At 42.7% G+C, this 288,358-nt stretch overlaps 1 protein-coding gene across 1 annotated transcript; it reads left to right on the top strand.

The window, feature by feature from the left end:
* The first annotated feature begins 91,649 nt into the window (after positions 1–91,649).
* On the top strand, positions 91,650–232,137 carry LOC124613984. The gene is made up of 13 exons (XM_047142771.1): positions 91,650–91,775; positions 137,800–137,936; positions 146,458–146,610; positions 147,610–147,769; positions 148,804–149,053; positions 159,374–159,484; positions 161,930–162,035; positions 201,204–201,356; positions 202,125–202,284; positions 212,828–213,077; positions 223,263–223,373; positions 230,332–230,437; positions 231,880–232,137. Exons 3-13 carry the CDS (start codon positions 146,460–146,462, stop codon positions 232,020–232,022), a joined length of 1,701 nt encoding a protein of 566 aa, XP_046998727.1. The 5' UTR covers positions 91,650–91,775; positions 137,800–137,936; positions 146,458–146,459; the 3' UTR covers positions 232,023–232,137.
* The last annotated feature ends 56,221 nt before the right edge of the window (positions 232,138–288,358 follow it).

The raw sequence follows: 288,358 nt of genomic DNA, 5'->3' as shown, positions 1-288,358 counted from the left end.
TAATAGTTCGAGGTGTTGTTTGCCTTAATAATTGCTAAATATGTAAAGCAAACATGTTACTTAAAATACCATTATTGTGTTTTCCCTGGCATTTGTTGAAGATGTTTTATAATACAGAGTTCTTAAGAAAATATTTATCTTCCTGAAGGAAATCACGGTTTTTACCTTTTTTTAAGTGATCCTTATTTTAAATATCTCTAAGATTGTTCATTCTGAGTGAGTTCTGGAAAAAAATTTTCCTTAGGATTTTATTATCATAAATACAAGCAGTTAAGGTTGATATGTCAAATTAAGCTCACCAACTTACAAAAATTGTTAAGAGGAAATTTATTTATCTGTGAATGATCTTGCTGTTGTGCTACCCTTGGGCTCCCCTTCCACAGCACATTCGTTGTGCTGGCCCTTACCTTTCCCCTGGTAAAACCCTTTTCAATGTCACAACAACAACAAACTGGCTCTGAGCACTATGGGACTTAACATCTGAGGTCATCAGTCCCCTGGAACTTAGAACTACTTAAACCTAACTAACCTAAGGACATCACACACATCCATGCCCGAGGCAGGATTCGAACCTGCGACCGTACTGGTCGCGTGGTTCCAGACTGGAGCGCCTAGAGTCGCTCGGCCACACCAGCCGGCACTGTCACAACAGTAACCTTGGTGATATGTAGAGAAAGGGGAATAAAAACTTTTCAGAAATGTTGAAAGTGAATTATTTTTAAAAAAATTTGTTGCCAGACAACTTTATACACAAAATCATTGTGAAGGAGGCCATGTCTAGTGAAAAATACAACTGAAGAAATAAACTCAATGCTCATTAAACTGTTAGGACCCGTAACTAATTAAAAAATATATCATGTACTGGACGCAGAAGAATATAATAACATGTCCTGGGTTGAATCCTAACCCTGACGCCATATTTATGTTGCTGGTTTACGTGGTGACTGCCACAGCTAGGTCTCTCGCGCTTTCGCTCGCTCGCCTAATGACCTACATTCGCTAAGACGACATGGCAATAACACATCAAGGTGCCTGAGACTTCGCTGAACAAAGAAGATATGCGTGGAGCTCCGTGAACACGAGTTCAACAGGAGTTTTAAGATCTACGTTCCAACAGGTGCAATTGATTTACCACAGGGCGGTGTTATTTTCTTAACAGCGATTTGCCTCAATGGTGGATTGCCCTTAAGGTGAATATGGATCTCGCACTGACCCATTTGCCTTCAAGGTAGCCTTTGCTCACGGTGTGTTTTTCTGTTTGTGGGGTTTACTGAAAGACTCCGTGTATCTTCCCTTCCAACAACGAACTGGCAAGCCACATAGTAACAGCAGTGAATACAATAATAAATCCAGATGATTGTACATCGAAACATATGAGTCAACTTACACTATTGACTGGCTATTTGTCGTATGCCTGATGGAAGGTATAATAGACAATGATGAAAAATAAAAAAACGTAATTTTCAAAAGTACACAAAGTATTGTGTGCATATATGTAAAAAATATACATACGAGGGTCACTCCAAAAAAAATGTACACTATTTTTACAGTTTTCATTTTGCATGTAAGAAAGCTTTACAGTGTGTAGATACATCCTCCTCGCTTATTTTCAAATTAGTTCAACCTGTTTCCGTGAGTGGCGCCGTCGCAGCATGTCTTCAAGATGGCTGCTACACTTGACGTTCGTCTGAAGCAACGTGCTGTCATAGAATTCCTGTGCTGTGAAAACGAGACACTGTGAAACATCCACAAGAGATTGAAAAGAGTGTATGGAGATGCTGCTGTCGATCGCTGATTCCGCAGAAACTAGCATGTCAATTGATATCATTAGTTCCTTCCCTTTACTTTACTTTATCTGTTATACTTATGTGAAATCAAATGGTGTTCTTGAAAATAAAAACTTTGTAGTCCTTCTCGTAAGTGCTAATTTGCACTACGTTTCTATCATCATTCACACAGAAGAGATGTTGTTGTGGTCTCCATCTGGTCCAGCCTTTAAGGGAAAGGGAAATCATTCTTAGAAGAGGTTGCTCTACCAAAGCATAGAGTCCCTGTTGAGTAATCGTTGCAGTTGCTAACACACGACGTTAATCGCCTTCTGATTTGAATAAAGCTGTGTGTACTGATGACAAGCATTCTGGGTAACAAAAAAAATTCCCAGACGGGATGCTTCACCGACTCTAGCCTTCATACCGGCGAGGCAAAGTGTCCAAGATTCTTCAGTTATGTCACGTCCAGTTCAAGCTACTTACTGATGAACAGAAACACGGAGATTGATGATTACTATGAAGCGGACCCTCTTCCGAACTGTCCCAAATATTTTCTGCAAGACTGAGATCGAGTAAGTTGACGGAGCAGTAGATGTGGGATAGGCGACTAACATTTCGTCAAACAAGGAACATTTGTGTGGAGCACTGTCTACATGGTTAGTGTCAAAGTGATACTATACACAACATGATCATCCACAAAATGTAGAAAACAGGGCAACACTTGATCACCGATAATGCTGAAATATAAGTCCTCATGCATTTTCATGATAACGTGAGTGTGTAGGTCCAATACCTACGAAAAAACATCCAAAATACACAGAATCAAACCTAGATAAACACTAGACATACTGTGGATTGAACACCTAATATGTTTGTCTGTGGTTTCGATGTCTTGCTGCATTTGGAAAGAGCGAGAAACGTGACTCCGAAATACAAATAGTGCGGTTTGGCGCTCCAGAACATATTGCACACATCCCCCGTTAGTCGGAGCTGCAGTCGTGGTAGTACAGTCATGGCCAAGTTTCCTCTAGTGATGGCTGGAATTTAAAAATTCCAAGTAGCAGGTGATGATCAAAGGGATCGCTTTGTTAAAAGACATCTATAGGATACCAGTGGCTACACGCTGGCCCCTATTTTGATTGTCCAAGAGGTGGGATTTGTCCTACACCTTGGTCAGAGGGCATTAAGATAGTGTAACATAACGCTGAAACTGGCAGCATAAGTAAAATAAAGCTGGAAATTTTGATTGCTCGTCCTCGAGCGCCATGCACTCCACCTGGCCTTTCATATACGCCTCCCACCCCCCATGCAGATCCTCTACGACTTGACTCCTTTCCCCCATCTGCTCTTTTTCCTCGAACATACCCGCATCCTCTACACCTCCCTCCTAACTTGAACCCCCTCATCCTTTGGTTGCTTCTCTCGTCTCCAACCCCCACCCTCTGCCGCGCCTTCACCGTTGTGTCCCCCCCCCCCCCACCCTCCACCTCTACATCCTTCATCTCTTCTCCCTAGGTCGCTTCCATGGTCTCACCCTCCCAGATAATGCCCTCTCCCTCCTTTTATCCCTCCTATCAACTCTGATCGTCATCTCCTCTGTCCTATTCCTGGGCTCCCTCTCCCCCCTCCAACCCTGTTTTTTTTCCTCTTCCCCACGTACACTCTCTTTGACTCCCTTCTCCCCACAGAGTCCTTTTGCATTCCCGTTCACTGCTTTTCCCGACTCCCTCTCGCATCTGCCCTGTTCCCCCGTATGAGTCCTATCCCTCCATTGGCTCCTCCACCCTCCCCCACTTCGTTTTTCCTCTCCTCCCCCCTTTTTTTCCCCTCACCTGTCTAGGTCCCCCCCCCCCCCCCATCTGCCCTGGACTGTAGTGGGTCATCTTCATGCCAACTTTTTAGTGCAGTGGTTTAAATGAGTGTTAAGTGTTGTGCATCCATTCTGAAGTGTTGCGAACAAAAATAATACTGTCGCTGCGTGTGAATCCTTTATATCTCTTACGAACAGAAACCAGACTGTCGCCATGCTTTTTTAATCGTCTGTTTACTATTTTACCTGCCTGCTTCCTGTGTATTTTATTAGCTTCGCCAACCCTTTGTTTTATGTTTTAACTTCCACAACTTTCCGCCGTTTTACAATTTAAATCACCGTTTTTATCACCTGTTTTTAATTGTTTATTATCTTCTTATGTCTTAAAAATTATGTAGGATGAAGAGCGGCATACGAAGCTACTGCCAGCGCCCCCACCCCCCCGCCGCCTCGTTCAGGGGGGAATCGGAACTCAATAAAGGAGTATAAATCTACCCCTGAAGGTGTTTTGATCTTTTATACTCAAGATAAATATCTCACGTTCGTATAATATGACACAGTCAGACATTGTTCGTTCTTCTCAAAGCTCCATACACTGATACACCCATTGGAATGTAATGCGGAGAACCGAGGCTCATTTTAAAATATAATTTGGTGTACTGTGTCGTCTTTGGCCCATCACCGTTGACAGACTTCTGCTCCTAGGAAAGATACAAGATAGTGGCCATTTTGAGTGCGTACTTTGCTCCAAACGCTGTCGTGCTATTGGTGTGGATTCTCTTCTTGCTGCAGACAAACTCTTTTTACGACGCAAGGTATCTTCGGTGGCTGTATGCTCCTACATGGACCAATAAAAAATTGTCTCTCCTCTCGGGTGCATGTCGTCTGTGGCTATTGACATTATGGATAGTGTGAGTACACATATACAGTCCATGTTAGCTTAAGAGGTATATGATCCCAACCAAACCAATATCGCAGAATGATAAAATGCAGTTCGATAAGTCACAGTCTTGCTGCTTTCAAGTGCCGACAATCTTTAGTAGATGTTTCTACTTTTAACACCAGGCAATCCAATACTTCCATAAACAATCCCGTTGAAATGCTAATGCTCAGTGACAAATCCTCCTTATGTCCACCTACTTTAATGCAGTTATGCTGAGTTACTGACTACTAGCATACCTAAACATGTAGTGCGTTCCTTATCAGTTAGGCATTAGAGGCGTGCTGCATTTATCGTACTGAAAGGTTAATGGCCGGCAATGTAAATTACCAAAGCTCTGACATCCAAACGGTAAACAAAAGAGGACACATACTTACGGAAATCAATTCTGTGTAGTCTGAAAACTCCTCATAGTGTATTTGTCTTGCTTGATTTATTAGGTTTATGTTCCAATGTTACTATGTACGAACTGAGTTTTTTAGTAGTACTTTGAACAATACTAAAGCCGAGAGCAGCATGGGAGGTAGTAACCTTACAGTTTGCCCCAGAAATCATAATACACTGAGCTCCTTATTGCTCTTCTATTGTATGTGAACAATATTGTGACTACCTAGCTGTGGTGGTCCACACATCAGTCTGGTTGTATGGAAAATTGGTAAATAAGTATAGGAAGTGGATATACGTCTTAATCTCCTCCCCCTCCGTCTCCGTGTCCATTTCCTTCTACCCCTGTCTTTGTTCATCTCCCCCACCCACACTCTTTCTCCATCTCCTCCTACATCCCCCCCCCACTCCCCCCCCCCCCCTATGGCTATCACCTTTCGCACTTGTCACATCTCCTCCCTCCCTCTACCTCCTGTCTCCTGCTTCCCTTCCTCTGACCAACAACACCTTCTTCCGCCTTTCTCTTCTCTTCAGCCCCTCTCTCTCCATCTCCTCTTACGCCCCCTCTCTGTCGATCTCTTCGTTTACTCTCTCTGTGTGTCTATTTCCTCCTGTATACCTGTCCAGCTCTTCTTCCCAATTCTCTTTAACCTTGAGTCTTCTATATCGTTATAGCAAATTGAGATACTACCGTCTGAATGTGTAACAAAATATCATGCAAAAATTAGGTAAATCGATCAAGAACTTTCTGAGGTTTCTGTTAACAACACTTCACTGCTATAGATTTTATGTATGTGTCAAAACATTTATCACAGTAATGTCTAAAAGTTTTAAGAAAATGACTGGAGAGTTTTTTCAGATTTTTTGGTCACGCTTACATTAACTTATTATTTTGCAATGTTAATCACTTGAATACTCACTGAAGAACCAAAGAAACTAGTATAGGCATGCGTACTCAAATCCAGAGTTATGTAAACAGGCAGAACATGGCGCTGCGGTCGCAACCCCTATATAAAACGATAAGTATCTGGCGCAGTTGTTAGATCGGTTACTGCTGCTACAATGACAGGTTATCAAGATTTAGGTGAGTCTGAAAGTGGTGTTGTAGTCGGAGCCCGAGCGATGGGACACAGCTTCTTCGAGATAGCGATGAATCAGGGATTTTCCCGTACGACCATTTCACGAGTATACCGTGAATATCAGTAATCCCGTACATCATCAAATCTCCTTCATCGCTGAGCCGTAAAAGATCCTGCAGGAATGGGACCAACAACGACTGAAGAGAAACGTTCAATGTGACAGAAGTGCAACCCTTCCACAAATTGCTGCAGATTTCAGTTCTGGGCCATCAACAAGTTTCAGCGTGCGAACCGCTCAATGAGACATCATCGATATGGGCTATCGGAGCTATAGGTCCACTCGTCTATCCTTTGGCACTACACGACAAAAATCTTTATGCCTCACCTAGGCCCGTCAACAACGAAATTCACTGGGAACATATTGCCTGATCTGACGAGTCTCGTTTCAGATCATATCGAGCAGATGGACATGTACGGGTATGTGGAGGATCTCATGTATCCATGGTCCCTGAAATCAGCAGGGAAATGTTCAATCTGGAGGAGGCTCTGTAATGGTGTGGGCGTGTTTAGTTGGTGTGATGCGACCCCCCGATACTTTCAGATACGACTCTGACAAGTGACACGTACATAAGCATCCTATCTGACCATCTCCATCCATTCATGTCCACTCTGTATTCCTACGGACTTCGGCAACTCTAGCAGGACAATTCGACACCCCACACGTCCAGAACTGCTACAGATTGGCCCCAGGAACACTCTTCTGAGTTTAAGCACTTCCTCTGCCCACAAAACTCGTCAGACATGAACATTGTTGAGCATTTCTGGAATGCTTTGCAACGAGCTGTTCAGAAGAGATTTCCGCCCACTAGTACCCTTACGGATTTATGGACAGCCCTGCAGGATTTATGGAGTCCGTTCCCTCCAGCACTATTTCAGACATTAATCGACTCCATACCACGTAGTGTTGCGGGACTTCTGCGTGCTCGCCGGGCCCTACACCATATTTGACAGGTGTACCAGTTGCTTTGACTCTTCACTGAAAATTACATATTTATATATATATTACACATATTTAACAACAGGTGTATAAAACACGCTTGTATGTGAATAACTTTGTGTCAAAATTTCAAGTCAATCACCCTACTGCTTTTCGAGTTTTGCGAACCCAAACATACGCAGGCTAAATTTTATATACACTACTAGCTACTAAAATTGCTACACCAAGAAGAAATGCAGATGATAAACAGGTATTCATTGGACAAATATATTATACTAGAACTGACATGTGATTACATTTTCACGCAATTTGGGTGCATAGATCTTGAGAAATCAGTACCCAGAACAACCACCTCTGGCCGTAATAACGGCCTTGATACGCCTGTGCATTGAGTCAAACAGAGCTTGATGGCGTGTACAGGTACAGCTGCCCAATGCAGCTTCAACACGATACCACAGCTCATCAAGAGTAGTGACTGATGTATTGTGATGAGCCAGTTGCTCGGCCACCATTGATCAGACGTTTCCAGTTGGTGAGAGATCTGGTGAATGTGCTGGCCAGGGCAGTAGTCGAACATTTTTTGTATCCAGAAAGGCCCGTACAGGACCTGCAACATCTGGTCGTGCATTTTCCTGCTGAAATGTAGGGTTTCTACATCTACATCCGCATCTACATGACTACTCTGAAATTCACATTTAAGTGCTTGGCAGAGGATTCATCGAACCACAATCATACTATCTCTCTACCATTCCACTCCCGAACAGCGCGCGGGAAAAACGAGCACCTAAACCTTTCTGTTCGAGCTCTGATTTCTCTTATTTTATTTTGATGATCATTCCTACCTATGTAGGTTGGGCTCAACAAAATATTTTCGCATTCCGAAGAGAAAGTTGGTGACTGAAATTTCGTAAATAGATCTCGCCGCGACGATAAACGTCTTTGCTTTAATGACTTCCATCCCAACTCGCGTATCATATCTGCCACACTCTCTCCCTTATTACGTGATAATAGAAAACGAGCTGCCCTTTTTTGCACCCTTTCGATGTCCTCCGTCAATCCCACCTGGTAAGGATCCCACACCGCGCAGCAATATTCTAACAGAGGACGAACGAGTGTAGTGTAAGCTGTCTCTTTAGTGGACTTGTTGCATCTTCTAAATGGCCGCGCCAATGAAACGCAACCTTTGGCTCGCCTTCCCCACAATATTATATATGTGGTCTTTCCAACTGAAGTTGTTCGTAATTTTAACACCCAGGTACTTAGTTGAATTGACGGCCTTGAGAATTGTGATATTTATCGAGTAATCGAATTCTAACGGATTTCTTTTGGAACTCATGTGGATCACCTCACACTTTTCGCTATTTAGTGTCAACTGCCACCTGCCACACCATACAGCAATCTTTTCTAAATCGCTTTGCAACTGATACTGGTCTTCAGATGACCTTACTAGACGGTAAATTACAGCATCATCTGCGAACAAATTAAGAGAACTGCTCAGATTGTCACCCAGGTCATTTATATAGATCAGGAACAGCAGAGGTCCCAGGACGCTTCCCTGGGGAACACCTGATATCACTTCAGTTTTAATCGATGATTTGCCGTCTATTACTACGAACAGCGACCTTCCTGACAGGAAATCACGAATCCAGTCGCACAACTGAGACGATACCTCATAGGCCCGCAGCTTGATCAGAAGTCGCTTGTGAGGAACAGTGTCAAAAGCTTTCCGGAAATCTAGAAATACGGAATCAACTTGAGATCCCCTGTCGATAGCGGCCATTACTTCGTGCGTGGCACAAGAACGATGTTTTCTGAAACCATGCTGATTACGTATCAATAGATCGTTCCCTTCAAGGTGATTCATAATGTTTGAATACAAATGGTTCAAATGGCTCTGAGCACTATGGGACTCAACTGCTGTGGTCATAAGTCCCCTAGAACTTAGAACTACTTAAACCTAACTAACCTAAGGACATCACACACATCCATGCCCGAGGCAGGATTCGAACCTGCGACCGTAGCGGCCGTGCGGTTCCAGGCTGTAGCGCCTTTAACCGCTCTGCCACTCCGGCCGGCGTTTGAATACAGTATATGCTCCAAAACCCTACTGCAAATCGACGTCAGTGACATAGGTCTGTAGTTCGATGGATTACTCCTACTACCCTTCTTAAACACTGGTGCGACCTGCGCAATTTTCCAATCTGTAGGTACAGATCTATCGGTGAGCGAGCAGTTGTCTATGATTGCTAAGTAGGGAGCTATTGTATCAGCGTAATCTGAAAGGAACCTAATCGGTATACAATCTGGACCTGAAGACTTGCATGTATCAAGCGATTTGAGTTTCTTCGCAACCCCTAAGGTATCTGCTTCTAAGGAACTCATGCTAGCAGCTGTTAGTGTTTCAAATTCTGTAATATTTCATTCGTCTTCCCTGGTGAAGGAATTTCGGAAAACTGCGTTCAATAACTCCGCTTTAGCGGCACAGTCGTCGGTAACAGTACCATCGGCACTGCGCAGCGAAGGTATTGACTGCGTCTTGCCGCTTGTGCACTTTACATACGACCAGAATTTCTTCGGATTTTCTACCAAATTTTGAGACAATGTTTCGTTGTGGAACCTATTAAAGGCATCTCGCATTGAAGTCCGGGCCAAATTTCGCGCGTCTGTAAATTTTAGCCAATCTTCGGGATTTCGCGTTCTTCTGAACTTCTCATGCTTTTTCCGTTGCCTCTGCAACAGCGCTCGGCCCTGTTTTATGTACAATGGGGGATCAGTTCCATCTCTTACCAATTTATGAGGTATGAATCTCTCAATTGCTGTTGCTACTATATCTTTCTATATCTTTGAATTTGAGCCACATCTCGTCTACATTTGCATAGTCAGCTCGGAAGGAATGGAGATTGTCTCTAAGGAAGGCTTCTAGTGACACTTCATCCGCTTTTTTAAATAAAATTGTCTTGCGTTTGTTTCTGGTGGATTTGGAAGAAACGGTATTGAGCCTAGCTACAACGACCTTGTGATCACTAATCCCTGTATCAGTGATGATGCTCTCTATTAGATCTGGATTGTTTGTGGCTAAGATGTCAAGTGTGTTTTCGCAACCATTTACAATTCGCGTGGGTTCGTGGACTAACTGCTCGAAATAATTTTCGGAGAAACATTTAGGACAATCTCGGAAGATGTTTTCTGCCTACCACCGGTTTTGAACAAGTATTTTTGCCAACATATCGAGGGAAGGTTGAAGTCCCCACCAACTATAACCGTATGAGTGGAGTATTTGTTTGTTACGAGACTCAAATTTTCTCTGAACTGTTCAGCAACTATATCATTGGAGTCTGGGGTCCATTAGAAGGAGCCAATTATTAACTTAGTTCGGCTGTTAAGTATAACCTCCACCCATACCAATTCGCACGGAGTATCTACTTCGACTTCACTACAAGATAAACCACTACTGACAGACGCAAACACTCCACCATCAATTCTGCCTAATCTGTCTTTCCTGAACACCATCTGGGACTTCGTCAAATTTCTGCAGAACTTAATTCAGGCTTTAGCCACTTTTCTGTACCTATAACGATTTCAGCGTCTGTGCTTTCTATTAGCGCTTGAAGCTCAGGGACTTTCCCAGCACAACTACAACAATTTACAACTACAAGTCCGACTTTTCCCTGATCCAAGCAGGTCCTGTATTTGCCATGCGCCCTTTGAGATTGCAGCCCACCCCGTACTTTCCCGAGGCCTTCTAACCTAAAAAACCGCCCAGTCCACGCCACACAGCCTCCGCTACCCGTGTAGCCGCCACCTGAGTGTAGTGAACTCCTGACCTATTCAGCGGAACCCGAAACCCCACCACCCTATGGCGCAAGTCAAGGAATCTACAGCCAACACGGTCGCAAAACCGTCTAAGCCTCTGATTCAGACCCTCCACCCGGCTCTGCACCAAAGGTCCGCAGTCGGTTCTGTCAACGATGCTGCAGATGGTGAGCTCTGCCTTCATCTCGTAAGCAAGACCGGCAGCCTTTACCAAATCAGATAGCCGCTGGAATCCAGAGAGGATTTCCTCAGATCCAAAGCGACACACGTCATTAGTGCCGACATGTGCCACCACCTGCAGCTGGCAGCACAGTGTGCTCTTCATGTCATCCGGAAGGACCCATTCCACATCAGGAATGACTCCACCCGGAATGCACACGGAGTGCACACTGGATTGCTTCCCCTCCTTAGCCGCCATATCCCTAAGGTGCCCCATTACGCGCCTGACATTGGAGCTCCCAATAAGCCCACACTCTGCGATTTCCCGGACCTTGCAGGCTGAGAATCATCCTCTGAAACAGGGCAGGCGGCTGCATCTGGCTCAGCCAGAGACAGTACCCAAAACCTGTTTGTCAGACGCACCGGGGAAGCTTTCTGATCAGCCTCCGGGGACGTCTTTCGCTGCCTGCCACGCCTTGGAACGACCTCCAATCAACCACAGGCGAGAGCTCATCCACACTGCGGGCAGAAACCGGGGCAACCACAGCGTTAGACCGATCTGGAGACAGTCGGGACGAGGTTGACATCCCCGTGATAACCAAGTCCGGCTCCCCACAGTGGTGCCCATTGGCAACAGCCTCAAGCTGCGCGACCGAAGTCAGCGCCGCTCGCAGGGATCGAATGAAGGGTAGAACTACGGGTGGTAACACATCTGAAATGTAACGTCGACTGTTCAAAGTGCCGTCAATGCGAACAATAGGTGACCGAGACGTGTAACCAATGGCACTCCATACCATCACGCCCGGTGATACGCCAGTATGGCGATGACGAATACACGCTTCCAATGTGCGTTCACCGCGATGTCGCCAAACACAGATGCGACCATCATGATGCTGTAAACAGAACCTGGATTCATCCGAAAAAATGGCTTTTTGCCATTCGTGAACCCAGGTTCGTCGTTGAGTACACCATCACAGGCGCTCCTCTCTGTGATGCAGCGTCAAGGGTAACCGCAGCCATGGTCTGCGAGCTGATAGTCAATGCTGCTGCAAACGTCGTCGAACTGTTCGTGCAAATGGTTGTTGTCTTTCAAACGTCCCCATCTGTTGACTCAGGGATCGAGACGTGGCTGCACGATCCGTTACAGCCATGCTGATAAGGTGCCTGTCATCTCGACTGCTAGTGGTACGAGGCCGTTGGGATCCAGCACGGCGTTCCGTATTACCCTCCTGAAACCACTGATTCCGTTTTGTGCCAACAGTCATTGAATCTCGATTAACGCGAGCAGCAATGTCGCGATACGATAAACCGCGATCGCGATAGGATACAATCTGATCTTAATCAAAGTCGGAAACGTGACGCTACGCATTTCTCCTCCTTACACGAGACATCACAACAACGTTTCACCAGGCAACACCGGTCAACTGCTGTTTGTGTGTGAGAAATCGGTTGGAAACTTTCTTCATGTCAGCATGTTGTAGGTGTCGCCACCGGCGCCAACCTTGTGTGAATGTTCTGAAAAGCTAACCATTTTCATATCACAGCATCTTCTTCGTGTCGATTAAATTTCGCATCTGTAGCACGTCATCTTCGTGGTGTAGCAATTTTAATGGCCAGTAGTGTATAAAGAATACCATGGCTTAAATAAAATTGCACCAGAAAGCAGTGTGTACGCCAACTACCTATGTATATCAAGACGAGTTTTTCACCAACATATTTGTAGTATTTGCAAGTGCTCTTACTCATAAGGAAATTGAAAAGAATTTTATTGGATCCTACTATGGGCTGCATCGCGGCGCGAAAGTTACGTAAAGTTATTGTTCCAACCTGTCCCTGATCTCAGATTGCGCCGTCTGCTGCGACTGCGTTTTTATTTACGCCGCCTGCATCAAGGCTATTCTGAGCGTCCTATCGGCTCATCAAGTTGTATACCAGCAGGTCTGGAGTCCTGAAGACGGGCCGTTTCGAAAAACTGATCCGATTTCAAGACCACATGCTCTGCGTAACTGCATGTCACCCGCAGTATATCGGGCACATTTTCCGCTACTTCTTTCATGACAAGGAGAAGTCTCACTACTCTTACATTTTCCTGGATTGCAAAGTAATATTGTATTTTTCCTCTTATTTGGTTCAAACGGCTCTGAGCACTATGGGACTTAACATATTAGGTCATCAGTCTCCTAGAACTTAGAACTACTTAAACCTAACTAACCTAAGGACATCACACACATCCATGCCCGAGGCAGAATTCTAACCTGCGACCGTAGCAGTCGCGCGGTTCCGGACTGCGCGCCTAGGACCGCTAGACCAGCGCGGCCGGCTAAACCGACAAACTCTGGGAGGTTGTAGCGGACATCAGAACAAATATTTTTCGTTAATGTCATTTTTTCCTATGAGGATTATTGAAACCGGTGGAGCCCGTATTACGCTCGTCAGTTGTTAGAGGCCGTATTACGCTCTTCAGTTGTAGGCAACTGCTGTCCACCAGTGTACTAGTGCATTGTCTCTGTTTACTAATGGAGCGATACACCTGGAGTGAGTACACTGATATGGTTGGTGCGTACTACGTAACGCACCACAACGGACGAGCTGCACAGCGGGTTTATCAACAACAATATCCTAATCGCCGTATCCCGCATCATACGACTTTTGCTGCTGTGTAACGTCTGCACGACGTCTGCGCGAGACCGGGTCATTTAGCAGATTACCTGGAAAGGGACGCCGTCACACGGTAAGAACGCTACAATTTTTTGGAATCTGTCTTGCTGCATGTGGAGCGGGATCCTTCAATCAATGCGGTTCTTCGTTAATGTGTGGGTCGGTGTTGTTGGGGACTGTTTAATTGCGCCGTATCTGCTACCTAGGCCATTAAATGGCAGGCACTATTACGATTTTCTCGCCAGAGTGTTGCCAGAATTGCTGGAAGACGTCCCGCACCCTACAAGACAATGCATGTGGTTTCAACATGACGGGGCGCCGGCACATTTCGGTCGTCGTCTGCCTCGATTCCTGGACCGACGGTTGCCAGAAACGTGAACTGGCAGAGGTGGCCCTGTACCATGGCCTGCTCGATCCCCAGATATGTCCCCTCTGGACTTTTTTATGTGGGGCTAGATGCGCAATCCTGTTTACGCAACTCCTGTTGCATCAGAGAAGGATCTGGTTGCCCGGATAGTAGCAGCAGCAGGAAGATTTCACGATACTCCTGGGGTTTTGGCCCGTGTCAGACAGAACATGATCCGACAGTGTAACCTTTGTTTACGTGTCAATGGAGGCATTTTTGAAAATCTAATGTAATTGAAATTGGGTTGTGTTAATGTGTTGTCTCTTGGTCATAAAAATGGAGAAGTGTTTATTGGTTTAACTAATTTGCGACCAGATAAATCTTCCTCTACCGGTTTAAATACTCCTCATAAGAAAAAATGACATTATGGAAAAATATTTGTTTTGATGTCCACTACAACCTCCCAGAGTTTGTCGGTTTAAATACTTTTCACGCTGTATAGACGCACGCCCATGTCAGAACTCTTCTTAACTCTAGCCATGGCTGTAACAAGTTACTATCAGTGTAGCAGTTTTTCCGGCTAAGTCGATTCTATAAAGGCACACACCTGTGTCAGCCCTCTTCTTATTGCTAGCCACGGCTGTAAGAAGTTATGATGAGTGTTGCAGTTCTTCAGAGTAACCTGAGTGTATACTGAGTGTATATAGACACACTCCCGTGTTACGCCTCTTCTTACTGGTGGCCACGGCTGTAAGAAGTTATTGTCAGAGTATCAGTTCTTCAGAATAAGTTTAGTATATATAGACACATGCCCCTGTCAGGCCCCTTCTTATTGCCAGCCATTGTTGTAAGAAGTTATCATCAGTGCAACAGTTCTTCAGAATAATTTAAGAACGGTAACTTCGATAAACAGTTTGTTATGATCCTAAAACACTGGAGAAACCTAATTAACATACATGTCCATGTCTGCAGGAGGTGGCTGGGTATGACACACACCGTATGTGGCCTTTTATCCTGCTTCTATTGAAAGTCGCCCAGCATTGAGTGGTATGAAAAGGGGATTGACCGCGACCACTTACTCATATGCGTATGTCCTACGACGTCACCTTCAGCCTCCAATGAGGAGGTAACGCCAAACACGTCTCACTGCAGATATTTTGTTGAAACGTGTAATTGTTCGGCCTCATTCTGCCCGTTAAAGAGCAGCATCAATAAGGAACATGAAATATGTTGGTTTCGAAAACCAATGTTACTAAACAACTTCGCTCTGAGTGACTTTTATGTCTTCGGGCCGATGTATGAAGACCTGGGAGGCAAACATTCCAGAAGCGATGAAGTCGCGTTACAAGCCATGGGGACTACGTAGAAAAATGATATATCTGTAATATCACTGTCTTCTCAACCGCGCAGCCGGCCCCGGTGGCCGAGCGGTTCTAGGCGCTACAGCCTGGAATTGCGTGACCGCTACGGTCACGGGTTCGAATCCTGCCTCGGGCATGGATTTGTGTGATGTCCTTCGGTTAGTTAGGTTTAAGTAGTTCTAAGTTCTAGGGGACTGATGACCTTAGAAGTTAAGTCCCATAGTGCTCAGAGCCATTTGAACTCCTCAACCGCTCAATATTATATAATTCAGATTTTCATTTGATTCATTTTCGTGGTGAAACACAGTTCAGACACTGTACACAAACTACGTTTTATGTACCGCAATTTCATACTACATACTAACGAGTGTATGATGGGGCATGGAACGAATTTCGAAGAAGCGTGCAATCTTATCATTCAGACAAAACGTAAGACTTTAACACGATCGAAACGTCTTCGAGTCTCCCAGAAACAACATAACATTTAGATTTTAATAACGACGAAAACGATGATGGTGATATTAATGTGGTACTATTGAATTTGGATGCAGTCTGAGTGCGTTACAATCATCGACGAATTCCGACCGCGAGTGAAATACCGCATAGCGGAAGACGCATGACGGTAGCACAGGGTGTATAAAATTCCGTTGTTTGACTTGTAAGATTCTAAAACGTGGAGCCGTCGTCCTTTGAATTTGTATAGCAGAACTGGATATGGTGTGTAGGAGAGGGACATGCCCTTTCGGCTGTCAGAAAGATAATAATGACATCTGTGCCAACAGTACTGAGTGAACTTGAGGATCATCACATCATTGTTACCACTCTGCAGAAATCATAGGACTTTGACGATGCTCCAGAAAACAACCACGGAAACAGTTTTCCATTGGGAGTGATACATGCTACTGCTTTAAAAATAGATGCAGTGAGCTGAATGAAACAAAAGATGTAAATAGGTAAATAGAAGTGTAGTTACAGTACTTCAAACCAATGTCAGACAGTGTATTTCGAGGACAATCAAGCAGGAACGACTGCGGTTCAAGCATGGAACCCCTCTCCGTTCAGTAAAATCGTTACATATACAGCTAAACGACTACTCTATTTTGAACATTTCGAAGAGGAGGGAGACTGGGGTTCCCCAAATAGAGCCACTATAAAAATGACTAAAAACGTTTCTTGAGTCCATAATAATAAACTTTTTATGAAAGCATTACTGACATCGTTTACATCCTCGCAAACGTCTGCTGAAATACAAGCTGTGTAGGTTAACCGCCGTCTTTAGCAACTGTAATAAAAGTCTCGTTCGGACCACATGCGTCTAGCTTTATTTTAAAGCATCTGCAATTGCCATTGTCAAAATATGGTTTTTCTCTTACAATTTCGTTTGTTTTGATCTTTAACATTGCGCATCCTTTACTTGCTATCAGAAACAGTTTTCATTCTTTAGTTAGTAATGGTTTTTTTGGTGTTTGTTCCATTCTTCTTCGTCTTCCGCGTGCACGTGTTGAGTGTCTCCATTTGCACAAAGCATTTTCACTGCACTTGACTCATTTACACTTCTGTGCACTGCCCTATCGTCGTTTTGCGTGTTTTGTTTTGCTATTTTGGAATGCGTTCGTGTTTTGTTTGTTTTGATAGTGATGAAGGCATCTGCTGTCACTCTGTTTGTTAATCTTCATATTTTCCAATTAGGAAGAGAGCGAGAGTGAGAGAGAGAGGCGATAGTGTGTGTGTGTGTGTGTGTGTGTGTGTGTGTGTGTGTGTGTGTGTGTGTATATGTGTGTGTGTGTGTGTATATGTGTGTGTGTGTGTGTATGTATGTATGTGTGTGCGTGTGAAACAGAGAGAGGTTACTTTTTTAATTTATTTAATTTAGTTAATTTATTTTTATTAATCTACTTCTGTTATTAATACATTTTTAGGTAGGTTGTTAATCTTTGTTTGTTTACGTGTGTGTGTGTGTGTGTGTGTGTGTGTGTGTGTGTGTGTGTGTGTGTGTGTGCGAGCGCTCGCGAAAGAAGGAAAGAGAGAGATATGTTTCTCCTGTAAAGTACTTTTTTTCCTTCTGAAACGTTCTTCCTCGCTACAGTCCTCGTTCCACAAGCTTTCAGACGCCGTTAGGAAAGTACTTCAGTCTTTGCAGCTAAAATACTAACAGTTTCGTGCATAGGTTGTTGATGACAAACAACTAAACTTCATTGGAGGAGAAAAACATCACTAGCCCAGTTTTGTTAACACATGTATGCAAAGATAATATATATACCAGCAAAATAGTTACTGTATTGATTCTAGGACTAAGACATCCAAGCGCGTTGAGGGTCTTTATGGTTTTTCGATCCCCAGGAAAGCTGTGAAAAGATAACGACCTATTATACGGCGGGCACAAAAGCCATAATGGAATGATGGCACGTCGCAATGCAACTAGTACTAAAACCAGTGGTTGCCGTCGGACTTTATACAAGAACACATCAGCACCTGAAATTCTCCTTCCATACTTTCCATTTGCTTATAAAACCTAAAATATGATTAACATTTTTTAAACAACCATTATTGCCAGTGGAATCTGGAAAATACCTGTATGACAAGGTAAAACAACACTACGACCAGCGGCAGGGTCGAATCAGCTGTGCACATCCGTTTTCTGAGTGCTTTCTGCAACTGTGGCGCAGCAGACTGACAGGTTTTATGACGGTCGACCGGTTTCGAGGACGAGATTAAGTAACCTTTGGTTATGGTAACCGACACTTGCCGTGAAAAGCCCACATTCCAGATTCGCAGGTAGAGCAATAAACGTTGACGTAACACTTCAAAAGTCGGCCACCACAAAGAGCGCTGGGTGCGGCAGAACACCCGCTGATCTTCCCTCCAATGTCGCTACTGGCATCAATCTCATACGTTAAATGAACGCAACAGCGTATGAGTTAACAAAGAGCAGAGTGTTAGCACTTCAAAGATAAACTGAAATAACAGTCGTTAAGGCTGATAGATTAAATCTCGCCAATACGAAGTAATATTTCCCTATATTTTTAATCTGGAAGGTGGATATAGTGTAACATAGCCTGCATTCTCGAGGGCCCAGACACTGGAAATGTCAAAATATAAATTAGTAAATTGAAATTATCTTACAATACAACGTCGGTCGTCACTGCGGAAGGGTTCCTTGTTACTAGAACAACAGCTAGCGGCTTTCTTAAGCAATGTACCAAAGTAGAACGTCATTGCCATGCGACAATACATATATTTTCAGTACCATTCAGTGGTTTTTAAAAGTTTTTTTTAAAAAGTTGATATTAAGGAAGTTTAAATTCGTATAGAGGTACGCAAACATACACAGCCAGAAATTCGGATTTTTATGTTATGGACTTCCTCTCTAGACAAAACTTGAGCTTTGATGATGAAATCAGAAGATATGTGCTCAAAAAGTAGCACATTTTACAAAAATCCAATATTACATGTGTGAATTTAGGAGTGTAGAAAATTTTATTGTGCAAAAGCAGATCAATCCTTGTTCTGAAGTAAGATAGAGCATGAAAATCAGCGCTGTTGATTTCGAGATAGCTTCGAGAATACAAAAAGGATTCAAAAAGCTAACCTAATTTTGTAAGCTGTGATGCAATATGAAGCGCAAAAATTTAGCGAGAGCAGTCAAATAGCAGCTGACTATATATAGGAATAAATGGAATTTGAGTATGACAGGGAAGTAACAGATTACTGTTCCACAGTTTACAAAGTAACGAATTACTTGACAAGAAATGTAGAAGAATTTAGACACAGGAGTTAATAAAGAATCTAAAGTGTGAATGTCAGTCAGCATGCTGAAAAAGGCAGTAATTTTTAATAAGACGCTCAATGAAAATCTAAACTAAATGTGAGACCTGTTTCTCCCTTATGACAAATGAAGGTTTGATTACGTTTATAACGAACAGTGTAAAACTTGTTCAAATCAAATGTATGGAGAAGGCTGGCCAATTCATATCATCAAAAATTCTTAGACATCAGACTGAATAATCTGTTGAAATTCCAATAATATTGTAATATTAGCCATAAATTATCCAACAATTAATTAATCAGATAAGTAAGGAAATGAAATAAGTCCACAACTTTAATGATTACAGTAACATCACATTAACAATAACGCAGCAATAGAAAGGAACAATGTGTTTGTTATAAGACATACATATAACATTACCTCAGATCAATGGTTAACTTAATGAACAACTTTACGTAACGTTTCAGAGTGTTCGATATGAACATTAATATTTTGCAACAATAATATGAAAAATCCTATAATTACTACTTTATCCTCTGATGATATGAAAAGGAACAAATTCCGGCCGGTGTGGCCGAGCGGTTCTAGGCGCTTCAGTCTGTAACCGCGCGACCGCTACGGTCGCAGGTTCGAATCCTGCCTCGGGCATGGATGTGTGTGTTATCCTTAGGTTAGTTAGGTTTAAGTAGTTTTAAGTTCTAGGGGACTGATGACCTCAGATGTTGAGTCCCATATTACTCAGAGCCATTTGAACCGTTTGAAGGAACAAATTCTATTACTAGTCGAAGCTGTCCAGTGATAGCAACTAAAATATTGTATATCTTCATGCGAATACATATTTTTGTAACTCAATGAAAACAATAGTAAAATTGAGAAAAGAGACGGATGATGTTTGGAGATGTCAAAACTGGAGGTTTCCGGTTCGTTATATACCAGGCGTTATCGCAAAATGCCGTTGTATGTAACTCAGAGCGTAATCACAAACCAACAATCACTACGGGAAGTACAGAGCATCACTGAATAAACATCACTCCAGTTACTAAAGCCCTTTAAATGAGTCTCTGGTAGGAAGCGCAAAACACATTGAGCAACGGAGAAGTAAAACCTGAAGACGTTAAGAAGGCGATCCTTACGCTAGAAGCGTTCGTTTAGGAAATGCCTTGGTTGACTTTGGACTGCAAGTAACATTGATCTCCGCTTCGACATAGCTTGTATTTCTACACTGACAACACTGAACTTCGCTATGACCCCTAACTTCTTCTTCATAACGAAAAAAAAAAGATTGATTTCTTATGATTTAAACAGTAATAGATAACGCATTCACTACGAGACGGAACTCAAGCTAAGTGGGAAAGTTGGGAAAATAACCTGTCAGAACAGTTGCAACTTTTGTGCAATAGTGATTTAGGAACATCTAGAGAATATGAACATATAAAGAGGGACGTATATTCGCAACACCATTCCACACCGTGTCTTACAACAGCGCCACATCGCTATCGTCGCACTCAGTTAGTAGCTAATAATTTTACATTAAAATTGACAAATACACACATAAAAAGGGGGCAAGAAATTTGTCTTACTCTGTGGAGGACAGTAACTTACGTGACATCTAGTACTCTGTCAGGTATGTCACCTCGATTTCAAGTGTGTATTCGAGTACAAATTACATAACGTGCAGCCACAAGAAACAATAAGTTCTAAATATTGTCCCCACATACATCTCGCGAAATGACTATGTCGTGAAAATTCGATAAATTAGAGCTAAGGTGGAGGCTTACCGACAATCATTTTGTCCACGCGCATTGGCTTGAGGAACAGGGAAGGGGGGACAGTTAGTGGTACCAGACGTAACCTCACCGTTTTGTGGCTTGCGGAGTATACTGTAGAAGTTGATGTAGACGATATCGATGAACCGAAACCGGTTCAGACTGTATACTAGTCAGGTTCCTTCCAGAGTACGGCGATGCATTGGTTCCATAGTTAACAATCATCTTCAATCGCTCGCTCGACGAAAGATCCCAACCGAAAGACTGGAAAGTTGCACAGGTCACACCAATATACAAGGAAGTCGATTAGTAGTAATCCAATAATTGCAAGTCCATATCATTAACGTCGATATGCTGTAGGGTCTTGGAACCTATATTGTGTTCGAACACTATTAATTACCTCGAAGAGAATGGTCTATTGACACATAGCCAACAGGGATTTAGGAAACAACGTTATTGTGAAATGTAACTAGCTCTTTACTCACACGAATGATTGAGTGCTATTGACAGTGGATTCCGTATGTATATATTTCCAGATAGCTTTGGCACCGTACCACTCAAGCGGTTTGTAGTGAAAATGAGTGCTTATGGAATATCGTCTCAGTTATGTAATGGGATTTGTGATGTCCTGTCAGAGGGTCACAGTTTCTAGCAATTGATGGAAAGTTATCGAATAGAAAGGAAGTGATTTCTGGCGTTCACCAAGGTAGTGATAGGCCCTCTGCTTTTCCTCATCTATATAAACGACTTAGGAAGCATGTAAACTTAGAAAGCAATTTCAGTAGCATCTTAGCTTGTTTTCGCATGATGCTGTAGTCTATCATCTAGTAAACTCTTCAGAAGATCAAAACAAATTGCAAAACGATTTAGAAAAGGTATCAGACTGTTGCGACAGTTGGCAGTTGACCCTAAATAATGAAAATTTCAGGTCATCCATATTAGTGCTATAAAGGATCCGTTAAACGTCAGTTATACGATAAATCAGTCAAATGTAAAGGCCATAAATTCAACTAAATACCTTGGAAGTACAATTATGAACAACTTAAAATGGGAAGAACGCTTAGCAAATGTTGTGTGGAAGGCAAACCAAAGACAGTCTTCCATAGTCAGAAAACTTACAAAATGTAACAAATGTACTAAAGAGACTGTCTACACTACGCTTGTCCATCCACTTTTGGAGTACTGCTGCGCCATGCGGGAACCTATCAAGAAAAAGGGGAGAGAGTGTCACGGACATGATACAGTATTTGGGGTGGACATCATTAAAATAAAGGCGATTTTCGCTGCTGGTGGATTTTCTCAGCAAATTTCAATCACCACTTTCTCCTCCGAATGCGAAAATATTTTGCTAACGCCAATCTGCAAAGGAAGAAATGATGATCGTAGTAAAATAATTGAAATCGGAGCTCGCACGTAAACATATAGGTGTTCGTTTTTTCCATGAGCTGTTCAAGATTGGAATAATAGAGAACTATTGTGAAGGTGGTTCGATGAACCCTTTGTCAGGCACTTAAGTGTAGTTTGCAGAGTATCCGTGGAGATGTAGATGTAGACTCGATGTAGATGAAAACATGGCGACCACTACCCACACCGAAGCTGAATTACGCCTGCTAGCTCTGCGAGCGCTTTACGCAATAAGGATTGTATGTAAGTAAGGTTGGGGAAACATTCTACCTACGAACGATCCGCAAATGGGGAAATTCACTGACATCATCGACTTTTAGAACGGGCTGGTTGTTATGGCCCGACGTCTCGGAAATGGCGAAGCTAATCGGCTGTTTGCATGCGACTGTCATGAGCACATAGGAAAAGTAAAATTTTAGAAAGCATTCTGTAATTGGAGCAAAGTAGCGATCGGCGTATAATGTTGAAAACCAAATAAAATCAGTCTCGATCGCGTTTTGAGATTTTTATTCGTCAGAAACCGGTTTCGGTCCTGTCTTCCGACTATCTTCAGACTTTTCCACGCTGAAATACAGTAATACTACATATTCAGTGTAGAGGATTGAAAATATGGCTAAACCTGTCTAAAATATGAGCTACAATAATTAAAAATTACGATAATATAACCATTATGGCTGCTGGTGGCGGCTGACGGAGCGAGATCCGTAGCAGTAAAGATGTCACTGCTGAATAAGGCAGCTTTAGTCGAGATTATACACTGTAAGCACCACCCATCGCCTACAGCAATACAGCACCGACAACCAGTCTTCCGTGAGATATGCTACACTGATTGGTTTAGTCGAATTTATAAGACGTAGATACAGAAATAAATACAAAAATTACCTACATAAAAGTTTACGTTACTAATCCTATTGTAGTGACCTATTTTTGACAATCGATCCCTACAAGTGTACAGTGTTTCATAAACATTCCGTGAAGTGTTAATTTACGTGCAGTGATATAGTTATTCTTTGCCTTAGCTTTTGTTAGTTATTCCGTGCTCTTCATGTCTACACAATTCATTCATGTGTGTAGTGTTAAGTTATTGCTAAATATATGTGGGAATAAAGGAATTGTTTTCTCCAACACCCACATTTGGTGACCCCGACGAACTACGTTAACATCCGCGTCGGCTTCAGCGTTTAACGAAGTTCCGCAACCTTCACGTTTGTAACTTCCGCGCCATCCGCGTCACGCTCGTTTCAGCACGATAATGTTTGTCACAATCAGAGGCAAAACGGCTAGAGAAGGTACTTCGCACTGAAGAACTCGGAGATCGCTCTCCATCACAACTCTTACGACGTTTGCGCACACTGACAAGCAACACTGTAACTGATGATGCGCTACGAAATACATGGTTGTCTCGGTTGCCGTCAGATACTCAAACAATTCTCACGGTATGTACAGGCGATTTAAACGCACTGGCACAAACGGCCGACAGGTTAATTGAAATGCATCCCACATCGAGTGTCTCAACATTAACGCCACAACAAGAAAATTCGCCCACAGTGACGGTAGTCTCCCTACAATCACAACTGGCAGAGTTGACCGCACAGGTAGCTGCATTACAAACAACGCACAACCGCCAACGGCCACGCCGCCGACGGTCACGAAGTCGCAATGGATCACCATCACTACAGAACCTATGCTGGTACCACAAAACATTTGGTAATGATGCACGAAAGTGTACGCCACCTTGCAAGTGGAAACATGAAGCAGACACCGTAGCAGCGATAACTTCCAGTGCAAACGCTCGCCGACTTTTTGTGACAGACCGCGAAACAAAACTAGTTTCTCGTCGATACAGGCGCAGAAGTGTCCGTATATCCAGCAAACAGCCTACCACGCCGGAGCTGCGACGACTGTTATCTAATTCGCCGCCAATGACTCCAAAATTAGAACATACGGTCGAGTAACATTATTCCTTAACTTGGGGCTACGCCGTGTGTTTCAATGGCAAATTATAGTGGCAGATATATCACAGCCTAATATCGGAGCAGATTTTTTGTCCTTCAACGACTTACTGCCAGATCTGCGACGCCAGCGACTGATAGATTTGACTACTAGTCTGCATACAACAGGAAAAGTCCGTTGTATCACACCACTAGAGGTACGCACAGTCACAGGCGACACACTATATATACGATTACTGAAAGGGTACCCCGAGATCACACAGCTATCGCCTACTCTCCCATCAGTCAAGCATGCAACCGTCCACCACATTTTGACCACGCCAGGGCCGCCAACTCACGCTCGGCCTAGACGTTTAAAGCTAAAAGTGGTAAGGCAGGAATATCGCAGCATGATGTCACAAGGTATCTGCTGAGTTTCTAGCAGCAGTTGGGCATCCCCAATTCACATCGTGCCTAAAAAGAAGAATGGATGGCGCCCCTGCGGTGACAATCGCCAACTCAATGCAAGGGCCATTCCAGACCGGTACCCAGTTCCACATATAGAAAACTTTTCTGCAAATGTTCACGGTGAGACTATATTTTCTACCATTGATCTAGTTCGAGCTTGCTATCAGATCCCTATAGCTGCAGAAGACATTCCTAAAACAGCAGTGACAACACCATTCGGTCTATCTGAATTCAACCGAATGCCATTCGGACTATATAATGCCGCCCAGACCTTCCAACGTTTTATGGATGAGGTTACAAGAGATTTAGATTTTTGCTGTGTGTATATAGATGATTTATTGGTGATGTCTACATCGGAAGAGGAGCATTTACAGCATTTGGCACAAATGTTTGACCGCCTACGCACACATGGACTAGTAATTAATCCTGCCAAGTGTGTTTTTGGTGAGAAAGTGGTCCACTTTCTAGGATATTTGCTGAATGCACAGGGTATCCGACCGCCACACAGTAAAGTAGCGGCCACAAACAAATAGCACCGCCCTGTCACAGTCAGAGAATTACGACGATTCATTGGAGTAGTGAATTTCTACCAAACGCTTCATTCGCAAACATCTACTGATAACTGCACCATTGAATGAACTACTTAAAGGTGCACCTAAACCTAACCACAGTGTGCGTTGGACTATCGAGGCGGACAACGCGTTTCACGCTATAAAAGAAGCTATAGCAGAGACCGCGCAATTAGCACACCCGGTCGCGCATGCTCCACTCGCTCTCATGGTTGATGCTTCGTCCACTGCCATTGGTGCCGTACTTCAGCAACAAATTGATCAGTTATGGCAGCCCATTGCATTTTATAGTCATAAGTTGTCACCATCTCAGGAACGTTGGGCAACATATGACCGTGAGTTGTACGCTGCTTATGCGGCAGTAAAAAAATTCAGACACGCATTAGAAGGGCGACAGTTCACGATATACACACATCATAAACCGCTTACCTATGCCTTTAAGGTAAAGCCAGAGAAAGCATCGCCCAGGCAGCTGCGACACTTAGATTATATCAGCCAGTTCACGACCAGCATTGTGTATGTGGAAGGGAAGCTAAATGTTCCAGCTAATGCACTTTCTCGCATAGAAGCAGAGTTCACAGTAGCAGATGACATCGCACAGGTGGAAGCAGTGACAAAAGCCATTAATTACGACGCCGTCGCGCATGCGCAACCATGTGATAGTGAGTTGCGTGATCTATTGCAACAAGAGAAAGGATTGAAGTTACAGCTCGTGACATTTCCTGAAGCAAGCATTGAGTTGTACTGTGACGTAGGAAGAGGAAAGGTACGTCCATTTGTGCCACAGCAATTCAGAACACAGGCAACTGCATCAATACACAATCTGTCACACCCAGGAGTAAGAGCCACACTCAGATTGGTCAAACAAAAATTTGTATGGCCATTTATGCACACAGTCTGTAAAACATTTGTGAAGAAATGCTTGGCGTGCCAGAGGAATAAAATGACACAGCACGTCAGGGCACCATTAGGCACATTTCTTCCACCAAATCAGCGTGTTGACCATGTGCATGTTGACATCATCGCCCCACTCTCGACATCAGAAGGCTACAGTTATCGCATAACGGTGATTGACAGATTTACTAGGTGGCCTGAGGCATTTCCAACGAAGGACACCACTGCAGAAACTATAGCTCAAACATTTTTTCGTGGTTGGATTGCCCGGTTTGGAGGTCCACTGAGAATTATAACTGATAAAGGACGACAATTTGAAGCCTACGTTTTCAAAGCATTGGCTACGTTATTAGGTACGAAACGCATACGCACCACGGCATACCACCCCGCATCAGATGGCATGGTTGAGCGTCTTCATCGACAGTAGCAGAACTGGTGTATGGACAAACGTTACGCCTACCTGAAGAATTTCTGTACAGCATGGCAGATGATACAATCACAGCCTCAGAATTCGCCACAAGATTAAGAGAGCGTATATGCCAACTGAGACCAACAACGCCTAGAAACCTGCTTGGAAGACACTCGTTTGTTTTCGCGGAGCTAGACAAGTGCATGCATGTATTCTTACTCGATGATACTGTGCGTAAACCACTGCAGCCACAATATGACGGACCATATCTGGTAGTCAGTAGGGATACCAATACTTTCCGCATAATGATTAACGGTACACCCACCACAGTTGCAGTGGACCCTATCACATTTCTGGACGCAACAGACATCACAGCTACCACTGAACACAAACCAGAGAAGACAGGAGAAGCTACAAGATGTGTTCCTGTACCCCATGAACACCACAACGCTCAGCGAACACCAGTCACTGCAACACCAAGACCGACGTCGAGGACTACTACACCACTCCCTGACACAACCATTGACACACGTGACGCACCGCCCGGTTTCAAGAAAGAAGTAGTTACAAGAGCTGGACGGAAATTTAATCTGCGGTATCGTTAGCATTAAAGGGAGGAGTCATGTAGTGACCAATTACTGACAATCGATCGCTACAAGTGTACAGTGCTTCATAAACATTCCGAAGTGTTAATTTACGTGCAGTGATATAGTTATTCTTTGACTTAGCTTTTGTTAGTTATTCCGTGCTCTTCATGTCTACACAATTCATTCATGTGTGTAGTGTTAAGTTATTGCTAAATATATGTGGGAATAAAGGAATTGTTTTCTCCAACACCCACACTATCATAATTAATTTAAGTAAAACAAACAAAATGACAGGCATACTGTAATCACCATTGTGTGCGGACTGCCCCCGGTGGGTAATTGTATGTACTCGCTGCAGCAAAAACAGCTATATTTGGTTGCTATAGCACGAAACCAGAAGACATCCACAGCATCCTCAGGTTTCCGTCCTCTGACGTGGTATCTGTGTTGGGCCTCGCTGCAGGGCAACAATCGATATTGGCAAGCCATTGCTATAGCAACCAAATTCAGTTGTCGCTGCTGCAGGGGCATTTGTATGTATACTGCACACAACAGTGACTACTGCATACCTGTCATTTTGTTTCTTTTATTTAAATTAGTTACTGTAGGATTAGGCATGTAAAATTTTATGTATGTAATTTTTGTGTATATTTCTGTATTTATTTCTTATTAATTCGACTAAGCCAAACAGTGTAGCATATCTCACGCATGACTGGTTGCCAATGATGTAATGCTGCAGGCGATGGGTGGAGCTTACAGTACATAATCGCGACTAAAAGTGTCTCATTCAGCAGACACATATTTACTTCTACGGATCTCGCTCCGTCTGCCACCACCAGCAGCCATAATGGGTATAATATCGAATTTTTAAATTATTGTAGCTCATATTTTAGACACTGTTTTGCAATATTTTCATCCCTCTATAATAAATATGTATTATTACCTTATTGCCGCAGGGAAAAGCCTGAAGATGGTGTTAGTAAAGGGCTGAAACCGGTTGCCAACGAAATCTGATTGAGACTGTTTTCATTTGACTTTTTGTATCTAGGGAAAGCGTTTTAAGAACGGTGAAAATACTAGTACGCGGTAAGGCATTGAAAATTCACAACTTAACGTAGAAGGTGGATGTCGGAGACTCACGTACTCTTAAATCAAGCTAGGTGGCGGTCTGTGGCAGGTTCAGGCACTGCTGTTTCGGAGCACATTGTTCAGTACACGTTTTGGAAGTGGATCCGGAGCGGGCAGCGATCTCCGAGATTAGACCGTGGATCAGTGGAAACTTGTCGCCTGCTTGCTACACCATGTCGATGGTCGTCTCCACATACGACTTTATACAGGTGAAAGGTTACTGGAAACTTGCACGATTCTCCGGTCGCAGGTTTCCCACGAGACCTGTTGCAGTAATCGAAGGAAACGTCCTTGAGCACAGCACTCACAGAAAACGGAAAGAAAAACCTAGGTACAAAAAAAATAACAGCGAAGAAACCATATGTAACAAAAGGAATGCTTCAGTTGATCAATGAAAGTGAGAACTACAAAAACATTCAGGGAAGTTCAGGAATACAGAAATACGAATCACTTAGGAATCAAATAAACAGAAAGTGTCAGTAAACTGAGGAGCAATTGCTACATGAAACATGTGAAGAAAACTAGAAAGAAATGAGTGTCGGAAGGACTGACTCACGATACAGAAAAGTCAAAACAGCCTTTGGTAGAGTTATAAGCAACGGCGGTAATACTAAGAGCGTTATGGAGCTTCCACAGTCAAGTGCAGACGAGAGAGCGGATAGGTCGAAATAGTACATTAAAGGTCTCTATGAGGGGCAAGAGTTGTCTGATAGAAGGATAAACACGAGTCGATATAGAATAGATGGAAGATCCAGTATTAGAATCAGTATTTAAAATAGCTTTGGAAGACTGAAGATCAAATAAGGCAAAAAAGATACATAACATCCATCAGAATTTCTAAAATCATTGGGAGAAGTGGCAACAAAAAGATTATTCAAGTTGGTCTTTAGAATGTATGTGACTGGCCATATATTTCAGATTTTCGCAAGAGCATTATCCAGTCATTTCCGAAGATCACAAGAATAGACAACTGCGAGAATTTTCGCACAACCAGCTTAACACCTTATGCATTCAAGTTGGTGACAAGTACAACAAACTGAAGAATGAAAAAGAAAATTGTGGTTGTGTTGTTAGGTGATGATCAGTTTCGCTTTAGGAAAGGTAAAGGCATCGGAGAGGCAGTTCTGATGTTGCGGTTGATAAAAGAGAGGAATTCAAGGTGAAAGGATGTCAGCGATAAAATTCGTTAATGACATGGCTATCCTCAATGAAAGTGAAGAAGAATTTACATGATATGCTGAAAGGAACGTGCAATCTAATGAGTACAGAATGTGGACTGAGAGTAAATCGAATAAAGACGAAAGTAATGAGAAGCAGCAGATATGAGAACAATAAGAAACTTAACGTTGGAGTTGTAGATCACGAGGTAGATGTTGTTCCGGAATTCTACTTAGTAGACAGCAAAACATCCCATGAAGGATGGAGCAAGAAGGACATAAAAAGCAGACTAGCACTGGCAAAAAGGGCATTCATGGCCAACAGAAGCCTACTATTATCAGACACAGGCCTGAGTATGAAGAGGAAGTTAGTGAAAACGTACTTTAGGAGCACACCATTGTAGGGCAGTAAGCAGTGAGACACGGACTATGCGAAAACCCGAAACTGGTAAGGTAAAGAATGAGGTTCTTCTCAGAATCGGCGAAGAAACGTCTATATGGGAAACACTGACAAGGAGAAGGGACAGGATGGTAGGACATCTGTTAAGACATCCCAGAATACCAGAACGAGATTTTCACTCTGCAGTGGAGTGTGCGCTGATATGAAACTTCCTGACAGATTAAAACTGTGTGCCGGACAGAGACTCGAATTTGTGACCTTTGCCTTCCGCGAGCAAGTGCTCTACCAACTGAGCTACCCAAGCACGACTCACAGCCCGTCCTCACAGCTTCAATTCTGCCAGTACCTCGTCTCCTACCTTTAAAACTTCACAGAGGCTCTTCTGCAGAGGTGAGCAGAAGAGATTCTGTGAAGTTTGGAAGGTAGGAGGCGAGGTACAGGAAGAATTGAACCTGTGAGGACGGGTTGTGAGTCGTGCTTGGGTGGCTCAGTTGGTAGAGCATATAACATCCACGATATATATATATATATATATATATATATATATATATATATATAACGAGTGGAATATGAACGTGTGGATAATATTCATTCAATTATGTAATTATTTCTTAAAAAGATGATGGTTATGTAAAACAGAGACAATATTTGTCTCACATTCTTTATTAATCTATGTCATTCTTTTCTTTTGTTTTGTACCCTTTTGTCGTCTTCTTCTGATGTATATCGCCGACGCAAGACGCGAATCGATCTGTCTGTTAAATGAAAAACATTTAATGTAAAATTATTGTACTTTTATGTTCGTTTGCTGGTAAAAACAAATACAGCCAAATGCTTTAAAACTATTTATGATACATTATTGAAAATTCACTTCCTCTTTTAATTATAATTTTGTATTAATTGTTTTATCATAGCTGCAAGAAGCGCAGCCATTTTTAGTTGCGATTATATAGCAACTTCGTCTGTACTTCTAGTTGAAAATAGCATGGGTTTGTGTTAAACTAATTTTCAAAACAAATTTAATAATTTTTTATTAGTGGCATCAATTTAAATGATTAACTATTTACTGGGAAAAGGAAAATCTTAATTAAAAAAGAAATCCTCTGTCTTTTGTTGGCCGCCATCTTAACTTTTATTACAGCGGCAAATTTAAATTACTTGAAACTGCAAACAATATTACGATGTGGAAGAAATAAATGTGCACCGGTGGTACTGAATTCTATTTATAAAAGAAAAAAAAAATTAATCGAATCAGAGTGCATTTTCTAAGAACAGTGCTGATGGTATTTATTGTTGAACAAGATTTCATTGCTGATGTATGAGGCCAAAATTAAACTACGGACGAATCACGGAGAAAAATGTTTTTTCGTAGCATACGTCAGTGTTGTGCGCGGGTGGTATTCTGTGGTTCCTTTTCAAGATCAATGTGCTAAGAATGATTAAATCCATGGAAAACAAAAAAATTATAAAAGCTATGATGTACGATCTGTAATTTTAGTGATATGAACACAGCTTACAGTCAACATTATTACGCTATGCCAGGTGGAATTCTTGTGCAATTTGAACAAAATAATTATCCGGCAGAAGTTGTAGTTTGAATAATGCATTATATAATATTTTCAGTATCATTTAAAAAATCAAATCAATGCAACTGCTAAAAAAAAACAGAGTGAATTCAAACCGCAGAATACCATAGAATATCGTATCATCCATATTCATTGCACTTGTCGATGTTGATTATACACAAAATCCGCCGCACTGGCGCCCGAACAGGGCCCACCAATGCACATTTGTTCATTTAAATGAAATAATAACACCAAAAAATTCGTAATTTATTACAGGTATAAACTGCGACAACAACTTATTAATTATTCGTACGTATTGTTTTTCACGATCATTAACACCTGTCCACCGAGTTGCTGTTACTACTAATACTAGAGCTCGCGCGGCAGGCGAATCAAATGGGGCGCTGCTGACCACTTCAGTGGAGTACTGCAGAGGTAGGAACGGGAATCAATTACTATTGTGTTGCAATCACACATGGGCGACAATCGTTCCATTCTATTAAAATTCAACATCAGCAGCGATAAATAGTAGAGATTCAATAAACCGGCTGCGAAAGAGTTAGTGCTTCTCCACACAGATCTAAAGAGTTTTCAGTGTTTATATATATATATATATATATATATATATATATATATATATACGTGTTATATTGTGTATAAAATGGTTAGGCCAGGGAAACTGATTAAACCTAGTGGGGATACGGAGGCAGAAATGATATCAGGTCCTCCTGTAGAACAATCTGTTCACACTCCTACTGAGTTATTAGAGAATTTAATTACTGATGACAGTTTTGCAGATGGTGTTCCGACAGAGCTGCCGAAGCAAACTAGCACTCCACCTGTCAATCAGTTAGAAAATAGAGACACTATTTGTACCGATCCAGGGGCACAAGTGCACAACGCACAAGCTATGCCGTTGCAGGATATGTTAACAGCATTATTCGAAAAATTTACTACCCAGCAGAGGGAAGAAAGGGCTAGAGAGAGACAGGTACAAGAAATTAAAGACCAAGAAAGAGAAAAGAAATTAGTTGAAAATATCAACAACATATTTCTTAAAAGAGATGGGTAAATTGTCCGCCAGATCAATCAAACTTTAAACGGACGGGATAGTGCAATTACTAATCATGTGAAACAATAGATCGATGCAGTGAAATCCACGATCGAACCATTAGTGAATATTCCAGTTCAGGTTAGCAGCCTTCAAACTGATGTGGATAAACTTGAAAATCGATTCAAAGCTCTAGCCACAGCTGTCGAATCATTGCAGGAAGATATTCCTTCCGAAATGCATAGGCAAGTCAAAACCGAGATAGCCAGAACGATGTATCCAGAAAACCGTAACCCACAAAATCTGTCAGTATGCAGCAATAACAACTCTGATGCTGACAGGCAAACGTACACAGAACTTCCTACACCGAATCTTGTTGTACCGCAAAGAAAACCAGACTTTGGTAATAAAATGATTTTGCCGCAGCAATGCGTGACGACAAGAAACAATCGTGATAACGAAACAGAGTGTACTTGTAAAAAGGTTAATACAACACCTGCAAATGATAGCATTTCAATGCAACTAACCACTCTGATGCATGAAGAGAGTCTCATCAAGCATCGGCAGTTTCAGATCTTCAATGCAGAAAGCAAAAGAAACATACACCCGGCTGTATTTATCCGCAATTTCAAAAGTGTTCTCCCAAAATCATGGTCAGAAGAACAAAAGATACAATTTGTGGTACCACATATCTCTGGTGATGCGTCATTATGGGCACTAAATGCCGCAGGAACTTGTAAAACCTTTCATGACTTCGAAAAGGCGTTTTTAGATCAATTTTGGTCGGCATCTATTCAAGAGCGACTTCGCAAAATAGTATACAATGCCGAAGTCTATAATCCGAAATCAGGTTAATTAAGGAAGTATTTTGAAAAATATGTTAACATGACTAGATACTGAGATGAGCCAGTTACCACTAGAGATTTGTTACGAGTACTAAAAGCCAGACTACCAATCCACATTACAGAGAAACTGTTCAATGTTACAGACACCGGCTTAAAAGAATTTCTGTCTGTAATCGGTTCAAAATGGTTCAAATGGCTCTGAACACTATGGGACTTAACTACTGAGGTCATCAGTCCCCTAGAACTTAGAACTACTTATACCTAACTAATCTAAGGACATCACACACATCCATGCCCGAGGCAGGATTCGAACCTGCGACCGTAGCAGTCGCACGGTTCCAGACTGCGCACCTAGAACCGCTAGACCACCGCGGCCGGCAGTAATCGGTTCCTTGGATCTTGTGCAGGAGGACGCCAGAAAAACTTCTGATGTCACCAGCAATACAAACAGTCCGAACGGAAAGAATTCATGGAATTCAAACAAGGGAAATAGGGGCGATGCTAGTCCTAAACAAAATAAAAATAAATCTTATGGAAACAGCAATTACAACAATAACAGTAATAGAAACCAGTACAGCCAAGACTGTGGTTACAGCAATAATAATAACAAGGATTATAGGAAAACCGAAGAATACCAGCAGCCGAATGGTAACCCAAGGCAGCATCACAATCAGAATTCAAATTCTCATAGTGACGTTAATAAACGAAAAAGACGGAATGACCACAGACCAAACAGTCCGTACAAAGTTAAGCCAAAGATTATGCGCGGAGATAACGAATATTGGCGGCAACGATGACCAAGCCATTGGCAACGGTCGCAAGGTTCTTTTAATACAGGCCAGCCGGTAAACTATGTCCAAGCTATTCTAATGTCAAACAGCCAATATCCACAGTGGTGGGATACAAGCAGGCCACCTCCAATTACAGCAGAAAATTCAGAAAATGTGAAAATAACAGAGGTACCTTCTCACACCAAACAAAATTCACAGAAGCCGACAATCGAATTGCGATCCCTTTAGGCCTTCACCAGGCGACCGAGGGCAACAAGGAAGGCAATAGGTCGAAGAAGCACAATATAAACATGATTCTATATCAGGATGGAAATAAATTAGAAGATGACCTATATCAAGAACCTGTCATTTCTGATAAGATAGGAAAGGAAATAATTCAAGCAAATGTCAACGGGAGTATAAATGGGATACCAACTACAGTTCTGCTCGATACAGGTGCAAATGTATCCGTAAGAATATGCAATTTTTCAAGAAGGTATCGCAACTAGGAAAATTACCGAGCTTACCCGTCGCAAATTGCAAGGTTATTGGAGCATTGGGAAATAAGACACAAACCATAAAACTCCAGACACAGGCGGAAGTTACCTTAGGAAATGATCGCTTGACATGCACGTTTTTATTGATAGATAACTTATCCGTACCATTGGTACTTGGATTTGAGTTCCTTCGTGAAAAGGAAGGTAGAATTAATCTTGCCCTGGGGACGTGTGATCTTAATCACCAACAGCGACCGATAACTTTGATGCTGAATCGGGAGTTCGGTGCAAACCTCCCATTAATGCAAAAGGTACACCTTTCTGTCAGTAAACAGAAGATGTTAATGTTGAACCAAGAGCACTCGCAGATACGTAGTCAAAAGCGAAATAACGATGTACCCAGCGATGCGAATGACATCGTGGCAACAATACAAGAAAAAATAAAGGAGACAACTTGCCTTAATACTTCTGAGGCTAAGCAAATGACCGAATTATTGTCTGAATATCATGAAGTATTCGTTGAACAACCTGGTATCATGAAAGATTATCAGTATAAAGTGAATGTATTCCCGCACAAGACCTATTGTAGAGCAGCTTACTCGGTTCCCTGGACTAGGGGCTATATTGTCATAAAGACATGAAAAAATATTCGCAATAAAATGTTTATATTTAGAAAGGACTAATAAGAGGTGCTAATGTACTGAACATTAATAAATGTGATGTTTAGTTTTAGTAATGCAATGATATTATATGTTTGTTAGTTCGTAGATTTACATGTCAAGTGTCACAATATAATATTCTTGAATTGTTTGTGCGAGGAGTAAAGAATCTCCATGATAAACACATTTTAATAAAATAAATCAGTATCTGCATAAAACTTCACTTAAATATTATTGTATTAGATGTAACAAATTTTATTATTTTTTTTGTAGCGTACATATCAATGAAATGCATAAAATATTTTAAAGGAGATTGAGTCATATAGTCCCATACATGCAAGGAGTGTTGGTCATGTGTGAGCTGTGTGATTCTGTCAGCCACCTCTGGAATAGTATCTGACTGTGTACTAATTAATGTACACATTTCAATATGAAGTCATATAAAATGACCTATCAGGGACATTACGGTTAAAAGAAGTCAAACATGGATCTCTGTCCCAAGAAATGATAAAATACGTGTATTTGCCATGAACATGGAAATGTACTGTTATCTCGATTGTTAGAGAATGATCTAATGATCACAACAATGTAGCAGACTCCTAAAGTTTTATAGTGTATGATGTTTACGTAACCGGATAAAATTTTGATCTTGTTATTAAGTCATTGTAGTGCGAAAATATGTGCATAGGTACCAGACCGCTTTTCATGAAAGGTGTCGTTCGCATATAGTATTATGGACATGTACTCACAGCAATCAGAAATTTGATCTGTGTCTTACAAGAACTGCACAAAAGTCTAGTGGACACGGATTTGTTTAGTGAAAAATGTGAACAGTGATAAACTGTGATCAAGAAACCTTAAGGAGACTCATGTAGTGCCGAAGGTAACAGCAACGGTATGGACGTTAAGTTCTGTTGCCAATGTTAACAGTTAAAAGGAACTCGTGACCTATAATAATTCCGACTCGGAGCGTCTTTGCGGGTAAAATATTATGTGACTGTCTGTAGAGCCAGCCGCGCCGAAAAAAAACAATGGAACGTTGCCTTCGCAGCGCGTCGCGAGGGAGAAAGTGTAATCACATTCTCCGAGTATACACAAAGCACGCTACGGACACGTGTGTGATTAACAGTGCCGTGATTGAAATGCGCATATTGTGATGAATTCCTAAATGAATCACTACATTGTATTGAACAGTGTCAAGATACAGGACAGAATTAATTCCTACTGTGTGAATGCGAGTGATATGGAAACCAACAAATTTTCTCCACAGGATGGTAAGAGTGTTTATCTTGTCACTGACACATGTATTTTAAAATTTCATATACACGTCTTGAACTGAATGACGAGGCACAAGAGAATCCAGAGCTGCTGCAGGGATATTTCCGGCCGACAGCAGATCGCAATCACGACGCAGCCGACGGCAGTTGACATTACGCCGACGCGGCCAGGGGCGGACCGGCGGCAGTCACTAACTGACTTCGTTCCGACGGGTCGACGTGGAAGAAATTTTTGTCATACACAGAAAATATATTAAAACTGTTAAAAAAACATCATAAAACTTCAAAGTATTTCGCACTTACGACAGAAACATAAATTCGTGTTCCAGTTGGTACACTCTCAACTATGTCAAACCTGACTGTAAATAGTAGGTGAGTGTATTGTCTTGAAGCCCCTTGGATGGTTGTGATCCCGGTTTTCCGATTCCAGCTAACCCGAATGGGGGGGGGGGGGGGGGGAATAACATAATCTGGGAAGTATTCGAAGCAATTTCCGAGTCAATACAGTCTCGGAATTTATTTTTTTAATTGCTCAATTCAAATACAATTTGTGTGATTAAGTTACAATGAAGTCAAATATTCGGACATTAAAAAAAAAGTATCTTCGTGGATTATGTGGACTGATAAGAAAAGGGCGATGAGAAATAAACACGGTGAATAAACTATTTTTTTATCAGCCCAAGGGGCAATATAACATCCATTCAATTATGTAATTATTTCTTAAAAAGATGATGATTATGTAAAATAGAGACAATATTTGTCTCACATTCTTTGTTAATCTGTGTCATTCTTTTCTTTTGCTTTGTACCCTTTTGTCGTCTTCTTCTGATGTACATCGCCAACGCAAGACGCCAATGGGTTTGAGGTCTGTTAAATGAAAAACATTTAATGTAAAGTTATTGTACTTTCATGTTCATTTGCTGGTAAAAGCAAATACAGCCAAATGCGTTAAAACTATTTGTGATTAATTATTGAAAATTCACTTCCTCTTTTAATTATAATTTTGTATTCATTGTTTTACCATAGCTGCAAGAAGCGCAGCCATTTTTAGTTACGATTATATAGCAACTTCGTCTGTACTTCTAGTTGAAAATAGCATGGGTTTGTGTTAAACTAGTTTTCAAAACAATTTATTGGGGAAAGGAAAATCTTAATTAAAAAAGAAATCCTCTGTCTTTTGCTGGCCACCATCTTAACTTTTATTACAGCCGCAAATTTAAATTACTTGAAACTGCAAACAATATTACGATGTGGAAGAAATAAATGTGCACCGGTGGTACTGAATTCTATTTATAAAATAAAAAGAAATTAATTGAATCAGGGTGCATTTTCTAAGAACAGTGCTGATGATATTTATTGTTGAACAAGATTTCATTGCTGATGTATGAGGCCAAAATTAAACTACGGACGAATCACGGAGAAAAATGTTTTTTCGTAGCATACGTTAGTGTTGTGTGCGGGTGGTAATCTGTGGTTCCTTTTCATGATCAACTTGCTAAGAATAATTAAATCCATCGAAGACAAAAAAATTACAAAAGCTCTGATGTACGATCTGTAATTTTAGTGATATGAACATAGCTTACAGTCAACATTATTACGCTACGCCAGGTGGAATTCTTGTGCAATTTGAACAAAATAATTATCCGACAGAAGTTGTAGTTTGAATAATGCATTATATAATATTGTCAGTATCATTTACAAAATTAAATCAATGCAACTGCTAGAAAACAGAGTGAATTCAAACCGCAGAATACCATAGAGTATCGTATCATCCATATTCATTGCACTTGTCGATGTTGATTATACACAAAATCCGCCACACTAGCACTTGCCCGAGGAAGGCAAAGGTCACAAGTTCGAGTCTCGGTCCGGCACACAGCTTTAATCTGTCAGGACGTTTCATCCCAGAATAAGTTCCATGATATTGAAGGGAGCTGTAGAGGGTAAAACCTGTAAAGGGAGATAGAGATTTGAATACATCCAGCAAATAATTGAGGGCATAGGTTGCAATTGCTACTCTGAGATGAAGTGGTCGGCACAGAAGAGCAAATCTTGGCGTGTCGCATGCAACTGGTCTTACGACTCATAAGTCAAGGAAAAGAAAAATATCGTACAGACTTAGACTCAAATACCTTTGAAACTATGCTAGATAATTAACAAGTGGTTTTCAACATGTGATAATATAATTCATGAAATGTTGTTTACTCATACTCATTCATACACATCAACGGGGGCGCTCTTAGCGCCACGGACAATGTCTAGTTGGAATTTAAATTCTCTTCAAGTACGATTCAAGACTCCACGGTGACATGTTCAAACTCATTTCGAATGCGTGCCTGCAAGTTCTGCAAGTCCTGCCTCTAGCGATTGGTCGGTAACACTAGATCATTTATAAAAGCCCACAGGAGGAAGTCAAGTTGTGTGAAGTCAGGGGATCGTGGTGGTCATCGAATTGGACCACGTCGTCCAGTACATCTATGCGGAAACTTTTTATCCAGACACTGACTGATATGAGCAATGCATCCTGCTGGAATATGACAGTAGGTTGCAGGTGAGTTGTGGCACAGAAAACTCTTGTAACATGTCCAGCTAAACACCACCGATGACGGCAGACTCGATGAAGAAGAATTCACTAGTAATGAAACTGTGCATCAGTCCGCACCAAACACTGACCTTGAGATTGTTTCTTTCCATTCCACGTGGAACATGAGGATGCTGTGAACTCCGTATGCGAACGTTATGACGATTCAGTTTTCCAAATAAAGAACGTTGCCTCATGGGAGAAACAAATCTTCGCCAAAAAGTTACTGTTTTCGTCATTCTTGCCTAGCAGATCGACTACAAACTGTTCGCACTGAGGTATGTCCGTAGGTTTTAATGCCTGATACAACTGTACCTTGTAGGCATATAGCTGTAACCTCTTATGCAAGACATTGTTCACTATTGATCGTCTGATATCGAACTCTCTGGCCGTCGTACGCACTAATTTTGTCGGGCTCCCTGAAGAGGTCTGCCATACCTTGTCCACATAGTCTTCTGAAACATATGGGTGACCCGCCCACTTTACCTAGAGAAAGCTACCTGTTTCCATAGATGACGTACGCCAAGCACAAATAGTTGGTTGGGACGGCGGTTGCCTTCCCTAGCGGGTTACAAAGTTTCGTTGTAGTTAGATGTCGGACGTCGTGTGTATGACCAATGCATCCACATTTTATCGGGTTTTCAAGTACAATTTTTGGTGAAAATTGCGTCACCTAGAAGGTAAAAAATACTTTATGAACTATCACATGTTAAAAACCATTTGTTAATATCTAGTACAGTTTTAATGTCATTAAAGTCTTATAAAGATATTTTATGGGCGCCATGTATCATAAAACAAACTGTTACTGGTGAAACCAATGGTTTTGGTCACTGTAACGGAGGACGAAACGTTGATTTCACAAGAAATAGCTTTTTTGGTATGACGCTGCACCATATCCAGAAAACATGTATGTGAAGTGACTCTAGCCGCTGAAGTCTTCGCAGTTATAGTTAACCACATTGTTTCGGCTCAACACTGAACATTTTTATTTTACAGCCGAGCGGTTCTAGGCGCTACGATCTGGAACCGCGCGAACGCTACGGTCGCAGGTTCGAATTCTGCCTTGGGCATGCATGTGTGTGATGTCCTTAGTTTAGTTAGGTTTAACTAGTTCTAAGTTGTAGGGGATGATGACCTTAGAAGTTAAGTCCCATAGTGCTGAGAGCCATTTTCTTACTTTACACGTGAATTTGAAATGTACTGCTTTTGGAATCTGCCAAACAATGTCGTATATGCAGAAAGAAAACCGAAAATTCGTATGCAATGCGAAGCAAACTGTCCATGTACATGACCTGTTGATGAAAAAGACAATCGTAACGGCTCATATAAAATAACAGAGGATCTAAATGGGCTTATAAAATGCAAACAGGCAATACCAAGATAAGCGTTTCTAAAAAGCAGTGAACTAACATTGAATATAAATATGAGTAACAGGAACTATTTTCTGAAAGTATTGATCTGGAGTTTGTTTTTATGTGGAACCTGAACTAGAACATAAACAATACAGTAAGAGAGTAGAGATTTTGAATTGTGGTGATACTGAAGATTTCTGAAGACTAGATGCGTAATGGAGTAACTCATGAATTGCTGCTGAATCTGACTGGAGAAGAAAGAGCTTTATACCAAAAGTTAACTGAAAGAGCGAATCCCGTGAAAGCATACGTCATGAGGTAGTAAGGGGTAGCTAACTTGGTAATGAAGGGACCAAGATTATTATATTTATGTAGAGATGAAGAGATTTACACATGATAAACCAGTGCAGAGGGCTGCATCGAACCAACGTAGACTGAAGTGCACATCAACGACTGCTGATCAAATGGCTCAAATGGCTCTAAGCACTATGGAACTTAACATCTGAGGTCATCAGTCGCCTAGACTTAGAACTGCTTAAACCTAGCTAACCTAAGCAAATGACACACATCTATGTCCGAGGCAGGATTCTAACCTGCGACCGTAGCAGCAGCGCGGTTCCGGACTGAAGGACCTAGAACCGCTCGGCCACAACCTCCGGCACTGCTGATCACGCGAAGATGACAATAAAAAGGAAGGAAGTATAGCGTCCCGTCAACGAGACGGAGCACAGGCTCGTATTAGGAGTGGATTGTGAAGGAAATCTGCCGTACCGTTATTGAAGGAACCATACTGGCAGATGTCTTAAGGGATTTATGGAAATGGCGATACATCTAAATCTGGATTCGAACCGTCGTCCTCCTGAGTACGACTCCTGTGTGTTTGCGCCACGGTGCACTGTGGGGACAATAGTGTATACCAAAATCATTCCATCGGCATTTTCCAAATGAAATAAATCGCATTTATTGACAAATCTTGAGAATAGATTTTACATCCACTTCAGTACATGCTTTTGTACTCATACAAGGTGAAAAGTATTCAAACCGACAAACTCTGGGAGGTTGTAGGGGGGACATCAAATCAAATATTTTTCCCTAATGTCATTTTTTCTTATGAGGATTATTTAAACCGGTGGAGGCCGTATTACGATCTTCAGTTGTTGGCAGCTGCTGTCAACCAGTGTAGTAGTGCATTGTCTCTGTTTACTAATGGAGCGATACACCTGGAGTGAGTACAATGATATGGTTGGTGCGTACTACGTAGAGCACCACAACGGACGAGCTTCACAGCGGGTTTATCAACAACAATATCCTAATCGTCGTATCCCGCATCATACGACCTTTGTTGCTGTGTACCAACGTCTGCGTGAGACCGGGTCATTTAGCAGGTTACCTGGACAAGGACGCCGTCGCACGGTAAGAACGCTGCAATTTGAGGAAGCTGTCTTGCAGCATGTGGAGAGGGATCCTCCAATCAGCACTCGTGCAATTGCACGTAACATGAGGAGGAATCAGACGAACGTAAAACAGTCGTTCGAGATCAGTTGTTACGTCCATTTCATTTACAGCGTGTCCACAACCTGGAACCAGTTGATTATCCACCCAGAGCGCAGTTTTCGGAGTGGTACCTGGAACAGTGTGAACTGCATCCTACAATTCCATCCCCTGTGTTGTTTACCGATGAAGCAATGTTTAGGCGTGATGGAGTCTTCAACAGGCACAGTTCACATGTTTGGAGTGAGGATAACCGACACGCCACAGTTACTAGCGCTCATCAAGTGCGGTTCTTCGTTAATGTGTGGGTCGGTGTTGTTGGGGACTGTTTAATTAGGCCGTATCTGCTACCTAGAACATTAAATGGCAGGCACTATTACAATTTTCTCGCCAGAGCAGTGCCAGAATTGCTGGAAGACGTCCCGCTCCCAACAAGACAACGCATGTGGTTCCAACATGACGGGGCACCGGCTCATTTCATTCTTCATTTGCATCGATTCCTGGACCGACGGTTCCCAGAAACGTCGATTGGCAGAGGTGGTCCTGTACCATGGCCTGCTCGATCCCCACATATGACCCCTCTGGACTTTTTTATGTGGGGCTAGATGCGCAATCCTGTTTACGCAACTCCTGTTGCATCAGAAAAGGATCTGGTTGCCCGGATAGTAGCAGCAGCAGGAAGATTTCAGGATACTCCTGGGGTTTTGGCCCGTGTCAGACAGAACATGATCCGACGGTGTAACCTTTGTTTACGTGTCAATGGAGGCATTTTTGAAAATCTAATGTAATTGAAATTGGGTTGTGTTAATATGTTGTCTCTTGGTCATAAAAATACGGAAAAGTGTTTGTTGGTTTAATTGATTTGCCGCCAGAGAAATTTTCCTCTATAGGTTTAAATACTCCTCATAGGAAAAAATGAGTTTAGGGAAAATCTTTGCTTTGATGCCCCCTACAACCTCCCAGAGTTTGTCAGTTTAAACACTTTTCACCCTGTATTTAGCGTATTGTTGTCAATGACGAAAAGGGTGTCACCTACGGACACGTGACCAGTCACATATGGCTTTCTCCGTCCACAATGATTTTAGCCATTCTGCACGCAGTGGTGGGGTCTGCACTACCTCAGGAAAGATACTACAGTTTGTTTTCCAGTAGCTGTGAATCGAGATGATATGTACTGCGCATTGCCGCAATGTAGTTAGCACGTAATTTTACATGATTTCACAGAGCATCAGTGTGCGTTCGTCATTGATCAGCGTCCACATTTGCAAATGCAAGGAAGCATGAAACTGAGAACTATCAAGAGCCTACGTCAAATGACATCGTAAAACATCTGCTTCATAATCAAAATACTACTTACAGTTCACCTTAAATGCTTTGTGGATGCGAGAGTGGACACAGTTCTAGACTCAGTGTCACTTATCGGGAAAGAGCGGGATTCAAATCTTCATCCTCACTTCCTGAATTCAATTCTGTACAGTTACCCAGAAAACTTTAGCGAGAGCCAGGGTCCTTCGTCCCACAGATGACCTCAGCGCCACTATAAAGTGAAATATCGAGCATTCTTTCGTTTCGTTATTGAGTTAATCTATTATAAAACTGCCGACCTGTCGTATTCTTAACTGTGTTGTAGAAATAAGGATTACCAACAGCCATACTTTATAAAAATATATGAATTACGTGACCAGTTTCGACAATGCATTAGTGTCATCTTCAGGCCCAAATGCAAGCCGACTGGTGACATCCAATCATTGGTGTATTAGGACAAATACCGGGTGTATTCATTGGTCTCAACAACAACTGCTAAGGTGGCTGCAGCGCATACATCTTGTAAACAGAAATCCATGAGACCACAGAATAAACATGGTATGTGTCCTAATGCACGGACGTCTGTATATCACCATTTAGTTTGCATAGGGGTTGAAGATAACACTGCTGCAGTGTCGAAACTGATCACGTCAGTTAATATATTACATAAAAAGTACGGCTATTGATATGTCTAATTTCTACGAGTTCATGACCACCCACGGTCCCACTTTCAAATAAATGACGGATCGTCTGAAACTTAACTGCATTGGTCTGCTAAAATTTCAAGCGACTGCATAAATCCACGGGATCTGTCTCTACGAATACCATATATCATCCTACAGTGATTCCATTCGATGTCTTATTTTGAGCCATACCATATCACACCGATTAGCTATCAACGTCAGTGTCGTTCAGAATTGTTAAGGATTTCGGGGCCATTTGTTGACAAACTGCCTATTAGCTCCTGTCACGATTTCTTTGGCCGTACTTCATGTAATGATTTTACTGACGTATCGCCAGCACGAGTGGCTCCATTACCGGTGATGAACTGGAGCCGAGCTCGAGGCCGCAGTTTGTATGTACCTGGCGCGCCAACGTCCCAGGGCTTCTGCGTGGTCATTTCCGGTGCGGTTCTCCTCTTGCTACCTGCGACGGTCGTTCACAGCAGTACGGGAAGCCAGGATCCGTTTACCTTAAGGCTTTCCTCTTTCTTGTTGAAGCTGTTCGCGTGTTATTGTATTTCTACATCTTCTCTGATCAAGCGCGTGTGATAGTGCTTCTCTACAGCCAAAACTTCCGTGTCGGCTGAGGCAAGTGGAGAAATCGGTCGTGGCAGAGCACGCACAGAGTGAGAACGACCACGTAATAAAATTCGCCGACACGGAAGTTCTGGCTGCAGAGAAGCACTATCACACGCGCTTGTTCAGAGAAGCTCTAAAAATACAAAAACACGCGAACGGCTTCAACAAGAAAGAGGAAAGCCTTAAGGTAAACGGATACAGGTATCCCGTACTGCAGCGAACGACCGTCGCAGGTAGCAAGAGGAGAACAGCACCGGAAATGACCACGAAGAAGTCCTCGGCGTTGGCGCGCCAGGTACATACACCACTGGCCATTAAAATTGCTACACAGCGAGGATGACGTGCTACAGAAGCGAAATTTAACCGACGGGGAGAAGATGCTGTGATATGCAAATGATTAGCTTTTCAGAGCATTCACACAAGGTGGGCGCCGGTTGCGACACCTACAACGTGCTGACATGAGGAAAGATTCCAACCAATTTCTCATACACAAACAGCAGTTGACAGGCGGTTCCTGGTGAAATGTTGTTGTGATGCCTCGTGTAAGGATGATAAATGCGTACCATCACGTTTCCGACTTCGATAAAGGTCGGATTGTAGCCTATCGCGATTGCGGTTTATCGTATCGCGACATTGCTGCTCGCGTTGGTCGAGATCCAATCACTGTTATCACAATATGGAATCGGTGGGTTCAGGAGGATAATACGGAACGCCGTGCTGGATTCCAACGGCTTCGTATCACTAGCAGTCGAGATGACAAGCATCTTATCAGCATGGCTGTAACGGATCGTGCAGCCACGTCTCGATCCCTGAGTCGACACATGGGGACATTTGTAAGACCACAACCATCTGCACGAACAGTTCGACGACGTTTGCTGCAGCGTGGACTATCAGCTCGCAGACCATGGCTGCGGTTATCCTTGACGCTGCATCACAGACAGGAGCACCTGCGATGGTGTACTCAACGACGAACCTGGGTGCACGAATGGCAAAACGTCTGTTTACAGCATGATGATAGTCGCATCCGTGTTTGGCGACATCGCGGTGAACGTACATTGGAAGTGTGTATTCGTCATCGCGATACTGGCGTATCACCCAGCGTGATGGAATGGGGTGCCATTGGTTACACGTCTCGGTCACCTCTTGTTCGCATTGGCGGCACTTTGAACAGTGGACGTTACATTTCAGATGTTTTACGACCCGTGGCTCTACCCTTCATTCTATCCCTGCGAAACCCTACATTTCAGCAGGATAATGCACGACCACATGTTGCAGGTCCTGTACGGGCCTTTCTGGATACAGAAAATGTTCGACTGCTGCCCTGGCCAGCACATTCTCCAACTCCCTCACCAACTGAAAACGTCTGGTCAATGGTGGCCGAGCAACTGGCTCGTCACAATACGCCAGTCACTACTCTTGATGAACTGTGGTATCGTGTTGAAGCTGCATGGGCATCTGTAGCTATATACACCATCCAAGCTCTTTCTGACTCAATGCCCAGGCGTGTCAAGGCCGTTATTACGGCCAGAGGTGGTTGTTGTGGGTACTGATTTCTCAGGATCTATGCACCCAAATTGCGCGAAAATGTAATCATATGTCAGTTCTAGTACAATATATTTGTCCAACGAATACCCGTTTATCATCTGCATTTCTTCTTGGTGTAGCAATTTTAATGGCCAGTAATGTATAAACAGCGGCCGCGAGCTTGGCTCCAGTTCTCCACCGGCAATGGAGGGTGAAGCTTTGACAATGCCAGCCAGTCGTGCTGGCGAAACGTCAGTAAAATCATTTCATGAACGTCGGCCGAAGAACACGAGACACAAGCCAATAGGCAGTTTGTCAGTGTCGTTGTTCTACTTTGTTGGTACTGACTAGTTCTTACAAAAGTGAACGACTAGCCTACTGCGAATAAGCTACACTCAGGCTAGAAACCATCCATTCTTATGATCAGTGATCTATGCATTCTGTAAAGAGTAATTCGTCATATAACTTTACCTCAGCCTGCAATGATTTCATACTTTATAATTAAAGTTCACTGATTTGATTAAGCTTCAGAAATATGAAAAAAACTGTCGTACCGGCAGGCTGTGAACCAGAATATACACGGCTATTGAAAAAGAAGGAACAGATTTCAAATATTTATTGCTTCCAAACTACAAAAGGCAGAACCACAATCCTAACGTTCCTGGAAAAAGGAAAGTTAAATTTTTTATGTATTCAATGTGAGCACCATGTGTTACACGACAAATAACAAAGCGGTGGCTCGTTTCCTGCCACACAAGAAGCAGCTGGTCTCTTGTTATCAGATTCACAGCTTCTAAACGCGTTGTCGCAAAATTTCGCGAGTGTCAGGCAAAGGGTGGATAATAACGCCACAGATAAAAGTCACAACGTGGGAGGTCCGGGACGTTGGATTGGATTATAGGGGGGGGGGGGGGGGGGGGCAGGATATGAACTTCATTTACGGTGTCACCTGTCCTCCCTCGTCCCCGATCTTTCCAGACCTCACACCTTGTGTCTTTTACCTTCGGGGTTAATTAAAAGAAATTCTGTGACATTGCATTGTTGAAGCTGTGGATTCGGTAACGAGACCACTTGCTTCGTGTGTGGCGGGAAATGAGCCACCGTTTTGATACGAGGGTTGGAACTTAAATAGTGGAAACTATTTATTCACAACCGACACAAAAGATTTACATGTTTGCACCTGCTACTGTCCTTCAAAGTAGTCACCAGCGTAGTGTAGAAACCGTCTCCAGCGATGTGGAAGGCGTAGTATACCGTTAGCAGGGCCTGTTCTGTTGATGGTGAGAATGGAGAGGTCTAAAGTTATGGTGATTCTCGTGTACGACTGTGATGGTGATATCCTAACGCATTACGTTCCTCCACGGCAGACCGTCAATGCACAGTGTTACTGTTCGTTTTTGGAGCATCAGCTGCGATCAACTTTGCGAAAGAAGCGGCGACACTTTCTGCGCAACCCACCCATCATTTTGCACGACAATGCGCTGCCGCATACAGCGCAAGCTGTGGCTGCTCTGTTCGGTCGATCGGACTGGGAATTATTGTACCACCCACCATACTCCCCGGATTTAAGTCCTTGTGACTTTGATTTGATTCCGAAGACGAAGGAACCACTTCGTGGCATTCACTTCAGAACTGTTCCAGAGATTCGACAGGCACCGTCAACACAACAGGCTCTGCTAACGGTGTACTACGCCTTCCACATCGATGGCAACGGGTTCTACACAACACTGGTGACTACTTTGAAGGACAGTACCAGGTGCAAACATGTAACCCTTTTGTATCGGTTATGAATAAATAGTTGTCAATATTTATCTTCCAACCCTCGTATTTGTAGTGTAACACATCGTGCTCACACTGAACGCTTAAAAGTTTGAACTTTTCCTTTTCCAGGAACGTTGGAATTGTGTTTCTGTCTCCTGCAGTTCGGAAGAAATAAATGTTTGAATTGTGTTCCCTCTTCTTGAGTAGCCCTGTACTTCCATTGCGCTAAACCATTGAATCTTTCAACGTCTCCGCAACAAACTCGGCCCTTTTTTTCTGTTGCAGTAATTAGTGCTGGGAACTCTTTACACCCTTTGACACGCAGGAACACAGGTGCATTCGAAATCAGCCAGAGAAATCAAGATGAAATCAGACAAACAAAAATAAGTTTTCTCCGATTATTCGTAGATACATCTGCGATCTTCTTGTTAGCGAATAAAAAATTCAGCACCGAAACGTATGGAAATTACAGCCCACACGATAATGCCCCCAAAAAATTGGACTTAGTTATCCTGATTTAATAGTTATGGCCGGCCGGAGTGGCCGAGCGGTTCTAGGCGCTTCAATCTGGAACCGCGCGACCGCTACGGTCGCAGGTTCGAATTCTGCCTCGGGCATGGATGTGTGTGATGTCCTTAGGTTAGTTAGGTTTAAGTAGTTCTAAGTTCTAGGGGACTGATGACCTCAGAAGTTAAGTCCCATAGTGCTCAGAGCCATTTGAACCATTTTAATAGTTATGCATTTTATACCGTCGAAGCTATACTCGCTACCCGCTTAAAATCCAGAAAGTAGACGACTTCCTCTTAACATAAACCACACAGGAAATGTTTGTACAAGTTCGTGTAGCCTATTAAATGGTTAAAAGTCATGGCACTAGAAAGAATTTATCAGTTTTTACACCCTCATTTCATGAGAAACCCTGTATCACAGCCATTAGGCACATGTCCTACAAACAGGAAAAACTCATTTCTTAAAAGAAAAGCATATAATGATATGTTCATATCTTATGAGAGTCGAATACGATGGGTGAAAATACTCACTTTCAAATTTGCTGAATAATTTTAGGTGTACAACTGTTCTTCCTTGAGTCGTTGTTAATTGCATGCACGGAGCATGGCGCTCGCACCATCACTACTCCTTGGTTACGGCCTGGTAAAAGCCTGACCGTCAGGACTAGGACAATGTTACAGAAAAGCTGCGATACGGGAACTTAACTGGGGTACGTGAACCTAAGGACGAAACACTCGACGTTCCGTGATGCCCTACCTGTCAACTTAGCTGACAAGTTCTGCGTCTACGGCGGCGTACACGTAATCAGCGCAGCGGCGGCTGCCTTATGCCATCAAAGTCACGGAGCCTTCAGCGAGAAGCCGTACCGGATCTCATTCCATAACGATTACGACTCACGAATCAGGAAGAAACGCAACAGTGATCTGGAACGCTGTTAAGAAGTCCAATGTCATACAAGCTGCCTCCGTCGAGTCCCTTGTCCACTTTCCCAATTGGTAACATGTTGCAGAAACCTGCAAAGCCGGTTCAACCAACTAGATCAGGAAGACTGAACGAAGGTCGACTTTTTTCTCTGAAACGTTTACCGTGTGAACAATGGCATTTCCAGTGCAGCACCAATGCAGAGTGCTGTGTTTATTACGACGATAACTCTGACTGTCAATACAATGTGATTAAAAGTATCCGACACACCCCCAAAGCCGCGCGGGATTAGCCGAGCGGTCTCAGGCGCTGCAGTCATGGACTGTGCGGCTGGTCCCGGTGGAGGTTCGAGTCCTCCCTCGGGCATGGGTGTGTGTGTGTTGGTCCTTAGGATAATTTAGGTTAAGCAGTGTGTAAGCTTGCATGGGGGCTTAATTAAATATGATTGAAAATACTTTTTTAGTTTTTGTAGCTGTAATGTCCGATTACGCTGTGTCTCGTAATCGGTTGGCCCTGACTAGTATTATTACGCCATCTGACTGCAAAAAACAACAACAAGAATGAAATGAAATTTTTCGTTAACACAGTAAATTAATTAAGTCCCCAGCAACTATAAAACCTACTAAACCAAAGCACAAGTATAACTGTTCTGTATGTGGGAGTGTGACTCAACGTACACATCTGGCACGGTTCTTCTTCAACAAGACAAGCATTTTTAAATACCAAATATACTGACGTGATAAAAGAAAATTAGAAATACGATAATTGCGTAAGGAAAGTAGAATTACACTCTAATACAAGAACACACGCCAGATGCTTTGTTCCCTGAACCTGTACTGCCGCATTATTTAGGACACTAAAATAAAAACAAACTGAGTTAATTACCTCATTTATATTGATGAAAATCATTCTAATCCTTACATTATATCTCAACCAGAACTCTCCAATATCACATCTCAGCAAGCACTGCCTAATAGCACATCTCAACAAACACTCTCTGCTACAACATCTCAGCACAGACTACCACGAGACCTCGACAGGCACTCACTAGTACGAGCTCTCCCCAAGCACTGTCTGCTAAGAGTTCTTAACAGGCACTGACCGCTACGAGGTCTTAACAGGCACTGACTTCTACGAGTTCTTAACAAGCACTGTGGAGGCGGCTTAATATTACTCTTTGGCGCAATCTCTGGCGCAGTGGCTCAGTGTAGCCACGTTTCATATGCCCCTCCTCCACAGGCCAGAATTTGATGGTATTTTTGCCAGCATTAGTGGTGAAAATACCACCAAATTCGTCCAGAAAAATACAGACAAAAATAAAAGATAATATTAATACCTAAATATCACATAATTAGTTAAAATTTTGGCTTTGCACTGACCTTTCAATAACCTAATATATAAAATACAGTAGGCAATACAAATTCTTTTCATACATGTGGCTTTACATAATAGTTTACACAATACACAAAAAATCAGTTTATACAGATGTTCACATAAAACACTTTTAATTATTCAAAAAAAAAAAAAAAACAAATAGTTGATAATTCCAGCCCAGCAATGGTCAACAGGTGCAAACACCAACAAGTGACATCATTTCAGCAGAAGCAGTCCATCAGTTGCACCCAGCAATGTTGAGCAGGTGCAGACACCGACAAGTGACATCATTTCAGTAGAAGCAGTCCATCAGTTGCACCCAGCAATGTTGAGCAGGTGCAGACACCAACAAGTGACATCATTTTAGTAGAAGCAGTCCATCAGTTGCACCCAGCAATGTTGAGCAGGTGCAGACACCAACAAGTGACATCATTTCAGTAGAAGCAGTCCATCAGTTGCACCCAGCAATGTTGAGCAGGTGCAGACACCAACAAGTGACATCATTTCAGTAGAAGCAGTCCATCAGTTGCACCCAGCAATGTTGAGCAGGTGCAGACACCAACAAGTGACATCATTTCAGTAGAAGCAGTCCATCAGTGGCACCCAGCAATGTTGAGTAGGTGCAGACACCGGCAAGTGACATCATTTCCATAGAAGTAGCTTCATCTATGCACCCAGTAATGTTGAGCAGGTGCAGACAGCAACAAGTGACTTCATTTCAGTAGAAGCAGTCCATCAGTTGCACCCAGCAATGTTGAGCAGGTGCAGACACCAACAAGTGACATCATTTCGGTAGAAGCAGTCCATCAGTTGCACCCAGCAATGCTGAATAGGTCCAGAGAGCAGTCCATAATATTCACTATCACTGATCACACAGTTCATCAGCAGAAATTAATCATTCCTAAGTGTCACACATTATGTTGAAAAAGTGCGGGTAACAGTTCATAATATTTACCCTCACTAATCAGACAGTTCAGTCATGAACAATAGTTTGAATGCACATACAAATGCTTTTACACTAAACATACAAATCATAACAAACACACAAATGATGTCAGATAATTTTCATATTAACTATTACAAATACTCAAATATCAGTAAACCTATAATATTTATGGGTGTCAGTGCAAGCCACTACAAACAAATAAAATAATATTTACGAGATAGGTGGGTAGGATTAGGAAAGGAAAACACACAAAACACACTCATTCATCTTTCATCCACATTAAGTACTACCATGTAATTGAATGGTGTTAACTGTGTAAATGTAATTCTGTCAAAATCTGATGTTCATCATGTGTATCAAGTAGTAGTGGCAGCAATGTATAACAGTCAATAATAGTTAGGTCAACGTCATAGTCATCATGTCAAGACCAATGTTTGCCAAGCCAGATCAAAGGTTGTTGTTGTTGTTGTGGTCTTCAGTCCTGAGACTGGTTTGATGCAGCTCTCCATGCTACTCTATCCTGTGCAAGCTTTTTCATCTCCCAGTACCTACTGCAACCTACATCCTTCTGAATTTGCTTAGTGTATTCATCTCTTGGTCTCCCTCTACGATTTTTACCCTCCACGCTGCCCTCCAATCAAAGGTACTGTTGTTGAACAACTGTCAGTGAGCCAAGATATGCAAATACTTTCTCTCTTCAAAAAAAAAGTATATACTGCTTAGTGATTTAACAAAGTGTGTGTATAGACTATCTTCCTTCTACTTTAGTGTTCTAGTCTGCTATCTTCATCCTCCTTGTTCCATAAAACCAACAAAAAAAAAATGCATCTCACTTACTTTGCCTCTTATCCACCAAAACTCCAATAATCATCAACTTCACACAATCTCAATAATACCTCAATAATACCTCTTCAATACATCGATACATATAAACCTTATCATTAATAGCATTTACCTTACCTATTGTCCACCAAAACTCCAATAATCATCAACTTCACACAATCTCAATAATACCTCAATAATACCTCTTCAATGCGTCGATACATATAAACCTTATTACCAATATCACTTCACTTCCATAACAACTCTTTCCTCTAGTCAGTCTCCTCGAACAAGTACAGATAAAATCCTAATGCAAACTTCAGTTCATCATCCCATACAATCTGAAGACACATTGCCAACACACAACCTCTGTGTAATCCATCTGACCCAAATCTTCTGCTAATTATGAATTATAAACAAAGAAATGCATACATGACCTCTAACAGACTTAGTTCGAATAACTCTCAGTAATTAAGTACGATTACGGAGTGTGAATAATCATAATATTTCACAGTGTGTACACCACTTCAAGAATTATGGCAGAAGCAAACATGTGGAGTATTTCTTGTATCAAGTGTCACTTCCTATTTCAATTGCTCACGAAAAATGCAGTGTAATAACTGTTAATGGTCTAAACCTAGTAATGGTATGTCATGTCGTTAGCTTCCTTCCTATTAGCATAAAGTTATACAGTTTCTATAAAACCTCCAGCTCATGTGACTTCTATGAAGTTTCTTGTACTAATGTCGTTCGTCGAATTATAGCAGTTCATTTTCTTATCTTAAAAATATAAGGCACTGAGCGTAAGCAAAACAAGCAATAGCGAGTAAATATACCAGTAGAGAACAGAATGTCAAAAAGTGGATGCAGCACAATCCTTACAACGAGGCTCTGCCAAGCAAACAGTCTATAATTAATCCAATAGTGTGACATAAACTCTCTGTTTGTACACAGTATATCAGTATTTCTATACACCAAATTAAAGAGTAGTTATGACAACAACAGAAATGTATAAATATGCAATCCACACGCATAGCAGCAAAAAGGTCATTAGCATCATATCAGCATAAGCAAATAAGTGTTCATATGTAATCTTAATAAGTAAACATGAAGGCGCAAGCAGATAAATCACAAAGTATAACCTACATACCTAAACACATCAGCACAATAAATCAGGTTACAATTATAATTCAAATAAATAAGTACAGCAGGCACATAATTAAAAAAAAATATGACATCAGTGAAAAAGCAGTGCAGCCAAGCGATGCATAATATATACAAATAACAACCCAGTTCATTAATAATCATTGTCAAAAATCAGCAAATGTACGCAAGCACGTCGCTTCACACGTAAATTCATAGAACATGAAATTAGCACAAAGTATGAATCACGTAATCGCGAGCAGCAAATTACGTCTAAAGTACGTACCTAAGTGGAAATATGTTACCTGAAAAATAAACTCAATTAATAGTTACCTTTTTAGTTTATTAGTTTCTTCTTGGAAATTACATTCTTCCTGAAAATTTCTCGATAGTAAGTCCTCTTAACTTCGGAGACACACAGAATTTACCTGAAGTTCTTAAATATTTTATAGAACCGTATCCTGAAAAATACTGAAAGTTAATAACATAATTCATCAAGTCACTATAGCTTTATACTGAATTTAATCGGAGAAATTAAACTGTGTATTTGTTTACGGCTGTCAGTGCATTCGCACTGAGCGCTCGATCAGCTGTAGGCGCGTGACGTAGGAAGCAATTGTTCGCGGTCAACGACTGCCTTGTGCGGCGCGCAGACTTGACTGTTTCTTTGAGTATGTGCCGCCGCCAAAACACAGCGCGGTATCCTTGTACTCTCCGTATGTTTACATCTAGCTGTTGGTTTCTCAAAAGTATGTCATTCCACAAAAAATTTTACGTTAGATATATGATGTATTCCTTTAGAGCGTCGAGATTTAAGAGTTTCTACTTCGACAGTGTTATCATGAATAATTTTACGAATTCTATATGGACCGTTATAAAGCAGAAAAAATTTGCGACACAACCCTTTTCCTTTGTGAGACAAACGGTGGGACTTAATTAACACTTTTTAACCAACTGACAAGATTTTTGAACGACCAGGACGCTTAGCTGATTTCTCTCTTCTAGCAGCCGCAGATGCAATATTTTGCAGAGCCAGGTTGACAACTTCAGAATGCCGCAGTTTCCGTGAAGGCGGAAAAGGAACTATTTCAGAAATGCGATTTGTCGGTGCTTTATTTTTTAATGTCAATATAGGCGGTAAAGAAGTTGAGTCATTAGGAAGTTCATTCAGAATGTTTTGAAAAATATGAAGATACTGATCCCACGTTCTGTGATTCTGATGACAATAAAGACGACACAATTTATTGATTTCCTTCATCCATCTCTCTGAAACGTTAGATTGAGGGTGAAAAAGTGAAATGAAGATTGGTTTAATTTTACGACGCTGTAGAGTACGAAGCCAAATTTTAGAACGAAACTGTGATCCATTATCTGATATAACCTTATCAACACGACCAACTTCTTTAAGAAAATTTTTGATGAAAGCGTTAGATACTGAACGAACTGTTGCTTTGCGTAAAGGTGTAAAACACACATATTTTGACGTCAACTCCACCGCTACGAAAATGTACGCAAAACCATTAGTAGAACGAACCACTGGACCGAACAAATCGACTGCAGCCATCTCCTTTAATTTCGCTGGAATGATAGGAAACAACGGTGCTCTGTGAGAAACTGTTGGCGGCTTAGCCCTATGACATAATTTGCATTTGGCCAGAACAGATCGAATACGTTTTTCCATATTACTGAAATAACAATTTTCTCGTAATTTGTGAAAGCATTTTCTGGGACCAAAGTGTGCATAACTGAAATGCGTATACCAAATCAATTTATTGACCCACTCATCAGGAATACAAACTAACCAAACAGAGTTGTCGACCGATTTTCGTTTAAAAAGAATGTCATTGCGAACTAAATAATGCTGTCTAATCGCTACGCTTTCCTTTCTCCTCCACTTCTGCTTAATGTCCTTCCAGATTGGATCCTTATTTTGCTCCTTAGCGATGTCCTGGAGCGAAGACGAAATAAAGTTCTCAAACGCAACACCTTGAATATACATCAAACAATAATTGTTTTCTATGCAGTCCTCTTCAGCACTTTGTTTCAAACCCATAGGTGCACGTGATAAAGCATCGGCAACAATATTTGAAGAACCCTGTGTGTAAACAATACTAAAATCAAACTCCTGTAGGTACAACGCCCATCGTGACAATCTGCCGTGAGTTAATTTTGTTGACATAAGAAATTCCAGAGCCCGATGATCGGTGTAAACCTTAATATGTCTGCCAAACAAAGATGTGCGAAATTTTGTGAAAGCCCATACAACAGCCAAAGCTTCAAGTTCCGTAATCGAATAATTCTTTTCTGATTTAGAGAGAACACGACTTCCAAATGCAATAGTCTTCTTTACTACAACGCCGTTTTCTTCTATCTCTTGAAATAAGTGTGCCCCTAGGCCCCTGTATGATGAGTCCGTTGCCAAACAAAATTCTTTAGATAAATCCGGATGTGAAAGAAGTGGAGCAGCAACTAAAGCATCACGAAGCTGTTCAAATTCTGACTGAGCTTCCTCATCCCAACACCAATTAGATTTCTTTCCAGATAGTGCACATAAACGAGGTGTGGCCAAATCGTCCAATTTAACAAAGCGTCGAAGAAAATTACAGACACCAAGGAAACTACGAACATCACGTTTTGTAGTAGGAACAGCATAATTACGAATGGCGTCTAATTTTTCTGGATCAGGAAGAATACCCTCTGTAGAAATAAAGTGACCGAGAAATTTCACCTGAGAACGACCAAATTCAGATTTTTCTAAGTTCACTGTAATGCCAACTCTTGCAAAAATACGTAATAATGAATCCAAAATTTTGTTGTGCTCACTCCAAGAACGTTTAGCAATAAGAATGTCGTCAACATATGAAGTAATATTGTCACGAAGATAAACAGGTAAAATTTCGTTTAAACTAGGAATGAATGCTGATGAAGATACAGTAAGTCCAAACGGTAATTTCCGAAGTCACTTTTGGGTAAATTAGTCATATCAGGTTATTGTTTACTTACTCTCTAGATAGATTGATAGTCGAAGAGTTGGTCTGACAGATGCAAAGAATAGTAAAAGAGTAGGCAGCGGTGCAGAAAACTAAAAGAGAAATAGCACCACTACAGCTCGGGGCCCTATGCTCGCTACGGCACATATTCACTTAGAGTAGTGAATCCCCTGAGGACTTTAGTAGCCGCACATAATTTCCAGTTTGTGACTTTGTGGCACATCTGGCGGAAGTGCGTACGTAAATTGATCTAACCATGAACATGGATGTATGTCATTCTTAGAATTGCGGAAGATCTTAAATTTCCGAACAGTCCAAAAGTGTTTATAGTCAAAGTTTTCGCCTCGTGGCGACAAAGACCTACCGCGTCTGTCCCAGTCCGAATGTCGATTATTGTAAAGTTCGCGCGCCTGGCGCTCTCTTGTTGCATCCCGTAAATGAAATAAATTATATTCTTCAAACCCTTCTGGTATCTGTGATTCTAAATTTCCTTTGCTGTCTTTTCCTACGATTTCGCCTTGAATTTGTTTGACTTGCTTTTTTAATACCTCAAATTCCCTATTCACGCGTTCATTAAATTTTCCTTGATTTTCAACATGCTTATTTATGTTCTGGTACTCTTCGGTTTCTGAAAATGGCAATGGTGCTGTATATCTGAATCTCTGTCCCCATTTAAACTAAGACTTGTCAATTTATCTGAAATCTCCTCAACTCTTTCCGATAAATCACCTATTTGTTCTTTCTGTTTATTTACTTCTTCCGTAAGTGTCGCGACTCGGGTTTCAGTATTAACACATTTAGTAGTTAACTGTTCATACTGTTGTGTTAGGTTATTTAAACTGTCATTTGGCACGGATTCCTCGATTCTCTCAAATATTTCTTCCTTATCGTGTGCACTTTGTAAATTTAACTCTGAAAATTTTTGTACTATCACGCGATCTTTTTCTTCCTGTTCCCTGCCCTGTTCCTCTTGTCTGATTTCTGTTGAAATTAAGCTATTATTGTGAGCATCAAAATTGGTTGTACTTCTTCTCTGATTTCTTTCTTTAATTCATCTTTCATATTTTTGAAACATGTCCCTATTCGTAAGTCTAACCATGTTTCCAAAGTTCCCATCTCTGTTTTAAATTCAGATCCTAACCGAGTTTCCATTGTTCCCATATCAGTCTTTAATTCAGATCGTAAAGTTCCCATCTCTGTTTTAATTGTTCCTATCTCTGTTTTAATTATTCCCATTTGTGATCCCAAATTTAATATTGCAACCATCAACTGCTCCATATTAACTGTTTCAAAATTCTTTTCGCCCCTAACATTTCCCGCAAAACCAGCTTCCTTTGTCATAGCTGTAAAGCTATCTGTGTTCGATACTATTTCCGAATCTTCTATCGTTAATCTCGGATTCTGTGAATTTTCTGATTGAGAAAAATTTTGAAATGGTTCCGGACTATTTTCCCGACTTATTAAATTATTTTCAATTCCATTATTCATCATACTGTTGTCCTGTGTTGGCGAGTTCGCCATGTCAACAATTTCGTCATTCTCACTATCCATCATTTTTGCCTTTTTCATCGATCGCGTAATCATTTGCAAGACATACAAAACTCGTCACTGTGCGAAAATTACACACAATGCCTCCTTATCTCCAACAATACCATTCACATGCAATGTCTCCCTCAAACACGATCAATCGAACAATTGAAATAATTGCACTAAATTGTCAAACCCGTAGACAAGACAACAAAAAAAATAACTTTTGAAAAATACCATTAGAAGAATGCCAATTACCAAATCTACACATGCAAAATAGGCTACAATTACTAAACTAGAAATTACTACAACAATACTACTGTCTACTATTTTTACAATCAGAAGAATTCCAAGGGACGATCCGAAGCAGCGGTCGCCACGTGCATGGGGGCTTTATTAAATATTATTGAAAATACTTTTTTTTTTTGGTAGCTGTAATGTCCGATTACGCTGTGTCTCGTAATCGGTTGGCCCTGACTAGTATTATTACGCCATCTGACTGCAAAAAACAACAACAAGAATGAAATGAAATTTTTCGTTAACACAGTAAATTAATTAAGTCCCCAGCAACTATAAAACCTACTAAACCAAAGCACAAGTATAACTGTTCTGTATGTGGGAGTGTGACTCAACGTACACATATGGCACGGTTCTTCTTCAACAAGACAAGCATTTTTAAATACCAAATATAGTGACGTGATAAAAGAAAATTAGAAATACGATAATTGCGTAAGGAAAGTAGAATTACACTCTAATACAAGAACACACGCCAGATGCTTTGTTCATTGAACCTGTAATGACGCATTATTTAGGACACTAAAATAAAAACAAACTGAGTTAATTACCTCATTTATATTGATGAAAATCATTATAATCCTTACATTATATCTCAACCAGAACTCTCCAATATCACATCTCAGCAAGCACTGCCTAATAGCACATCTCAACAAACACTCTCTGCTACAACATCTCAGCACAGACTACCACGAGACCTCGACAGGCACTCACTAGTACGAGCTCTCCCCAAGCACTGTCTGCTACGAGTTCTTAACAGGCACTGACCGCTACGAGTTCTTAACAGGCACTGACTTCTACGAGTTCTTAACAAGCACTGTGGAGGCGGCTTAATAATACTCTTTGGCGCAATCTCTGGCGCAGTGGCTCAGTGTAGCCACCTTTCAAGCTTAGCGACTGATGACCTTAGCAATTAAGTCCCATAAGATTTCACACACATTTGAACATTTGAACACACCAAAAACATACGTTTTTCATATTAGGTGCATTGTACTGCCACCTACTGCCAGGTAATCCACACCAGCGACCTCAATAGTCATTAGATACCGTGAGAGATCAGAATGGGGCGCTCCGCGGAAGTCACGGACTTCGAACGTGGTCAGGTGATTAGGAGTCACTTGTGTCATACGTGTGTAAGCGAGATTTCCACACTCCTGAACGTCCCTATGTCCACTGTTTCCGATGTGATAGTGACGTGGAAACATCAAGGGACACGTACAGCACGAAATCGTACATGCCGACCTCGTCTGTTGACTGACAGAGACCGCAGACGGTTGAAGAGAATCGTAATGTGTAATAGGCAGACATCTACCCACAGGAATTCCAAACTGCATCAGGGTCCACTGCAAGTACTACGACAGTTAGGCGGGAGGTGAGAAAACTTGGAAATTTTTTGGTAAGATCTTATGGAACCAAACTGCTTAGGTCATCGATCCCTAAGCTTACACACAACTTAATCTAGCTTAAACCAACTTACGTTTAGGAAAACACACACACCCATGCTCGAAGGAGTACTCGAACCTCTGAGGGGGGAGAGGGGGGGTGGAAGCTGCGTGGACCGTGACATGGCGCCTAACACCTCGCGGCTACCATGCGTGGCGAGAAAACTTGGATTTCTTCGTCGAGTGGCTGCTCATAAGCCACACATCATGCCGGTAAATGCCAAACGACGCCTCGATTGGTGTTAAGCAGCGTAAACATTGGACAACTGAACCGTGGAAAAACGTTGTGTGGAGTGACGAATCTCAGTACACAGTCCTATGGCAGGGTGTGGGTATGGCGAATGCCAGGTGAACGTCATCTGCCAGCATGTATAGTGCCAACAGTAAAATTCGGTGTTTGTGGTGCTATGGTGTGGTCGTGTTTTTCATGGAGGGGGCTTGCACCCCTTGTTGTTTTGCGTGGCACTATCACAGCACAGGCCTACATTGACGTTTTAAGCACCTTATTGCTTATGATCACATAATGTAGATACATGTCTCGTAAGCGTGTACAGAGGTAAGAATATACGCAGGCGTGGTGAATAGTAATGTAGCCGAATTTTTGTTAATGTTCTCAATAATAGTTGACGTATTACATGTCACGCATATTAGTCGGCCGACTTTCCTGCTACGATGACGCAAGTTACAACTCCCTGCCGCTAGAGGGCTCCGTGTTGTAGCATTAACTGTGTGTTACGTAATCCTGACGGTGTGTGAGAAACATAGGGCTGTAATCGAGTTTCTAAAGACAGGAAAGTGCCTCCAGCTGAAATTCATAGAAAAATGAAATCTTTGTACAGTGATGGTTGTATCGACATCAGTAATGTGCTGCGTAGGGTTGTTCGTGCTCGGAATGTAGGAAACGGTGATGCTTACCTCAACTAGGTCCCTTCCGATTTTCAACTGTTTTCAAAAGTTAATGAATAACTTCGAGGACTTTAGTTTGATTGTGATGAAGCGGTACAAGTAGAGGTAGGGTTGCGGCTCCGTCAACAAAAAAATGGTTCAAATGGCTCTGAGCACTATGGGACTCAACATCTGAGATCATCAGTCCCCTAGAACTTAGAACTACTTAAACCTAACTAACCTAAGGACACCACACACATCCATGCCCGAGGCAGGATTCGAAACTGCGACCGTAGCAATCACGCGGTTCCGGACTGAAGCGCCTAGAACCGAACGGTCACCGAGGCCGACCCGTCAACAAAGTTAAACATTCTACAGTGACGGTTCCAACAAACTGGTCTCTCGACATAGAAATTTTCTCGCTATGGTGCCGCGTCATAATGTATAGAACTACTGCTGCTGGGGAAAAACCAACGTTTCGGCAACGGTTGCAGCGGCCTTCTTCTGGGTCTGACTCTGGCCGAGATAGCCTACGCAATTAAACTGGCCTCTCTTTCGGTGAAATGTGTCGCCAGGGTGACTATGTTAAAAATAAATATGCAGACATGAAGAATAAAGACGTATAACGTTTGCAATATTTGAAATGCCTTAAGAGTTTTCACATAAAACGATTTTGAATCATTATTTTGCATCCCGCCGTCGTAGTTTCCCGCAGATACCATATATGAGGTCTTTTTACAAATGTTATGCTGTTATATCCTCAACCCTTAGGTGAACATGCTCTTTTCCGAGTAACTAATGTAAGTGTTAATGCCGGCCGGAGTGGCCGAGCGGTTCTAGGCACTTCAGTCTGGAACCATGCGACCGCTACGGTGGAATCCTGCCTCGGGCATGAATGTGTGTGATGTCCTTAGGTTAGCTAGGTTTAAGTAGTTCTAAGTTCTAGGGGACTGATGACCTCCGCTGTTAAGTCCCATAGTGTTCAGAGCCATTTGAACCATTTTTTCTAAGTGTTAATTCCGATACCCACAACACTGTAAACATCCATCTGCTTGAACTGTTCATTTTCGATTAAGTAATTAAAGTGTTAATTGCACTTCCAATAAAACAATATCAATCAAGTTAATTAAATTTTAAAACTCTTACACATTTCACTAAAAATTAAGTTTAATAACGACTGCGACTGAAGGACCTGGATGAAAATACACAACTGGCCATTAAAATTGCTACACCACGAAGATGATGTGCTACAAACGCGAAATTTAACCGACAGGAAGAAGATGCTGTGATATGCAAATGATTAGCTTATCAGAGCATTCACACAGGGTTGGTGCCGGTGGCGACACCTACAACGTGCTGACATGAGGAAAGATTCCAACCGATTTCTCATACACAAACAGCAGTTGACCAGCGTTGCCTGGTGAAACGTTGTTGTGATGCCTCGTGTAAGGAGGAGAAATGCGTATCATCACGTTTCCACTTTGATAAAGGTTGGATTGTAGCCTATCGCGATTGCGGTTTATGGTATCGTGACATTGCTGATTGAGTTGCTCGAGATCCAATGACTGTTAGCAGAATATGCAATCGGTGGGTTCAGGAGGGTAATACGAAACGTCGTGCTGGATCCCAACGGCCTCGTATCACCAGCAGTCGAGGTCACAGGCATCTTATCCGCATGGCTGTAACGGATCGTGAAGCCACGTCCCGATCCCTGAGTCAACAGATGGGACGTTTGCAAGACAACCATCTGCACCAATAGTTCAAATGGCTCTGAGCACTATGGGACTTAACATCTGAGGTCATCAGTCCCCTAGAACTTAGAACTAACTAAACCTAACTAACCTTACGGACATCACACAAATCCATGTCCGAGGCAGGATTCGAACCTGCGACCGTAGCGGTCGCGCGGTTCCAGAATGCAGCGCCTAGAACCGCTCGGCCACATCGGCCGGCACCAACAGTTCGACGGCGTCTGCAACAGCAGGGACTATCAGCTCGGAGACCATGGCTGCGGTTACCCTTGACGCTGCATCGCAGACAGGAGCGCCTGCGATGGTGTACTCAACGACCAACCTGGGTGCACGAATGGCAAAACGTCTTTTTTTTGGATGAATCCAGGTTCTGTTTACCGCATCATGATGGTAGCATCCGTGTTTGACGACATCGCGGTGAACGCTATTGGAAGCGTGTATTCGTCATCGCCTTACTGGCATATCACCCGGCGTGATGGTACGGGGTACCATTGGTTTCACGTCTCGGTCACCTCTTGTTCGCATTGACGGCACTTTGAACAGTGGACGTTACATTTCAGATGTGTTACGATCCTTGGCTCTATCCTTCATTGGATCCCTGCGAAACCCTACATTTCAGCAGGATAATGCACGACCGCATGTTGCAGGTCCTTGTACGGGCCTTTCTGGATACAGAAAATGTTTGACTGCTGCCCTGGCCAGCACCTTCTGCAGATCTCTCACCAACTGAAAACGTCTGGTCAATGTTGACCGAGCAAGGGGCTCGTCGCAATACGCCAGTCACTACTCTTGATGAACTGTGGTATCGTGTTGAAGCTGCATGGGCAGCTGTACCTCTATACGCAATACAAGCTCTGTTTGACTCAATGCCCAGGCGTATGAAGGCCGTTATTACGGCCAGAGGTAGTTGTTCTGGATACTGATTTCTCAGGATGTATTCACCCAAATTGCGTGAAAATGTAATCACATATCAGTTCTAGTATAATATATTTGTCCAATTAATACCCGTTTATCATCTGCATTTCTTCTTGGTGTAGCAATTTTAATGGCCAGTAGTGTAGTATCCTTTCTTTTCATCGTCTGCCTGAGAATACAAATTAAACGCGACTACAGTCCGGAACGGAAAGATCACGAAGAGCGGTAAAAGACAAGCTGATACCAGGCCAGCGTATACAGTAAATCTACCCTATTTGCAAGAGAATGTGGTCAATAGCGGAACTGTGTCTTGACATTGACGACGAAAGGGTGGAACTTGCCGCGCGTATGGAGCGCAAGGGTATCCGTATCGCACTACTGAGCGAAACTAAGCTCAAACCACGCAACCACCTAAGCTTCATCGGCTAACGCGTCTATCGTACCGACCGACCGGACGACTCTGGTCACGGTGGAACGGCCATCATCATACACAAAGACATAGAACACACAAACATAGTGCTCCCTGAACTCGAAAAATTAGAGGTAATCGACGTCAGGGTCATGTTTAACGTAGCCTATACTACACTGGTGTCAGTTACAACAGCCCTAAGAACATCAAAACACGAGACATCAGCTCAATACTCAAAATATCACCGCGTGTAATCGCCGCTGGAGATCTTAACGCAAAACACCCGGACTGGAACTCACGAATACGAAACTCCAACGGCAAGAAACTATACGAACACGCACTAGGACGAAACTACATCACACTAGCGCCGATCGAACCGACGCACATCCCCTACCGGAGGGGTCACAGGCCAGACGTGTTAGACATGGCCTTCGTCAAGGGCATAACAACGACACTCAACGTTGCCGTGGGAAACGGTCTGCCCTCAAATCACCAACCCGTTATACTGTACATTGAAGAAACACTGCAGCACATGGATCAACGCTGGATGATAGACTACAGGCGCGCTAATTGGACTTTGTTCAAGGAAATGCTTGACAGTCTCATCCCACCCACCTACTCGATTAACGAGACAACTCAAATTGATGAGGCCGTTGAAACACTCACCAGCGCCGTACAAGACGCACACCACAGCAACACAGTGCTGCCCTGCCCCAGGAGATCCTGGGCCTTAGCTCAATGAGGAACCGCCTCAGGAGACACTGGCAGCGTACTAGGCGCCAGCACTTCAAACAGCACATTAACAGGCTCCAGGGAATAATCCGGGACAAAATACAAACATTTAAAACACAACAGTGGAACCAGAAACTCGAAGGGCTGGACACCACGCGACCTGGCGTGTGGCAGACGGCCCGACAATTCGCCAGGGAGGAACTGCACACACCCACGCTCCAAGGGCCCGACGGACCACATATTCTGCGGAAGAAAAGGCGGAAGTGATGGCCCTCACACTTGCAGCGTCATTCACACCGAACCTGGGTCCCTCAGACCCAGCGTTCACATTTGCGACCGATGAGGAGGTTACACGCATCCTGCCCCAACCAGCGCCCATCGTCGTCCGACAGGTTAGCAGAGCTGAAGTCAAATGGGCCATCATGCATACCACAGCTAGGAATACCCCTGGTCACGATGGCATTCAAAACCGTGTCCTCCAGGAGTTCACGGATAAAGCAGTAGAATACCTCACACACATCACGAATGCCATACTTAAACACCAACACTTCCCCGCCTTTTGGAAGACGGCCCAGGTCCTGATGTTCAGGAAGCCGGGGAAAGACCACTTCCTCCCAGAAAATTACCGACCTATCGGTCTGCTGAGCGCGCTCAGCAAGATCGTTAACAAGGTAATACTAAAACGACTCACTAGGGACTTCATCACAAACGACACCCTGAGACCGGAGCAATTCGGCTTCAGGAATCACCACTCGACAACACAACATCTCCTCCGCGTCGTTGAATACATAACACACGGATACAACACAAAAAAAGTAACTGGGGCGGTGTTCCTGAACATCGTAAAGGCCTTCGATCGTCTATGGCACAACGGTCTCATACATAAACTCTGCGACGCAGGCTTCCCCGATGGGCTCGTGCGTCTCCTACACTCATATCTCACGGACATGAGTTTCAACACCGACGTGCAGGGCAAATAATCAACACGACGTGGTATCCAGGCAGGAGTACCCCAAGGAAGCATCCACTAGGATGCTTCCTTGGGGTACTCCTGCGTGGATCCACTAGGATGCTTCCTTGGGATACTCCTGCCTGGATACCACGTCGTGTTGACCCTTATTGTTCAATCTCTACATTAACGACCTCTCAGCTACACGCAACACGACGGTGGTAATCTACGCGGATGACACTGAAAACCTTGCGCAAGATTGGAAGCCGTCTAACTCACGACTACAGACTGCACTCAGAGCGGCAAAGCCTTGGCTGTTGAAATGGTGTGTCAGAGTAAACGTCGACAAGTGCGAAGCAGTTCTGTTCACTAGAAGACCGAAGCTACTGCGCAAACATCAGCACTGCAGCCCAATAACACTACATGCACACCCAATACGTTTCCTCGAGAAGGTCAAATACCTCGGTGTCTCGCTGGGCCGGAAACTACTCTGGGGGGGACCAAATTCAACACGTGACCAACAAAGCAAACGCGAGGCTCAAACAACTCTATACTATGCTTAAAAGGCGTAGCACACTGAATAGGAGGGTGTCCAGGTCCATGTACATGACACTTATTCGACCCCTGATGACTTACGCGGCCCCTGCCTGGGGATACGCTGCGCCCACACGCCTGCGCCGTCTGCAGCTCATCCAGAACAAAGTACTCGGAATCACAAGCAACGCTCCGTGCTACACACGCACCGCAGATCTTCACCGGTAATATCGGCTAGATACCATCTTGCAGGTATTCCAAAAACTCTCCACACGACTGTGCAGAAACACGAGGTACTTGCGTAACCCGTTTATCCTCTCTCTTGGTAACTACGACCACAACCGTAGATGGAAACATAATAGACCAAAGACACTATTAGCAAGAAACTAAACATCTATGGTCCACGACAGTACTGGCGAGCCCCCGGAACACAGCTTCTACTGGCAATCCCAGATGCTCGACTCGCCGAAAAACCTTACTGTACACAGCATGCGAACCAGCCCCCCATCCCCCCCCCCCACCCCCTCCGCCCTACACAGTGAGCTGAACTATGACCGATCGCCCACTAATGTTTGACGAGCTTGAATTGTTACAGGGACGCAGCAGCTGCAGCAAGCCCTACAACGAGCTTCCGCAGCGACTAAGGTAACGATGCACGATACCACGCACTAACATAACCGCACCTTGCGTGCACTGTCGCAGCTAGCAAGCCGCTACTGTCATTACTACCCGTCCTTCTGTCGCAGAGGTTTTTTTCCCTTGGCCCTTGCCTTGGCACTTTTTTCCCTCAGCCCTTACAAACTGCTACCCTTCGATCGCTTCCGTCCACTTTCTGTCTCCTGATGGACCATGTCAATGAGTACTCCCGCCCAGACGCATGGATAACATCACAGCCCGCATCCTGTGACTCACGATTTGAAAACTAACATGTTATACGCAGGTGACAGTAGAACTTTTGGTTTGGTCACCATGTTGGAGTGGGTGAGGAGGGTCACCATCCTTTATATAAGTAAAGGGATTGACGACGATGTAAACAGAGAGCTGTAACCGTAATATACAGAGGGACAGTGTATTCTAAAATATCGGATTAAGCTCTGATAGCAGACCCAAGATTTATTTTATTTGCCACCCGTCTAAACCTTTCCTCGAGAATGCCGGAATGGTTTCAATAATAATGCCTTGAACGGTTTCTTTAGTATTTATTGTTGGTTTCGTACCATACAGCAAGCAAATAATACAACAGTTCAAGGTCTTAAGGGGCGTACTAAAAAATCAAAACGTTCATACATACTGACGAACTACATGTCATCGTACAGCTGTTAAGAACACACCTCTTGAGTTGTACTATGAATCTCTGCTTCAGCATCGGAGCTGAAATGAACCCAATATCGTTTCGACACGCTAGGTGAGTCCAAAATGATAGGTTATTGATGTCATATAGGCAAAGAGAAAAAACTGTGAAATGGCACCTTGTTATGTATTCCGAGTGTTTTCCCTTTTGTTTTTTGGTGTGCTTTTCATGAAAACATTTTAACTATTTTATGGAGGCTATCCTTTCAACTGCAAAATCAAAAAAATCTAATTATAAGTTACCTAGTGCACAATATTTGCCTAGTATTCATTGTCCTAATCCAAGAAAGATGTTGGTTACTAACCTAATTTGTAAGGGAAGTACGTATGGCGGAATTGGTCAAAAAGTGACATTTTCGGATTATTATCTCTCATTAATATTTGATCTCTCCTGAATGATTTGATGCATTATTTGCCGAAAAATTCCAATTGGAAGTTTAGTTTTTATCATTTCAAAGTTAATAGTGCGTGTGCAAAATTATCCGGTCGTTCTGCACTGACTTGCCTAAGTATCTCTATCTCTTGAACTATTCTATCTAGAATTCTGTGGTTTTCAGATATTTATTCCCATAAATCATGTTAATGTTCGTGTTAAGAGGTTGGATGCACTGTGTGAACAGAAATGGCGGTATAGCACATGCATTTTGTTTATTTACTTTGTGGTTGTCGTGTTTCATAAGTTTTGAACTGAAAACATAGTGGTTTGGTGTGTTATTATACGCTCTTATGCCTCTTTTCAACATGACGAAAAGAAAGGGTTGTTTTAAGAAGCGACGTTTCCATGGAAATCAGCATATCACAAAATCTGAATCCAGTGTTGATCCTGAAATAGATTTTTCACAGACCCGTGATAAAGACACGCCTACTAGTGCTTCTAAGGAGAAACTTGGAGACCATAAGGATTTATTTATTGGCAAAGATCAAAATAGTTGACGTTATGTTCTTTTAGATTTGAGTGTGTTAGGACACGTTTTGCAAGATGCTGTGTCATGTAAGGTTTGTGGTGGGCATCTCTGAGGACACATGTGCAAGGACTGGACGGGCTAAAGAATTTGATATTCAGTGCGACGTTTGCAGGCTCTCGACGTGCGACGTTTGCAGGCTCTCGACATCATTTTGGACTTCTGAAAAGTGCAAGAATGACTTGTTTGAGAGCAATGTTAGATTCCTGTATGGAATGAGGTGCATTGGGAAAGGATTGACTGCAGCTGAAGCATTATGTGCAACGCTGAACTTGCCAAACCCACCAACCAGATCAAGTAAATACACAGAAGTAATTGGTGAATGTGTCAAATCTGTTGCTGTTGCTTCTATGAAAGCTGCTGCTAAAGAAGCTGTGGAACTAAATAACACAACAGTCTTATCTGTGACAGTTGATGGCACATGGCAGAAGAGAGTTTTAGACATTGGAGTGCTAACTAAATACTGTCATCAGTGTAAATCAGTTGATGAAACAAGTGAAAGCCATGAAACAAATTGTGCTAAGAATTATGAGGGACCTAGTGGGGGTATGGAGGCTACTGCAGTTGTTTCTATGTTCAGACGTTCACAACAGAGGACAGTTGTACACTGAGTACTTGGGGGATGGTGATTCAAAAGATTACAAATCAGTAGTGGAAAGCCAACCTTATGGTAATGAGCAGATTGTTAAGATTGAATGTGTGGGCCATGATTAAAAACGGATGGGAACACGTCTCCGAAAATTGAAGCAGACAAAAGGAAACGAGAAGTTATCAGATCGAAAGACTCTAAATGGTAAGGGAAAACTTACAGACAAAAACATTGATGAACTCCAGCATTATTATGGAATGGCAATAAGAAACGATACACATGACCTACATGGGATGAAACAAGCACTGTGGGCTACATTCTTCCACAAATCTTCCACTGATGATACACCTACACATGGTCTTTGTCCACCTGGTGCTGATTCATGGTGCAAGTACAGCAAAGCTCAGGCAGCGGGTAGCGAGGGACAATTTAGGCACAAAAATAGCACACCATCTGCAGTGACGGGAGCTATTAAACCAATATATAGAGAATAAGATCATCTTGACCTTCTTCCCATATGTCTCCATGGTCGACCACAAAACCCGAATGAGACTTTCAATAATGTAATTTGGACCCGCATACCAAAAATGTTTTTGTAGGAAGGAAAACTCTATGCTTGGGTGTTTGTGATGCTGTGATAACGTTTAATGATGGTGTAAAGGGAAGAATTAGGGTACTAGAGGAACTTGGTATCACTTTGGGTGACAACACACTGCAAGCCTTTTCGGCGAATGGCTCGACTTAAACGATCATGAAAACCCAGCGTGCAGCAGAGAAAATGACTAAAGAAGCAAGAGGCAGGAAAAGAAGGAAGCTTCTAGGTTTGCAGGATAGCCAAGAACAGGATCCAGATAATGCTGATTATGGGCCTGGCTGTTTCTAGAAGCTGGCATGCCTCCATGTGTAAGTTTATATCAAATAAAATGTTTGAACTTGATTTGCCGGAAATGACATTTTTAAAATTATTTGACCCGTTATCTCAGGAACTATTACAGATACATATCTCTAATTTTACACTATCTTACCACTTAGTATACTGCAGCTACTGAACCTCCCAAAACATCTCTACCGCCAACGGTATTTTACTTACGGAAGACAAAATGGGCTTTCAAAAGAAAATATTGAACAAAATTTTAAAAAAATCATAACTAGCTATTTATTTCTCCGTACATTTTGATTCTGGTTGAGTAATCAGAAAATGCGTGATACTATACATCCCAAAAATTTCAGATCTCTATCTGTAACAGGTTCTGAGGTACTGGGTCATCAATATTTCAAATTTAACACTGTGGGTATAGGACTTATGTACTCCCCTTAAAAACATTCTTTTACTCTCCATTTTGATGAAGCAACTCCATTTCGAGATCTACTGATTTTCCCTACAACATCTTTAGGAAATTACTTCACATACACGTTCACACGAATCTTTAACAGATAATCCGTTCCATATGGTCACCCTTCTAGCATACTATGGCTGTGCTGCATACTTTTGGCAGAATGAATATGTGGTGTCATCGCCAGACACCACACTTGCTAGGTGGTAGCGTTTAAATCGGCCGCGGTCCGTCAGTATACGTCGGACCCGCGTGTCGCCACTATCAGTGATTGCAGACCGAGCGCCACCACACGGCAGGTCTAGAGAGCTTCCCTAGCACTCGCACCAGTTGTACAGCCGACTTTGCTAGCCATGGTTCACTGACTACATACGCTCTCATTTGCAGAGACGACAGTTTAGCATAGCCTTCAGCTTCGTCATTTGCTACGACCTAGGAAGGCGCCATATTCAGTTACTATGTCTTCTGAATCGATAATGTTGTGACTCATGTATCGCCAAGAGCGACGTTCATCATTAATGGATTAAAGTTAAGTATCAAACTAGCTACGTCCGCTTTCTGATTCTAATTCCTTGTCATGTTCCAGACCTCACGTCAGTATAGTCCTTCCCTCCTCACGCCAGCCTGGGTGAGCTAAAACGCGTGCATTTCGGCGTCCTCTAGTAACACGGTGTTGGCTCTTCAGCGAACACAACAGAATATTTTACAACGGCCTTAACGGTAAGTAAGGTCACATGACCCACCGATGACGCTATACATTATGTACAAAAATGAGATGAAACGATCGTATGGCATTGCCGGCTGGGAGGCCCCATCCTGGGAAGTTCGGCTCCCGAGTGCGAGGCTTATTTCAGTCGATCCAACATTGGGCGACTCATGTGCCGGTTGTGAGAGTGAAATGACAACGAAGACAACACAGCACCCAGTCCAAGGAAGCAGAAAATCTCCAACCCTGCCGGGAATCGAACCCGTGCCCGCTGCATGGGAGGCAAGCACGTAAAGACTCAGCAAAGCAGGCGGACCATTATGTATATTTTGTGGCAACATAATGTGGGAGTTACTCAGTACTGTCCATTTCTTTCATTGCAGCGCCCTCAAAGATATCTAAAAAGATTTGGAAACATTGTGGGTGATAATGACGGCGAAGAAAAGTACTTCAGTCACAAAGAAACAAATGGGGAACAGAACACGCAGTTACATGGACATAACTGTATCACATTCTCAAAAACTAACAGCAATGAGGTGTGAATATGAAGTTGTCCAGCGTGTGCTGCAGATGGAAATTCTCGACCTTTCAGTCGGGTGACAGTGTTGACGTACCGGAACGTTTCGACGAGTGCCTTTTGGCGAAAATGACTTGTATGGCCTCTGAATGTTGCAGTACAACCATACGACCACCGGGCTGGGAAGTCGAGAGCCTGTCATCAACGGAAGATTACCACGAGGAAGAAGATATACATGTATCGACGGTCTTCTTCTTTTTCTTGTGCCTTTGTTCCGCATCGGTACAGGAACTGCAGGGCTATTAACGGATTTGGCATCATTAATATAAGGGTGGACAGAAAGTGCATCCGTTCATTTACTATCGCCAACCCGTTACAGCCCCCCCAGCTCTTGCGCCGTGAACCCCTGAATACTGAAGTTGGGTTGTTTGGGGGAAGAGACCAAACAACAAGACCATAGGTCTCATCGGATTAGGGAAGGACGGGGAAGGAAGTCGGCCATGCACTTTCAAAGGAACCATCCCGGTATTGGCCTGGAGCGATATAGGGATATCACGGAAAACCTAAATCAGGTGGCCGGACGCGGGATTGAACCGTCGTCTTCCCGAATACTGAAGTCCCTAATGATTTCTGTTCACAAGAAATACCTTCGTACAAATGACTGCTCCGCTAAAGCACTGACCTATTTTACTTTGTGTACACGGTACTACCGCCATCTCTTTGCGTGCATATCGTTATCGGATGATTTTTTACGCCTAAATGTATTTTCGATGCGTCTTCTTGTGAAATAATCTGAACAACATGTATTCGATATTGAAGTCCACTGCTGGCTATTATAATTGCTACACCAAGAAGAAATGCAGATGATAAACGGGTATTTATTGGACAAATATATTATAGTAGAACTGACATGTGACTTCATTTTCACGCAGTTTGGGTGCATAGATCCTGAGAAATCAGTACCAAGAACAACCACCTCTGGCCGTAATAACGGCCTTGATACGCCTGGGAATTGAGTCAAACCGAGCTTGGATGGCGTGTACAGGTACAGCTGCCTATGCAGCTTCAACACGATACCACAATTCATCAAGAGCAGTGACTGGCGTATTGTGACGAGCCAGCTGTTCAGCCACCATTGACCAGACGTTTTCAGTTGGTGAGAGATCTGAAGAATGTGCTGGCCAGGGCAAAAGTCGAACATATTCTGTATCCAGAAAGGGCCCTACAGGACCTGCAACGTGCGGTCGTGCATTATCCTACTGAAATGTAGGGTTTCGCAGGGATAGAATGAAGGGTAGAGCCACGGGTCGTAACACATCTGAAATGTAACGTACACTGTTCAAAGTGCCGTCAATGCGAACAAGAAGCGACCGTGACGTGTAACCAAGGGCACCCCATACCATCACGCCGGGTGATACGCCAGTGTGGCGATGACGAATACACGCCTCCGATCTGCGTTACCGCGATGTCACCAAACACGGCTACGACCATCATGATGCTGTAAACAGAACCTGGATTTATCAGAAAAAATTACGTTTTGCCATTCGTGCACCCAGGGTCGTCGTTGAGTACACCATCGCAGGCGCTCTTGTCTGTGATGCAGAGTCAAGGGTAACCGCAGCCATGGTCTGCGAGCTGATAATCCATGCTGCTCCCAACGTCGTCGAACTGTTCGTGCAGATGGTTGTTGTTTTGCAAACGTCCCCATGTGTTGACTCAGGGATCGAGACGTGGCTGGACGATCCGCTACACCCATGCGGATAAGATGCCTGTCATCTCGACTGCTAGTGATACGAGGGCGTTGGGATCCAGCAAGACGTTCCATATTACCCTCCTGAATCCACCGACTGCATATTCTGCTAACAGTCAAAGGATCTCGACCAACGCGAGCAGCAATGTCGCGATACGGTAAACCGCAATCGCGATAGGCTACAATCCGACCTTTATCAAAGTCGGAAACGTGATGGTACGCATTTCTCCACTTTACACGAGGCATCACAACAATGTTTCACCAGGCAACGTCGGTCAACTGCTGTTTGTGTATGAGAAATCTGTTGGAAACTTTCCTCGTGTCAGCACGTTGTAAGTGTCACCACCGGCGCCAACCCTGTGTGAATGCTCTGAAAAGCTAATCATTTGCATCTCACAGCATCTTCTTCCTGTCGTTTAAATTTCGCGTCTGTAGAACGCATCTTCGTGGTGTAGCAATTTTAATGGCCAGTAGTGTACTTCAGTCACAATGAAAGAAACGGGGAACAGAACACGCAGTTACATGGACGTAACTATCACATTCTCAAAAACTAACAGTAATGATGTGTGAATATGAAGTTGTCCAGCGTATACTACAGATGAAAATTCTCGACCTTTCAGTCAGGTGGCAGTGTTGACGTACCGGAACGTTTCGACGAGTGTCTTTTGGCGAAAATGACGTGTATGGCCTCTGACTGTTGCAGTACAACCATACGACCACCGGGCTGGGAAGTTGAGAGCCTGTCATCAGCGGAAGCTTAACAGGAAAAAAGCAGATATACATGTATCGACGCTCTATTTCTTGTTCTTGTGCCTTTGTCCTTCATCGGTACAGGAACTGCAGGGCTGTTAACGGATTTGGCATGATTAATTTAAGGGTGGAAAGAAAGTGCATCCGTTCATTTTCTATCGCCAACCCGTTTCACCCCCTCCCCCTCTAGCTCTTGCACCATGGACCCCTGAATACTGAATTCCATAATGATTTCCGTTCATGAGAATTACATGCGTACAAATGACTGCTCCGCTAAAGCACTGCCCTATTTTGCTTTGTGTACACGCTACTACTGCCACCTGTATGCCTGCATATCGTTATCGGATGACTTTTGACGCCTCAATTTATTTTCGATGCGTCTCCTTGTGAAATAATCTGAATAACATGTATTCGATATTAAAGTAGATTATACACTTACAAAGATGCTGAGACCCAGTTATTCAGAGGAGTTACAGTCATGACGGCTTGGTTCCAAGGTACTGACGATTAACTCTAATCTCTGTATTCGAATCGGATCTGATCGGTTTAATCAACGCCTAGGTGACGACTGGTTCATCAGATATTTTTATAGCATTTTGCAATGTAATCCTTCATAGAAGTTTATCAGAATTGAAGTTATAGCCAGTGCAGTAAGATGAAGACCGCAATCTTCCTAACAATATCTGGTTAGAGATTCTCATTTCCAATAAAAAAGTTGGTAAAACCAAAAGATGAGGTTATTAATAAAGAAGATTGTTGAATGCTGTTTATAATTGGTAGTCATAGTGGAAAACGAAAACTTCAACAAAATACGTTTTTATGCACTATTTGACATTGCAGAAAAAGTAATATACGACTTCTGTCAGTCGTTCGTAAGGGCATTCCAGGGTAATAACGCATAACGGTTTGCGAAACGATGAATTTATTTGAATCCACGTAGAGAGCGAAATATGAGAAGTAGAGGGGACGTGATTCAAGGCAATGACAATGGTTGAATTTCATTAGTAAATACATTGTACGCATCACTTAAAAATACAGCTTTTCGTCTTATTTTAAAAAATTAAACATAGTTATCGTCCAAGATTGTTATTGCATTATAACCCGTACAACGTCCGGCCCCCCGATAGCTGAGTAGCCGGCACGGTAACTCACCGTGTTCGGTCAGAGGGTAACTGCCCTCTGTAATAAAAAAAAACTGAGTTAATGGATCAACGACGAACTGAAACGGGTGTCTTGCGACGTCCGCCACGAGCAGAGCAACCAACGAAAACGAACAAAATGAGATTTAAAAATTTAAAAAAAAATGGTCAGTGTGACATAATGTCTATCCTAAGGCCCCGGGTTCGATTCCCGGATGGTTCGGAGATTTTCTCCGCTCAGGGAGTGGGGGTTGTGTTGCCATAACCATCATCATTTCATCCCCATCGACGCGCAAGTCGCTGAAGTGGCGTCGGATCGAAAGACTTGCACCCGGCGAACGGTCTACCCAACGGGAGGCCCCAGTCCCACGACATTTACATTTTTATTTACCTGTGCAACAGTGTTAAGCTATAGTCTTCCATTTTCCATTTTCTCATCTCCGTCAGGATGAACATGGACGTAACGTAACACTGCCGATCGTTATAAAATGTGGCAAGTCGAACACAGAAACTCGCGAAATTGTTGAACGGTTAGAAAATTATAAGCGGTGTAATTGGGTTGGGAAGGTACACGGGCAGTGAAAGAGAGGACTGAAAAACGTAAGTAGATGAATGAGTACTGGATATAGCTTAAGGCAGATATTATTTCCAGTCTAAACTTTCATCTATGTTGACATAGGAAAAGAAGATTGTCATGTATCGTACGAAGCATTGGCGTGTATCGTACGAAACATTTTAAAATATGTTCTGCTGCTTTCATAGACAACTGTGAAACCTGTAGATATTTTAGTGTGAGCAACAAGGGAATGAGAAAGAGCAGCGTACCAACGGCCTTGATTGCCACATCTTAGACAAGGACGAGCATTATGTATGTATATATATATATATATATATATATATATATATATATATATATATATATATATATATATATATATATATATATATTTTCAATAAACTGTTGTATGTCATTCTCATTTACAATTGACAAGAGCTGATTATCAAAGTCAAGAATGTTACTACAATTTATCTCCAAGATTGCCGAGATCGAAATTCAGTACTGACTTCAATGCGAGAAGTTTTCAGTAGTTTCCGCAATGAATAATCCGAAGATATTTCGGTGGTATGCCAAAGCATACCAGTGACAGAAAAAAATGGTTCAAATGGCTCTGAGCACTATGGGACTTAACATCTGAGGTCATCAGTCCCCTAGAACTTAGAACTACTTAAACCTAACTAACCTAAGGACATCACACACATCCATGCCCGAGGCAGAATTCGAACCTGCGACCGTAGCGGTCGCGCGGTTCCAGACTGAAGCGCCTAGAACCGCTCGGCCTCACCGGCCGCCCCAGTGATAAAACACAATCAATGCATTCACTGCACGATGGCAATGGTAATGATACCGACGACAGTCCACTAAAGGAATGTTACTGAACATATGTCTACGAAAATCCTTCACCTAAGTAGATGCAACAAATAATTCACAATTCGAATCAAGAACAGCTGCAAACGTGAGTAATTTATGAGTATATACCTTCGGTGTAGTTAGGTAAGTTAAGTCGTTCAGTAAAGGCGAGTTTTCCGCTTCAGACTGTAGATCAGTTAAGTTTGTTTCGGAGTAAGCTCATGTAATTGCTTCATTTTTACCAGTCATATATCATCACTTGCTCAACGGAAGTTCCTAAACGAAATACTGTAAAGTAGGACACGTCACACTAATGCACAAAAAAGGAAACAGACGTAATCCTCAAAACTGTAGACTCATAGCACTGACATCGATATGCGGTAGTCTAGTAAAAGATATGCTGTGTTCGAATCACGAATCATACGAAATGTCCAGAACAAAATAACCTGCTGACACAAAAGCAGCAAGACTACAGAAAATATTGTTCTTGTGAAGTACAGCTACCTCTTTATGTACGCGAAGTAGTATGTGCTGTCGACAGGAGAACTGAATTTGATTACGTGTGTAGAGATTTCCAGAAAACTTTCGACGGCCTCTCCTAAGCCATCACAAGTGATGTGAGAAAAATCGGTCATGTATGGTTTTCAAGGGAATTTTATTTCATTCTTCTTGCAGAATAGTGGTCGTTACAGGTAACAAAGACGGAGGTGGACAGCAACCACACACCCCTCTCTCCAGAGTAGGCTGCAAAGGCTCAGTAATATTGAGGTCTGGTGATGGCTCAAAAATGGTTCAAATGGCTCTGAGAACTATGGGACTTGACTTCTAAGGTCATCAGTCCCCTACAACTTAGAACTACTTAAACGTAACTAACCTAAGGACATCACACACATCCATGCCCGAGTCAGGATTCGAAACCTAAGGACATCACACACATCCATGCCCGAGTCAGGATTCGAACCTGCGACCGTAGCGGTCGCGTGGTTCCAGACTGCAGCGCCTAGAACCGCTCGGCCACCACGGCCGGCCGAGGTCTACAGATAGTGGTGGCCAGGTTAGCCGCGATAATTCATCCTCGTTATAAACGATGCGAATTTTGTGAACAGAGGCTCTGTCATATTGGAACACATCACCACCATAGGCGAACAAAGATTATATCATGGGACGGACCTGATGAGCCGAAATGTTCTACTTGGCAGTAAGGTGATCTTGTAGTGTAGAGTAACAGTGTGGCCATGGGAAACCTCGATATGATCGCCTAAATAGTCGCCGACCCCTGCCATGTTCCATTCTTGAGACGTAAACTCGGTCAGAAGTAAGGCTCATCCGACCGAATGACTTTCTTCCATTGCTCCATAGTCTAGGTGGCTTCGTCACCGTGTTTTCGTAATCTGGACATTTGCATGCTTGGTGAGCAGTTTTGGAAATCCAGCTCACAATGCAGTTCCATATTACTGGAGTGTTTTGGTGCTGACAGCGTTCGGAAGTGCGAATTTCAGCTCTGCAGTGACTTTTGCAACTGTCGTCCCCTCATTCGTCGTCACACTATTGAATGACGGTCTGTTATGATCACTCAACATACACTTTCGTCCATTATGTGACTTATCGCATGATGTTTTCCCGTTTTCCCCGTATGCGGTGGAAATATTCGATGTAGTACCTCTTGAAACACCAGATCATTCGGCTACCTTGCTTATGGGAGCATCCAGCACGACCGCAGCAACAATTCAGTTAGCTCCGACATAATACGCTCACAACAACATAGAACATGGTTTTGTTCACTACTTACACTTGCAATTTATTGAGGACATTGCACAAGTGCTGGTCAAATACAGCAGCTCAACCTGCATTTATGTTCAAGCACACGTTTCTCGTGGTGTTTCCATATTTTTGTCAAACAACTTTACCTATTTGGTATTATCTCAAAGCAGCAAAAAAATCCCTCTCAGGAGACTCGGCCTTACCGTAACACTGTCGGCGTGTTGCAATGATGTGGACGGCTATATCGGTGGCAGCTTAGCCACTGGCAGGGTATCCCAAGCCAGGCAGGCCTCTGTGGAGGAACCAGACGAAGAGTGTCTCACAATGTCCATCTTTCCTACATCACGTCTTGACGTTACCTTTCCTTGATTTGTCGGGTGGGCAGAGTTCGAAGTCCTGCGAAGGCGGTCTGTATAAGGAATGGTAACCCAAGGTATTGCCCAGTTCTCCGGATGGGGGTTGAATGTTTGCGATAGCTCCCCAGCATTTGTAAAAACTATTTCTCGGCATGAGATGTCAAAAAAGCCTTGGAAAAATAACAGCACTGGATCGTCACGGAGACGAAGATGGCTCTGTGGAATGTGCAGAGCATGGGTAAAACAAAAAAAAAAAAAAAAAATAGAGCAAAGAAGAGAGAAGTATTCCAGGAACTAGGAAGGCTGAAGGTAGATGTGTGTGTCCTCGGTGAAGGGGAAGGGAAATGAAAATGTAGCAGATTACACTCATCTTTACAGTGCCGTTAGGTAGGAAGAAAGGTGCCAAAAGAGAGATTTTAATAGCAGTCGATAAGAATCAGAGACGAGATATCAAATACTGGGAAAGCAATGATGAAGGGATAATGACGGAGAAATCACAAACTACGCCCACAAACTGATTATTATTGGGACTAGTGCACCTAAAAATGACGCTGAAACAAAGCCAAAGATGAGTTTATGAGAAGTTAACGAGTATGGTTCAAATGGTTCAAATGGCTCTCTGCACTCTGAGGTCATCAGTCCCCTAGACCTAAACTACTTAAGCCTAAGGACATCACACACATCCATGCCCGAGGCAGGATTCGAACCTGTGACCGTAGCAGCAGCGCAGATACGGACTGGAATGCCTAGAACCGATCGGACACCGCGGCCGACAGTTAACGAGTGTGCCAGAGAGCATAAGTGTTCACAAAGAAATAATTGTAATGGGCGATTTTAATGAAAAAGTAGGGTGGCCACTGATAGTGGAGTAGTGCAAAGATATGGAGGTAACACAGTAAATGACAGTGGAGAAAGGTTAGTGTATATGTGTGAGACATCGTCCTCGAAGGTTTTAAACGTTTCTTTCCGTCACAAACCGATCCACAAGTGTGTATGGGTGAGTTCCTCCAGAAATATCAGGTCATTAACAGATTATATCATTCAAAATACAAATTTCAACATATGAATAACTGATGTTAGAGTCTCCAGGGGTGCAGAACGTGAGCCAGACCACATCCTGGCCGGCCGCTAAGGCCGACCGGTTCTAGGCGCCTCAGTGTGGAAACGCGCGACCACCACGGTCGCAGGTTCGAATCCTACCTGATGCATGGATGTGTGTGATGTCCTTAGGTTTGTTAGGTTTAAGTAGTTCTAGGCGACTCATGACCTCAGATGTTAACTCCCATAGTGTTCAGAGCCATTTGAACCACCTCCTGTTAGGTGCAAAGATGACAGTAACATCGAAGGGCCAAAGACCAATTAAAGGGACAAATATTTTCAGGGGGACAGTTGACAGTACACTGAAGCACCAAAGAAACTGGTATAGACACGAGTATTAAAATATAGAAATGTGTAAGCTGACAGAATACGGCGCTGCGGTCGGCAACGCCAAGACAAGTATCTGGCGCAGTTGTTAGAACGGTTACTGCTGCTACAATGGTAGGTTAGGAAGATTTAAGTGAGTTTGAACATGGTGTTATAGTTGGCATACGAGCGATGGGACACGGCATCTCCGAGGTAGCGATGAAGCAGGGGTTTTCCCGTACGACCATTTCACAAGTGTTCCGTCAACATCAGTTGCTGTTTTACCGGATCCACAACGCTGCGGTCAGAGAAAGAACCAGCAAGAACGCGACCACCGACAACTGGAGAGAATCGTTCAATTTGACAGAAGTGCAACCCTTCCTCAAATTGCTGCATATTTCAATTGTGGGACTATTAACAAGTGTAAGCGAGCGAACCATTCAACGAAACATCATCGATATGGGCTTTCGGAGCCCAAGGCCCACTCGTGCACCCCCTTGATGACTGCACGGGGCAGATATGATAGAAGCTCGCATGTTATAATGAATAGAGAAGTAAAAAAGGACATCTGCAAAAGCAAAAGTTAAATGTGGAAGTATAAGTACGAAGAAGCCGGTCTAGTGGGGCAGCATGGAAAATGATAGGAGGGTTAGAAAAAGAAGTAAAAGAAGGAGCACAAATGCCAATCGGCCGATTATAGTTCGGTAGAGTGGGAGAAGCATTTTAAAGGACTGGTAACAGAAGGAAGGACAGAGTACAAGGAAACGAAGTAGGAGATACGGGAGGTCCAGGAGTGTGAACAGGTAGAGAAAATAACTGCAAAAGAGTTACAGAAGGCGGCTACTCAAATGGAAACTGGAAAATCACCAGAGGCAGAAACGTACGAATAGAATTGGTCAATATCTCTTTGTGTGAATATGTAAGTTATTTACTAAATATGTGCGTGGGATGAGGAGGAAATTCGAGAAGAGTGGAACTTGGTGTAACTAAGCTCCATACATAAAAAGGGAAACAAGAAAGTATGTAGCAATTATCGTGGCGTGAGTGTCACAAGTGCAATTAGCAGGTAGTATACGAGGATTTTAAAATCAAGATTGGAGAAGATTGCAAATGAAGTGGAAAAACAAAGTGGCTTTAGAAGAGGCAGGTCATGTGTAGATGACATCTTTACAGTAAGACAGATAGTGAGGAAGAGACCGAAAAGGAATTTAAGAAGTCATTGGGTTTCCGTAGATTTTGAAAAGGCATATGACTCAGCGTTACTAAAGATATTGTTCGAGGTGCTGTGATCTGGAGACAACCAAAAATTTTTGTAAGAAGTATCATAAACCTCTACAAGTCAGCAGAAAGTAGGGAACGAAACTTCTAGAGTGACCTACAGAGTAACTAAAGGACCGCAGCAGGGATCCTTGGGCATGGCGGTTGTAGTAGGGAACAAGTGTATGTACACTTTTCTACACTACGGATCAGATCGCTATGGCAAACATAAAGGGGATATATCTAGAGGTTGTTGGAAGAGTAGAAAAAGTGAGGTTTAATTTTTAGAAATGAAATATCTTTGTTGCGGAGGAGAAGTAAGTAACCTGGACATTGATGGACATCTTATTATAGTGTGTAAAGAGTTTAAGTATCTGGATAGTATCCTATCACGTGATGGTATATGTCACAAAGATATCCAACAAAAGATCAGGCGGGGAAGGGAGGCTATCCAAAACTTAAACCCTGTGCCTTGGTCCTCAAAATGAATTTAGAGGTTAAAATTCATTTATACAGATCCATCACGGAACCAATAATAACGTATGGGAGTGAGTGCTAGGAACTGACAGAAAGAAACAAAAAGACACTTATAGCTTCAGAAACGGACGACCTGAGAAGAATTTCCCGAGTCGATTGCGTAATAAATGAGGAAAAAAAAGAGAAAGGACACAAACTTATTATACTATTACAGATAAAAAGGAGAAAGGTCACTAAAGTGGTGTGGGTATGTCAAAAGAATGGATGAAGACAGATGGCTAAAGAGAGTAATTTTATGGCAAACTCCTGGAAGGAGAAGTAGAGGAAGATTACGGGAAGTGCAGCTAAGTGGTATCCAAGAAGGGCTGGAGAGAAGAGGAATGAAAGAGGATGGGGAAGAAACGCGAGATCGAGGCATTTGGCAACAGAGATGCAGGGTGCGGCGACAGGTGTAGGACCCCCGAAGCATGGAAGGAAGCAGAAAATAAATTAAGAGTAACTGCTCTGTGTGTGTGTGTGTGTGTGTGTGTGTGTGTGTGTGTGAGTTTCTGAGAAAGGGGGAGAGAGGGGGAGTTGGAAATCCAGCAGGTATGTCGAGTGGAATAGTTCGATATGTAACGTGATTGTGATGTACTCAGCTCTTTTACGTCAGAATGTCAGAAGAGGTAGCTTAAGCTGCTAGAGTTTTTTGTCGTATGACTCCCATGGCTAAAAAACGTACTGTGATTTTAAAGACGGTCAGTCCGCCACACTTTTCATTATAACTGAGATTTAATGAACATATTTAGAATATTTTAATGGATGAAAATTCATATACAATAGCAGTAAAACTGTATCCCTTTTGGTAAATAGTGACATTCGCTATCCATAACCAACCTTAAAACCAAAAGACGATGTATAGGATAATAATATTTGTGGTAAGAACTTAGGTGACCAAACTGCTTAGGTCATCGGTTCTAAGCTTACACACTACTTAATCTAACTTACACTAATATAAACTAACTTACACTATGAACAACACAAACACCCATGCCCGAGGGAGGACTCGAATCTCCGACGGGGGCAGCCACGCGGACCGTGACATGACGCCTTAGACTGCTCGGCTAACACTCGCGGCGATTTACAGGAACTTGCTAATTAGTTAATAAACAGCATCCACCATTCCTATCGCAGGCCGTTACTAGAGACTGACAAGAAAAGTGATGACTGAGCCACTCAGAAAGAGCAACACACAGTTCAAAGTTTCCAGCCAACAACAGCGAGTGACGTCACGTGTTAGGTAGACCACAATAAACATAGTGAGCTGAGCACGTACTTTCCAGAGTCTAACATGTAATGCTTCATATCTAACAACTTGCGGTCGGAGCTGAACAGAAACCAAGGACGAGATTAGTCATGTTAGTAGAAGGTTCCTCAACGGTGGCATGACGATAGCTGCTATGCAGCGGCTGGGTTTCTCATTCAGCACTTATTAAAATAATTTTTTAGAAAATCTCCGTGAGTTTAAAATTTGTTTTACAGCACTTTAATTAAAATTAACAAACATCCGATGCAGTGTCGTCACATTTACACAATCTTCTAAGAGATTCAAAGAGAGTGGCTGGAACATACACATAATCTGATCAAACGTTTCCAGATAACTATCAGAGGACATTACTAAGGGGTGTGTACACCCTTCGCCTTCGTGGTGGCTTGACCTCTGTTGGGGACACTTTCAGTGCGGTATCTGAATGTGTTTGGAGGAATGGCACCACATTATTCTTCAAGAGCTGAAACTAGTAAGGTAGTAACGCTGAACGCTGGTGTCTGGAAGAAGCTGATGTAACTCATCCCAAAGGTGTTCCATTGGGTTTAGATTGGGAGACTGAGCAGGCAAATCAATTCATTATTTTATTGTCCACAAACCATTGGCTCACAGATGCTGCTTCGACTGTTCCTCTATTGTACGTGGTAAACATTCCTATAAAATGTGAACACATCCTGCACATTTCGTGTTTCTACAAAAGCAATAAGGGCCCTACACCACAACCATGAAAAACACCCCCATACCGTAGCACAAGTACTCTGTACTTCACAGTTGGCGGTACACATGGTGGCAGGCAATATTCTCCTGGAATATACAAACCTAAATCCTTCCATTCGATTGAAAAATTTCAGAACGTGATTTATCGCTCCAAATCACTCCTTTCCTGCCAGGCAATGTCCAATGTTGTCGCTTCGTACAGCACATCAAGCGTCGCTTAGCGTTGACTACAGAAATGTGTGGCTTACGAGGGGTTGCTACCCCATCGCGCACAGCAATTTTAATTCCCTAACGACAGTCTTTCTGCTAACAGTCCAATGTCGGTGTTGATGGTCCCAGGCGAGTAGCAAAGCTTTGTATCATGCAGTCATCAAGGGTACACGAGTGGATCTTCGGCTCTGAAAGCCCATGTCCATGATGTTTCGTTGAATGGTTCACACAACCGAGCGAGGTGGCGCAGTGGTTAGCACACTGGACTCGCATTCGGGAGGACGACGGTTCAATCCCGTGTCCGGCCGTCCTGATTTAGGTTTTCCGTGATGTCCCTAAATCGCTCCAGGCAAAAGCCGGGATGGTTCCTTTGAAAGGGCACGGCCGACTTCCATTCCCGTCCTTACCTAATCCGATGAGACCGATGACCTCGCTGTTTAGTCTCTTCCCCCAACCAACCAAACCCACCAACCAAACCAATGGTTCACACACTGACACTTCATCATCACCCAGCATTGAAATCTGGAGCAATTTTCGGAAGGGTTGCACTTCTCTCTGTATTAGAATACGCATGGCTATACCAGTTTCTTAGACGATTTGGTGTAAATACATTTATTAAATCTCAGAAATTGGTTCAAATGGCTCTGAGCACTATGCGACTTAACTTCTGAGGTCATCAGTCGCCTAGAACTTAGAACTAATTAAACCTAACTAACCTAAGGACATCACACACATCCATGCCCGAGGCAGGATTCGAACCTGCGACCGTAGCGGTCGCTCGGTTCCAGACTGTAGCGCCTAGAACCGAATGGCCATCCGGCCGGCTTATTAAATTTCAGTTATAATGTAAAGCGCGACGGATTGACGTGACCCTCTTTAAAATGGGAGTCATACAGAATACGACTCAAAAAACTCGAGCACTTAAGCTGCCTTTTCTGACATTCTGACCACTTGTAAAAGATCCCAGTCCATCCCCACCAGGTGACATATCGAGCTAATCAAGTCGGTATACCTGCTGTATTTCCCACTTCTCCCCCTCCCCCTCTCCCTCTGTCTCACTGAAACACACACACACACACACACACACACACACACACACACACACACAGACACACAGAGAGAGAGAGAGAGAGAGAGAAGTTATTCTTAATTTGTTTGCTCCTTACCTGCCTGCTGCGGAGATCCTAGAGCTGTCGCCGCATCTTGCATCTCTGTTGCCAAATGCCTCGATCTCGCCATTCTTCATCATCCTCTTTCATTCCCCTTCTCTCCAGCGCTTCTTGGATACCACTTAGACACACTTTCTGTGATCTTTCTCTACTGCAACTCACGATTGATTCCTTTCGCTGATTTAATGCGATTTTTGCAACCACCCTCTGGCATGCTCTAAGATCTCTCTCTGTCCGTCAGTACGTGAGGTCTCCCTGTCATGGCTTAGCTGAAGTGGTTCCCCCACCTGCCCCCCTCCCACCCACTCCACATAATGAACAGTCGGGCAGCATTAGAATGGTTGAAGTGTCCTTGACAGACTCACTACTCAGGTGACATCCAATACTAGCCAAACTTCGACGTCACTGACCCCTCCTCACCGACCACATGTGCTGTTAGTGCTTCTCTAATGAACTAACATGTTTCAAAGTCAGCTTTTGTATGGATGCAGACACAGAGACAGCTACAAATATTCGTTCGTGGGGTACGAGAGTGGAGAAATAGAGATTTCAGAAGTAGATGCATTCGTCCTTCAGCGTCCTTCAGTCTGGAACCGCCCGACCGCTGCGGTCTCAGGTTCGAATCCTGCCTCAGACATGGATGTGTGTGATGTCCTCAGGTTAGTTAGATTAAAATAGTTCTAAGTTCTAGGGGACTGATGACCTCAAATGTTGTCCCGTAGTGCTCAGAGCCGTTTGAACCATTTGTGGTGTACCTGGCATAAGGGGGGCGTTTGCTCTTTATTCAGGAATATCATTTTGTGCTCTTGATAATATCTTATTGTTTTTACAGCGTCACATTAATTCAGCAATAGTAGCCTGAAATGAAATTTCGCATAGTAGCATTTTATTTCTTTGTGGGTGAAAGAACCAACGCAAAATGGTTATTTGTATTCTTTTGAAGACAATGGTGTGTATACCGGGACCAAATGAAAGCTCTCTCTCCCACTCACTCACTACTCAGTTGACATACGATACTAGCCCAATTCGACGTCACTGACCTCTGCTGAACGACCGTATGTGCTGTTACTGCTGGTCTAATTAAATAAAATGTTCAAAGTAAGCTTTCGTATGGATGCAGACACAGAGACAGCCACAAATATTCTTTTGTGGGGTACGAGAGCGGAGAATGTGTGTGTGTGTGTGTGTGTGTGTGTGTGTGTGTGTGTGTGTGTGTGTGTGTTTTCGAGTTGGTGTCATAAAGTTTTAGTTAATAAATGGGAGTAAGGCAGATGCTCCAAGAAAATCAACATGAATTCCCGAACAGAGATTTTTCGAAACTCAGGTCGGTCTGTTCCTCCATGAGATTCATAGAGCTGTACACTAGGCGCTCAGGTTGATGCCGTGTTCCTTGACTTCAGGAAGACATGACACTGTGCCGCACTTGGAACTAATACTGAAACTAATACGAGCATATCCAGTACTGGGCCAGACGTGTGAACTGATTCAAGAATTCCTTGCAGATACAATTCAACAAGTCACTGTTAACGGAAAAAAGTCTATAGGTGCAAATGTGATCTCCGGAGTACCCCAAGGAGGCGTGTTATAACCGTTTCTGTTTACAGCCAACATAAATGATCTAGGAAAATGAGCTGTTTAAGACTGTTCGTAGGTGATGCGGTTGTCCGTAACAAAGTAGCAACGCCAGATGACACTATCGATTTGCAGAATCACCTGCAGAGGACTAATGAATGATACAGGCTTACGTAGTTGAAGTACAAAAACGTAAAATATTGTCCATATATATAAACACATCAAAAAAATTTTGCATCACCCCGCTTCCCAGAAGTCCTGAAGATATACGTTGACTGTGGATATTGCATCACAGAAACAGTCCCTTTGACTGTTCAGAGATGTCACTAAACCCGCCCAAAAATGTAAACAACCATGCATGAGCAGCGCCTATTACACGGACGGGGTCCGACAGCCGATCAGCTCCAGTCATTCCACCAGGAAGGAGGTACAGTGTTCGTGTTGTTTGTAGTTCAACCATGCCTAGACGGTCAATACCGCTGTTCGATCGTGTCCTTATTTTTACCTTGTGCCAGGAAGGGCTCTCAACAAGAGAAATATCGAGGCGTCAACCAAAGCGATGCTGTTCGGACATTGAGGAGATACAGAGAGATAGGAAGTGTCGATGACATGCCTCGCTCAGGCCTCCCAAGGGCTACTACTGCAGTGAATGACCCCTACCTACGGATTATGGCTCGGCGAAATCCTGACAGTAACGCCACAATGTTAAATAAGCATTTCGTGCAACCTCGGGACGTCGTGTTACATCTCAAACTGTGCGCCATAGGCACCATGATGCGCAACTTTACTGCTGACGTCCAGGGTGAGGTCCTCTTTGCAACGACGACATTATGCAGCCTGGTACAGATGGGTCCAACAACATGCCGAATGGACCGCTCAGGATTGGCATCACGTTCTCTCCACCGATAAGGGTCCCATATGCCTTCAAGCAGACAATCATCGGAGACGTGTTTGAAGGCAACACGGTCAGGCTAAACGCCTTAAACACACTGTCCAGCAAGTGCATCAAGATGGTTGTTCCCTGATGTTTTGGGGTGGTATTGTGTGTGGCCGACGTGCGCCGCTGGTGGTCATGGAAGGCGCCGTAACGGCTGTACGACACGTGAATGCCAGCCTCCGACCGACAGTGCCACCATATCGACAGCATATTGGCGATGCATTCGTCTTCATGGACGACAATTCGCGCCCCCATCGTGCACACGTTTGAATGACTTCCTTTACGATAAAGACATCGCTCGAGTACAGTGGCCAGCATGTTCTCCAGACATGAACCTTATCAAACATGCCTCGGATAGATTGAAAAGGGCTGTTTGTGGACGACTTGACCCATCAACCACTCTGAGGGATCTCCGCCGAATCGCAGTTGAGGAATGGGATAATCTGGACCAACAGTGCCTTGATGAACTTGTGCATAGTATGCCACGCCGAATACAGGTCATCAGTGCAAGAGTACGGGCTACTGGATACTAGAGGTACCAGTGTGTACAGCAATCTGGACCACCATCTCAACCACCGCCTCTGATGGTCTCGCTGTATGGTGGTACAAGATGCTACGTGAGGTTTTCATGAGCATTGAAAAGGGAGGAAATGATGTTTACGTTGATCTCTACTCCAATTTTCTGTACAGGGTCCGGAACTCTCGGATCCGATGTGATGCAAAACTTTGTATGAGTGTAGAAAAAGAAAGCCACTGCTGAACAAGTACTGTATTGATGAGAAACTGCTGGAAACAGTATCTACTGTAAAACAACTAGGGGTTAATATCCAGAGCAACCCTAAGTTTCATGACCACGTAAAACTAATAGAAGGAAAAGCAGATTCCATAATGAGGTTCATAGGGAGAATCTTAAAGAAATGTAACCCACCTATGAAGAAAGTGGATTACAAGCCGCTTTTTCGAGTGATTCTTGACGTGATAGAGAACATCCAACGAAGAGCGGCGCCCTTCGTCATTGGATCGTTTAGTCGTCGCGAGAGCGTTACCGACATGAGAAACAATCTCCATTGACAGATGATGCAACCGAAGCGTTCTGCATCATGGAGAGGTCTAGCATTGAAATTTGCAGTGAGAAAGTTTGGGGTAGAGATAGACAAAGTATTACTTCGTCCCGGATACAACTCGCGCAATGATCTCGAGTGGAACAGGGTTGGGGGAATATCAGTTAGCGGTAACGGATGTGCCGACCGGTGTGGCCGATCGACTCTAGGCGCTACAGTCTGGAACCCGCGCGATCGCTACGATCTCAGGTTCGAATCCTGCCTCGGGCATGGATGTGTGTGATGTCCTTAGGTTAGTTAGGTTTAAGTAGTTCTACGTTCTAGGGGACTGATGACCTTTGTAGTTAATTTCCATAGTGCTCAGAGCCATATGAACCATTTTGAACCCAACGGGCGTGTGCTAAGTATGGTGCTCGGTATCCTGCTGCTCGGATAGTTATGTTATTGAAGGAAACAGGAAGTGTTCAGCCACATGTGAATCGTCAACCACGACCTCCAACAAATTATGATGCCCAAGTAGGTATTTTAGCTGCTGTCGCGGCCAATCCGCAGATCAGTAGCAGACAAATTGCGCGGAAATCGGGAATCTCAAAAACGTCGGTGTTGGGAATGCTACATCAACATCGATTGCACCCGTACGATATTTCTATGTACCAGGAATTGCATGGCGACGACTCTGAACGTCATGTACAGTTCTGCCACTGGGCAGAAGAGAAATTACGGGACGATGACAGATTTCATGCACGCGTTCTATTTAGCGACGAAGCATAATTCACCAACAGTGGTAACGTAAACCGGCGTTACTACAAGATGTTTCACTGCATGACAGAATGTCAACGTACTTCCAACATGATGGATGTCCGGCACATTGCTCGCGTGTGTTTGAAGCGGTATTGAATAGCATATTTCATGGCAGGTGGATTGGTCGTCGAACCATCATACCATGGCCCGGACGTTCACCGGATCTGACGTTACCGGATTTCTTTCTGTGGGGAAAGTTGAAGGATATTCGCTATCGACAACGCCTGAAAAATGGTTCAAATGGCTCTGAGCACTATGGGACTGAACTGCTGTGGTGATAAGTCTCCTAGAACTTAGAATTACTTAAACCTAACTAACCTAAGGACAGCACACAACACCCAGCCATCACGAGGTAGAGAAAATCCCTGACCCCGCCGGGAATCGAACCCGGGAACCCGGGGACAACGCCTGACAACATGCGTCAGCGCATTGTCAAAGCATGTGCGAACATTACGGAAGACGAACTACTCGATGTTGAGAGAAGTGTCGTTACACGTATTGACAAATGCATTGAGGTTGACGGACATCATTTTGAGCATTTATTGCATTAATGTGGTATTTACAGGTAAACGCGCTGTAACAGCATGCGTTCTCAGAAATGATAAGTTCACAAAGGTACATGTATCACATTGGAACAACCGAAATAAAATGTTCAAACGTACGTACGTTCTGTATTTTAATTTAAAAAACCTACCTGTTATCAACTGTTTGTCTAAAATTGTGTGCCGTATGTTTGTGACTATTACAGCGCCATCTATCACAAAGCGAAGAAAGTGGTGCAACCAAAACATTCATATTTCTTTACGTACTACACGAATATGTAATAGAAAATGAGAATTCCTATTTTTAAAAAGGCAGTTGATATCCGTTTGATCTATGGCAGCGCGATCTTGTGGGCCAACCATACCGCCATGAGATTCCCCACTTCAAACTAGACGCGTATCGTTCTCTGAAGTTTTTTCGTTTGATGCGTATTTCGAGAGATATTTGGCCCGGTCACTGTCAATGGACCTCCCTGTATATACATAGAGGTATTTCTGTCACAGCAGTGCTGTTACAATTATTATGCCATATGTTTATTGCTCGTTTCGCTTGGAACTGTTATGATTGGTCAGTTTTGCCATTTTGTATAATAACAGAATATTGCTAACGAATGGAAATTTTATGAAGAAAAATTACTTCCTCCTTTTTTTTTTTTTTTTAAAAAAAAAAAGACTCATTTGAAAACTAAAAATCTTAGCAGTGCTGCTGTGGCTGATTGATATTTCTGACTCTTTTTTGTTTTGTTCGGATGCTAGTAGAAAATAAAGAAACTCGTGTTATATCCGAGACAAAAGAAATACAGAAAAATTACTGTTATTCGAAACTAAAGCACCGGTACCGGTTTTAACCGATCTATTTTTCCCATCCCTATCCATTAGTACGATAGTTATCCCGATGACGACAGAGGAAACCGTTGAAAACGATGAAGTTGGTCTGATGACAGTTTCCGCAAAACCTGAACTGTGGATTCCCGCCTGTAGAAATTTACGTCAAACAGGCTGAAAAAAACATCCGTCCAGTTATTAGTAAAAATGTTCGCCCCCGGTAGCTGAATGGTCAACGTGACGAACTGTCAATACTCTGGGCTCAGGTTCTGTTCCCGGCTGGGTCCGGGCACTTTCTCCGCCAAGGGACTGGGTGTTGTGCTGTCCTCATCATCACCCTCTCGTCCTGATTGAATGCAGGTCGCCGAAGTGGCGCCAAATTGAAAGACCGGCACCCGGCGACGCCATGCCCGACAGAGGGCCATAGCAACACGCTTAAATTAAATAAATAACATTATTGAAATAAAGACAACCTACTAAGAGTACGCTGCAAAACTGCCACCACGCTCCAAGGTGACCAGCCCGCGTGCTTCAACTGTATTGACACAATACAGGAAAGAGGTAACAGGTATCGGGTACCGATCGTGACGCGGATCACTAAGGCGTGCGAATCGGGTTTTAAGGGTAAACGGCAAGGTCCTGTTGCGAAACACCAGAAAATGTAGCTGTGTCGCTGTAAACCGGTCGAGGGGCTGGTGAGCATTCTGCGAGCAGTCGCGGCAGCGGCAGCCACCCCAGAACCCGCTCCGCGCGACCTTGAGCAGCGGCGAGTATTTCACAGGCGCGGGACGTCGGCGGACACCAGCCACGCTGAGGTCGCCGCCGCCAGCTCATACCGCGTCCGTGCCAAGCCGCCCGTGCCGTCCGCTAGACGCTCCGTCCACGGAGGCAGCCACCACCACAGAGACGCCGGCAGGCACGAGGCGCAGCGCGGGACGGCGGAACCACTGTGCGCGGGTAAGTCGCAAGCACTGGCAGGCACAGCGGCACACGAGCTTAGGTTTAGAAAACATCGTTCTTGTGACACACAACTGGCTCTCAATTCGCATGAAGGGTTGAGTGCTATTGACAAGCCATTACAGATCGATTCCGTATTTCTGGATTTCCGGAAGGCTTTTGACACTGTACCACACAAGCGACTTGTAGTGAAATTGCGTGCGTATGGAATACCGTCTCAGTTACGTGACTCGATTTGCGATTTCCTCTCAGAGAGGTCACAGTTCGCAGTAACTGACGGAAAGTCATCGAGTAAAGCAGAAGTAGTTCAAATGGCTCTGAGCACTATGGGACTTAACATCTGTGGTCCTCAGTCCTGTAGAACTTAGAACTACTTAAACCTAACTAACCTAAGGACATCACACACATCCATGCCCGAGGCAAAAATGGTTCAAATGGCTCTGAGTACTATGGGACTTAACATCTGTGGTCATCAGTCCCCTAGAACTTAGAACTACTTAAACCTAACTAACCTAAGGACATCACACACATCCATGCCCGAGGCAGGATTCGAACCTGCGGCCGTAGCAGTCGCGCGGTTCCGGACTGAGCGCCTAGAACCGCTAGACCACCGCGGCCGGCAAAACAGAAGTGATTTCTGGCGTTGTAAAAGGTAGTGTCATAGGCCCTTTGCAGTTCCTTATCTATATAAACGATTTGGGAAACAATCTGAGCAGTCCTCTTAGGTTGTTTGCAGATGACGCCGTCATTCATCGACTATTAAAGTCATCAGAAGATAAAAAGAATTACGAAACGATTTAGAAAGCGTATCTGAAAGGTGCGAAAATTGGCAGTTGACCCTAAGTAACGAAAAGCGTGAGGTCATCCACATGAGTGCTGAAACGAAGCCGTTAAGGGGGGTAGGAAGTCAAACGGGCCGACTTGGAGCGGAAGAGGCACCACAGGACATTTTAATTTCCAGTGTCTATACTTTTACAAACAAATTCATATAACTTTGTCAGAATCACCAGGAAGGATTCAGGATTCACACTAATTGCAGTGGAAGTTCGAAAACATAACAAAATAAGTTTTTTTTACGTGTGAAATTTCATCATTTTTTCACTCACTAATGGCTGCATTTGTTGCTATAGGTAAACTTTTCTTCATTAGTTAGAGAGATTCTTCGATGAATTTTGCACAGCAAACATATCATACTTACAGGTATATGAAACTCTAGAATTTATTTAATTTATGGAAAAACGAATCATCTGCTGTATTTTAAACTTAATGTTTAGAAAAAACACAAATTTTGTAGTTAATTACCTCAATTTTTACCACAGTTTTTAACAGATTTGGAAACTTCTAGAGTTTCACACACTTTTAAGTATGGTTTGTACGCTGTGCAAAATTCATCGAACCATCTCTCTTACTTATGAAGAAAAGTGTACCTATAGCAACAAATGCTGCCATTAGTAAGTGAAAAAAATGATGAAATTTCACGTGTAAAAAAATTACTTCGTTACGTTTTCGAACTTCCACTGTTATGAGTGTGAATTCTGAATCCTTCCTGGTCATGCTGACAAAGTTTTATGAATTTATCAGTAAAAGTATAGACAGTGGAAATTATAGAGTCCTGTAATGCCTCTTCTGCTCCAAGTCGTCCCGTTTGATGTCCTACCCCCCATAAACGCGGTTATACGGTAAATAAGTCAAATATAAAGGCAGTAAATTCAACAAAATACCTAGGAACTACAATTACGAACAACGTATATTGGAAGGAACACATGGAAAATGTTGTGGGGGAGGAAAACTGCCGGCCGCGGTGGCCGAGAGGTTCTAGGCTCTTCAGTCCGGAACCACGCGGCTGCTACGGTCGCATGTTCGAATGCTGCCCCGGGCATCGATGTAAGTGATGTCCTTAGGTTAGTCAGGTTTAAGTAGTTCTAAGTTCTAGGGGACTGATTACCTCAGATGTTAAGTCCCATAGTGCTCAGAACCATTTGATTCGGGTTAAAAATTTTCCAACCAGATTATCGTCGCATGACGGGAAACAACAGACTTTCAACGCGGAACAGTAGTTGGAGCTATACGCATGGGAAATTTCATTTCGGAATTCACTGTTCCGAGATACACAGTGTGATGGGTATGCCGAGAATATGAAATTCCAGGTATTACCACTCAGCAAGCGCAAAGTAGTGTATAACGGCCTTCACTTAACGATCGAGAGCGGTGGCGTTTGTGTGGAGTTCTCAGCGCTAACGAACAACCAATACCGAAAGATGCCTGGAGTAACCACGGAAATCAATGTGAGATGTATTTGTTAGGGCATGGTGGTGAAATTTGGCTTTAGTGCGCTATAACAGCAAACGACAGACGCAAGTGTGTTTGCTAACATCACAACATCGTCTGCAGCCTTTGTTCTGGGCTCGTGACCACATCGGTTGGACCCTAGACTGGAAAACCGTGGCCTAGTCGATTCCCAATTTCAGTTGGTAAGAGCTGATGGTAGGGTTGGAGTAGGGCACAGACCCCACGAAGCCATGGACCCTAGTTGGCAACAAGACACTGTGCAAGCTGGTGGTGACTCCACAATGGTGTGGGCTGTGTTTACAGAAAACGAATGTGTCCTCTGGTCCAACTAAACCGACCATTGTAAATGGGACGTCTGGCTACTTGGAGGACATTTGAAGCGATTCATGGGTTTTATGTTCCCAAACAGCGATGCCGTTATTACGGAATGCAATGTGCTATCTCACCAGAACGCAGTTATTCGCGACTGATTTGAAGAAAATTCTGAACAGTTTCGGCGAATGATTTTGCCACCCAGATCGTCCGACATGAATCGAACATTTATGGGATGTAATCGAGAAGACAATTCGACTGCAAAATCCTGCACGAGCACTTTCGCATTTGTGGACAGTTATAGAAGCAACAGGGACTTCCATCGACTTGTTGGCTCCATACCACGTCGAATTGCTGCGCTATGCCGGGCACAATATTAGGAGGTATCTCACGGTTTGTCACCTCGTGCTGATTTTCTATGCAGTCACCTGAATTGCAACATTTAGTCGTTACGAAGTAATATGCATAACAGTTTTGAAGAGAGCTGTATGAACTCTTAGAAGGAAATAAGCTACTAGGAAGAAAGCAACTTGCCACGAGAGAGGTTTCCTCGGTGTGCCCATTCTCCTACTTCTCATGTCTCTTCAACATCTGCCGTTCAACACAGTGTTCTATTAGTCAAGCAACCATAGAGTCGATGGCATATCTTAGATGACCATGTGTTTGTGAATTGGCTATCAGTGGACGTTATGGCACATTATCAACTTTCGTATCTCTAAAGCTATTCACATTCAGAAAGCATTGTTCGTGCGGTACTGAGCTTGCGCTTACCTCACATGACCTACTACAAACCATGTATGGCGAACAAGGGCAGATTCTATATTTCTAGGTTTCAAAGGATTACACACGGTGTGCCATTGGAGACTGTTGACGAAGTTCCGAGCATACGGAATACGCTCCTAGATCTGTGACTGGCTCGAAGTCTTTTTAAGTAATAGAAACCAGTACGTTGTTCTAGACGGCGAGAAAGGGTATCGTCAGGAGTGTCCCAGGGAAGTGTGATGGGCCTGCTATTATTATACATACCCATAAATGATCTTACAGACAGTGTCAGCAGCAATTTACGGCTGTTTGATCATGACGCTTTGGTGTACGGAAAGATGTCGTCATTGAGTGACTGTAGGTGGTTACAAGGTCATCTAGATAGAATATCTACCTGGTGGGATAAATGGAAGGTAGCTCTGAATGTATAAATAATTATGTTAATGAGGATAAATGGAAAAAAAACATTCCCCCAGTGTTCGAACACGGAATTAGTAGTGTGCTGTTTCGCACAGTCACGTAGATTAAATATCTAAGCGTAATATTGCGAAGCGATGTGCAATAGAATGAGCAGCCGTCCGGGGTGGCCGAGCGGTTCTAGGCACTACAGTCTGGAACCGCGCGACCGCTACGGTCGCAGGTTCGAATCCTGTCTCGGGCGTGGATGTGTGTGATGTCTTTAGGTTAGTTAGGTTTAAGTAGTTCTAAGTTCTAGGGGACTGATGACCTCAGAAGTTAAGTCCCATAGTGCTCAGAGCCATTTGAACCATTTTTTTGGAATGAGCACGTCAGGCGATTGCTCGACGTCGTTTGATTGGGAGAATTTCGGGCAAGTGTAGCTCATCTATGTAGGAGGCGGCTTATAAAATGCTAGTGTGACCCATTCTTGAGTGCTGATCGAGTGTCTGTGATCCTCGCCAGATCGGATTAAAGGAAGTCGTCAAAGCAATTCAGAGACTTGCCGCTAGATCCGTTACCAATACGTTCAACCAGCACACAGATACTACGAAAATGCTTCATGAACTCAAACGGGAATCCATGGAAGGATGACGATTACTGCAGAAATTTAGAGAATCGGTATATGAGGCCGTTGCAGAACTATTATACTGCCGCCAATGTACTTTTCGTGTAAGGACAACGAAGATAAGTCGAGGGAAATTGAATTGAGGCTTATCGGTGGCTAATGCACTTTCATTCACGCTGTTTGCGAGCTGAACAAGAATGGAAAAGACTAACAGAGGTACGTGCTACCCTCTGCAGTTCACCGTACAGTGGCTTGAAGAGATGTATGTATATATTGTTAGTGGTTGTTTACATCGGAGGAACTGAAAGTGGCCTTCTGACGAGAAACGACGCCACTTACGGCGTCTCCGCAGCGTGTAAAACAAAGTACCAGAAAAAGGTGCTATTCCGGATATTCAAATTTTCCCGATCCCTTGGCGAAACGGAATCGCTGTACTGAAGGCACTACAACAACTCTGTCCATAGTGAATTAAAACAATGACCAGCTGTGTCACATGGTTCTGTTCGAGGTAGGACCTATCAGACGCGTTTCCAAATGACAGGGGATATTCGTCAGTCTCCATCGGATAAGAGAGTAGAAACTGCAACACGAAGCATTTGTTCAGGAACAGGCGACAAATATTAGCCAAAGCTCAGAACGTAGCTCTTGAAACTCAATACACTCAAAGGAATTAATGTTGAAATAGAGTCATTGGGTACGATAAAGAAGAATTAGAGAAACTGACTCGATAGTTTCTCGCAGTGACATTCTTGAATAATTTTTTTCTTGGTTTTCTTACAAGCGTCTGATATCTCCATTATTTTCAGGTGGTAATGTCATACTGATAGACCGAGGGGTATGCTACTCCCATATACCGTGGGCCGAATTACGTCATGGACACATTATGAAGACATGCAACTTCTTTAAGCCAACAGAGATTATGACGATGTCTGTGACGGAGCAATATTACTATCGAAACTGATTGCAATAGATGCTAGGCAACCCAGCTTTCCTTCTAACCTTTCAGCTGTCGCAACCAACTAACCTGGCAATACTGTTCTATTCTCATTGGACTCTTTGATAACAGAATTCAGTTTGTGACCTCCTGGCACAAGATTTTAAATGAGAATCTTTGGAGCTAAGATGCTTGGGGATCTTGGGACGGTTAGAGAGGTACAAGGACCATAAATTATCCCTCTCACAACACGCAAATGGAATAGCGCAAAAAATCCCTAATGTGTGCATTACTGTCGTTAAAGGAGTAGGAGCTACAAGTGTAGATGCTGATGATAAGTGAGAGAGCAACATAGAAAAAGCGTGTTAATAGGAAGAATATTAGAATACATTTCACAAAAACATTCCATTGTCTAATACTGATTAATTAAAACTTATCCTCGGTAGCAAACAAAAAGTAAAGTATCAGTGTTTCAGCAACAAAATTGTTAGGACGTAGAGTTTAACATCCTGTTGCTTGGAAATATTTGGGAGCACAGCGTATAACTCCAAGTATAGGGACAAGGTCAGCGGTGTTTATTAGAGAACTATCATCGCCGCTCACTTCGAGTTTCTGAAGGAAAACATTAATACAGATTCCCAAAAGGGATTTAAACTACACTCTCCTGAATGAGAGTCTCACAGTCAACCACTACACCACTTTTTTCTTTAAGGGCCCTCTTCCTCTCCCTCAGCCCTTCTTTCAACTCTATACGTTCACCTTCTTCGTAATCGGTTTCAGTTGCTGTGGATAAGAAATTATCTTCCTCTATGTTTCCTGACATATAAATGTTCATGTACGCAATCCATTAGGCTTTGTGTCTTTCGTCGTTATCTTTCTAATACATGTAAAAATTAGAAAACGGAAAACAATTATAAGAAACAAATCAATTCTAATTACGAAGTTTTTACCACAAAACCTCAAAATAGCTTCTTGATTAAAAAATTTAAAAATCAATTGTTAGTTGTAAATGTAATAGTTCCACGTCACTGCTTGTGGTGCCTCCACTATCTTCTCTTATTTTGCTTTGTGTGATGTAACACCAAACTAAGTTACTTCGGCTATGTTATCATTTTCTTGTCGGCATTCTTTCTAGACACTACAATGAATCCGAAATTAACGAAAAAGTCAATAATCACATTGCTCACTTAGTTCCCCACGTATGTTGAGTCAGCGTTTGACAGTACGCTTTCAAACAATCGTACGTCGACGTAAGTCGACCTAAGTCGAAACAAGGCCCCGGGAGTAGACAACATTCCATTAGAACTACTGATAGCCTTGTGAGAGCCAGCCCTGACAAAACTCTACCATCTGGTAAGCAAGATATATGGGACAGGCGATATACCCTCAGACTTCAAGAAGAGTATAATATTTCCAATCACAAAGAAAGCAGGTGTTGGCAGATGTGAAAATTACCGGACTATAAGTTTAATAAGCCATGGCTGCAAAATACTAACACGAATTCTTTACAGACGAATCGAAAAACTGGTAGAAGCCGACCTTGGGGAAGATCAGTTCGGATTCCGTAGAAATGATGCAACACGTGAGGCAATACTGACACTACGACTTATCTTAGAAGAAAGATTAAGGAAAGGCAAACCTACGTTTATAGCATTCGTAGACTTGGAGAAACCTTTTGACAATGTTGACTGGAATACTCTCTTTCAAATTTAGAAGGTGGCAGGGGTAAAATACAGGGAGCGAAAGGCTATTTACAATTTGTACAGAAACCAGATGGCAAATATAAGAGTAGAGGGGCATGAAATGGAAGCAGTGGTTGGGAAGGGAGTGAGACAGGGTTATAGGCTATGCCCGATGTTATTCAATCTGTATATTGCGCAAGCAGTAAAGGAAACAAAAGAAAAATTCAGAGTAGGAATTAAAATCCATGGAGAAGAAATAAAAACCTTGAGGTTCGCCAATGACATTGTAATTCTGTCAGAGACAGCAAAGGACTTGGAAAAGTAGTTGAACGGAATGGACAGTTCTTGAAAAGATGATATAAGATGAACATCAACAAAAGCAAAACGAGGATAATGGAATGTAGTCGTATTAAGTCGGGCGATGCTTAGGAATTAGATTAGGAAATGAGACACTTAAAGTAGTAAATGAGTTTTGCTGCATGGGGAGCAAAATAACTGATGATGGTCGAAGTAGAGAGGATATAAAATGTAGACTGGCAATGGCAAGGAAAGAGTTTCTGAAGAAGAGAAATTTGTTAACGTCGAGTATAGATTTAAGTGTCAGGAAGCCTTTTCTCAAAGTACTTGTATGGAGTGTAGCCATGTATGGAAGTGAAACGCGGACGATAAATAGTTTGGACAAAAAGAGAATATAAATTTTCGAAATGTGGTGCTACAGAATAATGCTGAAGATTAGATGGGTAGATCACATAACTAATGAGGTATTGAACAGAATTGGGGAAAAGAGAAATTTGTGGCACACCTTGACTAGAAGAAGGGATCGGTTCGTGGGGCATATTCTGGGGCATCAAGTGATCAGCAATTTAGAATTGGAGGGCAGCATGGAGGGTAAAAATTGTAGAGAGAGCCCAAGAGATGAATACACTAAACAGATTAACAGTCGGTACTGGGTGATGAAGAAGCTTGCACAGGATAGAGTAGCATGGAGAGCTGCATCAAACCAGTCTCTGGACTGAAGATTACAACAACAACAACAACATGTTTTAAAAAGTGATAGACATCCCATTATATTTCCTTTTCATGATTGCATTGTGAAGCTATGTGGTAAGATATAGCCAAAAGTTTTTCTTGCATTTGGTGTCTTCAGTCGGGGTGTAATGGGTCTTAAGCTCCTCAAGTTATTTCACGGGATTTCATTCGTACGTGGCTGTGCAACTCCATCCGGATGCAAACGTCTGCTAGTGTGATACTGTTTGGTGCTGTCTTTACTACACGTCGTAACTTCTGCCTAATGGTTTTCCCGATGTCATTTACTTTTTCGAACACAGATCTGTGTTCCCCAGTATCCGCTATGGTACGCCACTTCAACTGGTGATGCACTCGTTCGGTTCACCGTTGAAGTTTCTCACTACCCGTTGTGCCAATTCGCTTAATATTAGCAGCATACGCCCAGTGTGTCACCTATCAAGGCTGCTCAATAACATACGAGAGCGGCAGCTGTCTAGCAGCGCCATTAGACCAGTCGGCTAAGAGACGGTAGTCTAGACGTCGGCCCGTATTGAATTCGACCGTAGTTATTTCCTTATTTGTTTCAAATATTCCGCGAACACTTGTGCCGCTACAACGAATCAAGTTTCTTTGAAAAGGGGCAACGATAATAATGATAATCATAGCGGCTCGTTCGTGACGAGCAATCGAAACGTCCATGAGCGGCATTACAGGATAGGCCGAGGTGATCCAACCGCATGGCCGCCGCGATCGCTGGATTTAACTCCTAAGGATTACTTCTTGTACGATTGTGTGGAAAGTTTAATATACGAGATTTCTTTAGCGACAGAAGAAGATCCGCTGGCACGAATTGTGAACGCTGCACTAGAAACTGAAGAGAGCGGGTAGGATGCACATTATGTACCAGAACATGCTTCGTAGGTACGATGTCTACAACCACGTTGGTGGTTTGTCAGCCGCTTTAGATAGTGATAATTGATTGCTTATGGTCCATGACAACTCTGTTATTATTAAATTTCGGAATCTCGGTGTCGTGATTTCGTCCACACACGGGGAGGCCAATATCTCCTCCATCAGATACGTTGATTTAGCCGCTGTGGAACCACAAGAAGTGGCTTCGCTACTCATATGCAGGCTCTTTGGCTTCCTCCGAAACAAACAACGACTGCCGGTAATAATCCCTATCCTGTCGCTAGTTTTGCGATTTTAAATTTGATATTATGCCACCCAGTCAACTAATAGCCACAGCATAATCAAACATTTACGATTGGCTCAATGAATGTTTGACCTATAGATCATTGCACTGACCTATATACACACTGTGAAATGGAGACAGTTCACTAATGTGTTTCATGCCAAAACCAACGAAACATGATGGGAAAAGTGAATACACTTCCTGTGTGGGAATGACGTTACTGCGCGACTCTTTTGGAAGCAGACACTGGGCCATCTGGAGATTTGGATATGCCCTGGAAGAGTGTTCGGATAGCCGAAGTTGTTATGACGATCGCTCGAGACAAGCGGGAAATCTGGGTTCTAGTCCCGGCCCTGCTCAAATTTTCACATGTTTCCAGTAACTTCTACAGATGCTGTAGTGCCGTACTCGCAGTTTTGCGAATACATTTTATGATAATTTTGTCTGCCATATATTTTCTCAGAACAGAAATTGTAATCAATGAATCTTTAGCTGTGCGACGGACATACAGAAACTAATATCTAATATGATATCAATAGAAAACAACCGAATAGTTCCATTCCGCATGATATTCTCTTCACCCAAACAATGAATACTCACTCATTTCTAGTACCTAAATTTTAACATGAACTTCGAAAGACGGTGAAACTTGTCATTTTTCACGTATAATAATCATTAACGAAGTTGACATAAGAAAAAAAGTGTCCCAAATACTCCTTGACTTCAAGCCTTTGGAGTTGTGATCTCTCATACTGCCACCGAGCCTAATAAAGAACACGGTCGTACAATGTTTTAGTCAGGCATATGCTCTGTTTCAATGATTCTCAACAAAATATAGTACTTTCTCAGCCTCAGCTACATGCTTGGACAGTGTTACACCACGTCAGTAGTAGCCAGTGAAACAGATTTCCTCTGGGTAAGAAAGGAATCTGCCAGCTGGAGACTCCACTGTTACTTCTGCTGGCGCTCCGTAAAGACAAACTCTCGTCCTAGCCCAGGCTTGCTATGCGCCGCTGCTCCCTTCCGTAAAGGAATTCTTTTTGCTTTCTCATTTAAGGCAGCGTGGAGGCTTCCATACAACTTTTTTCCACTACTACTACTACTACTGAGGCTGGCGGAAGAAATCTGTTCCTCACTTTGTTGGGTGCAGTCTGTTTCTTTGTCTTTCCTGTTAAATTGGTCCATTATTTTTACCAAATCTCTGTTACAAAAATAAGAACGTGTCTCTTTGCATCTGTCCAGCTTAGCGGGAGAAGGCAAGTAGCGTTAGTATCTCCAGCTTTTCACTTATTTCAAGACAACTGAAAACCAGACTCCGATAGAGGTAAAACTGCTCAAGAGAACGCCTAATAGATTATAGTGGATCTTGCGGCGAAAAATATAGACGAAAATTCTACACAAAATCATGAATCTAAAAGGAAAGATTATGTGAATGTGGGCATGTCCGAAAGAAAAACAAACACCACGCATTCGTCTCGTTGGGTAATGGAACCATCAGCTTGATGCGGATACACAATTATGGTCAGCCTCCTGAGGGAATCTCAACGTAGCAAGCATGAAGGCGTGGCGTGGCGTGACAGTTCACGCAATGCCGACGGCTACTGTGACCGGGTCGCGCAGTGGCTAATGAACTGCCTAGTAAGACGAAGATCCTGGTTTCGAACATAATCCAGCACACATTTTTCACTGATTCCGCAAAAAAAGGGGGACCGACCCAGCTGAAATCAATAGTTCGTTCCATCCTCTATCACTTCTCTCCCCTACATCTACATCTACATCTACATTGATACTCCGCAAGCCACCCAACGGTGTGTGGCGGAGGGCACTTTACGTGCCACTGTCATTACCTCCCTTTCCTGTTCCAGTCGCGTATGGTTCGCGGGAAGAACGACTGTCTGAAAGCCTCCGTGCGCGCTCTAATCTCTCTAATTTTACATTCGTGATCTCCTCGGGAAGTATAAGTAGGGGGAAGCAATATATTCGATACCTCATCCAGAAACGCACCCTCACGAAACCTGGCGAGCAAGCTACACCGCGATGCAGAGCGCCTCTCTTGCAGAGTCTGCCACTTGAGTTTATTAAACATCTCCGTAACGCTATCACGGTTACCAAATAACCCAGTGACGAAACGCGCCGCTCTTCTTTGGATCTTCTCTATCTCCTCCGTCAACCCGACCTGGTACGGATCCCACACTGATGAGCAATACTCAAGTATAGGTCGAACGAGTGTTTTGTAAGCCACCTCCTTTGTTGATGGACTACATTTTCTAAGCACTCTCCCAATGAATCTCAACCTGGTACCCGCCTTACCAACAATTAGTTTTATATGATCATTCCACTTCAAATCGTTCCGTACGCATACTCCCAGATATTTTACAGAAGTAACTGCTACCAGTATTTGTTCCGCTATCATATAATCATACAATAAAGGATCCTTCTTTCTATGTATTCGCAATACATTACATTTGTCTATGTTAAGGGTCAGTTGCCACTCCCTGCACCAAGTGCCTATCCGCTGCAGATCTTCCTGTATTTCGCTACAATTTTCTAATGCAGCAACTTCTCTGTATACTACAGCATCATCCGCGAAAAGCCGCATGGAACTTCCGACACTATCTACTAAGTCATTTATATATATTGTGAAAAGCAATGATCCCATAACACTCCCCTGTGGGACGCCAGAGGTTACTTTAACGTCTGTAGACGTCTCTCCATTGATAACAACATGCTGTGTTCTGTTTGCTAAAAACTCTTCAATCCAGCCACACAGCTGGTCTGATATTCCGTAGGCTCTTACTTTGTTTATCAGGCGACAGTGCGGAACTGTATCGAACGCCTTCCGGAAGTCAAGAAAAATAGCATCTACCTGGGAGCCTGTATCTAATATTTTCTGGGTCTCATGAACAAATAAGGCGAGTTGGGTCTCACACGATCGCTGTTTCCGGAATCCATGTTGATTCCTACATAGTAGATTCTGGGTTTCCAGAAATGACATGATACGCGAGCAAAAAACATGTTCTAAAATTCTACAAGAGATCGACGTAAGAGATATAGGTCTATAGTTTTGCGCATCTGCTCGACGACCCTTCTTGAAGACTGGGACTATCTGTGCTCTTTTCCAATCATTTGGAACCCTCCGTTCCTCTAGAGACTTGCGGTACACGGCTGTTAGAAGGGGGGCAAGTTCTTTCGCGTACTCTGTGTAGAATCGAATTGGTATCCCGTCAGGTCCAGTGGACTTTCCTCTATTGAGTGATTCCAGTTGCTTTTCTATTCCTTTGACACTTATTTCGATGTCAGCCATTTTTTCGTTTGTGCGAGGATTTAGAGAAGGAACTGCAGTGCGGTCTTCCTCTGTGAAACAGCTTTGGAAAAAGGTGTTTAGTATTTCAGCTTTAAGCGTGTCATCCTCTGTTTCAATGCCATCATCATCCCGTAGTGTCTGGATATGCTGTTTCGAGCCACTTACTGATTTAACGTAAGACCAGAACTTCCTAGGATTTTCTGTCAAGTCGGTACATAGAATTTGACTTTCGAATTCACTGAACGCTTCACGCATAGCCCTCCTTACGCTAACTTTGACATCGTTTAGCTTCTGTTTGTCTGAGAGGTTCTGGCTGCGTTTAAACTCGGAGTGTAGCTCTCTTTGCTTTCGCAGTAGTTTCCTAACTTTGTTGTTGTACCACGGTGGGTTTTTCCCGTCCCTCACAGTTTTACTCGGCACGTACCTGTCTAAAACGCATTTTACGATTGCCTTGAACTTTTTCCATAAACACTCAACATTGTCAGTGTCGGAACAGAAACTTTCGTTTTGATCTGTTAGGTAGTCTGAAATCTGACTTCTATTACTCTTGCTTAACAGATAAACCTTCCTCCCTTTTTTTTATATTCCTATTAACTTCCATATTCAGGGATGCTGCAACGGCCTTATGATCACTGATTCCCTGTTCTGTACATACAGAGTCGAAAAGTTCGGGTCTGTTTGTTATCAGTAGGTCCAAGATGTTATCTCCACGAATCGGTTCTCTGTTTAATTGCTCGAGGTAATTTTCGGATAGTGCACTCAGTATAATGTCACTCGATGCTCTGTCCCTACCACCCGTCCTAAACATCTGAGTGTCCCAATCTATATCTGGTAAATTGAAATCTCCACCTAAGACTATAACATGCTGAGAAAATTTATGTGAAATGTATTCCAAATTTTCTCTCAGTTGTTCTGCCACTAATGCTGCTGAGTCGGAAGGTCGGTAAAACGAGCCAATTATTAACCTAGTTCGGTTGTTGAGTGTAACCTCCACCCATAATAATTCACAGGAACTATCCACTTCTACTTCACTACAGGATAAACTACTACTAACAGCGATGAACACTCCACCCCCGGTTGCATGCAATCTATCCTTTCTAAACACCGTGTGTACCTTTGTAAAAATTTCGGCAGAATTTATCTCTGGCTTAAGCCAGCTTTCTGTACCTATAACGATTTCAGCTCCGGTGCTTTCTATCAGCGCTTGAAGTTCCGGTACTTTACCAACGCAGCTTCGACAGTTGACAATTACAATACCGATTGCTGCTTGGTCCCCGCATGTCCTGACTTTGCCCCGCACCCGTTGAGGCTGTTGCCCTTTCTGTACTTGCCCAAGGCCATCTAACCTAAAAAACCGCCCAGCCCACGCCACACAACCCCTGCTACCCGTGTAGCCGCTTGTTGCGTGTAGTGGACTCCTGACCTATCCAGCGGAACCCGAAACCCCACCACCCTATGGCGCAAGTCAAGGAATCTGCAGCCCACACGGTCGCAGAACCGTCTCAGCCTCTGATTCAGACCCTCCACTCGGCTCTGTACCAAAGGTCCGCAGTCAGTCCTGTCGACGATGCTGCAGATGGTGAGCTCTGCTTTCATCCCGCTAGCGAGACTGGCAGTCTTCACCAAATCAGATAGCCGCCGGAAGCCAGAGAGGATTTCCTCCGATCCATAGCGACACACATCATTGGTGCCGACATGAGCGACCACCTGCAGATGGGTGCACCCTGTACCCTTCATGGCATCCGGAAGGACCCTTTCCACATCTCGAATGACTCCCCCCGGTATGCACACGGAGTGCACATTGGTTTTCTTCCCCTCTCTTGCTGCCATTTCCCTAAGGGGCCCCATTACGTGCCTCCACATTCAATTTACATAATACACTGAAGAGGCAAAGAAACCGGTACACCTGCCTAATATCGTGTAGGGCTCGCGGGAGCACGCAGCAGTGCCGCAAAACGTCTTGGCAAGGACTCGACTAATGTGTGAAGTAGCGCTGGAGGGAACTGACACCATTAATGCTGCAGAGCTGTCCATGTTCATGTCTGGGGAGTGCGATGGCCAGCGTAAGTGGTTCCTGGAGTCACTCGGTATCAATTCTGGACGTGTGGGGTGTCGCATTGTCCTGCTGGAATTGCCCACGTTCGTCGGAATGCATAGTGGACATAACTGAATACAGGTGATCAGGCAGGATGCTTACGTACTTGTCACATGTCAGAATCGTTTCTAGACGTATCAGGGGTCCCATATCACTCCAACTGCACACGCCCCACACCATTACACAGCCTCCACCTGCTTTGACAGTCCCCTGCTGATATGCAGGGTTCATGGGTTCATGAGGTTGTCTCCATACCCGTACACGTCCATCCGCTCGATACAATTTGAAGCGAGACTCGTCCGAACAAGCAACATGTTTCCAGTCATCAACAGCCCACTGTGGGTGTTGATGGAACCAGCAGAAGCTTAACGCTTTGTATCGTGCAGTCATCAACGATACAAGAGTGAGTCTTTAGCTCCGAAAGCCCATATCGATGATGTTTCGTGAAATGGTTCGCACGCTGATATTTGGTGATTGCCTAATATTGTGTCCCGCTGAACGGTTCTCTTCAGTCGTCGCCTTTTTCCGGCCGCAGCGATCGGAGATTTGATGTTTTAACGGATTCCTGATATTCACGGTACACTCGTGAAATGGTCGTACGGGAAAATCCTCACTTCTTCCCTGCCTCGGAGATGCTGTGTCCTATCGCTCGTGCTCCGACTGTAACACGACGTTCAAACTCACTAAAATCTTGATAACGTTCCAGTGTAACAGCAGTAACCGACCTAACAACTGCGCCAGACCGTTGTTTTCTTATATAAGCGTTGCTGACCACAGCACTGTATTCTGCCTGTTTTATTATCTCTCTATTTGATTACGCAGGCCTATACCATCTTCTTTGGCGCTTCAGTGTAAAAGAGAAGTGCTATGTCGCATCATGAAGTGGTATTATTTGTTACGTTCACATACCTCTTGCGTTCATGGCATAGCAGCCCACCACTTCACAGCCTGCACAAGACATTAGTTTTATAGTTATGATTGGAGCGGCTAGAAGAGAAAAATGATACAGGAGTGAAAGTAATAATTTACCTCATTAATCAATAATTTATAAGATTTGTGAGAGTATATCTATTATTAATAATTACTGCTATCATCATTACTGCTTTCAGCATGTATTTTTCACTTTATATAAACGGAGCTGTTCGGCGTAGCCGCACGGTCTAGGCGCCTTGACACGCTTCGTGCTGCTCCCGCCGTCGGAGTTTCGATTCCTCCCTCGGGCATGGGTTTGTGTGTTGTCCTTAGCATAAGTTCGTTTAAGTTAGATTAAGTAATGTACAAGACTAGTGACCGATGACTTCAGCAGTTTGGTCCCATAGGAACTTAACGCAATTCTTCCAAATTAACCAGAATATGAACGTGACTGTATAAGAGATAGAAAAGTACTTGTCGCTACGTTGCATCTTCTGTTACTGAGATAGCACCTCTGGAAATCTGGAGTTACTGAACAGGCGAGTCAGTCTAAATTACACAGTTTTCAGCATTTGCTCTAATGTTCCGAACCCACTATTACTCTATAATATTTTCAAAACTTAATAATTTTACTTTAAGCCACAATGTGTGTTACTTTTACTTGGTCATTATGGGAGAGCTATCAAGTAAGAGCTAAACTTAGATATGGACACAGGTTACTCTCGGTTGGAAACAGGTCAACGTGTAAGAAGAGTCGTGGCCAAATCGTTTCTCATCCTCGTGTTGCGGTCGGGAATTATCGCGAGACAGTAAATCCCCGTTGGAAAACACGACACGGTATTTTACTGCGGGTTTCCCGGGACAGTTATTGCACCTTGTTACCGCATAACGTTGAAAACGTGGCAATGATCTCACGACCGTTTGCTGTTTCGATCATTTTTCATCTTACTGTGACCAGTCACGACTCGCATACAGCTGTCGCGTAAATGCCGCATATTCTGCAACAAAAGAATAATCTTTATGTGACGCACATGATGGACGACACCTGCTTCATGACACGACTCAAAAGCAAATCTTACTTCCCGGACGCCATAGTTCAAATGGTTCAAATGGCTCTGAGCACTATAGGACTTAACATCTGAGGTCATCAGCCCCCTAGAACTTAGAACTTCTTAAACGTAACTACCCTAGGGACATGACACACATCCATGCCCGAGGCAGGATTCGAACCTGCGACCGTAGCGGTCACGCGGGACGCCATGAAGTATTTATCGAATTGCAACAATCTCCACTTCAGTGATTACCGAAATTCCCGATACCGTTACGCATGAATGAAGTGACTTGTTAGCTAATATCCTCCATAAATTTCAGTTAACTATTCTCTTTAAAGTGAACAAAAACCAACGCTCGTTTATGACATTTTAGTTTTTGGGACTATTTGTTATATATTAATATATATATAATTTAATTGTTGATTAAATTATATATATATATATATATATATATATATATATATATATATATAATTTCATCAACAAATAGTCCCAAAAACTAAAATAAATAACACTGATGTTCCACAGTAATATATATTTCACAGTTCGTATTCAACTAGCGTTTGACCTTTTAGATCGTCCTCAGACAGGTCCTGGACGAGCCAAACATTATCGTAGGTAACTACATGCAATAAACATTCGGAGTCAGATGCTTCGCAAACGACCATAGTCCACAAGGCATACAAAACTGCTCAACGTCAGTCGACTAAGGAACACAGAAACTGTGCAGTACCTGCCTGTTGCTTTGTTATGTGGTCCGAAAAGTCGCAATGTCACCTCTTCTCAAATATGCAAGACTGAGTGCAATATATTAAGGACGAAGCTCAGGCCGGAGCTCTGTGCTGTTTTGGGGAAGTTTTGTATACCTCGACTTGTACCCACGCATTCAGACAGCCATTAACATAAACCAAACTATTTATTTTAACATTCTGAGTGAACTAGTGTCGTCATTTCCATTACATCTTCGTGATCAATAGCCGAGATAGGTAACGCAATTGTGCGCGGTGGCGCTCGACTCGAATCACGATGATGGCTGAAATTTTAGTGCAACGGGAAGAGCGTGGTGTCGTAAAGTTCTTATCACGTCTTTGTACCAATAGCATGGATTAATTTCAGACCTTCTCACACTTATGAATTAAGGTCACGTGACAGCGTTGATTTCGTCTATCTGATTGGGACATTAATAACGGCGGCCTCCATTCGTGCAATTTGACAGTAGAAACTCTAGATGGCCGCACCGGGTTTCGTTCTCCCTCTTCTCTCATCATCAGCACAAAAATAGCATGACACGATACACGGATCCATTACATTCGCCTACACTCTACAAATCAGCACACGACACAACTCTCACACATACGCAACGAAAAGGATCGTTGCGTTTGGAGCAAATTCAGCCTTTCCGACAGAGAAATCCCGTGGAATTTCCTAGACGACATTTTTATTGTAAACTTTGTCAAGAATCGAGTTGCTGAAATAACATGACCGGTTTCGATTGTGATTGCGGTCATTTACAAATCAGAAAATATCGTCAAAGGGCGTAACACGCCTCATATTGCACAATCAAGCACTGAGTACTGAGAATTGATAGACGTTTTAATGGCTCTGTGCTTGATTTTACAATATGTGACCTGCTGCACTTTGCAACTCAGAACTTGTCAATTTGATGCAGCCGTAACTCGCCTTCGAAGCCCAGGTCACCAAAGGACGCCATGCATCCAGTTCGAATACTGATGTTGGAAGAAATTTTAGGCCAAAAGAAGGTGGAAAGGTGATGACGTAAACATCACAAACATCAGATTTTGCGTCAACGTTCTGGAATGGCGGTGTCCTCGGCGGCCCCCTTGGTGTCACTCGAGTAGACTAGGATGTGTGCTAGCACAAGGTTTCACAACATCCCGCTTCTCAACATCGACATACAACACAAACACCACTCTGCTACACACACCATTGAGGTCACGTACATTCCACAGAGACAATTACTACAGAACATCCAGCCAACGAGAAGTACGGGGCGATGCAGTCACTCCGTCTTCAGGCCACAAGTGGCCCATCGGTACCATCCGACCGCCGTGTCATCCTCAATGAGGATGTGGGTGGGAGGGACGTGTGGTCAGCACACCGCTCTCCCGGCCGCTACGATGGTTTTCTTTGACCGGAACCGCTACTATTTGGTCGAGTAGCTCCTGAATTGGCATCACGAGGCTGAGTGCACCCCGAAAAATGGCAACACCGCATGGCGGCCCGGATAGTCACCCATCCAAATACAGACCACGACCGACAGTGCTTAACTTCGGTGATCTGACGGGAACCTGTGTATCCACTGCGGCAAGAGGTTGCCTACGGGGCGAAAGAAGTAAGACTTTCCCAGTTGCTGGCCACTGAGCACTGGTTGCAGGTCGCCAGGACATGGCCAACGTCGATTTTTCCATGTACCTTTGACGTAGCCACTCCCGTGTGTAAAGATGGAAACGTGAAAGAGAGTTTGGAAAGAGCCTAGGGAATTTGTCAAGAGATCAGGTATTAATAATATTGTGTTCACCCTATGTGGAAAAAATAGAGAATATGATGTCATGGCGGATGGTTTTCAATCTTAAGGAACTTCCACAGAGTTTGCAACGAGTACGTTTAGCACACCCAACTATTAATACAGACACAGCCTTATTGCCACCAGTTGTGTATCTAACTCACTGCCATGTTGTTGAACTTAACTGCTCATGCACAACCTCACAGGACAACAATTTTCAGTTCATTTTTGAATGAACTTCATTTCAAAATAAATGTTCAAAATACTGTGCCCTCTTAAAACTGTTTTGTATTCTGGTACCTCAATATTACGGTTAATTTTCCTTAAGGTGTTACTAGAGGGAAACATCTATTTTATGAGCCATTCCTGAGAACTTTTTTTGATCACATCTGGGATATAGTTAAACTGGGCAATATTTAACCTTAATCACTCAAAATGGTTTAAATGGCTCTAAGCACTATGGGACTTAACATCTGAGGTCATCAGTCCCTGAGACTTCGAACTACTTACACCTAAATAAGCTAAGGACATCACACGCATGCATGCTCAAGGCAGGATTCGAACCCGCGACCGTAGCAGCAGTGCGGATCCAGACTGAAGCGCCTAGTACCGCTCGGCCACAGCGGCCGGTGAATCACTCAAGAAACTTTTAATAATTAACGATGAAATGTATCGTAAAGAAACCTACATCGAACGTTGTCTTCGATATGGGATGCGTTCATCCATTCCGTTATGTAACTGTTTGAGCAGAGTCATTATCTTCTTTTTCTTCCAGCAGGAAACACAGCAATAAATCGCTATTAGTCGTTCTGAGAAACATGCATCTACTGCCACCAACTGCTCAAGACAGAAGCTAAGAACAACAGAAGGCTACTTGCCCGTGGCGCCCTAAAATGAAATTGTTCAACTTCTACACTGCCTGACAAAAAAAGTGAAGCACCCAGAAAGCGTGGTCGGATGTCAATGCCATTTCGCACACCTTCACATCACTGGTGGATATAAATGAATAGAGTTACAGAACGGCCGTCAGAGCGCAGTAGTGTCGTTGGTGTTTCACGTTCTTACCAGACCTAGTAATGTAAGAGGTGAGAACTGTGTCTTAAGAGGTATGTTGAAAAAATTCCAGGACATTGTCCACAAAATTTTTCCTCGCTTCCTTCGACTTTTTCGAAATAGTCTCCTCCACAAATAATACACCGCTCGCAATGCCGTTTGCACTTCCGGAAGCAGTCTTGGTACGTCTCTTGAGGGATCGCGCGAAGTGCCGCCTGCGAATTTTGTTTCCTCTCGTTTATCGTTGCAAATCTTCGTCCTTGAAATGGGATTTTCAACTTCGGAAATCCAAAAAAGTCCGCAGGTCCAGGTCTGGAGGGTACAGAGCATGAGGCAGCAGAGTGATATCGCTTTTTTCTCGCAGGCTTCGCAACACGTCCCGATACTACCATCCATCGACAGTTTGGCCCTGTGGCACGAATTATAGCTAACTAATTATTCAAAGTCAAAGAAGACTGTCAGCATGGCTTTGACATTTGACCTGATCTGACAGGCTTCTTTTGGTCTTGGGGTACCTTTCCCGGTCCGTTATGAAGATTGAACCTTGGTCTCATAACCGTAGACCCACGTCTCATCACCAGCTATGATTCTCTTCAGGAACATCTCATTTGCGTGATCCCAAAGCTCTTCACAGACTGCGAGGTGAAGGTCCTTCTGGTGTTGACTCACGATCCGTGGGACGAACTTGCGTTGATAGATGCTGTGTCAGGATTTCATGACCTTATCCAACTGAAATGCAATCTCTCGTACGTTCAGTCTTAAATTCGCACGCTCAATTTCGTTGACGCTCCTGACATGAGCGTCGTCGGTAGACGCCGAAGGGCGTCCTGAACGACGGACATCTTTTACTTCTGTCTGGCGATTTTTAGGCCGTGTGAACCATTTTGTAACAACGAGTACGGCCGAAGCACTCATCACCATAGGCTTTCTGCATCATTTGGTTTGTCTCTGTAAAGGTTTTCTTGAGTTTCACGCAAAATTTAATGCAGACGCGTTGCTCATCTAACTCTGCCATCTCGAAATTCTCAAACAGTGGGACACAACGTTCTACTCAGTACAGCACTGAACAGTAACTAAGAGACACACAACGGTGAACTTTCCGGCAGTCACACGTTAAACGCAGGCGTACGCCTGGATGCCAATCGCATTTCGCTCCAACGCACCATTGGCGCGAAATTACGAATGTTACAGAATTTTTCGAAAAGACTTCGTATGATTGGTGATCACTATTAAGGATACGGAGATGCCACGCACTCGTCTTAGACAGCGTTATGAGCACCTGACGGAGTTTGAAAGGAGCGTGGTCCAATAGTCCAGTGTTAAGGTTTGTGGGTAATTCGGATGTAATAGTGGTCTGATGCTGGACTGCATGGGAAGGTGAGGGCAGGCATGCATGTCGTAAATGTTCAGGTCAGACGCAACAGATTATCCAAAAGTAGGATCGCTGTACCGTGCACCAAGCACGTCGTAACCCTTCACATTTATGCCTGCCTTACGAGAACAAGTAATGGACTCCATGCAACATTCTGTTGGACTTTAGAAGCAGGTGGAGTAGAAAATTACTATTACATGCCTATACTACATCGATAGCACAGCACAAACTGCTGCAGTATGTAGAAACAATTTCTAAAACTGCCTAAAAAAAGGTGAAGCACGTCAATCAGGCTTATCCTGTTTTCGCAACCTTTACTGTTTTTCCTACTGAAAATATATCACGGTTGCTACATGATGGTTATAGACCTGGAGGATTTATACAAATGGCTGCGTCTGGAGTAATGCCCTGAGCAGAAAGCATAGATTTCTGATGATTTGCGCCACTGTGTCTTCAGAGTGTGTCGGCCACCGTGGCGGTGACCTGGGGAGAGGTTCCATTGTTCCAAAGTTTCGAATATGCACTGCAAAGTTACTACTGAAGTTATGGCGGGTAAGTCATGGGTAAAGACTACCACACTGAAGAGCCAAAGAAACAGGTACACCTGTGTATTATCATGTAGGGCCCCCGCGAGCACGCAGAAATGCCGCAAGAGGACGAGGCATGGACTCGACTAATGTCTGGAGTAGTGCTGGAGGGAATTGACACCTCGAATCCTGGAGGGCTCTCCATAAATCTCTAAGAGTACGAGGGGGGTGGAGATCTCTTTTGAATAGTACTCTGCAAAGCATCCCAGGTAAGCTCAATAATGTTCATGTCTAGGGAGACTGGTAACCAGCGGAAGTTTTTAACCTCAGAAGAGTGTTCCTGGAGCCACACTGTAGCAATGCTGGACGTGTGGGGTGTCGCATTGTCCTGCTGGAATTGCCCAAGTCCGCTGGAATGCAGAATGGACATGAATGGATACAGGTGACCAGACAGGATGCTTACGTACTTGTCGCCTGTCAGAATGGTATTTAAGCGTAACAGGGGTTCCACATCACTCCAGCTGCACACGCCCCACACAATAACACAGCCTCCACCAACTTGAAAAGGCCCCTGCTGACATGTAGGATCCATTGATTCATGAGTTTGCCTCCATACCAGTACACGTCCATCCGCTCGATACAGTTGGAAGCGAGACTCGTCCGATGAAGTAACATGTTTCCAGTGATTAAGAGACCGATGTCGGTGTTGATGGGCCAAGGCGATGCGTGAAGCTTTGTGTCGTGCAGTCATCATTGGTACACGATTGAGCCTTCGGCTCCGAAAGCCGATATTGGTAATATTTCATTCAATGGTTCTCACGCTGACATTTGTTGGTGGCCCACCACTGAAATCTGCAGCAATTTGCGGAAGGATTGCACTTCTGTCACGTTGAACGATTCTCTTCAGTCGTCGTTGGTCCTGTTCTTACAAGATCTTTTTCCGACTGCAGCGATGTCGGAGATTTGATGTTTCACTGGATTCCTGGCATTCACGGCACACTCGTGAAATGGTCGTACTGGAAAATCCCTACTTCATCGCTGCTTCGGAGATGATGAGTCCCATCGCTCGAGCACCGACTATGACACCACGTTCAAACTGCCACTGTAGTAGCAGTACCGATCTAACAACTGTACCAGTCACTTGTTGTCTTATATAGGCGTTGCCGATCACAGCGCCGTATTCTGCCTGTTTACATATCTTTGTATTTGAATACGCGTGCCTATACCACTTCCTTTGGCGCTTCAATGTATGGCGCAAATGGCTGTGAGCACTATGCGACTTAACTTCTGAGGCCATCAGTTGCCTAGAACTTAGAACTAATAAAACCTAACTAACCTAAGGACATCACACACATCCATGCCCGAGGCAGGATTCAAACCTGCCACCGTATCGGTCAATCGGTTCCAGACTGTAGCGCCTAGAACCGCACGGCCACTCCGGCCGGCGCTTCAATGTATAACTGTATGTCATGGACTTTTGCGTCAACATGGGTTACCTTTCACAAAATTCTACGACTGCGCTATTTTGCAAATCGACTAAGCTAGTCTACACACAGCATGTGTCTCGATGTACCCGTGTGGCTAATTCACCATATACTGCGGTGGCGCTATTCGTTGCAAAATGCATAAGTTCCACTGACCTCGTGCTAAGTCTCTTCCAACACTCACGGCTCCTTCAAGTTACCGACACGCATTTATCATCCACAGAAATCTATAGAAAAAACATCTGTAGATATAGCAACTACAAGTCGCTCTAAAATTGTTTTGTAGGTGGAAGGAATAGTTAAATAAAGGTATTATTTCACTCTGTTACGATAAGCTTGCATACTCCAGTCACTAACAAGCCTTACTACAAATTGTTAAAAGTCTGAAAAGTCCGCAAGCACACATCATTCGTAACTGTACCCAGTTTATGGTAATTATCAATGATATTTTCCTAAAAAAGTTATTAGGTCTACACCTTAGCTTCAGCCGTTTTGCAATAGACGGCAGTAGCGGCAAGTGGGGTTCAGGTGGTTGGTCATAGGTGTAATACAATAAGCTTAGGCATCCGTAAACATAATGCCATAAAAATATTAGGCGATTTGTGATTGCATCAGCAGGTTATTCTCGATTAAGTACGACAAATTACGTATCCATTTCTCATCATTTGCAGGAAGTTTTAATTTTATGCTTTAACATGAAGAAATCTGCGTCTGTGGCTCTTAAAATGCTGGGTAAGACCAATTGTGAAGGAACTGTTAGTGTAAGAACGTGCAGAGAATGTTTTCAACGCCTTAAGAACGGTGATTTTGATGTCGAAAACCGGCATGGCGGTGGAAGACTGAACGTTTTCGTAGCTACTGAAACAGACGTAGACAGTCAGAGGGTATCGTTATCGAAGGCAATTGATGCGTTAGAACACAGCACAGAAACACAAACGGCCACAATACAGCGATAGACACATAATTTTGTAGCATGGCATTGCTCGACCCCATGTCGCAAAACCCGTAAAAATATACATGGAAACGTTGAAGCCGGCCGCGGTGGTCTCGCGGTTCTAGGCGCGCAGTCCGGAACCGCGCGACTGCTACGGTCGCAGGTTCGAATCCTGCCTCGGGCATGGATGTGTGTGATGTCCTTAGGTTAGTTAGGTTTAAGTAGTTCTAAGTTCTAGGGGACTGATGACCACAGATGTTAAGTCCCATAGTGCTCAGAGCCAATTGAACCACTTTTTTGAAACGTTGAAATGAGAAGTCTTATCCCTCCCACCGTATTCTTAATACTTTGCTCTCTCTGACTACCACTTTTTTCGATCAGTGGCATACAGTCTGGCTGACCAGCACTTCTGATCATATGAAAAAGTGCAAAATTGAATCAATTCATAGATCTCCATAAAAGACGCCCACTTCTTCCGTCACGGGATTCGTATGCTATCCGAAAGATGGGAGAATGCAGTGACCAGCGATGGCAATAATATAAGTCATAATTTTTTTGTAAATTTTTCCCAATAAAGCCCCGATCATAAAAAAAACGGCGGAAGCAAAGTTGTAGACCTAGTACTAACGGATTATTTTAGAATAGCTCTCTCAAAAGATGGAAATTGGGAGTTTGTGGTAAGGTCCTATGGGACCAATCTGCTGAAGTCATCGGTCCATAAGCTTACGCACTACTTAATGTAACTTAAACTAACTTACGCTAAGAACAACACACACACACACACACACACACACACACACATACATACATGCCCGAGGGAGGATTCGAACCTCCGACGGGAGGAGCCGCACGGACCGTGACTAATCGACCAAGAACGCGTGGGTACCCCGTGCGGCCCTCAAATGTTGCTGTAAACAGTATCACACAACACAACGTTGACGTTCGCTAGTAAGCAACACGCCACTGTGAATTTAGTTACTTTAAACGCCACCAAAAAGTTCAGAATTTCGTACCGTACATTAACTAGAGCTCTCTTCCACGCTTTACGGCACTTCTCAAAACATTTTGGTACCGAAATTTCGCAATATTAATAATTTCTAACAGAGCACGTATCAATAGGTCCGATGACTATGAGATCCAAGCTCCGACTTTCCTCTCTCTACACGAAAGAAGTTTCTAGTTCCCCAAAGAAAGTGCGAATATGTTAATTTCTGATTAGCGGAGAAACTTCGCAGTCAGTCGGAAAGCAGCATCCAATCCGCTCAGTCCCGCGCGTATATACCGACTGCATCAAAATTTGTCACTGAATGAGAACAGTAAATTGCTCTAAATAAGTTTAGAAAACCCAAAAATACAAAATTAATTCCCTCTCAACAAAACTACCTTTCCGAATTCGTAATCTCATTTTTCCACTACCATTAACTGACGAAACAGTTTATAACGAATTCCCCTGTACGAATGACTAACAAACACGTCTTCCTAGGAAGTTCCTCACGTGACCAGTTGCCTCAAAGTACAGGGTGATTCAAAAATAATACCACAACTTTAGGAATTTAAAACTCTGCAACGACAAAAGGCAGAGCTAAGCACTATCTGTCGGTGAATTAAGGGAGCTATAAAGTTTCATTTAGTTGTACATTCTCTGATTTTATCCTTGCTCAAATGGAAACAGATGAATCTTTCGTTTCAAAGATTGTGTTTAGTGATGAAGCAACTTTCCACACTAACGGGAAAGTCAACCGTCGCAATTTCTGTATATGGGGCACTGAGAATCCGCGGGAAACAACTCAGTATGAACGTGACTCGCCTAAGGTGAACGTTTTCTGTGCCACTTCAGCCAATAAAGTTTTTGGTCCCTTTTTCTTCGAAGGTGCTACTGTAACTGGACTAGAGTATCTGGAGATGTTACATAATTGGCTGTTCCCTCAGCTCGAACAAGAAGCACAACAATTCATATTTCAGCAAGAGGGAGCACCACCACATTGGCACTTATCTGTCCGTAACTACCTGAACGTCAACTACCCGAGGCGATGGATCGGCCGCCAGGCAGCCCGTGACAGAGCACTTCATGACTGGCCTCCAAGAAGCCCTGATCTTACCCCCTGCGATTTTTTCTTATGGGGGTATGTTAAGGATATGGTGTTTCGGCCACCTCTCCCAGCCACCATTGATGATTTGAAATGAGAAATAACAGCAGCTATCCAAACTGTTACGCCTGATATGCTACAGAGAATGTGGAACGAGTTGGAGTATCGGGTTGATATTGCTCGAGTGTCTGGGGGGGGGGGGGGGGGGGCATATTGAACATCTCTGAACTTGTTTTTGAGTGAAAACAAAACCTTTTTAAATACTCTTTGTAATGATGTATAACAGAAGGTTATATTATGTTTCGTTCATTAAATACACATTTTTAAAGTTGTGGTATTCTTTTTGAATCACCCTGTATATTGGAACAACGAAATGAAGTGTAAACACCCGCTTAGTAAAATTTTACATGAAACGTTATTTTACATTCACACACTGATTAACTCTCATAACTAAGCATAACAGTAGTAGTAATCAATAAACAATTAGAAAATAAACCAACAGAACCGCAACTAAAATTGACAGTATTTTGACTGCAACTCATACAGTGTCGGTCAGCTAGTGATCTCTATCAGACCGAATAGAAATTACATACAGGAACAATCTGACGCTACCTGTCTTGCGAGTGACACGTACTGCACGTCTGATAACTGTTGTAATGTCCCGTATAAATAAGTACGATGTAGAGGTGCTGCGCCTCAATCTGTCCGCGATAGAACATTTGAGGACCAGCTTGGACATTAACTCCGTTTCGGTATCAGCATTCAGGATGTCAGGGAGCTGTTACAACAGTTGAGTGTCTCAGGAGAGGATGCACAGGCCTTATGATACCCTTCCCCACCGAACAGATGCAAATATCCACACCTGAGGGAGTGTAACACGCTACGGATAAGTCGGCTCACACTACCAAGTTCTCTTTAAATGTGAGTCGATGTTATGATCTCTGGAATATCCTCACATACCTTCTTAATCGATGGAGCATACAAAAGATATTCATCATCAACCTGTGATGTGAGCTATAAGCTAAGAGAAAATCAGTTTTGTGTGCGAATTACGAGTGCCTCAAAATCGAATGAGACGTATCATACCTCCCCAACGAAGCGCTCAGATCCGAAAGAGGTGGTTATCAATATTTCAAACGAAAAAGAGAAATTGCACCGGAAAAATTAACCTTCGGATTTGATGTAGCTTTGCTTCATTTGCTTACTGTACTTTTTATTCCAAGAAGATCAGAAAACTTATTTTCCTCACATGCTACGGTACTGCACCTGCTCCGTGTTCCCAGTGCGATGACGCAGGCGCCACCGGCATCATAAGAACATTTGCAGCTTTCGCGATCAGGTGTGACCTGTGGCGTAAGCTAATGCAGTGTTTTGCTTTGCTAACAGAGAGCCTGCAGTCTACCTCTGGTGGCTCTGGAGCGAGCAAGTGCGAGGCCGCTGCTGAACACGTTAAGTGCGGTGAGTCTAGCGCCTTCAGCAGTGTTTTGTTTTAAAACTCGACGTCTACAAATTATAAATGCCGTGACACCAACTTAGTATAACTTGTATCAGGCGATCTACAGGCTAAGTGACTCAACATTCTACGCACACTATGCACTATTCAAAGTCGTCACGAAGTAAGTCCGGACCAACCAGCGAGAACGCATCGCATAATACGTTAAGCGCCTCCTGATTACCAAATCATTATCACTTATTCCAGGTTTAACATAATAAAATTTATTTTAGAAGATAAGTAAACTGCCATACTAATAGGTCCTCTTGTTCCAGATGTCATGCAGTTTGAGGAAAAACAAGTAATATGTTGCAAGATGTAAGGGATCGAAAAAGATTTCTTTATCAGTCTACTCGTCTATTTCATGTTTTTTTTTTTTTTTTTTTTTTTTTGCGGCCCCTCCACTCTCCAACGATAGGGAACACTTCGGTTGTAGTACTACGAGGAACAAAGTGTTTAATGTTTAAGTGTTTGCGTTAAACTTTGAATTTAGTTGTGTCCTCTCTCTCCTTGCATTGTCGCTCTCACCCTTCCATAATACACGAACTGGAGCTCGATGTATTTCCATCTCTCTAAACAATCTATGGATAAAAAGTTCATGTGGCCTAACTTGTGTAAACAGGACCATTGGTAGGTGAAGTAGTTAAGGTAGTCCTAGAAAAGTTTTGGGAACTGCAATAATTGTAGTGAACAGGGTCGCCATTATCAAAGTGAACTTTGCAGCAGAATTGTTGAATCTTGCCGACACAATAAAGTACCCACTGTGACAGACACATAAGCTCAGTAACAGTCATATGTTCATCAATGAGTCTTTAGAATTATCAAACCACATTTCCTAAAATCATAAAAATATAGATCGAGACGGCGCAACGGTTAAGACACTGGGAGAACGACGTTTAAAGCCCAGTCCAGATTTATGTTTTTGGGAAAAAACGACATTCCTTTTGCGGGAACGGTGATTAACTTATTGTAAGGTATTACTTTTTATTTTTGATCCAGTTACTATTTTATGATGCAATCTCAACCGGTTTCATGTTACAAAGGCCTTATTCAAATGCCGTGTGTGGGGGATGATGACTGAAAATTGGACGACCTGTTTCTTTGCCCATTCCTACGCAATGATCTCAGGTGGGGGGGGGGGGGGGGGGGAACGTCTCTCTCGTCCTATCTCCATAAATAGTCTGCCAATAGACAAATTTGATAGCATCGTTCTATGGAAAGTGATTGGAAGTTTCAGCAAAGGATGGACAAACGCCAACCCGCGCAGTCAGCAGTGCATGTTAAAGCGCTACTTCCGGAACGGGGAGGTGTACTGACCCCGGATCGAATCTACCACATTCTGCCTGCCAGCCCCGATGTGACTTTTAGGCGGTTTCCCACATCCCACTCGGTGAAAGCAGCATTAGTATCCAACTTACGTCTCCGTTACACGATTCACAAACATTTAGAAAATTCCGACCACGACGTGCAAACAGCTGTAGTAGCAGTATTACGTCACGGGAGTGTAACGGGGTGGCGACAGGAAGTGCATCCGGCCACAGAATCCGGAGATAATCACGCTGACTCTACGCCGATTTGGGACAAAGGCACAAGAAATAGAAGATGCTGCAAGGAGTAAAAGAATTAACAGTAGCCGGAATACTTACGAAAGCGTACAGTTCCACACGATGATGAATGCAGGCACCATGGTTGTTTTAGAGTAGCCTATTTTAGAGCACCTGAAATACGTGTGTGACGTGCCATTCACCGAATCATGCTCGTACTCGATCTCTGCAGCTGTGAGTGGCCCAAATACTTGCTAGTGAAACTGCAACACTGCTGCTTAATAGTGCTCCGCACTTTACATACGCATGGTCCACAAACGGACACCACTACACAATTCAATCTCGAGACATCGCCTTAACTCATAGATTCTACGACGTAGGAGCGCTCACGGAAAGCAGTATATTTTTCGTAGCGCCTGCAACCCACATTCTCAGTTATTTGCTGGATTTATCCCAATTTCTATCTTCCTCTACTTTCATCGAAGTTATTCTTTGATATCTTAACAGATACACTACAATTCTGTCCCTCCTCCTTATGAGTGTTTTCCATATATCCTCTCTTCTCTATTTTGCGGAGAAACCTGCTCACATCTTACCTGTCCGCAGCTCGTGGTCGTGCGGTAGCGTTCTCGCTTCCCGCGCCCGGGTTCCGGGTTCGATTCCCGGCGGGGTCAGGGATTTTCTCTGCCTCGTGATGACTGGGTGTTGTGTGATGTCCTTAGGTTAGTTAGGTTTAAGTAGTTCTAAGTTCTAGGGGACTGATGACCATAGATGTTAAGTCCCATAGTGCTCAGAGCCATTTGAACCATTTGAACTTCTTACCTTATCACTACCATACGGTGATATGCTCCAAAATCAGTAATACAATACCAAAAAACTAAAATAACCAGCATAATTTATGTTATGTGTGGTCTGCTTATGAACAGCACAGCACACACACACGCACAAAACGCATACCGTTTCTCATCTGCAAATGCTGTACTGCCTCGTCATTAATTTTCTTGTCACATGTGTGTGCACAAAATCAAAAAATTACGTACAGTATTCCCACTCGGACCTCATCATCATAAACAGTGAATTTCATCTATTTGATTTATACACTGATATATCACAGTAAATTTCCTCTCTCTCTCTATGACGCTTACTGTAACAAAGCAACAACAATATTATATCACATTACAATGGTAATGCCTATACCTCCCCAAGCAGCTGACATCAACAGTCAACCATATCGTCTTTCTGATATTGTATACACAATCGGAGAAAGACGAAGGTAATGAGAAGTAGTAGAAATGAGAACAGCGAGAAACTTAACATCAGAATTGATGGTCACGAAGTCAATGAAGTTAAGGAATTCTGCTACCTAGGTAGTAAAATAACCAATGACGGACGGAGCAAGGAGGACATCAAGAGCAGACTCGCTATGGCAAAAAAGGCATTTCTGGCCAAGAGAAGTCTACTAATATTAAATACCGGCCTTAATTTGAGGAAGAAATTTCTGAGGATGTACGTCTGGAGTACAGCATTGTATGATAGTGAAACATGGACTGTGGGAAAACCGGAACAGAAGAGAATCGAAGCATTTGAGATGTGGTGCTATAGACGAATGTTGAAAATTAGGTGGACTGATAAGGTAAGGAATGAGGAGGTTCTACGCAGAATCGGAGAGGAAAGGAATATGTGGAAAACACTGATAAGGAGAAGGGACAGAATGATAGGACATCTGCTAAGACATGAGGGAATGACTTCCATGCTACTAGAGGGAGCTATAGAGGGCAAAAACTGTAGAGGAAGACAGAGATTGGAATACGTGAAGCAAACAATTGAGGACGTAGGTTGCAAGTGCTACTCTGAGATGAAGAGGTTAGCACAGGAAAGGAATTCGTGGCGGGCCGCATCAAACCAGTCAGTAGACTGATGAAAAAAAAAAAAATACACAACGGTAAATTTTTTTCTCCTTGTGTAACGCCTTTAATGCATACTTAAATGAGAATGCAACATTATAATGTATTACAAACGGAATGAAAGAAACACACTTTTTCTCGGTAACTGACACCTCTCCCTGTAACTGACGTTCCCAGCTGCTAACGTCATCTCTCTGATTTATACACCACAGTAAATTTCCTCTCTGTCTCTCTGTAATGCTTACTTTAATGATGCAACAACATCACAGAGTGAATGAAAGGAATACAGTTTTCCCCAGGAGCTGACACCTCTCCTAGTAGCTGACATGCCCAGCAAGTGACTTCATCCCGCTGACTAACAGACCACACCGAATTTCCTCTCGCTCTGTAATGCTTACGTTTGATGGTGCAACGATCATTTTGATATATTACAGAGGTAATGTAACCTGTAAGGTTACTTATATGAGGCAACAATATTGTACGAAAAATACTTCCAGAGGGAGTGAAAGGAATACAGTTTGCCCCAAGTTTCCGATGTGTAACGGTAGAAGATAACAATCCGAACTGCAATATGAAGTTAATAACCTACCATGGGTTCGTTGTAGTGTTTAACGAACCTAGATATTGGAATTACATTGTTTACTTGCGTAATTCTCGGCGGCAAGTGCACTTTAAGCGTTAGTTTAAGTCAGCCGTAGTGCCTATGTGTGTTTTGCAGTGCAATAGAACGAATTTTTACGTACTTAAATGAATTTGATGCATGCTACAAAAATCTAACTATGGTGTTCTACTAACCCTTATTTCGCTTCAGTGGTGCCAATAGGTGAGCTGCATGAATTTTAGTAAGTTATGCAGATGATTTAGATGTAGAAATATGAAACTGTATGCCAATTGTACTTGCAAACTGTAGCACAACAAGTAACTTTGGTCATTACCAAGTGTTGCCTAACCTTTTAGTTTTACCAATAGTGTCGAGGTAAACGCTATGTACTTCTTCATTAATCTTATGCAGCAATTAAATTATGGCAGGAGTGCCAAGTGTTTCAAATAGTTCAAATGGCTCTGAGCACTATGGGACTTAACTGCTGAGGTCATCAGTCGCCTAGAACTTAGAACTACTTAAACTTAACTAACCTAGGGACACACACACATCGAATGCCCAAGGCAGGATTCGAACCTGCGACTGTAGCGGTAGCACAGTTCCTGACTGAAGCGCCTAGAAGCGCTCGGACACACCGGCCGGCTAGTGCCAAGTGTATTTACTGCTCTAAATCTTGCATCTTTGGAGAAATGATACACATTTATTTTGTTCTAAAGGTAGAATGTTTATTCATAGTCAAAGATCTGCAACTATACTTGCACATTGTGATAAACAGCCTGCATGTGTTTTGTACGCGAAATTATTTTGATTATGATAAATAATTTCTTTCCAGTCTGTTCGATTTTGTTTTTGAGATACTGACTTTTCATCTCTCTCTTGTACCATCGTGTTTGGCTATATTTCATATCTTTTTGTTCGAGCACCGTCTTTGGTCGTGTAAAATTAGTAAAACACAATCTCGATCGCACAGTCATTTATTTAAACTGCGACTGGTTTCGGACTCTAACAGCACGCCATCTTCAGATAATGCACTGTACAGATAAAAATTCAAAGTGCTGATTTACGTAGGTAAGTCATAAAACCGCTGGCGATGATGAGACTTGGAACAGCTGTACTGACCCCAGTCGCAAAACTGCTGCTGATAGCTGACCAGCCACGGGTTAAATAGCGCCAAGAGGATAATGTTAACTGTAAACTGCTAAAAAGCATTCCTTAAAAGAGAAAAAGAAACGCGAGATTAGGTATAACTAGAAATCTTATTTGCATAACATAGCCGATTTTCATCTTTTAATGGTAAAATGACAACAAATCTGACAGAAGTATCTCGTTATTTTAGAAGTAATTATCTCTTCTGTGTAAGACAGAGATTTGCTAAAAATTATCACTATATCAAATAATGATTATAACTTTATATTCTATTTTCGGTGATTGTTTATAAGTTTCTAGCGCAATTTTATACTTTGACTTTTGTGACTTCCAATTTCAGCTCCAGGTTAGATTTAATTAACTTGTCTTTTTGTTGGAAACATCGACCAACGTCTTGCTATTGGCTACAAAATTTCAGCACATTGGCACCACTTCTGTAAGCGACACCATTCTCTTTGATCTTTGACGATGACTATGGACCACTGCCGTCGAGGCAACACGCGGCGTCCATTGAATACATCTTTGGCACAAGATAGTCATTTGTACGACGATGTCTCCATGGAAACGGCTTCGTTAGGCACTCTAACTGATGCCACAAGATGGCATTCATGTAACAAACAGCTTCTAGTTTGCCTTATTACTCTGATGTATTATAATAAACCGATTATGCTGATGTTAATACTGGTGTATTTAATGGTTACATAGGTGCCTCTTTTATTTTAATCTGTTGTGAGTCTATAATTTGTGACTTAATAGCAGTTGCTATGGAAACAGCGTCTTCGTAATGCTATTGCTCCAGACAGCGTTCTGGATTACAGTTTAGCCTATCACTATGGCTTATTATTTAATGTTATTAAACTGGTTTTAACCTCTAGGATACTATAGGGTGTTGTACAGTAATTCCCGTTTTCTAGCTGTTTAGAATTGAATTTACGTACATTTTTAAAAATGGATGTTTAAATCTTATCATACGACATGTAAATCGCTTTCCATTGGCTGACACTGACTTCATGCTGCTCACGTTCGCCCTCTTTCCCTGTATTTAACGTGTGACTATTCAGCCATTAGTTGCACCCCTCTACCATCCTCCACACCTACAAATCCTTAATCCGTCCCATCCTCTGTTATGTCAGTCCTGCCTGGATATCTGCCCCCCCACCCAAATTCTATAAGTCCCTCCAGATCCTTGAGTGTCACGCACTTCGCCTCGCCTTCCGTATACGCCTCCCGTCCCCCATGCGGATCCTCTATGATCTCATTCCCTTCCCTCACCTGCTCCTATTCCTCGAACATATCCGCATCCTCTACACCTCCCGCCGCCTTGAACCCCCTCACCCCCTGGTTGCTCCTCTCCCATCCCCACCCCCTGCCACGTCTTCACTATAGTATCCCCCCTACCCTCCATCTCTACACCCTGTATCTCCTTTCCCAAGGTGGCTTCCATCAACTCCCCCTCCCAGATGATGCCCTCTCTCCCTCCATTTATCCCCCCCTCCTTACCTCTGTCCTTTTCCCGGGCTCCCTCTCCCCCCCCTTCCCTCCTCTTTATTCCCCACCTCCCCCCTACCTGCCCCCTTCTCTCCCCTGAGTCCTTTTGCATTTCCCTCCTCTGCCTCTTCTCATTCCCTCTCGTGTCTGCCCCGCCCCTTCCCCCCCCCCTTCATGAGTCCTCTCCCTCCTTGGTTCCCCCCCTTTTCGTTCTTCTCCTTCCTCCTTGTTTTTCCCCTCCTCCAGTTCCCCCCCCCCCCCTCGATCTGCCTTTGGCTCGGGAGTGTCATATTTGTGCCGCTATTTTCGTGCAGTGTTTTACAGTGTGTGTTTTTCCAGTGAGTGTTCTGTGTTGTGTCTTTAGGGAAGTAGCGAACAGCCGTCATACTGTCGCTGGGTGTACTTTTTATCTTTTGCAAACAGAAACCAGACTGTAGCCATATTTTTTAATTGTGTGTCTACTATATTCCTTGTCTGATTACTGTGTATTTTATCAACATTTCCAACCCCTTTTGCTTTCTGTTTTACCTTTCCGCATTTTTACGCTATTTTACACTTTAAGTCATCATTTTATGGCCTGTTTTTCCTTGTTTCTTTCTTCTTCCTTTTTTTAAAAAGTATGTAGGCTGTAGAGCAGCGTACTAAGCTGCTGCCAGCCCGCCCCCTTCGGGGGAATTGAAAATCACTAAATAAAAAAAAAAAAAAAAAGGAGCCATTAGCAGCAGTTTTGCGTATGGGGTCAGCACAGCTGTTCCAAGTGTCGTCGTCATCGGCCGGATGGGTAACGATATATCATTTTAACATGTATTCTTTTTAATATTTCCATACTGCCCTATGTAAATCAGCAGTGCCAGTATTTATCTTTACAGTGCATTATCTGAAGATGGTCTACTGCTACAGACCGAAGTCGGTCATTTTTTTAAAAATGATTGTGCGATCGGGACTGTTTCTTACTAATTTTATCTAACTGTCTCATCGCTGTCTCTCAGTAATGTTATCTAACGTTTTCATTCTTTTGTCATGTTGTGATGAATGTAAAAATAGCAGAAGTTCTCGTAGTGTGTTACGAAAATATGCCGTTTAAGTGCTGCATCATAACTTAATTTGATTATTCGTTCTATAATGTGGCAATGTATGAAAAGACAGCTACAGAAAGAGTTAGACCTTGGTTGTTTTCTGTGTGACAGAACTTGCACAGTTATCTATATAATCCAGCCCTCCCGAAAAATCTCACATGAGTCTATTTAGTAATACAAGTTCAAAAGAAGACTTTTGAGGAGTTGCGGGCAAATTTTTGTAGATGAACAAGGTGCCCTGTTAACATCAGATACAGCACAGGACATTTCTTTATAGCGTATCAGCCATAAGAAACCAGTAGCGGAGCGTACCAGAACAACATGCGAAAGTCTTTTTGAAATAAAATGTTCATTAGACGGACATGGCTGCATCTGTTTAGGTTGTAATGCTTAGGTTTCATTTCAGACTTACAACGTTGCCGTAACAGTGTAGTTGGAATGTTAAGACCGGTAGAGTCGGCAGACTCCCGTTTTATAAACTGAAGAGACAAAGATACTGTCACACCTGCCTAATACCTTGTAGGGTCCCACGACCTTGCAGAAGCGCGCAACACGACGTGGCATGGACTCTATTGATGTCTGAAGTAGTGCTAGAGGGAAGTGGCGCCAGGAGTCATGCAGGGCTGTCCATAAATCCGTAAAAGTACGAGGGGGTGAAGATCTCTTCTGAACAGCATATTGCAAGGTATCCCAGATATGCTCAATAATGTTCATGTCTGTGGAGTTTGATGACCAGTGAAAAGTATTCCTGTAGCCACTATGTAGCATTACTGGAGGTGTGTGGTAACGCACTGTCCTGCTGGAATTGCCCAAACCCATCGGAATGCACAATGGACATGAATGGATAAACTGATGAGACAGGATGCTTACATACGTGTCATCTGTCAGAGTCGTATCTAGACATTATCAGGGGTCCTATATAACTTTAAGTGCATACTCCTGACACCATTACGGAGACTCCAGCAGCTTAAACAGTCCCCCGTTAACAAGCAGGGTATACAATTTGAAACGAGACTCCTCCGGCCAGGCAGCATGTGTCCAGTCATCAACAGTCCAATGTCGGTGTTGACGGGTCCAGGTCAGACTTAAACCCTTGTGTTGTACAGTCATCCAGGGTACAAGAGTGGGTCTTCGGATCCGAAACCCCATATCAATGATGTTTCCTTGAATGGTTAGTTGGTGGCCCAGGACTGAAACTGTAGCATTTTGCCTAATGGTGGCACTTCTGTAGCGCTGGATGATTCTCTTCAGTCTTTTTTGGTCCCGTTCATGCATGATCTTTTTCCGCCCCCAGTGATGTCGCAGATTTGATGTTTTACCAGATTCCTGAGATTCACGATACACTCGTGAAGTGGTTCTACGGGATAATCCCCACTCCATAGCTACGTCGGAGATGCTGTGCCCCAGCGTTCGTGCGCTGACTATAACAGCATGTTAAAACTCACTTTATCTTGATAACAGCAGGAACCGATGTAACAATTGCGCCAGACACTTACCATAGATAGGCGTTGCCGACCGCAGAACCGTATTCTGCCTGTTTACATATCTCTGTATCTGAATACGCATGCCTTTACCAGTTTCTTTGGAACTTCAGTGTATATGGGTTTTCTTACGGTAATGACCGTGTCATTCAGGTTTTGTATCTGGAGATATTGGCAGAATTGGGATGTACCGATAAATGGACATTTGAAACAGTTCATGTCATCGCCGGCCGGAGTGGCCGAGCGGTTCTAGGCGCTTCAGCCAGGAACCCCGCGAACGCAACGGTCGCAGGTTCGAGTCCTGCCTCGGGCATGGATGTGTGTGATGTTCTTAGGTTACTTAGGTTTAAGTAGTTCTAAATTCTAGGGGACTGATGACCTCAGAAGTTAAGCCCCATAGTGCTCAGAGCCATTTGAACATGTTCATGTCTTCCTGAAGCATGGGATGTTTAAGATTGCTTCGACCAAGACGCTACAGCTAAGGGATGTAAATACTGATGCTTTTAACGAGAATCTATGTCGATGTAAGACAAGTAGCTGCAACAAGTAGTATTTCCCACATTGCTGTCTGAGAGGTAACACATAGGACATTTCTGTTTCCTGACCGTTTACAAAAAATGGCTCTGAGCACTATGGGACTTAACGTCTATGGTCATCAGTCTGACCGTTTACAGCGTACAGAACACTATCTGCAGCTAAATTTCCTGTATGTGCACGCTAATGAAATTAATTTATTCAACACTGTATCAAATCTTGGTTTATTGAGAATACGCTATTTAGGGATGGAGCATTGTCCACACGGGGTCAGATTGTAAATGTCCAGTCAGCCCGTGTGAAATGACGTTAATTATTCTGCAGCTGTTGAAGTGCAACTGGACATTTTGAACAGCTAAGTAATAAGGTGTTTCATGTGATAAAACTTCACTTTCTGTTTCTGGGTATTTCCCACGATTAGAGTATGATGAAGAGCTGTAGAAAATAGTCTAACATGAAAACGTATGGTTAAGATATTTTCTCCTTCAGTGTGTCTGTAAAGTCGAGTGACTGTACCTGTTTAAGAGTTCATCAGAAGCTCGTGTTAATATGTTCCACGGCCTAATTTTTATTTTCCTGAATGGGAGCTGCTTTTACTAATACTGTTTTACTAATATATGGGAGCTGCTACTCTTCATCTGTCATCGACCAGGAACTCCTGAAAATATGATGTCCAATAATTGCTGTATTCGCCGGCCGAAGTGGCCGTGCGGTTCTAGGCGTTACAACCTGGAACCGCGTGACCGATACTGTCGCAGGTTTGAATCCTGCCTCGGGCATGGATGTGTGTGATGTCCTTAGGTTAGTTAGGTTTAATTAGTTCTAAGTTCTAGGGGACTGATGACCTCAGATGTTAAGTCCCATAGTGCTCAGAGCCATTTGAACCATCTGAATTGCTGTATTCGAGGGCGGCATTTACTTGATTTCACAAGGACTTCATTTTCTCAAACACTAGTACATCGAGTATAAAATTCGAGTCCTCCCAATAAACCGTTGTCCTCTCTACTTTGTATTTCATCGGCGATTAGACTCTGAAGTAGTGCTGCATAAAGATTTGGAACCATTAGCTGTGACAATCACTGGGACGGACCGTGCGCCCTAATTCATGACGTTCGCTCGTTGCGGAGTTTCCGTGTTTGTTTTCCTGTTATTGTACCTCGGAATGCACCAAGTGACTCTCAGCTTTATTTCCTGGACCGCGTTATCCCTAGTCTTCAGAGGAAGAAATCTGCCGCCGTTAGCTGCACAACTCTGCAACACCGTGGCACTAATAGCATAAAGTAGCGCGTCGCATCGGACGATTGATGTACTGCAGTAGAGCAGCATCATGTATGTAACAGTTTGCTGGCCGTATAGGAAATTTCGTTGCGTCCAGGTACTACTGATATGTTCACAGACATTTCTGTTTGGTTTTAAATGATGATCGTATCATTAGATGATTATGAGGTATGTGAGTTGCCCACTGTATTTTTCCTTCATATTTTATGATCCACTGATATATTAGTAATGGTATATGCCCGCGATCTTGACACCCCTACACCGACGTATTTTAAAACTTACAGCATCAAACAAACGATATTAAAGCCACTAGATACAATTGTTTCACGTAACTACTTGCGACCAGGATATATTCCAGAGGTAGTTGTTTCTTTATTTTATAAATGTGCCCTCGCTTCGTTCCCTGTACAGTCACTTTCCGATTCTTAATCTTAGCTAATGGTTGAGAACACTCTCCGCTTACTCCAGTCACATATTCCAGTCCCTTGATGCGCTTCAGTTCCTGATTTTGTTGACAGATTCTCAACAAGCATGCTACTGACCTCGCTGCAGCTGTATAGAGATTGTGTCTCAAACTTGCCATCCACAGCTTCAATTGTTGTCGATATTAACTTATTTTATTATCAATAGGTTTTTTAATATTACTTACTACGCCGCTTATATCCACATACAATTCTGCTTATGCCTTACGACAACTATAGTTACTTTGCTTTATTATTTTATCGTACTTTCACCCCCTCTCTGATATCAACTTCAAAATGTCATTGGCTGATGGGCTCATGTTCTGTCGTTACGTTTGCACTTTTGGTTTCGCTTCTTTATGCTAATTTTATGCAGACACTGTGAACTAAATGTAGGCATCTAAGCGCTGTTGTTGTATTAGTCGATTTAGTATTGTATTATCTTAGACTTTCCCGGCGATTTGATGACATCTCGTGGAAATCGGGTTTTGTAACCGGATATCCGGCACAAAACCCGATTTCCACGAGATGTTAGTATTGTATTACTTATTGCTCTTGCATATATTTTTAGGACCATGATATTGTGCTGTAAGCTCTTTACTATTAAAGCTCGAAAATAATGCTACAGGCAAGGATATGTACGATTTTTATCTTTAAATTTTTAAATTATTTTTTAAAATTTTGTTCCTAATTTTAATATTCTTATCTGACTTCTACTTATTTGTGGTTTATTTTCCTGTACCAGTCTTATCAAGAAGCGCACTAGGTGCTCGAAACTGGTAAAGAAATTAAATTTCTTTTATGCAACTGGTTGCTTATAATTTCTTTATAGTGTCTGTGAGGTTTGAGTAAGTTGTGTTTCATCCGCCTGGTAGTCATTTTCTCTGCACACCAGGCGGTCGTGCGGGCAGGCGCAACGCCAGGAGTACGCGCTTCAACAGTTGTCATGAACACTGCGATATTCTCTTGTACGGCCTCGGCTGTTTACGATGGAGTAACACGTCGCCACCACAGTGTCTGGGGCGCCAACCTCGCCTACAGGCAGCGTACATTTCGCAGCTGAGATCGCTGTCGACGGTGCACTATTTACCTACGCCACGTCACGTGCCTTCGCTGCGCTACGAACATATCCATCCGCTCCCGTTTATTGAGGCCGCCGTCGGACTGTGCGAAGTCAGTTACGCACTACGACTCGCGTCTACACTGCCAGCAGCTGCTTCCAGTAGCATCAACAGTCCAGTTCTGGAGCAACTAGTTGACAATACCAGCAGTTTCGTGTCAGCGCTTGACGCCGGCAGACCTGATCTCAGTTGCCTTGATCTACACCAACAGCGCGTCAGCCGTAACACGCCGGCAGTGCAGGCCCAGTAACTACCCAGGTCTTCACGCCGCCGCCTACTACGACTCTACGGTTCGTATTGTAGGAATATCGTGGACAACGTCATACAAGTAGGAGAGACACCCCTATTCTATGTAGTTATGTGGATATTCATCCAAGGACGTTACATCTGAATTCTTTTAAAGTGTCTTCGATCACTCCTTCATACGAGGAAACAGCAAGTTAGTTGTGGACGTGGGAAAAGCGTCTTCCAATATTTATGTAGAATTTTTCAACTTGCAGTGCGAACGAGTCCTAATGTATGGTTTTTGTCAACTTCGAGATGGTATTCATCAATCACCAACATCTGTTGTGTATGATATGATTTGGTTGCTCGCACTGTCGGTCCTCTCCCAGGAGTATCACGTTATCGGCTCTAAAGGCGACCCTACATTTGCTTCTTGCATGATAGCTACTTGAATGTTTCCTTGTCTTGAGACTCGCTTCCAAGTCACGTATCTCACAGGCGATAATAGCAGTCGCAGTCTGTTTGGTGTAGATCCTTCGACAACTTTCAAATGGTTCAAATGGCTCAGAGAACTATGGCACTTAACATCTGAAGTCATCAGTCCCCTAGAACTTATAACTACTTAAATCTAACTATTCTAAGGACATCACACACATCCATGTCCGAGGCAGGATTCGAACCTGCAACCGCAGCGGTCGCGCGGTTCCAGACTGAAGCGCCTAGAACCGCTCGGTCACACCGGCCGGCTAGACAACTTTCGTCAACTAAATTATTTGTTGCGGAGGCTTCGACACAGCTTAATGGCATTCCTGGAAATGGATACAGGCATGGCCAAGTTTACCCTGGTGTCTTCCAAGCTACATTTCTTACATTCACCAACCAATAACTGCGGTACGGTGGAGGCGGTAACTGCCTAATGATGGTAAATGTATCACACACTGCAACGCTATGACTAATACTTCGAGCAGCACATCAGTACTTCATGGTTAACTAGCCAATGCTGGAAGAAATTAAGAACTCACTGTATCATGGAATTCTTGCTGATTAAATTCGTACACTGTTTTATATCCTGCCAGTTTTGATAGTAATAATTAATGTAAAGATTACTTTTCGATTTCCTTATGAAATTATACCGAATTTCACAAAGGGAACTGGGATTTGAGGATCTACAGTTAAGTGTATGGCGGAGTAAGAGTCCAAAAGTTTGGACTTCAACGTTCAATTGATCACAGCTGTTTTTCTGCCACTTATCGCTCCTTTCCACTCGGGCTATAATTTAGTCAGGTGAAAGATATCAAGCTGCACCACATTAGGGTTTCATCTTAAACAGTGGGTGCTCCTATAGCTAGTTTGTGAGTGGAAAGGGGGAACCAAGCAAGGTCATGCTACCTATTGTAAACCAGCCGTAGAGTTGAGGTCACTCACTCACCAGCATTGAGTAACCCCCCCCCCCCCCCTCTTCATATTTATGTCAAGGAGTCCGATTTTTTATTATCTACCCAATCAACGGCACACGAGAATATGTTATATTCTGCCAAGTTTCTTCTTCCATCACTAAAAACAATACATGTTGCAGAGGAGCAGCGGCTCCATGAAATAGGTTCATATTTCTGTTCTTTTAATGACTTAACTTGTAGCTGTTTTTATCTGCCTTTATGAGAGTTACATAGGATGGCAACTGAAGGCGGAAAACTAACAACAATAGCGCGATAATTTATCGTGGCAAGACGGGAGTATTCGGGTAACTATCTTTGGCTCCGGCTTTTTGAAAAAACAAGATTCAAGATCCTCATTTATATTTCACTAGAACAATTATTGTTACATAGAGCACTAATGAACATGGCATAACTACGAAAACAGATTGAGTTGCATGACCCATATACTATAAAGTAACATCTAGTTGAAGATATAATGCACACATCATAAAATGTTTTGCGTCACCTCAGTTCCGAGAGTTCCGGAAATTGTACAGAAATTTGGAATAGAGGTCAACGTAAACATCACTTCCGCCCTTTTTATTGCTCATGAAAACCACACATTGCATGTTGTACCACAAAAAAAGTAGATAAAAATTCCCTCGGCGCCTTCCTGAGAGACAATCTCCACTCCTTCCAAATTAATAACACAAGTGTAGACCAGATGTGGCTTGAACTCAAAAAATAGTATCGGCAGCAGTTAAGAAATTTATAGCATATAAATTAACAAACGACGGAGCTGATCCTCCTTGGTACACAAAACGGGAGAGAACACCGTTGCAGAAACAACGAAACAAACATGCAAAATTTAAACAGACGCATTATCCCAAAGATAAGCTATATTTTACAGAAGCTCGAAATTTAACGCGGAATACAATGTGAGATGCTTATAACAGTTTCCACAACGAAAATTTGTCTGGAAACCTGGCAGATAATCCAAAGAGATTCTGGTGACATGTGAAGTATATTAGCGGCAAGAAACAATCTACGCCTTCTCTGCGTGATAGCAAAGAAGATACTAAGCACAGACTTCCGAAATGCCTTCACGAAAGAAGATGAAGTAAATATTCCAGAATTCGAACCAAGAAAAGCTTCCATCATGAGTAACGGTAGAAGTAAATATCCTCGGAGTAGTGACGCAACTAAAGTCACTTAATAACAGCAAGTCTTCTGATCCAGAGTGTATACCAATTAGGTAACTTTCAGAGTATGCTGATGCATTAGCTCCATACTTAACGATCATATACAACGGTTTGCCAAATTGGAAGATCCGTACCCAAAGACTGGGTCGCGTGGAGTGGCCGCGTTGTTTGAGGCGCCGTGTCACGGATTACGCGGCTCCTCCTGCTGGAGGTTCGAGTCCTCCCTCGGGCACGGATGTGTGTGTTGTCCTTAGCGTAAGTTGATTTAAATTAGTGTACTAAGTGTGTAAGTTTAGGGGCCAATGACCTCAGCAGTTCGGTCCCTTACGAATTCACACACACACAAAGAGTGGAAAGTTGCACAGGTCACACCAGTATTCAAGAAAGGTAGTAGGAGTAATGAACTTAATTACGGGCCCATATCATTAACGTCGATATGCAACAGGATTTTGGAACAAATATTGTGTTCGAACATTATGAATTATCTCGAAGAAAACTGTCTGTTGACACACAGTCAACATGGGCTTAGAAAGCACCGTTCTTGTGAAACACAGCTAGCTCTTTATACGCATGAAGTGTTGAGTGCTACTGACAAGGGATTTCAGATTGGTCAGAACAAATTGCTAAACGGTTCATAAAAGATATCTGAATGGTACTAAAATTGGCAGTTGACCCTAAATAACGAAAAGTGTGAGGTCATCCACATGAGTGCTAAAAGGAATTCGTAAAACTTGGCTTACACGATAAATCAGCCATATATAAACGCCGTAAATTCAACTAAATACCTAGGAATTACAATTGCGAATACCTTAAATTGGAAGGAACACATAGAAAATGTTGTGGTAAAGGCTAACCAAAAACGGCGTTTTATTGGCTGGACACGTAGAAAATGTAAGAGATTTACTAAGGAGATTGTCTACACTGCGTTTGTCTGTCCTCTTTTATAATACTGCTGTACGGTGTGGGGTCCTTACCAGACAGGACTGACGGAGTACATCGGAAAAGTTCTAAGAAGAGCAGCACGTTTTGTGTTATCGCGACATATGGGAGAGAGTGTCACTCAAATGATACAGGAATTGGGCTGTACATCATTAAAAGAATGGCGTTTTTCCTTGCGACGGAATCTTCCCACGAAATTACTATCACCAACTTTCTCCTCCGAATGTGGAAATATTTAGTTGACACCGACCTACATAGGGAGAAACTATCACCACGACACAATAAGGGATACAGGTGTCCGTTCTTTCCGTGTGCTATACGGGATTGGAATAATAGAGAATTGTGAGAGTGGTTCGATGAACACTCTGCCAGGCACTTAAATGTGATTTGAGAGTTTGCATTTAGATGTAGATGTAGATGCAGCGAGATCTTCAGATGTGGTGGTCCAGATCGCTGTACATATTGGTACCTCTAATACCCAGTGGCACGTCCTCTTGCATTGATGCATGCCTGCATTCGTCGTGCCATACTACCCATAAGTCCATCAAGGCACTGTTGGTCCAGATTGTCCCACTCCTCAACGGCGATTCGGGACAGAAAGACATTGAGCGAAAGGGATTGCCTCGTGTAGCATGTTATTCCTACTAGCTATTATTTTCTCTTTCCCATTTCTGCATTTTACGTTTAGTTATTACTGACCTATGCAGTTACATTGCGTAATGCCGGTTATTTCGGCACGTTTTCAAAAAAGATAGTATACTATGGTAAGGTAGCACGTGTTATCTATCTCTGTTAAGTAAGTATGATTTATACTTGTGTGTACCAATGAATTCAAATATTAATGAATAAATATGAATTTAAATATTAACACATTCCATATTATTTAAGTCTTCTAATCAGTATGTAGAAAGATCTGTAATCAATTTATGACACTTTCAACTCACAGTTTTCTTGGAACAATAAGATTTTCAACAACAGATTAACAGACTTATAGCGTAAAGATACCTTTTGTATCTCAGTGCTGCACTTGTAAATGCTTGTCCTATGTGCAGTTTCGAGTAATGGTCAACAAGTTAATGCTTTAAACAAAGAAGGTCGACAATGCCAAAAGCGTTCAATGTCATGACTTTCCACCACACAACTTGTGACGATTGTTAATCACTTATATTGTTGCTTTATTAACTGAAAAAGTAATCTGATAAGCATTTAAAAAAAAATGGTTCAAATGGCTCTGAGCACTATGGGACTTAACATCTATGGTCATCATTCCCCTAGAACTTAGAACTACTTAAACCTAACTGACCTAAGGACAGCACACAACACCCAGCCATCACGAGGCAGAGAAAATCCCTGACCCCGCCGGGAATCGAACCCGGGAACCCGGGCGTGGGAAGCGAGAACGCTACCGCACGACCACGAGATGCGGGCAAGCATTTCAAATTAGGTCGAATCTCGTAATGGTCTGAGTTCAACGGGCGTAAGAAATTGAAATCAACAGCTAGAACAAAATTATGTTTTTGACAAAGTGCTTATGGTTTAATTTTTGTTTCTAAAATTTGTGTTGCAGGCAACCATATCGTCTGGACATCGCCCATACCGTCGTGGAAAGCCATACAGACTATAGCCTGCTTATTTCACCAACATCTTGATTCATCTGCGGGCACTTCGCCTGAAGACCTTTTACACAGCCAAGCAACATTCTTAGTAAGTGCAAAATCTTTAGCATCCCTAATTTCAGCGTTGTGTCATGTTCAGCTGCAATACACGATTGAAACGACATGCGATAAATATTGGGTAGTAAAGCACAAAACTGATACTTCTGTTGAGTCATGGGATCATACTCACATCAACACATCTATAATACAAAGAGCAAACATTTTTTTTCATTTTATTGATTTAATTGTATTGTACGTTGCATAGTTATGTCGTAAGAAGTGATTTTGTTTTTTGAACCCAAGTAGATACTTGTGTGAAGACATACTTCCAGAAACGGACAGACATTACGAACATTGTCTGAAACCGACGTTTGTGATCCAGTCTTGTGCTTAATAACTATGACTCATACAGTGACACAATTTTGAGATACATTCTGCGTCGTATGTGGCTGCTGTCTACAAAATGTGTTGTGAAAGGAGTTGGTTGCAATGAAGCAATATATGTAAACGTCGTGCACGATGCGGCCGTTTTTCAAGCGTCTCACTGTTTGTGACGTCATATCTCTTAAAATATGTGTCGTACAGTGTTTTAATATTGAAGGCACATGTAGTGAAATATGCCGACACTGTCTGCGAATTTTATTCGAATAGAGGTTGTAGCAAGAAGTAATAAGCTGGAACGTCGTGCGTGATGCGAGAAGTACAGAACTTTGTCTTGGCACTGACCATCCTATGGAATATAACAACACGGACTTTCTGGCGAGCACTTCCAGCTATCGGAGTAGTCTTTCAACTCCACAATAAATTCTTTTATAACCAGTTACGCTGCTATGAGTTTTATTTTTATTTGAACTATAGGCCTATTTCAGCCACAATAAATTCTTTTATAACCAGTTACGTTTTATTTTTATTTGAACTATAGGCCTATTTCAGCTATACAGCCGTCGTCAGGTTATCTGTAATAGAACATCTTACAAATTTTGTATATTTCCTGTGTGACACTTGAGTTACTTTTGCATAATATGATTTTACATACATTTTCAAGTCCTGACTTCCATGCTCCTAGCGTTGATTGTGTTACGCGTATTTGTTTACTTACTACATTTGTGTGTGTGTGTGTGTGTGTGTGTGTGTGTGTGTGTGTGTGTGCGTGCGTGTGTGTGGATGGGTGGGTAGATGGGTAGGTGGGTTGGTGTGTTTGTGTTTGGATGTTACGGGCTGCCATTGGTGGGGTCATCAGCGGCCGCTTTCGTTGTTATTTTAGTAGTAATCAGTTGTGTGTCTCAGCATGTATTGACACTTCATTAATCATGGTCAGAAATAAATCCATTTTCCATTTGAAATTTCGTGACAGCAATTATGACAGATGATCAGCGATACTGACATCAGCTTGTTGAGAATTCTGTGAGCGATGTCATTGGGTTATAATGAGTGGATATCTGTGGTGCTGTGTTACTTAAATTTTCTCTGGTTTTATTATGATTTATCGAGGACTGGTGGTTAATGTCACCAAAGTTTCCGATACAATGTTTATATTTTATGTCAGTTGGTTTGTTGAGAATTAAATGTGGATACTTCCTTGTGTGTAAATATGTCTCGATTTCCTCCAACATTTCAACTGGAAATTAATTTTATTCCTGATCATTATTAATGAAGTGCCAGAACACACTGATCACTAGTAAAAATAGTAACGAAAGAATATAGTCAGTAATCAAATAGGAAGCGAGAGAATTAGCGATATTGCATGGAAGTCGAGACTTAAAAACGTATGTAAAATCATGTTATTAATAAGTAAGTCACATGTCATATAACAGACGTACCAAAATTTGGAAGATGTTCTATTAAAAAAATAGCGTGATGATGGCTTTATAGCTGAAATAGGGTTATAGTTCAAACAAAAGTATTGCCCATAGCAGCGTAACAGGTTGTACAAACTTTATTATGTCCTAAAAGACATTTATTACGCAGCAGGCGCTGAGAATTACAAATTGTTTTCATACTGGAATAGTGTTACTAAGGAAGCTGTTGAAATTAAATTATAAAGTAACATTATAAATAGAGAGTTTCTCTGAAAACCAAGGTTTTAAGTTCGCTTGCACAGCGTTTACTTACTTCAGTTTTGCCTTGTAAATGGAAGGGTGTGCTCCTGTCTAAATATCGTCGGTTGTCGACGATGTCGTCCGGCTGCATGCCCGTAAGTTATCTGAACATTGATTACGCCTAAAGAAACTGAAGTTTCACGAGTCAAGTTGTTCTGCTGAGGAAAAGTATTCTTAGTCTATGCCAATCGAAGCCGGACGTCTTTCTTACTTCAGCCATCCGGAATACTTTTGCAACCTTTGCAGGACAATCCTGTTACTGCATCACACCCAATTTTCATATAGTCTTCCCGTCTTTGCTTAGTATCAGCTTTCATTTTGCTTTTGTTATCCGGAAACCATCTACAGTACTGAGTATCCTGCCCATTCCATTGAACTGGAACTCAGTCACAAGGACTAAGTCGTCTGCTTGCCTTAGCATCGGTTGTTGGTTCCCTATCACACGTGTTCACTTTCTCTCTTTCCCTGTTGCTTTTACGTACAAGGTATGATACTGAATACTTTCACACATGCCTCACACACTTCTCAACATAAATTTCCTTCCCCTTTTATTACGCTCTCTTTAGTGTTCATAGATACTACGGAAAACTCGTCAGTCTATGATGTCACGAGTCTCGTAACTGTGGACATTCTATTACACGTTACATTGTCGAAGGCTTCTCTATCCGTACAAATAATAAGAAAACAATTGGAACTACTGCTTCTATGTTCTGCACTTAGCATAGTCGCATTTCGTAAGTGATTTCCTTGATTTTTACGTTTAATCTTCTTGTATATCTAGGCCTTTGTTTTTCCTTTAGTTATCGCTTTATCAGTTTGTTTAAATGTCTTATTCTACACGATTGAACCTGTTCGCATTTAATTCCTAATTAAAGTAAGCTTCCGGCTTCCTGTTTCATTCTATACACATGCACGTGTTTTCCCATCGACAAGAAGGAATATTTCGTTACTCATATACGGCTTTCGTGCCTCTGCTTGCAGTGATTAATCACGGTTGCTATTTTCATTGTATTCACATATTATCTATGCAAGTGTTTAGAATTTATTTTTGAAATGCACATGGTGTTAGACAACCTTCTGAAACATTTGTATGAAGTTCAAGAAATTGTGTAGCTAAAATCGTTTCGTTTTTTTTTTTTCAAATTTGTCTTCGCTCTTTTACTCTTTAGAAGCGCTGTGAGATGCACGCCTTGTTGTGTGTTAACATCATGGACAAGCGTACGTAAAAAAAGTTACATTTATTATTCTGTTTGTTTTGTTACTAGTTTAATATTATTAATTCATCTCATAGACGATGCATGATGGACCTTAAAACATCCACACATCGTAGATTTTTCGTAACCTTTGTGGAAGAGTTATCCCATCTTTAAAAAACTTTCTCTCTGCATTATACATACGACTCTTTACGTTTCACTCAAGTGGTGGCACGAAATGCTTGTTAGAGCTATATATTCCTCACACAATTTTCAAAACGTCCCATTAATGTTTACAAGGTTCATAAGCTACGAAAGCGCTTAGCTCGGTAGTTCCATGTAGGTATTTCATTTTAAAGTTCCTCACACATAGGATTTACGATTTTCTCTGTTGTCGAAGAAACATCATCAGTATATACGAGTAATGAAAATTTAATTTCCTTGGAATTTTTTCTTTGTAATTAGTCTTCTGGCTGATCAGATGCAGTCCGTCGCGAATTCCTCTTCTCCACCAAACTCATCATCTCAGAGGAAAACTTGCAACTCCTCCATCATTTGTTCGATATATTACAATCTCTGTCTCATCCTCCAGTTTTTACCCATACATCTCTTGCAGACACTATGTAAGTTAGTCCTTGATGTCTTAATACATGTGCCATTGTCCAGTCCATTCTTCTTGTCAATGTTTTCCACATCTTTCTCTCTTTGTCCTTTCTGAGGAGAAATACCGCATTCCTTATCATTTCTCTAGCACCACATCTTAAACGCTTAGATTCTATTCCATTCTTGTTTTCCAACTTCTGTACAATGTTACGCTGCAAACAATTCTCACAGTTTTCTTTCTCAAATTAAGTCCGATGTTTGGTACTAATACATCTCGTTTCATAAGAATTTCCTCTTTACCTGTGCAAGTCTGCTTTGTATGTTATCTGTGTCTTCCATTTTATTTGATCACAAGTCTTCTAAAGCTCTGTTAAAGTCTAACACTGAATCCCCTGTCTCCCATATCGACTACCATTTCGTCTTCTACCATGTCACCAGACGGATCCTCCCCCTCGTAGAACCCTTCACTCCTATCTTCCATCCTATCCATCCTCATTTCTGCATTTAGCAGCGGTATTCCCACTGCACTCTTAATTTCATTTACTTATTTATTTTTGTTTACATTTCAAGTTCCGGAGGACCAAACTGAGGAGCAAATCTCCAAGGTCATGGAACGTGTCAGTACACGAAATTACAACATAAAAGTAATAACAGATAAAAATAAAATGTTTGAACCTGAAAAATGTCAAACCATGAGTTTAAGTAATCGCAGTCAACAATACAACAAGAATCAGCTTAACTTTTCAGGGAACTCATAGGCAGACTAGAAGGAATGACCCATGAGGAAACTCTTCAGTTTCTATTTGAAAGCGCATGGATTACTGCCAAGATTTTTGAATTGGAGTGGTAGCTTATAGAAAATGGATGCAGCAGTATACTACGCAAGTTTCTGCACAAGAGTTAAGGAAGTCCGATCCAAATGCAGGTTTGATATCTGCGAAGTATTCACTGAGTGAAAGCTGCTTATTCTTAGGAATAAGATAATATCGTTAACAAGAAATGACAGTAAGGAATATAAATATTGAGACACCAATGTCAAAATATCCAGACTCCTGAAGAGTAGTCGACAAGAGGTCCATGATTTTACACCACCCATTGCTCGAATCGCCCGTTTCTGAGCCAGAAATATCCTTTTAGAATGGGAAGAGTTACCTCAAAATATAATGCCATACGACATAAGCGAATGAAAATAAGCAAAGTAGACTAATTTCCGTGTCGAACGATCTCTTCCTTCAGATATCTTTCGAATAGTGAAAATTACAGCATTAAGTCTTTGAACAAGATCCTGAGCGTTGGCTTTCCACAACATTTTACTATATATTTAAACATCTAGAAATTTGAACTGTTAAGTTTCACTAATCATATGTCCATTCTGTAAAATTAATACATCAGGTTTTCTTGAATGGTGTGTTAGAAACTAAAAACTGAGTCTTACTGTTATTTAGCGTTAGTTAATTTTCTAGAAGCCATGAACTTATGTCATGAACTGCACTATTGCAACCAAGCGAATGTTGCACACAACATCCTTTACTACCAATCTAGTGTCATCAGCATATAGAAATATTTTAGAGTTACCCGTAATACTGGAGGGCATATCATCTATGTAAGTGATGAATAGGAGTGGCTCCGACACTGATCTATGCCCCAACCCCCCCCCCCCCACCCCCCGCCATTTGACCGTACCCCACTTAGACCCCACATCACAGCCTTCTCAACACTGTGAATAATTACCCTTTGCTTTCTGTTGCTAAGGTAATAGGTGAACCAATTGCGAGCTACTCCCCATATTCCGTAACGGTCCAACTTCTGGACCAATATTTCATTATCAACACAATCAAACACCTTAATTAAATAAAAAAAATGCCTTGTGTTCGAAACCTTTTGTTTACACCATCCAGTACCTCACAGAGAAGTGAGAATGTAGTACTTTCAGTTGTTAAATGACTTCTAAAGACGAACTGTACATTTGATGGCAAATCGTGTGATGTAATATGATGAATTATCCATACATACACAGCCTTTTCAACAGCTTTAGCAAACACTGATGGCATAGAAATATGTATAAAATTGCTACATTATCCCTTTCCCCTTTTTATATAGCGGCTTTACTACTTAGTATTTTAACCGTTTAGGAAACTGACCTTTCCTAAAGGATAAATTACAAATATGGCTAAATACAGGCCTAACATGGGCAGCCCAGTACTTTAATATTCTGCTAAGCACTACACCATCAATCTTGCCATCGTTTCCTTTAATTTCACGCAAGTTTGTTTTAATACTTCCGTATGGTGAATCTGTCCATCCGATGAATAATTCTTCTTCCGATTATTTGCATTTTTCCTGCTGCCATTTCACGTTTGCTCATCGCACTGTTTTAAAATTTATTCCCAAATACTTTGGGTTGCTGTATTTCTGTCTCATTCTACACATTTATGTACCCCCTTCTTTCGTCATTCAATTACAATGCATCTGTTATTACCCAGGCCGTCTTCGCATCATCGCACCAACTTCTGTGATTGCTTTTTTTTAGAGAACTGCCTACTGTGATATTCAGCAATGCAGTACGTCATTCCAAACGCATCTCGTCATTTCTCACTACCTCCACAGCCTACTTCTTCCCACAATGACTCTTCCGAGCAATTCTGTTAAACTTCAGTTTGCTCTACGTCATTGGCGTTGATTTACTGTCGATTCCGATGAGCATAATTATAATTCTACCACTGAGCTGTTGAAAGTAACTTACTCTCTGCGTTACCTTCCTATTAATGACGAACACTGCTCCCATTACGCTATTTTCGATGCTGCTGATATTTCACTATATTCTTGCGCTATCTTTCTTGTAAGTTCGTTGTCCAAGATCTTACGTAGAAATTGACTGCAGTTGTCATTTCCGTCACAGTACTGCCTAACGTCCCCGACAAAGAAGTGCGAGGGCTCTAATCGGCTACTTTCACCCTGATGCATATACCGAATAGCCATTTCAAGAAAACGACAACCGGAACTACACTACTGGCCATTAAAATTGCTACACCAAGAAGAAATGCAGATGATAATCGGGTATTCATTGGACAAATATATTATACTAGAAGTGACATGTGAATACATTTTCACGCAATTTGGGTGCATAGATCCTAAGAAATCAGTACCCAGAACAACCACCTCCGGCCGTAATAACGGCCTTGATACGCCTGGGCATTGAGTCAAACATAGCTTGGATGGCGTGTACAGGTACAGCTGCCCATGCAGCATCAATACGATACCACAGATCATCAAGAGTAGTGACTGGCGTATTGTGACGAGCCAGTTGCTCGGCCACCATTGACCAGATGTTTTCAGTTGGTGAGAGATCTGGAGAATGTGCTGGCAAGGGCAGCAGTCGAACATTGTCTCTATCCAGAAAGGCCCGTAAAGGACCTGCAGCATGCGGTCGTGGATTATCCTGCTGAAATGTAGTGTTTCGCAGGGATCGAGTGAAGGGTGGAGCCACGGGTCGTAACACATCTGAAATGTAACGTCCACTGTTCAAAGTGCCGTCAATGCGAACACGACGTGACCGAGACGTGTAACCAGTGGCACCCCATACCATCACGCCGGGTGATACGCCAGTATGGTGATGACGAATACACGCTACCGATGTGCGTTCACCGCGATGTCCCCAAACACGGATGCGACCATCATTGTTGGATTCATCCGAAAAAATGAGTTTTGCCATTCGTGCACCCAGGTTCGTCGTTGAGTACACCATCGCATACGCTCCAGTCTGTGATGCAGCGGTAAGGCTAACCGCAGTCATGGTCTCCGAGCTGATAGTCCATGCTGCTGCAAACGTCGTCGAACTGTTCGTACAGATGGTTGTTGTCTTGCAAACGTACCCATCTGTTGACTTAGGGATCGAGACGTGGTGGCACGATCCGTTGCAGCGATGCGGATAAGATGCCTGTTATCTCCACTGCTAGTGATACGAGGTCGTTGGGATCAAGCACGGAGTTCCGTATTACCCTTCTGAACCCACCGATTCCATATTCTGTTAACAGTCATTGGATCTCGACCAACACGAGCAGCAATGTCAATATAAGATAAACGGCGATAGCGATAGGCTACACTCTGACCTTTATCAAAGTCGGAAATGTGATGGTACTCATGTCTCCTTCTTACACGAGGCATCACAACAACGTTTCACCTGGCAACGCCGGTCAACTGCTGTTTTTGTATGAGAAATCGGTTGGAAACTTTCCTCACGTCTGCACGTGGTAGGTGTCGCCACCGGCGCCAACCTTGTGTGAATGCTCTGAAAAGATAATCATTTGCATATCCATTCTCATTTAAGGTGTTCACGAAGAATATTACGCCCTTCTCCAACTTGAGATCTGTGGGTAGTAATTCAGTGATCTAGATTCATTCAAAAGAAACACGAAGCAGCCCAAGCATTCATATTTAGGTTTTTTTCGTGATTGCCCCAAATCGTTCTAGGCAATTATCTTCGAAAGGGGCGGTCGATATCCTTACCTGTCCTTGAAACTATCAGAGATTGTCGACGAGACTTGATAAACACTAATCTTCCTTCTTTACTTTTTTTTAAGCAGTCACTGGTTGTGTATTGCATACTCCTTCGTGTTTTACTGTTAGTGAACCGGTGTTGGTGGTTCAAGCGACTGTGCTACTTTCTGATTTACAGCAATGACAGACACGGGCAAGTACTTTGCTATCACAGCTGAGGAGGTGGCGTACGTCAGGAAGCAGCTGGGCACCAACGAGGAGGACATCAAGACGGCTGTGACGTCACTGCGAGAGTGGCTCAGGTTGCAGCCACACTTACCTGACGCCGTAGGTCAGTACCCATGAGGTCGTACGTGATGCCTTCGTAATGTACGTACCGTCATCGTAGCTGATGTAACTACTCTGATGTAATGCTTTTGTTCATGCAAATATTATTTCTCCCTTCCATTTCCATATCTGGAACAGCACTGACTTACTATAGTTTTATTGACTTTCCCTCCATGTTTCTTCACATTTTGCAAGTGTAAACGTAACTGAACTGTAATTGATGTGAACGAAGTTTCCAGAATGAAATATTCACTCTGCAGCCTAGTGAGTATGCGCTAATATGAAACTTACCGGCAGATTAAAGATGTCTAATAAAGTTTTTTGTTGTTAACTATGGAAAAGAAGGATATAGTTTCATGCGCAGCTTGACAAGAAACTATGTTCGTTTCAAATTTACTTCTGTGTTACTACATCACCGTCTCCATTTTAGTTTACGAGAAATATTGAGTTGCGGTCTTCAGCTTTAAAATATTTTATACCCAAACCTTATGTTTCCATTTCCTTAGGTTATCTGTTCAATGACTGAGAATGCTCTACTGTGCTATTGCTCAATTTTATCTTCTGTTATGGGTTCTACGTTTAGCAGCAACTCCTATGTAGAACACAGTGTTCTGATTTTGAGTCCATATAACCAACTTAATGACTCATTTATCAGCCAAAACTAAAAAAATTACGTCGTTTCTTAATAGTTCTAGTGTCGGAAGTTTTGCATGGCAAAACTTCTGCCGATCTGATAATAAATGATAGACGCAGTACACTTGACCCAGTGTATTGAGTGTTGCTAAGTACTTTTAGTCTAGGGTTTTTCGCATTTTGTATTTATTTGTTGCTTCAGTAAGACATGACACGTGGACGAAATCATTCCGTTACTTAAGGCCATAAAGTTAGTGCATTAGGCTAACTGTGATGAGCTATATTCCTTCCATATGAGCGCTTACGTGTTCTGTTTCCTGTGTCGTTAATGTCCTTGCTCATGTTGGCTATCGGATAATCTGTGTTTCAGACGACTCCCTCATCGAGCGCATGTACATCAACTGCAAGTGCAGCATGGAGAGGGTCAAACTGGGATTAGACGCTTATTTTTCCCTGAAAAACAGAATTCCCGAGTTTCTAATGAACAGAGATGCAAGAGGAACCGACATCCAGTTTGCAATGGAGCACATGTGAGTCCCGACTTGTCTTCATCAGTTTAATTTCATGATTTAGTTATTACTAATTCATTCAGGAATTTTTTGCTCTTTACTGGAATGGATTTATAATACTACAGAGAACTTGCGCCAATGTTTAGACTGTAATCATGTGTAAGGGTATGTTATTTTGTAAATTCTCAACGAAATCATGATATTACAATTTTGTCGAGAGCAGTAAAGTCTTTTGTACAACCAAAACAGTTAAAATCAAATGAAAAATGAGTTCTACATTTTATATACAGTTCAGCCTTCTAATTCGTCGGATTTTTTAAATGTGTATTTCGGTGTCAGTGTTCGGTAGTTTGGTTAAGTTGCTTGAAATGGTACGCACATTTAAAAACTCGTAGAGAGAAACAAGTATTTTTAAAGTTTAATCGTATTATCCGTTCAACACAGATAAGTAGTAACGAATACTTTACTGCCGTGACGTAGAATTTACACTGTTTACGTGCCTCTAAATATCTTAATACGGCCACCGCCTCCTCCTTCGTTCGTACATTTATTCTTCACCATTGTTGACAGCTCACGCTCACTTTTTGGGCTCACTCTGTTTGTATGATGGTCCGAGTCACAGTTTTATCCCACCAAGAAATTTCAGAAGAGTGCACAGTACATTGTGGCCGAAGGATTCGCTCTGGATGCGTACTTCGTTGTTTGTTGCTGAATGAGGTGGCGGAGCGGTTAGCACACTGCACTCCCATTCGGGAGGACGATGCCTCAAACCCGTGTCCGGTTTCCAGACTTAGGTTATCCGTTATTTCCCTAAATCGTTCCAGCCAATAGTCGCGATGGTTCCTTTTAAAGGCGCCGGCCGATTTTCCTCACTATCCTTGACACAATCGAAGCGTATGCTACGTCCATATTGACTTCGATGCCGACAGGACCTCAAACCCAGTATTCATTCCTTGTTTGTTGCTGTATTTCGTAAACTGTTACTTCATGTTGACTGCATGTATTATCCTCTTTCCCGTATGCATGTATTAATAGGAGTATAATGTCTCCTACAGCAAAATGATGACGATGCCACGACTCACAAAGGACGCGTACCGCGTCCACGTCATCACCGCAGTGGACGAAGACTCAATGAATATAATTTGGGCCCCATATGGTAAGATCCTGTCCATTGCTATGGAAGTTATGTTCGTCGAGGACTATTCTATTGGAGATGTGTGCATCATCGACATGGCGAACGTAAATGCTGGGCACGTAGTCCGGGCGGACATCAACATCATCCGCAATCTCGAACTCTGCTACAAGGTAATTTCAGTAGCCTATTACATTCATACCTAACAGACTGAAAGTGTAGTATGTATGGAACTTTCGGGCCTTAAAACTGTTTACCAGACTGTAAATCGAACGCAGGTATAAAGGATCATATATGTTCACCAAATAAGTTTGATGCCCAGCAGAAATATAGCAGTAAGCGAACCTCCTGCCACAGAAATTAGTTACTATATTAAGGTGCGCGCTTGCACTTGCAACTGTATGATCAGAGTGCAAATTATAACTACAACAGCCGGCCGGTGTGGCCGAGCGGTTCTAGGCGCTACAGTTTGGAACCGCTCGACCGCTATGGTCGAAGGTTCGAATCCTGCTTCGGGCATGGATGTGTGTGATGCCCTTAGGTTAGTTAGGTTTAATTAGCTCTAAGTTCTAGTGGACTGATGACCTCAGATGTTAAGTCCCATAGTGCTCAGAGCCATTTGACCCTTTTATAACTACAACAAAATGAATGAAACACACTGAATAACAAATAACAACCATTTATTAAAGTAATATGTACACAAATAAATATTCGGCGCCAGTTCGAGGGGAAGGTGTGGCAGTGATGTAAAAGTTCAGAACGTAAGTCTCAGTCTAGCTCAGTGGATGATGGCTATCCAATCTAATTGTAGTTTAGCCTCTACTGGTGTTGCTGGCAGCAGGCTCAGTTAATGGATAAATTTCTCGATCCTTGGTGATGATTGCAAAAATATGACGATAATTCTTCATAACTCCTGGTGAGTCGCTGATGACTTAATTAGATCTGTGTGCCAAATGGAACTGGAGTTGAAACTTCCTGGCAGATTAAAACTGTGTGCCCGACCGAGACTCGAACTCGGGACCTTTGCCTTTCGCGGGCAAGTGCACTACCGTCTGAGCTACCGAAGCACGACTCACACCCGGTACTCACAGCTTTACTTCTGCCAGTACCTCGTCTCCTACCCTCCAGACTTTACAGAAGCTTTCCTGCGAACCTTGCAGAACTAGCACTCCTGAAACAAACGATACTGCGGAGACATGGCTTAGCCACAGCCTGGGGGATGTTTCCAGAATGAGATTTTCACTCTGCAGCAGAGTGTGCGCTGATACGAAACTTCCTGGCAGATTAAAACTGTGTGCCCGACCGAGACTCGAACTCGGGACCTTTGCCTTTCGCGGGCAAGTGCTCTACCATCTGAGCTACCGAAGCACGACTCAGACCCGGTACTCACAGCTTTACTTCTGCCAGTATCAGATGCATTGTAACTGAATGACAATAGAAGGGGTACATAAATGTGTAGAATGAGACAGTTTTAATCTGCCAGGAAGTTTCACATCAGCGCACACTCCGCTGCAGAGTGGAAATCTCATTCTGGAAACATCCCCCTGGCTGTGGCTAAGCCATGTCTCCGAATTATCCTTTCTTTCAGGAATGCTAGTTCTGCAAGGTTCGCAGGAGAGCTTCTGTAAAGTTTGGAAGGTAGGAGACGAGATACTGCCAGAAGTAAAGCTGTGAGTACCGGGTGTGAGTCGTGCTTCGGTAGCTCAGATGGTAGAGCACTTGCCCGCGAAAGGCAAAGGTCCCGAGTTCGAGCCTCGGTCGGGCACACGGTTTTAATCTGCCAGGAAGTTTCATATCAGCGCACAGTCCGCTGCAGAGTGGAAATCTCATTCTGGAACTGGAGTTGTTGGCAACTGAGAAGATGACTAATCTTTCTAGATCCATTATGGATCGTGGGACGACGGCTGGCATGAACTTCCTGATGCAATAATTTACCATCAGCTGTATGTGTTGTAGAAATTTATTTTATTTTATGAACTTCTATGTGCTACCAGTTTTGGCATTACATTGATGCCATCTTCAGGCACCACTCGTCATAGTCGTAAAATCGCTGTACATGGAAGGCGATTGGTGGCCTGGCGACACAGTCTGGTAGCACGTAGAAGTTCATAAAATAAAATAAATTTCTACCATACATACGGCTGTTGGTAAATTATTACATCAAGGAGAAATGATGACTGGCCAAGGGAAGCAGTGCAGCTGCTTAAATCTGCGGTCTCCAAATGAAAGAAATACCCTGAATAACATAATTTTAGGGTCACTTTTTCCAAACCCCATAATTGTGATCCATTTAAACGAAGAATTTTGGAACACTAAAATCATCCTCTTTACTGACACAAAAGTGTGGTGATCTGGGACGTCACATTTGGGCTCGACGAGTCGTTAAACCAAAAGTGTCGACATCTGCTGCAAAACGGACAGAGCTGAAAGGCTCACGAGAGGTGTAAGACTACGCTGCTGCTCTTGCCCCTACTACTGGGGATATGAAATCGGAAGGGTGTCAGGAGGTTGTCTGCCTGCAGGCGCCTAGGACTCAGTCAGAGTTTGCATGTCTATTGGTATATCTATAAAGTGCTCAACAAAGGTGTACTAATGGCAGCGAGGGTGTTGCCGAGTTGAGGGGTCTAAGAGTGATCCTTTGCCATTTTATTTATGCATATGTGAAATTCACACATCTCTGTGATCATGTCACAGGAAGAAGCGAAACAGGCGGGCTGAAAAGCCATAAGCACACTCTGCTGCTTTGGATCACATATAAAATCCACCGAATGGTTTTGAACAGTCCCTTGTGGTTCCACCCAGCACACAAGACCAGAAATTGCAGTAACAGTACAAACCAAAATGATGGTTTGATATTCAGTGAGGTTTCATCTTGGATGTCCTTAGAGAAGGACTGAATTGTTTGGGTGGAGGGGTGGAGGAGTGCCAAAGTTTTCCAATAATGTCATTCTGTTGCCCATTGCCCAATAAGCGAAATTATGTGATCATGCCACACACATTTTGCTCATTCCAGCAGTAATTTGCTTAGAATTCCCATTTTCGATTAGATGGTTTACGATTGCGCAATTTGGATCGCCAAGTTTTGGGGGCACACTCAGTAAATGATCTGGCGAATTTACGCTGGGAGCTCTGTAACATTCTGTTTGTGGGCGATGTGTTTATATGGGGTGGGCAAACTAAGCCTGTCCCAAAAAATACGAGTATTTCATGCACTTCAAGACAGGTAACCCAATTTAGATCATCCTTGCCTATGACAGATGATGTAACTTGGGTTGCCTATCTTAAGGTGCACTAAATATTTTCCAGGCCATTTCTACTCATATTTTGCCCGTCTTGTACACGGAGGAGGTGTGTAGGCAAAAGTTGGTATCAGAGAATCGACACTTAGTGCAGAGGATCACAACTGACCGTATTCAAGCATGAATTAATAGATGGAAAATTTCATAGTTTCCTTTTTGTTTGTAATCACTATTTGCATTGATCCAGCTGAACTCCATCTACTATAACAGGCAGTATAAATGATATTTAAAAATACAGATAACTACTTTGTCATGAATCACAAAAATAAATTTTAAATCTTTGTTTAGCCTTATTCTAGCGTTGAAGGCTTCATGCAGTGTATATTTATGAGATGACAATGATTTAATATGATGATAGTTATTAATTCATTATTAATTTCAACTAGAGCTTTTTACTCGTGTTCAATTGCTTGGGTCGAGGAAACGTGATACCCTGCAACATCTGCACTAGCACTAACAGCCTAACACAACATGTAAAGCAACTTAAACTTTACGACCTATGCAGATCACCACATATCAGGTTTGAAGTACCAGTGAAGGTGTGTCTTGTGTTCCAGTAAACGTTAGTATTATGTGGCGTTTATACAAAAACTGAGCATTTATATGGGATACTCTCACAAATATTCACATGTATCTTTAGTGTGTCATGTGTCAAAGAAATCAGAAAATTATGTACACAGTTAAAGTGTTATCACAGTTTTGTTGCATGTAGTCGAAATCTAACTGAATCATTAGGTTAATTTAAGTCCAAAGAACAATTACGCCTGCAATAGGGGGACAGTTACCCTTTTTATACACAACTGGTCTTCAAAACAAGGAAGATAGCGGATAATTTCAATTATATCACAAGGGCATAGAGAATGCCAAAGACGAGCATAGCATGTTGTCGTAGATTCATAGAGAGAAAGAGGTTGTTGTTGTGTTACACCTCGCCTACTCCCCAGTTCCTCACGTCTGACGAGCGAATTATAAGAGAATTCTCCAACCGTGTCTGCTTGCCAATACCTGACTGGCCTTGTCCACCAGTTACAGGAAACTGCCCCTACGCTCCTGGCAAATCACTTAGCTTTTCTAACGGTCGAATAATTACTGTTTGAAAGGCCAAAAATTGCTCTTGTACAAATGTAATGTTGAAGTAACTTCCACCTCACTGTCGTCAGAGTGTTTTTCCTTTTGTTGTTGTTGGTGTCAGTGTTCGGGCTGGATTGATGCGGCCCAGCAACCTCTTCATTCCCGAGTAGTACATGCAACAGAAGTCGGCAGTAATTATTTTCTGGATGTGTTATAACCTCTGTCTTCTTCTACAGTCATTCACTCTTAATTCACTCTAACCATGGAAGTCATTCTCTTAACTCATGTTCTGTCATCCTGCCCCTCTTCTTGTCAATGTATTCCGAATGTTCCTTTCTTCGCTGAGTCTGCGGTGCACCTTCTCATTTCCCATCCTAGTAGTTTCATTTATTTTTTAACAATCTTCTGTAGCACCACATCAGAGAAGTTTCAGTTTAGTCGTTTTCCTGTTTTCCTACAGTCCATGATGCGACACAATAAGATGTTCCAATCGTACATTTCCAGACATTTCTTCTTCAAAATGATGTTTTTGTTTGATACTAATAGATTTGGTCAGGAATTCTCTGTTTGTCTGAGGTAGTTTGCTTCTTTTTTGTACACCTTGTTTAGTTCGTCATACGTTATAGCGCTCCCAAGGTAGGAGAATTTCTTAACTTCGTTTACTTCTTGATCCTCAAGTCTGGTGTTACTATTTTTCCTAATCTCAAATCTGCTACTCCTCATTTTCGTCTTCTGTTTACCATCAATCCATACGCAGTACTCATTAGACTGTTCATTCCATTCAACAAGCCGGCCGGAGTGGCTGTGCGGTTCTGGGCGCTACAGTCTGGAGCCGAGCGACCGCTAAGGTCGCAGGTTCGAATCCTGCCTCGGGCATGGATGTGTGTGATGTCCTTAGGTTAGTTAGGTTTAATTAGTTCTAAGTTCTAGGCGACTGATGACCTCAGAAGTTGAGTCGCATAGTGCTTAGAGCCAGAGCCATTCAACACGTCCTGTAATTCTACCTCACTTGCATTCAGGATAACAATATAATCAGCGAGTCTTAACACTGACATCCTTTCACCCTGAGTTTTAGCTCCACTTCTGAAATTTTCTTTGATTCCTATCACTGCCTGTTCGATGTATGGATTAAACAGTGGCGGCAACAGACAGCATCCCTGTCTTACAGACTTTGAAACTAACATTTAGTTCTTGATCTACCATTCTTATCGTTCATCTTGGCGCACATATAGTATTTTACTCCTATTTACTATTGATTACTCTTTTTTTCAAATTGGCAAACATCTTGCAACATTCCGCACCGTCAACAAATAGTTTCTCTAGGTCCATAAAATCAATGGAAGTTGTTGTGAATTGGCAGGAGCCAATTCACGGGGTTTGGAGGAAGCCGAAAGGCACGCGTTTAAGCTCACGCAGGCTGGCGTGAGGTCTGGAACATTACAAGGAAATGAGAACTTAGAAAAACGGACGCAGTTGCTGTAATACTTAACTTTAATTTATAAGTGGTGTACAACGGTCTGACGGTACAGGCATCACAAGTTAAATATCTATTGATAATGGCGCCTTGCTAGGTCGTAGCAAATGACGTAGCTGAAGGCTATGCTAACTATCGTCTCGGCAACTGAGAGCGTAATTTGTCAGTGAACCATTACTATGAACGTCGGCTGTACAACTGGGGCGAGTGGCAGGACGTCTCACTAGACCTGCCGTGTGGCGGCGTCGGTCTGCAATCACTGACAGTGGCGAGACGCGGGTCCGACGTATACTAGTGGACCGTGGCCGATTTAAAGGCTACCACCTAGCAAGCGTGGTGTCTGGCGGTGACACCACAGAAGTGTCTTGATTTTTCTTAAGTTATGTTTCCGTTATCAAGCGGAGCTTCAGAACAGACTCTCTGGAAACTGTACCTTTCCTAAAGCCAGTTCCCTAATATTGTTTTCTGTTCTTCTGTATGTTATTCTTATCAGTAACTTTAATGCACGTTCTGTTAAACTGATTGTGTGATAGTTCTCGCACACGCCTGACAATGCAATTCTCGGGAATGTGTGGCCGATATTTTTCCGAAAGTTTGATGCTGTGTCTCCAGTTCGTAGGCTGCACAAACCGGCTTCTATAATCGTTTGACTGTCACCTGCTTCACAAAAAAAAATAATTAGATAAATTTATTTTTTCGAGCTGATATTTATAACTTTATGTCTACATCGTGCATGTCGGGGGGAAGACAATGGTGTAAATGGTTCTCTTGCCTCTCTTGTATTGCGAGTTTACAGTTAATATCACAGGATAAGAAGTTAGTATCTTCTTAAGTCCACGGTATTTACTGTACAATGGTTGACTACATGTTTCAGCATTTAACTCTTGTAAAATTATTCCTTGACGACGCTCTCGTCAACGTACAGCGTTCTTCCCTTTACCAATCGTCGAGACCTCGTTACTTACATGCCTAGCACAGATGACAGACAGTACTCGTCAGAGCACTAGCTCCTTGTATCTGCACAAGCCTCTTATCATCACTTCTTCACTTCGACAATCAAGGATAATGTAGATCGTGTTCCGACTTCGTAAGTAGCTACCGCTTTAATTTGTCTTATGATGCTTCTCTCCACGCTGCGTTATCTACACTCCTGGAAATGGAAAAAAGAACACATTGACACCGGTGTGTCAGACCCACCATACTTGCTCCGGACACTGCGAGAGGGCTGTACAAGCAATGATCACACGCACGGCACAGCAGACACACCAGGAACCGCGGTGTTGGCCGTCGAATGGCGCTAGCTGCGCAGCATTTGTGCACGCCGCCGTCAGTGTCAGCCAGTTTGCCGTGGCATACGGAGCTCCATCGCAGTCTTTAACACTGGTAGCATGCCGCGACAGCGTGGACGTGAAGCGTATGTGCAGTTGACGGACTTTGAGCGAGGGCATATAGTGGGCATGCGGGAGGCCGGGTGGACGTACCGCCGAATTGCTCAACACGTGGGGCGTGAGGTCTCCACAGTACATCGATGTTGTCGCCAGTGGTCGGCGGAAGGTGCACGTGCCCGTCGACCTGGGACCGGACCGCAGCGACGCACGGATGCACGCCAAGACCGTAGGGTCCTACGCAGTGCCGTAGGGGACCGCACCGCCACTTCCCAGCAAATTAGGGACACTGTTTCTCCTGGGGTATCGGCGAGGACTATTCGCAACCGTCTCCATGAAGCTGGGCTACGGTCCCGCACACCGTTAGGCCGTCTTCCGCTCACGCCCCAACATCGTGCAGCCCGCCTCCAGTGGTGTCTCGACAGGCGTGAATGGAGGGACGAATGGAGACGTGTCGTCTTCAGCGATGAGAGTCGCTTCTGCCTTGGTGCCAATGATGGTCGTATGCGTGTTTGGCGCCGTGCAGGTGAGCGCCACAATCAGGACTGCATACGACCGAGGCACACAGGGCCAACACCCGGCATCATGGTGTGGGGATCGATCTCCTACACTGGTCGTACACCACTGGTGATCGTCGAGGGGACACTGAATAGTGCACGGTACATCCAAACCGTCATCGAACCCATCGTTCTACCATTCCTAGACCGGCAAGGGAACTTGCTGTTCCAACAGGACAATGCACGTTCGCATGTATCCCGTGCCACCCAACGTGCTCTAGAAGGTGTAAGTCAACTAAGCTGGCCAGCAAGATCTCCGGATCTGTCCCCCATTGAGCATGTTTGGGATTGGATGAAGCGTCGTCTCACGCGGTCTGCACGTCCAGCACGAACGCTGGTCCAACTGAGGCGCCAGGTGGAAATGGCATGGCAAGCCGTTCCACAGGACTACATCCAGCATCTCTACGATCGTCTCCATGGGAGAATAGCAGCCTGAATTGCTGCGAAAGGTGGATATACACTGTACTAGTGCCGACATTGTGCATGCTCTGTTGGCTGTGTCTATGTGCCTGTGGTTCTGTCAGTGTGATCATGTGATGTATCTGACCCCAGGAATGTGCCAATAAAGTTTCCCCTTCCTGGGACAATGAATTCACGGTGTTCTTATTTCAATTTCCAGGAGTGTATTTCTAGTTCCGTCCAATCTTTCGTCATCAAGTCTCCTGTTTCTTGGTTGTTCGAAATGATTTCGCCAACCGAGTTTGATTCCACGGTCATCGCTCCGACCTTCATCTTGTGAACAATGTCTGTTTCTTGCATCAAGTCCCCAGCTCGTCGTCTCCCAGTCGCGTTCTTGCTCCCCGAACACGTGGTCTCGGATTCGACTCCCGGCGGGGTCAGGGATTTCCACCAGCCTCGAGATGAATGGGTATTTGTGTTGTCCTCATCATTTCATCATCATTGATGAAAGTCGTGCGATTGGACTGAGTAAAGGCTGGGAATTTGTACGGGCGCTGATAACCGCGCAGTTGAGCCCCCACAAACCAAACAACATCATCACCTTGCATCAACTTGTGAATCTTTTGACTGTAACAAATTCTGTAGTTTTGCCTTCTTTTTATATTTCTCATTGTGAACTGATCGCATGTTCTCACTTTCCCCTCTTTCGTAGTTGTGATCAACGTTTTTGACGTATACAGTTTTATAAACTATTAATTTTATCTTAGCAGAGGTGTTTCTTGGCGTAATCATATCTTTAAACTGCAATAGCTTCATCATGCATCTTTATTCTACATATACATCCACATGAATGCTCTGCAATTCACACTCAATTACCTGGTACACCGTTCATCAAACAAATTTCACACTATTTCTCTACTGTTCCACTCTCTAGCAGCGCGCGAGAGAAACGAACATAATTATCATTCAGTGAGAGCTCTGATTTATATTACTTTATTACAATGATCATTTCTTCCTACGTAGGTGGGTAAAAAAAAATATTTTCGCATTTTGAAGGAAAATATTGGGTATTGAAATTTTGTGACAAAGTTTTCGCCCCCAACGAAAACCCCTTTGTTTTAATGATTGTCATCCGAACTCGCATATTATATTCGTGACGCTCTCTTCCTTATTTCGCCATAGTAAAAAACAGCTGTCTTTCTTTGAAATTCTTAGGTGGTCTCCAGCAGTCCAGTCTGTCAAAGATCCCATACTGGACAGAAATACACTTGCAGAGGACGGACAGGCGTTGTGTAGGTAGTCTCCTTAGTAGAGCTGTCGCGTCTTCTAAGTTTTGTGCTAATAAAACGCAGTCTTTGGTTTGCCTTCCACACAACATTGTCTATTAAATCGATTCAATTTAAGTTGTTCCCAACTGTAGTTCCTAGTTATCTGGTTGAATTGAAAGCCTTCAGATTTGTGTGATTTATTGTGTAACCGAAATGTAGCAGATTCCGTTTAGTACTCAGTGTATGATCTCATGTTTTTCATTATTAAGGGTCAATTTCCATTTTTCGCGCCATATAGATGTCTTGCCTAAATCCATCCTTTGATATCATTTTAGACTTTTCTTCCTTGTCAAATATTTCCCCTAATACTTGAATTTTCTGATATGGGTAACCTTACCAACGCAGTTTGTTTTTCCAGTACTGTCTGTCGTTGTAGATAACTTCATCACCTCCGTCTGTGCCCTACTAATATTGAGACCAACCAACAATGCATCCCCCTCAACTCCCTGACCATTTCTTCTGTATCTCATTTATTTTTAGCTGTTACTAGTACATCATATGTGTAAACTATTTACTGCTTCCACTCAGTAGCAATCCTTGAAACTATTTTTGTCTATCTACCTCCTTAATATGTTTCTACAAAACTAGTTAAAATTATCATTCCTGGCAGTCGAATTACCTGTAATGCGTCTGTGACTCTTCTCCTGAAACTAACTTTCACCTTAGTACGCTTCGTACGTATTTCCTCGTCGCCTTGGTTGTATTTTCACTACGTACAGTAGAATGTGTAAGTTTTGTCGTTGCATGTTATCCGCTGCGAAGAGGTATTAATCACAACACTGGAGTTTTTGCATATTACTAGTTTAATCGTTAAAACCTTGAACTCAAGAGAATTTTAGCTTTTTACTACTTATGTTAAAGTTCAAATTCGGTTTTTCTATTTATTCGTAACTAAAAAGCATTCTTTTATATCATATTAAGGTTAAGACTTCAGCCTTCAAAAGACTTTGTGCACTGATTAATAAATCTGATATGTATAGACTGCCTACTGCCGAAGGCTGAAAGGACTTCACTTCGTGAATGCATCCAAGATTATGGATTCAGCCATGAAAATTGTTAAGATGGCGCTGTCTGAGAAGTTGCAAAAGAGGGTAAGTCATATATATACATATTTGTTTTCTACTTCTGCTTAATATAAGGGAATGTCTTTGGATCAATCCATAGAAATTCTAACAATTTACATTCGTGCTGCGCACAGATTTTTCTCTATGTTTAGCCTCATGACTCACACGCAGCACTGAAAGTTACAATATTTCATTTTACAATATACGATATACAGAGTTGTATTAAGCTACCGTGTCCAAGTAAATAACTACGCAATACGACTGCGTCAAAGCTACGTCGTTTTATCGCTTACGATGAAATACTTATGTTTACAAATTATTTCCAAATGGTGTCAGTCTAGGAAATCTCGTAAGCTTAACAAATTAATGATAACAACACACATTCAGATACAATACCAACAGTCGGTAGAGAGACCGATAACTAGAAAACAAAAAAAAATCCAGATAAATGACCGCACTGGCGCAGGATCTGAGACGCTGAAATGTTTACTTATCCAGAAACATTCCTAGCAGAAAAGTATCACACCTATCAGGAAAATTAAAGTCGAGTGAAGAACAGTATTTTTAAAAACATTTTTAAATTTCGTAATTTGCCGGCGCCGTTTCACATCTTTATATAATATGACTAGTTTCGATCGCCCTGGATCATATTCAGATCTGAAGATAAGGTAAGCTGAATATGTATTAGCGATTATTTGACAAAATGTAGCCAAACATTGTACATAGTTCTTTAATCTATCTATGTAGTTGCATCAGCAACCCGAAACGTCTGTATCGGAAGTACACACCAGGATACTGTTTTACGCCCAACTGTGGTCCACGTTTTAAGTCGGTAACTGATAGAATGACGGGAGAGGGGCAAAAGTGCAAAGTGGGAGGGGAGAAAACGTGGGAGATGGGGATTGGGGGAGGGGTAGAAACTCAGGAAGGGGGAGTGGGAGGGATGGGGAAGGACGTCATGACGAATTTACAATTTGTAAAACACTCAAGTTACTAGGATAAAAAAAGGACGACTTAGACTGAAATTGTAATGAGTAAAACAGTTGAGAGCTGTCCTTAAAATATTAATAGTTTAGAACAATGGATGTGTAAACTGTAAAACGTAACTAGTAAAATCATAAATTTACAATCACGTGAAGTAACTTAAATTCAACTTTCTTAATGTAATAAAAGTGTAAAATATAAGAAGCATGAAAATATAAAATATCAATTAAGTATGACCCTCACACCCTCTTTCCTATAATTTGTGTTGCTTTTCACAGTTTCACTTTCAAACTTTTGTAATACATTTTATAATTCTATAATCTTTATCGTGGTCACCACACAGCTGACGTATTTAGATGATTGATGGGGTCTTTTTTATTAATAATTATATTTTTATACTAGCCTGAAAAACTGTATCAACCAATGTTATTCCCATAAAAGGTGTCAGAACTATCTGCAACAGCAAATGGTTCAAATGGCTCTGAGCACTAAGGGGCTTAACATCTGAGGTCATCAGTCCCCTAGAACTTTGAACTACTTAAACCTAACTAACCTAAGGACATCACACACATCCATGCCCGAGGCAGGATTCGAACCTGCGACCGTAGCGGTCGGGCGGTTCCAGACTGTAGTGCCTAGAAGCGCTCGGCCGGCTACAACAGCAAATGAAACGTAACAAACATCATACCTATAGTTAGCTAACAAAGCGTAAGGTAGTCATTGAGTAGTGAATCCGGCTGCACATGGAATACCTGAAGAATTTCGTGGAGTCCCTTACTCAGCAAACTGCTACCGTTATGAAGACTTGATGCTGTTATAGACAGTGTTAGATGCTTGGAATGATTTCTGTTGCGAATTCGTAGTCCCGGTTTGTGTGTATGTTGGGTTTTCGATAGCAGACTGAAAAGGAACGAGTTAGCACGTAAATATCATTGATGACAATTAGCACTGATGGCAGCTAATGACATCTACCGGATACTTTCAGGTCGAATTTGTTGTGCATATTAGGAGTGTGACGTACTAGGGACGTCTTGTTTTTGTAATAAATCATTGGAATTCTAACTGATCTACGCCAGGGGACTGATCACGTCAGAAGTTAAGTCCCATAGTGCTCAGAGCCATTTGAACCATTTGAACTAACATACACATAGAATATTAGGTTTACCAGACTCTTGTAGAGTAATGTCACATATTTTTCTATTGACGGGATATGAGGAACAACATCCGCTTAGATTAGTTTCCGCAATAAATCCTTAAAATGATATTACAAAACGTCTTAAGTGGATAATTTATTGCTGCTACTAATGTGTTATTCAGGACACTGTCATTATTTTCGTATCTTTTTTCAATAGTATATATTCGTGTTCATTCATTTCAATTTCAAGAGATGTTCGAGTATTCAGGTGGTTCATGGCTGTGTGGCAATGTCTTAGTGGTATACTAGAAAGTTTTTGGACTGTTTTATGCCATACTGCGTGTTTGTTGCAGGTGTTCGTGCACCTTCCAGGATCGACATCTCTGTTCGATCATGTGCAGCGTGACTGCTTACCAGACGAGCTGGGAGGCACTGCTGGACCTGTTGACAAACTAGCTTGTAAGCAACTCCTCTAACTGTTCAGCAAATTCGTCAGCGGCTGCCTAACAACTGTATTTAAAAACCACCTGCTGCTTACTTTAGTTATTTCAGCTAATCCTGAAATAGTTTCAGATTACGAAACACAGTACATAAGGGTTTTGGATTTCTTATGCAACAAAATATTCCCTGCCCTGGTCTCTAATACCCCATATAATACATGTAAAAGTACAGGAGGCATTATTTTTATTTTTGCACAACGCAGAAAATATCATTTTACCCAGCACACCTCACAGAACATCTACAGCATAGTTGCTGCGGATGGTGTGACACCTCCTTCTCCTAAAATTTAGGCGCGAAATTAATTAAATGTGGTTGAATACCAAGTGGTATGTTCAATAATAATTTAATTCTTACAGTTTGTCTCAGGCGGACAACTGAAATAAAAGGACTTAAATGAGAATCCCTTGGAAAAATTTTAGTTACTAGTAAAAATGCATAATGGAGGCCCTAGATTTAGAATCTGATTGAATTAAAAAACGTGTATCTCCGCTACGGGCGCCTCTAGTAAAACAACTGAAACAAAACGATAAAGCAAAGGTTAAAAATTTGTCTCAGCTTTACACAGTGACTTAAAAATTGCACGCTACCTACCGACATTAAATACTGACACTACCGTACGAATTTCACTCTACCTTTTATCAATGAACTAAAAGCCGAATATATTTTTTCAGTTATCGCAATACTGCAGACACTGTCCCTCGTAGACATTGCTGCGTAGCAGTCTTCAAAACACATTAATGTCAACTGCAAAAGTCCTCGCACAATGAGGAACCAGTCAGTCCAGAACGAAAGCAATTCAACGATGAGTATTACAACTTATTTTCCTTCCTTTTTCTGTGATAAAGGCGAGTCGTACTCCCCGTGCTTCTTAGGTCACGGCTCGGCGACTCCATTGCATTGTTATCCGTTTCCCCCGACGAGAAACTGAGTGGCTGCCGAGACACTAACTGATATTTTTTCAACGTTATTAGTGAAAGGAGTCTTCCCTCTACCATCATTCAGAACAGTTTCGCAAACATTAGCCAAGTTTTGAGAGTGAAATTAATGTTTTAGCGGAGAATAAAAAAAACATTTGTAGCTGTACTTTTACAGTTGTATTAGGTCAACGAGACTATTTCCAAATTCGATATCACACGTCTTCGTTGCACTTCAGTTCAGCATCTACTCGAAGACTCCGAAAGGCAAAATACATATAACTATTCAAGAACAATTACTTCAGCCCTCTGTTGGACAGCCGCATGATTGTTAGTTTGTATACGTCTGCATTTCTTGGTCTAGATCACAGAGAAGATTGAAGAACGACTGCGCTCCTTTACGAGCCACAAAAGCCTAGTAAAGAAATGTGAACTGAGAAACGCTGCTTGAAACAAGTATAAAGGTCAGCTTAAAGGTAATGCTTACGCAAATACAGCTCTACCACATATAGGCACTACATTTGGTATAAATCGTGTGCAAAGAACTTTTATTTATCTATTTAATGTCTTACGTCAGGTCAAGATTTCACTCATGCAGTACCTTTCTTCCACATAGTTGCTTAACATATAACAATTACGGTATGACAAGCAGTATTAGAATGATTTGAATGTTATAGTGGTAATGGAAGTAAATACACTGAAGAGCCAAAGGAACTGGTACAAGCTGTCTAATGTCGTGTATGGCCTCCGCGAGCACGCAGAAGAGCGGCAACACGAGGTGGCATGGACTCGACTTAAGTCTGAGGTAGTGCTGGAGGGAACTGACTCCATGAATGCTGCAGGGCTGCCCATAAATCCGTAAGAGTACGAGAGGTAGAGACCTCTTCTGGACATCACGATGCAAGGCATCCCAGATATGCTCAGTAATATTCATGGCTATGAAGTTCGGTGGCCAGCGGAAGTGTTTAGTCCTAGAGACACTCTGTAGCAATTTTGGACACGTGGGGGCGTCGCATTGTCCTGTTAAATGGTTGAAATGGCTCTGAGCACTACGGAACTGAACATCTGAGGTCACCAGTCCCCTAGACTTAGAGCTATTTAAACCTAACTAACCTAAGGACATCACACCCATCCATGCCCGAGGCAGGATTCGAAGCTGCGACCGTAGCAGCCGCGTGGTTCCAAACCGAAGCGTCTAGAAACGCTCGGTCACAGCGGCTGGCTTGTCCCGTCAGATTAGCCGAAGTTCGTCAGAATGCGCAGTGCACGTGAATGGACGCGGGTGATCATACAGGATGCTTACTTACGTGTCACCTATCAGAATCATTTCTAGAAGTATCAGTCGTCCAATATCACTTTAACAGCACACTCCCCGCACTATTACAGAGTCTGCACCAGCTTGAACAGTCACCTTCTTACATGCAGAGCTCATGGATTCATGAGGGTGTTTCCATACCCGTATAAGTGCATCCTCTCGATACAATTTGAAACGAGACTCGTCCGACCAGGCAACATGTTTCCAGTCACCAACAGTGCAATGTCGATGTTGATGGGCTGAGGCGAGGCGTAAAGCTTTGTTTTGTGCAGTACTCAATGGTACACGAGTGAGCCTTCGGCTCCGAAAGCCCATATCGATGATGTTTCAGTGAATGGTTCGCACGCTGACAGTTTCTGATGGCCCAGCATTGAAATCTGCAGCAATTTTCGGAAGGGTTGCACTTCTGTCACGTTGAACGATTCTCGTCAGTCGTCGTTGGTTCCGTTTTGTAGGATCTTTCTCCGGCGCAGCGATGTCAGAGTTTTGATGTTTTACCTCATTCCTGATATTCACGGTACACTCCTGTAATGGACTTATAGAAAAAACCTAACTTTGTCCCTACCTGGGAGATGCTGTGTCCCATCACTCGTGCGCCGACTATAACACCACATTCAAAATCACTTAAATCTTGATAACCTTCATTGTACCAGTAATAACCGATCTAACAACTGTGCCAGACACTTGTCTTACATAGGCGTTGCCGACAGCACGCCGTCTTGTGCCTGTTTAAATATCTCTTATTTAAATACGCAAGCCTATACCAGTTTCTTTGGCGCTTTAGTGTAATACTGACTATGGACATAAAGTTGCTACTGGCAGTACTTGTCCTGCTGCTGCGTCAAATAACGATAATAGTCATAATAATAATAATAATAATAATAATAATTACAGAGACAGATAAGTAAAGGATTTATGGGTGTACAATATAGATGTTTTCTGATACAGCCAGTTCTGGGGAACGGAAAATTATGCGGGCTGCGCCAGCTAAGAATACTGGAAATGGGAATGATCTGGGTGGAAAGAAAAATGTACAAGGGAATATACAACTAACGAATAGATTACGTTGTTACATAGACTTACAAAATTCACATTGCTTATGTAGCACAAAGCACGGAAGTAACTTAAAAATGTTTTGCAGAGATTAGCCAGCACAGTGATAGTTAAGGACTGATAGTGGCAGCTACTGAAGTCCCGAGTAGTTGTGTACGTTCGAAAACTAAACTATTGTCCCTATTCCAGACCAGCTTATTACGGGAGCCAACCGTGAGTGGCTGCTGGAGAAGGACAAGTACATGTCAGACGAGAGCAGACGCCCCGCCGAGAACCGCTACGCCGACAACATCTACGGCATTGCAGGCTCATTTAAGAAATTGTCCGTGGACTGACACAACTCTTCTGTTACAGACAGAGATGAAAGTTTTGTACACATGTATATATTGTACAGTTTATTCTGTAGATATTAGAATAAAAATTAAAATAAACGGTTTTACAATAAATCTTGTGATTCTAGTTTTATTATTTATTGCTTTACTCACACATGGATTTCATTTATATAACGGAAACAGCATAAGCAAATCGACACGGCTACGTCAGCTACGTCATTCAAGACCACGACAGGTGTTCAGTACAGCTCCCTTTTGGAGATTCCAATGGGTACAGTGATGATGTCGTAGGCCCCATAGGCCCTTCCCAATGCGTTTTGACAAAATGATAGAATTCGATATGATCACACGCGCGATATGTGCAGACTCCTGTTTATGTGTAGGTTTCATCTGTGTCATACAAATTAACAAAACAAGATAATGTACAAGGTACGTCTGAAAGTTCAATAAATGCTCACATAAAATAAAAGAAAGAAGAGTTACAAATGAAATGCGTTTATTGGCGTTCAAAGTAATCAGCATTTGTTACAACACTCTTCTTCTGGAGACTGTCAGCTATTGCTTCTTGCAGAATCACCAGAAGCCCGATGGCATGCAACGTCCACAAATGTTCCTGATCAATAGTGCCTACACTGTCTTTGCTTACCTTCAGTTCTTCTGCAGTAATTCTCTCAAATATAGCTGCCAATCACCCGACTCAACCCTCCGTCGCACTCGTGTCATTGCAAAACGGAGCTCAAAATGGAGCAACACGTTAACATGTTTTGCTTCAAATCTGGGGAAACGGCGACGCAGGGATATGCAACGTTAGTGCAAGGGTGTGGTGTTGAAACAGTAGTAAAATATATATGTTTATGTGTTTAAATGCCGTGGAGCTTAATAAAGACGATTATTCTCAACAAACCATAAGGACATACAGTTGCTTGAACGGAAACAACCTGTTTCGGCAATTTTATAAAATTTTCCTTGGTGAACGCCCGCTTGGAAGTATCATCTCCATATTCAACTACACCTACGGTTATAACTATACGATAGGAGAGCTGAGGTTGACTGTTTACCATGGATGACCTCCAATTTTAGCGTACACAGCATAGTTTTTATAAAGTATGGAGATATGTGTCTTCAGGCAACTTTTACGCCCCCCTTAGCTAAAGGACATATTATTACCAAGCTGGAGACAATACACAATGAGCCGGCCAGAGTGGCCGAGCGGTTCTAGGCGCTTCGGTCTGGAACTGCGCGACCGCTACTGTCGCAGGTTCGAATCCTGCCTCGGGCATGGATGTGTGTGATGTCCTTGGGTTAGTTAGGTTTAGGTAGTTCTAAGTTCTAGGGGACTTATGACCTTAGATGTTAAGTCCCATAGTGCTCAGAGCCATTTTTGAACCAATACACAATGGATCGGGTAATTGGTCCCTGCGCAGCACTGTTTCCGTGTGTAAATGATGACTTGTATCATTCTTTTCACTAATTTATTATAGCATATAATTACGTCACTTGGGCAGTTATTGGTAATTTCTTATCGCTATTGCCGGCCGCGGTGGTCTAGCGGTTCTAGGCGCTCAGTCCGGAACCGCGCGACTGCTACGGTCGCAGGTTCGAATCCTGCCTCGGGCATGGATGTGTGTGATGCCCTTAAGTTAGTTAGGTTTAAGTAGTTCTAAGTTATAGGGGACTGATGACCACAGATGTTAAGTCCCATAGTGCTCAGAGCCATTTGAACCAATCTTATCGCTATTGCAGCCGTAATCACCTACTCTGATGCGCAACAGAAACTGGCAAAACCATGCGTATTCAAATACAGATATATGTACACAGGCAGAAAACGGCGCAGCGGCCTACAACGCCTATATAAGACAAGAAGTGTTTGGCGCAGTTGTTAAATCTGTTACTGCTGCTACAGTGCAGGTTATCAAGATGTAAGTGAGTCCGAACGTGGTGTTATAGTAGGCATAAAAGTGATGGGACATAGCAGCGTCGCGGTAGAGATGAAGTGAAGATTTTCTCATACGATCATTTCACGAGTGTACCATGAATATCCGGATTCCGGTAAAATATCAAATCTCCGACATCGCTGCGGCTGGAGAAATATCCGCCAAGAACGGGATCAACGACAACTGAAGAGATTCGTTCAATGTGACACAAGTGCAACCTGAGACGTGGGACTTGGGGAAAGTAGGAAAGGTGTGGACCGGACCTAATCAGTTGCCGTTGGTTGCACAGGAAACATATGCACTTTATTTTAAAACAAAAAACAAAACTCTCAACAATCACTTTTAAAAGGTTTTACTACACTGGCGGCTGAACGCCTTATAGAATTATTGCGAGTTATTGTCGGCTGAAGGCTACAAGCAATGATACACAGAATCTACGGCTGAAGGCTTGATTAAGAAGGCTCAAAATTATTCGTTGGCTGAAGGCCAGAAGCAGTTTCAAAAACCCACAACGGCTGAAGGCCTGAATTACCAATAAAGTGTACAATTACACGTTAAAAATACCATTAACCCTTTTAACAATCTTAGTAACTGTAACAAGTTATAGTGACGGCTGAAGGCCTTATCAAGACAGAACTGAAACTATTTGTCAGTTGAAAGCCACAAGCAATGTTACAAACATTTAACGGCTGAAGGCGAGCAGCAATTCAGAATACACAACGGCTGAAGGCCTGAATTACAAGTAGGGCAGTTACACATTAACAAATACTAAGATATTTTCTTCTTAACAATCAAAACACTAACAAGCTATAGTAACGGCTGAAGGCCTCATTAAGAAAAAACTGCAAATATTGGTCGGCTGAAGGCCACAAGCAATGTTACACACAATCAACGGCTAAATTTTCAGAATGCTCAACGGCTGAAGGCCTTAATTACAAGTAAGGAAGGCAGTTGCATGTTAAAATACTAAATCGTTTTTAAAAAAGCCTTAACGAACTGTAACAGGCTATAGTGATGCCTGCAGGCCTTATTGAGAGACAACTGGAAATAAATTGTCGTCTGAAGGCCACAAGCAGTGTTACAAACAATTAACAGCTGAAGGCCGGAATTGCAAGTGGGGAAGGCAATAACATATTGAAACATTAGGGTAAATTTTAAACAATTCTGATAAATTGTCCAAATAAGACGGAGTGATCCACAGAGTGCTCCCTGGATCAGCTGTGTGAGCGATGAGACAGCCATCTAAGAGTTGTACTCATGTAACAGGTTGGCAACTCACACTAGAGGCAGCTTATGCGCTGACCGACCGACTAACCAGTCCGCCTAACGTCTGATCACCGGAACAACGATGGAATATTTTTAGGCAAGGACAAAGAGACGGACAGCACCACGTCTTCTGGATCACACCCAAGGCCCAAGGTTGAAGGAAACACTAGTGCCAAGGTAGACCTCCCAAAAACATATCCACAGTACAATTCAAGAGGCTGTCGAACTACACGCTGTGTCAAACAGCATCAACACGATGAGGAAAGGTACACTGCCGGGAAAGTACGCTGACCTAGGTAACTGGGACGTTAGGGGCCACAAGGCACAAAATACCGCTGGTTGCACTTCACTAATACGAATAATACTAAATACAAACTAATATCAAGGTGTGGAAGGTGGCTAATAGTTTGCACCAACCTGACAGACTCCACTTGTTGAGGCTGGTCTCGCTGACCCTGGGAGCAGCAACACGCAAACAACAGTGAGATCTCAAACATTGGAGATTTCAGTACTGGACAAGGTTCACTCAACTTCAAATGTCCTGGGTTCAGTCGTTGGCTACAGCTCCTCAGTCCGACAGTGCCTGCACGCCGCCATCAGTCCTGGCCTGCCCGCATGCTGCGGACCTCCATGCTGCTCTGTCCGAAGCCGAACCGCCTGACACATTTGACTCACCCAGAATACTGGCCGTGGCACCAAAGTTAGTTTCACCGTACTGGCTACCGATAACCGCTGCTGCTGTCACTCGTGGGCAAACAATACTAGCAGCTCAGTGACACCATTAACACAAGAAGGAATCGAGACGAAACTACCGCTTTTACACGCCGTCAAGTTATAACGGCAAGAACGTCAGCTGCACACGGCACACAATCATTCGGCCAATTTCTGCAGATTTCAATGCTGGGCCATTGACAAGTGTCAGAGTACAAACCATTCAACGAAACTTCATCGGTATAGGCTTTTGGAGCCGAAGGCTCACTCGTGTACGCTCGATGATTGCACTGCAAGTTTAAACGCAGCCAAAACCTCTCAGACAAACAGAAGCTAAACGATGTCAAAGTTAGCGTAAGGAGGGCTATGCGTGAAGCGTTCAGTAAATTCGAAAGTAAAATTCTATGTACCGACTTGACAGAAAATCCTAGGAAATTCTGGTCTTACGTTAAATCAGTAAGTGGCTCGAAACAGCATATCCAGACACTCCGGGATGATGATGGCATTGAAACAGAGGATGACACGCGTAAAGCTGAAAGACTAAACACCTTTTTCCAAAGCTGTTTCACAGAGGAAGACCGCACTGCAGTTCCTTCTCTAAATCTTCGCACAAACGAAATAATTGCTGACATCGAAATAAGTGTCCAAGGAATGGAAAAGCAACTGGAATCCCTCAACAGAGGAAAGTCCACTGGACCTGACGGGATACCAATTCGATTCTACACAGAGTACGCGAGAGAACTTGCCCCCCTTCTAAGAGCCGTGTACCGCAAGGCTCTAGAGGAGCGGAAGGTTCCAAATGATTGGAAAAGAGCACAGGTAGTCCCAGTCTTCAAGAAGGGTCGTCGAGCAGATGCGCAAAACTATAGACCTATAACTCTGACGTCGATCTGTTGTAGAATTTTAGAACATGTTTTTTGCTCGAGTATCATGTCGTTTTTGGAAACCCAGAATCTACTCTGTAGGAATCAACATGGATTCCGGAAACAGCGATCGTGTGAGACCCAACTCGCTTTATTTGTTCATGAGACCCAGAAAATATTAGACACAGGCTCCCAGGTAGATGCTATTTTCCTTGACTTCCGGAAGGCGTTCAATACAGTTCCGCACTGTTGCCTGATAAACAAAGTAAGAGCCTACGGAATATCAGACCAGCTGTGTGGCTGGATTGAAGGATTTTTAGCAAACAGAACACAGCATATTGTTATCAATGGAGAGACGTCTACAGACGTTAAAGTAACCTCTGGCGTGCCACAGGGGAGTGTTATGGGACCATTACTTTTCACAATATATATAAATGACCTAGTAGATAGTGTCAGAAGTTCCATGCGGCTTTTCGTGGATGATGCTGTAGTATACAGAGAAGTTGCAGCATTAGAAAAATGTAGCGAAATGCAGGAACATCTGCAGCGGATAGGCACTTGGTGCAGGGAGTGGCAACTGACCCTTAACATAGACAAATGTAATGTATTGCGAATACATAGAAAGAAGGATCCTTTATTGTATGATTACATGATAGCAGAACAAACACTGGTAGCAGTTACTTCCGTAAAATATCTGGGAGTATGCGCGCGGAACGATTTGAAGTGGAATGATCATATAAAATTAATTGTTGGTAAGGCGGGTACCAGGTTGAGATTCATTGGGAGAGTCCTTAGAAAATGTAGTCCATCAACAAAGGAGGTGGCTTACGAAACACTCGTTCGACCTACACTTGAGCTTTGCTCATCAGTGTGAGATCTGTACCAGATCGGGTTGACGGAAGAGTTAGAGAAGATCCAAAGAAGAGCGGCGCGTTTCGTCACAGGGTTATTTGGTAACCGTGATAGCGTTACGGAGATGTTTAGCAAACTCAAGTAGCAGGCTCTGCAAGAGAGGCGCTCTGCATCGCGGTGTAGCTTGCTCTCCAGGTTTCGAGAGGGTGCGTTTCTGGATGAGGTATCGAATATATTGCTTCCCCCTACTTATACCTCCCGAGGAGATCACGAATGTAAAATTAGACAGATTCGAGCGCGAACGGAGGCTTTCAGACAGTCGTTCTTCCCGCGAACCATACGCGACTGGAACAGAAAAGGGAGTTAATGACAGTGGCACGTAAAGTGCACTCCGCCACACACCGTTGGGTGGCTTGCGGAGTATAAATGTATATGTAGATGTAGACAGAAAGCTTGACGCCTCGCTTGGAACCGTGAACACCGACATTGGACTGTTGATGACTGGAAACATGTTACCTGGTGGACTGCAGAAATTGCCCAGAGATCAAGTAAGAATAACGCTGTATTCATCGTATTAAAAGTATAGTCTATCAAAGACGCGGAAATGATGTCATTGTAATTATTCTTCAGTTTGGAAAATCGTAACGAACTTCCTCAAAATTTTCAAGCAGCGTGTTCAGCATATGACGCTACTAATACTGCCACAGCTTCCACTTCACCAAGTATGAATGATGTTCACAACCACGCATTTGTACGTAACTAGTCATACACAAATACGTAGGATCATAATTTTCCGTTCTTCTTAAAGGATTTCCAAAGTTTCACTATATCGCCATATTGTGCAAAAGTACGCAGTAACCCCTTCACATCTGCCCTTGCAGTCCGCCAGCGAGTAAAGGACTCCCTGCAAAATTCTGTGTCCTTTCGCATAGGACGGAGGCTGGTGGCAGCAGGACTAGCGAGTTACCGTATCACTCGTAGGCTGACTTTAAGAACACAGTCTGTACAAATAGTGGCTTTTGGAGCGGTGTCGTGGCTGGGGAACGTGGACTGCTTCATACAGTTTTCCGCGATGAGTCACGCATTCCAGTGCTCCGGGCGACCACCGTCGGCGAGTGTGTAGGCGACCTTGGGAAAGGTCCCATTCATCGAAAGACTTGTGAGAGGTACGCCGGTCTACTCCTCGAGTTATGGTGTGGAGAGCCATCGGTTACGAATCCAAGTCGCAGCTGGTAGTGGTTGAGGGAACTATGACGGCACAACGGAAAGTCATGGACATCCTTCGCCAGTGGTTCCCAACTTTTCTTAGACCTTTACCCCTGAGTGCAATCAGACGTTACCTAGTACCCCGGCCTTTTGCCCCGCCCCCCTCATCCTCCTCCTCCTTCTCCTCCACATTAACACCAACTTTAGCACCTAAGTAGAGTGTAGAATGGAACACTTTTATTTTTAAAATGGTCAAAGATAAATGACATTTATTTTGTGTGTGTTTGGGGGAGGGGTAGAGTCTATAGCGAAGGAAATCGTGGTGCATCGTGCTACCCACAATTTCCCCTCAGATAAGAAAGCCGACTATCCACAGTGATGGCAGACACTTGTTACAAAACATGCTTCTCCTGTATTACTCCTCTCCATTCTGCGTTTGCTTGCCATGCACGCTGCAACCCCATTTACAATCAGCCGAGTTTGAAAGTGTGCACTATATTTACTGTGCGTAAATCACATGATTGTTACACTCCATACTTCTGAACTGTCAATAGTTCGAAGACTTCAGGATGTCAGCGCTTTGTATCTGACCACAGCCGCCAATAATAACATCAACAATAATACTAATAATTCTAATACTGCCCACAGAACCGTAGCAGCCCTTATGCAGTTACTGCTCTCTCGTACTGTCAGTTCATTAATTTTCCGTGTCTAAGCAAGTAATAAAGCTATTTCTGGACTACTGCAGTTACTATCTACAACATGGAGAAGGCATTATCTTAAGATATTTAACACCTCTTACGTATATGTCTCATTTTTATCATCACCGATGTACAGGACTAAGCACAACATGTGTATGTAGTGGATAGACTATATGAGGATCCCCTAACCTCCACCGCATTAATGCTACTAATTGAGAGGAAGTAATTATTGTTAACTTACATAATCAGTATTACTCTAAAAAAATTGTAACAATAATAATGATCTTTTGAAAATAATTTAGTTTTGTGACTGAAACAGAATCGAATCGTTTAGTTTTTACCCCTCATAAAATTTCATTTTACCCCTCAGGGGGTAACAACGCCCAGTTTGGGAGCAACTGACCTACGCATTCCTGTGTTACGTCTCATGCGATAGTACTTTGGTGCCATTTTTCAGTTTGACAACGCCCATCCACACGCGGCCTGTGTCTGTCGCAACGATCGAGTGATGATGTGGTACCCCCATGGTCGGCAAGATGTCCTGTCTGTCCGCGACAGAATATGTGTGCAACCAGTTGGGACGTCAACTCCGCATTTTATCCAGGATACAAGAATCAGTCACAAGAGTTGTGTGCCGCAGGAGAAGATAAAAGCACTGTTTGGCACCCTAACCCAACCAGTACATGCATCCATGCAAAATTCGGTGTCATGTCATACTGACAACTTCGTTGTAAATTTGGTTCGGTATCGTAATGGCTGAAATAACTTTACATTTCCTCTTAACTCGTGCACTAGTGAGAAAACATTAACTTCAACATAAAGTGTGATATGAAACTGCAAGGCACAGAAAAATTCGTTTCATGCGCCATTTAGTGTCTTAAAATTCGAATGACAAGTATTACGCGGAGAAGAAACGTACAGATCGGAAAGCAGGTTGTTTTGCAATTTTTTTAAGTAACAAGAGAACCTCTACTGAATAACTAAACACACGAGTTGAAAGAGCTTTGCTTCACTTACCGCATTTTTTACAACCAGAAAACCGGAAAATTCGTGTGATGCCAGTTTGGGTCTACCGTGAAGGCCACGCACACGGTAACGGGTACAGCTGCCAGTTTCGTGTAAAACCTGTGCGACCGGTGCTGTTACTTGCGACATCCGGCGTCTGGTAGTTTACTGGACTCAGCCGACAGTCTGTTCGCGTCGGTTCTGGAGAGAGAAGCTGTGGGTTTGCTGCTAAATACACTTTGTACGGTGAGTCTAACGGCTTGAGCAGTGTTTTGTTTTCAAACTCGACGTGCTACGACAGCAGTTATAAATGCAGTCATAACAAGCTCGTTCAAGTTGCGATTAGGCGATCTTTAGATTTAAAGCGAATGAATCGCACAGTTACAGTCAACTGATTAACTATGAGTCAGTATTCAAAGTATTCACTAACTATATATAAAGTCCTCCATGCGAGAGCGCATCATATGATGTCACAAGGATCGCCTGGATACAAAATCACTCTGTCATTAGACCTTAAGTAGTGTAAAAGTAATTTAATGGCTAAAATAAGTTGCAGTAGTAATAGTCACTCCAGTTGCGGATGTCGTGGTGTTGAGGAAACACTTGTAAAAAATGTTGCGACGTGTAAATGATCACAAGAGACAACGACATCATAACTGAAATACACGAATATGTAGTTAGTTACAACTTCTAAAATTACTGCCTGCTGATGTTACGAATCAATGCCCTTTGCAGATAGATAATCTCTCATTAAATTACACTTCATTCTAACCCTTTTACTGTAGGTATTTAAAATTTGCTGAAAATGACTTACAAGTTCGTGGCACGCTCCATCGGTAATGCTGGAACTCAGTATGGTGTTGGCCCACCCTTAGCCTTGATGACAGCTTCCACTCTCGCAGGCATACGTCCAATGAGGTGCTGGAAGGTTCCTTGGGGAATGGCATACCATTCTTCACCGAGTGATGCACTGAGGACAGCTATCGATGTCGGTCGCAGAGGCCCGGCAGGAAGTCGGCGTTCCAAACATCCCAAAGGCGTTCTGTAGGATTCAGGACAGCCCTCTGTGCAGGCCAGTCCATTGCAGGGATGTTATTGTCGTGTGACCACTCCGCCATAGACCGTGCATTATGAACAGGTGATCGATCGTGTTGAAAGATGCAATCAAATGGTTCAAATGGCTCTGAGCACTATGGGACTTAACATCTGTGGTCATCAGACCCCTAGAACTTAGATCTACTTAAACCTAACTAACCTAAGGACATCACGCACATCCATGCAAGAGGCAGGATTCGAACCTGCGACCGTAGCGGTCACGCGGTTCCAGACTGAAGCGCCTAGAACCGCACGGCCACATCGGCCGGCCAAGATTCAATCGCCATTCCCGGATTGCTCTTCAGCAGTGGGACGCAAAAAGGTGCTTAAAACATCAGTGTAGGCCTGTGCTGTGATAGTGCCACGTAAAACAAGAAGGGATGCAAACGCCTCCATCAGAAGCACGACCACACTATAACACCACCACCTCCGAATTTTACTGTTGGCACCACACACGCTGACAGATGACGTTCACCGGGCATTCTCCATACCCACACCCTGCCATCGGATCGCCACATTTTGTGCCGTGATTCGTCACTCAACACAACGTTTTTCCACTGTTCAGTCGTCCAATGTTTACGCTCCTTACACCAAGTGAGGTGTCGTTTGGCATTTATCGGCGTGATGTGTGGCTTATGAGCATCTGCTTGACTATGAAATCAAAGTTTACTCACCTCCCGCCTAACTGTCATAGTATTTGCTGTGGAACCTGTTGCAGTTAAGAATTATTGTGTGATGGTCAGGATAGAAGTCTGTCTATCACACATTACGACTCTCTTCAACTGTCGGCAGTCTCTGTCGACAGACGACGTCGACCTGTATGTTTTTGTGCTGTACGTGTCCCATCAAGTTTCCACTTCACTATCATATCGGAAACAGTGGACCTAGGGATGTTTAGTAGTGTGTAAATCTCGCGTACAGACGTATGAGACAAGTGACGCCCAGTCACCTGACCACGTTCGAAGTACGTGAGTTCCGCGGAGCTGAAAGGGCACGGCCGACTTCCTTCCCTCATCCGATGAGACCGATGACCACGCTGTCTGGTCTCCTTCCCCAAACAACCAACCAACCTTACAGTTCCGCGGAGCGGCCCATTCTGCTCTGTCTAATGACTAGTGATGTCACTGATATGGAGTACCTGGCAGTAGGTGGCAGCACAATGCACCTAACTTGAAAACGTATGTTTTTTGCGGTGTCCGGATACTTTTGATCACACAGTGTAAGTACGCATCAGCTGGCTTTCATTCAGCTTGTATGACACAAGGCTCTATTAATTGAATCCAAAATTAGAGGACCTATCTTAGTAAAGCAAGCTAAATCCAGAGTCTGCCCGAACACGTCTCGGAAGACCCAACGGTCCTGACCGACCGCCTAGCCTCAAGATGAACATCACTGGATGCCCATACGGAGGGGGGTAAAGTCACAATTCCGCTCCCCCGGCTGTAGTCAGTTTCGTGACCGGAGCCGCTACTTTTCAGTCAAGTAGCTCCTCAATTTGCCTCACAAGGGTTAACTTCATCCCGCCTGCGAATAGCGCGCGGCAGACCGGGCGGTCACCCATCCAAGTTTTAGCCAAGCCTTACAGTGTTTAACTTTGGAGATCGCACGGGAACCGATGTTACCACAGCTGCAAGATCGTTGGCTTCCATTGCAAATTATTCTCTCTGTATGCACTACACACGTTTCCAACGGAAGTACACTGATGTTATTCATTCTCTTTAAGGTACAGGTTTTTCATGGGAACTCGCAAAGCAACAATAAATTATTTATATGAAAGCGAGAGAAATGACTGACGTTAGATACACGTTCCCTGAAAGCGAAACCCTAACGCTCCGTTGACTGACTGTCGACAACAAAGCATTCATGTGTTGCTGTGTGCCGCCCGCCGTGGCCGAGCGGTTCTATGCGCTTCAGTCCGGAACCGCGCGACTGCTACGGTCGCAGGTTCGAATCCTGCCTCGGGCATGGATGTGTGTGATAACCTTAGGTTAGTTAGGTTTAAGTAGTTCTAAGTTCTAGGGGACTGATGACCTCAGATGTTAAGTCCCATAGTGCTCAGAGCCATTTGAACCATTTTTTGTTGCTGTGTACTTGCTTAGACGATTTTTGAGGTGGCATTTATGTGCTTATTAATGCTAGGTTTTTATGAACAACGTCTCAGACCTAGGCATCCCTTACACTCATGACCAAAGTCTCGATAGACAATAAAACATGAGTAAACATTTTATGCCGGCCGCAGTGGCCGTTCGGTTCTAGGCGCTACAATCTGGAAACGAGCGACCGCTACGGTCGCAGGTTCGAATCCTGCCTCGGGCGTGGATGTGTGTGATGTCCTTAGGTTAGTTAGGTTTAATTAGTTCTATGTCCTAGGCGACTGATGACCTCAGAAGTTAAGTTGCATAAAAAAAAAAAAAAATTATGGAAGCGTACGTCGCTCTGCCTCGGGAGATGCATTCCTTCCTCATACCTACAACTTGCAAGTTTCTTCTTACTTTTACATTACAAAACGGATTAAAAACCAAGAAGTCTGTCGTATATCCAATTTTTTTCTTTCGTTTAGATCCAAGAACAGTTTCAGCTTAAGCGGAATAGCCCATTGTTTACTAACCGCCATATCCTACAATTTCGCCAGATTGTCCAGACTGCTAGACGTACAATTCTGAGAATGAGCTTGTGATAAGTATACAGGTCTTATATAGTCACCGCGAAGATAGCTCACCAAGTACGACTGCAGATCCTAAACATTGTCCAAAATTGCAATTCGTCCTCAAAGTTTCTTCTTCTTCAATTGGAAACCCGTTAATTCATGTTGGGGTAGAACGTCGCATTTTACCCTGGTCCATCGCCATTCATAAAAGTTCGTTTGTGGCGTATACCTTAGCTTGTGGTGATATCTCTCCATCACCAACGACATAGTGAATACTGTATAGTAAGTACTATTAAATTCTATAGCGCACTTGTTGCGACATTACAACAGAACATTTTTTGTGGACTAAGTGACAGCGTGGAATTGTATTGAAGGTGCCGTTTGGAGGCAGTCTTCCTGAATACTACCAATCTTACTTACAATCAACAATTTTGTTTTTATTCTGTCGATGTGTTCTTTATCCGGCAATCTGGCTTTTTTAGCACCTCTCACATGATTCTCGAACGCATTCGAACGACTCTACAACCACGATAATGCCGTCAACATATCTGCAGCGATCCTTCTTTTTCTGTTGTGCATCCTGGGCGGAAAGAATTAATCTGACAGATGCCTCTCACATAGGTTGCGAAAATGACAGATTCATACCAATACCAGAAGACCTCCAAATCCATATTTAACAATAGGATACCGTCTTTTTCCAAACTTAGCCCTCTTACAATAAATCCAAGACAGAAAGAACGTGTATCGAAGAACCAATATGCAGATATGAATGTGACGCGTTCATGAAACTGCCCTGTAGTAAAATGAAACGCCCTATGGCGTTATTGGCTGGAAGATCCCTTCTGGTGTAGTTCCACTGTTTGGCGCAAGTCTTTCAATGTGAAGCCATTTTGGTAGCTTGCACTTCGATGAGCACAACACAAGCAACCACTACACGAGGAAACAAAATCTGCGACTCAGCCGAGAATCGAACACGTAATCCGACGATCTAGAAGTGGTGATGGTAACCACGTTTTTTTTCACGAAATGGAGAAAACCAGTCGTCCAGGAGCTTGGTTACTAGGTGGGCAGAGGTGGAAAACGCGAGGCTTGGCCACCGTGTCCCCGTCACCACCAACGAGCCGCGTTGATGAAGTTTGAAATAAGTCTGCCTCAGCAGATACGTGGTCGGAGTGACGATTTGCTAAGCGAAGGGTCCCACGTTCGATTTCCGGCCGGATCGGAGATTTTCTCCACTCGGGGTCTGGGTGTTATGTTGTCCTTACATTCGTATCGTCATAATCGACTGTTGAGATGGCTGAATGGGCATGGCCCGGAAAGCCAATTAAAAAAAGAAACTAGGAAATGAAATAGAAGGCTACACCAAAAAACGGTAAGATATGCCGATATGGTGTAGCCGGATACGCCGAAAAGCAGTAAGGTACGCCGATATGGTCTTATTTTATTTTTAGGAAAGCGCTGTGGAACTATAGAACTGTTCTGAACTCTGTGTGCATGCCACTGGTGGGCGTGTTACACTGACTGAACCAGAAAAGAAAGACAGTTGCAATACGGAAAACATTGAGGCGCCATTCTTCTAGCGTGCCTCCCATTCGTGGAGGATGTTCTATTTCGCAAATTAGTGATCTTCCACCCCGAGCACTCCGGTCCATGGTGCAAAGATCCGCTGCGATCCCCGCGCCGCCAACTATGGGGAGTGGGATTTGGAAAGCACCTCTCGCAGGTAGCTGACGAAGTATCCTCGGTATCCACGTGTGCGTTCGAGAATGCCTTGGATGTACTGAACGTATTGCCAGTAACGAAGTTTCGTTTTCTCCTCATCCTGGAACATATTCATAAGCCCTTAAACCACGACAGTGCAATCTGTTTGCCAAGTGGAAAGTGAGTCTGCTGGATAGAGAAGCATCCATGGTTCAAAAACGACTGGCGGGGCGAGGAAGTAAGATGCAAGAATGTGTGTCAACAATTCCCATAGCTCGCTGTACGTTGCGCATGTGAATCGGTGTTCGTCAGTGTCCGGACTAAGACATCCCGGGTACAAACCGGAATTGGTTACTGCAATATCGAGGAGGTGGATCTTCGTTACAAATTTGAGATTGACACCTGATGCGGTGGGAAGAAAGGGCATGTCGATCAACCGTCATGCTCTTGTCCATCGAACTTCCGTACGCTTAGCTTCTATGACATTTTGGGAACACGTCACAGTAGCAGATGGGAAATACCCTACGCCCTCGGTGAGAATGTGGTTGGGAGTGCAGCACATACACAGCTGTATTCTATTCTGAAGTAGGAGCACGAGGCAGCAACGTGTGCAAATGTTAGTGGCAGTGAAGTAGAAGTTGGCATGAGGATCGTCAGGGGACAGTGTGAGAAGTCCTGTGGTATCGTCCCTAGTTTCGCCATTGTGCTCATGTATAAGGTCATCGCTTTCGCCAGTGCTTTGATGAGGCCGAGACCAACCCCACGTGGAGGAAAATGGCGGGTGTCGTAGCGGACCTTGAATACAGACCCCGTAGAGATATAATATCCAAAGTCTGCCTGTAATAGGTGCCCCAGTACCGCCGAGATCGGGTGGAATTGTGTTACGTGAACCAAGTTTGACTCCACATGAACATTGATGGGTTCTCACGTTGGAGGAAGACCAGGCTGCGTAGGAGGCGCTGGACTGATTGTAGTAATCTGTGGTTGTTCATCGACACCGTACGACACCGTTATTTGTAAAGGTGATGCCCAAGTATCAAAGTTCATCGACTTGAAGCAGGGGCCAATCCTGAAGACAATGTCCGATGTTCATTACTGACGGCAACGTTCCGAAGACTACCTGCGACACTCCAATGTAGCAGATCCACTCCAGCGCTACGCATATCTCAGAACTGGACAAGTAGTAGCAGGTCGTCGGTGTATGCTACACAGCGAAAGGTATGAGCAAGTAGTGTCAGATGTTAAAAATGTGCTATCAGACATCCTATGAGCGGTTCCAAAGCAACTGAGCAAAAAACTGTAGAGAGGGTGCATCGTTGCCGTACGGAGCACCGGATAGGCACCGGTACTTCCACCCTAATGTTAACTTGAACTTGGGAGACCGCATCAGTTAATACTCGTCGTAGAACGTGGATGAAAGGCAGCGGGAAACCCAGACAGGCCACTGCTGACAGAAGAAACTTATTTATTTTTTTATTTCATCGTATGGCTAGCGCCCCTGTCGGGCAGACCGTTCGCCGGGTGCCGGTCTTTCCATTTGACGCCACTTCGGTGATCTGCAGTCGATGAGGATGATAGGATGATGATGAGGATAGCACAACACCCAGTCCCTGGGCGGAGAAAATTTCCCAACCGAGCCGGGAATCGAACCCGGCCCCAGAGGTTTGACAATCCGTCACATTCACCATTCAGTTGCCGGGGGCGGAGAAACTTGTGTTGGGCTCTGTCGACGGCACTGTCAGGGTTGATGGAAACGAGAGCAGCACGAAGGTGACAAGACGCGGATAGCGCTATCAAGTTCCAATATTCGCCAGTGGCCATTAGTAGATTGAGTTCACCTTGTCTGCTCATAGGAAAAGATCTGTGGCAGCATGGTCTGTATACGCACTGTCTGAAGTCTAGCGTAGGTCATATAGTCCACTTTTAACATTGTAAGCAGACGGTAAGGAGCAATCGTCGATTCTTGGGATGACTTGTGGACCCGTATTAATAGACCTCATTTCCCACTACATTCTGAGACGATGCCTAACGGTTACTGTTAGTGTAGTTGCTCTTCCAGACAACATCCCATAGAAGGAAACTAGTTTCCTCTTTACCTGGAGTTACTCGTACTCAAGTACGTGGGCTATACCTGCCGCTGTTTCAAGAGAATTGTTAAATGTATTCGCAGTATCTCTGTGTACGTCTGCTTTCATGGCCCGTAAATAATCCTCTGCATATAATAGCTCCAGTTAAATAGACCATGAATTGTATAGAATAGCGAGTTAATACAACACACACAACGTAAAACTTAAATGAATAATTTAATAACTAGGGGTCTATTCTAAATTCTGTGACTGATGCAGACTACAGAGAATTATGTCGAATAATGTTTAATCAAGAAAGGAATCTCAGATAAACGGTATTCAGATCACGCACAAAAACAAAATACCCTTCACAAATGCAATAAAGCTATGTTGAGAGCATTATGAGAATATTTAACATTTTTTAAATGTTAAGGATAATAAGTTGCCATCTCTTCATCTAAGAATAGATGATGAATGCAGCTAACCGCTAACTTTGTATAATGTCTTGTCTGTATAGACGTGTATCTGTTGCCTTTAAGATCCAAAAATGGCTCTGAGCACTATGGGACTCAACTGCTGTGGTCATAAGTCCCCTAGAACTTAGAACTACTTAAACCTAACTAACCTAAGGACATCACACACATCCATGCCCGAGGCAGGATTCGAACCTGCGACCGTAGCGGTCGTGCGGTTCCAGACTGTAGCGCCTTTAACCGCTCGGCCACTGCGGTCGGCTTTAAGATCCCTTCACCTTCACACATAAATCTATACAGTAAAGTAAGGGCCTCCCATTTGTTGGATGACTTGCTGTAAGAGATCTTTACATTTATTATTTCTGTTAAACACTGTATTCAGTCGGGAGAATCAATCGTGTGGACAATTCGTTCCTTTTACGAAAGATTGCGAATTCCAGATGTGTACGAAGCCTTTTTGGACGATTTAACACAGACTCAGTGATTGCAGGCTCTCTTCGACACAGCTGAAACTTCCCCACTAACTACAGGGCCAACGTGATCATCAAATGATTCAGAAAAAAACTCATTCGTTCATTCACTCCAGAACAAAAAAAATCACAAACCTTATTTATGAAGGAAATTGTGTATTCAATCCATCTCCATTACATGTCCAGATCTCCCGTGATTCCACGTCTTAATTATTTTCCGTTTACAGTTCTTTCTCTTCAAACAACCGCTAGCGGCACAAATGTTAATTGGCTCGCTTTAGCGAGAAGAAAAGCAGAATATGTATCTCTCAGAAACTCGTCAGCCCCTCAACAGATACTCCAGAAGCTGTCCTAGTTACCACTCTAACAACCATGGAGAATGCATATATGCATTTCTGTTATTTCAAAGAATAAACGCACCAGAAAATACTTTGGCCTCGTCGAGCTGTCGCCGCACATGTTACGAGAAAATCAGATCAGATAACTTTTCCAAAGTGAATGAATGTGGATGGTTTGATTGACAATGATTAATTGGTGCGAGGTAGAGGGTATTTTCTGTGGGGACATTACAAATGGTAGCGAAATCCCCAAACTATGTGAAAACTAAGTCCATTTCGTGATCACAGAACATGAAATATTCACCAGCTCAAAAGAGGTGAGAGTTCAACGTGATGATTTACAAATTAACACACACAATACAACGACGCTGCCTGTCTTTCTGCCTGGACTCGCGCGTACCGGTCACGTAGCCGAACCTGCCCCAGCGCGCCCTGAGCCCTGGACGCGCTAGCGTTCAGCCACACAGTAGTCTCATCTGCCCTCAGTACTGGGCGGCCGACTGGCTCCCCTACACACACGTAACGTTACAATATCAGTCACTGGACCACGAGATGAAGCATTACACCGTCTTTGGCTGCCACCTACTCTCCATAGACGGCATTACTGTGACATCTTACATATTGGGCGTCACTGCTGTATCTTTTAAAGGATATAGAGTAACCGAATACATACAGAGACACACTAATGATAATTAATTCTGTTCGGTGACGAGGGTGGCGGTATGAGGAAGCTCGACAGTGTGAATCACAAACCAGAGTGGTCGTACAAAACCCATACTGCCGACAACTCTGAGTGTAGAGGAGGTTTCGTAGAGTGCTGCAGTACGAGGTGGTGTTTGATACCTTTGATGGTGTCACTGAAGTACTGTTGTTTTTATCTCATCAACTGTTGAAAATCACTTTTGGATAACATACCGGGTGATAAAAAAGTCAGTATAAATTTGAAAACTTAATAAACAACGGAATAATGTAGATAGAGAGGTAAAAATTGACACGCTTACTTTGAATGACATGGGGTTTTATTAGAACAAAAAAAAAAAAAAAATCGAATTTCACAAAATGTCCGACAGATGGCGCTGGACAGCAAAACTGCTACCGTGACGGGTGAGAGGTATGCCAATATGCTACAGAATCGCATCATCCCCAGCCTGGCTGATAAACACCTGCTGGAACGTACGATGTTTATGCAGGACGGCGCTCCACCCCATATTGCTAGACGCGTGAAAGATCTCTTGCGCGCGTCGTTTGGTGATGATCGTGCGCTCAGCCGCCACTTTCGTCATGCTTGGCCTCCCAGGTCCCCAGATCTCAGTCCGTGCGATTATTGGCTTTGGGATTACCTGAAGTCGCAAGTGTGACGTGATCGACTGACATCCCTAGGGATGCTGAAAGACAACATCCGACGCCAATGCCTCACCATATCTCCGGACGTGCTTTGCAGAGCTGTTCACAACATTATTCCTCGACTGCAGCTATTGTTGAGGAATGATGGTGGACATATTGGGCATTTCCTGTAAAGAACATCATCTTTGCTTTGTCTTACTTTGTTATGCTAATTATTGCTATTCTGATCAGATGAAGCGCCACCTGTCGGGCATTTTTTGAACTTTTGTATTTTCGGTTGTAATAAAACCCCATGTCATTCCAAGCATTTGTACCTCTCTAAGTACATTATTCCGTGATTTATTCAGTTTTCAAATTTATACTGACTTTTTGATCACCCGGTACATACGTTTACAGATAGAATTATTTCTTACATGTCTTCGTTGTAGAAGACTGGAATATCATCCAAGACTGAATAGTATGCAACTTTTAGTCCTTACGTTAATTGTATCGAATGGCAACGAAAGAATGATCACATGTATTTGGACGCAATGTTTAGCTTTACTGCTCTACAGTGGGTGATGTTCACCTTCGCACTGTAATCTTGCTTCTCCATCTAATGTCCCCGGCCGCCCGTGTTCGTCATTCATTAACTCTACATAATTTCTTAACTCCCTACGTTCCTTCACCAATTACAATATCTTGTTTTCTTCAGTAGTTCAGATAATTTCCATTACCCCAGTATTAGCTGTGTCTGTGAATGTCGTAGCTGTCTTCTCAATTCCGATACTATTAAAACAGAATTCCTGTGTGTTCCTGTTTTCACAGATTGTAATTTGGTATTTCAATAGTTCTCGATAAACTTATTTCAATGTTATTCGTGTAATCGATAAATTGTAAACAGGTTAACATGAAATGCTTCTCGTAATTTAAAAATTTCTTAAGTGACTTAGCTGCCTGGAATTGTGTTAGGTACTATTTCTTGTCGCAACAGCGTCTGTATCTTACCAATTGGTTGGATGTTTCTTGAGTTCTGCGATATTTTCTTAACTGTGCTGTGTTTGACATCAGTTCAGTTGTTTTCGATGAATTTATAGTGTCACCTGTCCTGTTAGTGGTGTTTCCTAAACTAAACAAAGTGATGCTTACTGAACGTTTGACGTTCTTTCCGATGTGATTACGTTACTTTCCACTTCGGATTGATCTCTACTCCAGTTCCTGGACTGGCTGATACTTAATTTTAATTGCGAGATTATCATATTTCATGGTATCGTTCTGCAGCGTCGATTATTCCAATGGCGAATACCATAAGGTCACGACTACTACTACTAATCTTTCATGTCGACTGCATGTGAGGTTTTGTGCCCTTAATTGTTACCAAACTATTATCCTTCACAACTATCAGTAATTGTTCGTTAAATTCGTCGTAAACAGAAGATCATGACTGCGTCGTAATAAGCCTGTTCCTGGGCAGTAGCTCTGACGAAGAAGCTGCAGATCTGTGTGTGAAGTGCAGTGTGTTGTGGACGGCCAGACCAACAAAACGCATTCTTCACTCATAAGAAATGAGAAGGCATATGCGTCCATAAACAATTTATCACCATGTAAAACTCAGTTTCTTACAATTCTTCTAAGTGCTTAACCATGAAAAAATAAGAAAAAAATAAGAACAGAAAGTGCCAGAATACCACATTAAATTCTTTTTTAAGTGAAGTGTTCAATAGATTAACACGTTCAAGTCTATTTTGATTGTAATCCTTGGATTTCATTGCAAGAATATTTCTCATAACAGTGCAACTGAAGCACACAAACATGTGAAGTTGACAGACGCCCATTTTGTATGTGGATTAGCTTACGGTAAAGGCTGTAACATTCAACGTTTATCTGGAGAGATTTGGAGGAGGTAGATGGCCTGAAAGGGAAGATATTTGAAGAAGCTGATGTTACTTGGAAATCTGTGCTCATACGTTTACTTCGACGAAGACACAGCAACTAGAAGAAGCAGATACTGACTCTCTTGACGAAGAGCCAATGTCAGGGTAAGCGAAGTAACTAACAAGTCAAACTGTTTGACGAGTCTTACATATAGCCTACTGTATTCATACCATTTGCAGCGTATGTAACAGTATCAGTAACTGAGTTTGCTGTTCATATATACTGTTGTTGCTGTCAGTAACCTAATTTTGTTGTTGAGAAATCCACGATCGTGCCCCATTATTTGATATGTCCCAAATTATGGGGCAACCCTGTCGCATTGTTAACAAGAAAATCATGTTAAAACGACAACATCAATTATCTAGTCTATTATGTGTATGATTGAAAACGCCTGAAGATGACGCTCATGAAGCATCCAACAATTTACTTAAATAATTATAATTTATTGATGAATTACGTTTGTTGGTGTTCTTCTTTTACGAGCTACCGATCAGCAGCAGTCCCTCAACTACATCTCTGTGATGCAGCTACAAAAACTGTTGCATTTGGTTTATTCAACAATGTAGGAAGTCTTCTTTCAGTGCAAGCGCGCTAGTCACAGATGAGGCGTCGTTTCAGCGAGGTCAAACTGTAAATTCTCACGTGATTACTCTCATAAATCCTGAAGTACGGCCCGAACACTGACTTTCTCTCAGTGATTACACAGACACTGTGATGAATGGGGGATTATGGTCAATGGAGGCACGGGGTAGCAAAGCGAAATGAGGCTCCTGATCTGCTTGGAAACTGATACACTTGCAGTGCAGATTTTGCAAAAAAAAGTATTATAAGTATAACGGCCAAAAGAAAAAAGCTATTTATAATGTATGTATTCTAGGCGCTAGTAATTGTAAGACATACATTGAATCACCTAAAACTTGCACCGCAAATATTGCGGAAATAGGAAGTGCTAGTGACGTGCGGTTTTCACAGCGTGGATTGGTAGCCAGTGGCTCGTATTTTTAGCCAATAAACGCATTGTAATAGTAACTAGAAAGTGTAATTTTATATAGAACAATGCATATTGACATCAATAAAACTGAAAGTGGGTAAAGTAGGTAAGGATGCCAGTGGTATTTGTTGCTGGATTCTAGTGGTCGGTCGTCATTTACGAGATACCGCATTTTTAAATATTAACGCACCGACACGTGTTGTGCCAATCAATCTGCGTAGTTGCTAGGTATGGTGTTGTTATGTTTGCTTACAGTGTGCTTGTGTGATCCTTGAGTGCACTGCGACTTGCTGGTTAGTTAGTGTGTGACTGTCCGAGCAGTAGGTCGTGAGTGCACGATGGGATTCAACAATGCAGAAAAAACCGACATGATCGTGGTGTATGGAGAGTGTAGGGAGAATGAAGTTTTCGTCCTTGTACGGTGTATGCGGCAAGATATCCCAATAGACGTGAACATCCTTGGCAATTATTTATCAGTCTCATCAGCCTGTTACACGAAACTGGTACTGTAACACCTACACAACAGAAGGAAACAAGTAACGACAAAAGAATTAAATAATATCCTTGTTGCTATCGGAGCTGATGCGCACGTTAGCTCCTGCGCGATCGCACGAGGGAGTGGCTTGAGTCAGGCAGGCGTCGTACTCATTTTCCATCGACATTGGCTCCCTCCCTCCCTCACATCTCTCTCCATCAAGAGCTGCATCGGAACGATTATGAGAATATTGCCAACCTGTGTGCGTGAGCATTAAGACAGGGTACTCCACGTGTATCATGTATCTAGTTTAATGATGAAGCCACACTTACCAATCATGACCAGGCAAACCAAAGAATTTTGCATTATTGGCCTGTGACAACCCTGTTGGCTTCGTTAGGCGGCGCGTCAGCGTCCAAGGAGTGTAAACTACTGTGTGGGACAGTGAACCATCAGCTCATAGAATCGTTTTTCATAAACAATAAACTGAACAAGCAAACGTATTGCATCCTTGTAACAGACCATTTCCATAGGGTGCCAGAAGAAGGTGCTCTACAGACTAAGTTGAATATTTGGTATAAACGTGGTAGCTGTCCACCAAAAATTCCCGAAGCACTACAGAGTGTCTTCACGATTTGTTTCCAAGTCGTTGTACTGGCCACAGAGGACCTATACCTAGGCCAGCCCGTTCCCCGGATTTGACGTCGTAGACATCATTCTGTGGGGAAAGCTGAAACACGCTGTCTACGAGGACATAAAAGGTACACCCGACGGTATGTAACAATGTATTACTTTTAGTTTGTTAATATTATTAGGCATTGTTCCAAATAAAAAAGTTTGTTTGCACTAAAATTGCTGTTTCTAAGTATTACGAGTCCATGACTACCAAACCAATCTGTGAAAAGTGTACGTCAATAGCACTTTCCATTTGTACAATATTTGCGGTGCACGTTTTAGGTGATTCACTGTGTGTATATTGAAAGATAGAGGTGAGAATATAAGAATACGAATCATTATTAAGCATAGCAACCATCAGATATAGTGCAAGGTTGTAATAAAGACAGCTGTCTTTATTTGAAATGTCTGTGAACAAAGCTTTTACAATTGTAATATCAGTTAGTTTCCTAACTAAAGTTACGACTGGGTAGTTGTTATTGATATTTTTATAATTCATGTTTTCGTGCCTATATTTTACTGACGTTCTTAATAATGTTGTTGAAATCTGTTTAAGCTGAAACTTTTCTTTTAATTGATAAAATGGACAGATTGGCTAGTTCTTTCTCTTCATATGCCTTACACAAGTACGTTCAGAGCAAGATCTTAATGGACAGAAAAGCTTTACAGTTGCTTAATAGCGGTGTTAGGAAATGCTACGTAAACAAAGGTAGCTTCAGCACAGCTTCAAGAGAAGTCAGGACGTAACTCATAAACGTCGAACGAAGCGAAAATGTGAGTGAGAAGGGCAATGAGACAAGCGTTCAGTGACTTTGAAAAAAAATTATGTCAAGCGATCTGATTACGAACCCTAAAGCGCTTTGGTTTTATGTAAAATCAGTAAGTGATTCGAAATCATCTATTCGGTCACTCAGTGACCATACTGGGATCGAAACGGAAGATAACAAGGAGACGGCCGAAATACTGATTTCGGTTGCCCGAAATTGTTTCAGAGCGGAGGTTCGTAATACGGTCCATCCTTTCAATGATCGTACGAAAGTCTAAATGGCAGATATTGAGATAAGCAACGACAGTCGCTTATCAGCGGAAGAGCGTCAGTATCAGGTGAGATACCTGTAAGATGCGCAAAAATTATGCGAAAGAACTTGTTCCCTTTCTAGCAGCAGTTTATCATAGATCGCTGGAACAACGGAGGCTACCTTGCGACTGAGAAAAAGCAGAAGTCAATCCCGTTTCCAGTAAGGGCCGTGGGACAGATGCGCAGATATGTAGGCCTGTATCGTTGACAGTCTCTTGAAGATTTATGGAAGACGTCTTATGCTCGAGAATTATGACCTTCCTGGAGAACGAAAATCTCTGTAGCACTTAACATGGAATCAGTAAACAGAGAGCTTCCAGAACTCAGCTCGCCTCTTTTCATTCATGAGACCGATAGCACTGTAGACAACGGCTCGCAAGGTGATGATGTGTTCCATCACTAATCGAAGACATATTACATCGTCCCGCACTGCCGTATAGAGAAAAAAAAATACGAGGAGCATATCGAATATGGAAGCAGAATGGCGACTGGATTCAAGACTTCGTTGTAGATTGAACTGAACACGTCGCTCTTAACGTTTCGAAGTCTTCTATAAACGATAGGGTACATGTACTTCTTAAAATACACTTCTGGCCATTAAAATTGCTACAACAAGAGGAAATGCAGATGATAAACTGGTATTCATTGGACAAATATATTATACTAGAACTGACATATGATTACATTTTCACGCAATTTGGGTGCATAGATCCCGAGAAATCAGTACCCAGAACGACCACCTCTGGCCGTAATAACGGCCTTGATACGCCTGGGCATTGAGTCAAACAGAGCTTGAATGGCGTGTACAGATACAGCTGCCCATGCAGCTTCAACACAATACCACAGTTCATCAAGAGTAGTGACTGGCGTATTGCGACGAGCCTGTTGCTCGGCCACCATTGACAAGACGTTTTCAATTGGGGAGAGATCCGGAGAATGTGCTGGCCAGGGCAGCAGTCGAATATTTTCTGTATCCAGAAAGGCCCGTCCAGGACCTGCAGCGCGAGCAGCAACGTCACGATACGATAAACCGCAATCGTGATAGGCTACAATCCAACCTTTATCAAAGTCGGACACGTGATGGTACGCATTTCTCCTCCTCACACGAGGCATCACAAGAACGTTTCACCAGGCAACGCCGGTCAACTGGTGTTTGTGTATGAGAAATCGGTTAGAAACTTTCCTCATGGCAGCACGTTGTAGCTGTCGCCAACGGCGCCAACCTTGTGTGAATGCTCTAAAAATCTAATCATTAGCATACCACAGCATCGTCTTCCTGTCGGTTAAATTTCGCGTCTGTATCACATCATCTTCGTGGTGTAGCAATTTTAATGACCGGTCCTGTATGATATCGATTTAGTCGCTGTAACTTGTATGTATGATTCGTGAGGTGTGTTACGTATAAACACACAGCAACCGTCGTAATATTTAGAGACGGATTATTCAGACAAAAGGAACACCGGCCGGACAAGCCTTGAAGGCGTAACGTTTCCGACCGGTTGTCGTGTCACCCTTAGCCGTTACGAGTCGCCGGATATGATCAGCGTACGGCTTTCTCGGCCGTTGTCAGTTTTCGTGCCTCTACTTCTTAATCAAGTGGCTCCTCAGTTGGCCTGAAAATGACTGAGTGCACCCTGCTTGACAACAGCGCGTGGCAGATCCAGACAGTGGCCCATCCAAGTGTTAGTCAAGCCCGACAGCGCTTAACTTCCGTGACCGGACTGGAACCCGTGTTACTACTTGATCTAAATTCATATCATTCAGTTACATTTGATATAACATCACACATATATTATTTACGTACAATTACCAACCTCTTTTAAGCGCCATAGATCTTTCAATTGCAGTTGAACAGTACTTCATATGTTGAAAAGTATACTTCCGCATGTATGAAGGGTTTTCAGGCACAATCACCGGACTGAAACTGTAGTTTTAAGGCACTCCTATAACCACATATTTTGCATCGTTGCTGTTTAAACCGTACATAGTTGAACAAAACGGTGTTTTAGTTTCATTGCTGTCCAAACTGTATGTCACAGTGTACAGTGAAATTGGTATAACTTGAGGGATTCTTGATATTATCAGCGGGTATTCCACGAGACCACCTGCAAGAATAATAAATGTTACATAAAAAATCGTTCTTTCACAGCCATATAAACTTACACATTAGTAGACTGCATATATCACTTACAGGACTGACATGAAGATCTCTCTATGTTAACAGTTCAATGCCGGCCGGTGTGGCCGTGCGGTTAAAGGCGCTTCAGTCTGGAACCGCGTGACCGCTACGGTCGCAGGTTCGAATCCTGCCTCGGGCATGGATGTGTGTGATGTCCTTAGGTTAGTTAGGTTTAATTAGTTCTAAGTTCTAGGCGACTGATGACCTCAGAAGTTAAGTCGCATAGTGCTCAGAGCCATTTGTACCATTAGTTTGAACACCTCAGGCATAGCGTAATGGACGTACGCGTATCGCTCCGCATGAGTTCGCATGTGGAAACTATTAGAACACCACGGATTTAGCGGATTTAACATGTGTATTGAAGATGTAAGGAAAATTATAAAACCTGTATTAGAACAGTCTCATACACATGATATATGCATGAGACTGCATCTCACAAGAAGCTCTGGAGTTTAACGCAATGAAAATTTAACTATTTACGCTATGCCTGAGGTGTTCAAACAAATGGTTCAAATGGCTCTGAGCACTATGCGACTTAACTTCTAAGGTCATCAGTCCCCTAGAACTTCGAACTACTTAAACCTAACTAACCTAAGGACATCACACACATCCATGCCCTAGGCAGGATTCGAACCCGCGACCGTACCGGTCGCACGGTTCCAGACTGTAGCGCCTAGAAGCGCTCAGCCACTGCGGCCGGCTTTGAGGTGTTCGCTCTGAAACTTACCGCATAACACTAGACTTAGAAAATTATTTTTTTTACGGGATTTTAAAGCTATTCGAGCTATCGTACGTGACTCAATTGATTGTAAGTGAAAAGTCGGTTAATTAATATACTTACACATGTGGGGCTTGAGCCCAGAGCCTTTAGGCTCTTGTTGCAATACTGTATTTACATGCAAACTAAGCTAGCACAGTATCACTAAATTATTTTATGTTAACACAAGCGAGCGCTCGAACCTTGGGCCTGACGCTGCGGGATTTCAAATTTCGGATACTCGCTCATGCTGGGAGTTGAACTCAGAACCTTTAGGTTCAAGGGTCAAGGTGTTCTTGCGAAAGAGCTTGTGGCCTATGTGCCCTTCGGCACTTGTGCTGTTAGATTGTGTAACACTTGTCTTGAGAACAAGATGGCAATTTGTCGCGTGTGAACATGTATCAGGGTTGGGCCAGAAAGAACAACCTCTACTTAATTGTATTCTGCCAGTTTCCTTCTTTCACTACAAAGAACAACATCTGTCACAAAGAAGCAGTGTGATTATAGATTGCACGAAGTAGGTACGGCATTTAATTTCCTTTTATTACCTACTTAACAAGTAATTTAAATTATCTACCACTCATGGAACTTGCATCGGATGACAACTGAGAGCGCAAGGCTAACCACAACAAAGCAGTGATTAATGATGGCACGACACAAGTGCACATGCCGTATGTAAATAACTGTATGTAAACACTAGATGGAACAAAGAAATTCAAGGCTCTTACCACTGGTTACTCTGGCTGAGACTGTTACCAAAACAGCTGTCTACATTCATGAATGTGATAATTTACCGGGGGCTCCAGGCAAGCTGCATGTTACGCTGACCGTGTTAAAATCGTAATCATTTCTGAATACGGTGGAAACGAGAAATTAAGATGTTTCAGGTGTGAAAGGGTTAATGAAGTGCTTGCTGCACAATGTGCCGACCCTTCCTTGTGGCGGTTAGTCGTGGCCTACCCTAACCTTGACGATGAGTACGTATGCCCACACTTTCACATGCAGTGCGATATCTGGCCACTGTCAACTCTAACCGCTCCCCCCCCCCCCCCCCTCCCAGATCTCGATATTGCCCGATCCGACCAGCCAGTCAAATGCTGACCCACAATGAGGCCCTTTTTCGGACTTGTCACGTGCTTATAACGCTGTCTTCCGCGGGTACCGTGCATCCCTGCCTCCCTCACAGTGATCACTGAATATCTGATGCTGCAAGTGTCTCGTAAGTCTATCAGGACTTGTAATAATACTAAACGGAAACATAGCTAATGCACCCTGGTAGGCGTTCGACCTGCCTCTGAGAATTGCAACTCCCATCATTTAAGTACTCGTCGATGGTGTGTGTGTACGTGTGCCATGTTACAGTGATTTCCGACCATATCTACTGGGTGCTTCACTTCTTTCGTCACGCGCCAGACGTGTCCCGTAGTGAATAAAAATGCTAACTATCCGACCAGAGTTCCAACAACAACGTCAGTCTTATTGTAGAGATTTTCTGGATGATTATTTTATCCACCGTATGTGTAAAGATTATGGGCAGTGAGGCAGATGGCATCCCAATTCGGAATAATATGCAGAGGAATTCCGGTTGCGAAGAGTTGCTTTACAATCAAGGGAAACCTTCCGACATCTTTTTGCGAACAGGAAAAGTTGAGCTATTCTCAATTTATTTAAGGCAACGTTGTCATTCAAAATAGTTGAAAATTCGACTTTTTATTGTGTTTTGTATCTTTATCTAGAGCGTTGAGACGAAAAGGTTTTTTAAACCCTGCGTTATAAAAGTTTCTACGGGCAATAGTTCGAAGCAGTGTCACTTCTGCCGTGGAACGATCTCAGGCGCAGACGCCTGGCTCATGTAGGAAACTTGTCGTGTCGTGATACGCTTTCACAGAATGATTTATGCATGCTGTATGCATGCATACATATTCGTCGAAACACCTAACGAACATCGTGTGCAGGCTGCCAAACGTAGTGTATCCAGCTCAGCCAGATCGGCTTTTCTCACCAAGAGGAACGAGCGAATTGCCGTCCAGGAAAATTTCGAAATAGAGTAAGGGTGATGTACGGTCCTGGAATTTCAAAATAAACACAAGTAACGAAAACACTTTTCTTTTTGGTCTCATTTCAGTCAAAATTGGTCAAAGCATAATTTTTGGTCCGCCATATTGGATTAGCTATTTTGAGTTTTGAAAATCTTAACTTCAGATTTGTGTTCGGCGAAATCAGTACTAGGTAATGACGGGATGTTTTTAAGCATACTTAACTGATCATACATATGACAGTTTTCCCTAAACTTTAAACAAGTTTTTCTCCAGAAATGATTTTTCAAAACTGTGTGCAGAAAAAACACAAGCGGTTCAACCTGCTATCTTTTACGTTTGACCACAGTAAATAAAACACTTTTCTTGACAGTTTATGCATGCAGTATATATGAATTTTATTAACATTATCTATTGTTTATAAACTCTTTATCAGAAGAACCCCCCCCCCCCCCCCCCCCTCCTGAAGATCGAACTCAAAGTTCGAGGTAACACCATATCGTTAAGTTTAAGGTTATTTTATCGTGGTTAGTTATAAGCTCCCATAAATTTAACGTAGTAATGATTGATGTACTGATTTTTTATAACTGCGGAGAGGAAGACTGCACGTAGTCTGCGTACTTTAAACTCGCAGACCCTTCTATCAAACTATATATTCTGTCGTGCCCATCGAATATCGATAGTCGCGGCGCTGCTTGGAATGTCTTCCGCCGTTGCGTAGGAGGGAGACCATTCCGTCCCGCGAGGTGGCAGGCCGGTGGACGGTTGCCTCCGATTTAAGGCTATTAAGGTTATGTTCCAATAGTTCAAATGGCTCTGAGCACTATGCGACTTAACTTATGAGGTCATCAGTCGCCTAGACCTTAGAACTAATTAAACCTACCTAACCTAAAGACATCACACACGTCCATGCCCGAAGCATAAGGTTATGTGCTGGCTGGCTTGTGGAGGCAGCTGAATTGACTACCTGGAGGCACCCCTGGCGGTGGACAGCTGAGTGTGGAAGAAGTGGCGACCTGGTAGCATATTCGTTGCTGTCAGTCAGCAATGTGGACTCGACCAGCCTGGCACTTGACATCTTTGCGGTGCTAACCGCAGCATGGAATTATCTTCCTTTCTCACATCCGTGCAAATCTTGATGGTGAGCGGCGGCTTTGGCATCGTCGGAAGGTTTCTGCCTGCTCCTCAAACTTCATTGCTTTCCTGCTTCTTGGTTTACGTGAGCCATGTGCTATCTGATCGTAACGTGTGCCTAAACAGACAAGGTACAAGTAACCAAGTATCTGTGTGTAGGTGCTTAAGTTGATAAATTAATTTCTTTTGTAACTGTTGGAACCACGCATTGTGGTCGTTGTGTGGCTGTGCGAGAATTTAAATGTGATTATGATGATGAGGTTGATGATTAGTTTGTGGGGCGCTCAACTGCGTGGTTATCAGCGCACGTACAATGTACCAACTTTATACAGTCTAATTTTGCCATTTTCATGGATGATGAAGATGATGATGATAATAAAATGATGAGGACAATACGAACACCCAGTCCCCTGGCAGAGAAAATCCCAACCCGGACGGAGTCAAACCCGGGACCCCGTGATCCAGAGGCAGAAACGCTAGCCACTATGCCACGACCTGCGGACAATCTAAATGTGACGTTAAGAGAATGGAGTGATCAACTATCATGGTTTAAGTAACGTCAAATTTTTTTGTTCTTTTTTGTGATGTGCCAATCAGATAGCAACTTATGTTAAATATCTGTATTTAAGTTACATGATACGTTATCCGAAGTTTAGGTATGCTTTTGGAATCAGTAACCGTTACGAAGGGACGAAACTAAAATACACTACTGGCCATCAAAATTGCTACACCACGAAGATGACGTGCTACACACGCGAAATTTAACCGATAGGAAGAAGATGCTGTGATACGCAAATGATTAGCTTTTCAGAGCATTCACAGAAGGTTGGCGCCGGTGGCGACAGCTACAACTTGCTGACATGAGGAAAGCTTCCAACCGATTTCTCATACACAAACAGCAGTTGACCGGTGTTACCTTGTGAAACGTCGTTGTGATGCCTCGTATAAGGAGGAGAAATGCGTACCATCACGTTTACGGCTTTGATAAAGGTCAGATTGTAGCCTATCGCGATTGTGGTTTATCGTATCGCGACTTTTCTGCTCGCGTTGTTCGACATCCAATGACTGTTAGCAGAATATGGAATCGGTGGGTTCAGGAGGGTAATACGGAACACCGTCCTGGATCACAATGGCCTCGTATCACTAGCAGCCGAGACGACAGGCATCTTATCCGCATGGCTGTACGGATAGTGCATCCACGTCTCGATCCCTGGGTCAACAGATGGGGACGTTTGGAGGACAACAACCACCAGCACGAACAGTTCGACGTTGTTTGCAGCAGCATGGACTGTCGGCTCGGAGACCATGGCTGCGGTTACCCTTGATGCTGCATCACAGACAGGAGCGCCTTCGATGGTGTACTCAACGACCAACCTGGGTGCACGAATGGCAAAACATCATTTTTTTCGGATGAATCCAGGTTCTGTTTACAGCATCATGATGGTTACATCCATGTTTAGCGACATCGCGTTGAACGCACATTTAAAGCGCGTAATCGTGATCGCCATACTGGCGTATCACCCGGCGTGATGGTATGGGCTGCCATTGGTTACACGTCTCCTACATTTCAGCAGGATAATGCACAACCGCATGTTGCAGGTCCTGTACGTCCCTCTCTGGATTCAGAAAATGTTCGACTGCTGCCCTGGTCAGCACATTCTCCAAATCTCTCACCAACTGAAAACGTCTGGTCAATGGTCACTGAGCAACTGGCTCGTATCAAAACGCTAGTCACTACTCCTGATGAACTGTGGTATCGTGTTGAAGCTGCATGGGCAGGTGTAGCTGTACACGCCATCCGAGCTCTGTTTGACTCAATTCCCAGGCGTATCAAGGCCGTTATTACGGCCAGAGGTGGTCGTTCTGGGTACTGATTTCTCAGGATCCATGTACCTAAATTGCGTGAAAATGTAATCACATGTCAGTTCTAGTATAAGATATTTGTCCAATGAATATCCGTTTATCATCTGCATTTCTTCTTGGTGTAGCAATTTTATGGGCAGTGGTGTAAAAAAAGTGACGGATTTTCCACTCACTTTCCATTGAATGAACTACAAAACCAACAGCGTCACATTTCATTCACTGTCTGAATTATGACCATAATAGCCTACCTAGTGATTAGTTCAAAGAGGATTAGTAACCAATTTCCTTGAGTTTTCGTGCAATACCCTGTAATAATGATTTAGGACATTCTACATCTACATCAGTATTCTGCTAGCCAACGGATAGATCCGTTCCACTTGCCTGAATAAGCTATACAACTGAGGTGGGCAGTTAACTCAGTTTGCCAGTTAACGACTGTTCCAATTCAACAGCCAAGCATCTCAACAGTTTGCAGCACACCTTCAGACTGGAGGGATTCTTAAAGATGTTTACACCATCCTCGCGATCCGGGTGTTCAAGCGAAGATTTCACTTCCCTGTGCTACACAATGTTTGACTGTCTCGTCGCACTGTAGTCGTTCTAGCATTCCCAGAGTTTATGGTGACAGAGGTCTACAGATGATTGCCAGTCTCCTGCTCAGGAACTCCGCAGTCGCCAAACCCGTATGCAGAAAGTAAATGCTGAGCCCTGATGACAGTGATTTGAGATTTTTCATAATGTTTTTGGCAGAGTTTGACTCTTAAAAAAACAACTTACCTCTACATTAGACATAAAATTATTCCTTACATTTCGTTCAGTTAGTTACACGAAAACTTATAATTTTTGCAACGTTTGGAGGTGATTTACGAAAAAATTACCGCTCATTGTTAAACACACAATTCTTATCTCAATTCACCTTCCGTAGAGTTTACGTATCATCTCTGAAGTTGTCGACGAAATGTGGTCAAAATATATTGGTAGAGGAAAATTTAATATCCTTAAGATTTTTTCTTTGTCGTTAGTCTTCTACATGGTCTGACGCAACCCGTCACGAATTCCTCTCCTGCATCAAACTCTTCATCACAGAGTAACAGAATCGCCAGCCGCAAGTATTTCTCCGAAATACACACTACGACAGAAAAGAAAAAAAAAAAAAAATACGACGAACCACGAAGGAATCATCCAAGTGGGACGGAAATCGGTAGATGTGATGTGCACGTACAGGCAAGCAAAGAGGTGGACCAAAACCTTTTTCGTTTACTCAGTTTTGAATAAATAATTCAGCTTTTCTGAGGTTGTAATCATTTGCTTGCCTGTATAAGCACATCACATCTCCGCTTTCCTTTTTTTGTGTTGTGGTGTATGACAGTCCATATATTCCTTTGTTTTTTATACCCTCTACATCTTCTTTATCTACTATGGAAGCTATTCCTTGATGTCCTATCTCTCTGTCTGTTATTCTTGTCAATGATTTCGACATATTTCTCTCCTCGTATATTCTGTGTGAAAACTCCTCTTTCCTTATCAGTCCACCTAATTTTCAACTTGATTCTAAAGCACCATAACTCAAACGTTTCGATTCTCTTCATTTCTGTCTTTGAAACAGTTTATGATTTAGTTCTATACAATGCTGTGCTGCCAAACTAGGTTCTCAAAATTTTCTCCTTTAAAATAAGTCTCACGTTTGATACTAGTAGAATTCTTTAAGCAGGGATGTACTCCTTGCCTCTGCTACTCTACTTCTTTGAGTCCACCTTGCTTCATCGTCACATACTATTTTGCTTCTAAGGAAACAGAAGCCTTATCTGCTTCTTGGTCCGCCACTTCCGGTATTGTTTATTGTCAGTCTCACTTGTACTACTCGCCTTTCTTCGCTTTACTTTCAATATCTGATGGTATGTCTCCAGGCTCAGAGATTTTAGCAACTTGAATTGTCATTTTGGCGACACTTCCCTAAAAATTTAGAAACTCCATAGGGATATTATCTGTGCCTTTCACGGGCCGGCCGAAGTGGCGAAGTAGACGATGCAGTCTGGAACCGCGTGACCGCTACTGTCGCAGGTTCGAATCCTGCTTCGGGCATGGATGTGTGTGAAGTCCTCAGGTTAGTTAGGTTTAACTATTTCTAAGTTCTATGGGACTAATGACCTCAGCAGTTGAGTCCCATAGTGCTCAGAGCCGTTTTGTGCCTTTCACCTGATTAGATCTCAGTTCATCCAAAGCTCTGTTGAACTCGGCTACTTAATCCATTGTCTTCCATGTCGTCTCCCATTTCTTCTTTTACCATGACACCATACAACTCCTCCCCTCGTAGAGGTCATCAGTGTACTTATCCCACGTATCCGCTCCCTTCCCTTCGTTTAGAAATGGGATTACCATAGCACTCTCAATTTTGGCGCCCTTGCAGTTAATTTCACCCAAGGTGCATGCTGAATCTGTTCTTCTCTCGATTTATTCGCATTTTTCGTGTAGCCATTTCATTTTGGCTCCTCTGCTCTTCCTACGTATCTTAAGCCTTAGCAACTTTGATTGCTGAACTTCTGTCGTAATCTGAGATTTCTGTAGCTCCTTCTTTTATTGGTCAACTGAAATACGTCTGCTGCTACGCAAGGTGTCTTCACAGTTACGTTCCTTTTACCCAAATTTGACTAATCAATTACTGTGGTTTCCTTTTTTAGATGTGTAAATTCCTCTTCAACTAGACAGCCTACTGTCGTATTCATTACCGCTATATTACACACTTAGAGATATTGTCTCATCATTCCACAGTACTTCAGTACCTGCTTCTTTCCACATGGATTCTTAGGGATATTCCTCTTCAGTTTGCTCTCCATTATTGGCGTTCGTTTCATGTCGATTCTGATGAGGAAAATCCTGTCACTAACCATTCAGAATAACTTACTCTCTGCCCAACCTTCCTATTTATGAGGAATGCTTCACCCGTAGCAAGCGAGGTGGCAGAGTAGTTAGCACACTGGACTCGTATTTTAGAGGACGACGGTTGAAGCCCGTGTCCGGCCATCCAGATTGAGGTTTCCCGTGATTTCCCCATACGCTTTAGGCAATTTCCGGGGTGGTTCCTTTGAAATGTCCATAATCCGATGGGACCGATGACGTCGCTGTTTGGTCCCCTCCCCCAAATTAGTCAACCAAGTTACTCTAGTATTTTCTGCTGTTGCTGCTGTTACCTTATATCCTTAGGATAGATTTCTTTTAATTTCCATATTCACGGTCCTATGCAGGAACTGACCTGATCTCGGCCCCGCCACAGTATTGTATATCGTCTCTGACAGTGATTCAATCGGTTATTTTCGACCTGTTACGTTTCCTGAATGTAATCTTACTCCAATAAAGGTCTGCCGGACCTACAGTGGAGAGATTCATTAGGAATACAGCGCCGTATTCCCAAGACGCCTACCTCACAATGAGATTTACAGATAATAATAGCGTAGTGTATATTCGTTCAAAAGAAACGTGAAGCAGCCTGGCCATCCATATTTAGGTTTCCTGTGTTTTTTTTAAATCATTCCAGGCAAATGCCTTTGAAAGCTATCGGCCAATTTCCTTCCAGATCCTGGAAACAATCCAACCTTGTTGATGCCACTATATAAACTCTAATCGGCCTTCTTCGATTTCTGTTAAGCAATCAGTGGCTGGGTGTCACATACGCCTTCAGGTTTTTCTATTAGTGAACTGGTGTTCTGGTTCAAGCGATTGTGTCTACTTTCTGCTTTACAGCAATGGCAGACACCGGTAAATACTTGGTGATCACACCTGAGGAGGTGGCGTACGTCAGGAAGCAGCTGGGTACCAACGAGGATGACATCAAGACGGCTGTGACGTCACTGCGGGAGTGGCTCAGGATGCAGCCACACCTACCTGACGCTGTAGGTCAGTACATCTGTCACACTAGAGGCCATATATTACGCCTGAGTAATGGTCATACAATCAACATTATTGGTGTGATTACATAGATGTAATGCTTCTTACATCTATATATTATTTGTGTCTTTCATTAGTATGTCTGTAGCAGCATTGTCTTATCATTATTGTATTTAAAAATCGCTCCAATTTATTACACATTTAACAAGTGCAGAAATAACTGAACCTTATCTCATTGCAGATGATCAGGTTTTTTTTAATGATCACTGTGAAACAAAGAGTTATAGTCTCTTCTACTTATTTGCGATTGCAACTTAAGAAGGAAATAAACACTACCTACGGTCGTTTTAAATTCCGTATTACTACTTCACTGCCTCTATCTTAGCTTATGGAAAATACAGAATTACTATGACCAGCTTTACACCTTATTCTCAAATTTTGTGGACCTCTTCCAGCTCGTTATCTTGGTTATCTGTTCACTGATTAGGAAGGCTTCGGAATGCTATTACTCTCCTTAATATTATGCATACCACGTTTATTATCAGTGTGAATTCATATGCGTATGTACAGTATAATACATTGATTATGGGACCATCTAACCGTTTTGAGTATACATATGTAGCAGAAAACAAAAAATTTCATGTCGTGTTACTTCTATTGTAGGAAATTCTACATAGTAAAATTGCTGTCGATAAGAGAATCCTTTCTGTTTCCTGTGTCTTTAATATCCTTGTAAAAATCTACCTTCGTATTCTATACGGGAATTCTGTGTTCCAGACGACTCCCTCATTGAGCGAATGTATATCAACTCCAAGTGCAGCATGGAGAAGGTGAAACTGGGATTAGACGCATACTTCTCCCTCAAACACAGATTTCCCGAGTTACTAATGAACAGAGATATCGAAGGAAGCGACTTCCAGTTTGCAAAGAAGCACTTGTGAGTTCTGACCTGTCTTTAGCTTTTTAAATTCATAATGAGTTATTATTATTTCAGACGGTTTTAATGCTCTATTGTAATGGACGTATAGCTCTGCAGAGCACATGTACCAATGTTTGGACTCTAGCCAAGTGTAGGAGTATGTTATCTTTTCATTTCTTCGTGAACTGATAATAGTACGTCTTCGGAAAAACACTGGTGACTTTTGCGCCACTAAAACAGTATTTAAGCATTTGAATTTACCATAAAATAAAAAATTATATTTGAACCCTCTTGATATGCTGCGTAATAAATGTCTTTCAAGGACATAATAAATTTGTATAACCAGTTATGCTGTTATGAGTATTGCATTTTATTTGAACTATGGGCCTATTTCAGCTACACAACCATCATCAGATTATTTGCAATTGAACATTTTATGAAGTTTGGTGCATTTCTTGTATTACATGTGAGTTATGAATAATTTGATTTTACATACGTTTGAAATCCAGCCTTCCATGCAGTGTCATTATTTCTGTTGCTGTCATTTTGTTCCTGATTATGTTTTGGATTAATGTAAGAAGAACATCAGTTTTGCAGTTTGTTCTGACTTTTCATTTAGTATTGGTCAGAAACAAATTTAAGAATGTCATTGAAATCTGTCACAATTGGCGTCACTAAATGTTAACTATAGATTGAGATTAATTTCTGACCACTAATAAACGAAGAGTCAGACCAGACTACGAAAATGATTATTACTGCTACAATAACGTAAAATATAATCACAAACAAATAGACAACAAAAGAAACAACAATGTTGCATGGAAGCCATAACTTATAAACGCATGTAAAATCTTATTATTCGTAACTCACATACTATACTGCAAATTTATCAAAATATATGAAATGTTCTATTGCACATAACATGATGATTATTGTATAGCTGAAATAGGCTTATAGTTCAAATAAAAAATAATGTCCATAGTACAGTAACAGGTTACGCAAATTTATTATGTCCTTGAAAGATCAGTTGTGAGTTTTATTAGTCGTTCTGCATTATAATTCGAGAGTTCTTTTAATGAATGTTTCGATCACATAGCGTTCGATAGTCTTGTAGGCTGCTTGAAATGGTATGTCTTCTTAAAAACTCGTTCAGTGAAAAGCCCTTTATAAACGAGTAGTTGTGTCATCATTTCAACGCAGAAGACTTTATTCCTGTGCCCTAGCTTGTCAACGGTTTTGCTGCTACTAAATATCTTAACAACATGCCCAACACTTCCATTATTCGTATATTTATTATTCAACATTGGCGACAACCAACAAAGTGACACACAGCCCTCCTTTCAGCTGATTTGAGTGCCTACGTCGTCACTGTTGTGTAAAACAATCTGACGACTATGCGAAGTCACTTAATAGTGAACCCTAATGTACAATGGAATATCATTTTTAGTTTCATTTTTCAATTACATGTCTTGTATAAAACTCACAATTTATTGCTATGCTGGCGCTGAAAAAAATGTCGTTCTGTGCTACTGTTTTCTAATTATAATTGTGTTCAGGTCAGAGGTTTTGTTTCCAAAATTTTGTTCCATCAAATGTCCGTTATTTTTGAAGAAGATGGTTCATCATTCGTAATTCTTTCACCGTCAAGTGCTTTTCTATATGATCCTCGGCGTTACCCTTAGACTGTTGTCATTGCCTAGATTACTGAAGAAATCCTTTGACATTAGGCCAGTATTACAAAAATACCGAATTGTAAACTCCACGTTAAGTGTATTGAGATGCTAAGGGATGTTGCTGTCCCTAAATACAAATTTTTCCACTGTGCTCGTACTCTCACGCCAAATACTAAAATAGGGTTTGGAGAGAACTAGACACCCCTGTTTCCTTCTTACACGAAAGGAGTGCTGACCAACCACTTCAACGAGTGACCGAATTTTCACTGTTGTTAACGCTATTGTCGCCTTAAACCACATAGTTGTAAGAGTGCATTATGATCTTCTTTAGTCGTTTCCAGTTTAGCTTCCATGTATGATTTACTCATGTAGGATTCAAAAAATCGAATCTAATGTGTCCTGTAAACTGGGTTCTAATCTAGTCAGACGAAAGAGTGTCTGATGATCTAATCCAATGGATTAAATGTCAGGTTCTTGTAACTCTAAAATCAAGCTTCAAAGTGATGCAGTGTGCATTTCTCATGGGATTTATTGTTCATCGCAGCAATACTGTGCTGTTTAACTCTGAACATATTCATCTTTATCATACCTGTTACAGACTGAGAATTCAAATATATCTTACATCATCAGCTTCTTCACATCCTTCATGGTGAATCTTCACTTACCTGAAACGCTGCAGTATCACATGTTACCCACTATACAATTAACGTTAAGGCTAATGTGATTTTGAATGGTAATAGTGAAACTAAGACGTATTTCAAACAATGTAAAATAGCTAAAATTTACCACCGGTTGGAGGCGATCCACCACAAGTTCATCTCGTGTGCCAAACTTATCACCTCAGAGTAGCACTTGCAAACTATATCCTCAATTACTTGCTCGATGTATCCCATCTCTTCCCTCTGGTATGATGGAGTTTATTCCCTGACGTCTTAACAGATGTGCTGTCATGCTATCAAACTGTCCCTTTTTCTTGACAGTGTCTTCCATAGATTGCTCTCCTTGTCGATTCAGCAGAGATCCTCCATATTCCTTATATTGTCACTCTACCAAATTTTTAACTTTCTTCTCTAACTTCAATCCTCAAATGCTTCGATTCTCTTCTTGTTTTCCGAGTCCATGTTTCACTACCGCACGATGTTTTGCTCAGAAATGTTTATCTACTAAAGGACTATGTTTGATATTAGTAGATTTTCTTGACCAGGAATGCCCTGTTTTCAGTGCTACACCGTTTTTTAGGCAATCAGTGCTCTGTTTGTCATGTGTTATTTTGCTATGCAGTTATCATTTCTGGTACTTCTCATTGCTTTCGTCTCAATCGATATTCTGTACTCATTAGACTGTTCATTCCATTCAACAAATCTGGCAATTCTACTTCTCTTTTACTGAGAATAACAGTGATATATTTTCACCCTGAATTCTGACCCTGTTCTTGAATCTCTTACTTTTTCATTGCTTCTTCTATGTATAGATCGAACAGTAGGGGCGAAAGACTACGTCCCTGTCTCACACTCTTGTTTATCCAAGCACATCGATATTGGTTTCCAGTCTTATTGTTCCTCCTTGGCTATTGTACATATTGTTTATTACCAGTCTCTCCTTATAGCTTACCCCTATTTTTCTCAGAAATTCTAACGTCTTGCTCCATTTTACATTGTCGAACTCTTCTTCTGGTTCGACAAATCCTAAGAAAGTGTTTTCCTTTAGTCTTTCTTCCACTATCAACTACAATGTCAAAGCCGCCTCTCTGGTGCCTTTACGTTTCTTAAAGTCAAACTGATGGTCTTCTAAAACATCCTCAATTTTGTTTTACATTCTTCCGTACATTGGTTTTGTCAGTAACTTGGATGCATGAGCGTTTAAGCTGATTAAGTGATAATTCTTGCATCTGTTGGCTCTTGTAATCTTCGGAATTTATGGATGATGGTTTTGCGAAAGTCAGGGGATATATCGCCAGACTCACACATTCTGCACCCCAACGTGGATAATCATTTTGTTGCCACTTCCGCCCCCCCCTCCCACCATCCATGAGTTTAGAAATTCCGATGTAATTTTATCTATCCCCTCTACCTTATATGATGCTAAGCTTTCCAATACACTTTTAAATTTTGATTCAAAAAGTGCATCTTCTATCTCTTCACTGTCAACTCTTGTTTCTTCTTCTATTACTTCATCAGACAAGTCTTCCTATTCATAGAGGCCTTTAGTGTGGTCTCCCCTCTCTCCTCTGCATTTAGCAGTGGAATTCCCATTGGACTCCTAATGTTACCACTCTTACTTTTAATTGCACCGAAGGTTGTTTTGACCTGAAGGTTGTTTTGACTTTCCTATATACTGAGTCAGTCTTATCGACAATCATTTCTTTGCCGATTTCTTCATATATTTAATACAGCCATTTTGTCTTAGCTTCCCTGCATTTGCTACTGACTTCGTTTCTTAGAGACATGTATTTCTGTGTTCGTGAATGACCTTGAACATTTTTGTACTTCCATCTTTTGTAGATGAGCTGAAGTATTTCGTTTGTCATACATTATTTGTTCGCAGTTGCCTTCCCTGTTCGTATGGCTTTCTTTCCTACCTCTGTGAATGCCGTTTTCTCCTTTCTAGCTGGACGGTGTACTGAGCTATTCATTATCGTAGTATCTCTAGCATCAGAGAACTTTAAGTCTGTCTCTTCATTTCTTAGTATTTTCGTATCCCACTACTTACGCAGTGAGTCTACCTGAGTAGTCTTTAAACTTACGCCTACTCCTCACCACTACTAAACTGTGATCTGAGTCTGTTTGTGCTCCTGGGTACGCCTTACATTCCAGATTATGAATTCGGAATCTCTGCCTGACCATGATGTAACCTAACTGAAATCTCAATGTGACCTCTAATTCATCTGATTTTCTACTGCTTCGGGAGGCGTTTGTGGGAGACATTAATGTGTTACTCGACTCCTGGTGGAACGTACTCTCTCGCATGTGATGTACAACGTATCGCTTGTAGCGTCTGCCAGTGGAGTTTGATGAGGTAACATTCTGTTTGAGACGTAACATTCTGTCGCTCTCTAATCGAAACTGTGAGAAAATATGCCGCTGTGTGTTTGGTCTTTTCTTTCACTTCTTTTTTTTCCGAAGTGGTGATGGTCCCAAACGGAAGACTAATACTCAGGAATTGGTCAGAGTTGCGACTGAGACGCTTGTTTAGTGGACGAATTACATTTGCTTGAAGTTTTTCCAATTAGTTCTGCTTGGTTTCTCCTTTACCTGCAACAATATTGAGATACCCTGATATACCCGCAGGACAGGACAGATAGTTTAGTTTGTGGAAAAGGGCAAAAATGAGTGGCTGTCAGTTGCACTCGAACATACTACTTTAGTAATTTGACGAACATTACTAGAGTAGAGAAAAAATTAAAAAGAAAGCAAGCCAAACATCAATTTTTGAATTCAATTCCCGGCTTAATCCGCCATTCAATCTCACGCTTTAAGGGCAAAATTAATTTAAAATCGGCTGAAGGCCAATACCTTAAGACTCAAAAACAGGAATTTCAATTTACAAGGCAAAAGGCCTTATCCTAAAAATATCTTTAAATCAGGCTGAAGGCCCAAACAATCTCACGCCTTAAGGGCAAAACAACTTTAATTTAAAATCGGCTAGAAACCATACACAAACAAACAATAAGGACAAATAAGAAAGGACACCACATCAAACGGCGCTCAGAAGTTTCCAAGGGTGGGCCTGGATTTCAAACCCTAATGCTCGCTTAGGTGATACAGACAGCCGGCCCAACAAATTCTCAAACCGACGGCAACCCAACCGACAGACAGTCAACGGACCAAGCGACAGGATGACTTCCGCTCCACCCAACAAGCACACAACAGGGAGCTCAATGGAACAATGCAGAGTTATCGGCGCCCGTAAGAAATTACACATTCAGCAGTCCAAATACATGCCATGCTGGACAGCCAGAACACGATGAGGAAAATACACTGCCTGAATTTACGTCATAGGCTGGGGCAGGTAACCAGAACGTTAACGGCCACAAATCAGAAGATTCAGCTGGTGCACTTCAATTCAAAATAATCAAGTTAAGTTAAATTCCACAGGAGGCCGGCTAGAATTTAGCCTACTTGGAAACACACGTTGTTGCTAGCGGGAATGTCCGAACAGCTCACAACGAAATTCAAACGACACAATGTGAACAGTTGGGGCTGGCTGGTAGATTGAGCAAAGACTCAAATTTCGTGTCCGGGATCGGAGAGCCACGGACCTCGTAGCAATGGGAACAATACCTCACACTCCGACCGCGCGTGGGCGCCGTCAGTGGGCCCAGACAGACACGCTCCATGGAGACTTCCTCGCTGCTACACGCCATCCAACCACCCGCCCGCACACGGCACAGCCAGAAACTATAAGCGCGAGGCCAAAGATAGTACAAGGGTGCGAATATCGATACACACTGTTGCTGCTACTCGCAGAGAGAGAGGATAATAGCATAATCGCAATAACCGTGGGAGACTAATCACAGAATAGCAATAAAAGTTTAATGCAAAGCATAACATGAGCCAGACACGGCTCAAATATTTTTATAGTTTTTCTACGTTACATTGCAACTGACGCGACGGGTAAAGTGTTGGACCTGGAGGATTGTGTATCTAGGAACACATGACGGTTCCTGGTCTATGCTTCGTTTTAGTGACAGATTTTGGAATCACGTGAAGGACCGTGCCATAAGGACTTTTCTACTGTTTTTGTTTTGCCCAGTATTTCTAAATGTTTCGAGTTCTATATGTCTAGGTACTGTATAATACATAAAAGCTATTTGGAAGGTAGTGTAAATTCCTCACATAATGAGTTTTACAAGGTGTAAGATTCATCATATTTTTCAAAGAAAATTATATAATTTATGAATGGTTCCCCCCCCCCCCCCCCCCCCCCCCCATGAACTATGGACCTTGCCGTTGGTGGAGAGGCTTGCGTGCCTCAGCGAAACAGATGGCCGTACCGTAGGTGCAACCACAATGGACGGATATCTGTTGAGAGGCCAGACAGTCGTATGGTTCCTAAAATAGTCCCCCATTCGGATCTCCGGGCGGGAACTACTCAAGAGGACATCGTTATCGGGAGAAAGAAAACTGGCGTTCTACGGATCGGAGCGTGGAATGTCAGATCCTTTAATCCGGCAGGTAGGTTAGAAAATTTAAAGAGGGAAATGGATAGGTTAAAATTACATATAGTGGGAATTAGTGAAGTTGGTTGGCAGGAGGAACAAAATTTTTGGTCAGGGGAATATGGGGTTATAAATACAAAATCAAATAGGGGTAATGCAGGATTAGGTTTAATAATGAATAGGAAAATAGGAGTGCGGGTAAGCTACTACAAACTGCATAGTGAACGCATTATTGTGGCAAAGATAGACACGAAGCCCACGCCTACTACAGTAGTACAAGTTTATATGCCAACTAGCTCTGCAGATGATGCAGAAATTGATGAAATGTATGATGAGATAAAAGAAATTATTCAGGTAGTGAAGGGAGACGCAAATTTAATAGTCATGGGTGATTGGAATTCGAGAGTAGGAGAAGGGAGAGAAGGAAACGTAGTAGGTGAATATGGATTGGGGGTAAGACATAAAAGAGGAAGCCACCTGGTAGAATTTTGCACAGAGCATAACTTAATCATAGCTAACACTTGGTTCAAGAATCATGAACGAAGGTTGTATACATGGAAGAAGCCTGGAGATAGCGAACGGTTTCAGATTTATTATACAGTGGTGAGACAGAGATTTAGGAACCAGGTTTTAAATTGCAAGACATTTCCAGGGGCAGATGTGGATTCTGACCACAATCTATTTGTTATGAACTGTAGATTAAAACTGAAGAAACTGCAAAAAGGTGAGAAATTAAGGAGATGAGACCTGGATAATCTGACTAAATCAGACGTTGTATAGAGTTTCAGGGAGGGCATAAGGGAACAATTGACGAAAGAAAAACAGCAGAAGAAGAATGGGTAGCTTTGAGGAATGAAATAGTGAAGGCAGCAGAGGATCTAGTAGGTAAAAAGTCGAGGGCTAGTAGAAATCCTTGGGTAACAGAAGAAATATTGAACTTAATTGATGAAGGAGAAAATATAAAAATGCAGTAAAAGAAGCAGCCAAAAAGGAATACAAACGTTTCAAAAATGAGATCGATGGGAAGAGCAAAGTGGCTAAGCAGGGATGGCCAGAGGACAAATGTAAGGATGTAGAGGCTTATCTCACTAGGGGTAAGATAGATATTGCCTACAGGAAAATTAAAGGGACCTTTGGAGAAAAGAGAACCACTTGTATGAATATCAAGAGCTCAGATGGTAACCCAGTTCTAAACAAAGAAGGGAAAGCAGAAAGGTGGAAGGAGTATATAGAAGTTCTATACAAGGGCTATGTACTTGAGGACAATATTATGGAAATGGAAGAGGATGTAGATGATGATGAAATGGGAGATACGACACTGCGTGAAGAGTTTGACAGAGCACTGAAAGACCTGAGTCGAAACAAGGCCCCGGGAGTAGACAACATTCCATTAGAACTATTGACGGCCTTGGGAGAGCCAGTGCTGACAAAACTCTGGTGAGCAGGATGTATGAGACAGGCGAATACCCTCAGACTTCAAGAATAATATAATAATTACAATCCCATAGAAAGCAGGTGTTGACAGATGTGAAACTTACCGAACTATCAGTTTAATAAGTCACAGCTGCAAAATACTAACGCGAATTCTTTACAGACGAATGGAAAAACTAGTAGAAGCCGACCTCGGGGAAGATCAGTTTGGATTCCGTAGAAATGTTGGAACACGTGAGGCAATACTGACCTTACGACTTATCTTAGAAGAAAGATTAAGGAAAGGAAAACCTACGTTTCTAGCATTTGTAGACTTAGAGAAAGCTTTTGACAACATTGACTGGAATACTCTCTTTCCAATTCTGAAGATGGCAGGGGTCAAACACAGGGAGCGAAAGGCTATTTACAGTTTGTACAGAAACCAGATGGCAGCTATAAGAGTCGGGAGGAATGAAAGGGAAGCAGTGGTTGGGAAGGGAGTGAGACGGGGGTGTAGCCTCTCCCAGATGTTATTCAGTCTGTATATTGAGCAAGCAGTAAAGGAAAGAAAAGAAAAATTCCGAGTAGGAATTAAATCGATGGAGAAGAAATAAAAACTTTGTGTTTCGCCGATGGCATTGTAATTCTGTCAGAGACAGCAAAGGACTTGGAAAAGCAGCTGCACAGAATGGACAGTGTCTTGAAAGGAGGATATAAGATGAACATCAACAAAAGCAAAACGAGGATAATGGAATGTAGTCGAAATACGTTGGGTGATGCTGAGGGAATTAGATTAGGAAATGAGACACTTAAATGGAGTACAGGAGTTTTGCTATTTAGGGAGCAAAATAACTGATGATGGTCGAAGTAGAGAGGAAATAAAATGTAGACTGGCAATGGCAAGGAATGCGTTTCTGAAGAGAAAATTGTTAACATCGAGTACAGATTTAAGTGTCAGGAGGTCGTTTCTGAAAATATTTGTATGGAGTGTAGCCAAGTATGGAAGTGAAACATGGACGATACATAGTTTGGACAAGAAGATAATAGAAGCTTTCGAATGTGGTGCTACATAAGAATGCTGAAGATTAGATGGGTAGATCACATAACTAATGAGGAGGTATTGAATAGAATTGGGGAGAAGAGGAGTTTGTGGCACAACTTGACAAGAAGAAGGGACCGGTTGGAAGGACATACTCTGAGGCATCAAAGGATCACAAATTTAACATAGGAGTACACAGCGTGGGGGGTAAAAATTGTAGAGGGAGACCAAGAGTTGAATACACTAAGCAGATTCAGAGGGATGTAAGTTGCCGTAAGTACTGGAAGATGAAGAAGTTTGTACAGGATGGAGTAGTGTGGAGAGCTGTCAAACCAGTCTCAGGACTGAAGACCACAACAACAACATGAATGGTTAAACCATAGTTCGTCAGACGTGCACCATCTTGTAGCTTGATACTAAAGACCTTTTTACCATGAAATATGTGCATATGTGATATTTGCAAGTTAAATGAGTGTCTGTAATGTTTCAAGAACTTTACCTGACTCGAAAGTGGAAATTTGTATTAGTTGCCAACAGCGTCTCTGTGAAATTTTTTTTATCCTGTTATTGCTATTTGATAGAAGTTATCCTTGGTTTGATTTAACTTAGTAATTATTACTATGCAGTAAAGTAATACTGTAAGACATAGACATTAAATAAAATATTGAAAAAATTATCTCGAATTCGAACATTTTTCAATCACAATAGAATGTTAGTTCCTTGGAACAATTTTTCACATTTGTTGCGAACCCTACAGCTGTGGAGTAATTTTTTCAATTTGAGAAAACCACTGCCATCTGCAGTTCACATAAAGTGTACGCAATCATTTCAAAATGGGATCACAATATTTATTAAACTTCTATTTCAGGGTGGGTTAAAGTGTTACGTGGTACAACACTGACCTCTACGCAAAGGTGTTTTACGATTACTGCGTCACAGAAGCTCTGCGTCATACCTTGCTGGTGTGATACTTCAGAAGGAATTCCTAGACTCGCATACTGACGGGGGAGCAGTTGTGAGGACGGCTCGTGATTGGGACTTATTTACATTAGCAGAGCGCCACCCGTAAAGTTTCGAGTCTGTATCCCGATCAGAGTCACAGCCTTAACTTACCAGGATATTTCCAAAGATTGTACACCCCACGGTAGGGCATAGGATTCATTCTGGATGCATACGTTATTGTGTGTTCCTGTATTTTGTAAATTGTAACTTCATGACTACTGCATGTATTATCCTCTTTCTCATAAGCATGTGTTAACAGGAGTATAATGTCTCCTACAGAAAAATGATGGTGATGCCACGACTCACAAAGGATGCATATCGTGTGCACGTCTTGACCGCAGTGGACGAAGACTCGACCAATGTAATTTGGCCCCTTTATGGTAAGATATTGACCACCAGATTGGAAATTATGTTGGTCGAAGACTACTCTCTTGGTGATGTGGGCATCATCGACTTGGCCAACGTGAATGCTGGACACATCGTACGTGCAGATATCAACCTCGTCCGCAATATTGAAGTCTGCTATCAGGTAATTTCGAAAACCTACTCCATACTGGTCTAATTGATTAAAAGATTTACACATATGGAACTTTCCGGCATTAAAACTATTTACCAGACTTGGAATCGAACATGGGTAGAAAGTGGCCTTATGTGATCTCCAAATAAATTCGGCTCCATCGTAACAGTGGCAGGAAGCGAACCCCTTACCACAGAAATTAGTTGCTGTGTTGAGGTGGCGTGCTTACAGCCTGTAACTGTCTGATCATAGTTACAATAGTAAAAAGAAAGTGGGCAACAAGATGAATAACAAATAACAATCATTGACAATATTATGAAAATGATAGTTACTACTCACCATGTAGGGGAGATACTGAGTCCCAGATAGGCACAACAAAAAGACTGTCAGAAACTGAGCATTCGGCCAACAAGGCCTTCGTCGAAAATAGACAATGCAGCACACATGACTACAGTCACCGGCAGCTGAAGCCAGAGTGAAACCATAAGTGCATGATGAGAGTGTCAGCTGTTTGAGAGGGTAAGGAGGAGGCTAGTGCAGGGAGGGGGAGGCATACCACGGTATGGGTGGAGACGGTAAAGAGCTGCCTGTGGGAGCATACAGGGACGAGAGGAAGAGTGGGGTAGGGCAGCTAGGTGCAGTTTGGAGGTTACAAGGAGGGCGAGGAGAAGGGGGTAGCGCAAAAGGAGAAAATAAGAAGAAGAGAAATAAGAAGACTGAAGGTGCATTGATAGAACAGAGGGCTGATAGAACAGGGGAACAGGGAAGGGACTACATCTACATCCATACTCCGCAAGCCACCTGACAGTGCGTGGCGGAGGGTACCTTGAGTACCTCTATAGGTTCTCCCTTCTATTCCAGTCTCGTGTTGTTCGGGGAAAGAAGGATTGTCGGTATGCCTCTGTGTGACCTCTAATCTCTGTGATTTTATCCTCGTGGTCTCTTCGCGAGATATACGTAGGAGGGAGAGATATACTGCTTGACTCCTCGGTGAAGGTATGTTCTCGAAACTTCAACAAAAGCCCGTTCCGAGCTACTGAGCGTCTCTGCTGCATAGTCTTCCACTGGAGTTTATCTATCATCTCCGTAACGCTTTCGCGATTACTAAATGATCCAGCAACGAAGCGCGCTGCTCTCCGTTGGAACTCCTCCATCTCTTCTATCAATCCTATCTGGTACAGATCCCACACTGCTGAGCAGTATTCAAGCAGTAGGCGAACAAGCGTACTGTAACCATCTTCCTTTGTTTTCGGATTGCATTTCCTTAAGATTCTTCCAATGAATCTCAATCTGGCATCTGCTTTACCGAAAATGAACTTTATATAATCGTTCCATTTTAAATCACTCCTAATGCATAATCCCAGATAATTTACGGAATTAACTGCTTCCAGTTGCTGACCTGCTATATTGTAGCTAAATGATAAGGGATCTTTCTTTCTATGTATTCGCAGCTCATTACACTCGTCTACATTGTGATTCAATAGCCGTTCCCTTCACCATGCGTCAATTCGCTGCAGATCCTCCTGCATTTCAGTACAATTTTCCATTATTACAACCTCTCGATATACCACAGCATCAGCCGCAAAAAGCCTCAGTGAAACTTCGATGTCATCCACAAGGTCATTTATGTATATTGTGAATAGCAACGGTCCTACGACACTCCCCTGTGGCACACCTGGAATCACTCTTACTTCGGAAGACTTCTCTCCATTCAGAATGACATGCTGCGTTCTGTTATCTAGGAACTCTTCAATCCAATCACACAATTGTCTGATAGTCCATATGCTCTTACTTTGTTCATTAAACGACTGTGCGGAACTGTATGGAACGCCTTGCGGAAGTCAAGAAACACGGAATGTACCTGGGAACCCGTGTCTATGGCCCCCTGAGTCTCGTGGACGATTAGCGCGTGCATAATTACGACGACTAACGCAGGTTGAGGCCAGGAGGGATAGAGGAACACAGGATGTATTGCTGGGAGAGTTCCCATCTGCACAGTTCAGATAATCTGACGTAGGTGGGAAAGATTCAGGTGGAATCGGCTGTGAAGGAGTCATTGAATGAAGAACATCATGTTGGGCAGCGTGCTCAGCAGTGGGGTCAAAATTCAAATGGCTCTGAGCACTACGGAACTTAACAGCAGTGGTCATCAGTCCCCTAGAACTTAGAACTACTTAAACCTAAGGACATCACACACATCCATTCCCGAGGCAGGATTCGAAGCTGCGACCGTAGCGGTCACGCAGTTCCAGACTGATGCGCCTAGAACCACACGGCCACACCGGCCGGCGCAGTGGGGTCATAAAGCTGCTTCTTGGTTACAGTTTGTCAGAGGCAATTTACGTGGACAGACAGCTTGTTGGTTGCCATGCCCATGTGAAATGCTGCACAGTAGTTGCAAAATGGTTCAAATGGCTCTGAGCACTATGAGACTTAAATTCTGAGGTCATCAGTGCCCTAGAACTTAGAACTACTTTAACCTAACTAACCTAAGGACATCACACACGTCCGTGCCCGAGGCAGGATTCGAAGCTGCGACCGCAGCAGTCGCGCGGTTCCAGACTGTAGCGCCTAGAACCGCTCGGCTACCCCGGTCGGTCAGTAGTTGCAGCTTAGCTTCTAGATCACATGACTGATTACAATAGTACCCCTACCTTTGATGGTATACGTGATGCTTGTGACCGGACTGGAGTATTTGGTGGAGGATGTATGGGACAAGTCTTGTATCTATTTCTGTTACAGGGATATGAGCCATAAGGCTGGGAGGGGAGCGGAGTTGTGTAGGAATGGACGAGGATATTGTGTAGGGGTTCTAACATGGCTGTCAATCAGCGACTGTTGTATAATACAAAATTTTGAAAAACACAGCCCTCAGTCGCGAACACAATTAATTTGTAACCTAGGTTCCGGTGTCTCAAGGGACACCTTCTTCGAACAAAGTTAAAACTAAATCTTACAGCATAACGTACCAAAAAATACGAAAGCTGCGGTCATACCTGACAGCGTCACATAGTCAGAATTAAAATAAAATGCAACAAAGGTGCAAGCCACTAGGGGCTGCCATGCGTCCTCTGCTACAGTCAACACAAAAACTGACTATCTGAAGCTGTCAGGTATGACCACAGCTTTGGTATTTTTTGGTACGTTATGCTGTGACATTTAGTTTTAACTTTGTCCGAAGAAGGTATCCCTTGTGACATCGAAACCTAGGTTACAAATTAATTGTGTTCGCCACTGAGGGCTGTGTTTTTCAAAATTTTGTTGATATTGTGTAGGTTCGGTGGGCGGTGGAGTACGACTGTGGAAGGCATTTATTAAAATAATAGTACACAAATATTCAGCTACAGTTTGACGAGAGAGCGTGGAAGTGACAAAAGTTCTGAGCTCTAGTCTGTATCTCGCTCAGTGAACTATGGCTATCTAGTATAATTGCAGTTCAGTTCCGACTACCGCTGGTTTCAGCACACGCAGTTACTATATAAATTTTGCGACACTCGGCTATGACTGCGATGACTGGTGGTGGCTTGCTGACAACCAGAACGTTAATTGGCCGAGTGAAGCCATGCAGCCACTTATAACTGCGAATATGGCAACGATTTGTCTGAAATTACTCGAAAGCAGAACGAAGGGCCTCCATTCAGCGCATTATATAGAGGACTACAGAACTGTTGGCAGATAGACCGGACTATTTTAATGCCTTGTGATGGAAACACAAAGTGGTTAATGTTATGTGACGAGCGATCCCGTGTGATGCCATGCTGAAGACCACATGGCGTGTGACGCCCTCTGTGTAGGTCGCCATCCTCTTTGTATCCCACCATCCTCCATAAAATTGGTAAATAAAGTATTAAGCTTTTGATGTAATACTCCCTCCCCCCTCAATTTATATTCCCTCTGACCCCAGAGACTTTCATTTTTAAGCCAACTTTCTGAAGTGTAAGTTTCTTCCGTCGAGTAGTCTATTTCGTAGTCGTTTTGTGTGTGTTGGTGTGTACTTTCAATTTTCAGATTTGTTAAGTCTTCATATTACAATTTAAAAACCTTTACTACGGACATTTGCTAATATACTGTGCCTAAATGTGTCCATCAATATCCTTCTTTTACTTTTGGTGCATCCGCCATACTTTCGTCTGTATTCCTTAAAAACTGTGAAACTTCATTGTAGACGACCATCAGCTGTTTAGTTTTAAGCTCGGTGCTATCGGTTTCGATCAGTAGACCATTATCAAGTCGAAGCAAAGCATAACCAGCTTGTCAGTACAACATATGAAGCAAACAACTTCGATGTGTGTAGAAAAACATAGCTCCTGTTATAATATGGTTCAAATGGCTCTGAGCACTATGGGACTTAACATCTTAGGTCATCAGTCCCCTAGAACTTAGAACTACTTAAACCTAACTAACCTAAGGACATCACACACATCCATGACCGAGGCAGGATTCGAACCTGCGACCGTAGCAGTCCCGGGGTTCCGGACTGCAGCACCTAGAACCGCACGACCACCGCCTGTTATAATAAATAATGCGTTAAACACACAGATATATAGCAGAAGCACACAAGATGATCATACATTTCAAATTGAAGAAAAGACTTTTATGGTCTCGTTCCTTATCATTTGTATATTGCTCCTAACAACCCTCCTTCATTTTTTCGAATACCTGAGTTCGCCCTGTTATGAACGGCTTTGAATCTTGTTCGTCTGGACATGACTTAATCTTTGCCTCTTGTGTAGCTACACCAATATCTTTGATGCATACTACAGTTAAAAAAAATATCAAAACTGAGGTAATGTGTGTTTCCGTGGTATCATCTATCGATTCCACCCCATGGGCATCTTTTACTTGGCAACGGAATTTTAGTTTCCTTCAGACACCGACAGTGCTCGTGCAGGATCCGGCGGACCCAGTGGAGCGTGCCTGCTGAGCGACTCCTCCACTTGCTTGGCACTCAGCACTGGTTATAATTAAGCAGTAGCGACCAGGGCAGACAGAGCAACTGCATCGACGCCAGTACTGGAGCCGACGATGGCTTCTCCGCGATTGCGAACGCGCGTCCTCGTGCGCGGACCACGGAGGGCACGGGAACGGTTTGCTGTGGGAGGAGATGTAAGCCAGCTGCGAGCTCAGTTATCAGTGCTCCTGATAAAAGCAACATGTCTGATCGCCAAAATATAGGGCCCTTGGGACACTATGCATCGGCAGTATACTAGTGGGCTGTTCGATCAAAAAATACATCAAGAGAAACTGTAGAATTACATAATAATAAGATTTTCCACGTACCTTTTTTCGTTATTTTTCGTTCATCTTGGGTCGAACAATATGATCGAATATATGGTACGTAAAATTTATCATTTCTCTTCGTATATAATCAGTAGCGGTAACTGGGACTGTGACACTACAACGCAGGCCTTGCTATGAATTTTTTCGCTTACTTAACACATGAAACTGTTTGTATACGATGTATTGTCTAGTGTAAATAAGTATTGTAAATACTATGTTTAAATTATGTAATATTTAACACTGGCAAGTCAGGACATATTTAGTTAACGTTGAAGTCAGAGAGATTGTTTTGTCGCGCCTCTGGGCGCGGGGGCGCACCAGCGGGTAGTAGTAGCAGTGACGCTGTGCTCGGAGTAAGACGTACAGTCGAGTGCTGCTAGTCCTAGCTGCGTTACATCTAACGGCTAGTGTGTGGATCTAATTACGACGGGAAAGTAATGGTCGGCATATCTGGAAGCATGGCCGGGCAAGTTATTATGGATTAATGGGCATAGTGCTGAAGAAACGAGGACTTAAATGTGAAGCGCACTGTGGGCCCAAGTCGCAACAGTAAAAGCCCGATGCCACATTGTGTCGCTGCCGTGGACTTCCATCGATCCACCGACAACAACGGAAGTAAGAGCTACGTAATTTTCGTAGGATAAAATTGTAGAAGGCTTGCCAGTGACTGTGTTTTTCTCTGAAGTTGAACAGTTAATAACAAGCACTTTATAATCGAAGTGTTGCAGTTACATTCCTCCCGACAATAACACAAAGTAGGTTCCTTCGAATCCTTACCTTATTGAACCGAGTGTTTCACGCCATTATCAGGAGAAAATATGTTAATTATCAAATTATTTGCTTAGGCGGTGAAGAGCAAATTTCAGACTGGTTATCGTAGTTAATTGTTGCACTTAACAAGCTTACGCAAACCGTAGTAACATAATAATAGACTGAAGTAATAAATTTGATTACTAAGATTTATTTCATTGCATATTCAGCTGAAGTTAATTCAAGGATCTTTCATGAAACTATAAAGCTTATTCCACCTGACAATCCCTTAATTAATGATTTATTATGAGTCAAAACATAGTTAATCAATTATTGGTAATATATTTCATTATCAGTAGATTAAACTGTGCAAAGTACCTAATTTTAAAGACAGAATGACAGTCCATTATTCAAAATCTCGATAGATGTGTTGTCAGCATTGCACTTAGCTGACAAATTATGAACAAAATAAGTGTAGTTAGATTGTTATGACGTTGTTTGACACACCACTTACGTAAAAGTTCCCGTTCCACCTGCTGCGCTACAAGCAGGTAAAGCTTATTATTGAAACAATTATTCACGTACTTAACAGTACTGTCGCTCATCAGTTGAGCTGGCGACCGATTTTTTAATTGCTTTTACAACTTAATTATTTCTTTCGGCAAAATTTCCACTGGCAAAATTTGTTTCCAAATTATTTCCATTATTTCATTTACCGATCGTTATTGAATGAAATTACTCATTCAATAAAGATCAAATTATAACGTCTCCTGTTTCCCGCGGAATAATCATTATTTACTTCGGATTCGTATGCCATATCACGACGCGGGTCAAAATTCATAATTCACGGTCGTTGTCAACTTGTAATTTCGCAAATCCCGGGAAGCAGGGGGGTGTTATAGGACTACTCTTCAAAATAAATTGTTACAATAGTTTCTTCCGTTCATTTGAGTTTGCTTTTGATAATGGCAGATCATTACTCTCTTTACACGCTCGATTATTGTTAATCGAGAGAGAAAACTCAGGACTCATCAGTCATATGAGTCACAGTTTGTGGCTTACTTGTCAGAAATGAGAACATAAGAAGGTTGTCAATGACGTGCACACTATCGTCTCTCTTGCTAACATTTTTTCAAGCCGTTGTCAATCGTCGAATTATTATTCGACATTTTATTAAAAACTTGACGAACGTAATTCCTATCCACAGTAAAAGGTGGGAAAAAAATCAGACCCAACGATAGCACCGGTGCAACGAGCACAGTGTAAATTTCCGACAGTGCCGCAAAACTTACAGTCAACGTACGAAGGCTAGTCATCAAGTTTTAATTACACTGCTGGCCATCGTAAATGCAACACCAAGAAAGACAAGAGGTAGCACAACAAAATTTATTTTGTAGATAACATGTCGACCAAGTATCAAATGATTACGTTTATAGACGTCTGTGACATGTGGTTCCTGCCAGAATCAGTAGCCAGAGTAGCCGCCATTGTTGGAGATCACCGCTGCCACACGTCTCGGCATTGAGTCAAAAGAGACGTTGGGTGTGTTCCTGGGGTACAGCAGCCCAAGCAGCTTCCACACGTTGCCAAAGGTTATCTGGTGTGGCAGCTGGGGATGTAATCTGGGTCAGTCGTTGAGCAACCATGGACCACATGTTTTCTATCGGCGAAAGATCCGGAGAGCGAGCCGGCCAGGGAAGCAATTCAATCTGATTATTGACGAAGAACCTTTGGACAATGCGTGCCACGTGTGGTCGCGCATTATCCTTTTGAAATATGGCTGTGGGCGAGCCCTGAAAGTAAGGAAGGACAACTGGCTCCAGCACCTCGGATATGTAGCGCCGGCTATTTAAAGTACCGGCAATGCGTACTAGAGGCGTGCGAGAGTAATATCCAATACCGCCCCATACCATAATACCCGGTGCAAGACCAGTGTGGCGGTGCATAATGCAGCTGTCCAGCATCCTCTCTCCACGGTGTCTCCACACTCGAATCCGACCATCGTGGTGCTGCAGACAGAAGCGTGCCTCGTCAGTAAAGACAACGTCATTCCATTCTGCCGTCCACATCCGTCTGTCATCCCACCATTGGCGACGGAGACGTCTGTGATTCTGCGTCAATGGTAGACGAAGCAATGGACGTCTTGCGGACAGACCACTCTGCTGTAAACCGCGTCGAATGGTACGCGCAGACACTGGATGATGCGTTACAGACGCAATGTGCTGTGCTATGGTTCGGGATGTCACTGAACGATCTGCCACTGCCATGCGCACAATTTGCCAATCAGCACGTGCAGTGGTGCACCGAGGTGAATGCGATCGACCACCTCGGTCCGTCGTACCCTCCTGCATCCAACGGTCACATATCCGCATTACAGTTGTTTGATTTCGTCCAACACGACTAGCGATTTCTCTGTATGATAATCCACAATCTCGGTAAGCCACTATCCTTCCTCTGTCGAACTCGGATACTTGATCAAAAGATGTTCGCTGTTGTCTACGAGGCATAACTGATCGTCTTGTGAAACAACCACAAGGTAAACACACTTGCCGAACGTACACTCGTCGAAATCGCCAAGCCTTAAATGGCGCTATGAGGTGGCGCCACAGGCGCGCGTGATGTGTGTCTGCGCTGAAATTATAATCAGTTGCCTATCTCATCGCTGCAAACTCATGGTATAATTTTCACTTGATTCGGATGCTTCCTTCAGGGTGTTGCATTTACGGTGGCCAGCAGTGTATAATATCGCAAAAATAAAATTACGTAACTAATTTCGTGTTTGCTTATAGTTACATGTCTAAAGTTCGAATAAACAGTTCAATTCCCTCCTCAACGTACCGCAGCACTCCGCTAGAGGTGACAAAGAGAATGGCTGAAATAGGCGACTCCTGGGGTAGGCTGCGGAGGTGTGGTGCGGAGTTTCACTGTGTACCACAACACGGCATGCAATAAACTGAAAATTAGTTTTACAACTTATTTTTTCTAAGTGACAATCAAAACAGAGTGGCCAACATTCGTTCGTCATGAAAAAACTTTGACGTAAATGGTTCTTTTGCCGCTCTTTTATTGCGAGTTTGTATTCAGTTTCACGGCATAAGAAGTTACTGTCATCTTAAGTTCAAAGTAATCTGCTGTACTGTGTTTTTTTACTAAGTGTTTCAGAATTTATTTCTGATAAAAATAGTCGTTTTAAGTATACTCCCTCCTCTGCGTTCTTTCATTTACCAATCCACATTATCTACACGCCTAGCGCAGATGACATTGCTTCAGCTATACTTTGTCTTGTACTGTCCTCAGTTGTCCACGCCTCTCGTAGTTGTGCTCTGTTACACTTGTATATAGTCTTATAAGCTCTTAATTATATCTCAGTGAGCTCTTTACATTATCTCGCTAGAACTTTTTCCTGACGTAAATGTACCTTGATACTGTTGTAGCTTCGTGATCCATCCTCGATATATCCCTTTATGTCATACAACTTTTTTTAATCAAACAATGCTGTTAAATAAATGAACTGGTCTGTCCTGTGTAGTTTTACCAACCCATTTTTAAGTCTTTGACTATTACCTGAGTTTCTTCCAAATTTAGTACTAATATTTCATACTTAATGTTTTATACTAATATTCAGATACCAGTCAATATTGCCCTTCTTCTACATCGCCCGTGTATTCAGCTGTTAGTTTTATCATCTGCGCTAACCATTCATTGCTTTCATTTAGTAGTAACCACCGAAATTATTTTTGCTGCTCAGCATCTATAATAATAATAATAATAATAATAATCCTCAAAGCTAGCTTAAGACTTGTATATGTATACATATGTTGCCTGGCTCTCGTATTACCTTGAACTCGTCTGTTACCACTTCTCTTCGTACATATTTCCTCAACGATTTGGTGCTACCTTCGATTCATGCAGTATATTATGAATAGTTGAATGCTTTCATGGTTTATAAAGAAGTACCAATCATCTTATTCGAAATGTAATTAGTAGTTTAGTTATTAAATTACTAAAGGAATGAGGAATTAAAATATTTTATCCAATTATTTTAACGTTTAAATCCAGTTTAGTTATGTATGACTGAAGAAAATTCTTCCATATCATTTTGTACTTAAGTGTTCAGCCTTAAAAAGAGCTTAGTGCTGAACTAATCAATAAATTTGGTATGTACAGACTGCTTACCGCCGGCAATTGAAAGGACTTCACTTGGTGAATGCATCGAAGATCATACATTCAGTCATGAAAATAGTGAAGATGGCGCTATCTGAAAAGTTGCAAAAGAGGGTAAGTCATGCTATCTCTCATTGTTTTTTTCTCTTTGGCTATGACACATAATTTTCTTGGATATTAATCCATACGCTGTGGTACGTTTTACATATCGGGCTATATACACCCTCTCGTTATGTTTAGCCAAATAACTCGTGTGCTATACTGCACGGTACTAATTACACGTAAAGAGCATAAATAGCAATTCGATACGACTGCGTAAAAGCTGCTTCGTGTTATTGCTAGTCACGAAGTACCTGTGTTTATATGTACTTTCCAAATAGTGTCAGATACAAGTACCGCTCTGGCATACGGTTTGGGACTCTGAATGGTTTTTCTTATCCGGCAAAATTTCTGACATAAACGTCACCATGAAACAACTTTGACATCGTGTTAGAGACGTTCGGTCCTATGGACGTCTTCACTTGACCAGCCACGATACTGTCTCATTTGTACGTGTTGCTATCGTAACAAACATCCTTCCTGCGTGTACATGGGAGCTGTTCCACACATCAGTATTATTTCGAGTAGACTCCTGGCAGCATCTGCCTTCATTGTAATGCTACTTCCCAATTAACCAACAATCTCAGCCGTCATGTCCACGTTGTGTCACTGGGGGCAGACACCTTAAATTTTCACATTATATTGGACGGTAGTATTGAAAAGTGTCCAAAACCTCCGACAAAGTCCGTCGTGTGACCACTGTCAGATAATTCCTTATATATATAACCTGACGGATTTTCCACTCACATTCCATTGAATGAACTACAAATTTAACAGCGTCACATTTCAGTCACTGTCCGAAATATGACCGCAGTAGCCTACCTAGTTATTAGTTCAAAGAGGATTAGTAACCCATTCCCTTGTGTGTTCGTGCAATAGCCGGCCGGTGTAGCGGTTCAGGGCGATACAGTCGCGAACCGCGTGACCGCTACGGTCGCAGGTTCGAATCCTGCCTCGGGCATGGCTGTGTGTGATGTCCTTAGGTTAATTAGGTTTAAGTAGTTCTCAGTTCTAGGATACTGATGACCTCAGAAGTTAAGTCCCATAGCGCTCCCATAGTGCTTTGAACCATTTGTTCGTGCAATACCCTGTAATGTCGATTTCGGACCTTCAACTTCTACATCAGTTCTATGCTAGCCAACGGATAGTCCTGTGGCCGAGAGTATTTCTGATACCACCGTCTGATGCCACCTTCCCTTTCCTATTCTTGAATGACGAGTGGGAAAAATGACAGCCGGTAAGCTTTTGCATTAGCTCAAATTTCTGGGGTATTCCTGTTGTTATCATTTGGCGAGATGCATGTCGTATGAAACAATGTTTCTGGTGGGTAATGATCACGGGATAGAAGCGAACGCGCCAGATCAAGAGAGGGAAAATTTTTATCCAAAGTATTATCGCCCGCAGAGGTGGCTGCAGGGGCGTTGTTTGCATTGCTCGCACACCCCGGCCTTGTATTCACTTCCTTGATGGCTGGGAGACACTATTTCGAAAGGCAGTAGCCGTCCTCCCTAATGAAGTTACATACACTCCTGGAAATGGAAAAAAGAACACATTGACACCGGTGTGTCAGACCCACCATACTTGCTCCGGACACTGCGAGAGGACTGTACAAGCAATGATCACACGCACGGCACAGCGGACACACCAGGAACCGCGGTGTTGGCCGTCGAATGGCGCTAGCTGCGCAGCATTTGTGCACCGCCGCCATCAGTGTCAGCCAGTTTGCCGTGGCATACGGAGCTCCATCGCAGTCTTTAACACTGGTAGCATGCCGCGACAGCGTGGACGTGAACCGCATGTGCAGTTGACGGACTTTGAGCGAGGGCGTATAGTGGGCATGCGGGAGGCCGGGTGGACGTACCGCCGAATTGCTCAACACGTGGGGCGTGAGGTCTCCACAGTACGTCGATGTTGTCGCCAGTGGTCGGCGGAAGGTGCACGTGCCCGTCGACCTGGGACCGGACCGCAGCGACGCACGGATGCACGCCAAGACCGTAGGATCCTACGCAGTGCCGTAGGGGACCGCACCGACACTTCCCAGCAAATTAAGGACACTGTTGCTCCTGGGGTATCGGCGAGGACCATTCGCAACCGTCTCCATGAAACTGGGCTACGGTCCCGCACACCGTTAGGCCGTCTTCCGCTCACGCCCCAACATCGTGCAGCCCGCCTCCAGTGGTGTCGCGACAGGCGTGAATGGAGGGACGAATGGAGACGTGTCGTCTTCAGCGATGAGAGTCGCTTCTGTCTTGGCGCCAATGATGGTCGTATGCGTGTTTGGCGCCGTGCAGGTGAGCGCCACAATCAGGACTGCATACGACCGAGGCACACAGGGCCAACACCCGGCATCATGGTGTGGGGAGCGATCTCCTACACTGGCCGTACACCACTGGTGATCGTCGAGGGGACACTGAATAGTGCACGGTACATCCAAACCGTCAACGAACCCATCGTTCTACCATTCCTAGACCGGCAAGTGAACTTGCTGTTCCAACAGGACAATGCACGTCCGCATGTATCCCGTGCCACCCAACGTGCTCTAGAAGGTGTAAGTCAACTACCCTGGCCAGCAAGGTCTCCGGATCTGTCCCCCATTGAGCATGTTTGGGACTGGATGAAGCGTCGTCTCACGCGGTCTGCACGTCCAGCACGAACGCTGGTCCAACTGAGGCGCCAGGTGGAAATGGCATGGCAAGCCGTTCCACAGGACTACATCCAGCATCTCTACGATCGTCTCCATGGGAGAATAGCAGCCTGCATTGCTGCGAAAGGTGGATATACACTGTACTAGTGCCGACATTGTGCATACTCTGTTGCCTGTGTCTATGTGCCTGTGGTTCTGTCAGTGTGATCATGTGATGTATCTGACCCCAGGAATGTGTCAATAAAGTTTCCCCTTCCTGGGACAATGAATTCACGGTGTTCTTATTTCATTTTCCAGGAGTGTATGTTGTTAGAAATTTCAATCGCCACTCGGACTTTTCTTCTATAAATGTTGGTTTTATTTACAGCACATATACGTTATTGAAATCAATGTCAAGTCCACAGTTCTCGCTCCGCCACCACCTATTTCACACTTGGATCTTTAACAGTCCTTCCCGTATCGCCGATATGCACTCTTACGCAGCCACACGTCACCTTGTAGGTGACAACTGAAGTAATTCCACAATTTTCTCACTTCCCTTATCACAAAAATAATTATTTGAATCTAATTTTAATGTAATGAATATTTTATTGAAATTATGTTCCTACTATTTCATTTGTGATTTTCACCTACTTGTAGCTTTAAAAGTGTACTTGGTCAATATGTAGATTGAAAATCATTGTTATTGCAGTGTATACCGTTCTTGTGTTGTTCTAGAATCCGCTAGGAACGAAATCTCGTTGTTTTGTAGTGGAGCAGAAAAAAAGAACAAGCGGGACGTGTGGCCTACCCAAGACGTGGAACAAGAGCTATAGTGTCGCATGTTCTTAGAGTAGAAGAATATTTGTTTGGGATAACACCTCGGCCGTTGGGCATCCTAGCTTTCGAGACAGCTTCGTTCAATGGAAAGAAGTGGTGTTATTTGTTTATGTGACATCCTTTGCGCAGGCCAGAGGATTTAGAAAAGATAACGTTAACCATTTTTTGACTATGAGAGTGGGTTCTTGACGAGAATAATCTCGATGCTACTCCAGTATTCATCGCGGACGAGACAGGCTTGTCAACAGCCCAAAAGAAACCTCGAAAAGTTCTTGCTTCGAACGATATAAAGGCTGTGAGATCCATACCCACTGAGGAAAGAGATTACTACTACAGCAGATTGCTGTGCATCTTCCACAGAAGTATGTGTGCCGACACTTCTAATTTACAAATGTACGCGTCCTGGAGACGGAGTAAACGACGGCGCTCCACCTGGAACAATTTTTGCTTACAGCCGCGAAAGTGGATTCACAAATAAAGACGTATTTGTCCCGTGACTAAAACATTTCATCGAAGTCGTCTACCCTTCGAAGAAAAATAAGATTTACTCCTTCTAGCCGGACATTGTACACACACCGTAAATATCAAAGCTTTAGAGCCAGCTGGAAAAAATGGTGTTATTATACTCTCATGACCGGATCACACGACACACAGACTGCAGCCCTTGACGTTTCATTCTTCAAGCCTCTGAATAGTTATTACATAAATGAAATGAAGAAGTTCCTACGACACAGACGGAGCGAAGACAGAGTAGAGGTTGTCACCCAGTTCCACATGGCAACATTGTTTGGGAAAGCATATGGACCATCAGCAATAGTAGGTACGGGAATAATGGTTTCGCTAAAACAAGAGTTTGGCCACTTAACAGAGGTATGTTTCAAGACTGTCATTTTGCAGCAGCAGTTCAGTCTGAAACAGATGGTGTCCTGTTTTAGAGGTTTGAGACACAATCCTAACTGCTTCTACTAGTGAATTGTCACCTGACACGCAGGTTTCAAGGAGAAAATATGTTACAACCACCAGTGCTTAAAGTAAGAAATTCAAGCTTTCTTGATTGAAACCTCTCCGACACCACCCAACAACTCATTTGGAAAAAAGGCGAAAACAAACAAAGTTCAGACAAGAGTTACAGTATCAAGTTGTCAATACAATAAGATCCTGGAACATGCCGTGAGAAAAACAAAGGGCAGAAGAAGAACCACTGTGAAAAAACAACTCCAAAGTTCTAGACCGAAGAAGACATCAAAATCTAAACATTCATATCCTTCAGTAAATAGACGTTTCAGTTCCAGTGAGGATACTCGGTTCTGTACCACTCATTATGGCGACGCCGAGAAAGACATGACTCAGTGACTGATATGTAAGCAGTGGAGTCATGAGACATATACTGGTGTTATAGAGCTGATCAAAGCGTCTTACTGCTGAAAAATGCAACTCAGATTAGCGAGAATGAAGAACTGTTGCATTAGACTAATTTTTGTTCACTAATAATATTACTAGTAGGCATAGTAATTGTTGTGTGCGGTATTAAGTTTCAAGATGCGGGTATTGTTCTTTTCATGCTAGCCTAGTTGCACATTAACTTGCCATTCCCTGTTCCTTTGTATTGTTTGTAGTAATCAATATCAAAGTTACAGACCATTTTAAAACTGGAGCAGCCACAGCAAAAGTAGTTAGGCATAACTGGTTGGCAAGCCGCATAGTACAACCGGAGTTTACATATAGGTTTTAAACCTATTACAATGTAGTCCAATAGTCTGCTGTAGCTGTAATTATTACGGCCGATTAGAGACCCAAACAACTTCAAGTAGCATCTTCTGGTGTATGTAAATGCTTTGCTATATGGTATAGGACAAGCAGTTCGTGCTTGACATAGGACGACAGGAACATATTGTAGTCGGTAAAGTGAAGACAGTTCGCGATTTTAACACAGACTGGACATTGATATTTGATGATCGTTTTTGTCAGTTGACGAGGGCTGAGAACTTTGCCTAGAAACGACAAATTTTACTCTGCGTCACTCTGTAACAACTCCCTACACCATATGACACAGCACTTATACAAAGCAGAAGACGCAAATTAAAACTTGCTTGGATGGTTAGGTGAGTGTCCACTCGACTTACATAAATACAGCTTCAGGGGTCTACTAGACTTCTCATTCAGTTTTATATTTTAATAGCTTTAACACCTGTATTTAAGTACCTGTTGTACTATATGAATCGTCAATCAATTATGTATAAATTTCAATTTTATTACGGAGATACATTATTGTACGGCTGCAAAAGAGTAAAAAAGTATCACTCTTGATTGTATATAGCATTTAACGATTCCTTGTGAATAATGTGATGTGTTCATGAATACATGCATCAATGTAATATCTGTGGTCTGTGTTGGTTTCGATTTAGCATTTGATGTAGTCCAACGACTTGCTGTTTGCCTCTTCTCACATGAGGCAGTGCCTCGAGCGCACCTGCAGTCTAGTGGCGTGGAGGTTGTTTTTCAGGTTGGAGGGTGGTTTGTGATGTTTCAGGGTGTTGTTGGTGCTATGAATTGGGCCAACTCACTCAGTTAATCCTGAGTATGAACCAGGGAGTTCGTTTCAACATTCTCTTTAACCGAGTCTTGCCCTTTCTTCTGTGACATCGTGATTACTGCTCTGGACATCCCAATATTTCGTGTTCACAGAATGCACGTATACGTTGTAGGTTTGACTGCCACTCAAGCACCGTATCGCACATTGACTGCGGGACTATATCATCCGACCTCAGTCCCACACAAAGTCAGTATTATTTGGAACAGCACACGAAACGCAGCAAACATCATCCCCACAATTTGTTAGCTCAGCGGGATGTGATCATGAATAAGCAGCTGCAGCTGCGTAGGTCATACGTGAAGAAACTTGTGGACTCTGTTCCTCATCGAACTGTCACCATGACAGAGACCGTAGGCGGTGGTAGAGTGTGTTAGTGTGATGTTTCCTGGGATGACTAGTTCTCTATACGGAGACTTAGCTTATTGTGTTTTCGATAACTGATCCATTTAAATAAATTTGCGCATTCATGGCTGCTAAAGAAATTCTGTCATACGGCAGGGTTCTTTGAGGTCGAATTATTTGTGCGTGTCATGAGTGCAGTACAAGTAGGAAACTACGTTTTTGTAACGAACAGTCGGACTTGTTGACTGATGTAGACATATATCAGACACTCCAGATATTTCGAGGTTAAAACGAAGCACTTTTCTGATATGACGTAAGTGGAAACATCTGCTTCCCCACCCATTATTAAGCTTAGTCTCCGCAATACTATTTTCATGTTTCTGCTGCTTAAAATGTGGCTTTTAAGAACAGTATCATTATTGTGATTTCTAATTGCATACTGTAGTGCTCATTTACTTCAATTTCACGAAACGTATGTTTGTTGAGGTGACTGTGTGTGGCACTGACTCAGTATAACATTAGAAAAAAATACCAGTGTTCGGACTGTTTGTTGTCATACCGCCTGTCTGCTGCAGGTGTTCGCGCACCTTCCAGGATCGACGACTCTGTTCGACTACGTGCAGCCTGACTGCGTGCCAGACGAGCTGGGTGGCACTGCTGGACCTGCTGACAACTTTGCTTGTAAGCAACTCCTCTGATAGTTCAGCGAACAAATTCATCACTTCCCACACATCCTCTTATGTTTAACGCCCATCTGGCTGCTTACCCTAATTATTAGGGTACCTGGCTCGTAGGCCACAGAGCTCAGCGTGGATCGACCCTTCCCACACATCCACGCCACGCTGTCTGGGTGTGAGGAGGGGGAAGACGGGGAAACAACGAAAGCGCCGTATTTAGATAGCAATGCAGTCGCACTGCATGCGGCTTTGATTCATATTACATATTTCACAACAACATACATTACGAGCGAAATTGAATTTCACTATTATTTATTTATTTTCTTCGCACTGAAGGCGTAATACAGTATTTATCACAGACAAACTGCCGCCGTACGAATAAATGTGAGCAATTTTACAGATGTTCGCACTCTGTTTTCCACGTAATCGTGGCCTGTATATTATTGTAATAAAAAAAAATCTTTCACACACATATCCTGATAGAAGTATTATAGCACTTTTGCAACCCCGCCGGCCGGGGTGGCCGAACGGTTCTAGGCGCTACAGTCTGGAACCGTGCGACCGCTACGGTCGCAGGTTCGAATCCTGCCTCGGGCATGGATGTGTGTGATGTCCTTAAGTTAGTTAGGTTTAAGTAGTTCTATGTTCTAGGGGACTGATGACATCACAATTTAAGTCCCATAGTGCTCAGAGCCATTTTTTTTCTTTTTTTGCATCCCCATTATGGAACCGTGGAAATTCTACCTGAGTAAAACAATGTACTCGCCCTGGAGAGTTTGAACGTAAACTGATTTGTATTTAAATCGGGAATCACAATTAAGGTCAATCAGCTATGCAGATACGCACAGGGGCGTTTTCAACTGAAATGGCAAACTATTCAACAACAATTACTATGTCCATTTGTTAGAGAGCCTCTGTCTCGTAAATTTGTGGTCTTCAATATTTGTCGTTCTACCGTAATCACAAATAAGATATAGTAGAAGAATGATTGAGCCACTTAGCTGGCAACAGAGACTAAACAACTGAATGTGAACTGACAAGCACTGCTTTTATCAGGTGTAAAGGTAATCTTCACGGTGATTCTCGTGAAAATACAGCCCTTCTGCCACGATTAATCACTACGTTATTTCTAAATTAGTGCGTACAGAATTATTAAGTAAGGGACTTCTAACGAATAGATAACAACGTTAGGCAGACCTACAAAATTACCATTGTTCATTTAACATTTGGATTCAGAACAGAAACTGCTTTCCACAAAATATTAACCATTAGTAATAATTACGGAAGAAAATCAATACTTGTTTCCTCAAGAAAATACAAACAGTGCTACGTAACGACTTTGATAATAGCAATGTCTCAAATTACTTTTTACGAACATACAGGAAAGCTACTGAAACGCGGATTGCTTGTATAAGGTTGAAAGCTAAACTGTGCTCTGTGTTTCAGACAAAGTTAGGGAGATGGTCAACAGTGAGTGGCTGCTGGAGAAAGACAAGTACATGTCAGACGAGAGCAAACGCCCCGCCGATAACCACTATTGCGACATCTACGGCATCGCAGGCTCATTTAAAAAATTGTCCGTGGACTGACAGACAACCCTGTTTTGCAAGACAGGAAGACGACTTTATGAAACACTTGTACATATTATACAGGATTACGTGTAGTCAAAAACTGAAATAAAATACTCTCTACTAAATCTCTTAATTCTACTTTCATTTTATTATTTACTCGTCTACTCTTTTTTTACACATTGTTTGTATAATGACAATGATTTAACACTAACTTAACCATTTTCATCGAGAAAACGACGAACTTTTCTACAGATGTTCAGCACAACTGCCTTTCTAGAACTGCCAACACTGCGTTTTGGCTGAATGCTAGGGACCGATATTACTACGAGGACTGTGTGTACAGACTTGTGTGTACATATGCTTCTATCATTATTATTTTTTTCTTGTACAACGATACATTATAACAGTGCAAAATTGTGGTTCATTTACCAGATACGAAGCAACAGTATTTTCACTTTTATTCTCAGATTGTAGTCATGAATTCCGCGCTTTTCTCTTTTCTTAGTATCACAGTTTTCTGTATTTAATGACACAGAAGAGTGCGAACAAATTAGGAAACTGAAACAAAATCTGAATCAAATTAATACGCAACACCAAAGAGAAATCCGGGAAGTACAAGATCAGCTGACACAGGTAATACAAGAATTACATATTTCAGAGGACACTCGCGCTCCAGTACAGGAAGAGGGACATAGAAATACGGAACAGCCACAAAATAATAACACAGCGCATTTCGGAAGTTATGAAAGAAATTGGCAAGGTGCACCGAATTTTGAGATGGAACCGCCGACACGACGTAACAATGACCGATATGCTACTCGGGTGTTGTTCCATTGTGTCTAACTTTTGAAGATTTTGTTCCATTGTGTCTAACTGTTGCTGTGTTTGTCTCTGGTGTTGTTCCATTGTGTCTAACTTTTGAAGCTTTTGTCCCATTTGTGTCTGATTTTGTTCCATTTATTGCATTAATTGCAATAATAATGTATTAGTGTCTGGAATCTGTTTCTCTATGCTTTTTGTCAGTGCATTTTCACCGGCAACATTCACATTTTGACAAGCAGAAAATGTGTCTTGACTCATTTGAGAAAACGATGAGGACCCAAAACCTAAGTCTACAGTATTTGCAATATTGTGTTCTGTCATTTCGGATTCCTGAGGCGAGCTGTTGCCGACCGATCGATCGATAATGCTTCCCTGTTCACTAATTGTTTCACTGTCTACAGCATTGTTTGCAGCCCGCTCCATTTCCCTATGCACAATTACCAAATTACTACTTTGAACATCAGTTAATTCATTACTCGGTGGCGCTTACACACTGCTTTCGTTTTCACTGTCATTTCTCAGTTTACTTTGGAGCCTAGTATTACGTTTTTCACACGCCATTATTGTCACAATATTTCACACGATAACACAGAAAAGCACAATTTAAAGAGCAAAAATAAGAGAACACATTAACATAGTACTGAAAATAATATCTCGTTAATTGCAAGCGCAGCAGCGAAATACTTGGTGCAAATTAACATGCATGCCACAACAACAATGAAAGACTGCAACTACAAAGGAGATTCTCTCTACAATTACGCGCTAGCAATAAACAATAGCTACACTAATTACACAAACTACAAGAAAAAAATCAGAAGATTCCAGTGAGGTATCCTCGGCTAAGGGTCGCCATATGAAACGTCCCCTTTGAACAATTATACACGACTGTGCTTAAACTGACATACAATATTTTTAGCGCAACGCAATCTGACTTTCAAAAATCCCTGCAAAAGAATGGCCCTGAGTATCATTAAACTATACCTTTCAGAAATCACTTACCTCACAAAAATCTTCATTACTCGAACTACTGCAGTACAGCGAGCGCCACTACTGCCAGCTAAATAAAAGATTCAAACTACGGAAGGCACTAACTACTGATAGGGACAGTTAGCAAATGAAAGATATTAATAGAGAACAAACAATGTATTTACCTTAGTATCATCAAAAGTCATAATATATATAGCAGTTCATGACAAATTACAAAACTCCGCCATCTCTCTCCCCACATCCACCACTGCTGGCGGCTCACCTCCAACTGCGCAACGCTACGTGCTGTTCACATCCAGCTGCCCAACACTACAATGGCGAGTATTACAACAATGCAAAGCAGCCACAGACTGCACACAGCACAGCCAGTGATTTTCATACAGAGGTGGCGTTACCAATAAAAAAACCTAAACAGCCTACTTACAGAACGACTGTAGAGGATGGACAAAATTTGGAATCACAGAAAACACAGCGCATTACCACGGCTAGTACGGTGTAGGAAACCCATTGCCCTACAGAACAGCTTTCAGTCGTCTTTGAATGGATAGAATCAGTTCCTCTATGGCTTTGAAGACAATCCTGTGCCATTCTTCCTGGAAAATTGTGACAAATTCAAGTAACGATGATGGAGGTGGATAGCAACCTCCTACCCTTTTGCTCAAAGCTGACCACAAACGCATAATAATGTTGAGAACTGGTGGCTGTAGTGGCCTGGGAAGAAGCAATAACTCATCCACACGTTCACTAAACCATTCCAGGCGACGTGAGCTGTGGGCACAGGTGCCCTTTCGTCCTGGAATGCAGTATCGCAATTGGCGAACAAACATTGTACCATGGGGTGGGCGTGATCAGCAAAACTGGCCAAATAATCCTTGGCAATTGTGTGAGCTTGCTGAGTAGCCATGTGGTTCATGGAATACCACACTATGGCCGGCCAAATCATCACCGAACCTGCACTATGTTTCACTCTTAGGACGTAAACTTGGTGAGAAATCGGAAACATATGAAACAAGACTCATCCCAACAAATGACTTTCTTCTATTGCTCCATTTGCACCGCACTTTCCTGTTACGGTCTTTTCCATCTCTGATTAGTGGTCTTGGCAAACCACCTCACCCTGCAGTTCTTCGCTTATATAGCTCCCACTGTGTTATTTTGGTGCTGACATGGTTTACGAATACGGCATTCAGTTCTTGAGTGACTTTTGCAGCTATGATCCATCTATTTATTCGTCACAGTTTTCTTCAATGATCGTCTGTCACGATCATTCTACACGACATGCATCTTGTGACTTAGCGGATGATATTTTTCCGCTTTCACTATACATTTTACAAACCTTCGACATGGTGCTTCTTGAAACACCAAGCAGTTGGGGTCCTTTGGTTATGGAATCAGACCCCAATCCAGCACCAACTATTTGCTCATATTAGAATTCACTTAGGTCCGACATAATGATCTCAAAGTTACGCAGAACACTGTTCTGACAGCCGCAATGTATTGAGGACATTGCAAAAGTGTCTTCGTGGTCATACACCACAGCGCAAACTGCAGCCGTGGGCGGCATCTGCATTTATGTTCAAGCAAGCATTTCTCTCGGTATCTCCGTATTTTTGTCCTGCCCCTGTATTATCTTTCACACGAGGTATTGCGGGAAATAACGGTAATCGTAAAGTTCGTTTTAACTATAGCTACTTTTAATAAACAGACAGTAACAATATAGAAAACGTTCTTCATATTTCGAAGATAAATTGAACAGATATTAACTCTTAACCGACATCAGCAAATGTTTGGTACTAGATGTGAAACTCCAAATTTCTGTTGTCGTATTCACTTGCCTTACAACTTTCTGTGTAAAACGTATTGCTATTGTGCTCGAAATCATGTTATGCGCCGGCCGATGTGACCGAGCGGTTCTAGGCTCTTGAGTCTGGAACCGCGCGACCGCTACGGTCGCAGGTTCGAATCCTGCCTTGGGCATGGATGTGTGTGATGTCCTTAGATTAGTTAGGTTTACGTAGTTCTATGTTCTAAGGGACTGATGACCTCAGATGTTAAGTCCCATAGTGCTCAGAACCATTTGAACCATTTTTATGTTATGCCGTGTCAAAATGTCACAGCCTCCATAGGGATTGATTCAGTTCAGCAAATTCATTTACATTCTGGCTGTCGGTATAAGCTGTTTTAAACAAGCCACGTACTAAGTATGCGAAATTATATCAAGGTAGAGGAAACTTTCAAAATCTCAGAAATACCATGAATTATTACTTTGTAACCCTTCCGTATTTCTAAATCTCTCTTCCCGTGTCGGAACGCGAGTATGCTCTGAAATATGTAACTCTTGTATCACGTGTGGCAACTGGTTTTGTATTTCCAGCGTTTCTCTTTTGTGTTTCGTGTTGATTTGTTTCTGACTTTGAATTTCCTAATTTCTTCGTACTCTTCAGTAACAATTAACGGTCCTGTGTCATTCAGATCATCATCTACCTGCGTAGATAAATTTGTTACCCGATCTGAAAGTTCGGCTACTTTTTCCGATAATGTGGTGATTTCCTCCATGTGTTTTCTGAAACAAATTTTAGAGTGTCTATTTGTATCGAAATCGTTTCTACTGTGTCCTTTAAGTTTTCCTGATTTTTTGCAGGTTGCGTGACAGTATCGATAGATGCAACAGAGTCAATTTTAGCCTGCAAGGAGTCATGATTTTCGTATACAGTGGTCGTTTGTTCAATTATATCTAGCTTTTGAGGATGTATCAGAATTTGTTTCTGATTTGGTCCATTGTGTCTTACTTTTGAAGCTTCTGGTTTATTTGATCAACCTTTTGAATTAATAGCAATAACAATCATGAGTGACTGAAACATGTTCCATTGAGCTTTTCGGCAGTGCATTCACACCAGTAATACTTATATATCGAAAAACAGAAAGTTTACTCAAAACTGAGATGCGGGTAATGACGGAAAGCCTGAATCTAAGGAATTTTCAAGATTTTGTTCTGTCATTTCGCATTCCTGAGGCGAATAGTTACTGATCGATTGGTCGACAATGGTTCCGAGCTCACTGATAGTTTCCATTTACACCCCGTTATTTACTGCCTGGTCCATGTCTGTATGCTCAATTATCAAAGTACTTGGCTCAAACATTAGTCAATTTGTTACAAGGTGGCACTAACAAGCTAGGCTCGTCGTCACCATTGTTCCTCAATTTACTGTCCGCCTAGCGTTGCGCTTGTCACACGCTATAATTGTCACACTGTTTCACGTGATGACACACAGAAAACACAATTTGAAAAAAAAAAACAGACATACCAAAATAGCACAGAAACTAATTAATATTCAATTAGTTGTAAATTCGACTGCGAGATACTTGGTGCAAATTCACATCCATACTACAACTGCTTTGCTCATCACAATGCAGTACAACAATAAGACACTACGGCTACAAGGGAAATTCTCTATACACTTACGCACTAGCAGTAAACAATAACTAATTTCTAATGGTTCAAATGGCTCAGAGCACTATGGGACTCAACTGCTGAGGTCATTAGTCCCCTAGAACTTAGAACTAGTTAAACCTAATTAACCTAAGGACATCACACACATCCATGCCCGAGGCAGGATTCGAACCTGCGACCGTAGCGGTCTCGCGGTTCCAGACTGCAGCGCCAGAACCGCGCTGCCACTTCGGCCGGCAACTAATTTCTAATCATGCACTGATTATTTAGACTGCAAGAAAATCAAAAGATTCCAGTGAGATACCCTCGGCTAAGGGTCGACAGGTGAAACTTCTTAATACGATTTTACATAAACTGCTGAATGCTTATTCAATGTTCTTAAACTGTGGAGTCAAAATGAATGCATGTGGCACTTTACTATTTTTTTATCATTTCATATCTGACCAACAGAATTATTCGTGACAAATACAACTCAAACGCAGTCTGACTGCTCAAATAATTAACACAAAAGAATGGCACTGAATTAGAAGAAATCCCAACAAAAACCTATACATTTCATATGTCCTCACAGAAAATCTTCATTTCACTAACTACAGCGATACCGCAAGCACAAATGCAGCCAGCTAAATAAAAGATTCTGACTACTGTAGGCTCTAACTTCTAATACGCATGCGGTTAGCAAAAGAAAGATTTTGTTGCAGAGCAAACAACGTATTTAGCAAATTTTACCTTAATTATGTCACATACAGTTCAAAAAATTTATATAATCGTACGGTGAAAACCAGTTCCAAAAATAATGTAATCATCAACAATATTACATTTCCATGACGGACACACATCCAGATCGTCCACTTGCGCTAACACTTCAAACCTCTAACCTCCATCTCCGCTAATATAAACTTCCAAGCTTCATCATTGTTGGCTATTCCCCACCGACTTCCAACACTGTTGGCTGTTCACCTCCAACTGCGAGTTGGATTAGCCAATCAGCCACAGAGTCTCTCACAAATGGCGCACAGCGCTGTCAGAGTTATTAATGCAGTCTATCGCGCTGCCAACATACACACATATAAATAGGCTACTTACAGTGTTATTTCTGTTCCTGTCATTGCGTATTTCCTTCGGTTACGTTTTATTCTATACTAAAGCAATTCCTTTTTATTCATGGTCCAAATTTCGCCGAGATGTGTTACTTGGCAGTAACGCCTCTTGTGAAAACTACTTCCGTCCTTCCGTTTTGCATACCGGTGTATATGTTTCAGTAGCTGCAGGTAGTTTTGTAAATGCTAGATGCGTCAGGATCGGTATCTGACGGTTTTATTTTGTGAATATGCATCGTACATAGCTGGTTTTGTCAGACGTTATACCAACAAAAGGCGTTTTTACATATTTAACTGCTGGTATGCGGTGAGCTGTGAGTCGAATTTGCTGTCGATTGTTCAGTTTATTGTTATCGGTTGTGATATTGCAGTAATGAATTACGTATCTTATCCGTTGTTCATTGCGGTATGTTTTACGGTTTTGATATCCACCACGATTAAATCTAGCCGTCCGGTTGGCCGTGCGGTCTAACGCACGGCTTCCCGGGCGGGAAGGAGCGCCTGGTCCCCGACACGAATCCGCCCGGCGAATTTGTGTGGAGGCCCGGTGAGCCGGCCAGTCTTTGGATGGGTTTTAGATGGTTTCCCATGTGCCTCGGCAAATGCGGGCTGGTTCCCCTTATTCCGCCTCAGCTACACTATGTCAGCGATTGCTGCGCAAATAAGTTCCCCACGTACGCATGCTCCACCATTACTCTACAACGCAAACATAGGGGTTACACTCATCTGGTGTGAGACGTTCCTTGGGGGGTCCACCGGCGGTCGAACCGCACAATAACCCTAGGTTCGGTGTAGGGTGGCGGCGGGATGAAGTGGACTACGATAGTCGTCGTAGGGTTGCGGACCACTGCGGCTGCGGTGGGGACGGAGCCTCTCCGTCGTTTGTAGGTCCCCGGTTAACATAACATAACATAACGTAACTATTAAATCTCCTCACCCAGCAGCGACACTCTCCATTACGTGCGGCAGAGAAATTCGTTGTTGGACGCACTTCTCCGTGCACGGCCCACTGCTAGCTTCGCAGGCCGCCCTCACGCGCACGCGCTTCAAAACACAACGATTGGCCACCCGTAACACTCAGCTATTGGCCGCCCAGAATATACAGCGCCCCTAGCCACCGGGTCCATTAACTACGGAGTCTTACTCAACGCCGCTACTGACATCTAGAAGCCAGTTCTCATTGTGCTACGTTTTGCAGTTCGACGTTGATTGAGCTGTGCGCTGGCGTTAGAATCCCAATAACTTGGTTTTCAACGTTCACTAGGCGTCGTATGTCAACGGGATTGTGATTACCGATGGATTTCTGCATTTCACTTGCGCTTCCTGGACGTTAGTACAACCACCATCAATGGTTTCCATAAAGTGTTCATCTACAACTTGGCGCTTGGATACAGAATTATTTTGTCTCGGTGTTTTGTCAAAAAACCGTAAAACGGTGATACCTTTATTGTGTTATTCCTGGTTGTATTACAATAAAAGTGGCGACGAGCAAGCGACCATCTACGCTGGAAGATCTACTCACCCAACTTATTCATCAGCAGGACTAGAACCAGAAGCTGCTACTGAACGCCCTCCGACCATTCCTTCAAGACTTATTGCAGACGCAAGCAACTCAGCAAGTGCCGGCTTTTGCTTCCTTTGATGAGGATTTAGGGCGCTGGGAAGCCTACGAATCAAGATTACTGGAGTATTTCCACGAATTCAAAGTAACTAATGCCAGCCTCATGAAATTTTTGTTTTTTTTATTGGTCAAAACCCGAGATTATCTCGGCTTTTCCATTAGATTATGGATGGAAGGGGGCAGTTTGAATGTGGCGAATGCCATACTGGTCACAGAAAGTGCGAAACTCTTCGCTACGGAATCGTGGAGCGTTGTCAGTTACGAGCACTTCCGGCAGACCTTCAGTCGCAAAAATTTCTTCTAAGTCCGTGATTGTGTTGGTGGTTGAGGTGGACTTGCCTCTGACGGTGATCGGAACTCTGGAGTAAGCATCAAGAAACTGGCGTTAAAACAATGGCCTGGCACAATCAATTCGTACCCGCTCCTGAGGGCGAAAACATGGTGGCCGCGAAGCAAACGTATTCCTTGGGGCTGCCTGCTGGCTTTGGCAGGATGGACACTTTCGGGTCAGTCGTTCAATCTCCAAAAAATGAACATGCTAGCCTGGAGTTTAGTTGGGATACCCCCTCCCCCCAATGACCCAGGTGTAATACTTGCTGGATGTGCTGACATGAAAGATAAGGAATGACTACTCGGGGGCGTACCTCGTAGGGAACAGATAGAATTACTCCGTCGATCAGCATGAACTTGTGACGGACACTGAAGAACTGACGGACTGACGCGGAAGCATTGGGAGATTGTCAAATGGTCAAATGTGTGTGAAATCTTATGGGACTTAGCTGCTAAGGTCATCGGTCCCTAAGCTTACACACTACTTAGCCTAAATTATCCTAAGGACAAACACACACAACCATGCCCGAGGGAGGACTTGAAGCTCCGCCGGAACCAACCACACAGTCCATGACTGCAGCGCCTGAGACCGCTCGGCTAATCCCGCGCGGCGGGAGATTGTCGTCCGGGCCATCCATAAAGTATGTGACTCTGGACTTAGAGGATCTCGTCGTTACCGGTTGAGCTTGCGACCCGCGAGATGGTAACGGGAAAAGAATCCACGGTGGCTTCTTCTTCTTCGTGGATGTGAAAACACAGAATTTCTTGTTTGTAAAAATCTGCATCTGGTCCCCACGGAAGGCGGGATATGGCATCCTTGTTGGCATGCTCAGTCGTTTTGTGGAAGTGAATCTCATACTGGTAGCGCGCCTAAATTAAAGACAAGGGCTGGAGGCGGTGAGCAGTCCGGCCTGATATCTTTGATGCTGAATTGAATAAGGATATCAGCGGTCTGTGACGAGATGAAACTATGTGTCACAAAGAAAAACGTGGAATTTCCTTAATGCAAAGGTGATTGCCAGCGCTTCTTTTTCTGTTTGAGACTACCTTCGTTGCATGTCAGCCAATGTTTTCGATGCATAGGCCACAGGGTGCTCAGAGCCATCCGCCTCCCTGTGTGCCAGGACCGTTCCGATGCCTGTATAAGATGCGTCCGTTGCAGTAACTGTCTGCTTTGTTGGATCAAATTGTGCGCGGAACAGGGCCGTTAACAACTGGGATTTAAACCTGTGGAAGGCACACTCGCAAGTTGATGTCCACTGGAAAGGCACACCTTTTCTGCATAATTGGGACAAGGGTGCGATTTCTCTTACTTCTGCAGATAAGAACTTTCGGTAATACTATATGTTCCCCAGAAATGAACGAAGCTGCTTAAGATTTGTTGCTCTGGGAGATTTGATTATGGCTTCGACATTTTTATCCAGTGGACGAATGCCTAAGCTGGAAATAATGTGTCCGAGGTACTCAATTTCCGGCTGGTAAAAGCAGACACTTTTCTTTTCTGCATTTTAAGCCAGCCTTGCTTAAGACGCTGAATAAATATTTCAGATTGCCAGGGTGCTCCCCCATGGTTCTCCCCGTAACAATGACGTCGTCTAAATAGTTAATGCATCCATCCACATTGAGTACTGTTGAAAAATGGTGGCGCCTTTTGCTATACCAAACATTAAGCGTTTCAAACGACAAAACCCTTCTCAAGTGTAAGAAACTACTCAGATTCTAGTCCTATTTTAGTGAAGTTATCATCTTTAATTTTGACAGTAATTCTTCCGGCTTACGAATAGGATATGTCTTAATCTCTAATTGGACGTTGACAGTTAGTGTAAAATCGCGGCACACGCGGATCTTCCACGATGGCTTTTGCACCATGACTTTGGAGTAGCCCGTTGACTAGAAGGAATAGGTTGGAGAACTGCAATCCAGTTCTTTCTTTATTTGTATTCTGAGAGCTAACGGAACGGCGCGGGCTAGAAAGTACCAAGGCCGTGCATTATGTTTCTGTGCGATATGCACCTCAAAATCCTTTTTCGGTGCCGAGTTCCGGGGTGAACAGGTCCTCATAATCCCGACAAAGTGTCTCTATGTACTAGTACGGAACGTCTTTGGATACAGAATCATCTATTGGAAATTCAAATTTCTAAAAGGACTCCAGTACAAACAAGATCTCAGCGTAATCACTTTTAACGACTAAGTAGGTAATGTGGCGTGTGACATTATGATATGTCGTTGGCAGTTTGACTTGACCGCGTATTGGGACGGTACGTTCATCATAAGCCATTAGACGTCTCTTTATTTCTTGCAAGGGAGGAGCTCCAGGTTTCAAACACGTACTGTAATTCAGAATGCTAACTGTGCGTCGATGTCTACTTGTAAGTGAACTGATCTCTCTGCAATCTGTACTTCTACGAAAACCTTATTGGGGGTCTGTTGATGGTGTACAGTGGCTACTAGATTAACATGCATCTTTGGCTGTCTTGCTTGATGGGACTTTCGACTAAATGGCCGTTGGAAAAACAGTGTTGGCAGTAGGTCCATCTGTCAGAACAGTATTCAACTCGATGTTTCTTAAAACAATCCGGACAAGACGGCGGTCGTTTCGGTACCCAAGACCAGTTTTATTGGTTCGAACGGGATGGAGGACATTGTTGGTTAATGCGTCCTACCCGTACTGTTGCTACGTCGAAATTGCCACTAGTGTGGCCTTTGGATGCTGGCTCGAATGTGTTTACGTGAACATCTGCTATGTCGATCCACGACTGTAGTTTCTTGCCTGCTACGGTGTTTACTTCGAAGCTTTGTGCTAAGTCCAAGACTTGCACTAATGACGGTTCTTCGAGTTGAGGTGCCTCGTCCTGGAAATCCCTGTCGGGGGTACCCCGGAAGATCATATATCTGATCATTTCTTCTTCATAGGACTCCTTACTTTTAGGGGTAAAAAACTGACATTTCCTCTTTAAATCTTGCAACTCCACAGTTCATTCTCTATGAGTCTGGTTTGGCTGTTTCTTGCATCAGTAAAATGCTACGTGGGAGGAAATAACATGGGTGTGCCGCTGGTAATATTTAGTCAACGGACGAATATTTGAAAAGGAGAGCTCTGAAGGCTTAGATGAGGGTCCCAATTTGCACTGTGGCTCCATCTGCCGCGCTTCCGAGTCCCATAACATGAAACATTCGCTCCCGGCCACTGCATTTTCGTCAATACGATCGTTTGCCCTCACTTACGAACGACGCCGATGTTGCAACGGGGCGGTAAATAATAAAGAAGATGTGCGACTGCAGCGTTTTCACATGAAATGCTGCATATACAAATGTTGGTTAAAAAATATGTTATTGCAAATTTTGGTTCTCACGTAAGTCTCAGGGGATGATTTCCACACATGGAGCATTAGTACACTTTCACACTCGCGCATTTGTTATGGTTTTGAATTAATCATTCACTCAGACATAAGTACAGTTTATGCTAGGCAACAGAAATTAGGCGATTATTACAGCAAAATCAGTTTTTCATGACACAATTCAATCACAATTTATTGGCGTTCACACAATGAAATTAGCACTGGCGAGACGGTTGACAGTTTTACTTTAATAATAATTTGACTCCGAGCCCCCAGTAGTAGTAATGTAGGCTGCTATAATCTAAAGTTATTCAATCAATTCGAACAGAGCCACAAGTCACACTGTCCTCTTTGTTCTAACAGTTTTGGCGCGAAATCACAGTTCGCCACATGTCCACATACGACGATGGATACCTCGTAAATCGCACTCACACTAACAATCGTAGCACTTCCAGTTCACCAAATATATGCTTGCACACTTGCACTATTAAACAATACTCTTTGTCGAAATAAATCGGCGCGAAAAAGAATTCTCAAACGACCACATGGGCCACCCACCCTCCAAAACGACTGTCCAACGACTGACCTCTGGCCAAGATGGCCACTCGCTTATATGAACTCGGACGTCAACCCCCCTGGTAATGCGAGTACGAATCTCACCAGTTAAGGTTACAATTTTTGATACATACATCCCTCGACAGAAATAAGTACACCATCGGAACCGCGCTAAAAAGTACATCCGATTCACTATTTTTACATTAGTTTCTAGGATTATTGTATTGCCCATAAATCATGTTATAGTTTTGGCAAACTTTCGCCACTTAGCGCTAATTTCTATGTTGACATCTTTGCTGCAAAATTTTAACATAGGTCTGCATATAGCATCGTTTTTAGACGTCATCTATAGCGATCTACACATTGCGCTGCTCAAAATCTTCATATCTATAATAATTTATTAATTACAGGCGATAAATGTTCATAATAATTTGCAAACAATGAAAACTATTGCAAGTCAAATGTATAGTATACCTTGATTAGTTTAAAATCCGTGTGATGCCACTCAAAATATTATACGGTGCCGTTCTTTACGTCATGAACTTTCTATAGCATTTTATAAACAATTTTCCCTCAAACTTTGTTTACTGCTCTTTACGGGCTTTATTATTTATGAATCTTAACATATTACTACGGCACTCGATCCCCTATGACGAAACGTTTTTAATGAGTGCTCGCTCGTCCCTGTAAGTCGGTATTCACTATTTTTATTAATCTTTCAGCATTCGTGATATTAACCGATTTTAAGTTTAACTTTTGCGTCTCGTGACTTGAAATAAAGATCGATCTTTCAGAAGGTGCATATTGCTGACCACAATCCACTGCTGCATCGCGCTTCACCGTAAGTTCCATAGTTTTCGCGTAATGCACAAAAAACCAAACAATGCCCCAAGCTGCAGGCCACGTGGTCGCCCGGCCGCGTAGATCGACCGTTGCAAATCTCGCGCTTCCGGGAATCGCGCGCCGTGTAGCGCGCTCGCTGTCCACAAAGCAATCCTTGCATACTAGAACTACCCATCTAGTAATGGGGGTTTCTACCGTCACAATGTGGCATTCATTCGTAGCAGATGCTTCCCGCTCCCTCAAGGGGGAAGGGATGTGGTATCCACCACTATCAGATCTCCGCACCGAGAAGCGGCGAGCTATTACGCGCTGCCGAGAAACGCATCGATGGCCGCCCTTTTGGGTGGGAAACCCGGTGCTAGCATCGCAGGCCACCATCACGCGCGCCCACTTCAAACACAGTGGGTGGCCACTTGTAACACTCAGCTATTGGCAGCCGATAATATACAGCGACCACAGCCGCCGGAACAATTAACTGTGGAGCCTTATTTAACGCCGCTACTGACGCTTACAAGCCAGGTCTCATCGTGCTGTATTCTACTCCACAACCAGGAGGTATTACGCTGCGGTGGACCTGCTATTCGATGTCAGTTTTGCTGTGCTCTGAACTTAGAATTCGAATGCTATACTGAAAATTTTACTTCAACGTTCAGTAGGCTTAGTATGTCAGCGGACTTGCGATTTCCGGCGGAATCCTGCATTTCACTTGCACTTCCTGGACGTTGATATAACGTCATATGATTTCTGTAAGTTGTTCATCTACAACTTTGTGCTTCGTAACAAAATTATTTTGTCAGTGTTGTGTCAATAAACCGGATAGCGGTGAGATATATTTATTGTGTCATCTTGGATATTCGGGAATCCAGCCGGATGTTCGCGTCGTTCTCGCACGATATTTCAACAGCGTGCCTCGCTGTCTTCTTCAGGTGCTACCTGAGACTGGTCCTTGGCTCGATCGAGTCCAGTATTTATGCCTGGGAGGAGCTGGGCGTTCCCTAATCGGTCCGCGCCGGGTCGAGTGTTCCATCTGTGGTCCGCGCCCGCCAGACTCAGCTTCAATGGAGCCCTCCAGTCGCAGATGTTCCGACTGCCGTCGGCGCCCGTTCTGGCCGTCCTCAGATGGAACACTCGACCCGGCGCGGACCGATTAGGGAACGCCCAGCTCCTCCCAGGCTTAAATACTGGACTCGATCGAGCCAAGGACCAGTCTCAGGTAGCACCTGAAGAAGACAGCGAGGCACGCTGTTGAAATATCGTGCGAGAACGACGCGAACATCCGGCTGGATTCCCGAATATCCAAGATGACAACAGATCGCCGGGAAAGCATGAAGAATTATATTTATTGTGTTATTCCTGGTTATGTTTACGTTTCTTGTAGGAGTTCATCATCGGTCATTGGTCTATATGAAATATTTGTAAAGAACAGTCTTAAATAGTTGTGTCTTGTGACGGTACAAATCCCCGTTACTAGATGAATATTTCTAGTATGCAAGGACTGCTTTGTGGAGAGCGAGTGCTCTACATAGTGCGCGATTAGCGGAAGCGCGTGGCGCGCCCACGCAAGATCTGCAATGGTCAGTGTGATGTCTCTGCCGCCGGGCGGCCACGTGGCCTGCAGCTTGGGGCATTGTTTGGTTTTTCGCGCACTGCGCGAAAACTATGTAACTTACGGTGAAGAGCGACGCGGCAGTGGATTGTGGTCAGCAATATGCACCTTCTGAAAGATCGATCTTTATTTCAAGTCACGAGGCGCGATAGTTATAGTAACCTCAAAATCGGTTAATATCACGAATACTGCAAGATTGATAAAAATATTAAATAACAACTTACAGGGATGAGCGAGCACTAATTAGAAACGTTTTGTCATAGCGGATCGAGTGCCATAGTCATATGTTAGGATTCATAAATAATGAAGCCTATAAAAAGCAATAAACAAAGTTTGAGGGAAAATAGTTTATAAAATTCAACATCAAATTCTTGACGTAAAGAACGGCAGTATATAATATTTTGGGAGGCATCACAGGTATTTAAACTAGTTAAGTTAAACTATACATTTAACTTGCAATATTTTTCATTGTTTGCAAATTATTATTAACATTTATCGCCCATAATTAGCTAATTATTGTAGATATGAAGATTTTGAGAGGCGCAATGTGTAAATCGCTATACATTACGTCTAAAAAAGGTGCTATATGCAGTTCCACGATAAAACTTTGCTGCCCAGATGTAACAAACAAATTTGCCTAAATGGCGAAATTTTGCAATAACTAAAACTTGATTTACTGGCAATGGAATAATCCTAGTAATTAATGCATCGTAGTAAATAAGATGTGCTTTTTAGCGCAGTTCCGATGGTGTACTTATTTCTGTCGAGGGATGTATGTATCAAAATTTGTAACCTTAACTGGTGAGATTAGTACTTGCGTATCCAGGGGGTGGACATAAAAGCCCATATAAGCGAGCGGCCATCTTGGCCAGAGGTCAGTCGTTGGTCTGTCGTTTTGGAGGGTGGGTGGCGAGCAAGCCCCACTTGAGGGTGGCCCGTGTGGTCGTTTGAGAATTCTTTTTTGCTCCGATTTATTTCGACAAAGAGTACTGTTTAACAGTGCAAGTGTGCAAGCATATATTTGGTGAACTGGGATTATTTGTGTGAGTGCGAATTACAAGGTACACATCGGCGTAAGTGAACATGTGGTGATCTGTGATTTCGCGCCAAAACTGCTAGAACAAAGAGGACAGTGGGACTTGTGGTTCTGTTCGAATTGATTAAGTAATTTTCGTTTATAGCAGCCTACATTACTGCTATTGGGGGCTCATAGTCAAATTATTATTAAAGTAAAACTGTAAACCGTCTCACAAGTGCTAATTTCATTGTGTGGAAGAAAAGGACAATGCCAATAAATAGGTTGAACAGTGTCGTGAAAAACTGATTTTGCTATAATAATCGCCTATTTTTTGTTCCCTAGCATAAACTGTTCTCATGTCTGAATGAATAATTAATTCAAAAACTATAACTAATGCGCGGTGTGGAACAGTGTACTAATGCACCAAGTGTGGAAATCATTCCCTGAAACTTACGTGAATGCCAATAATTTGGAATAACATTTTTTAACCAACATTTGTATATGCACATTCGTGTGAACGCTTCAACCGCACTTCTTTTATTTACCGCCCCGTCGCAGTCTGCACCAGTATGTTCTTCGTGAAAAACTCTGTTGGACATATTAAGTGTCTTCGGCGTCACTGTCGCCGTGAATTTCACTGAGAATGTTATTTCGCTCAACCAACTCTGTTCAGATGAAAAAGTAGTCGCAATTACAAATAAATTAACCTGTGATGGCAAGAAAGATCTTTAATTTCTTTTTTGCATAATCGATTTCGGGACTGCCAACCCCGTCTTCATATGTGCATTTTACACATGTAATCAACGTTAGGTGTTACTTTTTTAGATTCATAAGGAGCTGTCATCACCGATCAGCAAACGCGCAGCACCTGCGTCCATAACTGTGGTATCAACGTTCGATACCACACTTGTTAGGGCTTGCAGTTATCGACCGCGGTCCGTACTAGTATCGCTGGATCCGCGAGTCGAGACTAGCGCCGCTCCGCGGCTTGCAACAAGTCTCCAGCGTGCGCTCGGCCACTCTTGCTCGGGACGTCAAGTAGGAAAGTAGTATAGCTTTCAAGTGATAGGAAGCAACCTCTAACAAGGCGCTTAGTTAAAGTATGGCCTATGTGATGTCTCGATAGCTCTCTGTTTGTAATTATATTCCTCCTGACTATGAAAACTCCTGTACCACCAGTTAAGTACAATATATTATTTTTTACCAACGACTTCTAATAATTTAATCGTTGTAGACCCAGACCATGCAACCAGCTCCTTATCGACTTCACTGAAAAACCTGCTGTATATGCAAAGAAAAGATTTATATGTTTCTATTTAGCATTGGCCACATTCACACTGGCGACGATTCGTTCGTCGTCATCATAACACTAGCAGTACGCAAAACGACACCTAAGCGGTCAACAATATACTGCGTACACTGTCCAAAATAATAATACCTAACATCGATTAGGTGTATAGCTCAAGCTGCCTGTGAAAATGAGGCTGGCAGTCCCGAAACAGATTATACATTACTGAAATTAAAACTCGTGCTTGCAGCTAGCGGTAATTTACGGGGACTGTTGCGACACAGAGCAGACATGCGTCAAAGATGAACGACCAATAGCCGTGAAGCTTGAAGCCTAATCAGACAAATGTAGCATCTCTGGTGCCCGTAGACAATTCCAATTCTGCGGCCCTGGGTTTCGTTTGTGTAGGAGTTATTATTTAGCTTTGCAGGAAAATAGTGTGTCCCCGTCGGTAGCTGCACCATCAGAGCGACGGGTTGCGAAGCGAACGCTCCCGTTTTCTATTCCCGGCCAGGTCGGAGATTTTCTGGAATTGCACGTTGTGTTGCCCTTACGTTCGTTTCACCATAACTGACATTGCTTTAGTGAGATTATTGAATGGGCACCTCTCGAAAGCCAATAAATTGGAATCAACTGAGCAACGAATTTTTGTGAAGTGTCATACGAAACTTGGTAAAACGGCAACCGGACCTATCTGATACCAAAAGAAGTATATGACGAAGACTGTTATTGAGTGGTTCAAGCGTTTCCAAGATGACCGAGAAGACGTTGAAGATGACTCTCGTCCGGGATGTCGTTTAACATCAAAAATGGATAATAATATCGAGAAAGTTGGTAAACTGTTTGGGTCTTACCATCGGTTGAGTATTGGATTGATTGCTGATACTGTTAGAAATGACAAAGAGTGCGTAAGCAAAGTTTATATAACCAATTAACATGATAAAAGCGTGTGCGAAACTAGTGTTGAAAGATCAATCGATCAAAAACAAGCTGGTGAGATCAATTGTACTGACACTTTAAATATCACTGAAACTGATCCTGATTACTTGGAAATAGTGATAACATGTTACGAATCTTGGTTTTTCACTTGTTATCCAGAAATTAGGTTCGAATCCACACACTGGAAGGGCCTAACGCCACCGTGACCGAAAAAGCGCGAAATAGCAAATTATGATCAAATCGATGGTGATTGTTTCTTCGATAGTCACTGAGTTCCTGAAGGTCATACTATTAATCAACATTGCTTTCCTGGGGTTCTTTGTCAATTCAGTGAAAAAATAATAAGGAAACGACCCGAATTGTGCGAGAACAAGACATGGGATTTGCATCAACACGACACACCCTCTCACACTGATAGGACGTTTCTAGCGAAGTACAACATCCCAGTGTTGGACCAACCACCTTATTCGCTTAACATATCACTGACACTTAGCTATCGCACCAAGGTCAAATCTGCATTAAAAGGAACAAAACATCATCCCTTGGTAAAACCTTTCTAAAGCCAATGTCGCATAAACATTCCTTTGTTTACAAACGGTTTCGACAGACTTTTGTGTCACCTGGTAACGTCTCTTAGCAAAAGACATATTATGTGATAAAGAGAAAACATTGTGTATCATGTTTTGTTATTGTATGGAATTATGTACTTTTTTTATTATTTATTTTAGATACTATCTGTGTCGGCGAGTACTGAAACCGCCACAGACAATAAATATCAAACAAAGATGAGCATATGCAACTAGTATAAATAATACAGAACGAACATTAATTTCTCTGTCTTCTTCTTGGAGTTAGGTGAGTAGGATAGCCTGTGACGCAGTATTGTATGCTAACGTAGCATTCTTTTGTCGAGACTGAGAGATGTACGCCATTACGTACTCATTTTAAAGGTGTGTAATAATTAACATATATAAACGTTTTGAATAGAGTTATTTAATGAAACCTTGCATTATTATTTGTAGTAGCTTGCTTGGCATATTATCCCATCCCTTTTAGACATTTTCAGTTATTTAAATATTATCCGTGGTGCAGATTTGCGCTACGAACGAACGAGCCGCTGCCGCGGCGAATTCAAACTGCATTAAATGAAATCTATCATACCACAAAGAAGCGGGAAGGTAATAGTGAAATAAAATTATTTCTTTCAGCTTCCGGACTTGCAGAGCAGAGCAGCAGATTTTATGATGTGTTTTGCAGGTTGACGCGGGCTGCTGATAATATATTACTAACAGTACAAAAAAGATAATTTACCTTCGTAATGTAATAGGAATCTTGCTGTGCTTAGTTCTGGTCTGGCTAACCTTATATTAAAAAACGTATTTTTCTCCGATAATAGTCTCATGTTCTTGTGCTAGTCGTGGTACTTATTGGTGTTTTACTGATAACAAAAATCCACTGCAAAATTTATTTGTTGAACAATCATTGCGAACTGTAACATCAGTATTCATGACAAAGTAATTTTCATTAACATTTTCAATAACTATAATGTAGGGAAGATATGTTGAGTTTTATAGTGAGTTACAGTAACGAAAAATGTTCCTTTAATAGAAAGCCAGATACAGAACAATAAGAATACAATATATTCTGTTTTGTTGAGAATTAATGATTATAAAGAACTTCATGGCACAGCATTACTAAAAGGTATTTCGCGGCTCTTTTCGTATATGCGTTGTTACGCAAATAATAATAATAATAATAATAAAACAAAATAAACAGAAAAGAGTTACGAAGCGAAACTGGCGCCCAACGTGGGGCCCGAATTTGCAGTGGCCACGAAAATAATTGTTTTATGTATTTTCTTTCAGTGTCTATTGTTATATATATGTATGTATTTAGTGATAAATGTATGTATGTGTATCATGATTAATGCCATGTATTAATGAATGTACAAACATTCTTTCATGAAAAAACGCACTACTGCAAGCGAGTCAGAGGAAACGATCCTGATAGTACTGAGAAACTGTAACGACTACATAATTCGGGGGCAGCCGAACCCCGAAATCAGATAAACTAAAGGTAAGACTACAGTGTAGTTGTCCTGTTTGTAGAAGCTTAACTCCAGTGAAGTGATCTCATATCGCTAGTGGTGTGCGTAGTTTGACGTTAGTGTTTATGACAGGGCAAAGTTGATTGTAGATAGTAATTTTTAGTGTGCAGTGTATTGTAGATAAATTAACATATTTTGTGTGCAAGTGGAAAAACTGTCAGATATTGTGTTCGAGTAGGCAAGTTATGAATATGGTTAAATTGCGCAGTCAACGTCCGAGCAATATGGATACTGAGGAACAGCCATTAGTTAGTGCAGGAAATGTAGAAACGGGTGCATTAAGCAGTACAAGTACTCTCTTTGAGGATATACCATGCGAAAATGTGGGGGCAGGGGCACAGGAAGTGATGCCACCGCCCACCAGTGCTCAAGGAGAGGTAGATAAAGAAATTGCACCACCCCCAGAAAAGCAGGAACCAGAGAGTGGTAATCTGCCTGGTGTGTATACACTTCAGGCGATATTAGAGCGCGCGCTGGATTACCAGTCAAAATTTGCGCAACAACAAGCTGAAAAGGACGAAAAAATTGAGATCTTTCTCGCACAGCAAGCTGAGCGAGATCGCCAGCAAGCTGAGCGAGATCGCCAGTTAGAGGAAAAGTTTCTTGCCCAGCAACCTGAGCGGGATCGCCAGCAAGCTGAGCGAGATCGCCAGTTAACAGAAAATTTCCTTGCCCAGCAGGCTGAGAGGGATCGCCAGCAGGCTGAGAGAGATCGTCAGCAAGCTGAGCGGGACCAGCAACTTGTGCAATCATTAGAAATTATGAAAAAAGAAATTGCCTGTATGAAACAGAATTATGAGTCGATACCTAAGGCCGTGCAGGAGTTGACTGTACAGGCCAACAACCTGCAAGTAGCAAACACTAACATCGTAGACGAGATAGGTGTCTTAGCCAACCGATTAGAAAAGCTAGAAATAGATTCCACACAGCTTGTAGAGCAGAAGTGGAACGAATAAGCGACTAAAATTGAACCCGAATTCAACTCATGGCTAGAAGCGAAGGAGAGTGAGATCGCCAAAAATATTAATTCTATGGTACAAGCAACCATGGCAGATAGAGATTCCGAATCGTTCAGTACCGCAGTAAACAGTCAGGTACAGAACGACGTGCAAACCATCAAACAAATACTCAGTGAGGATATTCCGCAGTGGCAAGTGAATATTAGCAAACGGATATCCGACTTGGAAAAGGGTTTAGCACAGAGCAGCAAACATCTTGAACATGGAACTATGTCGCCGACAGCCAATGTCTTTGGCAACGCACAAACTTATACGCGACGCAACAATGGTGAATCTTTAGGTGATAATGCGAAGAGCTGTAGAGTCGGTTCGGAGCACACAGCCTATGTCCCAGGAGCAAACCAGTTTAGTTCAAAAATATTAGTTGAAGAAAGTTTGATCAAAAATAGGCAGTTCCAAACGTTTACTACTGAACGGAAGTCAGTACACCCAGTAGTATTCATAAAAAGCTTTAAAAATATCTTGCGTAGTGTGTGGAACGAAGCACAGAAAATTCAATACGTAATGTCATACATTCAGGGTGATGCAGCGTTGTGGGCTACGGAAGTAGCGGACAGCTGCATGACGTATGAACAGTTCGAAAGGGCGTTTTTGTCGAAATACTGGTCGCCTTGTATACAAGAGCGGCTAAGAAAAGAAGTATACAATCCCGAACCGTACTCACCCCGTCTTGGGAATCTGAGACGGTATTTCGAGAAGTATATAAACAAAACGCGCTACTGGGACGAGCCCATCTCACCAAGAGACATAATAAGACTCCTAAAATCACATTTACCCATTCATATCAAAGAGAAATTAATACACGTACCAGAGAGCGACATGGAACATTTCCTGTCTGTTCTTGATTCAATAGACTTAATCCAGGAAGACGCAAAAGCAGCGTGTGATCACTCGCGGAATAATGGAGCAGGGTGCAAACATGACATAAATAATAGTGCACAAAACCACAACCATGGAAATGGTGGGGGTGGTAACAAGCGGCAAGAGCACTCGCAAAATTGTAATAATGGGAGAAGTCAGAACGGGTATGGTCAACCGTCCCATAATAAAAGGCGTCGATTTGACGACCGGTACGATTCCGGACTGCCAGGGACCAACCGCTGGAAAAATGCGCGAGGTCAGTGGCATAGCAATTACAGGGACAGCAATCGCAATTGGAATCAGAATCAGCGACCAAGCCCAGAGCGGCAGGGTAATAACCGGTACGACAACAACAGACCACCACTACAAAACGCGCCTATTGCGCAGTCATGGCGGCCTACAAATCAAAACGTACACATAGTAGAGGTCGCGGACAATAGCCGTCCAAGTACCTTGCAAGCAAGCCATCCAACAAACTAGAATCGGCCTCGATATGCTCTCCATCGCTGGCCGAGGGGTGGAGTGAGAGCAACACGAATGACGATAATATTCCTGGAACACATATGCTGCGATACAACGACGGTATCAGTATGGATAAAGATCTACTGACCGAACCGCATGAATGTAAGAAAGATAGCAACGAAAATGTGCAAGCCATAATAGAAGCGAAAATCAATGATGTTGCCGTTAATCATCGACACAGGTGCCTCAGTGAGTGTAATGAGTACAGAATTGTTTAAAGCGCTGGGGAAGGGACGTAGCATACCGACTTTCCCGGTTAATAATTGCAAGGTGTCTGGAGCTATAAGTGCACAGAGCCAATTAGTTAAGTACCAGGTGCAGGTGGAGATTTGTAAGGAGGGCGAAGCCATAGTGAGCTCGTTCCTCATTGTTAAAGGGTTAAAGGTGGCCTGCATTCTGGGAGTAGATTTTCTCCGTGAGAGGGACGTAGTGATCGACCTCTCCTCGGGAAAACTAAGCATAGTTAATAAAGGTAGGAGGATTGAGTTGTCTATGATGAAATCGAAGGAGGTACTTGTGCCATGTTGCAACCGAATTAATATCAAATGTAGGAACCCCTGGGTACTACACATCAATGATTATTCACCTGTGACAGATCTCTATTATCCGAGTATAGAAGATAGAAATTTTTAAACAAATGTTCATGCATTTCAGACCAAAGTACAGGAATCTGAAAGTTTAAGCAACATACAAAAGCAACAGTTGGCGCAGCTGCTATCGGAATATACAATGGTATTTACCAACCGACCAGGAATAGTCAAAGGGTACCACTATCACATAGAGGTGATGCACCACAAAACATACTGTCGCGCATCTTACTCCATCCCTTGGTCGAGGAGGGAAGTAGTGGCTAAAGAGATTTTAAATATGTTAGAGTGGGATAGTAAAATTATTTATTCAGTGACGTGTCAGGTGTAAATAGTAGTAGTAATAAGACGATTTCAGTTGTGTTTTAGAGGATAAGTATGTTAGTTTTAAGAAAGAATTTGTGTGTAATTAAACCTTGAGGAAGTAGAATCAGTAAACTGAGCAATAGCATGCAAATGGAAGACTTTGTTTACAGACAATTAGTGTCATTAAAATACTATATGCTCATCAAGCAATGAACAATCTTTTTGTTGATAAAATATGGATTAATTTCTTGAATCATTTTTCATTTGTAGTAAGTAAGTGCAATTAATGATGAAATCTCATATAGTAATGTAACAGATGTAATTGTGTTAGAATTAAGGAACCCTGAGAGAGAGTCTCTACTGGACAAAAATTGACTTTGTAGTACGAAACAATTATGTGATGTAATGTTACTGCCAATAGTGATCTGAGAACGACACTGGAGCAGAATTCAATCAAAAACAAACCCGTTCCGTGTAACCTACGCTTTGTATGTATCGATGCTTCAATTGAACCCTGTGTACTGGGTACACGCCCTTGAATATTCATTACGCGGTACGCGAATCAAGTCAATCAACGCGGAAACTACACTGTAGTCCTATAGGACAGATCATTAAAAGTAATACTAGTCCTAAATGAAGTATTTATTGAGCAATATGCCCAAGTCAAGCTGTCATGCACATGGTAAAATCTGTTTGCTAGATGGGTGATAACCTGGCAAGCTACAAGGAAAAAGGAAAAGAAAGCTATGTACCAAAAATCACACACCTTTAAATAATTATAAAAAAGCCATATATGCCTAGTAATAGTATTAAAAGTGTGTAATGACAAGGTAAACACAATGGACTCAATGTAGATGAGAGTGATTATGCTAAGAACATTTGATATGCATTTAAAATAAACTGTGTGCATAAACAATCTCGGAAAGGACGGAATATTGTGTGTAGTAGGGACAGAAAATGACTGTTGTATCTGCACCAATATATACGTCGGTATAAGTCAAGTGTTGAGTGACTAACTGTCATAGTGCAGTGCTCAACGAACAATATACTGTATGTAAAAACGGTAGTTAGGGATCCGTTCGGAGACGATACAAACAAACATCGCTCGACGGAAACATTTAGTGTGTGTGAACCGAAACATTTTCGCGTGTTGAGAGACGCTCTGGCAGCGTATCAACCGTGAGAACAAGTGAAAGTGTGTAGTACAACGTGCGTGTGACGAACCCTGAATACCAGTGTCACAATGCGATTCACTTGTGAAGCCACAAGAAACCCGTTATCACGCCAAAACATCTTGTGCATACCAGCGAAACGACGGCTTACTGAACAATAAACGCTTTTAACCAAGTCGCGTTTTCTTCCACAGCTAATAATCTGTATCCTTAAAGACAGTACACCGTTGTGGAATATTTGTTTCGTGCATTGTGACGGGGAGCCATGCGGAGAAGCAGAGACGGGTGCCGTGCCGCCAGCCAGCCGGTCGCGGGAAACCACTGCAACACGCCGACATTGGTGAATGGTTCGGCGCGGTCCGCGACTACTCGGGCGCCACCCCAGCACGCCGTCGCTGTTACTGCGAGCAGGTCGTCGACCCCAGCGGTCGTTGGCACGCCGCGCTCCAGACGACGCTACGCAACAATTGCTTCGCACCGCCCGCTCCGTACATTATTGACATCCAACCAAACACTACCAACTACGTTGTTAATCTACTAATATGAAAATGATTTATTAGACACGAAATTACGTGACAAACTTTTTTTTTCTTTAGTTACTGTGTATAGACTCAAAATATTCATTGGTTCAGTGATATATGTTATATGTTTTCGTCACATTAGTGAAGCAAACTGACACGAATACCAGACCATGGTAGAACATTTGTCGTGAGTAAGTGTCGAGACAATCCATTACATTACTGTAAAACTGTTTAATGATTGACTTTCAGTGTGACACAGAACACAAATGTGAAAGAGTGTAGAAGGTACATTTTTAACAAGGAGACCAAAGGTTTAACATTTTGTCATAAATAACCTTTGTTATCTGTGAACATTGGATAAAGTCCAACCTTTTTTGATGAACAATCAAACTGTGTGTTAAGACAAACCAGGCGAGATGACCATGGCTCCGGCGCAGTTTTCCCAGGTTTTCTGACCGCACGTAGCCCGAATGGGGGAGCCAGAAAACTGTAATGACCCTGGGACTAGGTTTACGGTCACCTCGCAAAGTGTGAGAAAACTATAAAGAGTGTAATTAAAACTATAGTGCAAAAGAGCAAAGAAGTGAACAGTGAATATTCCAAATAGTGGCAGCATATTGCCGAACATTCTTAACGTTAGTCAATACCTTCAGGTTTGTAACATAGTGTATAGACGTGGAATATATCTCGTATCATGACTTATGGCGAAATGTTTGAAATAAAAGTTTTAGTTAGGCATTACAAAAAACAGAAATGGAACTATAAGTTTACATATCTTCTAAAATTTATGTTATAAAATGAGTTCAATATGCGTTGGACCTCACGCCAAGTTGTCATGTAGATAAGTATAGCACATAATATAAAGGTTCATCATAAATAGAACATTTAAAATCAAGAAGCAGCTTGGGCACAAGGCCATGTCAATCTATGTATGCAGCTCCCACAGACGCCTGTTACGTCAGGAAAAACATAGTATACAGTCAAATGGATACTATCACATCACTTAACCGTATCTGTAAATGTTCTTTTCATTTTATTGTAAGTTGTGTTTTCCAAGACCTAACAAAGAACAGTGAGCACTAGGTATATGGACATGATCATGTGCACAAGTTTCTTCTTGATTTAAATGATCTATTTATGACGAACCTACAAGCTTCTTCTTGATTTAAATGATCTATTTATGACGAACCTTTGTATTAAGCGCTACATTTTGTCTACATGACTACTTAGCATAAGGTCCAGCTCAAAATGAACACATTTTACTACATAAAGTTTCGAAACTACCAAGTGTAAAATTCCATTTGCGTTTCTCGTAATGCCTAACTAAAAAAGTTATTCCAAGTATTACCCCAGAACTTTTGATAAGAGATACATTCCATGTATATTTACTATGTTATAGACGTGAAGATGACAGCAGAGTCTGTCGAAACTGGTTGTTTGTGAATGAAGGAATATTTATATGACCTTGGATGTAGAAAATTCTTACGAAGTAAAACAGATCACACCTTCTAATTTCCCAGCGTGAGGAAAGTCAATCCGAATTTCAGTCCGTTGAAGCATTGGAAGAAAAACTCGAATGGAGCGTTGTAGGAAGGAGGAAGGGCGCCAATGTAGGGTGACAATAACTAATTAGGTCTGTTTTCCAAATAAGTTGTTTTGCAGTGGCAGCCCCTTACGTTATGCACACACCTCGTGTTTACAATTTCGGACGGCTGTAGTCCTTCCGTGCACAACAATGAAAGATTTCGGTAGAGGAAGTGTCCAGTCACGTAATAACAGCAGTTTGTATACAGTAACACACTCTGGTCGACACAAAGAAATACATAGTAATATCACAAACTGAGTCCGCCATGATGCAAACACCGTGTTATTTGTTTATTTCTTTATTATCCCAAACTGGTTTCGACGACAAATATGACCCTCATCAGTGGTTTTTTTTAAACTAAATCATTCAGAAATTGGTATGATTGTACAAACACAGTAAAACATAATTACATTTTTACAAATCATCTTTTGAAATATAGTTTTATATTGATGCTTTTATACTACCTTTTTATTGTATGGCTCAAATGGCTCTGAGCACTATGGGACTTAACATCTATGGTCATCAGTCCCCTAGAACTTAGAACTGCTTAAACCTAACTAACCTAAGGACATCAGACACATCCATGCCCGAGGCAGGATTTGAACCTGCGACCGCAGCGGTCGCGCGATTCCAGACTGTAGCGCCTAGAACCGTTCGGCCACACGGCCGGCTGCTACAGCATGTTTCAAGCTATTATTGGCGCTGTTTGTGACATATTTTCTGTGTTCTTTTTCTGTTGCCGTCTTTTTATACTTAGCGAAGATCATGCATCTGCAACCATGTTAGCGGCTGTTAGTAGAGAAATGTTCAACGGTGAACTTCGTATGTCAGCAGTACATATACTTGTGATTGGAGTAGTGTTTGTGGAAACGAGTTATTTTGGTGTGTATTTAACTATTGCTTAGCTATTCGTGTACTCACGTTCGTTGGATGCAATGTGGCTGCTTTTTACACAGAAAAACAAAACTTTTTCACTTTGTTTCTGATCCATAATCTTACGCCATCTTGCTGTTCGCGTGTGTCGCGAGAGGCGTATCGCAAGTGGCGAGAAATGCTATGAAAAACTGTAGCGCGAATTACGACGACTTCTGTTCAATATTTATGTCTCTGTTTGTGATGGGGAGGTGGTTCTTTTGCGTGTGTGTGCTTTCTGTTCTGTGTCGTTGGTCAGTTCTCTCAGAGCGGTAAAGAGTATGTTATTGCAGAGTGTTGTGTTTTCATTTATTACATTTTCCCCTGCGACAATAGCCTTCTGTATGTGGTAATTTTCTTCTATCGTTAGTTGTCGGTATAAAATGTTGCTGTTTGTCAGAATGCGTAGATCGTTTTCGATATTGGTGGGTTTATGGTTTTTGTTCATTAGATGTTCTGCGAAAATTGAATTTGTGCTGACACTTCTTAGAGCTCTCATGTGCTCTGTGTACCTCGTTCGGAAATTTCTGCTTGTTTGCCCTATGTAGTTGGCCTGACAAGAGTTGCAAGTGAGTTGATATATTCCAGCGTTGCTGAATTTGTCTGAGGTTTTTCTGACTTGTCTAAGTCTTTTCTGAACTGTATTGCTTGTTCTGAATTCTATTGGGATCCCTTGCTTTTTTAAAATGTTTCCTATTCTGTGCGATATTTTGTTATTGTATGTTAGTGTGTACCATCTCTCTCTTTATTAAACCGAGCGAGGTGGCGCAGTGGTTAGCACACTGGACTCGCATTCGGGAGGACGACGGTTCAATCCCGTCTCCGGCCATCCTGATTTAGGTTTTCCGTGATTTCCCTAAATCGCTTCAGGCAAATGCCGGGATGGTTCCTTTGAAAGGGCACGGCCGACTTCCTTCCCCATCCTTCCCTCATCCGAGCTTGCGCTCAGTCTCTAATGACCTCGTTGTCGACGGGACGTTAAACACTAATCTCCTCCTCCTCCTCCTCTCTTTATTAACCGCCGCTCAATAGGCTGCAGATGACATGACGTTCGCTATGTATAAAAAGACGGCAACCGAAAAAGAGCACAGAAAATATGTCACAAACAGCGCCAATAATAGCTTAAATCATGCTGTAGCATACAATAAATAAGGTGTATAAAAGTATCAATATAAAACTATATTTCAAACGACGATTTGTAAAAATGTAAATATCTTTTACTGTGTTTGTACAACCATATCATTTTCTGAATGTTTTAGATTTAAAAAAAGAAACAAACACTGATGATGGTGATATTTGTCGCCGAAACTAGTTTGGGATAATAAAGAAATAAACAAATAACACGGTGTTTGCACCAAGGCGGACTCAATTTGTGATATTACTATTTTTCTATGCAAACACGGATCAAGTGGAAGAGTTCCAAGATAATATTATTGTACAAAGAAATACGTGCGTCTTAAGGGAAAAGAAACAGAGAGGAGAGGGAAAGGCGATAAATGGAAGGCTTTACGTTCGCCTGTGGAGCGTGACTGCCCTGGGGCGAGACGAGGGCATTGTGCACTCGCAGACAGGACTTGGTAGGAGCAAGGACAACCACTTCCGTGAAGAGGTCACGGAATTGCTCTGACGCAATCCGTTTCGTAACCCTGGACTGCAAAAAACTGTTTTTCTAGTAATTAATTTGTGGTATTAGTGAGACCGAGACACAGCTAAAATGTCCGGGAGATAAGGTTTGGCATTGCCGTTCACAACATTTGATCCAAAAGCTGGCTACATTTTTCAAAAATTCATGTGGAGTAACATCAGAATAACATCAGAAACTCAAAAGAATACTAAAGCACCATACGATAGTCTGGAGTAATGGGCATTCTGTCTGGATTGTCTAATTTCTTTAGTTGAACATCAGCCTTAGCAAGAGATGTACTATGTACACCACCTGCCCTTTATTTATTTAAGCGTACAGAAGATTTCACGCCCGTTATGTCTTAGTTTCTCTGCAGACACTCCATTACAGCGGTCTGCGCGAAAAGTCTTAACCAATTCCATACAAGGAGCGTTCCGGCACGCCCCTCCATTCCCCAGCCAGCGACGAAGACCGCGCCGGCGCACTTCCCCACACCCATTCCCAGACTGGAGCGCGTGCCTCCCGCTCGTAGCCCTTCATTTTCACGCTTACTTCGCTCCCAGAAAGTCCCCTGCTAAAATCCATGTGATTTTTCAGCGATTCTGATAAGCTTAGGGAACCACGAGAAGGTCTTCGTTTTCAGTATCGGTTGCAGTTCGCCGACAGTAATTCTAAAATCTGATGGTAAGTAGAGCTCAAATTTTAGGCATTTAGATTCCATTATTATGTTGAATCCTTGAATAAAAAATTCTTCTCTTGGTATCTAATCAATGACCAGTCATATATTTCAGTACTTTATTGGGACAAATAGTTTTTTTTACAACATCCTTATCTAAACGTATATGGTATTCTGATTACCTTTCATCAATTAAATTCAGTATCTTTTGTGTTACACGAGGATTTCTACTGGCCCTCGTCTTTTTATCTACTTGATTCTCTGCTGCCTTCACTGTTTCATCTCCCAAAGCTATTCATTCTTCTTCTACTATATTCCTTTCCCTGATCTTGTCAATCGTTCCCTAATGCTTCCTCTGAAAATCTCTACATCCTCTAGTTCTTTCAGTTTATTTAGGTCTCATCTCCTCGTATTCTTACCTATCTTCAGTTTCTTCAATTTTAATATACAGTTCATAGCCAATAAATTGTGGTCAGAGTCAACATCTGTCTATCGAAATACCTTACAATTTAAAAATTGGTTCCTAAGTTTCACTCTTACCATTATGTAATCAATGTGAAACCTTCCTGTTTCTCCAGGTCTCCTCCACGTATACAACCTTCTTTCACGATTCTTAAAGCGAGTGTTAGCGATGATTAAGTTATGCTCTGTGCAAAATTCTACCAGGAGGCTTCCTCTTTCATTCCTTATCCCCAGTGCATACTCACCTACTACTTTTCTTTCTCTTCGCTTTCCTACTATCGAACTTCAGTCCCCCATGACTATTAAATTTTCGTCTCCCTTAGCTATTTGAATAATTTCTTTAATCTCATCTTACACTTCTACAATATATCTTCATCATCTGCGGAGCTAGTTGGCATATAAACTTGCGCCTCTGTGGTAGGCGTGAGCTTTGTATTTTTCTTTCTCCATTTATGCCTATATAATGCGTATACAATATATAACAAATATAGGCCAAAAAATTTTTTACGACTTTCGTAATTCAGTAATGAAATCCCTACTTCCCCCTGTTACACAGATGCCAATAATGAGCCTACTTTAAAATGAACTGGGATCATAGGACGCTCTGATCATTTCGCCACAGAATGAGGGAAGGCTGAAGGAACAGACAGAAAAATAACAAAGAGTTGGCAGGAAACTCGTTATTATTGCCCTATCTGCCCACATATGTCAGCGGTATGCGTAACAACCTGTTTCCAGTATTATAAACATATGACAATTTAATATTTCATATCGAGTTTTTCAGAAGTTAAAACATTTATTTATTGACATTTGATTATGACTCAAATTATAATTCTTGAAATACGAACTGCTCTTTTATTGATCAAAACCGTAATTTGAAATTGAAAAAGGCATATACTTGAAAACTGCCTCAACGGTAACTTTTAATTCATAAATTTCTACACTTCAGTTGGACTATGTATTTTCGATGAAGAGTCAGACATCAACTCTTACAATGCAAAGCCGAAACGCTGTTCGAAATCCCTTTCAGGATCTGCGAGCGTCAGGGCACGCCCTCAGTCACTGAAAAGTGATAAGGGGAGCGCGCCGGTAAGCCCTCCGTCACTGACTGCAGGAGCGTGCCGGCGCGCTCCTTGTATTGAATTTGTTGATTTTTCTTCTATGATAACCAGTCGCATGTTTCTTTTTATATCGAAGCACTTACAGTACTGTGCGTTGATACCGCTGTGGTACCGCTTTCCTAGAGAGGCTTGCAAACCTAAACATACAATCTTCAATAGTAATTAAAACCTCACCACGAACCAGAAATGGTTGCGCCTGAGAAGCAGGAATCATGAAAGACTAGTCAAGATTGTTTAATTGAACACAATTTACCACAACAGTTTATTATCACAATTATTACTAGAAGATATAACTATAGTGAACATTCAAGTGTAGTACAGTTCTTGTTTTAAGAGTTACAAGTAATAAATAGAGGAAAAAATCAGACAATAGTTTAAATTAAAACATTAAAACAAATCCATAAAAGGACCAGGAGCTAGGTAACCGCTTCCTGTTGATCGGAGCCACATTTACCATAAAGAAAAGGCCGCAAATCAAAGTGAAAACGTGGGACTGGACATACGCCGAAATTCAAAACAATAAAATTGCAGTAGATGCAGCAGTTAATACTCAAGAAAGACGTTAACACTACAATAAGGAAGCAAAACAAGAGAATAATCTAACGAGGCTGTGCTTCCAACCCACGTAGACCCGGACGCCACCGCCGCTGCAACCACTGGACCACACCAGCGCAGTGGACCTGCCGGTAAGGGTTAACGGCCAGCCCAACTAGGACCTGCACATCAATAACGAGCCAGAACAGCCACAAATCGAATTACAGTTGAAAACTAAAACCTACAAACATCACAGTTATTCTCTGTACATATGATAATAAGGATGATTCACCGCACAGCTGAACGCATAACCATGTGACGTACCATAACCTGCATATACGTAAATGGTAGCCTAGAAGAATTTGCTAGCAATAAAGCAGCCTGCAGATAGATATATACGTACAGGGTGGTCCATTGATAGTGACCGGGCCAAATATCTCACGAAATAAGTATCAAACGAAAAAACTACGAAGAACGAAACTCGTCTAACTTGAAGGGGGAAACCAGATAGCGCTATGGTTGGCCCGCTAGACGGCGCTGCCGTAGGTTCAGATATCATCAGCGTTTTTTTAAAACAGGAACCACCATTTTTACTACAGATTCGTATAGTACTTAAAGAAGTGTGATTGTTTTAGTTGAACCACTTTTTTCGCTTTGTGATAGATGGTGCTGTAATAGTCATAATCGTATAAGTACGTGGTATCATGTAACATTCCGCCAGTGCGGACGGCACTTGCTTCGTGATACATTATCTGTGTTAAAATGGACCGTTTACCAATTGCGGAAAAGGTCGATATCGTGTTGATGTATGGCTATTGTGATCAAAATGCTCAACGGGCGTGTGCTATGTTTGCTGCTCGGTATCCTGGACGACATCATCCAAGTGTCCAGACCGTTCGCCGGATAGTTACGTTATAGAAGGAAACAGGAACTGTTCAGCCACATGTGAAACGTCAACCACGATCTGCAGCCAATGGAGATGCCCAAGTACGTGTTTTAGCTGCTGTCGCGGCTAATCCGCACATCAGTAGAAGACAAATATCGCGAGAATCGGGAATCTCAAAAAAGTCGGTGTTGAGAATGCTACATCGACATCGATTGCACCCGTACCATATTTCTGTGCACCAGGAATTGCATGGGGACGACTTTGAGCGTCGTGTACAGTTCTGCCACTGGGCACAAGAGAAATTACGGGAAAATGACAGATTTTTAGCACGCGTTCTATTTAGCGGCGAAGCGTCATTCACCAACAGCGGTAACGTAAACCGGCATATAATTCACTATTGGGAAACGGAAAATCTACGATGGCTGCCACAAGTGGAACTTCAGCGACCTTGGCGGGTTAATGTATGGTGCGGCATTAGGGGAGGAAGGATAATTGGCCCCCATTTTATCGATGGCAATCTATATGGTGCAATTTATGCTGATTTCCTACGTAATGTTCTACCGATGTTACTACTAGATGTTTCACTGCATGACAGAATGGCGATGTACTTCCAACCTGATGGATGTCCGGCACATAGCTCGGATGCGGTTAAAGCGGTACTGAATAACATATATCATGACAGGTGGATTGGTTGTCGAAGCACCATACCATGGCCCGCACTTTCACCAGTTATGATGTCCCCGGATTTCTTTCTGTGGGGAATGGTAAAAGACATTTGCTATCGTGATCCACCGACAACGCCTGACAACATGCGTCAGCGCTTTGTCAATGCATGTGCGTACATTACGGAAGGCGAACTACTCGCTGTTGAGAGGATTGTCGTTACACGTATTGCCAAATGCACTGAGGTTGACGGACATCATTTTGAGGATTTATAGCATTAGTGTGGTGTTTACAGGTAATCACGCTGTAACAGTATGCGTTCTCAGAAATGATATGTTCACAAAGGTACATGTATCACACTGGAAGAATCAAAATAAAATGTTCAAACGTACGTAGTTCTGTATTTTAATTTAAAAACCTACCTGTTACCAACTGTTCGTCTAAAATTGTGAGCCATATGTTTGTGACTATATTTCTTTACGTGCTACACGAATATGTAATAAAAATGGGAGTTCCTGTTTGAAAAAAACGCAGTTGATATCTGTTTGACCTATGACAGCGCCATCTGGCGGGCCGACCATAGCGCCATCTGGTTTCCCCCTTCAAGCTAGACAAGTTTCGTTCTTTGTAGTTTTTTCATTTGACGCTTATTTCGTGAGATATTTGGCCCGCTCACGATCAATGGACCAACCTGCGTATGCATACATCTCCGCACACAAGGAGAAAATATTTTGAAGTGCTGTGCTTATAAGTAAATGATAGCTTGCTCACTCTTATTTTATAACTATTCGTGAGAATAACGATAAACATGCGCAAGTAACTTTTAGACAGTGGAAGCAACAACCGCACAGCTCTGTGATTAAAACAAATTTCTGATCACAGCTCATTTAAAAATAGACTTGCCCATAATATAAAATGTCACCCTTAAGTAACCAATAACAACCCAAACTTTACAAAAGTGACTTAGCATTAACATTGAGAGGTTGAACCAGTACCGGGTCACCAAAGTGACAAGCCTGACACCAAACAGACCACAAAGAGCTTAACTGCTGATTGAATTCAAACAGCCAGAACGGCGAAAGACGGCCTTGAGCAGCACAGTATTAGAGAGCTGTTTTGGCTGGAATCAGTCATTGTAGAGCGTTACAGCTTTACATCCGCGGTTGATAACAGCAGAAGACCACTTCGCGGATAAGTCATCAATCCCCGCCGAGCAGTGCAGAACTTCCCGTTCTCGAGCTCAAGGTGGCCAATTTAAGGCAGACAGCTACGGCTCGGTCCGGAAGGCCAGCAAGCTTCCACGTGCTGCACTCAGCTGCTGCGCCACTCAACGATCGGAAACTCCGTACACTCTTTACACGCTCGCTGTCTCTGTCAGAATCTGAAAGAAAGAGAGGAGAAAAGAATAAATAAAGAGTATTGGTTAAAAACAGGCTTGGTTGCAATATTAGTTTTCTATTTCTGTATTTTATATTTCTAGTTGTTACTGGCTTTAAGGAAGGCGATGTTGTCCTGATATATTCGACGATGCTCTGTGGATACACTGACTAAAGGATTCTTCTAAGAAATATCAAAGCAAGGTATTTGCTCTTTCAATATTTGATCCGTTTATACATGCTTATAGGTTATCCAAGGGTGCACAACACGATCTTGATTCTTAAATAGATGTATTTGTTCTCTGTTTTCTATGTAGATAACCTGAAGATGCCTAAATAAGGCGAAACGCGTCGTTGAAAAAAAAATAAATAAATAAAAAAAATAAACTAAAACTGCAACCAAGACTGTTTTTAATCAATACTGTTAAGTAATGGTTTGCTGTATGCCACATATGGACTGAAAGAATTTCTAATAAATAAAGAGGTTATTCACAGTTAAACTCCCATCGTGACTTTGGTACATCTGTAAGTACGCTGTTTATGTTTTCTTACTGGCAACGTTACGTAGCGCTCTGTATGAAAATCACTGCCTCTGCTGTGTGCAGTCTGTGGCTAGTTTGCATTGTTGTCTGCCATTGTAGTGTTGGGCAGCTGGATGTGTACAGCGCGTGGCGTTGCGCAGTTGGAGGTGAGCAGCCAGCAGTGGTGGATGTGGGGAGAGAAATGACGGAGTTTTGAAATTTGTGAGACTGGATGTCATGAACTGCTATGTATATTATGATTTTTCAACACTATTAAGGTAAATACATTGTTTGCTCTCTATTAAAATCTTTCATTTGCTAACTATGCCTATCAGTAGTTAGTGCCTTCCATAGTTTGAATCTTTTATTTAGCTGGCAGCAGTGGCGCTTGCTGTATTACAGTAGTTCGAGTAACCAAGATTTTTGTGAGGTAAGTGATTTGTGAAAGGTATAGGTTAATGTTAGTCAGGGCCATTCTTTTGTAGGAATTTTTGAAAGTCAGATTGCGTTGTATGTCAGTTTAAGCACAGTCATGTATAATTGTTCGAAGGGGACGTTTCACATTACATGACCGCCTGGTGTACCCCCAGCCCATGCAGGGTGATCCAAAATGCCGTTAACATATGAACATTCAGTATTTCAAACAAATGGTTCAAATGGCTCTGAGCACTATGGGACTTAACAACTTAGAACTACGTAAACCTAACTAACCTAAGGACATCACACACATCCATGCCCGAGGCAGGATTCGAACCTGCGACCGTAGCGGTCACGCGGTTCCAGACTGAAGCGCCTTTAACCGCACGGCCACACCGGCCGGCTTTGAACAGTGGACGTTACATTTCAGATGTGTTACGACCCGTGGCACTACCATTCATTCGATTCCTGTGAAACCCTACATTTCCGCAGGATAATGCACGACCGCATGTTGCAAGTCCAGTACGGGCCTTTCTGGATCCAGATTTCTGACCAATTGAAAACGTCTGGTCAATGGTGGCCGAGAAACTGGATCTTCACAATACACCAGTCACTACTCTTGATGAACTGTGTTATCGTGTGCCGGCCAGTGTGGCCACGCGGTTAAAGGCGCTTCAGTCTGGAACCGCGCGACCGCTACGGTCGCAGGTTCGAATCCTGCCTCGGGCATGGATGTGTGTGATGTCCTTAGGTTAGTTAGGTTTAAGTAGTTCTAAGCTCTAGGGGACTGATGACCTCAGATGTTAAGTCCCATAGTGCTCAGAGCCATTTGAACCATTTTTTTGTGGTATCGTGTTGAAGCTGCATGGGCAGTGTACCTGTACACGCCATCCAAGCTCTGTTTGACTCAATGCCCAGGCGTATCAAGGCCGTTATTACGGCCAGAGGTGGTTGTTCTGGGTACTGATTTCTCAGGATCTATGCACCCAAATTGCGTGAATATGTGGCTCTGAGCACTATGGGACTTAACATCTGTGGTCATCAGTCCCCTAGAACTTAGAACTACTTAAACCTAACTAACCTAAGGACATCACACTCATCCATGGCCGAGGCAGGATTCGTACCTGCGATCGTAGCAGTCGCGCAGTTCCGGACTGCGCTCCTAGAACCGTTAGACCACCGCGGTCGGCGCGTGAATATGTAATCACATGTCAGTTCAAGTATAATATATTTTTCCAATGAATACCCGTTTATCATCTGCATTTCTTCTTGGTGTAGCAATTTTAATGGCCAGTAGTGTAGATTGTATTACGCTCTATTCTGTCAGTTTGTTGACATACAATTTTTCTGTCACGGTGACATTTTTGAATGACTCGGTGCTGACTGTTCAGTGATGATGGAATACCGCAGAGTAAACAGGGAAGCCTATAAACAGCTATATCGTTGCTTAAAAATAACACTGATATGTAAACTATTTGGTCACCCATGTGTAAGGAAAGTTGATGAAGCAGGTGGATAACCATGAGTTAGCTAGAACTGAAAGAACACTTGGATTTCTGAGAAGAAAATATGCTTGTAATTCCAAGTCGATTCATCTAGTAAATGACGCTGCTGTGAGACGATGGCTGCAGATGAGAACAATGTTAACCCTGTGGAATTCCGGAAGAGCATTATGTTCTATTAGATGACATTCACGTCGCCAGCGTGATTTTCAAGAAAAGATTTCAGACGTTACTGGAGCAGATGGGAGTTTCTCTCCGGGAAGGTAGGCTCTATATCACGTATTTGTGAATATCAATGTCGTATTTGTCCCTGATACTTTTCTTATATACAAGGCTCCCTCTTCTATATGTCACGCAGTCTGAAGACTACGCACTGTTATGCTGTCTGAAGACTGGAACCCGTAATTACAAACTAATTCACAATGGATAAAAGTCTCACAAACTAATTCATTTTGCACAAACACACACTGAGAGACTGATTTCCACACCCAGTCTTCAGTAATAAGACTTGTCCAGGTACGAGGCTCCGGCATCGTTTGATATACAAAGTGTTTACAAACTATTAGTTCACATTAATCTAGGAGGAAAAAGAACGGAGAAATAACTTTCTTTAGTACGATAGACATAGTACCTGACGGCGGTTTCTGATGCTAGCGACGATGTAACTAGAAGGTAGTGTAGCATGCTAATTATAGTAGTGGCATTCACAGGAACGGCCCGAATGCCCGAGCATTGACCTGTATGCGTATGTCACATAGTCGTGCAAACTGACTTTAGTGTCCGTTACGTCGTTCCAGACATGTCAGGAATGGTACCAGCAACTATGGCAGTTCTAGCGATATCGGTATCCGTTGCTGCGGAATGGAAGAATCTACGGGTCAGTCAGCCTAACACCGAGAATGCAGGCCCACACATTAACAACAAGTCGCTGTTGTTTAGCGCGAGGTTGAGAACCTCGTTGATTCATAGGTGCTCAAACATTGGATATATGAATGTCAGCATCACCGACGCATCAGATTACGTCAGCAGCATTACAAAACAAGTTGATTTCAGAGACTATATGTTCCCTGTCGAAATATATTTGGTTTGACGTTCTCTACCTCTTGTATCAATTTGAGCGAATGGTTTCGGAGCACTCTTTGTAGATCAACGTTTCGGGAAATCTCAACAGTGGGCGAAACATTCTTAGTGACAAGTTCACGCTGACGATGTCATGTACCTGATAAATTTTATTGAACACAAAAGGAATATTTATTCCGTTAAAAACGTTCAGTCTAGGTATATCTTGTCACGAAATATTTAATTACGATCGGCCGTGTTGGACACGGTATGCAGTTTGTCCGTATTTACGCAAATGAGACCGTGGTTGATAGCCGATCAGTAGAACAATGGTCATACATCCATGCGATCCTTTATTCATCATACGTGATATACATCCGTCGTGGAAGTACAGATGTAGTTTACTTACTGGAACCGAAGTTATATTTAAAATATTCAGTGTGCTGTATCCAATTATACTGACAAAAAAGAGGTTAGTACACTCTGAAAACACGACGTCGATTTTGATCTGCTGATGGCATATGCCACCTCGAGGGTAGTAGGTGAACTGGTGATGGTTTCAGTGCCGTCTGTCAACAGATAGCGTGGTGGCATAGCCACCAAGGAACCATCTGCGTCTACACTTTATAGGGAATGCTTACAGGCAGAAGGCTCACCGAGCGACCTGGCGGAGTGGTTAGCACACTGGACACGCATTCGGGAGGACGACAGTTCAAACCCGCGTTCGGCCATCCTGATTTCGGTTTTCCGTGATTTCCCTAAATCGCTTCAGGCAAACGCCGGGATAATTCCTGTGAACGGGCACGGTCGATTTATAGGCTCAGTGTGCGGCAAACATGTGCAGAGAGAGGTGACTATGCCACGTAGGCACACTCGTGGTTCCTGCAGCCAACTGAGCGAGTTTGAAAGAGTCAAATTGTGGCAGAATGGCCCTTTCAAAGAAATGCCACACAAGATGGATGTGCTGTGTCATTAGTGCAATGATTCTGATGTCAGTGGTGACGTGAACATTCGCACGTCAGTAGACGAGATTCTGGACTTCAATGCAGCATAGAGGCCCGCCGGGATCGTCATATTGTATGGGCAGCAGTGGCGGACCGTACAGCTATCGCAGCACAAGACGGCTCGTGATCCCATACGTGCGCCGGACGGGGTGGTAGAGTGGTTCTAGGCGCTACAGTCTGGAACCGCGCGACAACTACGGTCGCCGGTTCGAATCCTGCTTTGGGCATGGGTGTGTGTGATGTCCTTAGGTTAGTTAGGTTTAAGTAGTTCTAAGTTCTAGCGGAGTGATGACCTCAGATGTTAAGTCCCATAGTGATCAGAGCCATTTGAACCATTTGAACCCATACGTGTCAACACGAACGTATAGCAGTTATTAGCTCATCTCTAGTCCGTCTTCTACTCTCGCCACAGCATCGACGTGCAAGGGGTGATTGCTGTCGTCAGGGGATCACTAGGAAGGACGCGCTGGGGTCACTCCATCCACACCTTAAGCCGTCGGCACACAGACCGTGCTATCGAACGTTAACGTTTAGCGTGCCAAGTTGAACGTGCTGCTGAACACTCAGGAACGATGCGACTTGTGCATACGGTACGTGGGCCCAACGTGGTATACGCCATCGCAACGAACTCCAGCGGCAGTGGAGGGATGTTTCTAGCTCGTAATTTACACTGTTTACCCAACGGGCGTGCTTAAAGTTCCCACTTTAGCTCTATTAAAACGCACGTTTCCTCCATGTTCCACGAAAAGGAAAGTACCAGTCCAATCAGTAAGGGCACAGGCTTGTAAAAGTTCCATTGCAAGAGGTGCGGTACAAATTTGGAATACTTCTCGGCATAACATAGACATTATTTCATCATTCCCACATTTTAGTAAAACCCCAAGGTCAGTCTTACTTGATCACTACTCCTACCCAGTAGCAGAATCTTTGCAACATGTGAATTACGAAGCGTAAAAGAAAAGGCAGCAAGATATCTTTATACATGTATCACAAGTTGTCTTGTAGATTAAGCCAATCGAACAAATACACCCCTAATAAAAAGGTGGTCCTATATTTACATAACATCAGATATTATCGTATATACTTATATTTAACTAATTATAAAGAATTAGAACCTAATGAAAAAGCGAATGGTAGGAAAAAAAGCTGGAAGTATTAAGACGCGAACCGCCGCCCCAACAAATAAGTAAATATTGGACAATGACACTACTCATTACTCTAAACCACCATCGCAAGCGTTGTGTCATATTATTTTACCCCTTGCTGAAAACGTTAATCGTAGATCCTTGTGTAACTAACTAAAATTCAATTATAACAAATTGTACCAAGAACAATGCGTTTCGGGTGGGTCTTCAGTGTGTCGCTGTCTTCAAATAACCTACTCTCATAATACGCAAGTTACAATAACTATGCGCCGCGCGGGATTAGCCGAGCGGTCTGAGGCGCTGCAGTCGTGGACTGTGCGGCTGGTCCCGGCGGAGGTTCCAGTCCTCCCTCGGGCATAGGTGTGTGTGTTTGTCCTTAGGATAATTTAGGTTAAGTAGTGTGTAAGCTTAGGGACTGATGACCTTAGCAGCTACATCCTATAAAATTTCACACACATTTGAAATACTACTACTACTACTACAACGACTACGTGATCAGGCCCAGTGGACCGCACGCATCTTCAAGTTTCCTCCTCCACTGTATTCTGTCCATTGCTGCTATCCGCCATCCGTTCACATCTATTGACACTTATTTTAAATATTCGCTTCTTGGGTCTCCCTGGCGGTCTCTTTCCTGTAGGTGTGAAATCCAGGAGCTTCCTAGGCCATCTGCAATCCTCCATCTGGGCCACATGACGGGCCACTGCATTCGTTTGGCTTTGACAGTTCCTGCTATGTTGGGCTGCTGGTGTAGTTCCTCAGGCTCTTGGTTGTATCTGATCCTCCATTTCCCTGTATCTGCATCCAGAACTGGACCGAAGATCTTCCGAAGCACTTTTATCTCAAAAACAAGGAGCATCTGTAAGTCCTGTTTCCGGATACTCCATGTCTCACAGCCATATAGAACAACAGGCTGGATCAGGATTTTGTAGAGTCGAATCTTGAAGTGTCTGGTTCTCACCAAAGCAGTTGTGCAAGGCTGTGGTAATATCGGTTTCCTGCTTGTATTCTGCCATTGATCTCTGCTTCACATGACAAGTTCTCAGCGAAAAGTTCCCTAGGTATTTGAATTCATGCACTCTCTTGTAGGACTGGTTTCCCACCGGCAGTGATTGTAGATGACCAGCAGTCTGACTTTGACCACGCGTCATAACGAGGTACTCTGTCTTGGCTTCGTTTATGTTTAGCCCAAAGTTGCTGGCAGCCTCCATTAGTGCTTTGGTCGTTTGCTCCAACTCCTCTTCAGACCTAGAGAGTAAACAGATGTCGTCTGCATAGGCTAAGTACGCCAATCTCTTTCCTTCGATTTCAATCCCTTCGTTCTCTTGGAACGTCTCGTGTACGATCTTCTCGAGGGCAAAGTTGAACAGGATAGTGGACAACAAATCTCCTTGCCTGAGTGCCGTCACAATTTCAAACTCCTCAGTTACGCGATTTCTCATCTTCACCTGTGCACGTGTTTCGTTCAGACAGATCTTTATCAGATTGATGAGTTTCTCTGCTATGCCAAACTCCCTTAAACAGTTGAGCAGGCTCTTGCGATGTATGCAATCATAGACCTTCTTAAAATCAACGAATAAAATATGAAAATCTTTACCATATTCACCCAGTTTCTCAGTGAGCTGCCGGAGACTGAAGATGTGATCTACCGTTGACCGTCCTGTCCGGAAACCTCCCTGGTACCACCCAACCACCGACTCTGCCACTGGCTGAGTTCTATGTATGAGGCAATTGGACAGGATCTTATCAGACGTTAAGCAGGGCGATTCCTCGATTGTTGTCACATTTCAGTTTGTCGCCATTCTTATGTATTGGACAATTCAGAGCTGTTTTCCAATCTCCTGGTAGTTCTTCTTTGGTCCATATTGCCTGTATCAGTCGGTGTATTTTTTTGCAAGTTTCTCTCCTCCTGCCAGGATCATTTCAGCCTGTATTCCATCTTCATCTGGACTCTTATTCTGTTTAAGGTGTCTGATTCTGGTATTTATCTCATTCAGGGTAGGTGGGGGTAGCCTGCATCGGCTGTAATTGGGTACTGGAAATCAAACTGCAGTTCGGGTTCATCACAATTTAGCAGCTGTCGAAAGTACTCTTTCCATCTCTCAGCTATGTCCCTATCGTTCATCAGGATCTTATCACGGGAATCTTTGACAAATTTCTGCTTGGCCTGGCCGTACAGAGGTACTTCACCTTCAGAAACAATTCCCTAGTCATTTGTCCTCTGAAGTCTGTTTCTGCTTCAATGATGATATTCCTTATGTATTTCCTCTTTGCTCTTCTCAGAATTGCTTGTGTAGTGTTTCGGACCTTCTCAAATTGTGCTTTGGCCTGTACCAGATTTGTCCCCTTCAGCCACTTGTTCCTGGCTTCCTTTCTCCTTTCCAGGGCATCTGCACAGATCTTCTTGCCCACTGGGTTTCCCATGAGTGTTTCTGTGCTGTATCCCTAAACATTTGAACATTTACAATAACTCTTTTGCCACGAATATGATGTTTCTCATTATTTTATTGGAACGTGCTATTCCACGCGATGACGTCAAGCCGCGCAGGGTTAGCCGAGCGGTCTAAGGCGCTCCAGTCGTGGACTGTGCGGCTGATCCTGGCGGAGGTTCGAGTCCTCCCTCTGGCATGGGTGTGTGTGTGTTTGTCCTTAGGATAATTTAGGTTAAGTAGTGTGTAAGCTTAGGGACTGATGACCTTCGCAGTTAAGTCCCATAAGATTTCACACACATTTCAACATCTTTTTATGACGTCAGAAACTCGTCACGCTCAACGCTCAACGTTCATATGCAAAGCCGTGTGCCGACGGCTTTACGGTATGGGGTGCTATGAGCTACAACTCTCGTTTGCCTTTGGTACTTCTGGTTGGGATGCTAACTAGCACTCGCTAGATGCTGAATGTTCTTAGATCCGTTCTTTTACCATTCCTGCAAAAGGTAGATAATGTTGTTCTAACAGTATAATTCTTATCCACGCACTGTCCGTGAAACTCAATGTGCTCTGCAAGGCGTGCAGCTGATTTCCTGTCCAGCACGATGTCTGGACTTGTCTCCGGACGAGCATGTGTGGGGCACGATGAATCGAGAGGCGACTTGTGCAGCTCGTCAACCAGCAACTCTTTCAAAGCTACATGAAGATGTGCACCAGGCGTGGCATAACGCTCCCCAAGATAGTACCCGGTCTCTGTACCATCTACTGGATGCCAGAGTCAGTGCCTGCACTGCTGCCTGTGGAGGCTACACCATATACTAAAATTGGTGGTTCAACATGGATGGATACCTGGCACCTCAAAACCACTTGTGTCATTTATCTGTAGACGTAAAAATTTTATGTACTCCGTATGCATTGTCACAGAAACAAATCCTGACCTAAGTAGAACCTTCTAAAGGTGTGTATTAATTTTTAGCCTGTGGTGTATTTTATTTTGATTGGTGAGATATCCTAAAGAATCATTTCAAAGATACAGCCCGTACGACTACTTTTTTGGTATAATACTTTTCCTGTTTCTAAAGTTGGGTTACGATTCAAATTTTCACATGTAACTAGCTAATAAGAATCTTCTCAAACTTATTTAATACGCTAAGGACTGTGATTGCTATGCTGTGTAAACTCTTCAGGAGGCGAGTGAGCGAACTATCGATTACGGTTGTGTGAGTATTGTGGGGACTCAGTTGATGGGCAGCTGGTTTGTAATGTGTAGAAGGAGAACATGTATTCACTTTAGCTAAGAACTTAAACGAAAGATAAATGAATGCCGATTGAAGCAACGATTGAGAATTTGTTCAAGTTTTGGTTTTGAACCTGGGTCTCCTGCTCACTATACAGGGTGGTCCATTGATCGTGACCGGGCCCAATATCTCACGAAATAAGCGTTAAACGAAAAAACTGCAAAGAACGAAACTTGTCTAGCCTGAAGGGGGAAACGAGATGGCGGTATGGTCGGCCCGCTAGATGGCGCTGCCTTAGGTCAAACGGATATCAACTGCGTTTTTAAAAATAGGAACCCCTATTTCTTATTAAATATTCGTGTAGAGAGTATAGAAATATGAATGTTTTAGTTGGACCACTTTTTTCGCTTTGTGGTACATGGCGCTTTAATAGTCACAAACAAATGGCTCACAATTTTAGACGAGCAGTTGGTAACAGGTGCGTTCTTTAAATTAAAATACAGAACGTAATTACGGTTGAACATATTATTTCGGTTGTTCCAATGTGATACATGTACGTTTCTGAACTTCTCATGATATGTACTTCCAACATGATGGATATCCGGCACATAGCTCGCGTGCGGTTGAAGCGGTACTGAATAGCATATATCATGACAGGTGGATTGGTCATTCACCGGATCTGACGTCCCCGGATATCTTTGTGTGTGAACTTCACATTTCTGAGAACGCATGCTGTTACAGCGTGATTATCTGTAAATACTACATTAATAAAATAAATGCTCAAAGTGATGTTCGTCAACCTCAATGCATTTGGCAATACGTGTAACGACATTCCTCTCAACAGCTAGTAGTTCGCCTTTCGTAATCTTCGCACAAGCATTGACTTAACTGCTAAGGTCATCAGTCCCTAAGGTTACACACTACTTAACCTAAATTATCTCAAGGACAAACACACACACCCATGGCCGAGGGAGGACTCGGTCCTCCGCCGGGATCAGTCGCAAAGTCCATGACTGCAGCGCCCCAGACCGCTCAAATAATCCCGCGCGGCTGACGCAGGTTGTCAGGCGTTGTCGATGGGTCACAATAGCAAATATCCTTCAACTTTCCCCACACAAAGATATCCGGGGACGTCAGATCCGGTGAACGTGGGGGCCATGGTATGGTGCTTCGACGACCAATCCACCTGTCATGAAATATGCTATTCAATACCGCTTCAACCGCACGCGAGCTATATGCCGGACATCCATCATGTTGGAAGTACATCTCCATTGTGTCATTCTGGTTTTCTTCCAGCAGAAGGCATCACTGATTTAGATTTCTAGCCATACACTGCCCCCCCCCCCCTCCCAAATGCCACACAGGCCGCTACAGTAACAAACAATGGACAAAGAGTTCTAGATTAATCTAGTTTAAGACTGTTTAACTTTAAGTAACATTTCTCTGTATGTATGTATGTATGTATGTATGTATAAACGCCTGAACATGTTCCATACCCGTTGCATTATGTTAGATTAAACATAAAATAAAAAAGTGATTGATAGCAGTAACTAGAAATAAATAATTATCCCACACAATCACGGTTCACAAACATAACCACTATGGCAGAAAATAATCAAAAAAAGACTGTTTTACATTTGTACAGTCAATTGTCTGCTCAGAATTCAGGCTCATTCAGGAAAAACAGAGCCTATTAAATGATACAAGTATTTTTCATTGTCACTGGAAACTGTTTCATTAAGAAAATTTCTTTGTGATAAACTATGTAATATTACGTGAAATGCTAATACAATGTGACATTGTTGTCTGGGAAGTTCCAAGGAGCAGGTTAATCCGCGCAGAGAGCAGGAAGTTGTCTGTGTGCTTTTTAGCTGTTTGTGTTGTCTGGTGTCTAAATTTCCTTTAGTATGTTAAAAATTCTTCCTTTGGAGAGCGTAGTGTGTTTATTTATAACATATTTTCTTTGTGTTATTGGCTTTTGTATCTGAAATTTGCTGATAGTTGACGACTACAAAACATTTTCACATTGAGAGGAGATAGTTAGTTACTGAAGTTTCGTGAAAACATCTCAACGCTTCGAACAACGCATATGTTTTAGTGATTGCCACCCCAACTCTCTTATAATATCCGTGACACTTTCTCCCCTGTTTCAAGACAGTACAAAACGAGCTCCCTTTCTTGGAACTTTTTTAATCTCCCCTTTCATTCGTACCTGGTAAGGCTCCCATTCGGGAGTAAATTTCTAGCAGACAACGAACAAGAATAGCGTAGGCTGTCTCTTTAGTAGACCTATCATCTTCTACGCATTCTGTCAGTAGAATGTAGGCCTTGATTTTGTTTCCCCATAACATTATCCATGTGATCTTTCGAACTTAAGTTGTTCCTGATTTAATTCCTAGGTATTTAATCGAAATGACAGTCTTTAGATTTGTTTATATGTGTGATACATCATGATCTGGAAGTTCAACTGATGTCTTATTGTACTCTTGTGGATGATCTCGCACATTTCCTTGTGGGGAGACAACTTCCACTTATCACAATATTTTTACATATTGTCTAAATCATTTTGCAATTGAGTTACATCTTCTGGTAACTTTACTAGATCATAAATGACAGCATCACCTGCTTACAATCTAAGAGGGCTGCTCAGATTATCTCCTAAATAGTTTGTGTAGATTGGGGACAGAAGAGGTCCTATGACTCTACCTTGACGAAGGCCGTATAACACTTCCGTTTTATTCCTGAGAGGTGTGGTGTGTTAATTTGCCAACAAAATTCACATTGACGTAATTTGTTTTTGAGATGAAAACCTACCAGTAAAGGTCAATGTACAAATGGTGTTGCATAACCACAGAATGTAAAATTAAAGAAGCGACAAAAACAAATAAAAACTGTCTATAGGCTTAACTTTGTAGTTATCACTGTAAATATGTTCACATTTTACATACTTGTATATACAGAACCAGCAGATGAAGGCACAGAAAAGATGAAAAATGTTTTCTTTACATGAAAAAGCAGTATTAATAAATAACAGGTGGACCTTATATCCAATAAATTTCCTTTACTTCACGTCTATCGTCACAAATTTTTATGTTCTCAGATTACCGATTTCGGTTTATAATGACTGTCTTCAGACCTGCAGCAAAATATGGGAAAAACACAAATGCAACTACCATATTGTCTACAGCTTAACATATTAAAATACACCATGATGAAAAGTATTACTGACATATATGTGCATTTGTCCATTTTAGATATGATGAGGAAGACCTGTTTTTTAAAAACATGACGTAATATACTGGGGCCATAGTCGCATCGTCAAATGCTAAACACAGAATCAGCGCCAGCATAGTTAAACATATATAAATAATAGCACACAAGAGTCATCTAGTCACCAGCACTATTGTTCAAAACAAACTGCCCTGCAGCAGCCACAAAATGTTTATGTTGCAGCTTCGCCAGATGTCGCTAGTGTGTGCGTACACATATTCTTAAATGATAATTGTAAGATGTATAATAAAGGGGGCTACAATCAGTAAAGTCTGTAATGGGCTTATAAGGTGTAAGAGGCATTGTAGTAACAAAAAGAAATGAAACAAACCATGACTAAAGTTAGATTACGAAAAAGGTGCAAAGCTAAGAGAGAGTAATTGACATGCGCTCAAGTGGCGATATTATAAATATTGACATAAATGATAAACAGCTTTCCGAACATTCATAATAATAGAAAAAAGTACAGAACAAATAGCTAAAGAAGATCAATGAATGAAGACAGACTGTTGCACAAAATGAGCACACTCTGTTGGCGCTAACGCCCGAAAGCCGCGTAGGCGAGAAGTGGTTAGAGGAACGTGACCTCCCGAGGGCCTCTAGTATCATACTGCACGGCGTTCCAAGAAAAGAATTAGAAGAGCCCGTACCAGCGCATCAGCTAGATTATCTAGTTGATGTGGTATATCATACTATATAAACAGAATAGGAAAAATAACAAAACACGGGAGTTAAGCGCACAACGTAAGAAGACAAAGTCAATGCCTAAGGCACTCTTAAAATCACAATTGATTTTTAGCGAAGACAATATTCCTTGTAACAAATGATAAACATTTCGGCCGTGATCAACCGTAGCCGATGGACGATTTTGTCAACAGCACTGTACAGATATGGTGAGAAATTGCCGTTGGATGTACCCTCTAGCATCCCTAACGAGGTCTGACGATAATGGCAGGCTTTCGAATTTAGATAATCCCAAAACCAATAATGACACATTATGAGGTCTGTGGACCTGACGCTATCATTCGCTGCAGTTCATTTTATACTTTATTTTTTCGCGGCGTTACTGACATGAAAGTGTCCAGCGCCACCTGTTTTTCGGTTTTTGCACTCATTTTCTGTTTCTATAAAAACCTTCTGTCATTTCCGTCATGAGTGTCAAGCTTTACCTCTCTCCCTGCATTACTCAGTGAATTAATGTATTTTCGAACGTTAACTATTTTTTAATCGACCGGTATTTTCAGATTGTTACTGAATTAAATCAAATAATATGGCTTAATGGGGATTAAATAAATATACATGCATGATAGGTATCTATGACAAGGTCAAGAGGTGGATGACAGAAGGGGCAGAGTTCTAGACTCGAATGCGCTCTCCTGACCTCTAGTGTCCATCAAGTGATCAATTCCGATCCTTCGATTGGCTGGCTGTTTCTACTGATGTTTGTTGTGGAAGCACTACTACATCAGAGATGTCGATCCAAAGCATCATCTCGTCACCACTGCCGACAGATGGTGAGAGAGAAGTTTGCCCGATCTTCACATGAATGGTGTTTGGGAGGGTGCTAGCGTCCGGCTGATAACCGGTACCAGCACAGCCCTTGCCACAGCTCATAACCGCACTTAAAAACTTTCAGTGGTGAACAAAATGGTTTTAAAAAAAGTTTTCTTACACAGCCCACTTGTCCAGCCACGCTCCTCTTTGTCAGGAGCAGATAACCTGGTCCCTTCGCAAAGCAAGACCATCTAGAGCTCGGCCCGCCCGGTTAGCCGAGGGGTCTCACGCATGGATTTCCGGAGCGGGAAGGAGCGCCTGGTCCCTGGCAAGAATCTGCCCGGCGGTCTTGGGTTGATGTCCGGTGAGCTGGCCAGTCTGTGGATGGCGTTTAGGCGGTTTTGCATCTACCTCGGCGAATGCGGCTGGTTCTCCCTATTTCGCCTCAGCTACACTATGTCGGCGATTTCTGCTTAAACAAGTTCTCCACGTACGAGTACACCACCATTACTCTACAACGCAAACATAGGGTTTACCGGGTCCACCGTGGGACGAACCGCACAATAGTCCTGGGTTCGGTGTGGGGCGACGGAGGGACGAAGTAGACTGCGGTAGTCGTCATGGGGTTGTGGACCACTGCGGCTGCGGGTGGGACAGAGCTTCTCCGACGTTTCTAGGTCCCCGGTTAAAATACAACCTAGAGCTCTCTTTAGTAAAAAAGAGTATGCCAGATTTAAGTGTTTGCGGTAAACCAATGTGGGTATTCATTACAATAGTGTTGCTGGTGGATGTGGCTCCAGCTCGATAGTTGCTGAACAATTTTGTACTTCCTTCTTACATCGATCAACTGAAGTATTTCTCCCGTTACCCATGTTTACTTTCTGATATCTTCTTTGTACATATGTTTTTCTTTCCAGCTTCTGTGATTGCCCTTTTTAGAGATGTCCATTCGTCTTCAACTATACTGTCTACTGAGCTATTCCTTATTGCTGCATCTATAGCCTTAGAGAACTTCATGCGTATCTCGTCATTCTTTGGTACTTCCGTATCCCACTTCTTTGCGATTGACCCTTCTTGACTAATCTCTTAAACTTCAGTCTACTCTTTTTCACTACTTCATTGTGATCTGAGTCTATATCTGCTCCTGGGTAGGTCGTACAATCTGGTATTTGATTTCGGAATCCCAGTCGGACCATGATGTAATCTGACTGAAATCTTCGTATACAGTTCGTTCTTTTCCAAGTATACCTCCTCCTCTTGTCCTTCTACAACAGAGTATTCGCTATTACTAACTGAAATATATTACAGAACTCAATTAGCCTTTCCCCTCTCTCATTCCTTGCCCCAAGTCGATATTCTCCTACCACCATTTATTCTGCTTCTTCCCTAAAACTTCATTTCAGTCTCCCAGGACTATTAGATTTTCATCTCCCTCTCTCTTTCTCTGTCTCTTCGTTCAAAGTTTGCTACGTGAATACCTGAACTATCGTTGTCCGTATTGGTTTACCGTCGATTCTGGTAACAGAACTGCTCACAGTAACACAGTCCCTGCCCTGTTTGCCTACTCATAACAAATCCTACTCTAGTTAAACTACATCAGACCGCTGTTGATATTACCCTCACGAGAAATTTCTGTCGTCTTTTAATTTCACTTCACTAACCGTTACTACTTCTAGATTGAGCCTTTGCATTTCCCTATTCAGATTTTCTGCCTTCCCTACCACGTTCAAGCTTCTGATAGTCCACGCCACGTTTCCAAGAACGTCACCCTTTCGTCTCTTGGTCATACATACCAGATTAAATTTTCTGCTCTCTTCCATGATGGCCATTAGTGTGAACATCACTACTGAATTTCTATTTTAACTGATAGATGAGTCAGAAAAGAAATGATCTGCATCTGGACTGTTTTCTGGCTGAGGTGTGTGAAGGTTTCTGAGAATATTCAATTGAGCAGAGGCTACTTGGCTGCATCCTTTTGGTCTTTCTGTTTCAAGCCAAGTATAAAATGCAATCCTTTCCGTCAACTGCGCTCGAGAATAAATCTGTGTAGCCAGATATGTTTTGAATACAATAATTCACCTACGAAGTGCTTTGGTACTGGCTGATTCTGTTGTATGTCAAAACGTACTTTAACCAGACTTGGATTTTCCTCCTTCATTATTGCAAAGAACTGTTTTTGCATCAATTTTGTTCAACATGAGGGTTGTCATTAATTCATACGTTTTCTTCAGGTCTTCTGCGTTTTAAAATTTTGTCTTAGGACATCCATGATGTTTCCTGAAATATTGCTGCACATAGATACACTGCGCAGCCATCTTTTTTTCCTTATGCTGCACTTTGTCAAAACAGTATTCTTCCAAACTTCTCCTTTCTTGATGTTCCTTCTCCCTGACAAAGCGGGCATGAACTGAGTAATAATCAGGATTTTTTGTTGTTGCGTAAATCACTAATTTGTTTCTGTCGTTGGTGCTCACGTGCATTTCTTTTCTTTTTTGCAGAGAACTCTGTCGCACGGTCTCTTGAAATAAGTGTTTTTGTGGTAGTCCAGAGACCGGTTTACTGAAGCTCTCCATGCCACTCTATACTGCGCAAGCTTCTTCATCTCCGGGTAATTACTGCAGCCTATCCTTCTCACTTTGCTTAGTGTATTCATCATCTGGTCTCCGTCTATGATTTTTACCCTCCACATTTTCATGCAGTTCCAAGATGGTGATCCCTTGATACCTCACAGTGTGTCCTACCAAACGATCCCTTCTTCTAGTCAAGTTGTGCCACAAATTCCTCTTCTCCCCAATTCTATTCAGTACTTTCCAGTCAGTTATGTGATGTACCCATCTAATCTTCAACATACTTCTGTAGCACCACATTTCGAAAGCTTCCAGTCTCTCCTTTTATAAGCTATTTATGGTTCACGTTTCACTTCCATACATGGCTACAATCAAAACAAATACTTTAGAAAAGACTCCCTGACAAAGATATTACGCATTTTTATTCTTAGTTCTGTCTCTCAGAAGCAAAGAATAGTTTTCGTTTATTGGCTTTTGTTTTAACTGGCTGGGAGCTAATACCGATTTTTGCCAAATCTCGTAGTTTCCAACACTCTGTAACAGCAAATAACGGAGTTTTCAAAACCGTTTCAAAAGGTCAGGTTTGGCAACAGTCTAAAACTGGAACAAGTGAACATTTATCGACATTTGAAAAAAAAAGCTCCTGAATTATTCGTTAATTGAAGTCGACCTTCAGCTGATATACTTATTGTTTACTCCATCTTTAAACCGAATGGGGTAATGATACCTCGGCGTACACCTCAGATAATATTAATTTGTTAGGAGCTTCCTGCAGATGCGTTGTTCTTTCCTTTTCCTAAACACGTGTTTCTTGATAGTTGAGTGAAAGTAGTGGTGAGACGACTTTGCAATATAGCCCAGCAACGTGGTCATCAGAACTGTTTTCTGGACTTACGTATAATATAGCGCTGGCCCTCATGGAAGTGAGTTGAGGATTTCGATGTGCAGCGACGGTCATGGATGATACACTTACCTCCATTATTTTCGTACGTAGGATCTCCATACAAATTGAGTGTAATATTCGCAAGACGTCGTAAATTGCTTTTTGTGTGTTGTCTTCTTACATTTTTTTCATAAATCCTAATACATGCAATAAATTTTAGTGTGCGGTAAATGGATAATTCAACTGAAAATTCATCGTAATATTTTTGGGTGCTGGAACTAGCACGGCTTCTGCTGATACGTAACAACTTCTTGCTGACTTGGACGAGCGAAGTTCACTGCAGTGGTGCCACGTGTTCGCTGAGTGGTGGACAGTATAAGCGTCTGTTGCATGACTTCTAGTTTTGTGCGATCTAAATGAAATTACTCAAACTTATCTACAACGTTCAGCAAGTCGAGGATACGAGAAATCAATGACGTGTCTCACATATTGCATGCCTAAATGTATTGACGGAAAGGGGATCAAAACTGACGCTCGTTTTAGGCCACAGTATTTCAGAAGGTGATCCTTTAAGCACGCAGGGTAATGTAATGCTTAACAGTAAAGGAGAGGTGCTCCAAGGAGGCTACATCTCACAAGACTAAGAAGAGTAAATCCAAATTTAATCCGTCGTATTTGTAACTGCCACCAGTATTAGGTGTCTGCAGTTTCTGAAACACACTGCCAGAACAAAAAGTAGTATATCGTTTTAGATTTCTCCAATTCACTCAAGATTTATTGCTACAACAGCGTATAAAAAGTATATGAGATGATTACATTTACAGATCTATAGCACCAGCGGCTCTGCCCTTCTCGATTCCCCCACTTCCCTCCATTAGTAAATTGGTGGTCCCTTGATGTCTTGATTTGTCCTATCAATCGATCCCTTCTTCTAGTCAGGTGGCCGCTTGGGGTAGCCTTGCGGTCTAGGGTGCCCTGCCGCGGTTCACACGGCTACCCCCGTCACAGGTTCGAGTCCTTCCTCGGGCATGGGTGTGTGTTTTTTCGTTAGCGTAAGTTAGTTTAAATTAGGTTTTGTAATGTGTACGCCTGTGGACTGATGACCTTAGCAGTTTTGTCCCATAGGAACGTACCACAAATTTCCAAATTTGTGGTCAGGTTGTGGCACATATTTCTTTCCTCCCCAATTCTAATGAGTAAATCGTCCTAAGTTAGGAGGTCTACCCATCTGATCTTCAGCATTCATCTACAGCACCATATTTCAAGTTCTATTTGTTTCTTGTTATAAATGTTTATTGCTCATATTCGTCTTCCTTATATGGCTACACTCCATTCACTTACTTTCATGAAACATTTCGTACCACTTAAGTTTATGTGCGATGTTAGAAAGATCTCTTCTTCAGAAACTTTTTCTTGCCATTGCCAGTCTACATTTTTGTGGATGGAAACTGTTACGATACACCGTATTAAAACTCGTGTGCATTTCCCAGGCTGTTTATTATTTCCATCTAGAGTGCCCCCATTCTTCCTGGTCTGCATCACCAGGTCCCGCAATGCTGAGGACACCACTTCACTGTCAGCATAATGTCTTGGCATGGAATGGCTGCCCCAGCGACCAGTGCAACGCTTTGGGGTGTGTTGGCTTTGTATGGACGCGGAGTTGTGACGACTTCAGGCTGTGATGGCAGTCGACTCAGTGGTCTCTGTCCCTGCTTGCATCAATGCTGCTGGGAAGCCGCAAGGCGTCCCCGCAGCCTGCCTCCTCGCCAGCGTGGCTAAGACTGTGACGACAACAAGCACTCATGATCCGGCGTCGAATCTGTGGCCCCTTCCTCGGGATGCCTCCAGCGTGTGTTTGGAGTCAACTAGAGTGGCCACAGTAGCGATTTGTGATGTGGCTCGCCGCTAGCTGGTTGCAGTCCCCATGTTGACCTCAGAGGGTCGAACCAGCGACCTGCTGTGGACTGGAATGCTGGCGCCACATCTGCTGCTACGTGTAGCCCGTGGTGTGACACAACCCACCATCCAGGAGAGCTGTCACACTTGAATGCCTTGTTAGTGAACTGGCGCCTAATATGCAGCTGTTTGCCTCTGTTTTGCTAACGCCCTGCTCCAAGTCATGTACTCATAACACCTGGATCGGGTCAGTTGAACCCTTCTGCCTGTAGCCTGACCCATGCAAACCGCTGTGTTTACTATTTTCAGCGGATCTATGGTCCAGCATTGGACTGCTAACATGGAAGAAACCACGATATTATAGGAGGAGAAGGCGTACCCACCATACAGTTTATAAAGCAGTAGACAATGTTTCTATTAATGCCAAGAACTGTACAGGTGCACAAGTCGTCCTGCATGGTCCATCAGTGTTCTGTGGTTGGGTTCTTAACTTTACCCATAGCAACAATGATACCATGGGTAAATCATATTACCTGTCCTCGATGCTATTGGTTCTGAGGACTTGGAATCATCACTCTGAGGACTATGAATCATCGTAAAGTAAATCAATCTGAATCTCTGTCAGTCTGGGTAAAAGGTATTGGCAATTGTAGAAAATTTGACCTCATTACGCAACCACTTATCACTCTGTGCTTACTAACAAGCAAGTGGATACGCATGCTGCTACTTCACAACTGCTGGTAGGGTTACTTACTGTCAACAGGCCTGTGCCTGACTGTAACTTGTGCCACTTACGTACCCAACTTACGCCCTTCGTATCCAATCCACTGAGATTTGGACTACCATCGGTACCCTCTAGGGATTTTCTCTCCGCCTTATCAGAATGAAAACAATAAAGTGGCACTTGGCACAGAGGTGCTCAAAACGATCGTTACTTGTCGTTGCCTTTCCCTATATTGAGTCACATGCTGCACAAGCTGTTCAGCTGATATGCGCCACTCTTTCTCCGCAATGAACTGGTTTACGGATCTCAACAGACCTGACTCCAGAGTTTGATTTAACAAGGTCAGATTCTGCCTTGGTAAAGTTCTAAAGTTGCTTGTGGTCAGTACAGGTGTGGCTGTGTAACATTCAATTGCGTGGTTCATGAAATCGACGCTGGCAGGTGGAAGGTTTGTCCCAGTGATTAAAATTCAGCTTCCCTCGAGTTTCTATGCGTTTCGCTTCTGCACATACTCCTTGCTCAAACAACTTGCTACTACTGTCAAATTTTCGTAGATGGAGAAGATCCAGCGCATCCCGACACATTGAAAGCTCAATTTTGGCTCCACGATGTCCTTTGGACAGTCTGTTTCTCTCCTCCTGGCTAAAAATAACTGCACCGTGCATGTGTCCGGACTGGTGCTTATCACCGTGGCTGGACATACCACTACCCTCCCTCTAGGGCAGCTTCGTAATTTCTCCCTTGTCATCTCGGCGTACCGGCTGTTAACTGCCAAGATCAGCAACACCTCTTAAATTTTTACTGCTACAAACTTCCTCAACGCTCTTCTTTTCAGTGATGTGAGGACAGGGATCACCATCACACTTCCTCCCTCTTCAAAAAGACTGCTGTCCCCCGTAGGCTCGCAATATTCGAAAACACATACAAGGTACGAAAATACTATGCATAATTAATCTATACAAACCTAGTCATACATAACAAGAAAACAAAATACTACAATACTCTACTACTTTCTGGATCGCATAGCATTCGGTACATCATACTGTACTTTATCTCCCAGGTTTTCCCTGCGCTTAACAACTCTCTCCGCTCTCTCTTTCTTCCTCTTCCCTTCCTGTGACATGCCTGGAAACACATCTGGACAACCCATAAATGGCTGAAACTGCCCAATATGTACTACCGTTGTTCTAGTTAGCAGCTGAAGCTTAAAACTGACGGGGGATGTGGTTTCAACTATTTGGTATGGCCCTTGATACCGTACGACGAACTGTTTCGTTTTCCCTTTTGGCTTATAGGGGCTGGATAACATAACCCATTGTCCTGCTCTATACTACGATAAACTTCCTTTCCGCTTCACTGCGTCTTCTTTCCTT

Source organism: Schistocerca americana, chromosome 4, assembly GCF_021461395.2.
Source record: "Schistocerca americana isolate TAMUIC-IGC-003095 chromosome 4, iqSchAmer2.1, whole genome shotgun sequence".
Lineage (NCBI taxonomy): Eukaryota > Metazoa > Arthropoda > Insecta > Orthoptera > Acrididae > Schistocerca > Schistocerca americana.
This window is presented reverse-complemented; position numbering and strand designations above follow the sequence as displayed.

What these genes read in the sequence shown, in the direction of transcription:
- LOC124613984 (XM_047142771.1), top strand. Translation starts at nt 146,460, where the DNA reads ATGACAGACACGGGCAAGTACTTTGCTATCACAGCTGAGGAGGTGGCG. An exon ending in ACACTTACCTGACGCCGTAG is followed by an intron (nt 146,611 to 147,609) that starts GTCAGTACCCAT and finishes TCTGTGTTTCAG; the next exon opens with ACGACTCCCTCATCGAGCGC. An exon ending in CAGTTTGCAAAGAAGCACTT is followed by an intron (nt 202,285 to 212,827) that starts GTGAGTTCTGAC and finishes TGTCTCCTACAG; the next exon opens with AAAAATGATGGTGATGCCAC.